Raw genomic sequence first — 288,358 nt, 5'->3', positions numbered from 1 at the left:
CGAAGGAGAAGCGTGGTGGAATGCCCTTCACCAACAAAATTGAGGTTAGAGAATTTCATGACTTTATTCTGTCCAATGGGCTTGTTGATCTTGGCTTTACCGGCCCGAGGTTTACTTGGTGCAACAATCGACTGGGGCGGGCACGAGTCTGGGAGCAGATCGATCGTGTCTTTGCCTCAACTGGGTGGATTCGGAGGTTTTCAGATTATTGGGTGCGACACTTGCCCAGGATTGCCTCAAACGATAGCTCTGTACTGGTGAGTACCTTGCACTCCCTTCAGTCTTACAACCCATTTCATTTTGAGAAGGTTTGGTTGTCCTACCCGCGGTCGTAGGAAGTGGTGAGAGAGGCATGGCGCTCGCTAGTTCGGAGGAATGTGATGTACAGGATGACACGAAAGTTGGAGTTGACCAGACGCCGACTGATTAGGTGGAACAAGGAGGAGGTGGGGGATCTGTTTAGGAGAGTAAAGGAAGTCGAAGCATCCATTACCAGACTACAGGCCCTAGAGGATAGAGATGGGGGATTAGCAGAGGGTGACTAGGGTGAACTCAGAGGGCTACTGGCTTTGCATCATTTTCTACTGAGTTAGCAGGTGGTGTTCTGGAGGTAGAAGTCGAGAGTTCGGTGGATAAGAGAGGGTGATCGGAACACGAAGTTTTTCCACCAGTTGACCATCATCCAAAGACAGCAGAACAGGATTTGCAGGATATGGGAGGGTAGTGGACAGGTGTCAGAGGACATGGATGTTGTGAGGAGGGTTCTGGAGCAGTTCTTCCATGCCAGATGGACCGAGTCAGGGAGCATGAGTGGTAGTACATGAGGGTCGGCCTCTGAGGAGCAGGTATCTAGGGATGAGAATGAGGCCTTGATCAGACTAGTGTCGGATACAGAGATTCGGAAAGCTCTCTGGTCCTTGGGTGAGGATAAAGCCCCGAGGCCGGATGGCTTTCCCCCACTTTTTTTCAAGAGGTATTGGCCTATTGTCAGATAGAAGGTGCTAGCGGCAATTCAATAGTTCTTTGTATATATGTCATTGCCTGAGGAGTGGAGGCGGATCTTCATCACATGGATCCTGAAGAGACAAGACCCAGTACAGCCGAGCCACTACCGACTGATCAGCCTATGCACTACATTGTATAAGGTGGTGGCGAAGGTATTGGTTTAGAGAGTGAGAGGCATCCTACCTAGGATTATATGGCCTGAGCAGGGAGCCTTTATTAGAGGACGGTCTATTTCTGATAATGTCCTCATTGCCCACGAGTTCATGACAGATCTACAGAGGGCACCCTGATGTAGAAGTCTGATGGGGGTCAAACTAGATATGGAGCGGGCTTACGACAGGATGAGGTGGAATTTTGTATGACAGTCCTTGGAGTTGCTTGGCTTTCACCCTCAGTGGATCAGGTGGAGCATTTTGCCCCCATCCTTTGCCCTCATAATTAATGGTTCCCCGTCGAGCTTTTTTGAGTCTAAGGCAGGGTTGTCCCCTTTCTCCACTATTGTTCATCATTTGTTCAGACTCTCTGTTGCGGGCACTTCGACAGGCATCTTTGACTCAGGAGGTAGAGGCCTACAGACCGGCGATAGGAGCGGCCCATATTTCACATCTGCTCTTTGCGGATGATTGTTTACTTCTAGCATGCGCGACGCGGAGATCAGCACAGTTTATCGGGAGGATTCTAGAGTGCTACTATAGTGCGTCAGATCAGCTAGTCAACCTGACGAAGTCGACCATTTGTTTTAGCCCGGAGATCGACCAGAGGGCGAAGGCCTCCATTCTGAGTAGTCTGGGAATTGGTGAGCAGGAGGGTATGCTTAGATACCTCGGAGTTCCAATTACGGGGGGCGACTGCAGAGGGGAGAGTGCACATCTATGGAGGCGAGCATTAGGTGCAGGTTGGAGAGCTAGCAAACTAGTGCCTTGTCGATGATGGGTAGGATCACCCTTGTGAGATCAGTGTTGAGCTCTATCCCAGTTTACTTAATGACTAACACACTGGTACCTATTGTTGTACTTCATGATTTGGAGAGGATATTCAAGAGTTTCATCTGGGGGATGCGTCGGGACAGAGGGGGTGTCCACCTTCTGGCCTGGGAGGCTGTGTGCTAGCCGACTAGTCGGGGGGGATTGGGGATCCATTCTCTACTGGAGCACAGGGAGTTATTAGCTACCAGGTTGGCAGTCAGGTTTTTTTTGGAGCCGCGGAGCCTCTAGGTCTCCATATTGTGGGCGAAGTATGGGGACCCAGTCACCCCGAATGCTTTCCGAGTGGGTCGGGCTTCCTCGTTTATTTGGAGGGAGATTTGTGCTCGTGCCCCGGAGGTGCTTCCGGCGATCAGATGGGAGGTTGGGTATGGGCAGCTATCAGCATTCTGGAGGATAGGTGGCTGGTGGAGGATACACTGCAAGGCTAGCCCACCCTGATTGACACTACTAATGATCGTAGGAGCTTTGCCCCTTGGAGAGTTGTCGGTTCTAACTTCTGCAAAACGCGCATAAGTTCAAGCTCTACCTCCGCTCGACGGGGGTTCAAATTTGAGGGTTGCCCCGGTTCCGCTGGCCCCGGTGCGGCCTCCGAAGCGCCGGAATGGGGTGTCTCCGGAATCTCGAAGACTTCAACCGGACTAGGGGCCTTGTAAATGGCCATCCCCGTATTGGGGTCCCCCATGCTTAACGGCGCTTGGATTCCGCGCACTTCCGAGCTTGATGCTCCGGAAGCTCCTGACTGCATGTTCCCCATCAAAGTCGAGGGGTCCTCATTCAAAAAAGATAAAAAGAATGGGACAAGGAGACCCCCTACCCAACCGAACCTATAAAATAAGAAGTGGAATACTTTGCCTAAGATCATGGATTGGATCTTGACAAGGATGACATGAAAATCCAATCCGAAAATCAGACACAGACAACACAAAAAACAGAGCAACAAGGTCAAAATGAATAGGAAAGAAAGGAAGAATCGACAAAAAACTCTACTACTCATGTCCATTTGCATTCTTTTAGAAATTCAAAGTATAGGGTGTGGTTCTCTCTTCCTCGCTTCCGTCCGCTATCTGTTGTGTCATGGCAAAGTTGGACATCTATCAGCCTTGCATTTATCAACTGAGCTAACTCGTCTTTTCTCTTCCTTACCTTTGTAGATTCTCCCCGAAAACAGTGGTTCATAGTCCGACTTGCATGTGTTAAGCTTAGGATAGATTTACAATTGGAACATTCTAACAAACCGACGTATCAAATCGCTGGTTCTTTAGAAAGAAGAAAAGACCGGAAAAAGAAAGTAGCGGAAAGAAGACTCTCTCGAAAGGGCTCGTGGAATAGAAAGAGTTCGTTGCATCAACAGGAATCGCTTTGGTGACGCAGTTCAAAGACTGGTAAAGCCTCTTTGTCAAGCGAAAGAAGCCCGCACTGGAGAAGGAGTCTGTGGAGTCCTATCAGTGCCGATCCCGGTGGAGGAGGTGGAGGATAGGAGGGTATGGAGGCTGACTGGTCAGATGATAGTAGATGTTTGAGATATACTGAGGATGAGTGGGGGATCGGTGGCTCGGCAATTGGAGGGCGGCTGGATTGGGAGGCTACATGTGGAAGGTAGCCTAGAGTTGCCTACCCACGAGGAGCGTTCTGGCATGGTGAGGAGTGAGGATTTCTTCAGCATGTAGAGCTTGTCCGGAGGTGGAGGAGACCATATACCATGTGCTGATCGAGTGCCTACGGGCCAGTCAGATATGGAGGAGTGCAGGGGTTCAATTTGTCCAGGGGCAGAGGTGGTCGTCCATTGAGGAGTTCCTGCTCTTTTTGGAGGAATCAACATTAGATCTCGGACTGGAGGAGAGAGGCTCTCAAGCTGCCTACCTAGCCTACCACTCGTGGTTTGACAGAAACGCTCGGATTTTTGAGAGCAGCAGTACGCCCCCGAGAGTGGTGGCAGTCAGAGCTTTACTGCATGCTACAGAGTTCACCAGTGCTACTGAGATTTCACCTTCTGGCCTGACCAGGGACATCTGCGGCCCCCTTCCTGCTCTTGTAGCACCTAGGTTTGTGTAGGTATCTTGGGTGCCCCCACCACCTGGCTTCCTGAAGGTGAATTTTGATAGCAGTGTAGCGAACGATGAGAGATGTGGAGGTACAGCTTTTGTCATCAGAGATCATGAATCCAGACTAGTGGCGGCAGGCGGTCAACGGATCTTCAATATCTCAGTAGTGTGTGCTGAGCTCAGAGTGGCCTGGGAGGGCGTCTCTTTTGCCGATCAGACTTTGGGTACAGATCGGCTTATTCTCAAGAGCGAATTGGCTATGGTGATCGACTAGATCCGGGGTCGGGGCCGTGCGGGGGAGGGTAGGCCACTGCTCCTCGATATTCACAGACTGCTGCAGGTGTGTGTTGCTCATCAGACCACACATACCTATAGAGAAACGAATGGAACAGCTGATTGGGTTGCCTCCTATGCGGCCCACTATTCTGTTGGTTTTGTGTGGATGGAGGGTGACAGATTGCCGGTTTCTTTCTTTGCCTTGTTGTTTTCTTATTTTCTTGGTCGTGTCCATACCTGTAGGGTGTGAACTGCTGCTGTACCAAAAAAAAAAAAGGCAAAACATCATCCTTGCGATGGTCATATGCAAGCTAAAGTGTATGATGCTAAATAAGTTGACAAACCAGTACATGCTACGTGATGTGCAACAAGCGTGTAAGTTTTGTATCTAGGTTAATATCAAATACCATGTTTACTACTATATTTTAGGACGTTTTTCGTTCATGATTGAAATTGGAATGGATTGGAATAAAAATTGGAAGAATATATTCTTCGATGTATTTGGTTCGTGATCATGATTGGAATCAAAATGGGATTTGAATACTACGAGAGAGTCTGGATTAAGTTTTGAGGAACTGGAGCATAAGTCTCATACCCCTGGATTTGGAATATGAATAGGACTCCCCCCCTATTAGGAAAAATTTAAATGCGCACGCGGCCCGAAATTTGGCCGCGTGCGCGTTTGAGAAAAAGGAAGGCCCGGGCATTACGCGGACGCGTTTGAAAACGCGTCTGCAAAATTACCATATTGCCCCTATGAAAACCCCTATATAAACCCCTTGTTTTCATCTCTTTTAAGAACACGAAAAATTTGAGAAAAAAAGTGAAAAAAAAAATTCTGGAAAAATTCTTCTCCCTCTTAGCCACTTCCAAATTTTGTTTTTACATTTTTATTCAGTTTATTTAGTTCTTTTCATTCCGCTCTTTGCTGGATCTGCAAGTCCGATCGGATTCGCTTTGACTTCTTCCGAGACGTGCCGAAGAAGAAGTTGTAGGGTCGTCGTATCTTCGAGAAGGATTACCGGGTGACCCATACATGGGGGCAAATACTTCTTTGGGGCAGCGTCTAAGCGCTTCGATCTGCCTTCAATCAGGCTACTTTCTTCTACTTTTATTTTTAATTTAATATTAGTAGATTTGTAGGATTTGAAATTCTATAATATAAATTTATTAAATGCATAGATTTATTTTGTGCTAGAATAGATTTATTTTGCATTAAAATAAAATTATTTGGATGCCGAATAATATGCATGTATATTATTCCCTTTAAGATTTTCCATTAATTGAATTAATAGATTTATTGTTTATTTATATGATATATTGCTAACAATCCAAAGAAGTATTTGTTTTTATTTTTTATTAGTAATATATAATTCATTAAATTCTTTATTACAATTGTGGCATATTAGATTTTAATTGCAATAATTGTCTTTGCTAGCACATCATTAATAATAAATTATTCTAAAGAGGTAATAATTTGGTTAACCTCCAAGAGGTTTATTATACCTCCATTTGGACTCCTCAAGGAGTAATTTCCAGATCCTATTCAAACGAAAAATTCGAAAATTGGTTGATACATAATAATAAATCTATTGAATTGACTTATTAGATCTCAATCAATTAGTCTAATAAAGAAATAAATCTTTTAATTCATTGAATTGACATCTTAATTACAATAATTGATTTGCTACAAAATTAGTAATTAATTATTCTAATAAGTAAATAAATCAATTCTAATATATATAATTCATTGAATTGATAAATTAGATTTTAATTACAATAATTGTTTGCTAGAATTAAATTTAGTAATCAATTGTTACTAATTCGAAAAGGTCAAACGAAAAATTCAAAAATTAGTTAATCCATTTAAATTTGCATTTAGGTTATTTTAAATATTGAATTTATGTGATTTCTAGTGATTATATCCACTAACTAATAATGTCTAAGAAAAGCTTGTCAAAAAGACATACGTGCCTAGGAAAGGCTGGTACTTAAGGGAGCCTAGTGCTTCACCACCGATCTGGAGCTGATCTGGCTATTAGTTTTTTGGATATATCAATTAGACATCCAAAGTTCAATATAAATATTAGTGCAATCTTTTGACATAGATTTTTTGCCTTCAATCAGGTTTCTGTCTCTATTCTGTAACCCTGATCCTATAGCCTCAAACACTAGTGACCATCTTAGTGCCAAACCTGAAAAATTTGATGGCCATAACTTTAGGAGGTGGCAGAACCAAATGCGGTTCTGGCTTACCACATTAGGGTTAATCTCAGCCATAGATGAAAGTACTACCGAAGTTGATAATGGTCCAACCCAACTACCTCTTCCAACACTGAACATTCTGCCTCCACTGGCACACCCTCTAGGACACCTGATGAGATAGATTATCAATGTATCCATAGAATCCTAGGTGCTCTTTTTGAGAGGCTGTATGATATCTATTACACAGCCAAGAGTGCCAAAAAACTCTGGGACACCCTAGATAGCAAATATGGTCTTGATGATGCTGGGGTAAAGAGGTTCAAGGCCTCCGACTTCAACAAGTTTAGGATGGTAGACTCAAAGCCTATGAATGACCAAATTCATGAATTTGAAACCCTGATCCACCAGCTTAGGGCTAATGGAACCAATTTGGATGAATCATTCCAGGTAGTCTGTCTGATAGATAAACTACCTACTTCCTGGTCTGATTTTGCCAAGACCCTGAGCCATACCAAGTCTTAAACTCCATTAGGATTGAAGAGCAGCATAGGCTCAGAAATAATGCCTCTACTGGACCCAAAAATAATGCATATAATGTAGAGGATCCTCCTAAGAAAAATCAGAACCGACCCTTCCGTAAGAATTTCAAGAAGAAACCCTACAACCCTAGAAACCCTAACCACCACTACAATGGGAAGCCTATTCAATCCCAGGAGCAGAAGAAGAAGAAAGAGGAAGGTGGTGCTCGTTTCTATTATGTGTGTGGTCGGACCAACCATTTGTCTCTCCAGTGCTTCTATAAGAAAACTGCACCTCTTCAATCTAAGAAGAAGGGTCCACACACATCCAGTGCTCAAGTCAACATGGTGACTTCCGGCGCTGGCTCCTCTGAGACAGCTTTCAGGTCTGTTTCCTTCACCCCTGAAGTTAACATGACTTTACAAGCACTTGATTGGTGGATTGATACCGGAGCTGGTATTCATATTTGTTCGGATTGCTCCTGATTTTCTTCTTACCAGATAAGTGGAGGAGTTGTGATCATGGCAAACAGCTTGGAGGCGCGTGTGTTAGGAGTAGGACGTGTGGACTTAAAGCTTACATCTGGAAAAGTCCTGTCCCTGCACGGTGTCCAACATGTTCCAGTTGTTAGGAGAAATCTCATTAGTGGTTCCTTGCTTGTCCAGCAAGGCTTTCGTCTTGTTTTTGAGTCCAATAAGGTTGTAATTTCTCATGGTGTAATGTTTATTGGAAAAGGATTCCTTAGTGAAGGATTGTTCAAGTTGAATGTAATAGCTCCTTCAATAAATGAAAATCCTTTGATTATGAATATAGAACCCCCTTCTATTTGGCATGGTAGATTAGATCATATAAATTATAATTCAATTAAGCAACTTATGAACCTAAATCTAATACCAAAAAGTGATCTCAAGAACCATGAGAAATGTCAAACTTGTGTAGAAGCCAAACTCCCTAGGAAGCCTTTTAAATATGTTAATAGGGATTCTGATCTATTAGAGTTGTTCCACAGTGATGTTTGTGACTCTGGTAGAACTTCTAGGGGAGGTAACAGATACTTTGTAATATTTATAGATGATTTATCGAAGTTCTGTTACATCTACCTAATTAAAACCAAGGATGAGGTGCTCAGCAAATTTAAAATTTTTAAGATCGAAGCTGAGAACCAACAGAAAAAGAAATTTAAAATCCTTAGATCAGATTGGGGAGGTAAATATACATCAAATAACATAACTCAATTTTGTGAAGATCATGGAATCATTCATGAAATGACTGCTCCCTATTCTCCCCAATCAAATGGAGTAGCAGAAAGGAAAAATAGAACTTTAATGGATATGGTTAACTCCATGCTTATAAGCTCAGGAGTACCAGAGAATTTGTGGGGGGGAGCTTTAGTTTCAGCCTATTATATCCTTAATAGGATTCCCTATAAAAATAATGATCTAACCTCATATGAATTTTGAAAACATAGAAAACCGAATCTTAGCTATTTGAAAGTGTGGGGGTGCTTGGCAAAAGTTAAAATACCTGATTCTAAGAGAAAAAAAATAGGGCCTAAAATAGTGGATGTCATATTCATAGGTTATGCATCCAATAGTAATGCCAATAGATTTCTAGTGATAAATTCAGAAGTAAGTGATATTAATAATAACACCATCATAGAAGCCAGAGATGCAACATATTTTGAAGACACCTTTCCACTTCGGACTAGAGTAGATAGCAGTATAGCTAGTAGCTCTAGTAGAATAAGGACAAGAGAAATAGAAGTAGAAACTGAACCTAGGAGGAGTAAGAGATCTAGGGTAGAGAAAATATTTGGAGATGACTTCTATACTTTTCTTATAGAAAACTCTCCAACTACCTTTGAGGATGCAATGAAATCCTTAGATTCACCTTTTTGGAGAGAAGCTGTGGACAATGAGATGCAATCAATTATCCAAAATCATACTTGGGAATTGACTGATCTTCCTCCTGGTTGTAAAACTATAGCGTGCAAATGGATCTTTAAGAAGAAACTTAGGCCTGATGGCTCTGTAAATAAATTTAAGGCTAGATTAGTTGCCAAGGGTTTTACTCAGAGACCTGGGGTAGATTTCTTTGATGTTTATGCACCTGTAGCTAAGATTACTACTATTAGGGTCCTTATAGCATTAGCCTCCATTCATAGATTAGTGGTTCATCAGATGGATATTAAGACAGCTTTTCTAAATGGAGACTTAAATGAAGAAATTTATATGGACCAACCAGAGGGATTTAAAATCCCAGGCCAAGAAAATAAAGTTTGCAGACTAGTCAGATCTCTTTATGGTCTTAAACAAGCACCTAAGCAATGGCAATTGAGATTTGATGAAACAATAATGACATTTAGATTTGAAATAAATAGCACAGAAATGTGTATATCATAAGAAAGTTGGATACAAATTTGTGATCTTGTGCCTTTATGTAGATGATATACTGATTTTTGGGACAGATCTTCAGATAATTGATGAAGTAAAACAATTTTTAAGTCATAAGTTTGATATAAAAGACTTGGGACAAGCTGACTTAATTTTAAATACCAAAATAATTAGAAGTGCAAATAGTATTGAGTTATTCCAAAGTCATTATGTTGACAAGATACTTAATAAATTTAATTATTCCAATTGTCAGCATGTCTCTACTCCATTTGATCCCTCTACTCATCTTAAGAAGAACTTAGGAACTCCTGTCCTTCAAAGTCTATATGCTCAAATCATAGGCTCACTAGGATTCCTAACAAATTACACCAGGCCAGATATAGCATATGCTGTAAATAGACTTAACAGATATACTGTTAATCCAAATAGAGATCACTGGACAGCATTAGAAAGGATCCTTAGGTATCTTAAGGGTACCAAGTCCTATAGATTGCACTTTAGTGGATTTCCAGCTGTTCTAGGAGGCTATAGTGATGCCAACTGGATCAGCGACACCTTAGATGTTAAATCTACCACAGGATATGTCTTTCTTCTAGGAGGTGCTGCTGTGTCTTGAAAATCCACTAAACAAACCTTAATATCTAGGAGTACCATGGAGTCTGAACTGATAGCTTTAGACACCACTAGCACTGAGGCTGAGTGGCTCAGAGATCTATTAATAGACCTTCCTGTAGATGAGTCACCTTTACCACCTGTCTTCTTACATTGTGACTGTAAATCTGCAATAGATAAATGCAACCAAGAAAATGCCAATGTAAAAATGAACAGGCACTTAAAAGTACGTCATAAATCATTAAGATATAAATTGAAAAATAATGTTATTGCCTTAAATTTTGTAAAATCAGAAAACAATTTGGCTGATCAGCTTACTAAAGGCTTGTCTAGAACAGTAGTTCTAGAGTCGTCGAGGGGGATGGGGCTTAGCTCATAAAGATAGATCACCACGGTAGGAACTCAACCTTAAAAGGTTCAATGGGTAGAAACAAATCGGAGTGTGACTAAGAGGAGCACTATTTCATGTTTTCCTCATCCCTATAGCGCTAGTGCTCATAAAAGCAAGCGGTAGGATGAGTTCGTTTGTATAACTCTTAATAAGTCCGAGACCCAAGAGGCAGGAGCTTCCTTATTAGGACTCACCTATATGTGTAGTCGTGAGGCCGCGATTATGGAAAATAGGCGATTCCCTAAAAAGCACATTAAAGATATCTACGCATGGCCATAATAGCGCAACCCGCTTAGAACCCAGATCGGGCTATATTATGTGTGCTGTTGATTTAATCTGAGCCATGGACCGAGGTTCAAGGTTAAGACCGCCTTGGCTCCACAGATATAATCAATTGTCACTAAGTGAAGGTTCAAACCGAAAGGTACCTACACCTATTACATAATATAAGATATCCAGCATTTTATTTTGATTTTAAAATTATTTAAATTTTTGTGGGGGATTGTTAGGAAAAATTTAAATGCGCACGCGGCCCGAAATTTGGCCGCGTGCGCATTTAAGAAAAAGGAAGGCCAGCGGGCGTTACGCGGACGCGTTTGAAAACGCGTCTGCAAAATTACCATATTGCCCCTGTGAAAACCCCTATATAAACCCCTTGTTTTCATCTCTTTTAAGAACACGAAAAATTTGAGAAAAATAGTGAAAAAAAATTCTGAAAAAATTCTTCTCCCCCTTAGCCACTTCCAAATTTTGTTTTTACATTTTTATTCAGTTTATTTAGTTCTTTTCATTCCGCTCTTTGCTGGATCTGCAAGTCCGATCGGATTCGCTTTGACTTCTTCCGAGACGTGCCGAAGAAGAAGTTGTAGGGTCGTCGTATCTCCGAGAAGGATTGCCGGGTGATCCATACGTGGGGGCAAATACTTCTTTGGGACAGCGTCTACGCGCTTCGATCTGCCTTCAATCAGGCTACTTTCTTCTACTTTTATTTTTAATTTAATATTAGTAGATTTGTAGGATTTGAAATTCTATAATATAAATTTATTAAATGCATAGATTTATTTTGTGCTAGAATAGATTTATTTTGCATTGAAATAGAATTATTTGGATGCCGAATAATATGCATGTATATTATTTCCTTTAAAATTTTCTATTAATTGAATTAATAGATTTATTGTTTATTTATATGATATATTGCTAACACCCCCAACAAGATGACTAAAATAGCAGTCTCTCATTTCTATTCCCAGTCGAGAGTTCAACTCTTCCAAACCAAATATGCCCCTTAGCTCAGATGGTACAAGCCATACCCTTTGTGTCAAGGCATGGGGGAATCAAATTCTAAGAGTGTCAACTCTCACTTAAATCCTCGTATATAAATCTGCAGTTTTGTAAGTAGCAGCTCGATCTATCTGGAAGCCTAGCCCAGGCTTAGGGGTGGGTGGATACAGAGTAGAATGGTTAGAGATTAGCCCTTTCTAGCATCAAAATTGAAAATAAAAAAAGTTGAGTTCTATGCTTATGACAATTATATTGGTCATTTTGGCAGACTGTAGCTTGATTAAAATAATTCTAGATTCCTTTCAAGCCAAAAATTTCAGATATTTTTACATGATTTTTAATTATTTTGGTTTATTATAGATGCTAATATGTGCTATTATAATAGCTGCTTATGGCATTAAAATTTTTAATTGATGAGTAATATTTCAAGAATTGCATTTGAAAAAAGATTAATACGAAGAGAATATTGAAATTTCATAAATAGTGGTAGTGTCATATATTTTCTTTTTGGGTTTAGAAAGGGCTAATCTTCATGTTTTCTACCCTATCTCTACCTTGGATGTTGACTTCAATCAAAAACGAACCTCAGACCTCTTGCCCAAGTGGCAATCGGGTAAATGCTCTGTTTTATAAATAATTTACCTGAGCTCTGATACTATGTTTACTAACCAACTAAGTCCACCGTGATAATGTTACATTTGTTATAACAGTTGTATATGTCTGGTGTTACTTATATCCAAATATGCTGTTTTTGCTTATTTAGTTAATATCTAACCAGATGCTATTGCAATTTTTATGCTGCTAGCTGAATCCTTTTTTTTTTTTTTTTTTGGTACAACAGCGGCTTACAATGGATGTGAATGCAGCCAATGAAATCAGAAAACAGTAGCTCGCCTAGAGGCCCCGGCAGAGACCCTTGAGCTGAATCCATCTATGGGACAGAAAACTCGGAGACATTCATGACATAGAGGCTTTTGTGGAACTCTGAAACCAGGAAGGAGCTGCGTTTTGACATTAAGAAAATGCCATCTCATTCCTTCTCCCTTACACTCCGCACTTTCTTATGGAGGTCATTTTTTGCTATTAACATCTTCCATTTTAACAGAGAAATGTACATCCCAGGAGCCATTTTTGCTAAGATTTTGTAAAGTGAACCACTGTAAGGGGATCTAAGAGTTCTTTCTTTTCTTAAACCAATTGGCGAGGAGCAACAAGACTAGATGAAGGAAGAGGTGGAAAGGATGCCATGATTTATAACTATAATATTTTTGAGAAAAAAGTTAGACCCAAATATTTCAAAAGATTAAATGCATTCAAACAAGATTACCTTATGAACTAGAAAAGAAAATGAGAGTTAGTAATGCATGATGATCTAAGGTAAAGGTCTTAATAGAGAACTTTCTTAATGCATAATTCTTTGAAGCAAGCAATAACATCTCCACTCATATGCAACCCATTTAATCCAAAGAAGCAACAGGAGGATTAAGTAGTCATACAAATCTCACTCTCTTACATCATAACTATAATAAGCCAGCGATAACGAAGTGGATTCTCTTCCCAAAAAAATGATAGGTTATCCTCTTGGTCCCTACGTATGCGACAATGCATGCATCATGTTAAAGAGCTTGATGAACAAGAGGAGCATCACATACAGTGCTATTGATGTACTTGAAGGATCCAGGTTATCAAGTAATGTGATTCAAGGTTTAGTCCCCATCTAGCCACTCGATTGGTGAGGTAGCTCCACTTTTTGGCATTTAGAAATTCAGAGTCCTTTGAGTCATCTACTTACCACTTTGCCAAACTTGAAGAAAGTGTGCATTTGATTTATTTTACTTCTACAGCATCAGTAGTACACTAGTTATTCATTTCCTCCAACATGAAGTATAATTATACAATTTCAATAAAAAAATCAAGTAAATAAATAAATTAGTTGCAAGAAATCTAATTTGATAAAAAAAAAATATCACATTGAATATGTTATAAATAATTATCAAGATGTTGACCTGCCGAATAAGGCCTTTGGATTGAAGAGATCCTATCGTAATGACATTTCGATTTAGGAAACCAGCTAGAAGCTGGCTAAACAAAGCAGCTAGATTGTTTCAGTTAATACTCAATCTGACTCAAGATGAACTGAAAAAGGAGTGATGGATGATATGAGTATGATCAAGAGGAATATGAGAGATGAGTATTGAAGAGAAGCATACATAGCCTATTTATAAAGAAGGAGCTTGCTTTTGTTAGAAATAGAGATAAGGTTCCCAATAATGTCAGAATCCCTTGAGCAGTATGCAAGCCAACCCAGTATCCAAGAATATTTAATGAAGGAAGATGAGTGACAGGAGCATATAATTCAGGAGAAACGAAAAAGGTATAAGTAGATTGCCAAGGGTAATAATGCTAGTTTGGTAAATGGGTAGTGACTGATAAGCAAAATTAGAATCATAAATGCGAGATCTCCACTGTACAACTACCAAGTGGATGGTGATGCAAACTTCCTATTAGCCTCTTGATCATTAGCCAACGAGATACGGGAGGATATTGTTTACATCCCATCTCAATAACTTTAGAAGCTGTGAGTAGCCACGATGTGGATGAGGTTAAAGGATAAGTGCAGATGGAATCCAGTGAGGCAGTGACCCTAACCTGATCTGATAGGATTCAGCCATGACAATCTAATCAAGAAAAGTATAGAAGCATAAGCCGAAAAAATAGGACTCAGCCAAGGCATGTGCATGCACAGGCCAAAGGATAGTTTTATTTTCGATAGAAATTGGCTTGCGACTATGTCGAATGTGAGGTACATTGGATCATGGGGTGAACTTCTAGAACTATTGATGAATATGACAACATAGATAGTTACAGGAGTCAACAGTTATTTTATAGCTATTGTTATGTATATAAATAAGTGGATTGTAATCGAGAAAAGAACCTTTTGACCCATCAATAAAATCAGTTTATCTTTAAATTATCTTTATTTTATCTATAAATTTCTTGTTCATAATTTACCAGTAGAACTCTAATTTACCTTTAAGAGTAGCAGTAGCAGAAGATTAGCTCGATCGTAGCACTAGCTATATCATGTCCTACCTTGTCCGTTTTCTTGCAAATGGGCAGTGTGATGGTAATGAAAGCGTTTGAAGGTCAAGCCACTTGGATCCATGTTACTTTCATCATCTGTCTTTTGATCCTCTTGTCCTTTCGCAAATTCAATGGCTCTGATATGCCCATGCATCTATTCCTAGCCACCGGATTTCTTTTTTTTACCCCCCTCTATTAGCCAACAAGTTTCTCTGGCACACCTATCTCTTGACAGTCCGGAAAGCAAACATGGAAACAATTAGTAAGTTTACAAATGACAAAGTGGAGTCATATGACAAACAACTTTTGTCATACATTGAATATGTGTTGGCTATATGGCTTACTGTTTTCATGCCAACATGAAACAAATACAGTTTTCTATTGCTTAACTTAAACACTTGGAAGCAAAGTAGAGAGAGTGTGAGGAAGTTGAGGTAGGTGGTGGGTACTAAATTAGGTGATCCATACTATTGGTGATTTTGTCTGAATTAAGTGTACTCCACATGTGGACTTAGTCTAGATAAAATGCTCTAATCTTTCATGTGTTAGCATTGATTCTGCGAGTCTAGTCGATTCTCATGGATCTCAAGAAGTATGATCTATGAATGGCACTTGCAATCTGTTTGTATTACTGATGGGGACATCAGCTAGGTCCCCATCTTATTTGCATATTTGTTTATTTTATTTCTGGGTTTATTTGCATTTAGGGGTTTATTTGTGGTTTATTTTATTTCTGGACTCATTTGCATTTTAGGGCTTATTTGTGGGTTTTATTTTGTGTAAGGGGTTTTATTTTAAGTGTTCTTATTGGGCCCTATTTATAGGGAACTTTTATGTTGATTAGGGTTAATGAATGATTAAGAATTTCTTTTCCCTACGTTCTTTCTTCTCTTCTTCTCCTCTCCTTCTCTATTCTTCCTGCGTCTCTACAACCTCTTCTTCCTTCTCCTTCTCTTGTTCTTCCTTCTTCTCCTCTTCCCCCGCACTGGTGCTACATTAACTTGGTATCAGAGCTTCGGCTTTGCCACTGCTGCCAAAGCCACGATCCAGCGTTACCTTTCTTCCCTCTTTCTCGGTTTTCACCAGGCGCTCTCTTTCTCGGTTTTCACCAGCCCCCCCCCTCCCTCCCCTCTGTCGGTTTTCACCAGAGAAAAAAAAAAAAAAAAGAAACCCCTGCAGCGGGATCCTCCACCGCCCGACACACCCGCGACCACCATCACTCCCGCTCGCCGCCGCAGGCCACCTGCGGTCACCACCTCGCAGTGTGGTCAGGTCCCCATCCTCCCTCTCGGTTGTCACAAAGAACAAAGGAAGGGCCCCGCCATAGATTTCCCCTTCTGCCCATCGCCGTGTCTGCGCCAACTGCCGCCCCACCTCGCAGCGCCACCGACTCGCCACCGGAGATCGTTTCGTCCCCACGAGAGCGCCGCTGCCCCGAGTGCTTCGCGTCTGCCACCAACCGTCGGCGTCGGGTCCATAGAGGGGACCGCCGCCGACCTTCGCCGCTGGCCACGAAGCCGTGGCCGTGATCTCGCCGCCGCCGCAGGTCGCGGAGCCGCCGTTGTGATCCCTGCCTCGGCCCGCAGCCGCCGCCGTGAAGATCGACGCCCTCCCGAATCCGTCGGGAGGTTGAAGAAGGTTGGGGCAACGGGTAAGTCTCAGACCCGTTAGCCCGCCCCACTAGCCCGGATCCGTTCCGGAGGAAAAAAAAAAAAAAAGACGCACGTGACCGCACGTGCCGCCTAAAAAAGAAAAAAAAAACAAAAAAACCTTTGCACGTGACTGCACGTGCGTAAAAAAAAAAAAAAAAAAAAAAAAAAAAAAAAAAACCAACCTGTTCATCTTCCCCGATCGGCTGCCCCTCACCGCGTCTCCGCCGAGCTGCGCCACCACGCCCGCCGCCGTGCGACGCCTCCTTCGGGCGCCTCTTTTCCGCGGTCGACCGCCGACGATCGAAGCCGACCGTCACCGAGCCCCGACGACGCCCTCCCCGCCGAGCCGCACCACCTGCGTACCCTTCGCCGCCTCCGCCCGTGCCGCTCCGCCTTTGCCGCCTCCGCCCGTGCCGCTCCGCCTTTGCCGCCTCCGCCTGTGACGCCTCCTTCCGCCGACGAGATCCGCCTCCGCCCGTGCCGTCTCTTGCCGCCGCCTCGCCATCGCTGTCCCCGCCACTCCCGCAACCGCCCGATTGCCACCACCGCTGCATCCTTCCCCGCGCCCGCGTGCTCCACCACTGCCGCCGTGCGCCGTCGGCCGCTGCCTACTCCGGACTTGCAGCGCCCATCGCCGAGCCTTCGTCCGAGCCGCTCCGATCCAGCTCTCATCTGCGAACAGGGACACCCTTGTGTGCCAGGCTGCCAGCCGAGAGGTGCATCAGGCCACATCCGAGCCCGACCGGCCTGGCCCAGTTGTCCTCAGCAGGCCGCCAGCCCAGCCCGTGCGCCATACTGTAGCGCGGTCCAAGCCCAATCAGCCGCAGACCCTGTTTCAGGCCCGATCTAGCCATTTTTCAGCCCACTCCAGGAGCCCCTTGTGCTGCAGATCCAGGACCACAGCTCCAGCTAGTTTCACTCGGCGCCAACTTCGTGCTCGAGACTTTACAACTTCCGGTTGACTGTATCCACCACAGGTAACAGGTTGTTCTTTCTTTTGGGCTTGTTTATCTAATTATGTTCTAGTTCTCTTGCATGACGGTCCTATTTTGAAAACTTACTTTCCTGTCAAACTGTAAAACCTAGAACATTTACTACCACACCCATCATACCCACCATTTAAATCTAAATATTAAATTAGCACACTTTGGCAACAGGATAATTCTCAATATCCGTCGATCAGATTACTTTAGGATTAGAACGACTGTAATACGTGCTTGCAACCTAATTTCTCATAGTGATTAATTTTCTACTTTAACTCTGAAATAACCAAAGTACAAATTAGTAATATTTAATTTTAAGTTATCTTTGTGAAAATTTGCTGATTTCCGAATTTATAGTAGATTGCAGTAGTAGGTTGTCTTGCATTGCATTTGGTAAGTTAGGGTTCATTAGTAGCATTGCATATCATATCACCAACTAGAGTAGTCCCTGCATGCCAACCCGTAGTGGTAGAGAGTACCTCCTCACTGACTCTCAGACCCCTTACCCACCATGGACCCCAGCGTTCTACAAGATATTTTGGGACAATTAGCTGCATTACGAGCTGATCGTGACGAATTCAAACGTGAGATCTGTGCTCAAATACAACACCTTAGGACTCCGGAACCATCATCCCCAATCGCAGCTTATCCCGAGTTTGGTTTGACCACACCGCCTGCAGCTTTTCCCCATCCCCCTAGGAACCAACATCATCCTGATCACCAGCGCGATCTTGACGAGCGACTACTTCGTACCGTGCGAGTAGAAGCCCCCACATTTGCTGGTCAATTAGAGCCAAGCGTGTACCTCGATTGGAGAGCAGCCATGGATAATTATTTTGAGTGGTACGATATGACTGAAGATAGAAAAGTACGATTTGCCAAAATGAAGCTTATTGGGCAAGCTCACTGGTACTGGCATAACGTTGAACATCGGCGTGAGACCCAGAGGCTTCCACGCGTCACCACTTGGGAGGATATGAAAGAGAAACTGAATGAGAAGTATCTGCCATTCTCTTACCGACAACGCCTCATGGATAGGTGGCAGAAACTAACTCAAGGAACTTCAACTGTTGCCGATTACATTGCACAATTTGAGGAGTTTCACATGAGGTGTGGTGTAATCGAAGAGGAGACTGTTACTCTTTCTAGGTTTCGAGCAGGACTCCGTGAGGAGATCCAGAAAGAATTGATCCTCCGAGAGATTACTACCCTTGGCCAGGCATACCAATCGGCTCAAGACGTGGATAGTTTTTTACGAGTCCCTGTGGTGAGACGTACCAACTCTCGGTTCTTATCCCCAGGAGCCCGACCTAATCAAAGCCATCTCCCACAACCCAGACCACTCTCCAACCATCCTTCCCAGCCCGGTTCTAGCCAAACACCGACTAGGACGTTCCCGGTGCCTGCTCAAAGTACATCAACTGATAAAGGAAAAGGCATATTAGGGTCCAACCCGCCCTTAAGAAACCAAACCCAGTGTTTCAGGTGCCAAAAGTTTGGCCATATTGCGTCCCAATGTAATGCCAAGACCTATTTGATGACTGAACTGGAAGCAGGAACCCAGGATACTGAATGTGTCGAAGAAGTCTATGAACCAAACATCGAGGATTTTGTAGATGACTTTGGAGACGAAAAGACCGGGTTAGAATTTGTTCAGACTGAATACCAAAATGAGCCCACTGATAGGAATGACCAAAACCATAGGCTCCATGTGGTTAGGTGCACACTAGCCCAAACAAAGACCGAACAAGACTGGCGAAGAACCTCCCAATTTTATACACTTATTAAGATCAATGGTAAAACATGCAAAATCTTATTTGATAGCGGGAGTTGCATCAATGCCATTGCGTCTGGAGTTGTTTCTCGCCTTGGCCTGAAATCTACCCCTCATCCTAATCCATATAAAGTAGCCTGGGTAGATAAGACGTCCATTTCGGTTTCAGAAAGATGCCTTGTCCCGATTCAATTCCTATCTTATAAAGACGAGATTTGGTGCGACTGCATTCCGATGGATGTAGGTCAAGTCATCCTAGGGAGGCCTTGGCTATACGATATGGACGTCACACTTCATGGGCGTTCGAATTCGTGTAGCTTTATGTTCCAGGGTCGGAAAATTATACTGAACTCATTGCCTCCTCGAGAGTCCACCCCTGAAAAGAAGAGTGCCACTCTACGAAAAGATGAACCATTTCACATCATTACTTCGAAAGAGGTAATGAAAGATATCGAAAGCCAATCATCTGTGTTTGCCCTTGTGGCTAGAGCCATTAGTATGGAGTCGAACCTTGAGCACTCACCAGCAACAATTCCCCTGTTGGAGGAGTTCCACTCTGTTTTCCCTAAGGATCTTCCAGATACACTTCTTCCGATGCGTGATATCCAGCACGCGACTGACCTCGTTCCCGGAGCACCCTTGCCAAATCTTCCCCATCATAGGCTCAACCCAAACGAGCACACTGAACTGCAATGTCAAGTTGACGAACTCCACACCCGAGGGTATATTCGTGAGAGTTTGAGCCCCTGTGTTGTACCTGCACTCCTCACTCCCAAGAAAGATGACTCTTGGAGGATGTGCATTGATAGCCGTGCTATTGATAAAATCGTTAAGTATCATTTTTCCATTCTTAGGCTGGACGACCTCTTAGATTTTATGTCTAGTGTCACGATCCCATGGCAAGATGTCAGTATGGACTTCGTGTTAGAACTTCCTAGTACCTATATCAAGCATGATTCCATATTTATGGTTGTGGACCATTTTTCAAATATGGCTCCCTTTCTCCTATGTCCTAAGACTTCTAACGCTTCTAGATTTGCCAAACTTTATTTCAATGAAGTCGTTAGACCTCCTGACCTTCCAAAATCTATTATATATGAAAGAGATGTTAGATTCGTGAGCTCCTTTAGGAAAATTCTTAGGCACATGATTGGCACTAAATTAAAATTTTCGTCGGCCTATGTTAGGACTTTGGATTTAGTATTACCGACCGCCGAGTTTGCATATAATAGTTCGGTCAATAGGTCCTTAGGCATGAGTTCTTTCGAAGTGGTGAATGGATATAAACCTAGGCAACCCATAGACTTGATTCTCATGTCTCATCAACATAAAGTCTCTGAGTCTGCACAATCATTTGCATCACACCTGCATTCATTGCATCAGGAAATCAGCAAACGTATTCACTCTAATAACTTAAAATATAAATTCCTTGCTGATTTGCACAGACGTTATAAAGAGTTGAATGTAGGAGATTCTGTCATGGTGAGAATTAGACCTGAACGGATTTCTTCGGAAACATTCAAAAAGTTGCAATCCCGTAGTGCAGGACCGTTCAAAATCCTAAAGAAAATCAGTTCGAATGCTTATGTTGTAAATTTTCCTGAAGCCTATGGGATTAGTGCGACATTTAATATTGAAGAGTTAGTCCCATACAAAATATCCACATTCATTCCTTCTGACCCTTTTGTTGCTACACCCACTGTTGTTGATCACCCTGATCTAGCACCTGCTAGTGAGCCTCCACCTCCACAGTTTCATGCACGCAGAGAACACATAGAACATATATTAGATGAGCAGGTTATATCTACCAGGAGAGGAAGCTACCAACGTTACCTTGTTCGGTGGAAAGGTCGATCCGAATCAGATGTGTCGTGGATTTCGCGAGCTGAGTTGCAGCGCCTTGACCCGGATCTTCTGGAGCAGTACGACAGCCGACCCGATATACACTCGACGGGGTCGAGTTTTTCTCACCCGGGAGGAGTTGATGGGGACATCAGCTAGGTCCCCATCTTATTTGCATATTTGTTTATTTTATTTCTGGGTTTATTTGCATTTAGGGGTTTATTTGTGGTTTATTTTATTTCTGGACTCATTTGCATTTTAGGGCTTATTTGTGGGTTTTATTTTGTGTAAGGGGTTTTATTTTAAGTGTTCTTATTGGGCCCTATTTATAGGGAACTTTTATGTTGATTAGGGTTAATGAATGATTAAGAATTTCTTTTCCCTACGTTCTTTCTTCTCTTCTTCTCCTCTCCTTCTCTATTCTTCCTGCGTCTCTACAACCTCTTCTTCCTTCTCCTTCTCTTGTTCTTCCTTCTTCTCCTCTTCCCCCGCACTGGTGCTACATCAATTACTAAGGCCCCATTTGGCAAAGCTATTGCCAGTAGAGCTATTAGAAGTAGAACTTTTTTGAAGTACAGCTTTAGTAGTTATATTTTTAAAGTACTGTGAAATTTTAATGTGTTTGGTAAACAAACTGAAAAAGTATTTTTGGTATAACGAAATAACCAAAAAAAATATTGCATAGTATTATACAACAAAGCATAATAAAATATAATATATATTAATACATAAATGTACGTATGATATAGTATAATATTACTTAATATAATATAATATTATTATAATATAGTAATATAATATTATATACTATAGCATAATAATATAACATAATATTAAATTATTTAACATAACATATCTCACGATATAATGTAATATAATATTATATTTATAGTCTAATACAATAATGAAGGTATAAAATATTATAATTAGGATTCTTTGTTGGGATTCCTGTAGATTTTTATAATTATAAAAGGATATTTTTTGTAATTATTATATTTTATCATGGTATTTTGGTCTAAAAAGAAAAAAAATTATAACTCAAAACAGCTTTCCGACGGAGCCTAAAAGTGCTTTTTTAGAGAAGCTCCAAAATAGAGCTCCTCTCAAAAAATTGTTTTAGCTTTCTGAAAAAGCTAAAACAACTTTCCAATTTTTTTACCAAACACTCCTATTCTATCTAAAAGTACTTTTGGAGGGCCAAAAAGTACTTTCTGGCCCTCCAAAAGCTCTGCTAAATGGGGCCAAAGTCCATTTGTTTGTCAACTTATGTAGACCTTCAAATTGCAATGGAAAATACTATATAGGTCCAAATATAGGACAATAGTTGATATGTTAGCATGACTAGATTGCTTTGTTGAAAAACTTGAAATAACAATAAGTTGCATTTATAAATTGAGAGCGAGTAAATATGGACAGGGGAGAGAACCAGCCTTTTCAAAATTCACAGAAAGGTCAGAGCATTGGAATTATTTAAGACAATCAAAACCATCTAAACCAAAAAAATACCTATCTTAGCTCTATTTGATCCTCATTAATTTAATAATCAAATTTGGAAGTTAGAACCAAATCCAAATACAAATTTGATATGACCAAATTACATCGATCAACTTATATTTGCTTAAATTAGAATCCAATCCCCAATCTGAATCCAAAAGTTTAAACCCAAAAGGCAATTTTGGTCAAATCCGATTAGGTTAGTAAAGTTTATGTAGCTCGAGACGGGCCACATCAAACCAGCATTTATACAGCTCTAGGGAGTTCTAGCAAACCAAAGACTGAAGAAATAAATAGAACACATTCTACACATTCTACTAAAATGGCATAGGTCAAATTAAACTTGATTTAGAGCAATTGATTGATTCCTTTCTTCGATGAAATTTCCTAAATTTCTATGGCGGAGGGAACAAACAATCAAAGGAACATATCTAGACCACATGCATTGCTTGAAAAAACTATATAAGAAAATAAACCTCAAATCTCCATCAAAGAATACTACCAAGACATGAGAGAGAGAGAGAGAGAGAGAGATAAAGCAAAGAACAATACCAAGAAAAGCGGCCTGCTCCCTAATGCTATGGTGGGGCTCCGTAGTGCAAATGTAGAAGAGACCATGCGGGGTGGTGTAGATGCAAAGTAGCTTGCAAAGGATTGGGGGGCACCGGTAGAATAGAAGCCTAAACACTAAATTGGGAGATGGAAACCTTATTCTCCAATAGAGATATCGAAGAATGGAACTTTTTTTCCTCAATTTCTGTTAGAGATATTTAGCAAACCTCGTTAACTTAACCATGGCGATGGTTCCCATGAAAGACGACAAACTAATAAAGGACCATATCGTAAATATAATATAAAATCTTTTTATCTGGATTGATTTGTAAATAGGGATAAGGACAGGTTTCATGCGCAATATCGATAAAATATTGGAGACCCGCCAAAAATTAGGTGCATGAAAAAGTCTTCGCGTTATCCATATAAAAATTTCTGCAAGAAGAAAAGATCTGCCGGTAAATTTCTCTCTCAACTAAATCTTGACCGCCCATGTATAAAGCTAGGTTCTTCCGTCGTCCTCACCGAGATGACGCCCGGTCTGACGCCATACATCAACAGTTTGGATCTATGTGGGTGGAAAGATAGACGGCAGATCTTCGCTCGCATATACGTTATATGCGACGTTCGTAGGAGAGTTTTCGGAGCGAGGCAGCTTATGATCCTCATCCGCTCTCCCCAGCTTACGGTCGACGATCCGAACAGATTTCAAATCCGTTTCCCAAATTCCTTTAGCTCGTTCGCGTTTCACTTGTTAATATCATTCCATGTAGGAAGTTGAATTGCGTTTCGTATTCCGTTTCCCTTGTGTTTCTGAAACGCGTTCTCTGCGGGAAAGCCCTAGAATTCCTGCATTGCCCCTCTCCGCCCCTCCCCCTCTCCTGTGCTCCTCTCTTCTCCTCTCTCTCTCTCCCTCCTTCTCCTCTCGCTCCCTCTCTCCTTCTGAAGGGATCAACGAGCTCGATTCCGTTGTCCGAGCGAGTTCGCGTTGTTTCGCTGTGGGATCTCCCTTCCAGCTCATTTTCGCCTAGCAAGATCTAGATTCCTGAGGTGATGGTCGATGTCCTTGTCCTCAGATCCAGTCCCGATCAATTCGGCGTCTCTCGAGCTAAACAGCTCCCTGATATCGATTTCCACCGCTTTTCTTTCTTTTTTCTTTCTTGTAAAAGTTTTCACCTTGTTGGTTTTGTATTTTCTTCTCTCCTGTTAGGCCCAACTAGGGTTCGGGGTGAGATTGGCAGCAGAATTGAAGTCCTCCTGCGCGCTGATCTTTCGAATTGGGTGCAGAATTTGGGGGTTTCTGATCCGGAGGATGGATTGAGAGGAGGAGGAGGAGGAGGAGGGAGATAGAGTGAGATTGCTAGGAGGGGCCCTAAAAAAAATGGCCAACAGCGAGGCCGACACATCGGCCAAGACACCGAAGACCTCGGCGGCTCAGGCACTTGATCTCATCCTTCTGCTTCAATTCGTTCGTATTTAAGCGGCTTGGTATGGATTTTGGTGAGAAATATCATTTTTTCTAAAAAACCTTTCTTACGGGCTCTTGATTAGGACGGATCTCCGGCCAGTAGCGCCAGCCCTGCTGCCACAGTGTACCCGGATTGGACGAGCTTTCAGGTGCAAAATCTTATCTTTGTTGGATTCCTCTTGCTCGTTGACAAACTTTTGTGTTTTAGGGCTCATATGATCTTGTTATTTTCATTTCAATAGGCATATTCGCCGATTCCGCCACATGGATTCTTTCATTCTTCTGTGGCATCGAGCCCCCAGGCTCATCCTTACATGTGGGGAGCTCAGGTGCTCTTTAATTATTCGTACTGATTGTCTGAATTATTCTACTTTATGGATTGTGTTTCTATATCTAAGTGTTATCAGGGTCAGGGAAGTGGCAGGCAGTGATACGCTTGATGCCCAACAGTTTAGAATTGTCACTAAGAGAGGTTTGGAGGAGTTAGACCAGAGGAACTTGCTTTCCTGATTAATTGTGGCACTATTTGGCATGGTCCTATTGTTTCTTGACCAAGAGGATTAAATAACATGGCCCACTTGGACAAATTCTTAAGGTTGCACTGGTGGCATGTTTTTGTTGAATCGTTGGCAGTTTGCTTGTCCATAAGTACTCCTAGACAATAAGTTGACAAAAATTCTAACTCGGTATACCTGCAAAAAGTTTAAAACACATTTTGACTTTATATACTAAATACCTGAAGCTTAGTGATGAAAGTAGAAAATGATTTGATTGTTTTCTTACAAATAAAGCTTGATTTTCTTTTGGGTTTGGAATTACAAGAGCAAGGTGGAACCTTTCTAACCCAGGACTTAATTCTTCTGGTTGTTTCAAAGCATAAAGGACTATATTTGTGACTCTTCACATGGTCTTTAGGTTGCTTTCCTGTTTTGGTGCTTCTACATGGGTCCTTGTTTTTTCTTGGTTGGCATGATAAGACCACCTTTACGAGTATAGAATAAAAGAAGCAAAAAGAGGTTCCAAACAAGGGACTAGTGATGGCCAAATGAGAAGCTAATATTCAGTGTTAACTTATCCCAGTTTTGTTGTAATACCTCCATCTATTCATTCCCTTTTTTCTCTGCAGCAATTTATGCCACCATATGGGACACCACCGCATCCATATGTCATGTATCCTCCTGGAGGATTATATGCTCATCCATCTATTGCACCGGTATATTCTTAACAATAAATGCCCGATCCTTTATTCTGTTATCCTATGAGTGCCCAATATTTCCTTCTGATACTCATTTTAGAGCATCTCTGATTATTTTGTTTAATCCTACAAACATTGAACAGGGATCACACCCATTCAGTCCATATGCTATGCCTTCTCCAAATGGACATGCTGAGGCTGTGAGTTACCTGCTAAGCCAGATGGTTTTTTGACATTGTTGAAATGTTTCATTCTCATATATTTATGTAGCAAATTGAGAGATGTGTATTGCATCTTTTAGGGAGCCATGCCTGGTGGACCGGAAATGGATGGTAAGTCATCAGAAGGTAAGGAAAGAAGTCCCCTCAAAAGATCCAAAGGAAGTTTAGGTAGTTTGAATATGATTACAGGAAAGAACAACAATGAGCCAGGTAAAACATCAGGGGCATCAGCGAATGGGGGCTTCTCTCAAAGGTATATAGTAGTGTAGAGTTAAATTGTTGAATCATCATGTGCCTGTTATTTCTGGCTAGCCATGCATTCAATTTGTATTGCTTCTCTAATTGTTAAGAGAAATATGAATTTTGCAGTGGTGAAAGCGGAACTGAAAGTTCAAGTGAAGGAAGTGATGCTAATTCTCAAAATGTGAGCACTGGTCCAATTAGTTTTATTATTTTGTAGATCTGAATCTTGTTAGACTATCATATGCACATCATTATTCATCAGCTATCATGCAAGTCATGGAATGTGATTGCTCGCAGGGCATTGTCTTATTTTTTGTGTGTCATGAGACACCAGGGATAGATATAGACATGTTGTTCTAAATCTGAGTGCCATTGTGTGTGGTCTGAACATAACAGGATTTGGCTATAGTATAACACCTGTACAAGTAAATATTTACACATCTGGCTATTTCAGGTAATGGTGATGTTGCTGTGAAATGATAAGTTTGGGTTTTGAACATGATATCCAAGCGGCAGGATCTGAAGGACTGAATTTACATGCTTGAATAAAGTAATAGGAAAATGCATATTCACTAAAAAAGCATGAGTGATGCAATTGTGTTATACGCATGGACTCTTTGGTTGCTAATTATTCATTATTTAATAGGACTTGTACTTTTCTGTTTTCCCATGCAATATTTGGAAAAAATATTAGCAGTGGCTTTTGTGGAGTAGGTCTGTCTTTCAAGCAATACCATCTAAAAGACATTCTCTTTAATTGAGATGGAAAGACATAGTTGCTTTTATGTGTGTGTGTGTACATACATACGTGCATATGTAGAACAACAAACATTAATAAAATTCTTAAAGTACTTATCTTGGAGTCATTTGGTTGCCTATAAGGTATTTTCGGAGCCTCTGCAATTCTCATGTGTAAACAATTGTTTTTTTGTGGTTGTATGAAATTGAAAATTATCCAAAGGCTCTGTGAAAACAGTCAAAGAAGAGGGTTAGAAAAGGAAGGATGGGGTAGAGAGAGGGCAAGGAGAAGAAACCCACACCATGATTCATGCTTTCCATGTGCAAGTAGATTCATAGTACATCTGCACATACATCAGCTTTTTTTTATTGTATGCATACTTTTGTTTCCTTCATTAGTTTTATAGCTCTCATGAAATTTTCCAAGTAACATCACCTAATCTAGACTTCAAACTTAAGTTTTCTCCCCTCTCTCTTTTTTGTCTCTTGCCTTTGTGTTCATTGCTTTGGTTTCCACAAGTGCCGATGGTCTGAATAAAATTGAGTCATTTCCCTCTCTTTATAGTTTCTGAGATTTCGGCACTTGTTAGATAGATAATTGAGTGATCTAAAAGCTGCTGCATTTAAGATTATTTTGGTTAATTTTAAAACTTTTTGTGATCCTGCACAGGATTCGCAGCCAAAGACAAGTGGTGGGCGAGAATCTTTTGATGGTAGGCATATCAAGTAATGTTTTTGGTTAGATAATTTGATAAATTTTATTTATATTAATAATCTGGATATCTTTGTTTCATTTCAACAGAGACTTCCCACAGAGGCAACCCAGCACCAGGTTCTCAGAATGGTGTGACTCGGACACTGTCACAGGCAGTGCTAAGTCAAACCATACCTATCATGCCTATGCCTGCAGCTGGTGCACCCAGTGGGGTTGCTGGTCCTACCACAAACTTAAATATAGGGATGGACTATTGGGGGGCTCCATGTTCTTCTTCTCTTCCTCCAATGCATGGTAAAGTTCCTGCCAATGCAGTTGCAGGAGCTGTGGTTCCTGGTGCTCCATCAGAGCTTTGGATGCAGGTTTTTTTGAACTCCCAACTTTTGAGTTGTAATTTCAAGCAGTTTTTTAAGTTAGACGCTATTTTGGCACTCTCTATAGGGTCATCATTCATTATTTGGTTTTGAGCTTGTCTCGAAGATTTAATGTAGCAAGTACCTTATCTGATTTATTCTTGTAACATGATAGATGAGTTCTTGTAACATGATTTATTCTTTTTCCCTTTAGTGATTAGGCTATCATGAAAACAAGTATTCAATGCACAGTACAAACTGTGCTAGTCGTACAACAGAAGGAAAAAAAAGAAGAAAATATGCTGCAGATATCTGTTGGTCCAAGAATTTGTTCATTCAACTGTTTTATGGAGCAAAATAAGTTGTAAATAAGTATGCTGAACTACAACCTAAAGTATTATTACATTGTTTAATCAAGATTCTTACTTGCATTTGCATGCAAAATAGTGCCTGCCCAAACTTAACATAGAAAACATTCTTACTTACACCTAATATGCTTAGCTAATTTTTGCATTTCTTGATATTAATCATGTTACTTTCTGTCTTTGTCTGCATACAGAATCATGTTGTTTAATTCTTTTTTTTTCTAAAAAATGCATGTCTTATATATGTGGCTTCTATCTGGTCCTTTCTCTATGTGGGTAAAGTCCTTTCGACTGGTTGGGGAAACTATCGGCAACATAAGGCTTGCAACGGAACCTAGGATGCTGTGTGGCAAGTAGGGAGACCTCATTGCTCACAGAAGAAGCTCAGGAGATAAGAAAATCTCCAAAATTCCACTAGAATTAGGTAGAGTCTGCAAAAAAGAAAAATTTCAGTGCTTTATACAAGGGGCTCTTTATCTACATTCATCTTTGAGGTGCACATTATGATATAAAGATTAAAGAGTCAACTTAAATACTGCTAGTAACCAAGCTATTTCAGTCTCCTGGTGGTGGTACCAGAGACCTGAGTTCAAATCCTGCCTTCACCAGGCTGTGGGGCCGTAGTGGTAGTAAGTGGTGACTCTTCCCCCCCCCCCCCCCCCCCCCCCCAACAAAACAGAAAGAAAGAAAGAAGAATGAGTCTTTGTAATTTGTATTGTTTTCGTTTATACACGTTTGTTCTCAACTAATATAGACTAGAGTTTCTGCCATTAGATTTCCCCCCTAACATTTATGTGAATCTATTAGATGCATCCCCATGTTAGTTGTCTCATTCAAACATTACGTAAAATGGGATAACCCAAAGGGGCATATATTACTGGAAATGGGAGTGCAGCTAAGACATGCTGAAGCAAAGTTAAGAGTCTGCCACTTGGAGACTTGTCCCCAAGCGAAGGCCTCCATTAACAATGAGGAAATGATGAGTACCTACTGGCATTTAAACAGTGAGCAAGCTTTTGTATATCAGCATCTGCAATAAATAGGGAAAGGGATGCGGAGCAGGCCACATGTCATTCATACAATCACCACCAGGCTGACATTAAAGGACTTCGCCTCTCTTGATTATATTAATACCGAATGAAAAGTTGTAAGGGGCTTACATGATAGGGTCTCAAGATAGCCTGTTCCTTTCTTTCGTATCAGATTTTCGAAGGAAGATGATTGCTTTACATCTTTGTTGCCTCTGTCCTTAATAATAAGCATATAAATTCTATTGCTTCACCATCTGAGTTAGCAATTACCTGCATGGGTGGATATTTCCATACAAATCATGTCATCTTGCATTTCATAGACTATATGGTTGGAGCACCTAAAATTTGACAGTACCCTACAAGGTACCAGTCTAAAGCTTGCCAGTAACTGTAATTGGCTGGCATTCTGTCCGACTTCTCTAGGAGCCAAGCATGACTTTCTATGGATAGGCTTCTCAGTTCTCATGTTAATTTTGATACTGTTTCCCGGTTATCTTATCCATGTTCTCTTTAGTTCAATCGAACTTTAATTTGTTTTAACTACTAGTAATTTTCTAACTACAGCTGGACATTCAGAAAAGACATACATTATGCTAGCTCTCAATCTTAAGTTCTGAAGTTTTGAACCTGTAATGTGGCATGGGAAAATACTTAACCAGTATATCTTGTTATCTGCAGAACCCCCATATATACAGAACCTGGGTTGCATAATGTTTCTACTGACATTTTGTCCATATTCAGGATGAAAGAGAACTCAAACGGCAGAGAAGAAAGCAGTCGAACAGGGAATCTGCACGTAGATCTAGGTTGCGCAAGCAGGTAGACAACATGTTGCTTTTGAATGTTTCAAGCAACAACATTCTTCCTAATGATCAAGCATTTTTAGTTCTTCTAGTTCCATCCTGTAAAAAACAAAAGAATCGACATTAGTGGTTATGGTTTCCAGGCGGAGTGTGAAGAGCTGGCTCAACGAGCTGAGTCTTTGAAAGAGGAAAATGCTTCCCTTAGAGCAGAGGTAAACCGGATTAGGAAGGAATATGAGCAACTTCTTTCTCAGAACACCTCTCTTAAGGTGATGGGCCTTACCTTGGTTCAGAGGTTTATTTATCTGTATGCAGCATGTGTCGTGAATGTTGATTTGGAATGCAACATTGCAGGAAAGACTTGGAGAAATACCACAAGGCACAGACAATCCACAACTCGAAAGAGATGAACAAAATTCTGGCGATGACAACAACAAAAGGCACTTGGATTCTGATGCGCAAGCAGGGGAAAAAGATCCAGTGCAGAGTGGCCTCTAAAGTCTGAAGCCTTGCTTGCTATAGACCATTACCCTGGAGTGTAACCCTCAATTATCAGCACCCCCTGATTACATAGTATAATAGGACTTGAAGATTACAATTGGTTGCAGTTGATTGGAATTAGGTAGCTGTGATGTCAATGCTGACTTACGTAGGCTGGTTCCTCTTGTAATTTTTGTCTTGACTAATCTTTTAAAGGTCGAGCTCGAGAAGGAAATATAGGGTTAAAACCCAGTTTCACTTTGTCTGTCAAAGCAAAACTACTGACTTTTCTCATCTTACCTACTGGGTCAATGTTTTGATGCAATGTATACTTAATGGGAGATAATTATTGTTTATGCAGTACTTATTATATTATACAGCTCTGTGGGTGAAGTAGCATTAATACTTTGTTCAGTGGAGAACTAGTATGATAGTAAGGTTTTTTAGGACAAAATATTTGGAGTATGCTATGCTAGAATATATATATTTTGGACATTTTTACATATAAATTACTGCTAATGGTTTCAATACTTGCATGGATTTGAGAATCTCAAGTTTCTGTGACAATTCATGCTCAGAAAATTTTGCTTGATTGCAGATATTTACAGGCTTGTGCCTAAAACTGTTCAGTCCAAATTTAATATTAACATATTTTGCTTTGAATCTAGTTCAAACAGCTAGGAAGGTGCATGGACCCCAAGAAAAAGGATTAGGCTTTACCATAATGAGTTGGAAATAAAAGCTGCTGTTAGCCTAAAAAGCTGCTTTGATGGTGCTTTGATGGATATTGCATGTCTCAGGTATAAAGGACAAATTTGTTGTATTTTCTATGAAATTATATCAGAAATAGTCACTTAAAGGCTTGCACAACTTAATGGATTGGCTCGAGGCTTACTACATGCAAAGGTCTACTGTGCCGATACTGGGCATTGTATCAGTTGTCCGGTGGCACGAGTCGGTACGGGCCGTGCCGGGCCTGTACCGAGAAAGAAAACCTGCCGGAGCTGGAGAAGGAGAAAAGAAAGAGAGAGCGAGCGGGGGAGCGAGGGAGAAGGAGCAGCGGCGGACGCCGGCGGAGGCCGCGAGAAAAAAAATTCGAGATTTTTAAGTGAAGTCAACAAGCGATTTGCTGACTTTACTTAAAAATTTTCAAATTTTTTTCCTTGGCCGTGTCCCTTGTTTCGAAAGAAACAGGGGATGCGGCCTCGGCCTCCGCCGTTCCCCCGCGGCCCTCCGCCGGCGTCCACCGCTGCTTCTTCTCCCTCCCTCCCCCGCTTGCTCTTTCTTTCTCTTCTTCTTTTTCGGCTCCGGGAGCGAACCGTTTTCAAAGCCAGAACTGTATTGGTAAGCCACCTGTATGGCTCGGAATGGGCGAACCGACCGGTTCGGGATGGTTCCGCATTCCTTGCTACATGGTGGTGGTTCCATAATGCGATATACTAACTTTGATGTATCTTGCCAGAGTAGTTCTACTATTTGAAAACCAAGTTTTGTCAGTGATAGGATTGTGGATGAAGCTGTTGTTGTAAGTAGTCATCTTTAAATCATGTTGGAAAAATAATAGAAGAGCTTTGTTACAAGAAATTTCAATAACTATGGAAAGCACATATATTTTTCAGAACCTCGAAGCAAGAGTCCTCTTCTATATTGGAAGTTTCATCACTGAAAATATCATGCATGATACTGTGGCGGTAAAAAGTCCTGGAGAGTGAAGTTTGGAAGTACCCGACTTCCTAGGTCCATCGTCAAATTGCACTGGTGCTGGGCTAATGGTAGGCTTCGTACTCGGGGTTCCTACCAAAGGTGGTGGTGGTGGTGGTGGTTGTGCACTAGGGGGAGCTGATGGTGGTTCTGTTTTTGCAGTCGGTGGAGTTGCATTCGAGCATGTGGCTGGAGTATCTCGTCTGGGCATTGCTGCCTTCATAATTCCATTTATTCCATGGCAGCGGAATGAAGTTCCTGCAGTACAGATGTTTGGCCTGACAAGCTCGATGTTGTTGAGGTACAGCCTTTTCCTTCCTTTGTTGTATATTCTGATCTTATAATCTTGCTGATACGTAGGAATGATGGTTCCAGAAGGGAGACGTTTCAAATCCTCGAACAAAAGCGGCGACGGCATCGAATGCCTTGACAAGAACTCCATAACCTTGTTCTGAGGGATGGAGGCTTTTGACAGCATCCGATCACTGGGCATCAGGAACGTGGTGTTGCTAGGTATTTCATCCTTCGCCATATTAATCAGCATCACGAAGGTGAAGAAGTTGGCACGCTGCATCTCTTGTACTGCCACTATGATATCTTTGGTCTTCTGCGAAGGCTCATCAAGGGCTGAGGCAGATATTATGAGAACCATTAGCAGGTTTGATGTCAGGTAAGCAGTCATGGAGAATCTATTGATGCCCCTGCTGCTCATTGTAACTTTTGCTCATTGGCAGCAACTGAGTTTGGATGTTGCTGTATTATAGCATGGCTCCACACATCTCTGCTGCTTCAACTACTACAGTTCATACGTCTTGCATGGTGAACTTTTTCTATTTCCAGGATTTATAGGTGACCTCAGTTTGTTATGGTTCACGATTCATATTAAGTAGTTGATTGACAATAAATCTCCCATCATATATTATCACTTCTTTTGTATGTGCCTATTGTATTGGTTATCTTCCTTTGTTGTTCACCCTGAAATTGCCCACAGCCATTTCTATTAGTGTATATTTGATGATCACAGAACCAACAGCTATATGTTCATATCTAGTAAGCTAAATGGGTTTGCGAAATTCTGCATCTACACTCTTCTTTCCTGAGATGATCAGATTGTCCGATTGCCTTGGAATGACCATTTCAAAAAGACAGCCATTTTTAAACAAATATAGTGTGTCACGTTGCGGGAGAAAAGTTGACAAAAACTTGGACCCGATGGAAATATGCAGGTACAACAGATGATCTGGCAGCACTTGTTTCGCCTCGTTGATGCTGTATTTGCCACACTCAGGTCGGCGGTGTTTGGCTAACAAGTTGCTGTATATCCACCTCTGGAGTTTGGTAATTTCTGGTTAGTTGTTTTAGTTGTTTGAAAAGTTTTGAAAAGTGCTTACGTTAATTTCTCAATTTTTTCTGCTGTTCCGTAGTTGCTAGATTCGCAGAAATCACATTGCATGGAGTTCGGATCTCATGTTATGATTTACCTTGCTATGTGGAAGGAGTTCCAAACTGATCCAGCTTGTTGAGGGCCCTGATGTGAATATATTATGGCAGCATGGTGAGCATTCCCCACAAGGGCTGCAATTCTCTTGAACAGCGAAAATTCAGTTGGATTACAGGCTTGGATCAAATTGAGCCAATCTCAGGTAAATATATTATTGGGTGGGGTTTTAACAAACCGAGCCTGAACCATGCCGACAAGCATGAATTTTCATTCATGTTCAGGTTTGGCTCCAAATTGGTTGGTTAAGCTGCCTAGCAAACCGAGCATAATCATTCATAATTTGGCTTCAGCCGCATGAACACTCCTTTCATATGGTCAAACCAAGCCTTAGAAGTTGCAGTTCTTTGTTTGGCTGTCTACAGGCGGCGCACTTACCTACCATAGTTACTGGGTCGTAGACCTGTGATCGATAGTTTTTGGAGCTTTTGTTTGTTCCATCGAGGCTTTTAGAGGGTGGGGGAGAAATGCTGCTATGCCTGAATTGGAGCGAAAAGCTATTTGTATGATGTAGGCCGGTGCGATGTGCCCACAGGTGCAGTCCCCCAAAGGCAAATCGTGGCACAATCAGGCACAATAACACAGAAAATCTGAGGGCCCGTTTGGTATTGTTGTCCTTTTTTTTTGTATTTTTTCTCGAGAAAAAGCCCAAATGTTTGACGAAATCCTTTTGTCCCGCGTAAAATCTATAGGGTTTTTGATAGCAAAGATTTGTTACTTCAAGAATGGAATGAATCAAGGCAAAAACAAGGAAGAATAGATGATTGGGGCAAATGCTTTATTCAGCATCTATCTAGATATTGTATTTTCACTAAGTGTGGAGAAACAAAAACACAATTACGGTTCCAAAGATGCCTAACAACTGGAATCCTCACACGGTTAAGGCAGTGACATGAATCAATTATCCAAGCAATATATGACCTGATATGTTGTGTATGGATTTAAAAGATCAGAGTTTGAATTATAATCAGGTATTCAGGTCATGTTCACACTCAGAAGCCAGATTGCTTATCATTTTCATTGCATCCGGCCAGTATCCAACCTAGTATATCATGCAACTGACAATATTTAAAAATGTTAAAAAAAGGGGTTGGCACTTAACGAAAGTAGATATTAACCAAAAATCATAGGGTTTTGGTTTTTGATCTGGATTGGACAATTCTTGGCTCATTGAGACACTGGTTTGATGGCATAAAGCTTAACAAAATCTAGATGCAGATCGACATAGAGTCCAATCCATCCCAACTTGTGGGCTTCCTTGGACACAACGCCATTGCATGACCACTGAAATAAACGGGCAGCAGACAAGACGAGAAAGAAAAATTAAATTTTGATGTATGAGCTACAACATTCGAGTTGTTTTCATCTTCAGAAGGAATCAAAACCACCATTTTTCAAAAGATGTAGCAAACTCTGATACAAATCCAAGCTGAATCCTATCTGGAGCCATCTTGTTGGCTTTAGCTTTATCAAATTTTTCAGGCTTTGAAACTAATTAATGTGTCGTGAAAGAAAGGAAAACAAATTCAAGATGCGACGGCTGAGATGATCAAGTTCACAAAGTTTATAGAATCAAAAGCAGCATGACAGATTAGCTCCTTTTCTTCATCGAGCGAAGAAGAAAGATTGCATTTTGACGATTGTGAAGAAGATTTACGTTTTTGTATTTAACTTTATCGAATTTTTTTCCATCGGGTTCGAGCCTGGTCGGGGTGAAGATATCCTCGAACAGAAACTCAACCATTTTTCAAATCTGAACGATCCTGAGACCAACCATAGCAAATCGAAAAATAAGAAGCTTAGAGCCCGAGAGAGAGAGAGAGAGAGAGAGAGAGAGAGAGAGAGAGCCAGGGACTTGGATTGGCTGCGAAGATCAGAGTAAGGAGTGAATTCGGAATCCCTTGGGGACAACTCGCGGCTTGGGGTTAACGCTAAAACCCTGGTTTGGAGGGTTGCAACTGAGGCTAGGGTTCAACCCTTCTCCTATGACGCACCTTTGGTCATCCGCTAGGGTTAACCATAAAAGTTATAAATTTGACTTGGACCTTCACTAAAAAATCTCAACTCAATCTCAAGTTGACTTTGGCTCAGACTGAATTTAAACCAAATTCGAGCCTGATTGAACCCAACCCAACCGGCCTGACCCAGCATCTAAAGTATTGCTTTTGTTTTCTAATTTTATTTTCAAAATTCTAATAAAAAATTAACTAGATTCAACAAATATATATCATGAAATTCATTTATTTTTCAAAATATTTGTAAAACTTTCAAAGTTTTTGTTACCAAAGATCTACGACATCCAAAAGAATTGGAAATAGAAATAAAAAATGACACAACTTTTTCATGTAAACGCTACATCCACTGTCAATGGCACAAATTTAAAGGGAAACAAAAATGCAAAAGCAACAACAATACCAAGCAAGCACTAAAAACAACCACTGCGCACAATTTCCATATTTGTATTAACAACTTTTTTTCAGATTTGCGAGATCAGCCTTTTCTTTTGGCTAAACTATTCAAGAGCCCATTTGCATGGGCACGATCCTAACATCTAAATTTTGCATTCTAATTAGTAAAGAGATGTCTCCTATCCCGCTTGATGTGGACATTCAATGAATTTGGAGTTCAAATTCTTTCGACATAAGAATTTGACCGGGTATATTTTCTTATTTAGGAATAGATAGTGATAGTGAGAATACTAGCCATCCTCACCTCGGATTGTCCCGAAGTCTCTGTCCTCCATTTGGTCCAAGGTGAATGACCTCGATATTAGCTAAGATGCTATTTAGGTTGGGCCAAGCGCAGAGACACACTGAGGATCACTAAGGAAGCCACAATTATAATTTTGGCAATGGTTAGCAACCGAAAATGCACGAGTGACGCATATTGCCACATGCACATCGTGAGGAGCTGTTACCATGCAGTTAATGCATGATCAACCGTTATGGCGTAGTTATTGCATCCTCCGATAATTAAGATAACGGATACCTACCCCATCCTCTATATAGGAGGAATCGGAGAACCTTCAAGTAAGCTTTCAAAAATTACTATTCTACTCCTATTTTTTTTCCTCATTCTTTCACTATTGCTCTAGAATTTCACTAACTTAAGCGTTAGAAGGTCCTCCACTAAAATCTTCCGGCAAGTAAACTTTTTTTAAGTTAGACTCATATTTGGAGAGGTGTTGATAGCTCTTCAACCTTTCCAAGCCTTTTCTCAATTCTGGGTCGACCTGCTTGTCACCTTGGTACTGGCCGTCCTCAATCGACCTTGGGCAATGGCTGACCTCAACTCAGATTCTAGGAGCAGCGGACAGGTCACACAACAGAAAACGAACTTAATGTTGGAGTTGAAATATAACTCCTGGATGAATTCTACTCCAATGTAATCTTCTACTATTTTAGAATTTTTTTGTATAAACTAGAAAAGAAATTTGACACGGATTTGCAAAAATGGACTAAACTAGTATAAATAAAGAATTTTCTATATCTGTTTATCTACTACATAATGAAGCAAAGATAGACCATGCTACTTAATGTAGTTTATCTACTACATTAGGAGAGATAGGCACACTTCTTGACCTTTTAAGCAAAGATAAGCCCATGCTACTTATTTTTCTGGGATACCATGCTAAGAGAAAGCAGTGTCCACGCCGAGAGAGAGAGACATCCATTTTCTCCTTCTCCCCGCCTCTCTCTTTATTTGGGAAACACTTTTTAGGACATGGGAAAAGAGAAGAGAACCAATGCAAAGCGTGGAAGAAGGGCACGAAGCAAGCTTTGGCCTTTGGGATGCATGTTAAATGGACATGATGGTCCTAAGGTGAGAAGCAAACTCCTCCCTTTTTTTTGGCTCCTTTTTGACCCACCTAAGCACAACAAGTTGAATGAGATCAAAAGGTTCCAAATATTTTATGGCATAAACCTCTTTTTTGAAAAAAAACTAAAAATAAACTTTGAAGATGCCATTTTATAGGAAAGTAAAGCAAATACCAAATGATGGATATTATTTGGGTTGCAACAAACCATTACAATATTAACTAATAAGACATTATAATAGTTAGCATCTTTTTCTCATTATTATACATATAATGTAACAGAGAAGGGTTGAAACTATTATAATAGCCATTTTAATATTATAACAGCTATTATTTTAAATCAAGTCCATAATAGATCCTAAGAAGAAGACATTTTAGGTTAGCTGCCAGTCTTTTTGGGCCTTGATAGTTTAACTGGGCCACAAACCTGACTCAAATGGAATCTAACTTGATGGCATACAAGCCTATCAAGGTCTGACTGACTTGTCAAAGGAATGTTTGAAATTTTATGACAATGTTTGATTGTCAACAAAATGATAATTGGAAAAAGTTTTCCATTAATTTCTAGGAGATCCATTCTTAGGAATCATCAAGAGTGACTGTTTTTTTTTTTTTTAATTTTTGTGTTTAGATAAGCCACGAAATTTTGAGGAAATGAAGCAAAACTTGAAACATACAATATATTTTATTTATATATTATATTCAAATTAATATTAGCATAATATAATTAGTAATACTGCAATATTAGTATTAATATTGGCGTAATATATCTATTTCCTTTTAAGAACTTTAATATAATAATAGTAACATTGATCTCATAGTGGTATGTTAGTATTCTATTATGATAGTATAGTAATATAATATATTATATATTAGTATATTACTATAATATAATTTAAATATATGATTAATATTAATAGTTATAATATTTAAGCAGATCTTTTTTATTGTTACTAGCAATATGCATGTGCAATGCACAGTTGGGGGATAGAGTTCAATTTGAGAGTCCAGTTAATTTGGGATCAAATTACAAAAATAAAATCTAATTTGTATGGGAGTTTTATGTGAGAGATCCAATTTGATCCGAAAAAGAGGCACAAGTTATCTACGAGAAAGTAAGATAGTAAATAACATATTTTTTAGATAAATAAAAAAGATATTTTTGGTATAAAAATTATAGAAATCAAGAGAGTATTTTTTGAATTCGAAATTGTTATTTTTATATATAACATAGATGTAGACAAATATCTAATGCATGAAATATAATATTCAAGCTCCACTTTAATATAGTTTTATCTTTTTTATAGGAATGAAATATAATAAATAGCATTTTTAAAAAGCAAAAATGCATGCCTCTTGGTCAACAAAATGTCGCATCAATCAAATATTCTATGTCTACAATGTCACCGAACTAATGGACTTTCCGTTAGAGGATACCGGCTCTACTGGACGAGATACTTTTTTTTTTTTTTAGCTTCGACTTTCAGCTAATATTTTTGCATTTTATTTATGTACTAAACTTATTTTTTAATAATAGAAATGTACTATTTTTTTTTTTCTTGTTCAAGGAAACAACCACCAATGATCTCTATCTGAAAGTCAACTCTCTTTAGCCACTTAAAAATTGCAAGTACAAGCAGGCAACCGTCTCTCTCTAATATGATCTCAATTGAGATCATAGGGCTCAGTTGGTGTTTGCCATTTCTATAGATTTTAGAGCCAAAAAAAAAAAGACCCGTTATAAAATACATTAGTTGATGCCCAATAAAAGTCACTCTTTTAATAAACATAGAATAGTGCTCAATATACACACACAAGCTACCATCTTGCAATGGCTTTGGGTGATCATTGGCATCTGTTGTGGGATGGGGTTCCCAGTTTAGTCCCACATCGGCTAATCAGCGGAAAGGTCTGTGCCTTATAATGAGGAGGCCTAAAAAAAAAACCTTTCCTCACGAGGCGCCTTTTATAGGACAAAACCGTGAGGGTAGGGGGCAACCTCCGCGGACCCCCGCGCCGTCAGGGCTCGGGACTGTCATTGGGACTGTCATTGGGCTCCGGCCCTGGGCGACCTCCCGCAGACCCGAAGCGGCAATCCCAGAGCGGACAATACCTCGGGAGGGACGCAGATGCTTTCCCTGCTCGGCCGGTGTGTGGGCTGGTGTCGGGGTTCCGACCCCACATCAGCATCAATGGTAACAAATATGGAAGCTTTGACGTGCTCCTAGAATCAAAATTTTTCTATGGAAGATGGCATGTGTGATGCGGCAGGCTTGTTGGTCGGCCCGGTGCCAAAACAGTGACCCGAAGGCCTATTTTAGTCAAAAAATAGGATAGAGCCTTGGTAAAACTCGCTGGAGGAGGAAAAGTCCTCCTCCACTATGAACTTCATCGGAGTAGGATAAGTCTAGCCTCCATTGCTATATAAGGCCCTTCCAAATCTTCTTCAAGCATCACCGACAATCGCCAATCACCATCGCCTCTTTTCTCCCTCTTTTCTCTCATCGAGTCCATGGCTTGGATTCATCGTGCCCATCAGAAATCAAGGCCGAAGAGCTCGTCGGAGCAAGGTAAGGCTTGGATCTACCTTCTACTTTCCTTCTTGCTATGATAGGACCACTTGTTGGTGGAGAAACCCATCAAAAATTTACCGAAAAATCTTCTATTTCACATCCCCTATTTTTACTGGTCCTTCCTTCCCCTTTTTCGACCACTGCCGCCGCAAGCATTCATCGCCGAGAGTCCAGCTTTTCTTTGCTTCTGCCCTGGCCGAAGGTAGACCCCAAATTGTCGGCAAGCGAACTGGGATCCAAGGACAATTGAGCCAACAATCACCCTCCTTGGGGCCTTATTTTTAGCCTGAATTTGGTCGGCTGGCTGCCGCCGTTAGTCACTCTTTGCTGCCAGCCACAACCTCCTGCTGCCACCTCATCGGACCACCATGGTTAGCCACCGGTCCACCCTCTTTCTTTTTATGTTTACCAAAGAGAAGAAAGAAAAAAGAAAGAAGAAGAGGAGGAGGAGGAGAGAGCCCATCCCTCTCTTTCTCTCTCTTATTTCTCTCTACCTAGACTTTCTCTGTCTACTCTCTCTAGGGTAGTTGATCTAGTAGGGACTCTTCATAGTGATTTTGAATTGACCCTGATAAAGGATCCTAATTCTGGGTCGTCGGACGGTGTGTCAGTCCCCACCCTAACCCCTGCCAAATACAGTTAGATTTGATCGCCCCAATCTTTGTTGAACAATCTGTGCCTTATTCCGAGTATGATTCGATAAATTTCACATTGATCGGACCAACCGGGGTGTCGGATACTCCCGCTTAGTCAGCCCTACGAGGGTGTTGGAATTTAAAATTTTTATTTTAAAAAATAATTATGATAAAATTGTAATCAAAAATATAATTTTTCGATATTAGGCTCTGAGAAGAATTTTTGAAATTAGTTGGATATGTTAGTTGGATTATGTCCGCAAGATAAGTAATATTTCACTTTTTTGAAATTTATCAGTAATGATTAAATTATTCTATTTATGACTTTGGAGTGGTATCATTCATGATGCATGAATTTGATGGATAACATATTATTATGAAAAAAATTATTTTAAAATATTATGATGATATATGATCCATTTATGGATATGATTGATTAATTTTGACACCGCATAATTTTAGAACTGAAATATGAAACCTAAAACTATTTAAATTTCAAACTAGCTATGTTGAGGCCTCGCTAATGGGGGCTAATGTGTTGGCACATGATTTGTCCTGTAAGTTTTGTCCAAGACAATCAGCAACATACTGCCAGCAGACTAAAGGTCCTAAAGAATTTTGCTGCAAGCTGATGCACAGCTCGCCACAAGAAGATTAGTCGGTATTATGACCCTACCACAAGATGATGTGGTCATAGCTCAGGATCGATAAGATAAATTGAATATTTGAAAGAATTTAAATCTATGAACATAATTTAATAGTTTAAGAAAGATTTGATTCATATATTAGCACTGCATATATGCTTATTTTCTGTAATTATTATCTATTTGATTGCTTAATTTGTTTAGTTAAAGTAATCATTGCTTACCGGGTTATCTAGTTCATTATACGATTTCTTATTTTTGTTTTACAGATTTGGAGAACTAGTCTGATCGGTGTTTTCAATATGAAAGAGCGATTAGCAAAATTTTGGTATAAATTATCTTATATTAGAGTTTATTTAAATTGATGTATTACCTTAGAATAATATTAGAATTATAAGATATTTAAATGTTGAGTTAGTTATTAAAATAAAAATTTACATATTATCATTTAAAGTTGTTCTACTGCATATTTATAATATTATGTTGAGATGTCCTGCATGCTTGTGAGGAGTGTTCCCTATAAGTAAGTGGCGGTTAACACGACCTCAGGTTTGTGAACTTGAGTCGGGGGCATGACATAATGGTATTGGAGCAGACCTGACTCATAACCTATGTAAACTAGGGGACACTGCAACACGGGTTCATGGAGGCTGATCACGAGCCAATCATGGTACACGTGACTAGATTTGAATGAATTTGAACCCTTAGTCTGGTGAGGTCGCCAAGGCTTAAATAGAGAAAGTATGTGAGGACTTCTGCAAGTGTGTGTTTAGTCTTATATTGATTATTTGCTAGATAGATCTTGGGTACTTATACAAAATAAAGGAGCTCAAATAATACCTTCCAGCAAGTCTTTTTAGGTAAAATTTTGAGTTGTTACGAATGGTATCAGAGCATAAGTGGATAAACTCTAAGATAAGAAATCTGACATAGGATGAGTGTAGGTGGGTGGACACTAGAGATATTGGGACGTACATCTATATCGATTGCATTGTAAACTACTTTAAAGATTTTCTATTAAGCCTTTATAATTATGTATGAAACCGGGAAATTATGATAAATTTATTTATAAGGTTTGATACATGATGGAAGGTTGGGCAATCTAAGAATCAAGTTATAATTTGATAGATTTGGATCTAAATTAAGTGCAAGAGGATTGGCCATAGAATATTATCATGCATTGTGATTTTGTTATTTAAGTGAACTTGAAAACTCAAAAATTGATATGGAGGTATATTCTGATATTGCTTAATTTGGAAACTAATTTTTTTGTGGTAAGGTAGGTTTTATTCATAAAAGGTTATTTAAGATTTGGAGCTATAAAAGATTTTTATGGTACTTGATTGAAATATTTTTCGAGGTTTGGACCTGTATGTGGATTATAAATGAAACGAGTATATAGAAGAAAAATATGCTTGGTAATGCTACAAAAAAGTTTATTTTCTTATTGACAAATTAATTTTAATTTGAGATCATAAATATTTATCTTGGTAAAATCATTAATAATTTTTATCACCATCTTTGGATCCAAATAATATATCCTATTTATGTCTATCGGAGCCTATGTGGTATGTAATAAACTTTAATTCAAAGTTTAGGCTTATAAGTTGATCTAGGAATCTTCTGCCTATGTTGTTGAAATCGCTATTGAAATCTAATTTTGCAGAAAGAATTTGAATTTTTGAGGTTTACATGATTATCATAAAAAATTTTTGATAAATGTTAAAAATTGTGATGAAGAAAACTTTAGAAGAGATGATTGAGTTGGTTTTACTCATTTGTGTTGATTTAAAGCCTTCTAACTTGGCAGACTATTAAGAAAATTCTTGTAGTTATATGTACTTATAAAAGTTTGACTCGGAATCATTTAGTTAAATTGACAAAAGAATTAAGATTTAGTTCAAGTTTGAATTATAGTAACTAGCCTATATGATAGTTTTGAATGTATCAATTGACTTAAGAGTTAATCTAGATGGATGTGTTCGAGGTAAATTAGACAATGAGAATCAAAGGTTCTTTTTGGGGCTTTATCCGAAAATTTAAATTTTGGATCTCTTTAGTTCATAATACAAAGTAGTGTTTTGATCAAAATTATTAGTAAATCTAAAGAATTTTGGTGGTTCGAATCAGAGTGCACAACAAAAATGTAATAGAATAAATTATATTTTTCTAAGTTGGTCAGAAGTATTATTTCTTTGATTTGGCAAGTTTTAATAACAAAAGAATTGATCTGTTTTCTTGTATAGTAGGATTTTCTTGATAAATGAAAGGACAATATATTGATTTTTTGGATGTCACCCTACTATCTTAGGTTCTCCAATTTTATGTCGTGCTAAAGAAATTGTTAGCATCTTGAGACTAGAATTAATAGATCATCGTTTTTTTATCTTGGATCTAGAATATTTTGGTGTAGACCTCTTTCTCCTTAAATCTGAAGCTTGTACTTATTCAATTAATATCAACCCTCTATCTGATTGAAAAAAATTAAGGCTATCAATCGACTTTGAATAATATTCTAGTAGGGTGGATTAGAGTTATTTATGATCTAATCTTGTGATAGATCGGTTAATCAACAACAGTTGATATTTTGACAGACAAACTTGATATTCTTATTTAGAATCAAGACATCGATTTCTGTTTATAAGAGACATTGATTTACATCATCTACAAAAAGAATCAAGTCTTGAGGTATTGGACCTTATTCTTATGATAAGATCTAATGATGAAGTTGTATTGATAAACAAAATTATTAAAAACTTGAGGATGAGATTAGAACTATGTATCTCTATCTTTTTGAAAGTGTAAGAAAAAAAAATTCGAAGACGAAATTCTTTTAAGGAGGGAAGAATGTGAGGCCCAACCTCACTAGGCAGGCCGGTTGGCCCGGCCTAGTGCCAAAATAGTGGCTTGAAGGCCTATTTCAGTCAAAATCTAGGGCAGAGCCCTCGTAGAACTCGTCGGAGGCTTGGATAAGCCTTGCCTCCAGTGCTATATAAGGCCCACCCAACTCTCCTTCAAGCACCACCGATGATTGCCGACCACCATCACCTCTTTTCTCCCGTCAAGTCCATGGCTTGGATTCATCGTGCACGTCAGATATCGAGGCTGGAGAGCTTGCCGGAAAAAGGTGAGGCTCGGATCTACCTTCTACTTTCCTCTTTCCTGTGATAAGAAACCCACCAAAAATTGATCAAAAATCTTCTATTTCACATCCCCTAATTTTATCGGTCCTTCCTTCCCCTTTTTCGACTACTGCTGCTGTCGGCGTTCGTCACCGAGAGCCCAGCTCTTCCTTGCTTCTGCCCTGGCTGAAGGTGGACCCCTAGTCGCTAGTAAGTGGGCTAGAATCCAAGGACAATCGAGCTAATAATCACCCTTATCGGGGCCCTATTTTTAACCTAAATTTGGTCGGCGGGCTGCCGCTGCCGGTCACTTTTTGCTGCCAGCCACCACCTCCGGCTGCCACCTCATCGAACCACCAAGGTTAGCCACCGATCCACCCTCTTCCTTTCCCTATTTACCAAAGAGAAGAAAGAAAGAAAGAAAGAAGGAAGAAGAAGAGGAGGAGAAGGAAGAAGAGAGATAGAGCCCGTCCCTCTCTTTCTTTCTCTTATTTTTCTCTCTACTCAAACTTTCTCTCTAGTCTCTTCTAGAGTAATTAGATCCAGCAAGGACTCTTTATAGTGATTTTGAATTGACCCTAATGAATGGTTCTGATCCACGGTTGTAGGACGGCGTGTTAGCCCCCACCCTAGTCCCTGCCAATCCTTATTAGGTTTGATCGTCCTGATCATTGTTGAATTATCTACACCCTAGTTTGAGCATGATTTGATAAATTTTACTATGATCGGACCGACCGAAATATCGGGCACTCCCGCTTGGTCAGCCGTGTAAGGATGTTGGACTTTAATATTTTTATTTTAAAAAATAATTATGATAAAATTTAATAAAAAATATAATTTTTTGATATTAGGCTCTGAGAAGAGTTTTCAAAATTAAATAGATATGTTAATTGGATTACATTCACAAGATAAGTAATGTTTCACTTTTCTAAATTTATCAACAATCATTAAATTATTATATTCATGACTTTTAAGTGGTATCATTAATGATGCATTAATTTGATGGATATTATTATAAAAAATATTGTTTTGGAATAGACGATATATGACCTTATTATAGATATGATTGATTCATTTTGATACCACATGATTTTAGAACTAAAATATGAAACCTAGAACTATTTGAATTTCAAACTAACTATATTGAGGACCCCACCAATGGAAGCTAATACATTGGCACATAATTTGTCTTGAAGGTTGTGTCAAGATGATTAGCGACATACTTCCAGCAAACCAGTAGTTCTAAAGGATTTTGCTGCGAGATGATGTGCAGCTCACCGCAAGAAGATTATATGATAACCCTGCCATAAGATGATATGGTCATAGCTCAAGATCGATAAGATGAATTAAATATTTGAAAGAATTTGACGAAGAAAATTTAATATTTTTTTTAAAAAATGATTTGTATATTAGTATTGCATATATATTTATTTTCTATAAATATTTATCTATTTGATTGCCTAATTTTGTTTAATTAAAGTGATTATTACTTACTAGGCTCTCTAGCTTATTATACGATTCCTTATTTTTGTTTTACATATTTAGAGAACTAGATTGATTGGGGTTTTTAATATGGGAGAGCGATTAGCATATTTTTGGCACAGATTATCTTAGATCAGAGTTCATTTAAATTGATGTATTATCTTAGAATAATATTAGAAATGTGAGACATTTAAATGCTGAATTAGTTATTGAAATAAAAAATTGTATATTATCATTTAAGGTTGTTTCGTTGTATGTTTATGATACATGTTGCGATATCCTACATGCTTGTGGAGAGGGTTTTCTATGAGTATGTTGCGGTTGACACAACTTTCGATTTGTGAACTCGGGTCGGAAGTGTGACAGCATGGGATCATCTACCTACTAATTTGTAGCTTAATAGAATGCTTTCAAATTCGGATCCTTGTAGCAAGTGGTTTAACTTGAGAGGGTGTTGCTAATCTTATGGCTTTTTTATTGTCTCAATAATAATTTTTCCATGACCTATGGGATTGGTTGGCTGGGTTCCTCAAGATATTACTACCACACATGTTGGGGATTGGTTGGAGCATGTGTGCTTGCATTACGAATATTGGATTATTAAATATAGGATTTTTTTTAATATATGTGTCTATAGTATAAAATCTACAAATGTGCTTGTATTTAAACATCCAATATAGGATTATTAAATATGGGGTTTAAAAATTTAAACCTTTTCAAATCAAAAGAACAATAAAATTCTAACAATCCCTCACAGAAAGGTTAAAGTTATTAAAATGATAAAGAAGAAATTTTGGGCAACTACTGTGCCATTGGTAAGGTATCCAGTCGACTTGAATCCTACTTAGTATTGATTGTATCCATCTAATGGAGCTCCAGTGGATTAGATCTTGAACCAAGTTCTTGCATCAGGTTTTACATATCATCCACATAAAGATTACAAATCAATGGGTCATTGTAAGATCAATGCCTGTAAAAGGCCTTTTGCTGAGTACCTTGATTTTTCATAAGAATATGATAAGGATAGCCTAAATTTTTACTTGTAGCCTTGACAATGATTCTCGCAGAGGTGAGCCCTCCAATAGTATTTATGACCCAATACCTTGTAGATTTCTTGCCTTGGACTCATTAAAAGTACAACACAACCTTTGTTTTTCTTATCACAAATGTGAATACTCACTATATGGTTGGGAAGAGATGTTTTCCGAAAGTTGTACTCTAGTATGATCACTCAATTAGCTTTGTTTCTACTATATTGAACCTCTTTCATATAATCTCCAATCATAGAGGCTCGCTACGAACTATTAACGACCATATGATGGGCTTAAGCCTCATTTCCCTCAATGATTTTTGAACTTTGCTCTTAGACAAATCCTTGGTTATCTAATCTGCTAAGTTTTTCTATAATTTGACATATTTCATGGAAATTATATTGTTCTTTTTATGTTGTCTTATATATTTGGGATGAACCTAGTATGTCGTAATTCATGGTCTTTTGATATGTCAGTTCAGTTAAGACCTTATTGTCATAATAGATGGATATGGCTATAACTAGTTTTAGAATTGAATGAAGCTTTAAAAATATTTTAAATCTACTCTACCTCTACTTAAACGGTATCAAGAGCAATCAACATAGCCTCCATGATGCTTCGAGATATAATTGTTTGTCTAGAACATCTTCAAGCTATGACATCACTGTCGGAAAAAAAAAATAACTAGCGGTTGATTTGAGATCTAAGGAGTAACCTATTTTGCATTACTGTAACCCTTAACCACCATAGATTATCCAATGTCGAGAAGAGAAAGATCAAAAGTTCTCTTACGATATTGAAACACTCTTTCTAGAGTGATCCAAAGAGATTGATTTGGACCGTGAGTGTATCTACTCGATCTTCCTACGATATAGGTAATATTAGGTAATATCCTACTTATCATATATAGGAGAGATCCAATGATTTGAGAAACCTAATTTGGTCAACAGGTACGCATTAGTTCTTCTTAAGGTGCACATAAGGATTATATGGCCGTGGAAACTAGTTTTTGATTGAAGAAACCAAAACTTTCAATCATTTTATCAATAGAATAAGAAAGAAAGAGAACTCTCCCTTCCATCTATTTGGCTTCATTCCTAACATTATAATGGCTTCACTTAGATATTTTATATTAAATTTTCTTGATAAAAAATATTTGATCTTAGATATGATTTTTAGGGCTGTTTTAAAGATCCGAATATCATCAATATATAAGAAAATGATCCCACAATCACTAATGATGACTTTGGAATACACATATTCATCATGATTATTATTGATGAAACTGAAAAAAAAATGGTCTTATCAAACCTTTTATGCATTGTTTGGGAGCCTATTTCCAACCAAATATGTACTTAACAAATTTGTGCACCTTTATCTACTGTCATTTTATAATAAAACCTTCAGGTTATTCTATATAGCTCTCTTCTTCTAAATCTTCATTTAGTAATGCAATCTTTACATCTATTTGATAAATGAATAGTTTATGAATAGCAAAAATGGTTCTAAGGGCTGTAATTCCAACTACAATGGAATAAATGTCCAAATAGTCTGGATGTTTTTTTTTTCGTTATAACCCTTAGCCATTAGCCTGACCTTATATTTTTCTATAGGACTATCGGGTGTAAATTTCTAAATATGATTTTAATGAATTGGGTTGAATTCAAAGTTAAAAACTTCCTTCCTGCATAGAGCATCAAACGAAGGCGTCACCTCTGAAAGGTAGAATGTTCACCCTCAACAAGAAAAGTGAAGAATCCTTCATAAGGTCTTTCTTTTTCCTTTCCCTTATATCGTCTGAGTTAAGAAAGTCTACTATTAGGTCTAAACCTTTCTTTCTTTTTCCATTCACAATAAGGCTTTGATTCAACAAGATTAGGATTATAGGAAGTGGATGTTTTAGATGATATTGGATCAAAGAATTGATTTCTACAGGGAAATATATTTTTAAAGTAAGAGGAGTATTAGATATCACTAATTTCTGAATTTATCTTGGTATTTCTATCTAAGAAATACCAATGTACAATTATGGGTCCTATTCTTTCTTTTGGATTCATGTATGCTTTTCTAAGCTATAGACCCATAAACTTTGAGGTAATCTAACCTTGAAGTTTTACCTTTCCAAAATTTAAGTAGTGTTTGTTTACTACACTTAGAACATACTCAAGATCTTGGGTGCACCATAATTGATTAATGTTGAGTTAAACATGTTATTTAGAGTTTGGTTTTAAAATTACCATTAAATTGAGGATAATAAGGAGGAGTGATCTCATGAACGGTCCAATATTCTTGACAAAAAAAGATCATTTCATTTGAGATATGCTCTTCACCTTGAATAGACCTAAGTCTCTTAGAGATTTTCTTGGTTTGGGTTTTTTCTTTGGATCTAATAGTTTTGATTTTATTTGAAATTCATCCTTAGATTTAATTGCGTATGTATAACAATACCAAGAGAAGTTATCTATAAATGTTATAAAGTAATGGTTACCTCCCCGACGTAGTGACTTGGAAGAGTCACATACACCACATTCAGATTGGCTGCAATCAAAATGTTAATACACCAAAGAAGATGCATGCCAAACTACTAAGGATGCATACCAAGTAAATGTGGTGTACACTCAAGAGAGCGAGAGTTCTCGGACTAGAATGAAGCCTTAGCCGAGTGGAATCCAGGGAGGGTAGTTACACTCATCTTTCCACTACTCATAACATGAGAGAAGTGGGATAGTTACATCTTTCTTCCCACTACCCACAATGTAAGAGAAAGACGTTTACACTCCTTCTTAACAATCTAGTCGGCGACCAAGAATAAGCATCACATGAATCTAGTTTTGATGGAAACAAAGCAAATAAGAATCATGTGACCCTTGTTGGATGGGGCGAAGTTTGACTGCAATGAGTCTCACAATATGTGGAGGTGTAGGCCAAAAAGATAGGATTCAACCATGGCATAGATAGGTAGGCTGAAGAATTGGAACCTGATCGTGATTAACCATGATGCACTGGTACAAGCCATAGGCCAAAGGACATCGTAATCTAGTTTGTGGTTACACTACATGTCAGCAAATTGTCGGAACCGCTAAGAATCATGGTGACATGGGTAGTTATAGAGATCAACAATTGTGTTATAGTTATTTTATTGTTAGTATAAATAATGGATTTATACACGATGTCATTCGACAATTCAAATCAATGCATTTTATTGTACCTTGTTTTTTAATCTACTAGTAGTTTTTACCTTAAGAGTAGTTGTAACTTAAAATCTCTACTATTATAGCCCGACGCTACACCTCTACCCCTATTCGAATCCATCTCCTTCAAATGGTGGTGTGACAGTAGTGAATGTCTTTAAAGGTTAAGGCACCTGGACCCACAATAATCTTTATCCTTCTTTCGATCCCAATCCTTCCAATTGATCCGACACTAGTAGCATACCTATACATTTATTTACCTTTATCGCTAGACTCATGCTAATAAGTTTCTGACATCTGTCTACTTAGGAGGTATGGGAACACCATGGCAAACATATTGCTCTCTCTTGAAACTAATGAATTTTTTAATATTTGATAGCACTATGTTCATTAAAGGAAACCATTTTATGATATATATGCTGATTAATATGGTTCTAGACATACTAGGTTCCTAGATTTAGTCCTAATTAGTTTAAGTATTTATCTAATGGTTTCCAAAAATAGTGCTTTAAATTTTTAAATTCAAAATATAAATATAATAAATGGACAATTTAAAGATCAAAAATTAACTATAGTAGCAGCAATATTCTTAAATAAGTAGTGCACTATATATTATATCAAATGAGATTAATTATTCCAACTAATCCATGATTGCAACTAAGTGCTTGGAAACATTTTACATGGAGGTCTTGAATTTTAAATTAAAACACAATAATAGCAAATTTTGTTTTAGAAACTTGCTTTAATGACTTTTGCAAGGATTTGAGAGCAGCAGAAGTTTTTTAGAATTTTTTATTTTAGAAACTGATTTAATAATTTCTTTATGATTTCCAGAGCAACATGTTTTAGTGGACTTTATTTTTAGGGCGGACTTGTAAAAGATAAAGTATCTAGAAATTAAAAACTAGCTGAACCCTTGTTTTTAATATTAAAAATTATTTAATAAAGCCATATGATAGTATTTAATGATAAAATTTTTTAATGAAAAATTATTCAAGACCTTTCAAGCATGCAAATACTAGGAACTACTAAGGTAGTTAAGAATTCTTTCTTAGGCTGCTGGATAATATTTTGAAAAATAAGTTAAAAATTTCTAATAATTTGTATATAACAAAATTTAAATATTTGAAATAATTATAAAGTTAAATAATGAAAGAAAATTGGAGGCATGTCTCGAATACGGCATGTAAGAACACTACCCTAAGAACGAATTTGTTTCTTTATGAAATTATCAAGTGAGATCAGTCTCAAGGTACAATGAAATTTTCTCTGCTCGAAAACTCTTATCACAAGTCCGAATGTGTGGAGGTCCAACTTAGCAGACTTTTTTAGTAGCCCGAATATATACAATAGGAAGAGCCGAGAGGAGACGAGAAAAATTAAGAGATGATAAATTGACAGGAAAAACAATAGAGTCTAGGAGAAGGTAAAATAAAATTGCACAAGACTCAGATTCTAGTGCCTTTATATAGGCCTCAACGGCTATCTCAATTAAAGGCCTTTTTTTGGCACAACGGTTGCTCACCCTACTCTAGTATAGGTTTAGCCAACCTAATCAAGAGCGAGAATCTGGTACAATGGTGCAGGAAAAATCTCCTAGTGTGTCCAAAAGACCTCTCCGGAGTACTGAGTTGCATAGAAAGCAACCCAATTTGCAGCTCTGTTTGCTTCTCAGTATGCATGCACTGCCTGAAAGGCACTGCAATCTTCCATCATTCGACGGATGCCGTAGAGTAGAGGGTTCACATCCTCCCTCCATTTCTCCTATCGTATCCAATTGATCACCGTGACCGAGTCTCCCTCTAGGATGATGCGCTCCGCTCTCAGCCTCCGTCTCGCATGGAAAATGACCTCCCATCCTTTCCTGAACTCTACCCCTGCAACTCTTAGCCTTGAATACTACCATCGAAGTTCACCTTGAGATGGTCGGAAGGTGGGGGCACCCAAGAAACAAAGACAAGCCTAAGCGCTATATCAGCAGAGCGGGTGTTTCAGATATCCCTAGCCATTCTAGATGAAGTCGCCGTAGTGGCCTAGGCATAAAGGCTTCAATGGCCTACCGGTGCTGGCATCTTATAAAGCCTTGACAGCATATACTAAGTTGGCCAAGGCATGTGGCCAAAATGGTAGCCATGCAGGCATTCGAGTCACGCACAACCAGCCAAGCCGAGAGGAACGAGTGCGCATGTATGGTCACCCTTACAAAAGCCATGAGGTCTAACTCGGCATAGAACCCTTAGACTTCAATAAATACAGGTATACTTGCATTTGAACATCTATATGGGATTATTAAATATGGAGTTGAAAAATTTGAACATTTTCAAATCAGAAGAACAATAACATTTCTAGAAAGGGTGATTGTCAATCTCTTGTCCAATTTTAAAACAAGGAGGCACCAAGAAATTTCTTTATTGTTATGCAAGACAGCAATCTTTAGTCACCCACCTTCAAGAAGGTTTTTCTATCATATTCTTGGAGAAGCAAGCCAAGTGGCAGACTGGGCTGCCAACAGGAGAGGCCTTTTTGTGTGAACCTGTATGGGAGGCGATTATATCCTACTAAGAGCATGTTGGGGCAATCCAACAAAATTTAGGCTGACTGTTCTACTGGTTGTCGACTAGATGCTAGACTAGATGGACCAATAGGCCTGATTCTTGCAGGAATATCCGAACAAGCCCTAAATTGTATCAATTAATATATTCCGAACCTTCCATGTTTTGACCACCATCAAAACATACTCACTAACACACACAACAAACACACTGTGAGAGAGAGAGAGAGAGAGAGAGAGAGAGAGAGAGAGAGAGTACCTTCACAGACAACTACGACAATTAGATTTTAACAATATTCTTATTTGGAGAACTAATTTTGTTTTTCGGTATGATAAGCTTGCCTCGTTTACTGAAAGCAAAAATAGATTAGGGTAGACAAGCTTTTCATATAGTTTATAGCACAAGTTGATTTTATGTTAGTCGAATTAAATAATTATAACACAACAATAGGAGCAGCAGCAAAGAGGCTCAAAGTCTCGAAGCAATATAGAAAATAGATTAGTTTGGATTTGAAGGGTTCCCTCACAACCATCACATGAATCAAGCAAAAGCAACATAATGCATGGGCCCTTGTTGGGTGGTGGTATTTTGAAATGTCGTACAAGTTTCCAGCGTACAACGCCTCTCACATCCATATATAGGGAGGGCAACCAATCTATTGACCGGTCATGTATTTTGTCACGTCTGACCTACTTCAATTTGATTTTCTCTCTCTCTCATGAAAGAGAGATTCGAACTACCAAGGTGTCGCCTTCTCAATAGAAGAGAGACCAAAATTAGCCACTCTATCAAGATGTCAATGGATATTTCCTATCCTCCTGCATCCTTTTCACCCTGTAAGGGAGTAATGACTTGAAGGTTCGCAGCATGACTAATTCAACAGGATCATCAGTCCACAAAATATTTGACCAATAAATCCAGTAATCTTGGACCGACAATATATCAATTATGGATCGATGGTCTCGTCGTCGATCCTCATATGTAAACCCCTAAGAAATTAAACTTCAGTTAGGCCTCAAAGTAAGACCATGTCTTGCTTGTGGACTCACCAACCCCCCAACCATGAGACTTCTAAAAGCTCAATTACTAAAGTAAGATGTTTGAGAGGACATGAGGCTTCTTTTATTATTGCATGCTATCCAGTAGTCTTCACATATCCAAGAAGTCCATTGGTTTTTGTTGGCCATCCCACTTTCTGTTCCTCAACGACTCTGAATTCGGCGACCTTTGAACATTCAACTTTGGTTGCTTCTTTTCATGATAAAGAGGAGTTGGTCAGGTCAGAAAATGCCATTGCATAATATTGCATGGTTTGAAGATTTCCAACTCTCATCCTTCTCTTCTCATCAATTTCAAATCAACTTTTAGGACCCTGTGGAAAGCTACCAAATACGCTCCGCTCCGGTAGCACTGCTGCATAAAACCCTGTGCTCCCTCACCTGCACAGGAATCTGATATGCTGCTGGGAGATGAAATCATTTCACTACTCTCTTTTAGTAATTCTTTTAACTTTGTGAGCTGATATGCCAATGTCTTTATTGAGTTCAGGATTCTATACCACCATCGGTATCCGCCACATCATCTATTTTGAAGACCGACAACTTTCATATACTCCAAAAATTATATATCTAAAGATTTTCCAATGCGAAGATAAATACAGGTGAAAAAAAGTTACAAGATTTTGAGATAAATGATGTAACAGCTATCCATAATGATATCATACTCTGCGGTGCAAAAATAATCTCGATGATGATCAGGTTTATAAAAAGACAACTGCATGGCCCTCGCTTGAATTGGATTTACACGCCTGTCTTTGGTGAGAACACTTTGATGGACCACAAGTGTCATGCTAGAGGGGGAAATTTGAGGTCCATAAAATCAGCCATTAAGCCATATTCATGATAAGAAAGCGATGGGCATGCAAAGATCACATGAGTGAAATGTGCATTAAATACATGCATAGCCATAAATGAGGTGATGCTTGTGATGGTGGGATGCTTGAACCAAGAGGACAGATGTTTTGGTATAGATCTAGAGGCAGAGAGACATTTGGGTTTTGCTTTCTATTGCTGATTGTTACGGTCAATAGATGCTAGCGGCGTGACGTCTACATAATCCGGCTTCAATGTCACTCCCCTTTACTTCCTTATTTAATGCACCAAATAGGAGCAGGAAATTATATATGAGTGATGATGGCAGTACTAGCTCTTTACGGATATTGTGATGGATGTAATAAATAAAAATTACAGTACTTGTATGCAAAAATTTGTTTTAAAAATAAAGATTCGAAATGTAACAGCTATTCATTTTCAGAAGTGAAGAAAAATATTCAATATGTTTATCATATAAAATCAACCATAGAATATAATTAATATGTTCCTTTTATAAAATACAATACTTGGCATGCTTTGACTTCTGTCATGCTTGGTTGCTTGGAAAATATAAATTTGATGCATATGCACGTCTAGTAAAATGGTCTACAAGGCCAATTTGATCAACTCCTGACATGTAGAAATAACACATGGGGGGGGGACATCATTTGTTTGTATAGGGAATCAAGGAGAAACCTACAAAGAAGTAAAGCATGGGAAGCAGGTGGAGATCAAGACTAATGGACAAAGCATGGGAATTAACCATATAACATGTCTGAGAAATTTTCCTTAATTGATGCTTATCGAATATGTTTTCTGCTCCCATTTCATGCACAACTTTCTTTCATCATATGATACCAACTTAGGGCTCATTTGCTTCGCGGAAAAAGAAGGGGGGAAAGTGTGGTCAACGGGAAAGTAATGAGATGCCTCTTGTTTGGTTGGAGTTTTCAAAGAAGAGAGACGGAAAAGCTGTATTCCCATGGGAATATAATTCCCACATTTCATGGAAAAGTCTTTCCCATGAGAAACATGGGAAAGTAAGAGTTTTCAAAGAAGAGTACGGGAAAGTTGTATTCCCATAGGAATATGATTCTCACATTTCATGGAAAAGTCTTTCCCATGAGAAACATGGAAAAGTTGCTTTCCTATGAGGCAGAAATCACTCTATTTTTATTTTTTTCCAAAAAGTCCCTTCAGCATTAAATAAGCATTAAAGAGGCATTAAAGACTTAATTTTTATTAAGGGCATAATAGAAAATATATATAACTTTTCCAGGAAAGTGGATGACCAACCAAACATAAGCATTTTGGAAATTTGTCACTTTCCCATGGTCAACCAAACATGCCAAAAGTACTTTCCTAGGCATCCTCTTCCTAGGAATTTGTTTTCCAGAAATCATATTCCTAGGAGGAAAAATACTTCCCGCGAACCAAACGAGCCCTTAAGCTTCGTGCCTATCTAAAAATAGCTTATGCAAATGAACACTATCCATGTGTCTACTTCGATCTACACCTTGGACTCATCTATGCGGTGATATCCTGAAACATACAGTAAGGAAGCTTTTCAAGAATATGAGACTAAAGAATTTAAATGGATCCACCTAGGTTCGACTAAGCAACCAAAGCATATGTGAAACTTCTACTTCTTATGTGGCGTATCATGCTAGATCTACTTTATCAATTTCTTCGATATATATTCCTGTTCAATTTTTTATTTTGTGATTCTCACGAATGTACTTATGCTCGAATAATTTAAAATGTCCAATTCACCGGAAAAAAAAACTCCCACGGCTTATGCACATCTAAGTTCTATGCAAAATAAATTTTATTTCCTATAGTTTAAAAAAAAAAAAAGCGACATAAATTAGAAAATAAAAGCATGCAAAATTCAAGGCATAATAGATGGTAGTGATGGCTAAACAAATTTGTGTTTTCGCTGGTCAATAGAAATAACATGTTATCATTCCTTAAACTACTGGAAGAATAGGACTATGGTCACTGCCTAGTTCATTAGTCTTCTATATTAGGCAAGAATTGATGCCATACTGGAGGGTTAAGTGCGGTAGTAAATATCATAGGTATTATTGGGTCAATCATCCATTTCTAATTGTATCAAAAATTCATCAATTTCTAAGAGTACAAATTTTTTGTGCCTTGGTACAGCGGGTCCAGACGTATATCTGCCAAGTGGTGATGCAGCATGCGAGCTTATGTATGCACCAATTGCATGCAGCCACATGCCAGACATAAGGGTCCAATCACAGAGAATCCAGTGGCAACTTCCAATGGAGATTGGTGGACTTAAGTAATGGACACCATCCTAGTAAATAATTTTAAGGAAACCATTTCATCATATTCGATAATAATATATATATATATATAGAAACACTCCCTACTTAGACTGATCTGGACTCGCATCCCTTTAGTTTTAAATTTTTTTAATTAGATTCTTTAAGTTACCATACAGACAAATATGTTCCTACCATTTATCTCCATCTATGGAATAGTATCATGTGTCCATCATATAATAACTTTAACTTTTTCTTAGGATTAAAATACCCTTGATATTTGTTGTTGGATACATCAATTCGAACTCCTCCGGCTCTAGTTGGAGGAGCTAGGATCCACTGCCTACAAGGCTTGCCTACATCACCTCCTTTGCATGCGCCACCTCTGACAAAATCAGCTACTTCCTCACATTCGATGATGAGCTAGATCATAAGTAATTTATAATGATTGGCTCGACCAAGTTAGGCCTAATCGTGAGTGAACAAAAAATTGAAAGCACATATTGATGTTTCAGTGGAAATACTTAGTTTGACTATTTTCCTTCATCTTTCTAGTGGGAGAGAAGATTTAGATGGGAATCAACTCAGAAGAGAATCCGTATGTTGATCTACTCCACAACGGTCCCCTCTCTGCCCTTGCCCACGCCAGCTTCCACCTCCTCCACTTGCCCTCCCTCCTCCTCGATGGCCTTAATACCTATGGTTACTGCCCCCTCGATACCCTCTCCGTCCTACCCTCCCTATCGAATATTTCTCAACCTTCGTCATGGCTAAAGCATCATTGCTCCTTCCGTCGTTGTTTGATAGCACCACCACTTGACTGTTATGAATGAATGGGTTGGTGGAGACCACGACCCAGGTCCACCTTGCATCTCACCACTCAGATGCTCCTTGCCACCATCATGGCAAAGCACAAGGTCAAAGTGATGATCGAGGAGGTAAAATGGGTCAAGCTGGAGGGTGGCTAGGAGGGAATGGTCATCCTCAAAAAGGGTGGTTGGACCATTGCCATCGATGCTATGGTGCTAGCCCTAGGGGCATTAGTCCAATTGCTCCCCTTGGTTTCCTTCCTCTTTAACTTCTCCGTCCAATCGCCATCAACAAATCACCTTCAAGGAAGACATGGTTAGCCTTTAGGATCATGGTGGCATGTATGATTCCTTCTCATGCCCCCTTCAATTCTTCCCCTAGATTAGAAGTATGAAATAATTGTCTCCGTCGGCCACTGCTGAATCTGAATCTAGCCCTCTAACTACAAATCTTGCACCTCCCCTACCACCTCCATCAGTGATGCTACCATCAAAGTTGACTTTAAAACTCGGGGGTGGGGACTCCCATGTAACAAATATGGCTCTAGATGCAGCAAATATTGAAGAGGAGTCTTGGGTGTCCCAAACTGTCTTAGTCCCTCCAATGATGGTGATAATTCCTGTAGATTACAAAATTACCCTCTTCAGGATGAAAAGCGGAGTTGCAATGCTATTCTCTGAGATCTGCTTATTCCTTGCAAGCCAAATATAATAGGCAATGCAAGCTACTATGATACACTGAAACTTGTTGTTGTCATTATTTCTATAAATCTTTAGATAGAGAAGGAAAGCCTTAGTGGGCGACTATACCATAAAGACCATAGATGGAAAATTAGATAACCTCTACATTTGCATTGCCTTAGGGCACTGAAATCAACATGAGTCACTAATTCCTCCATATTAGGAAAATAATCATAATAAAGAGAAATATTCAAAGCCCTTTTAACCAATATAACTCAACATGAGATACACTCCCATACAACAACCTTCCACAGAAACAATGCAACTCTAGGATGCAACCCAAGCCTTCAGACCCACCCACGAGCTGTCCCTTATATCGCCAAAGGTTCCTTGAAGAATTTATAAAGATCCTTAGCCTGAACTTTGGGATTGCAACTGGACCCCCACATCAACTTATCTACTATTCACCACTAGGCACTGCAATTGATAGAATTCTGTTCACCAAACAATCTCCAAACAACTGGATAATGAGAGAAGAATTCCGACATTTTTCACTTGCACAAAAGAGATTACTTACCTTCAGACCATTCAACACCTCATGGTTAACCATAACTGGCCAATGGGTAAGGGGAACAGCCAATATCCATGCATCATCCATTGCATACACAATTGGATCATCTCCTATGACCCATTAGATGTTAGAAAATACCACCGGGGTATGCAAATATACATCTTCCTAAATAAAGGATTTGTTGCAAGTGGAAGAGGTATAGAGAATGCTATCTAAGATCCATACTTGGTTCTCACTGAGAAACTCCACAAATTTTTTGGCTCAAGAATAAATTTTGTTTTATGCTTGGTCATCATCACATCCTGCCTTATCACCAAGGATTAAATTCCCAATCCACCATCTTGAATATGCATACACACCTTCTCCTAAGCTACAAGATGTGGTCATCTCATCTCTCTTAGTGGACTCCAAAGGAAGTTATTAATCATCTCCTCCAGCTTTAGAAGAGAAGATTTAGATAAAATAGTATTAGTCATGAGGTAAACAGGGATAAAAAATAGTACCAATTTTACCAATGTACCCCGCCCATCATGCAAAGAATCTTTAATTTCCAACCATCTAGTCTCCCTCGAACACTATTCTCCAACTCAATATAGTCAGCTCTCCTCAGCCTGCTACCTATAATTGGGACACCCAGATAATGTTTCCATATACTATCCTGTTCAGACACTCCCAGAACCTCCTTTATGATATTTTTCAACTGGGGCTTGATTTTTGGGCCGAACTGAACTACCTACTTTTGTTGGTTGACTCGTTGCCCCGATGTTGAACAATAGTTCTCAACAATCTTCCTGATTACCAAAGCATTCACCTTGGATACTTGGGCTAGAAGGAGACAATCATCGACAAAGAATAAATATGATACTGCTTGGACCCTTAGAGTTGGTTGATAAGCCACTAACTCTTAATTCAAAGTAGCTAATCTCAGAGCTCTAGATAGGGCGTCAGCATAAATAATAAAGAGATAAGGTGAAAGAGGACACCCTTGACAAAACTTGATAGATGTCTGAAAAAAATCGGTGGGCATACTATTGATAAGAATAGCAAAAGAAGACCTCTACACGCAACCAAGAATCCACTTGATCTAGATCCCATGAAAACCAAGCTCTTCAATAGGATAAATTAGGAAGTTCCAAGTCATATAGTCATATACCCACTCCATATCCAGTTTAATGACGATGAGATTGCGTCGGCAAGGTGCTCACCGAAGGTCATGCATAAATTTCTGTGCCATTAGAGCATTGTTTAAGATACTCCACCTTTCAACAAAAGCTTCCTCCTTTGGGCTAATCAAACTCAACAATACTAGCTTCAAGCCTTCAACTGATTTACCCTGATTTTTGTAATGATTTTATGAGGAGTGTTGCAAAGGCTAATAGGCCAAAAATGACCAGGCTTAAGAAATATTGCTCCTTTGGAATCAAAGTAATTAATATCTTCTTCCACTCTTTAAGCATAACCACTATGCTGAAAAATTATTGAATAGCAGCAACAATATTTTGAGGGGTAGTCAACCAATATCTCCTGAAGAATAGTGAAAAAAACCATCCAAGCCTAGGGCTTTTTCTTCCAACATAGATTTGATAGCCTCCTTTATTTCTTTTTCATTTATTTGATTGATTAATGAGCAATTTTCAGCCTTAGAAACCCGATGCTCCAATTATGGAAAAGAACATTGTGAGACTCTGTCTTTATTAGTCCATTTGGATCTAAAGAAAAGAAAAATCTACTTTTGAATGGCATCCATATCATCTATTGCATCACTACTATTGTACTTCAAAAGCCTGATGTTGTTTATCTGTCTTCTAATAATATTAGAAGAATTTGATAATTACATAATATTAGAAACTCCATTGTTCACTTTTTGAGTCCAGTCGAATATATATATATATATATATATATATATATAAAATTATTAATTTAAATATTTTAAAATATAATATATATTTTATTCTGACTTAATTTTTGATTTTTGATTATATTTTTAATTATGGCCAAGGTTCGAATTGAGCTTGAATATGGCTCGGTGTTGAGTCAAGTTGATCTTAAGTATTATTATTTTTTTGATCCAGTTAAATTCAAACTTAGGCATTAAAATTTGATTGATATTAACTCCGGCATTAAGCCCGAATGTTCTGAATTAGATTGCGCTCTAGCCTCTTACCTATTTGTCTCGGTTCGGCTCCACTGCACCCTGACTGGGACCCCTACGCAAACTGTTCTTTCGTTCATGGATTCGCTGTCTTCTTCCGCGCAGCAGGCATCTTTTACTCGGTCTCAGCCGTCATTCCTCTGATTCATTCCCTCCTTCCCTCCCCAAATTCTTTTATTCTATTTATTTACTTCTTTTCCGCTTTCCATTTCTCCTCTTCTAGGGTTTTGACTCCCCAAATCTTCATCCGGATCGAGGATTTCGGCGCTCGCAAAGAACTGCGGGTTTCTCCCTCCAAATCGTGCGAAAAAGTTCTCTTTGGCCTTTCTTGGTTGGAATCCTTCCGGTCCCGGTCCGAGGTATTGTTTCGCCCCCTGGTTTTTCCATTTCCAGCGCTGAATCCCTCCTGGGTGTCGAAAAGATTTGATTTTGTTTCGGATTTCGCCTTTTTCTCCCCTCGTGAAGACCTTTCTTGGCTGGCTCTGGAGCCTAATTTTGTCCAAGAAAGGCTTCAGATTTTCTGAGGCCACCAAAGTTTGGACTCTGCCGCCTCATGTAATTGAGGTTTTTGCTGCCGAATTTTCTCATTTGAACCCTAAAGATAGGATCTTTTGGGGGTTTGACAGTGGTATTTGGATCTACTTTGTGGTAGAATAGTGAGTGAGAGCTTTTGGTTGGATTGAGAAGTCTCTAATGGCGGAAGCGTTGGAGAAGAATAGCTGGCAGGAGATGTTGAGAAGAATATTGCCCCCCGGGGCCCCCATACCGGAGGCGCCAGCCAATCTTGACTATTCGATCGCCATCGAGTACGACGGCCCGCCGGTGTCCTGTGAGCTCCCAAGGGCTGATCCTGTTGATCTCAGCTCTCCGGCGATCCCGACAGCTGAGCCGATCGGAGACTCCCATAGGTCGCTGAACGGCTCGGTGCTCCCCGTGGTTGATCCGATACCTTTGCCCATCTCTCGGATTGCGCACTGCACTGATTCGCACTCTCGAGGCCCCCAAGCTTCAGGGAGCTCAGAGTCCGTGGTTTCTGTCTTGCAGAACCAGGAGTTTTCCGACGATGGTTCGCAGTCGGAGTCTCCAGGCTCCACTCATAGTGTTCCAATTGGACAGTCTAAGCAGTTGGTAAACGAGGCAAAGAGAGTTTCTGTGGTCACATTCGAGAATGTTGAGAAATCAGAAAGCAAGGAGCTTTACGAGGTGGTTGCTGCTTCCACTCAGTATGTGGGGGTGTCCAGAAAGGAGAAGAGAAAAAAAGTGTGTTATAGATGTGGGAAGCGGAAGTGGGAGAGCAAGGAGTCTTGTCTGGTTTGCGATGCAAGGTATTGCAGCTATTGTGTGCTCAGAGCGATGGGATCAATGCCAGAAGGGCGCAAGTGTGTCGGCTGCATAGGCCAGCCGATTGATGAGTCGAAGCGGTCAAAATTAGGAAAGGGTTCAAGGACGTTGTCGCGGTTGCTAAGTCCCTTGGAAGTCAGGCAAATCTTGAAAGCTGAGAAGGAATGTCCTGCAAATCAGCTCCGGCCGGAGCAGCTCATTGTGAACGGATGTTCGCTTCGGCCAGATGAGATGGCAGAGTTGCTTAGTTGCCAATTACCTCCTCAGAAATTGAAGCCCGGGAGATATTGGTATGACAAGGAATCAGGCCTTTGGGGAAAGGTAAGTGCAACAACAATCTGATCTCTGGTCCTTTGTTGGAGCCTCAGAGGCCGTCCTTTTGCTGCTTAAGACTTGCTGATCCATGGCCTTCTCTTTCTTTGTTTGATAGGAGGGAGAAAAACCAGATAGAATCATCAGTTCAAACTTAAATTTCACAGGAAAGCTTCAATCCAATGCAAGCAACGGGAATACCGAAGTGTATATGAATGGCAGGGAAATTACAAAAGTTGAGTTGAGGGTGCTGAAGGTAAGTATTGAATAGTACTTTATTTCCTTTTTAAACACTATTCTTTAGTTCGTCTTCTCTACCAAAGTTCTTGTTTGTATTTGTTTCTACATTACTTGGTTTCATGTTTGCTTGCTTCTTTTGAAAGATCACAAAAGATATGGACATGTGCACTAGTAATATCTTTCTTTTTTAATAATCAGCAGTCAGCACTATAAACTCACTATGAAAAAGAAAAAGGAAAGATTTTGACGTCATTATGGAAGTTTTCTGCATATCTGAATAGAATTAAGGATGCATGCTTAAGTTTTTATTTAAGTCATAATTAATTGAATTAATGGACTCAGGCAATGAAGGATTGAAAGGTACAAAGGTGGTCACTCTCCTCGTGCAAATGTAGTATGAAAGTGAATTTCTGTTCTTTATAGCAAGATACCAGTCATGTACTTGCTTTCTTCTGTCAATACATTCTCTTATAATCATTCATATAATCGTATATGGTGTGGTAGTATCATCTTCTGTAATTTTCAGTCCACTAAATTTCAAGAAATGCATGCTATGTTTGCAGGTTGCAAATGTGCAGTGCCCACGTGATACACACTTCTGGGTCTATGATGATGGCCGTTATGAGGAGGAAGGCCAAAATAATATCAAGGGAAACATTTGGGAATCGGTATGTACTGCAACCAAAGATTGTTATCTTTTACATAGACGTAATACTGAATCCAATTTATTTTCCTTATTAGTAATAGATCTTTGTAAATTTTCTCTAAGTGTCATGCACATCTTCTCTGCTAGACAGAAATTAACACGGCTAGCATGTTCCTTGTTTTCGCTGCCTGTGCCTCGTGCAAATGGAACGAGGGATGAGGCCCCTTATTTAGCCAGAACCGTTCCTAACTACTTAGAGCAGAAAAGAATTCAGAAACTTTTGCTACTTGGACCACCGGGATCTGGGACGAGCACTATATTTAAGCAGGTGAGATCATGTAATTTTGCTGCAATACTTTGATGGCTGGTAATGAGTTGGTAAATTGACTTTCTTAGAATGCTATAATTTAATGGACTGATGTAACATAGATCTGCTAGATAAATCATGTGTCTTGTAATATGTGGTATTTTCAAACACCACTGCTGGTATACTTCCTATACGCTGCTTGGATGTGTTTGTCACGACTCATTGCTGCCATTTTTATACTTTGGGATATATTAGCCTCATTTGTAACTTAATGGCTAGCTCAGTCATTTGTGTCCTAAATGGTGCTTTAAGTTCACCAAATGGTTTTTTTATCCATTACTTCCAGAATTTTATTCATTGATCAATTCCGCTGAAATGGGACCTGTCCTTTTTCAAGCTGACAATCCTCAGGGTTCTTCTATGCAACGTGATAAAAAACCAACAAAATTCTTCCTTCTTTCACTTTGAACCTCATATAGTGTTTGAATTAGGATTAACTCTACATAGATTTAATATGCTACTATCATTAAGGCACACAGACCTTTTTTTTTTTTTTTTTGCTGTTTGTCTCTTCTGCACCAAATGATCTTGTTTATTACTTCCAGCTAAATCTTTGGTGGAGTTTACTGCATATCAGCATTGCATCATTCTAGCAATTGCGGTGATCTCTAAGTGATGCAAGACATCTCTAGAACCTTTTAATTAGTAATATCTCAGTCAGGCTTTGAAGTGCTGGTATCGGATATCATACAGGTACCTGTGGTACCTGACTAGCACGGTATAGTACCATACTGACACTTAGTGCAGTAATGTATATTGGTTCAATAACATACAACATAATTTTGGCTTTTTTAGTTTTTCCAATTTTTGTTTTGGAGGATTATTTTAAGATTTATGGATGTTTAAATTATGGTTTTAGGATATTTTAATATTATTTTATGACATATTGGTCTCAAGAGACCATATGATTGCTTAATGGATTCAATTGTAATAATTAAATATAGAAAATATATGTTTTTCAAACTATATATCAAATTGATTTGCATTAGAAAAATATATACAAACATCTAGTTCCTTATAGAGTGTCTATAATGCTCGTAGACATTGGGGTCTTGTTCATAGCCGGGATCTTGGATATGACTTCAACTCATGCTTTGCCGCCCTGCACCCAAAATCTGCTATGGATATTTTTCATGATTTTTAGTTGAATTAATAATTATTTATATAAGTAAATACTTAAGATTAGATAATTTACATTGTAATGCAAAAAATTGAATTACTTCAGAAAAAATATGACTGCATTCTCTATGCAGAACATTAATTTTTATATTTATGATTTCTAAAATTTTTAATTAAATTTTAAATAATAAATTAATATTTAAGTATAAATATTTAAAAATTAATTTTAATTTGGATTAATGTACAACCCTACCAAAGGTGCTACATATATTTTTTTAGTCCATAGGTATGTTTTAATCACCACTTGTTTCTGAAATTTATTTGAATTTGGGCTTAGGTTTGGGTTGTCATAATCATGTTTAAATATAAATAAATTGCTATCAAAATAAGACAGCAAGAAGTATAATACCCCCAAGCATGTTACCATTGTTTAAAAAACTTTTGAATATTATTTTATTTTATATTATTTTTAACCTGCAAATATATTTTCATTCTAAAAAGTTACAGGATCAGTGAAAAATCATATTTTTTCCTGTAATATGTAGATACTTAGATCTACAACATATCATGAAATCACACAAAAATACAAAATTTTGGCATGATTTCATCTGATTTTATCATTTTTTTGCTTATTTTAGGTCTCCAAAAAAAAAAGGAGAGGAATGAGATGAATGGAGGGGATCATACCTGATTTTGGCATGATTTTATCATTTTTTTGCTTATTTTAGGTCTCAAAAAGAAAAAAGGAGAGGAATGAAGTGAATGGAGGGGATCATACCTGATTTTGGTTGGATTCAGCCTCAAAATCAGCAAAAAAACTCTCTTTCTAAATTTTTCATCCCAAAATCACTAATTTTGAGGAAGAAAAGGAGATGGCCCCAAGATGGCCTTCTCCCACTCCTCTATTATTGGGGCGATGAGGAGATGAACACAGTTCGCTCGGTTTAGGGCAGTTCGGGCCCTTTACTGACCCGAACAGCCAAACCTACTGGATGTCATCTTGGTTTGGTTTGGTGCACCCTGAACCAAGCAATTCAGGTCAGTAAGGCTATACTTGATGTCAGTTATACCACTGACTCATAAACTTTGTGTATTGCCCATGAAAGATCTATTCTGTTTTCAGTACCAGCTCCATGGCTAGTTTGCCTAAAGCATGATGCCCATGTTGAAGGGCTATATACCAGGCTATGTCTCAAGTATTCACGCGAAGACTATATTTTTGTGGTGCATTTCAAGAGTCTTACCATTGACATGTAGTACCCCAACTTATGCATACATTGTCTTGACTACACTGAGAAATATCTACAGGGCATATGAAAAATATATAGTTCTCATGTGGTCAATAGTTTTTGAAACCTTGTTGATCAGTGCTTTTGTTTCTAGTGACTATTGAGGTTATTTACAAATGGCGTATTTATTTTTACCTCCTTTTTACATTTCTTTTGAGGTCCCTGCTTGCTCATTGTCAAATAGATGAAATAAATCAGGCATAGCTTTTTAGTATTCATATCACACTTTCTATTACTTATTGTTATTTCTGATGCATTATCTTTGAATCATTGTCACTATTTTCAGAATTTTATATGCAATTTATATATATTGTCAATTATTGAAGTTGGATGCCTGATGGTTTTGTGCTTTAACAGGCCAAGTTTTTGTATGGAAATAAGTTCACTCAAGAAGAACTAGACAATATTAAACTGATGATACAAAGCAATATGTACAAATATTTGAGCATTTTGCTTGAAGGACGAGAGCGTTTTGAGGAAGAGGCTTTGTCTAAGTTGAAAGCCACAGGTTCACAAGATCAACTTCCCATGGAAGGTAAATTCGTTCTTTTACTTTTCTTAATAATCTAAATATTGTATTTTCTTGATCATGGTGCATTTTTTCCCCATAATGATGCTTTGACAGGCTTGCTTTAGTGGATGCCTTTATAAGGTGGTGGTCTTTGTGGCACTAGAAACTGACTGTTACTGAACATATGCTACTATATACTCCTACCTGCCATGCTAAGAGATTTATGACATAATTATATTTTTTTTCTAAAATTATGTACACAAGCAATTCCCATTGATGTTTGGCTATGAGGTACACTAAAGTTATGGTGCTCAGAGTGCAAATGCATTTTTTTTTTGTTTTTTAATGCTGTTTTATCATGATTGATGTCAGCAGAGCTGACTTGCTTGGCTTAACAAGATGCCTATTTTAAATGTTTGTATCACACTATATATTAACCATCTTATATCTGGATGTACTAGTGAAATGCACGTAAAGTTATTAGCATCATAATCTAGTACATATGGCTTGCCAACATTGGCAGGTGATCTTTGGAAAAAAAATGATGACATTGCCTATTGCATGAGCTTGAAATCAATAACCAGTAAGTTAGGCCACTATGGTTAACAAATGACTTTCTTGGTTTAATGACAGACCTCTTGCTCAAAGTTGCCTCAGCTAGGAAGTTAATGCCCAAATGATGGCTGATGGTAGCTTACGATCTGGTCATAAAATGTTTTCTGACTTCAATGAGGTGTACGTTGATCCACAGACCTGACCTTATTTTAGTGGGATAATTTTTGTTGGTTAAGACTATCATGTTGGTGTTGTTTAACACTTATCTGTAGACATGCTACATAAAAATGAACCTAAAGCTTTCACCAACAGATAATACTTTTCTTGGATAAGATATAGAGCTAGGAAAAAGAAATTCTTTTTGTTTCTATAGTATACAGAATAACCAAACAAGCATGTTGATTTTTGTACTCCTTGTTATATATCAACATTTCTTGTTTCTTGGACTATGTCTTGCCACTTTTCACTATATTACCATTATGTGCAACAAGATAATTCTGCTTCTTGCAAAACCTATGGAATTGCATGTTATAATCATTTTTTCGGAGTATCAGGTGAAAACAATGGTGATGCAAGTGGGCCAAATCATTGTGTTTACTCCATCAATGGAAGGTTAAAGCAGTTCTCTGATTGGCTTTTAGACATCATAGCAATGGGAGATTTAGATGCTTTTTTCCCTGCTGCAACACGCGAATATGCTCCATTGGTCGATGAGATGTGGAAGGATCCTGCCATACAGGAGACATTTAAGAGAAGGAATGAGCTTCATTTTCTTCCAGAGGTTGCTGAATACTTCCTAAACCGGGTATTCCTTAATCATCTTTCCAATCTTATATTTTTTCAAGTAATTTGATGGAACATGTTCAAACCTATCTGTTGATGTGATATAAAGCAAAGTCTGAGCTGACAATTCTGTATATCTCATTCTCGAAATTAACAACAGTATTACAGGATAATATATGTTATATGGGGCTGAGTTTATCTGACAAAGTAAGCTTATACTGGGAATTGACCTTTGAATGAAGATCATTCTCTACCTCAAACAGTGACAGTCTTCTAGGAGAACTTTGGAGTAAGAGCTTGCTGTTATTCTAAAATGATCTTGACATATAGCAATATTAACACCGAGCTTGGAGATTTGATGACCTCAAAGTGATGTTTACCTTTGTAGATAGGATGACCTTATTATATTAACCCTTCCATTTCTGCATCCATTTTACTTATCTACTTAGTCATCTTTGTGAGGGGGTTCTATCTAGATTGGATGCTTCATTGAGGTGGAACAGCAAGAGAGTTTTGAACAATGCATCCTCTTTTTCACATGATTTACTATTAACAGGGGCAATTTTGGTAACCATACGATCATTGTAGCCATTTTTTTCACATATTCCATATATTATTTGGTTGCTCACTTTCTTTACTTATTGAACATTCTAACATGCCTGGCAATCAAAATAATGATATTTTAGCAACAATGATAAGTTTCGGAAAACATTTATTGAGTTTGTCCTGATCATATACTATTTGTTGCCAACTTTTCCTAATCCAATAATTTAACTCTCTCATTGGTCAGGTGAACCAAAAAAAATGTCATGATATCTAAGATGTTGATAAGAAAGTTATGCTTTAATTCATACTTTTAGTGTCTTCCACTTTTCACCCATTCTCCTTTATTTCCAGAAACTCTCATTTAGCCATATTTTATCCATCCTCTAGAGACTTATTGACAACCAGGTAAATGCTTAAAGGACTCCAGACTTCTGGTTACCGCCATCAATCCTGTTAGTCTTAAACTAAAAGATCTTAGATGTTTATACGAGGAAGAAAGGCCTTAATCTACGAGGGAGATGGATTGCACAACCATCAATTAAGTTGAATCAAATGGTATGGTCAAGGGTTATGGGATAGGGAACAGTTCCACAGCAGTCATCTTTTACATGCGGGTGCAGAGGTACAGAGGGTTGTATCTATAAGAAGAAAAACTGACGCTCTTTTTACTAACAATGGTAGCTCGCTATGGCCATTTGCTCAATAAGAGTATCTGATTTTTAAATTGATCAGGTATTTTAGATGATAATATCTTTCCCTAATAAATAATGAAATGGTAGAAAATTATCCTTTTGTGTTTTTCCTAATGATCTGATCCATCACCTTCATTGGATGCTTAGGCATGTCGGAGAAAATGTCTTGATGTAATTTCTATAGCGGTCGTGATCAGCAAGCAGGAGGTGATCTTTTGTTTGCTTCTGTTAAGGTATCTATCAACTATAGATATGAACTAACGAGCACCTGACATGGCAACTGTAAATGCAACTGGTGAAGACAGAAAGGATGTTCCTGTAAAATAATAGTAAATGCCTCGTATGCCCGTACATGTGCATGATCCATATTTTGGTACTGCTTTCCTTTTCTTAAAAACCCATTCCATCCCATAAAAAAGGTTCCAGACTGGAGTTGTTTCTTTTTTTTTTTTTTAAAATAAGTTAGCTGTTTCAATGGGGAAGAATTCCAAAAAAGATGTAAGGTTTTCAGGAATAGATAGGTGATGTTGATGTAAAAGGTTCAAATACTTTATGTTAATCCTTCGCTTGTGATTCTTTGAGTCCCTCTTATGCTATTGCAAACCCACAACAAAACTGATGCTGAGTAACTATTGTATCAGAGAATCCATTGTATTTTTTTCTGATTTTTCCACAAATCATTCAAAGACTCATATTTTTGAGGAAAAAACATGTTTCTTGCAGGCAATCGAGGTGTCAAGCAACGATTATGAGCCTTCAGAAAATGATATATTGTATGCAGAAGGAGTAACCCAAGGGAATGGGTTGGCCTTCATTGAATTCTCACTGGATGACCATAGCCCAATGTCAGAACCATACAACGACAATCCCGAAGCTCACTCTCAACCATTTACAAAGTAATAGTCTTCTTATCGCTGGTAACTCATGTTGTTACAATTAACAACCTTACAAAAAGAAGCAAATTCTAATTTTCATTTCATTCTTTGTTGTTCTATCAATCAACATTTCACTTATGCAATATCTAGTTGTCACCAGCAAAAGTAGCCTAAAAGTATTATACAGAAGTAATGATGTTACATAAAATCTAGAATAAGAGTTTTAAGAAAAGAAAATAAAGAAAATGTTCCTGCCAATCTAAGTAAAAGATTATCGCAATGTGAAACACAAGATCATACCTCATCAACGATACACCATGTTAAACTTAAGGAAATCCTCTTTCTAACTATCGCTGCAATTTAGTGATTTCCTGAAGAGAAATTAGTAAAACTGTGTTAAGGGTCCATTTCTTGATCTGATGCATTCTAATCATGTAACAGCACATCACAATGACAAATTTATTCATGGGCAGATGCCCTTAAAGTTGCCAAACTATTTTAACTGAAGGTAATTAACTTTTCTTCCTATTAAGATTTCCTATTAATTTTGGAATCAGAATCTTGACAACGTGAACATGATGATTAAATTCCATCTATTCAAAACTTTAAAGAAAATGACTTGAGTATGAGTGCTTTCATTAACCTAAATATCTGCACTACAATTGTAATATTTCAAAATACCAAACTGTTCTATGTACGTAATCTACCTCAGTTGAAACGGCTATTTTTGTCTGTATCAATTTAATGGTATGACTCCAAGTTTGCATTTCTTATATTTGATGCTTTAATTTCTAAGTAATTCTTAGTTAATTTGCCTTGTCAATTAAAATATTTGCTATATTCTAGCTTGATCTGCCTAGGGGCTTAAGTCTCCAGCCTAAGTGGGATGGGAATGGTATTGTCTATATGACATGATGAACTTGTATTGTGTATCTTCATTCTATAAATTTACAGTGTATAAAATGGTATGTTTTACACTTACTAGCTCAATATGAGGTATAAATCAACCTTTTGTAGTTATTATTAAATTGTGATATATAATAATGACAAATACATTTTTACAATCATTTCTTCTTCCTTCTATTTTCTTGGAAATTTGCAAATCTTGTGTTGTCAATTTATTGGTTAAATTTGGGCAACTTCATGGATTAGACTTATATGCAAGGTCCGTCGAACCAGTACGAGATCTGTATCGGTCGGCGGCCGATACGATTTGGTACCAAACCGGTACCGGTATGGGTAGGGCCCAATTTTTTTTGAGTTTTCAATAATATTTAATTGGTAATCACTCTTTTTGAACTTTTTCAATGATTTTAAGTCTAATTTGATTTTTTTAATATTTTTTTGATATTTTTTTATGTTTTTTGATATTTCTATGATTTCGGTTTAACCTAAATGATGTATTTTATTGTTTTAAAATGATACAAATTATAAAATGATTAGTAAAATGTTGCACGCTACAAGGAACAACATAAAATATCCTCAAATCAAGTAGTGACGTGAAAAGTTTAAAATAGTACAATCAATTACATATATTTAAAGTACAAAATATATAGCAATATCTAAAATCAGATCGAGTGGCGATCACTCTTGTAGATATCCGGAGCATCAACATAGTCAGGTGGCACATCAATTCACCTCTCTAACTAAGCGATATTGTAGTCTTGTATGTTCATCCCATAAGAAACTCGCACTGGGTTATAAGCACTCTCGGATCTTTCTTTGAAGCTCTAACTCTAAGAGGTATCTTCTGGCTGATAATACGGTTATGGAGGGGCTCATCCGAATATGCTGACAGCAAAATTCGACCCGTGAGATGCTTCGGTCTGCATAGAATAGTAGCCACCAGAAGATGCCTTAGGCGCACTATATCCATATCCGTATCTGTATAAGTCATAAGCTGCCTGTAGCTACGGATAATAGGATGTAGTATACGACTCGGAACCTGATACGTCTATGGATCCTATTCTACGTGCGAGGTCATCTGCAGTTACATTGTGTCCTTTCGAATGACCTTGAGAAGCTCGTCTCCTATATGCAGTCGTATTCTCGCGGGCTCTACCAGATCATATACCTTGGTTCCTATCTTGTATAGCATGCGTAAACTGGAACTCACCAGTGAATCGAAGACCATCCTGCGACTGTCTCGTAAATAGTTGTCTCTTATCCTCCACTTTCTTCTTGGCCAGGAGATCCATGACCACTAAAATTTTCATCGCTGCTGGTTCTGGTCTATGAATCTGAATCTACTGATTCATCGACATTCTCCATTGGGGCTGTACTTGCTGTTTGTTTTTTTTTTTGGTGTGCTGAGCAGATGCCTTTTTACTCTTCGTGCCCCTCTCTACCTAGTTATGCTGGGAGGATGTATGTCGCCCTCTTGATCGAGTCAACCGAGTAGTGTAGTAGCTTTGTCTAAGCTTCTTTCAATTATATCTCTAAGAGGATGTTTTGAACAATGAGTTATGTGGTGACTGGCTCCCTATGGCTGTCGCTAATTAGCTGGAAAGTATCGCGCTCAACCCATGGCCCTGCATCGACCCTAGCCTCGCTGGCTAAGAAACTGGTCAGTCGTGGAGGCAATCCTCGCTCATCAAGCTCCGGCTCCTGTTGCTGGCCTACAAGCCATTCGATCATAGAATCATCCGCATCATCAATGAAAGAACTATGGATCGGATCTGTATACTTGAACTCTACTTCTGAATGTTCTTCAGTTTCAACCTCAGATTGTAGTGAACATATACAAGGTTATTGAGGCGCTTTTATGTCAAACGGTTCCTCTGCTTGCTGTGGATGAGGACGAAGGTAGATCAGTTGCGCTCACTGCCACTCGAGAAGACCGTCTGGAAGAGGAACCGATAGCTAGTCGCTTAAGATTTCTTGCGAACAATCTAAAATGAATCTACTATTCAGTTGCAAAAATATTTTAAAAAATAGATATAAGATAGTGCTATATTAGTGACAATCTAACGCCAGATAAATATTCTTCTGATGTGTAACATTTCTGGATTTATACTTTTCTTACATATGACAACTGCTAAGACTCCAAAACTATCGCTGCCTTCTCTAAATATTTTGGTCTATGACAAAGAACTGTGTTGTACTATGTTAATAATAGAAGATGCTAGTTAACTTACATATGTCACTTAAATTAACTTCTTATAGACATAGGGCTGTGACTTTTGGATCAGGCTCCATCTTGTAAATGACATTACACAGAGCGACTAGAAGTTCGTCGTCAATATTGATTCCAGCTTTGGAACCGAGGGTTCATATAGTATGCTGCATATAAAGTTAGTTATTGTCTTGATAAAATTATAAGTACAAGAGCAATCTAATTTTTAATGTTCTTGCTTACTTGCTAGATGCAAGACCCTACCCATCTGGTAGTCCCACCGCCGCTCAATGATGCTGATGTACTTCTGGGCATAGACAGGATCTGCCTCCATGAGTCTTTGCCTACTCCATCATGTGATATAGGAAGCCCATCTAGAAGTACCTCTCGCTGTCTACAGTCTGAAGCACTTCATACAATGGTCCGATAGTCCTCACTATCGCAGTGGCCCGCTGCCAGAATGTCTGCCTCGTCACTAAGTCCTCGACACTGTTTTCTTCAGTGTCAACCCTCGCATATCTACTTTTCTGCCACTTGGGATTGACAAACATCTGACGTAGGACTGCTTTCTTCTCAAGAAAGCTATCAAGTGCAATGTAGTTGGTAGTAAACCGTATGACTCCTGGTCTTAAGATCTCTTTCCCTGCATACCTTCTCATAGTGAAAGGACCCACATATAGTTATAAATATATCTGGTGATAGTTTGGGGCTATCTCCACTGTCTACGGTACCTTATGAATCTTCGCAATGTCCATCAACATTAGGTCGATATAATGTACAACACATGAGATCCAGAAAATATGTGGCTGCCACTCCATCAAAATCTTCCTTATGATCTTATATTGTGGTCCATTATCAGTGATGACCTGCACGACATTTTTTTCTTCTATCTGATCAATTACGTCCATCAGTTTGTGGATTTATGCGGCGTTGTGCACCTGATCAGAGGTATCAACCGACTTGTGGAAGAAAGTCTTCATATCACAGTATATCAGAAAGTTGATGCTCTGCTTGGTAGGACCGGTCTAACCATCACACATCACAGTCAGTCCATATGTGAGCCACTTGCTCTTGTAGGATGCAATCCATTTCTCTTGGAGGATGTACACCGGGACCGACAGCCTGTATGATAGAAATGGCAGACCTGTAGTACGTATTGTCTGCTACATTCGTTGAAATTTGACTAAAGTGGAACCACGATCTAATAGCTTGCCATACATGCTTCTTATCCTTCAGCATTGAGTCAACTCTCTGCTGCTTCGAATCTCTGCTGGAGAAGACATGTGGATCTAAATCATGGATTTCTGCTTTCTGGTGGAATCTCTTTAGATGACTTCTTTTTGCTATCAAAATTTCCAGCATATATGCAATCCGGCCACCGCGTCTGCTGACGGCGTTCCTGTCTGAGGAGATCCTCCTGAACTCTAGATCTACCATGCTGCTCGCAAAACTGAAGCCCGATTCGTCGTACGAGGGCTCAAATTGAGCCCTATGCCTGGCCACCTCATTCTGCTGTCACTGATCATCAAGCTCGCCTGCATGGTAGCCTAAATCTGTGCCTTATCGTCATCTGGAGCGGACGCCTCGGCTCGGCTATCCACCTTCGTCTTCTTCTTGGAAATCCTCTCCTTCATTGCTATGAAATCAGCGAAGTGCTTCATCAGCTGCCGAACCTCCCGTGGGCATTTTCGGCACATATATACGTCGAGAAAATCACCAGCTAAGTGCTGCTTCAATCTGGTTACTTTTCCTTCCTTGAACTCTGTGTTGCACCAGTTACACTTTCAATAATACCGACTCAAGAGCATTTTTCTATGATCTCAGCCAATGTCATGCTTTGGATCCTTTTTCCCCTATGGCTCTATTCCTGTATGTTTATTAGGTAAGCCAGTTTATCAATTATTTAAAAATAGCAAAATTTCATAACGACGAAATTTTTTTACCTCCGAAAATATATTTGATTTATCTAATATATAACCCTAATTTTTCATATTTATTTATTTATATATTTTTAATAATTTTTAAATTTAAATATATGCTTAAATATCATAAATTTAGAAAATATGATTTCTACCTCAAAAATTACTTCTGAATTATGTAATACGCACTAATTTTTCATATTTTTTGGTATTATTTATATATTTTTAATTATTTTTTGAATTTAAAAATAATTTCTAAATATTAATATTTTAAAAAATTAATTTCAGCTTAGATCCATGTAGAATCCAGTAATGGATGCTACATATATTTTTCTAGGCTCTCGGCTATGCATCAAAGGCTATTTATTTCTTAATTTTTTTTCAAATTTAGGCTCAAGCCACTATGCATATGATGGCATCAAAATTTGAATGAATGAACACCAAATTTTTATGGAGAGTAACTTGCATGCCCCTAAATACATTTCTAATTTTATAGTTTTTTCAATTTTTATTTATTTTATTATTTTATTTTTATTTATATATAATTCAAAAATTACAAATTTTTACATCAATGTATAAATCGTCCATAGATCTACAATATATAAAAAAATCGAGCTCAAATCAAAAAAATAGGCATGATGTCCACTTATTTTGCAATTTTTGAGCTATTTTTTCAAGCTGCCTCCACAAAAAGAGAATGAGATAGGAGAGAGAAAGCACATCTTATTTAGCCTTGAATGTTTCTTCTGATAGCTTGAATCAATGTTGTTTTTGGAGTATTTAGGAAGGAGAAGCAGCAGAGAGAGTTGCCGCTTTCAAATGCTGTTGAAGGCCTTCCCAACAGCCACCTGATGCTTTAAAGGCATCAGGTGGCTCCACAACACGTCCACAGTGTCAACCTGGTTCGCATCGAGTTTGCACCGAACCGATCGGTTCCGGCCGCTTCAGACACTTATCGGCCTGTTTCGGTCGGTAAGGGACTGATTCCGGCGGGCTCGGGGTCGGAATCGAAATTATTAGGCGAACCAACTCACTTTCGCATTGGGTTGGCTCAGCACTGCCCGAACCTGGCGGTTTGGCCTGGTTCGGCGGACACTGCTTATATGTATTCTCCAAATAGAGGTGTTTCTTGTTCGAACTTCAATTTATATCCTGAGCAAGCTGGCATCATTTGACAAATTGTTGCTGTTGTCGTTATCTTATTACTTTTTATTTGCTTTCTTGAAAATTGATTATCAAAACATATTTTATACTACCTAACTTCATGAAGTTTCATCCACCCAATAGTATATATCTTGCTTTTTATAATGCGGCTTCTAAAACTAGTTGAAAAAAGTTAAATCTGAAAGATAATTGCTGTCCGGATTGAACAATTAGAAGGCCATATGCAGTAAATTTAGCTTCTACACTCTATGTAAGTTCCAAAATCACTTTTGCAAGCTATCATGCAAAAACTTATGATAATTTTGGATATTTGCATTTTTTCATCTGTACATAACCGTCAAACACTTCTCAACTACTTGGAGACAACTTCCTGGATGTGTGTTAATATTCCTATATAGGGCTGCTTTTGATGTTATTGCAAGCTTTTCAAAATATTCATCAAGCTTTCCAAGCTTCGTTTCCATGTAAATAAAGAAGCTAAAACGAAAGGAAAAAACACTACAATCCATATATTAGCACTCCTATTTATGACTATTAGAGAATGATCACTGTGCATTTCTAGGGAAAAGGAAAAAGAATGATTCTTATGCTTGTCTGGTCAAATGGCCTATGAAGTCTCAAAGTGTCAATGGTTTCTCATGACAAATGGTATACAGGCAGAATCCTGGACTAGACTTAATGCATTTACACCTCGTTAAATTCTGTTGTTTGTATAATATTAGGTCTTCCATATGGTTGTTGTTCTCTCTTGTATTTTTCAATTAATTATTATTTTTTCCTCCAGATACCAGTTGATTAGGGTGAGTGTCAGGGGGATGAATGAGGGCTGCAAGTGGGTGGAAATGTTCGAGGACGTTCGCGTTGTAATATTCTGTTTGGCTCTCAGTGATTATGACCAGTTAGGGGCCCCAGTGAGCGGCAACAGCAAGCCTCTCCAGAATAAGATGATGCAAAGCAAGGAGCTCTTCGAGGCCACAGTCAGGTGTTTTCGGTACTCTCTAAATAGTTTATATATTAGTGCTTAATTCATTTGATGATGTATCTTTTTTTGATTTATTTATTAATAAAGGATGGGTTTCTATGACAGCGGGAATTCTACCTTTGATGGTGGTAACAAAAATATACTAGTATAGGTTTTGTTTCATTACAATTAGAGAACACTGGGAGTCCTTCCATAGGTCACTAGTCGAATGTTGTATTTAGTACTTCTGCATATAATTTAGATGTTCTGAATTATAAATTTGCGAGTAAAGTTGATTCTCTGAAATTTGCACCAGGCAACCGTGCTTCAATGACACCCCATTTGTTCTCGTGCTCAACAAGTATGACCTCTTCGAGGAGAAAGTAGGCCGTGTGCCACTCTCTGCATGTCAGTGGTTCAACGACTTCTGCCCTGTGGGGACTCACCACAACCAGCAGTTATTGGCCCAGCAGGCTTACTACTATATTGCTATGAAGTTTAAGGACCTCTACTATTCCCTCACCAAGCGAAAGCTATTTGTGTGCCAAGCACAAGCTCACGACCGTCCAACAGTGGATGAAGCCTTCAAGTACACAAGGGAGGTTCTAAGGTGGGAGGATGAGAAGGATGAAAACTACTATCTTGAGGACTCATTTTACAGTACCACAGAACTGAGCTCCTCACCATTCATCAGGCAGGAATAATCTCCATTAAACTATTATATTTTGGGACTCCGGTTGCATTGATTCTCTCATGTAGGATTCCTTCTAAGTGTATATTGGAGCAGTCTTGCAGCTTGTTTGGTTCGTTTTATGAATATTTCGTTTAAAATTCAGAGGTATTTAATGCTGTGTTAAAAGATTCAGTTTTATGCTTTGTGCTGATGTACCATATGACCTTGAGCTCATGTGTACTAATCTTCATTTTCAATAAATGCAGTATTCTTGTTAAGCTTCATGTTTGCAAGCAGGGAATTGGAAAAAAATCCTTACATTCAGCATTGAAGTAGATTAAATACAAACAAGGAATCTGCAACATTATATTTATTTGGCATTTATTGTATTTGGACTTATGGAGCAAATGTAATGCAACAATTTTAATGTTGTGAGTTTTCTGAGAAAAAAATCGAGATTATAGGATTGGCAGACATTAAATTTACACTTGAATTCCACTTGTTCTTAATGTCCAGTCTCTTGTTTCATTGTATACTTTGCTGGATGCTGTCGGTAGTAGCACTTAAATGGTGCTTCTTTGAACCATGTAGCAAAGTCTTGAAAAGCATCAAATTAACCCCCAGCCCTTTGGCAAGAGGTAATGGTGATGGATCTTTTCATCATTCCCCACAATCTGACGGACAAAGAATTTGGTGCTCATTCAGGAGCAGCAGTTATGCCAGCAACAGTCCGACCGTTCGCACAAGCTTGAGCGCTCGCAGGCACTAAGTTTGGTTACATTTCTTGATATACAGAAGTTTACCATTGAAAATGATATCATCATCGCTTCTAGTTATCCTCAAGGGTGAGTAAATTCCTTCAAAAGAGAATAATTATGGCATTTGGATACCTTCTGAAGCCTTGAACATAGTGCGTGAAGCACATTGCAGCACCATACAGACTCTAGCAGATATTTCTTTTTCTTTTCTAAAAAAAACATCAGGTGTTCTGACAGAATAAGAATTAGGCGACCGCCTGGTCCTCAGGAGGTTCCCTCTTATGCCCATCAATCAAACTTTTTGGCAATTCCAAAGCTTTAGGCTGTGTGATTATAAGGTGGAATGCTAAATGAGAACATGAGGTGGCTTATGATGACAAAATGAACGACTGCTGCAACATCCTCATCTAATTCAGAGCCTCCCTGTAATTTTACAGGGATATAAAATTGTATATATTGTTCCAGACACAAATAAAAATTATAGGAAGGCGATAAATAAGATCATGATACTTGTGAATGATCATGGTGATTGCCTGTGACAAAAAGTCTGCAGCATTTTTCTCGCAATGTCTTTTTAAGAAATATTTTTCTTATATTGTCATCAAAATATGCATTGTTCTTTCACACAAATGTGCAATGACCTGAACTTGAAAACAAGAGAAACATTCGCTAAGCTGCAGTTTTCTTTGCCCTGCTCCCTGCTTTCTTTTCCTGAGAATTGAAAACTACAGATCTGACACAGGCCTCAGTTAGCGTACAGCTGCCAACCCCGCACAAAATTTTTAATGTAGAAAGGCAAAAATATAGACAGGCCTCCAAAGCAGGAAGCACCAACAGCATCGTTGATTTAGTCCCCTGCGTGACAGATCGTTGAAAAGGACTCTCAAACAGCACGCATCATGAAGCCACTAGGTCAGGCATCTCTGCTTCAACTGATAATAAAGCTGTATGCACCTTGCCCAGCCAATTATCTAGACAATTTCACAGGGATTTAATCTGTGGCATCCCCAAAACCCTAGGCTGCACCCGTGAGACATGAATAGTCCCCTCAACCTGATCTATAATGCCTTCGATAAGATGAACCTGCACAGAAATGTCTCATCATTAACATACTGATGATGGGCAGTGCAGGACAGTTTAATAATGACAAAAAAGGCAAGGACTAGAGACTACTTGTATTAATGTGAGACATTATAACATCAAGTTGACTTTTTCTACGGCACCTATCAGATGAGCAGGCCAAGCTAGACATTCTCATACGAGCGTCAAGAATGTAATGCAATACATATAAAACTATAATAAATACAAATACTTGCTCCCTTACATATCTCGTTAAGGCAAGCATTGTCCTTGAAAGCCATATCTACCTCCAGAACAAATGCATTAATAATCATTGGGTTCATTCATCACAACTAATCACTGGCAAGTATCTTATTGAATAATCAATAATTTGGGCCTCCAAGTGAAGTGATTATTCGACTGCTCAAATATGCTTGGGTAGAAAACAGCATTATCAATTAGTCATCTCATCATGAACAGCACCCTGCATATCTAGTGTCGAGCACATGAACATACAGCAACAAGAGAAATATTTGTTACTTCTATGGAGAACTAATGCACCAAAACAAACATTGGCAGGTTCTGAACATGCTTGCTCAGACAGGAATGTGTCCCCAACAGTGCATATGGTACCAACCCATGGATTGCACAGCACCACATGCAGGTTAAACATCAAACTGAAGTTCAGCTGTACCTCTCACAACCATGGGTTCAAATGCACAGTATTACTAAATCCACCCAAATTACACGTGGGTTTCTCTCCCTGGGCCATCCAACAGCAACCATATATTTGTTGTTAAAAGGTTAAGTTCCTTTTAAATTCATATAATTAAAGTACCTAAAAACACATTCTTGTCAGGAAGTAGAAGGAAGGAAAATATTTGCAAGACATAAGGATATCTTTCCTCTTGAGGGTTCTAGGAGCAATTTTGCACAATCCAGTTAGACCCAACTCCTAAAACAAATTCAAACCAAAGAACAGCTTTGATATACCATATTTGCTTAAAAAACAGGCAAAGCACACGTTCTTGATCCTCCACTTAAATTTTTGAGTTTCAATCTCTAGGGAAAAGAAGTACATAACATACTCTGCAGGCATTGATGGGACCATGCACGAGAAGTTTTTGTTTTGTTGCCAGCTTACAAAGGAAAAAGAACTGCTGCCACTTTGATGAAAGCCAGTAATTCCAGATGTCATTTTGGAATTTACAAGAAAAGCAACAAAGAGATGAGAAATTTCAATGAGAGAACTCTTAATGAAGGACATAAAAGGGAGCTAAGATATGCCATTTGCCCCCAGTTTTTTTTCAAATGTAGACTGTTTGTAGTAGTCTGCAAAAGGTTCTATGGTGTATGCATGCGACTCTTGGAGTGGTGATTAAATCCTAAGGTCCGATTTGTTTGTAAACATGTGTAGACTGGTACAGTATGCATCTGGCGTGCTTGTATGAGTATGGTTGTAAAATGCATTGGACATATTACGAGTTCAAATATGGAAGTTAATTGACCAATTCACTTGGCATATTGGGAGTTTTTATTGTTTGACTGATGCACTGACGTAATCAAAAGACACAAAAAGGTCAATCATTGTTCTACTGGTCAAATAACCACAGCATGCTTTGTTCTTTGCATCTAACTATATAATGCTAAAAGGTGCTTTGGTCACCTTCACTGCTCCGTGTTAACACACCCAGTTCTCTGATTAAAGTATTAAAGCTCTCTCTGCTAGAAGGATGTAATGCCTGCAGAAAATCAATAAAAAGACACCATAAATAGTCCCCCAGAAATCAGAAATAACTTCAGTTTCTCCTAAATTTCATGCAAACAGCAATGTAGAAGTCAGAAACAGCAAAAATTGAACTGCTTATTGGAGGAGAATTTGCAGAATTTATAGCAGAAACTTACGGAGAGGCTTTTCATGAGAAGATATTCCACATCCTCTATGGAAAGTCTAGTTCGTTCAGCTATAATACTTAATGGTATGGTGCGATCTTCAGCAGGTCGACTGCAAGGAAACAAGAAAGTTGACCTCAAGACAAGCTATAATAGGTGATTATGAAGAATGGTTGCTGAAGACAGTGCACAGAAGCAATAGATTCAATATCTTCAACCTAATCTTACTGAAGCTAGAAATTCAAGAAGAACAGTAATATCAAACTGCATCCTACCTAAAGATGATTTCCATCAAACAAAGTATATTCATCTTTTCCAATAGCTTCTTCTGGTTTACTACAAATGCAGGCTGTGCATTCAGAGAAGCACCATGAACACAACAAAGTTCTTGATAAAGAGCTAAATTGCCGGTGTTGAATGCTTGAAGTATATAGTAAAGCCACTCCACTTTGGTTCCAAGAAGACAATTTATCTGCAGAACAGAAGCAAGCTCAGCATGCATGACTAAGGTGAACTTGAGAACAGAGAAAAATTGGAAGACAAAAAGCAAAATGGTGCACATAAAATTATCCATGTTTAAGCACAGAAGATATATGACTAATATATTGGCAAATAAATGACAAACAGCTAGAAGAAATGCATCTAATTGCAGTTAGCAACATATCACACACATCACGTACCTCTTATTAATCTGCAAAGAAATATAAAAAAATGCTTCAGAAAAACGAAATTATAGAGAAAAAAGCAACTAAACTTCACTCCTACCTGTGAAAGCATGATGCATGCTACTAGAATGACAACCTTAAGACTGCCACTGGAAAGATCTCGATATTATAAAGAACCAGTATAATGGCAAAAAACAACAAGAAAAGAGATGGATCCTAAAACAGCTTTAGGTCCTGTCCAGCACAGTTGAATGCCATGTCTATGTTCATACATTACAAAACAAAAGTGAAATAAGAAGGTGATTTGACCTTTTAAATCAAAACCACAATCATCAAGCCTTGTTCCAATAAATAAGTGTTTGCTTTAAAAATCCTTCTTCGCTCGCTTCATTGAGGCTACATCAGTTCTCTGCAGAATTTTTCCAAACCCTTTGGCTATTATTTTGATTTCTATTTTACATATATCCATCCTTTTTCCATAAGGAGAGACAAATCTGAACCCCTTAACAGTGTGTGAGACCTTATTGAAGCTTTGTTGCACATGCCAATAGCCCATACCATCTCGTGCAGTGTACCTCCTATGTTTCCTCCAATACTCACTTTAAACCCTTCCCTTTTCTCTCTTCATACCATCTCTCAACTTTTCATACTACAATCAGTCATGCTCATTATGAGCAGCCTTTGGAGTGAACATGCCTCAAGATTGGCCAAATGGTTTCCATGAAGTCCAGTACAAAAGGAACATAGTCAATCTGAAGACATCTACAAATTTATCACTTTAATAAGATAAATATGCTAGCATTCACCAGCCCAAGTTTCATTAGTTTCCAGATTGTTACTAATAAAGAGTAAATAAAAGATATACATGAAGATAAAGATTATAATTTCAATTTTCAAGCTATAAGGGGCCACAAATAAATAATAAACAACTGACCTTGTATCCAAAGCCTAGGAAATTTCAACATACATCCATGGTTCATCGTCCTTAAGCAACATGGATAAATAACTACAAAAAATTCAAATGTGATAACTGATAAAATTACACTTAATTACATGAAATAAAAAAATTCACAGGGGTTTACAAATGCCCAACTAAGATATGTAGACAGTATCTAGACTTGTAAGAAGAAGTTGCACATATCAAGTTTAAGTCTCCAACCACGTGTACAACATGACTGAAATCCATGTTTGAGATGTGGCATGCCTAAAAGTTTTCTTACTTCTCCCTCCACTTCCACTCCTTAGCTGTACTAGTATATGGAATATTATACATCAAGGTAGTTGGGCATTTAAATATGCTTTAAAAGCTTAAAAACAAAATCAAGCAATCTTCTTACGTACATAGTAAGCATGCTGTATGCTTCAAAACTTAATTCAAAAGTCATATTCCCATGTTTGTAGATTTCTTTGCCTTCCCATAAGCACTATCACATGCCCAAAAATAAGACAATGACTTTGGATCTATTTGAAGTAAGGTACGTCATCTTGGTACCGGGCCCCGCATCGTTGCCACCCTGTTACTGTGTTGGTATGCCCAATACGAGGGCCGGTTCGACGTACCGAGTGTTGGCACACCCCCCATACTATATAACGGTACCAAACTGGTACTATATGGTACGCTCTGTATCACTCGATCCGGTATGGGATGGCATACCATGGTTTGGAGTGCAAAACCTATTCAACGGATTAGAAAACTAACTTCTTTTCTTGCAAACTTGTGTTTGATAATGCCCAATTAAAAAGCATTTGAATATGTGTTACAATTTGGTTTTAAGGAGAACCTGAAAAATTTGCCTGTTTTATGCTTAAATGGGCAACAGTCATCTCATGTTCCCTTTGCTTCCTTCACATTCAGCTAACCAAAAGCCTAAATCAGCAAGATGCGTCTGTCAAAAAAGACTGCCAAAAATTTAAAAGTTTTTGTTTTTGCATATATATCCTCCAAAATCCACTCAAAAGTATTATTAGCATGTGACCCTTAAAAGTTTTTCTTTTCTTTCTTTTTTCATTCGTGCATGTGTGCAGCTATAACTTTGTGGTTAGCCCACTATCATGATTTATCGAAATCTAGCCATTTTCCTGCCAAAAGACCAAAATGCCGATATGTACATGACATCCAACTATGGAAAGAGAGGGTTGTTGTGGATGGATTTTGGGGAGTATTAGTTGCGAAGGAGATGTAGCAAAATATGATGTTGCTATACAGGCCTAGGTCTGAACTGAAAAAAGGCAAAGCCCCTCAAGGCCAGCCCTAGAGAAGGCCAAGCTGGCACCATGTGCGATGATGGTGTACAAAGTGGGAAAAGTATTCGTGACCTAGTTGGCAATAACTTGGATGACGAGGTCATTGGCCACATTCACGTGGAAGGAGGTGAAAGCATTGGCAACCTAGACAACAACAGACTGGATGATAAGGCCATGGGCTGCAGTGAAGCAGCAGGCAAGGTCGAGGACAAATGGGGATCAAGCTGCCAATGGCATTGTCTTCCATTGAAGAGTTGGTGGAGCAGGGGTGGAGGATAAGAAGCAGAGGTAGCATGCATGAGGGGGGTTGCCGGTGGCATAGCTGAAGTGGGATGCAAGGAGCATGGCAAGGCCGAAGGAGAAGCAACCAAGTGATGTTGGTTCGCACTATCAAACCATATTCACGGCAGTTTGTGTATTTACCCTATCTTTCTTAATTGATTACTTTAACCAAGCCTAAAAATGTCATTTCAGAATCATGGCTAGTTTCTAACAAAGCCAATATGTGGTTCACCTAGCAGCGATTGAGAGGCAGTCCCCAAAGAAAAGACGAAAAAGAAAAGGTATAGTGTAATAACCCCCAAAAAAAAAAATTTTATAAAAAGGGATAGAATAGTCCTTTAAAATTGATATAAGGGGTAAAATGGGAAGGAATCAAAAGTTAATGGCATAACTGTAGATCCGTTGAAGTGGCAAGGGCAAAATGGGAATTTTTAGAGTTTGATTTGACTTAAATGGGGGTTTGTCTGGCGGTGGGTTGGCTGAGAAGAGGGAATTGAGACAGAGAGGGAGAGGAGGTCTCAGGCGTGGAAACACAGAGAGAGAAAAAAAAAAAAGAGAAGAAGAAGAAGAAGAAAGAAGAAGAGGAAGGGGATTCGAGGAGGAGAGGGATCCCGGTTGCACTTCCAGCTGAAGGGAAAAACGTAGATCTCCTTCCCCTCTACGCAAGGACCTCGATTTCCAAAAAGAAAAAAGTAAATATCCGTCCCTATCTAGTCTTTTGATGACATTAGGCTATACAAAGGGTGGATATAGTCTAGAGGGGTCGGATAAGGGTTGTAGAGGCGGTTAAAAGAGGAAAAATCGGATTTTGACAAATTTTTCCGACACTACGGAAAAACTGTGTCGAAGTCCCAATTTCGGCGAATTATTTAGGGGGTCAAACGACCTCCGATAGCAATGCATGTTACCTCTTTGGAATCTCCTATGAGTGTAGAATGTTAGGTAAAAATTTCATCAAATTTGGAGTTTGGAAAGTGGATCAAACCCAGGATAAAGTAACCGGCTGTCGGTCCGGGTTACTGTTCATCCGAGTGGGAAAATAGGGGATTTCATGCCATAATAGGGTATTAAGCCTAGATTAAGCTAAGGGGACCTTGTACTCATGCAAGGGAGTCCCTAATACACATAAATGGTGAGTTAATTAATAGAAAAAGAAAAAAAGAAAGAAAAGAAAAGATTTAGGGAACGGGGGAGTTGAATCAATTAAAGTCCCCTATATTATAATTGGCACGTAGATTATAGCCCTTGATACAAAACTAAATATATTGTAAATGCATGTATCAGTTGGGCAAGAAGCTAGGAAACAAGAGGAAGAAGTTCCCCACTGCCAGCTGTAGATTTTTGGAGGCGTATCAGGGCTGTGCCAGATTGACAGGTGAGCGGGAGCTTGTACTTTGCACCATGAGCACATTCCTTATTCATTTTCATGAATGTTGCCAAGTGTGACTTGATTCCACCTGAGCTTATTGATTAATTGTTGTAGTAGATTCCTCTATAATCTTGATTCTCTATGCTTGATTATTTTGTACATGCATTTGAGGGAACATTGAGAGGAATTACGAGGGGTTGATGAGTAACCAAATTGATTCCGAATTGTGAAATAACTTCTTTTGTAAATTGATTTCATTTCCTCTATTTCAAAGACTTGTGAGTGGTAGCTTTGATTATACTCCTTTATGAGTAATTAAATTGGATCTGAATTGTGAAATGACTTCTTTTGTAAATTGATTTCATTTCCTCTATTTCAAAGACTTGTAGAGCCCTTCTCATGGTATATTGAGTTGCATTGTACTCCCGTGATTCCTCACTCCCAACCCTGATGTTAGTTATAATTGGGTCGTGGCCGAGTGAGTGGTAGTCTTGATTATGCTCCTTTTTAGTAGAGTATTGGGAGGGTGCATTATGGCATTTATGCATGGCTTGGCAGTATCTGCAGGACACCTATAGTCGATGGGGTTGAACATCGGCCTTTGTGCACATAGTAGCCTTCTGGGTGGGCGAAGCCCAGTTCCTTCCTAGGGGGGACACAGCCCTAGGCGTAGGATCGGCCGGTCCTACGACTTATATTCTGCTTGCCGCCGGGCATAGTAAGACCCCGCGAGGTGCAGTATGGCTTTCCGCGGATGTAGAATTCCCGCGAGGTGCCGTTTAGTATGTAGATGTGAGATGAATTTCTGTTCTGGATACTGGCCGGCATTTACATGATTAGTGTGATGTCTTATCCTGCATATGCATGTGACAGTAGGGAGTTGTTGCTGGTTCGCCTGGGGCGTAAAACCCACCTTCCGACAGCTGTCTAGCATTTACATTATCGATATGGTGTCTTATCCTGCATATGCATGTGACAGTAGGAAGTTGTTGCTGGTTCGCCTGGGGCGTAAAACCCACCTTCCGACAGCTGTCTAGTGATGATTTCAGCATATTGACACCTGATTTATATGTTCCAGCATTATGATCTGTTGAGCATATTCATGAGTAGCATATATGTTTACTTGATTATTCCATATATGCTTCAGATGAGTTGATATTGATTGTGGTGATATTGATGATTTACTCCATATTCTCTATGTTGAGATCATGTTCATCTTGTTATTGCTCTTGAGATTTCACCTCGAGCCATGATTATATCTTGTCTCATGTGCATAGTACTCTCTACTCCACTCACTGAGTATTTATATACTCACTCTCCAGTTTGGTGTTTTTTTGATTGCAGGGCAGGTATTGTATAGAGAAGAGCAGGGTTAGAGATTGCCTGCTAGCTGTGCCGCTCCATAGTATAGTATAGTATAATGTAGATAGAGGTTTATCCCCTTTTGGTGTATTATAAACCTTCTGTTGTATTTAGTGTATAGTTACAGTCATAGATCCTGTTGTGGATATGGGTTTGACCATGGATGGAATGGGAACCAGATTTTTATACAGTTGAGTTATATGCCTGTGATGATGTATTGATATATATTGTCCAGGTTCGTTATGTGACAGGTTATGTGATTGCTGCTCTGACAAGTAGCGTTGTTGTATGTAATGAGATAATCCTGACAGGTCACCATAGGAAAGGTGATCATTTTGTGCATGCATCATGCCAAAATTTTCAGAATTTATTAATGATTGATAGGTAATAGGGTTCTACGTGGTGGCTGGTGGCCTTATGCCTACCCGCATCCTAGGACCGTCGCGACGGCCCGCCAGGAACGGGGCGGGGGTCGTGACATATAGTCATGCAAATAGTACTTTCAAGCGGATATACATCTAAATTAAAATATTTTGGAGGGTAAATATGCCCAAAATCCAAATTTAAATGTGTTTTCTTCATAAGCTGAAGCTATGCAAAAGGCATCCCTTTCATTAATACAACATATCATTTAATATTGCTGATCAACCTCTGCCTTTGTCACCTTCCACATTTCCCTCCTACTAAGAATATGGGAGAATTAAAATTAAGGCCAAACAACATCAGATAGATTCAGGTTTCAAAATTGTCATGGTGAATAGAGATTAATTTGTTTGACATCATGATAAATAAGTAATTACTACATCTTAAAACATATACATAGCTTGGCCCAGACCAATGCAACATTGTCCATTGTCCACATTGAAGCAAATTAGTTGCATTAAGCCAACAAAATTTAAGGATGATAAGCACAGTCATGCTTTCCAAGAAAGATTTTCGTTTTCATGCAGAAATGAACAAAGTAATAGTTATTACCAACATGTCTGAATACACTGCTGAAACTTAGGTTTCTTGAATTTCTTTTAGGATGGTCAAGAGTTCATGTCAGCTGCAAAAGATGATACGAAATACTATGGAAGAAAATCTGATTGGCACAAATCTACTTGCTGCCTATCTAATTGTGTCACTTTATGGTCCTATTATTGTGTCAGTACGCTCGGAATGGGAGCCGGTTCATGTCAGCTGCAAAAGATGATACGAAATACTATGGAAGAAAATCTGATTGGCACAAATCTACTTGCTGCCTATCTAATTGTGTCACTTTATGGTCCCTTAGAAAACTAGTATTGTCCTATTATTGTGTCGGTACACTCGGAATGGAAGCTGGTTCGGCATACCAACACTGTATGCCCTTCGTACCACATACCAGTTCAGTACGCCCTCCACCGCATACCGGTTCAATACCAGTATGGTATGGTCTGTATGCACTGGAGCCGATAAGTATGGCAAACTATATGTCCAACTTTGAGTGAATTTCTCTCATTGACTAATAACAATTTCATTGCCTAATAGTCTTTATAAAACTCATTAATTTATGACCTCCAAAAAGGAAACCGTCTTTGCTTCGACAATTGATGTTTTGTACCGGAGGATATATAGGTCAATTTACAAAATATAGCAACCCAACATAATGGTTAGATATTCTCCAACTTAATCCTTAATCATGGTCCATGCAAAATCCAAAAGGCCAAAATTTTTTCAAACCATAGCACTAGAAACCAAGGTACGTTGAATCGGTATCGGTAGGCGTATCGGTTTCCTACCGGACCGATCCAGTACGAACCGGTCTCCTAGCTTTTTTTCGGTTCACTTCTGCGCGCGGACGTGCACGGACACGGGTAAAATAAAGGCTGGCCACAGAGTGGCATTCACGTCCGGACACGGGTAAAATAAAGGCTGGCCACAGAGTGGCATTTATGACCAGCGCACTGCCCGTGCGGATGAACTAGCCTGCCCACGCCCCGGTCGGTACCAGCCCGAAAATAGCTGGAACCAGTTTCCACACTGTCCGGGGACCGGTTCCAGGCCGGACAGGTCAGTACTGAGCCGGACCGGCCGGTACGGACCGGTTCGGCAAACCATGCTAGAAACCCTAAGGTATGTGGAAACAGAAAACCCTTAGAGGATGTTCTAGTATTCCTGTAGGAATACGATGTAGGAATCAAGTTGGTTAGCCTGCCAGACCATGGTTTTCTAAAGGCCCGCCCAAGTCCTAGCCTAAATTCCAGCCTATGGACCTATTGGTTCATAGGATGGAAAAAAAAGATCCATAATAGTCCTCTTTCTTTCCTCCCACAGGATATGGGCTGGAAGGGTGTTGGATTAATATGGGCCATGCCCAAATAGACTACCCAATCTATAAATCCAGAAGAAAATCCAGCCCAATTGCGCTAGATTATCCAAAAAGGCCCTCAATCTTATTCACAAACTTGAATCTATAGTCAATTAGTAAAATTCTCATGAAGATGATGAAAAACCCAAAATTATGGTCAATCCAAAAGCTTGAATTTTAATGAAACTTGCATCTTTGAGTTCGAGGTTAAGCAAGTGGATCACACCATCAGTAGACCATGAATTGTCCAAACTTGCGACCATCCTTAAGACCCAACATCTACGAATATTCATCCTATCTCCCACTATCCACCTTCCCTATGTCAATAGCAAACAAAAGCTTGTTTGTCTCTTAATCATCCTACACAATTTTCAACCCGCCAAGAAATTACTTTAGCATTAGGATGAGAAGTTGGAAGTAATACCATGCACAAGAGGGAAGGACAAGGTAAAAGAAAAAATTATTGAAAAAAGAATCTATCTTTGAGGCTTTGCTCTAAACCTGTGATATATTCTGCCCTTTTTTTTTTAGAAAACGGTTAAAAAATCACCTAGATCTATGTATTTCTCACTTTACACTATCCACCTCCTATCACTCTTTTCCAAGGAACATCCTCTATATTCCCTACACTAGGCACCATGAATGAAAGCCTTTCAATTGTATGCATCAAAAGATCAAAGATAATGAACCATTTATAACGTAGTATTAAAATTCCCTACACCTACATAGAATTTGTCACATTTGTATGTAATGCTTTAACTTCTAAGCATTAAAAGTCATACCAATAGGTAAATTTTCTAAAAAGTAGTTGAATACAGCTGATTTTGTAATGTCTAAGGTTTGTCAAAATCGATATTAGTTATAATGCTCCAAATAATTAACTACTAAAAGGGCACCAAGCCAAATGGTGAAGAAATGGCAACAGAAAAAGGAAGCCACTACCAGACCACAACCACTATTATAACCCACAAAGTTGGCCTAATAGACAGGGATAGAATCCTATGGTGACAGGCCAACCATCTACCTTTTCTGAAATTCCTCTAACCAAGGTTCTCAAAACCAACCTGAGTTGCATGGTTCAAGGTATACATTCCGTACTAATACATAATCAGCTCAATATGAGGGGTTGTTCCGGGACTTGGTAAGAACCCGTCCAAACCAAGTGGAACCACTCGTTTCTGCTCGGTTCGGACTAACACCTCCCATTTTGGGGTCGTACCAATCCCTTAAAAGCCTCGACTTTCAATTTCTTCCTCTCTTTCAATCACTTGCTCTCTCTCTATCATTCACCCTACTCATGGAGGCTCTTCACCCTTCATTGCCAGAGCTTCTCGAACCGACTGCCACCCTCATCTATCTAGGCCATCAATAGGGCACTAGCCTTATCCACCATGTCCACCACCACCACCATCTCCATCGCTCCGCTAGCCACCAATAGGACCTCTCTCCACCCTAAACCCCCCTCTGTCAAAATTTGGGCCAAACCCTAGATTGGCTGGCTTTCCTCCCTCCCCCACCCCCCTCTCGCTCTCTCAAGATCTAGGGTTTGGAGGACCTGGTACTTGACTAGTACCATATCATACTGTGGTTGGTATTGTACGGTACTATACCGACCTAGTATGGACTCGTATTGTCATTGATACCAATTTTGCAAACTTTGCCTCTAACAATGCCAATTCCTCCTTTAAAAAACATTTTTATTGTGCCCACTTGGAAGTTAAAACTAAGAGCCGAAAACTGATTCAATGATTCTTATTTCTATTTTTAAAATTTAAACCAGCTTACTTTTATTCATAAAAGAGCTTCTTGTAGGAATCAATGTTACATCGATAGCCCGAGTATTTGGGCAAATATGTGGGATATCTTAATCTTTCCTCCAATAAGTAAAGACAAGAATTATTAACACCCAAACCCTTCTTTCGAAGCAATAAAAGCCCATCTTACTCGGTCTTACCGTTGTCCATGGTAAACAAACAAAAAACTTTCGCATATGTACTCTAATGTACATTATCATTAAACAATAGCAAAAATAAACATTTGACATAGGTTCAGAAAACATAAAAGACACAGAGAGATGGAGAGAGAGAGAGAGAGAGTGAGGGAGAGAGCAAAACAAACCCTTTGATAGTGGTTTGAGAAAATTGGAGATAATCATTTTATGCCGCACCAAGAGAGTTAAAAATGATGGATGGCATTTACAAGTAAACCACACGATGTAAACAAAATAATCACAAGATACTTGTCAAACATTTTCTAGAACAAGGATTCGATGTAAAGATATTCCACACCAAAAGAAGAGATCAGAGGCATCACAATTAGGTACAAAATGCAAGGTCTGTAAGGGGAAAGAATATAGCAATATATTAATAAATAATATCTTACAACTGGATGGGCTAGCAATTCACCGAAATTATAAATATTATCCCCCAACAAGGCAGAAAGCGATAGGTCAAATGCCAAATCCTGACAATAAAGAAATAGCAAGTAGCTATTAGCGCAGAATCATAAATCATAACCATAACTATACTAAACCTACAAATTTGTTGTAGGAGCATTAAAATTTTCATAGTCAAATGCATTAAACAATAAAATAAAGGAATTACAAGTGGCAATGTTCAAAATCATAGAAAACAAGGATTACTAAAACAATTACAAGAATATTAACATGAGGATTAAAAATATTTAATAAGAATAACTATGATTTATAGCATTGTACACATAAAGTTGGAAAAAGAATGAATACAAGACAAAAGTTTGGTGTCCATGTCTAAAACCTTGAGAAGGAACCTAGGAAGCATGGATACTCCATATTAGATCCTATGGCAGCATTCGATACATGTCAGATATGATTACAAATTTGATATAGCATGACTATGTGTCATGTATAGGAAATAAGTACTGAATTATTTTTTTATTTAATTAAGGACAAGTTACTTCTTGGATACTCTAGGATACTTCCTGGATACTCCCGATATAATTTTTCTATAAGTAGTAGGTTATTGGGTTGGGTTCAAGTAGATTCTGAGCCGGATTTGGATTCTAGATCCAGTAACTTGAAAGAACTAACGAGCTGCCCTTCTATTCTCTCTCATGCCCAATTTTGAGAGAAGAGAGAAGAATGGGAGGGGAAGAATGTGACCGAGGCTCGATAATGGCAAGATGTTGACAAGACAGCCATGCATCTAGCGAACAAGGTAGGTTGTTTCTTTTCCCTTTCTTTCTTGCTTTCTTTTTTTCCTTCATTTTTTCTCCTTTTTCTGTGGCTTTCCCCTTAATTCGTTTCTATTATGAATAGGGCTCCTTTCTTTCACTTCAGATGTTGGATTTCCAATCCCTAGGTATCAAGTGATGGATAGAATTCATAGAAAAATTGGATCCCCTCCCAATCTCATTCTTTTGGGGTATAGAGTAATGATTCTGCATTTATTTTTCGAATACCATAAATTTTATCATTTTGTGATGCTGCTAGCTTGTTGATTTGCTTTATTTGGTTCATCTTTAGTTAATTACTTAATCTTTTGCTGGATTCTTGAATTATATGAAGTATGAACCATGTTATTATAAAGTAGCTTTGTGTTAGTGAAGTTTAATCTATTTATATGATGTTTTATAATAGACTAATCATGCTTGTAGGATTTTTTCTAAAGATTATATAATATTTAACTTATTGCCTTATCCTGGATGTTTTGTATCCTATTTCCCAAGATTTGCCGTATCAGTGCATCCATATCCCACATCCATGTCCGTGTTTCATGAGAAGGAATAGCTGCAGGATTTAAACAATCACTTTATTGATAATTGAGCTTCTTTAACTATTTCTTTGAAGGTTCTTGTGGACCTCATGATCGTTTAGTTAGACCAACCACCACTTGTTAATCCTAGGGCCTTCACCATCTCCTCTATCTGGCTAAGTTGGTGCAATTTTTTTTGGGCTTTCGATACCCCAATTCTTAACATACGACACCCACCTCTTTCCTAATTCTTTATCATCGTCTTTTCAATCCTTTGGCCTTATTCAGCTTCCTTTTAGTATAATTCATGTACTAACAAACTTGTGTGCATACCACCAGTCCCATATTTTGGATAATCAATACACAAATTTGTTCCTTCCTTACTCAGTCACCTTATTTAGGATTTAATTCCTCCATCATCATTTATGCCTGACAATTATTGTTAACCACTCCTTTTCTTGTTCTGAATTAGTCTTCTTTGCTGTCTCTTTAAATTATCCCAGTTTTGGAATTATGTCTGGCATTTTGCTCGACTCTTGGGATTTGAGATACATTAAGCATTGCATACCATGATGATGGAGTGCTTGATGTTGGCCTAATTCTCAATCCAGTAATGTTTCATAGATTAAATTTACCTCTATCCTAAACCATGAATCAGAATATCTGTTTTGATTATCATGGTCTTTATTACAATGTCATCTAAGCCATTGATGCTGTTCTGCTATCTCATTACACCTATCTACTGCATGCCCCCTTCAAGATACACAAAATGGAACTCTAGTACATTTTTGTCATGCTTGGCATTATTAATGAGTCATCACTCTTCAATGTTGCAAGCAAATGTGGCCTAGGAACCTTCTATGCTTGTTATCCATTGGCAACTTGCCTCCCATAGTTAAAGGTTTGATACTTGCAAATGCCTAGCAACAACCAATTGCTATGTTACAGTATTGCTCCACGACTTCACCCTAACCATCATTTGTCTTGATCAGACGTTCTCCTTGATTGCTAGTCAACTTTATCAACCAACTCATTCCTTTGTTAGCTTGCATCCTAAACCACCATGAGTTGAAGTTATCCTATGGAGGTCATCATTCTCTTTCCATTCTAAGCAATTAGCAATGCACGGATTTTGCTTATTGCAATGGTCGAACACCAATTGCTTCCGTTCTTTCAAAGTAATGTCATGTCATGTATTGCTTCTATAGCTATAGGTTCTACTTTGTGTCACTTATTTTGGTGTCACCTTAGTATAGCAGAACCTTAGTCACCTTGACTAAGTAAATACACTGATAAATGTACATTCTCATGATAAATGCATTTAGTCATGAGCCTTTGATCATCCTATCTATTAATTTTATGAACTCGCTAACTTAGCACCCTTGCCACCTGGGTACCATGCTGTCCCCATGCAATCCTCCTTCTCATCAATGAATATGTTGTTTAAGACATGTCAAGCGCATCTTCTTTCTCTCAAGTTTTTCGTATAGAGTTTGAAGGAGGTTATATAGATAGGCAGCATAAAATATATTATCATATACACATAACATGTAAATTCTTATGTGATATCCAAGCACATATCCTGTTACTTCTTTTCTTTAAGACCATACATATGCTGAATGTATATTCACATATAAAGGCACCCCACCATGATGTCCTGGTTAATTTATTGGATATAAAAACTTAGTTTCATGACCTAACAGAAATATGCATTCACCAAGGTTCTTCATGGAGAGGGCCCGAGTGCAGGCTGTAGAGAACACCCATGCAGGTCTATCGGGCAAGCCATTGATAGCTCGGGATACCTGAGGCTCTACCTCTGCTCTTGTAGCATCTCGGATCGTGTACATCATTTGGGACCCCCCACCTCCAGTTTCCAGAAGGTCAACTTCAATGGATGTGTTTTGGATGGTGGCAGGATGGGTGGAATAGGTTTCATGACCAGAGACCCGGACTCTAGAGTGGTGGTAGCCAGAAGGTACCCGATCTTCATATTTCGGTCCCTAGGTTGGAGCTAAGGACAGCTTGGGCTGGTTTCTGTCATGCTCGGCGTGTGCTGCTGGCCAACGCAATCTTGATCGAAGGTAATTCGGCTACAGTGATCGGCTGGATCCAAGAGTGCACTGGTGATATTGGTGGCCGCCACCCCTTGCTCCGGGACATGTGGGGCATGGCAAACGGTGACATTACCTTCCGGGCCAAGCATGTCTATAGGGAGGCTAATGGAGCTGCAGACTGGATGGCTTCTTGTGTGGCTAATCACTCCGAGGGGCTTCTCTGGGCTGGTGAGGGAGAGCTGCCTAGAGTGCTCCATGACTTATTATATTTTAACTTTTTTGGATGTATTCATACTAAACTTGTATAAGTCGTCCGATATAGCCAAAAAAAAAAAAAAAAGTTGTTCCTCAGGTTTTATAATCATCATGCAAGGTAAGGAATTTAGGTGGATCATTATGATAAAAAGTGAGACAAAAAGGAATGGTTGGTTGGTTGTGGTGCAACATAGCATGGTTTGACTGAGATGGAATGGCAGGAGTTTGCAAATAGCATTATTTTTTAATAAAAGGTTCCATGAAATGTCAATGTCTGGTCCTGCCTCAAGCACTTACCTTAAGGACCATCCTTCTCACATTATATGATAGACATAAAGATGGCCAACATGCATTTTGAGAGCATAAACACATTATGAGGGCAAATAAACAGGTCAGATCAAATGGACAAATGGAAGTAGCATATAAGCATATGTTAATATAAAGCCACAGAATTTTTTCCATCAACTTATACCTTTCTAAAGAGACATAATTGCTTACAAGGATTTCAGACATACCAGTTTAAATGATTCTGAAAGAGATTCCACTGATGTGTATGCCAAATAAAGGAGAACATTTTTATAGAACTCAGCAAATTCTTGGCGACTTTTGTGATATTGAGAAGATACCCAGTAAAAGCTAGCATGAACAGAAGGATCAATATCAGTCATGCTATCCAATGTAGACTTTCCATCCTCTAAAAGTTTTTTACACTCCTTCTGGTTCCCTTCCTCAAGGTTAAATGCAGCTATTTGCATCTTCACATAAAGAATAGGCTCCTCAATCCGCAACTCTCTAGTAGCATGCAGCTTGTCAATCACCCCTTCAAGATAGCTAATGGCAGCTTCCCTTTCTGAATACTGACGTGAAACTATCACAGCAAAATGTGCAAGTTTCAGTAAATTGATCTTCATCTCAAAGTCAGTAATAAAGTTGTGATACAGCTGAATGAGACAATCACCTGCCTGTACAGGAAAAAAGGAAAAAAAGTTAAAACAGAGGTAATAACTAGAGCATCAGCAAATGGTAGGGGCATACTTTTCATAACAAGAACAATAGTATACAAAAGGTTAACGAAGAAAAGCAATTCAGAAAATCCCCTGAAAACACCAACTTAAAAGTCTGAAAGACTTTTCTACATTATAAAGATAAACTGTAAATTTAGAAATCCACAAAAAAGGGTGACTAGAAGTGTAACCTCTTGAACAAATTTTTATTCTAAATAAAAAACAGTAATCCTCAGTTAGAGAAAGCAAAAGGGAGAGAATGAAAATAATCACAGCTACATGTAAAGATGTTCTTTTTTTTTTGGGGGGGGGGGGGGGGGGGGGGGCGGGGATGTGAGGAAAAGTATCATTCGTAAGTCCGAAGATGTCCTTGTATGGTATACCATAGATTGCATTCAGGTGAGATAACAAATTCTACATTCTACTAAAACCAATGTGAGCTTCGAAATTATGGTGGCAAAATGATAATATATACTTAGTAATATTCCTCAACGATCAATGTATCACTTGGAGGGGATCATCGGTTTCATGTTTCTGAAATATTGAAAGCTAATACTTTTGCAACAATGAGTACTTGGGTGTTAACAGGAAAAATCCATATGAAAATAACACCACGTAAAGATCAGAACTAGGACAACAATGAAACCAATGAAACAAAAGTTGCAGTCTCCAGTTTGGACTTGATTTTGTGAAATAGTAACCTCCTCCTATCAACCACCCCCACTCCCCAAAAAAGGAAAGAAAGGAAGGAAAAACGAAAAGAAAAATAAAATATTGGTTACATTGATGCCTTTAAATGGCTGCAAATCAACAATTGTTTATCTCTCATCTTAAGAGACAGAACAACATAAAGACCATATTTTAGCATATTAGATTTTTAAGCCCTGTTTCTCCATTAAACATCTAAACCATCGTCTCCATCTCATACAAACTCTCTCCCACTTGTTCTTAATACCAACAACCACCAAAGGCAATCTCTCCATCGACCACTTGTTCTGAAACCAAGATATTTACCTATTAGTACATGACGATCACTTTCAGCCTGATGCACAATAAATTCGAGGCGTACGAAATCCGTCTCCATTAATAACAAAAAGCATCAAATTGATGGTAAAAGTAAGAGTTTTCGCGTTTGCACCTACTTCATGAAGCATCCACGACGTCCACGAATCCAATCTCTTGTACATTCATCCGACCGATTCCCCACGGATCCAACCGAGACAGCAACTAGAAAAGCATCAAAATACTAACTATTTCCAACTTTTGAAACCCAAAATCCCACCTTTTCCGACCAAACGAATCAAAACAAGGCAAATTTCAAAATTATCGTCTTTTCTGAAGAAAAAACATAGAAAGACAAGAAAAGAGAAAGGTTGGAAACCCTAGGAGGGAGGGAAGGGGATGCGGACCTGGACGATGGAGAGAGAGACAAATTGGTCGAGCTTGAGGGTGAGCTGATGCCAGAGCTTCTTCTGGTAGAGGTCGGCCATGGCGTCGTACCACTCCGCCAGCTCCGGCCGCGCATTCCGCTGCTCCTCCAAGTACTGCAGCGCTCCCCCCATCAATCGGTCCTTCGTTCGTTCTTCCAGTGGAGCCGATCCCAATCCCAGTCTCAATCCCAACTCCGATGCCGAGCGGAGACGACGACGAAGCCAAAGTTGAGATCGCGATTCCTCGGTCCACTTCAATACTATAATACTTCCCCGAAGTTACATTTGTCCCCTTGACTTTATAAAAAAATCTTAGGCAGGCGTCGTTACATTTCCATTCCAAAGCAGCCCTTCTCTTCCTATTCCGAGTGACAACCCATGTTGAAATGATCGATGGACCTCTATCATTTTTGGGAATAACTTCAATTATATATTGCCTGCTCTGTTCCATTCTGTCTAAATAATATATTTTCGAAGAAGTGCATCTCCACATCCAACCTCATTCCACCTGTAACAATTCAAGATCTTGCCTAAAAAAGCTAGCTAGATCCTTAATTTTGTGTAAGCATCCAGGATCTATCACAATTGCATAGACGATATAAAACTAAACATACATGCACAGATCCTCTCATGCTTCCCCTTTTAAATCCTACCATTCTCGCTAGGCTAAATATCCAAATTCATTTCATATCCCATCATAAATATCACAATCAACTTATGGTCAATTCAAATGGATTGACCTTAAAAAATCAACTAAGTTGATTGGAAACCCGAAAAACAATCGATGAAGGTTTTTGTTGATTGACCTAGAAAAATCAATTGGGTTTGGTTGTGAACCCAAAAAATAACTGAGATGTAATCTGGGTTATAGCTTATAGTGAAATTCCCAAGAAGCCTTGAGAAGTGAATGTAGGTATAAAGTTGGTACCGAACTACTATAATTTTTTTGTCTTTGCATTACATGATCTGTTTGTCTTTACCTTTTGTTGATTTACTTATTAATTATTTGCTGGAATTTATTATTCTTTATCAAGCATTTCGCTTCGTAGTTAGTTATTTTTTTTTGAAAAACCCAATTCACCCTCCCTCCCCTTGGGCTGCATAGCTGGGCAACAAGTGGTATTAGAGTCTGGTACTCAAGCCACTCATTGATCTAACTATCAAGAGTTAAAGATATATGGCAGCCCTTGTTGGTACCTCTCTTACCGAGGGACAATCCACAAACAGACATCCTCTGTTTGTTAGCACAAACTATACTTTTTGAAAAGTACGCATGCATATTTTTATTGAAGCACTAAATTATAACATGTAGAATGTTATAGTAAACAGTCCTTGTGCACCCACGAAAATAATTGATGGTGTGTCTCTTTTCGAACCCGAAGGAGAATGGATGAATTAGATAAGAAGATGGCACAGCTGAATGCTAAGGTCGTGAATATGTTATATTGTTCATTAGATGCAAATGAATTCAATCATATATCTACTTGCTCTTCTATTAAAAAAATCTAGGATAGGCTGAAAGTGACTCATGAAAGCACTAACCATGTTAAAAAGTCTAAAATCATTATGCTTTTGCATAATTATGAATTATTTAAAATGAAATCAAGTGAATCTATCTCTGATATCTTTACTTGCTTTACAAATATTATAAATGGTCTTAAAAGTCTTGGTAAATTATATTCTAACAGTGATTTTGTGTAAAAGATTCTCAGATCATTACCTAGAACTTGGGAGGCCAAAGTAGCTACCATTCAAGAAGCAAAAGACCTCAGCACCCTTCATATAAAATACTTGCTAGGTTCGTTCATCACTCATGAGCTATCTATAAAGCAAAAGCTTGAAGAAGAGGAATCAAAGAAAAGAAGAACTATCGCTCTCAAAACAAATGCTCAAAAAACAGATGGGAGCGAGGAATCTGACAGTACAAAATGAGATAGAAAATGGCATTGATAATGGCGAAGTTTAGAAGCTTTATAAGAATAAAATGACAAGGAAGAAGGCCTTTGGCTATGGAGGAGGAGAGCAAAGATAAGAAAAAAGAACAACCGCTAACGTGCTATGAGAATACATTAAAGCTTTGATGAACTTCAAGATGCCTTTTATGATTTATTAGGTGAATTTTAAAAGGTTAGCCATAATAATAGAGAATTTAAAATGAAAATCAATCTCTCATAAATGAAAATGAAAATATATTAAAGGTTAAACAAACATTACAAGAAGAAAATCAAAATTTAAGCAAAGAAGTAAATAAGTTAAAACCAATTACAGATAAATTTACTTTAAGTTTGGAAAAATTAAGCATGACTTTGGATAGCCAACAAACTGTATTTGATAAAGCAGGACTTGACTATAACCCTCTGTTAAAACAGAAATCCTTAAAAAAAATGTTTATCAAATTTTCAAACAATTTAATAAGAAAGATAACTTGTTTTAAATATGAAAAAATTGGGCACAAATACTTTACCTGTAATCATGAAGCAAACATTTTGAACGGTAAAGCTGCTATTAAGAAAATTTGGGTTTCAAAAGAATCCAATATTGCTAATCTGTAAGGATCCAAGAAAGCTTGGGTACCTAAAATATAAATTTGATTTTTATGATATAGGTGTGTCTAGCAGCCCATGGGTGCTCTAGACACATGATAGAGAATGAATCATAATTCATTTCTCTTGAAAGAAGAGGAGGAATGATTACCTTTGGCGACAATGGTAAAGAAAAAATTATTGAAATTGGTAAAATGAGTATCACTCCTACATTTATTGAAAACATATTACTTGTAGATGGCCTTAAGTATAATTTTGTAAGTATAAGTCAAGTATGTGATAAAGGTTTTAAAGTAACTTTTAAATCCTCTATATGCTTTGTGTCTAGTCCCAAGAATAATGATATTAAGTTTATAAGGCATAGGCATTATGATGTATACTTGGTCAATTTTGACCATTTATTCATAAAAAACATGCAATGCTTGGTTACTAGGAAAGCCAAAATTAGTAAGACTAGTTGGCTATGACATTATAGACTAGCTCATACAAGCATGGATCTAATTTCAAAATTAGCTAAACAAGATTTAGTTATAGGACTGCCTAAATTAAGTTTTGAAAGAGATAAAATCTATGTAGCATGCCAATTAAAAAAGCAGACTAGAATTTTATTTAAATCTAAAAATATGGTTTCAACCTCTAGGCCATTAGAATTATTGCATATGAATTTATTTAGACCAACAAAAACTTCGAAACTTGGTGGCAAACATTTTGGTTTTATTATTATTGATGATTTTTCTAGATTTATATGAGTATTATTTCTTGCACATAAAAATAAAGCATTTTTTGCATTTATACAAGTGCAGAAAAAGATTTCAACTGAAAAAAGACATAAAAGTTCTTAAGATAAGAAGTGATCATGAAATTAAATTTGAAAATCATAATTTCGAAAGATTTTATAATAAAAATGGAATATAACATAACTTTTTCTGCACCTATAACACCTCAACAAAATAGAGTAGTTGAAAGAAAAAATAGAATCCTTGAAGAGATGGCTAGGACTATGCTGTGTGAAAGACATCTGCCACAATATTTTTAGGCTAAGACAATCAATACAGGTTGTCATATTTTAAACAAGATTTTTATAAGACCTATTTTGAAGAAAATACCCTATAAACTGTTGAAAAACAAAAAAACCTGAAATTGATTTTTTTTATGTTTTCGGGTGTAAATGTTTTGTACTTAATAATGAAAAAAATAATCTAGGTAAATTTGATGCTAAATCAGATGAAGCCATTTTTCTTGGATACTCTTTATTTAGCAAAGCATATAGACTATTCAATAGAAGAACTTTAGTTATGGAAAAGTCCATTCATATTATTTTTGATGAAACTAATGATCTTTCTTCAAGAAAAAAAAAATTGATGATGAAGCAAATCCATTGAGCAAAGAAATGAAGGACCTCACCTTAAAGGACATACCCACACAAAATACAATAGACCAAGAAGAAAAAGATAGTCAAGAAGGAGCGGATTAGTTACAACAACAATCTCAAGGTAGACATAACTTACCTAAGGAATGGAGGTATGTTTATAGACACCTTAAAGAATTAGTTATTGGTGATCTTTCGCCTGGGATAAAATCTAGATCATCCATAGAGATACATGCAATAATTTAGCTTTTTTTCCCCAAATAGAATGTAAATCAAATGAAAAAACTGAACATAAATGCTATGCAAGAAGAAGTGAACCAATTTGAAAGAAATGATGTTTGTTTGAGAACTTGTAAGTATACCCAAGAACTATCTTATATTAGGAACTAAATGGGTTTATAGAAACAAACTGAATGAAGATAAAAAATTTAATATAAAACAAAGTCAGTTTGGTTGTTAAAAGACAAAACCAAAAAGAAGGCATCAATTCTGATAAAATTTTTACACTGTAGCAAGAATAGAAGATATATGATTATTACTTGCATTTGCTTGCTACATGAAATTTAAAGTATTTCATTGGTTGGTGAAGTTTATATAGAATTTGAAAATTATAATTTTCCAAATCATGTATTCAAATTAAACAAAGGCTTTGTATGGTTTAATGCAAGCTCTTAGAGCTTGGTATGAATGATTAAGCTAATTCTTGTTAGAATATAATTTTTCAAGAAGAATTAGTAATAAAACCTTGTTTACAAGAAGAAAAGATTATTTTAATAATATTAAATGAGGTGCTACTTATGAAGTTTTGTGTCAAAATTTTCTAAAGCTCATGTGGGGAGAATTCGATACGAGCATAATGGGTGAACTTACATTCTTTCTCGATCTCCTAACCAAGCAAACAAGAGATGAGATTTTTATTAGTCAAAGCAAGTATACAAGAGAAATCTTAAAGAAATTTGGCATGAAGAATGCAAAGTATATCGTTCCTTTTTTAAGTCCTTCTTGTAAATTAGATAAATATGGGGCTGATAAAAGTATTGATTTAAAACTTTATTAAGGTATGATAGAATCCTTATTATACTTAACTAGAAGTAGACCTGATATCATGTTTTAATGTTTGCTTAAAGGCAAGGTATTAGTCTAAGCCTAAGAAATCACTCTTAAGAGCTATGAAAAGAGTACATAAATATCTAATTGGAACAGGCGATACTCAAAATAATGATATTATTATTGAATTTGTTTGCGAACTTGGAGCTTACTCATTTTGAGGGATCCAAATCTAAATCCAAACTCGATTTTTGTGGTCCTAATGCTTGATTATTTGGTGACAACATATGATCACTGAGCCTCAAATAACTATAGACACCAGCCGTGCGCATCTATTATTACTAAAAGCATGCATAATGAGATAAATTTTTCTCTACGAACATGTTCTATAGATTTTGCAGATTTACTATGGATATACTGTTGATTTTCATTGGATTGTCTGGGGATCCATATCTTTCCATGGCTTAATCAAAATTTCAGTGTATAGGTCTGTCCAAGATATGCTTATGCAGTTATGCATGGATCAAGGTCTAAAACAATGGCAAAGAGGTCATTTAGTACTGGTTGGGCCAAATCTTAAACTAGAATCTGACCTTTTGCAAGTGGATAATTTGGTCAACCTGGTTACTGGGTAAGATGGGAATCTGATTAGGAAATTTAACACCAAACATTTTGTTTGACTACTATCTGATGATTAATTATACTAGAATTAACTATTTACATGTAGTACTTTACGCATAATATGCCTTTTCTCCAAATTATTCTTTTATATAATTAATTTTTTATTGTGCAAAAACTCAGAATTAACTGTAAATGCCCTTTAGAAAAAACATTGAGAGTAAGATATCTAGTCAAAATGACTAAACAAACAATCCAAGGATAGGCCTCAATTTCTCCTGTTCCATTTTGACCAAGTAAACTAATTAACCTTTTTTTATTGAGATAAATCATGTTCTTGGGACTTCCCTGGTATTGACACCCTAGTCCAAGGAAATCAGAATGTCCCCCAAGTGACCACGGCTAGTTAAGGCAAGTGAAGCAATATTTTGAAATCCTGCCTAGACACTAAATTAGTACTTAGGCTGATCGACACAATGCATGAGGTATGGTTTTTTTTTTTTGAAATTAATTTTGCAATATGTAATACATTTGATATAAGATGTGCTTAAACTTGATATATGCTTCTACATTTTGTAATATATAAGATATGCCAATCCAAGATAATAAACAATATAATAACTTTTTATTTCTTTATGCCGGTATTTTTAAATGATTTACTCATATGATTGAAAGTGGGTTGCTCGAAATGGTCAAGATTGACACGCCCCTATTAATCAATAGGCCGCATAGGACTTTGGGATGTATTGACCCAACTCATACATGCTTTTAGGTCGCGGGTTGATTAGGTCAACTAGATCAACTCATCTGGTTCTTTAAACATTTCTTTAAAACTTCGAACTACACTTCCTTGGTAATTGACTTTTAGCCTCTGGATCGGCTGCAATTTAACATTCAAGCCTTATTGACCAAATATTTCATGCCTTTGTAGTTTCAAGGTTAATTTGTTTTTAGTTCCTAATCCATCTAAAAAAGTGTAAAAATAATTTAAAAAAACATGCACAGCCTTACAGAAAAACAAATCATTGTGCTTTTAAACAGGATTTAGTTATATATCTGCGACTAAACACTGGACTAAAAGAAGCGAGGCAGGAGCTAACTGTAAAATCGAAGTCGAAACAGGGACCTAAAACCAATTTGTTCTTTGGGGATTAAAGTATTAAACTGGGCCTTTAAATTGTAAAACTACACGATATCATGCAACACGGGGTAGTTCTATATACACCCCCCCTATTGCTCAGGACACCCCCCAAAAACCAAAAAAAAAATACCCAAACTAACCTTTAGTGTAATTACCATATTGCCCTTGAAATTTTCTCATACACCCCCCTTCCTCCTCCTCCGTTTCGTTTTGAAAAGAAAAAAAAAAACCCCCCCTCAAACCCCCCTTAAACCCCTCGATCCATTTACATCGTTTAGGTGATCTTTGAAGGAGATTTAAGCCCCATTCGAAGCATGGACAAGCAACTAGTGATTTGGGACGAAGAATCGGCCGCAAAGGTACGTGTTCCACCTTGTTTCAAAATTTTTTTTTTTTCACGGTTCGTGCTCCGTTCGGCACTGGATCGCCGAACAAAAGGCTTCTGTTCGGCTGAACAGTGCCGAACAGAAGGCTTCTGTTCGGCTGAACAGTGCCGAACAGAAGCCTTCTGTTCGGCAACCCTCAACCGAACAGATCTGTTCGGCTGCACAGTGCCGAACAGAAGGCTTCTGTCTGGCACTGTTCAGCCGAACAGAAGCCTTTTGTTCGGCGATCCAGTGCCGAACGGAGCACGAACCGTGAAAAAAAAAAATTTCGGGAGAAGCCGGCGAGGTGGTTCCGGGAGAAGCCGGCGAGGTGGTCGGAGATCGGGAGAATGCCGGCGACGAGAGGGAGAAGGGGGAACGGGGGGGTTTTGGGCGTTGGCGAGGTGTTTTGGAGGGGAAGAGCGGGGTGGGGGGGGGTTTGGGGGGTGTAGAGAGCAATTTAGGTGAGGGGGTGGGGAGGGTGGGGGGTAATTTAGGAATTTTTAATTTTTTAGGGGTGTCCTTAGCAAATGGGGGGGTGTAGAGAGTATTTAATTTTTTTTTAATTTTTGGGGGGTGTCCTGAGCAATAGGGGGGGTGTATATAGAACCACCCTGCAACACGCCGCGGAATAGGGGTAGTTCTAAATACACCCCCCCTATTGCTCAGGACACCCCCCAAAAATTAAAAAAAAATTAAATACTCTCTACACCCCCCCATTTGCTAAGGACACTCCTAAAAAATTAAAAATTCCTAAATTACCCCCACCTTCCCCACCCCCACCTCCCCACCCCCGCCTCTGCCTCCTCCTCCTCCCCCCTCCTCATCCTCCTCCTCCCCCTCCCCCTCTTCCCGCCCACCTCTGCCTCCCCTCATCCCTCTCCCCTCCTCCTCCGCCCCGCCTCTGCCTCCTCCTCCTCCTCCCTCCTCCCTCCTCCTACTCCTCCACCCCTCTACCTCCGCCCCCCATCCCCATCCCCTCTTACTCTGCATCCCCCTCCGCCTTCTCCCCCTTCTTTGCCTCCTCCTCCACCCCCTTCTCCTCCACCTCCTCCACCTCCCCCTCCTCCTCCTCCTCCTCCACCTCCCCCTCCTCCAACTACCCCTCCCCCCTCCGCCGCCTCCTCCCCACCCTCCTACCCCTCCTCCCCTCCCCTCCGCCGAACAGAAGGATTCTGTTCGGTTGAGGGTTGCCGAACAGAAGCCTTCTGTTCGGCACTGGATCGCCGAACAGAAGCCTTCTGTTCGGCACCGTTCAGCCGAACAGAAGCATTTTGTTCGGCGATCCAGTGCCGAACGGTACTGAGAAAATTTCAAGGGCAATATGGTAATTACACTAAAGGTTAGTTTGGGTATTTTTTTTTTAATTTTTGGGGGGTGTCCTGAGCAATAGGGGGGGTGTATTTAGAACTACCCCGCGGAATAGTGGAACGGCAGCAGGCAGGAGAAATCTCTCTGCCCACGTTTGAATACATATTTACAGAAATTGCCATTGGTTGTTTCCTTTTTTTTTTTCCTTGTTTCTTTTCAATTTGTGGGGCTTAAATCTCTGTTTTTTTTTCCTTCCCATCTTCTTTCGAGTCTCTCGGCGATGGCGACAAGAAGGCTTCCTCACCTCCTGAAAACCCTCGATCCCTTCCACTCTGCTACGAAGGAGAGGGCAATCAACACGCTCGTCAGCGAGCACACCGCCAAATGGATGCAGGTAGCCGAGTCTGTTAGATTCTGCTGTAAAAATCTCATCTTTCCATCTCCTTCGATCCGATCTCGTCGTGATTGGAGTTCTTTTGGTCCATTTTTTTCATCTCTTTGATCCATCTGATTTCGTATCATATCGGGTTTGGAAAGGCGATGGAACTTTTTTTCTTGATAAAAAGAGAATAAGGGAGTATGATCTGTTATCAAAGTTGGTTCTTTCAGTTGTGTTGATCCCTGGAGTTTGCTTTGTTTGAGATAATGCATCATGAATTCTGGAGTTACCAATGGGTAAATAATGGGAGAATGATCGAGAGGTTTTCGACTTCATGTTAAGACAAACAAAAATCAGACTACTTGATTGAATTCGAATAAAAAAGAAAAAAATGGGAAGAAGAAGAGAAGTGAACAAGTTTCATAGTTGCTTGCTTGGTGGGAATGTTGGAGAAACGAATGAATGGAAATCGCGGTTTGCAACTTTGTGATCTTTCTTATATTTAGATAGCAATACTAGAATGCCAATTACTTCATTCCTTTTCTTTTTCCGATTTCAGTTTTGTTGAATGGGGAAAAGGCCTGCATTGAAATGTAAAAAAATACAACAATGTGCTAGCATTGGTGAAATATCACACCATCAATAATGCATGCTATTGAGATGCAAATATAAAGGAGAATGGTTCGGAAAAGGAAAAAGAAAATGAAAATTATGTAGCTTTTAATTTAGATAAAAGACTTGCAAAGAGTTGTTATTCAATTTGTGACGAGGTGACATCTGATTTTTGCAATGAAATTGTTTCGCCTTTTTCTTTATCTTCCAAAGACTAGATATATAGTTGGCTCATTTTGTTCACCCTTATAACTTAATAAGTCGACACCAGGACTTGTAAAAGAGAGAGCAATCTGTGGCCCTTCACCATATGCAATGGGCATCTGCTAGGCACCATTTGATGCACTGTCTCAAGGTGTAGGTGAGAACAGCAAACTATAAAAACCTGTGGATATCACATACTTGCATTGGTGTCTTAAACAGCTGATGAGCAGGAGGTTAGTACCATGGTAGGTTATGAACATGTAAAAGATTTTGAATTTGAAGTCTCCACCATCTTCCGATCTGTACAATTTCTGGAAATTTAAGCACGTGCATCACGAATACCATACATAGAGACTTATGATTGCATTTAGAAAATTAAATGAGGTGGTCATGATGAGGCATGGAAAGTCTTTATATTTATGTTCTTATAGGATGATGACCAGAGAAATTGGGTCTGATGCATCATGAGGTGGTCACCAGGCAACTTTCATATGGCCATGCTTCTTTCATTATTAGAAAGAGCGATGCCATGTCAATACTGTCAGCTTAGAACTCTGACTTGGCATACTTTTAAAAGACATAAATTATTACTATGAGTGATCACAGATCTTTATGTTCGATCTGGCAAACAAGAGCATCCTATGAAAATAGGATTACCGTATATTCCTTCAGTGACCTATGATTACAGTGAAGGTGGTTAGAAGTTCTTGGTTCTCATTTATCTGAGCTTTCTAGAGGCAGAGGTGCATATCCGATGTTCTCGGAGCACCAATCCATACTGTAATTCAATGGTAGTTTGCCTAGTACAAGGAATTACATATCTAATTCTTTTTCTTTTTTTGTTTTTTGAGGGCTTGCTCTTTTCTGCTGCACTTGCAACTTATCCTTTGACTTTTGCTCGATAATCATGAACTATTCATTTGTGTATGATTGTGGTATTTGTTTCTACTGCATGACTGACTAGAAGTTTACAAATTTGAGTTGAATTTCGCTGGCCAAATTTTCAGGAATATTTTAAATTAATTCTTTTATGAATGGTACAGGATACCAGTAAGAAATCCCCAATGGAATTGATTAGTGAAGTCCCACCCATAAAAGTTGAAGGCCGGATTGTTGCCTGTGAAGGAGGTAAAAACCCATCTTAGTTCTATAATCGGTTTCAATTTTTCTTGCGTTCCATGACTAGGCATGCTCACGTCATGGCATCATCCGATCAATTACAGATAGTAATCCTGCCCTTGGCCACCCAATTGAGTTTGTTTGCCTTGACCCGGAGAAACTGGCACTATGCAAATATTGTGGCCTCCGTTATGTTCAAGATCATCATCACTGAGGGGATTTATCTGAAACTTGTCGGCGATGACGATCTTAAATCATGCCACCCGGCAAGAAACCCTTCTCTGTGTTTTGCTTTGTTGTACTGTAAGAACGATTTGCATGCTTAGCTTATAAAAGTACAACTTGTTTGTGTGAACATAACTAATGTTCCGGAGAGTGGACTATTGTTTCTTCCGAAATACTTATTCTTGATGGATGCATGATAAGTTAATAACCTTACAAAATGTGCATTTCTTTTCTTGATGGGGATACGTGTTAACCTTATGAGGCATTTTATTTCTGAAAATTTACCATCGGAGAGGGGGGATGAATGCCAACAATTTTCATTTTTCAAATCTTTCTGCAGTTTGATGATATCAATGCACATATAACTGTAAAGCCAGCAGTCAACCTTATGATCTTACACTTTCTGTTAAGGCAGCTTCTCATATTATACCAAGCTTCGCAGGATTGTTCTTTTGAATGAGGACTCATGTATCTGATCTAGCAATAGCCAGTACAAGATGCCAACATGGAGCCGGTCTCAGTTTTTATTAATTTGTTCATGTCTTTAGGATTCAATTTGCTGAAGTTGGAAATTAGTTTCTAGTTAAAAGAAAATTTCATTTTTTAATGTTTTGAGTATGTTGTTTATTTTTTAATATAGAAATAATAGAGCTGAAAATTGAATCCTTTAATGTTCAACAATTTTCTATAAAATCAGTAATATGTATGGGGATACGCATGTTACTTGCTAGCTTGATTTGATAGCAATTTATTTAAATTAGGGCATGATAATGGCTATATGAGCCTAAGCCCAAATTTAAATAACTTTAAAAAATAAGTGGTGATTAGTGCACATGGGCTGAAAAAATGTATGTAGTATCCGTAGTAGGCTGCTACACTAATTTAAATTAAAAATATTTCTCAAGATGCTTTATAATTAAATATTAATTTATTAATTAAAAACTAATTAAAAATAAAAATTAAAAAAATTTATGAAAAGTTAGTATTATATATAGATAATGTAGAAGTATTTTCTAAAGCAATTCAGTCATTTTTGTATTAAAATATAAATTATAATTTTTTAAAATTTATTTAAATAAATATTAATAACTTAAAATATATGATGTGTTCGTCAAACTTGTAGAGATGAATCTAGGAATGAAGAATAAGTGAAGTGTGACACATATTGGGAGCATGGGGCGATGATATCAGGTCGACACCATTGGTGGTGTAAGTGGTGCGATGCAAAGTGGTGGGGGAGGGGGTGATGAGGTCGAAGAAGCATCTAGCTAGTGGTTATCTTGATATAGCTACTTGTATGAAATATTCTCAAAAGATCCACCAAAATCGTAAAATCATTGACATTTTTATCCTATATGTTTCACAAAATAAAGCATTTAGGTAGAGATACTATAGCTTTGACAAAAAGGCAGCTATAGCAAGCAAAGATAACATAAATTTAGATATTTCTCTGCATCAATAAATTGATCTAATATTTATAATAAATAGTGTCTAATATACAATATGCTTGAAGCTATTTGCAGCTAAATGGTAGTTCCACTTTGGCCTATCATCGGAAGACCTTAGAAGGCTAGTGATTTAGATCCTCTAATAGATAATCTCCTCTAGTGGCTGTGAGTGTAACTGGCCGACCTTTGTCCTAATTTATAATAAAGAGAGGAAGCTCCTAACATATAGGAGGTTAAATGATTTGGTATATGTCCATTACAATCAAAGGCTAAGGTGCATATAAGAGAAAGTGGAGTTGAAGTATAATGATCCACCTCACAATGATTTTGTGAGGAAGAGAATTCGATATTTGATTGGCTTCAGGCTAGTAGCAGCAACCAAAGCTTGGTGAGCTAAGATTACCTTATCAATTATCTAGTTTTATGGCGAGGCTAGGGTAGATGCAGAACAATAAGAGGATAATATATGCCACGATCACAACCAACCGAACAACCATAGAGGTGAAGGTGGAGCCAATCATCATTGATATCCTTCTAGATATTAGACAAATACTAAGAAGTGGCTACCATGCTACTTGGTCTAGTCAGGGAGATAGAGCCAGTCAGGATGATAGGCCGTGCCGAGCCACTTGGAAGAGCCAGGCAGACAAGGATATCCAAGAAAAAAAAGTAGTTTCTTAGATTAGTGAGAAAAGGAAAGGAGAGAGAACTGCAAGTCTATGGAAGAGTGAATGAGGAGCATGTTCACTCTAATTCTAAGATCAGTAAGCCTTCAAATGATTGGTTGCCCATATCATCTTGTGTTATGAGTGATGATGATAATGATAGTTCAAGCAATGATACATCTCATGGTTAGAGAGATAGTTGTGGATGTGGCATGGGCACATACAACTCATAGCCCTATAGTCCTGATTAGTTCATTGGTGAGTTACAGTTTGCTAATGTCATGTAGGATACGGACCACAGGTTTAGAACCACAAGGATATGATTGCATACAGAAAACATGCCTCTCGATTTGGATTCTATTCTATATGGCCAAGGTATGACCCGTATGGATATCCTTCAAAGACATCATATTCGAGCAACTATTATCCTCCAAAGCTTCAGCCAATTACAAGTCAGATTTTGCTACCTCTATATTCCATCAGATGGAATGACTAGCTCAGCATTAGACATTTGTGTTAGATGTCATGCGCATTTTGTACTTCAAAACCATTTGATATATGTATATTTAGTTATATATATGTATATATTTATACATTCAATTATATTACAATTACATTCATGAATTAATCATATCGTATTTGAGACAAATATAATATAAAAAACATCAAAGTAGTTCAAACAATCAGAATCATTAAAATAATCCCTCAAAGTTGAAAAATAAAAAAATAAAAAATAAAAAATATGGCATATCAGTATGGAACCACCATGCTACAATATACCGAGTGTCGGCATGCTACCGAATTGGCACCTTACCATACTAGTCACTGACCCATACAAAACTCAGTACTAGTTCGGTAGATCTAGGTATCAATTGTACTAGTGTGCTAAAATATATTTTTATAATCATAGTTTATAATTTTAAATTATCATTAATATATATATACATATTCTACTGCAGGTACATGTGAAGAAATGATGAAAAGGGCCATGTGTGCCAGAGAATTGGGAGTTCCTATCGTAATGCATGACTACTTAACTGGAGGATTCACTGCAAATACTAGCTTGACGCTGCTTTGGTTGACCAGCGAACAAGCACGAGCCAGGCAATAAGAAAGCAATAGCCGAGGTTGGGTCGTCAGGAAGGATAGCCAACATAACATGATACAAAGTTTGAAAATCTAATTCATTGATTATGATTGATATATCTTAAAATATGGTGGATTTAAATTACTAGATTTGATGATTACAGCTTAGTAAAATGCAATGCCATGCTATCAAAACTATCTTTTTTTCCTTTTTGCTGCACCCACTTGATGCTTAGGTTCGAAAGTACAAAATAGATGAATTTGCTGGGCATTTTCTTAGTGTAGAACATCCTTAATGGTTTGGATCTATCCATCCATCTGTCCATATGTAAGCACATATGTCTGTATATTTATGTGAGATAAAGCTTCTTAATTTCGTCAAACCATTGTGCTTAGATATATGCTAGCCGCTATATTCATAATCATTTCATTAATGCTGCTATTGCCGGGTCCACATGCCAGAAAAATAGTTTTCTTATCAAGCACTGAGATTGGTGTAATATTACATTGTAGCATTAGAACTTATTCTTACTAAGTACCCCCAAGCATTATATTCCCATGTAGGCACCGATAAAGGCATAGGAAGGCAAAATAGACACAAGGGTCGATCAAGTTAAAGTACCACTATGAATTAAGGAAGAAGGTAAGGGGAGGGAGGGAAGAGAAATTAAAAGCTAGCATGCAAAAGGGAGGAATAAGTTCAAGAGATGAGAGCCACAGAAGACTCTCCTCACATTGGTGATGCCCTCTCACGCTGCCCAGAGCTCCGCCTCAATGACCGTCAACCAGGTGGTGCGCCGGCCTCCTGCCACAACCAGTCTACCATGATAGTCTCTGATAATAAATCTTACTCCTCTATGTGTACCATCCACTGATATGCCGCCATCGAAGTTAACTTTAAGATGACCAAGAGGTGGGAGCATCTAAGTTCTTTCAACTTACCTTTTTCTCTCTATATTAGGATTACTACACGTCAAAATGAGAATTATTATAGCCAATGTTTTAATTTGAGGTTTGGGTTGTATCTTTCACGTGAAAGAATTATTAATCTTCTTGCGTGTCATCAACCGGATGTGCTTTGCACAACTTTTGAAGTGCTCCGAATCTTTTTTTCCATTTGCCTGCATAGATCTCAAATGGTTGACGTCACATTCTTTCGTGCGAGAGCCTTTAATTTGGACCTGCTCCATCTTCTCAAAAATTGAAATCTAACTTTCAGATTGCTCCCATCTTTTTCTTTGCATAGTATCTTCCAAACCAAAATTACATCTTGTGTCTGGCGAGCATAAACCTAACGGTTCGCTTCCATTGCATGCCTTTCCAAAATTGTGAAACTCCTCCGGAATCTGATTTCCAAGCCCAACAACTCTTCTCTTCATAAATTTTGTCCTTTAAATACTGGTCAATGGTTACCCAAAAAAAAAAAATACTGGTCAATAAGGACACTGTTCCTGAGCAGGTTACAATGAAAAAAATGATATCAACGTCGATAAGCTTAAAGAAAGAAAGAAAGAAAAATAAAGACTTGTAGCCCATAAAGAAAAATACTTGTAGCCCAAAAATTGCCTGGCATTTACAAAACTATGAAAGAAGATGCTCATGAGGAGCATTCCATGATGTACAAAAACAAATTCCACTGTTATCATATTTGAAGCTAATGATACATACACCAGTTCAGCCTTGATTATTTCTTCTCTTTGCCAGTATTATTGTTAAGTAAATATAATTTGGTACTAACTTCCATTCTGATGTCACAATATATCACAATGTTCATCACATTTTTCACCTTTTTCAACTTGTGCCCATGTCTAGGAGATGTTGGATTAAATTCTGAGTGGAACAAGTAACATACTTCAAAATCTCAGTTTGCAATTATCCAAGTGATATTCTGTCAAGATAAACAAGCACTAGTCATTCATTTTGTAGATGATAATAAGACTACAATAGCAAAATCATAGATTTAATTATGTTTACCGACACCTAAGTTTTAATCAAGTACCAAGTCTATACTTTCAATTAGAACCATGGCACACTGTTTTGGTACCGGGCTCCATACTGTTGCCACTCTATCATTATGTTGGTATGCCCGGTATAGAGATTGTTATGGTGTACTGATTAGAAGTTACATAACAACTCGGCATACAATATACATGCAATGATCTATGACCAACCTGCACCAAGACAAAGCTATGCATTGAAGGAAAGGAGAAGAGGCACTTTACCTGTAAGCACCAAAGAACATGTTGCCTAGAGAAGTTCAAGGTAGTTGGATAAATTAGAGATGTTAAAGTTGCATATCATAAACACTAAATAAAGTTAGACAATTTTTTTTTTTTTTTTAACGGCATACTGAAATAAACCGTTCATAAATAAGTTCATGCTTCACTCAGGGAAAGAAATGTAGACACGAAGAGATCAAAGAACTCCACCAATGAAACCTCAAGTGGATATGGAGATGATAGGACAACTGAGCCAAGCTTGATCAAGATCAAGTGTGATTCCTTTATTATATGATCAGGCTTAATCAAGCCTATATCCGAACAGAGACGAACAGAGGCCTATATGAATCGGCTTGATAACCTTCAGTTTAGCTAAAATCCACCAATATTGAATCAAGTTATATTCAAACTTGAACAAAAGCATGACTCAAGCTTGAATTTTTGTCTAACTCTGATTCTGACAATTTAAATATTCATCAACCAAATCCTTAAACCCACTTTAAGTGCTTGCAACATCAGACTTTGGATCTATTTTAATGGCTGAATACATATATAATTGCATGACATACTACCAAGCCAAGCTGATCGAGCTGGATTTTTCTCAGGCTCAGCTCGAAATTGATTTCAAGCTTGGCTCCATTAAGATAAAACTGTGCCTGATTGAGCTTATATTCAAACCAAACTCAAGCTGCTCAGATTATTTCATACATACATACACGCATGTCTACACATGCACTGCTACAAAATGGACCCTTATTTGATTTTCACCAATTCTTGTACGCGCCCATAAGTTGATAAAGGATAAAACCTTCGAGAGAACTGAATTGCAATAACAAAGCAAAATTAAAATAAATTGAACAAGACTTTTCTATCATGGTTATGGTTAAATGTATAAGGTCTATGTGGATATATTTGTCTATTCAAATATAATGAGATGGACTACACATGTTATGAGAATCAAGCATGCTTTATATCATTGACTTGTAGCTTTTAACTTCAGGTTCAAGTTACATGGATGAAATAGGTCTATACAGTTGATCAAAGTAGCTAAGCACCATGCACCACTTCTAGTAGAAGGTATGTCATACCCATCTATACTAGCTAATGAGTCAATATTGGCCGACGAAAGAAGAGAAGGGGGGTTGGAACCATGTTCTCTGTAGGTTGAGGTAAGCGTCAACCATTGATGAATGGAAAATTGGTGCAAATGACATGTTAGTCGTTACATTTGACTGCAATCTATCTAAGAATTTCACCTCCAATATCAACATAGCGTCAAGGTTCTTGCACAAATCCGACATGTTCAAAACATCGATGATCCATTTAAAAATTAGAATCAGGAATCTCAAGTCGAATCATTCAAATCGCAGACTTTTATAATCTAAGCTTGACTCAAAGTTGGACCAGATAATTTGGGTACAATTGTCATATGTATAACGAGAATTTCTTTTCTAAATTGCGTAGCCAATCTATGGCATTCTTATTTTTCCTCAAACTGGTAGCCTTTACAGAGATAGCTAGACAAAGCACTATCATAGAGCTACAAATCAGCTGTGTTCCTTCTTCATGTGAGGTTTTCATGTTACTATATAACCATTGCTCATGTATAATACCAAAATCTGCAAGTATGCATGTAGTAGACTCGAAAAGAACAAATCTTCAGGGGGAACAAAGCGTATAAGAAGTATAAGATGAATAAACCAAGAAGTATGCAAGATTGTAGAAGAAAAGTTCGAATAAACCAAAACCAAGCGTAGAATGAATTCTGCACTTCACAATATGAAGATTTAAACCCTATGAACATAGTTCACTTTTAGTTCACTTTAGTTGCTATTTGGGTATTAAAGCCTATGAACATCCCTTCTACTCATAACTTTTGATATGAACAAATAAATAACATCTCTCCTTTTTTACCATGATAAGCGTGTGAGTGTTTATGAAGAATAAAGAATAAAGATTTTAAAGGTACTGAGAAAATCTAAATAGGTAGCATCATTTCGACATAGAAACATTATCAAATCAGCCAAGGTACCATGTGGTGCATCATACTATCGGGTTACCCCCGCACACGTTGTGACGATCGCAGCAGAAATACACGCGCGGGGTCGTTCATCTCATGAACATCCTAGGGAATGTAGATTTTAAAAAAATTATAAATTCTCTAACTCAGAAAATTATAGAATCTAAGGAAAGATTAAAATTAAAAACTTGATTAATTTCAGATCTACAATTAAGAATTGTAAAGATCCTATCTTTACCTTTGAGCGGATAGATCTTCACCACTATCTGATGATCGATAAATTCAGTTTGCTTGAAACCGCACAATCGTCCGGCCTCTATAGGTATCCACACGAGGTACAGATCGCTCCTTGATCTCACCGAGGTGCTAGCTTCCTTGCATAGATCGCTTTTGATGACTGATTTTCTCTCTCTTTCAATCAACTCCTTGATTGCTTTGAGAGGAAGAAGAAGGAGGAAGAAGAGGCAGCGCTTCTTCTTTTCTTTTTTTCTTGCTCACGCCTGGAAGGATGAGAGGAAGGAGGTGGGGCGGCTGAAATCAATGACCTTCAATTCCTCTTCAGCCCTCACGCCTCTCCTCCTTTTATAGGCATCTCATGCCTAACTAAACGAGAAAAAAGATTTCAAGAAATCCTTTCTTGTTTCATTCCGCCTAATTCTTCCCAACCCCTTACTTAAAAGAGAATTGAGAGAATCTCCTTGTGCCGTGTGGCAAGCCAAGAGGAGAAGGAGGAGGGGCAGACGTCCCTCCTCTTGTGCGTGGGGAACCCAAGAAGGAAAGGAGGGGCGGATGCCCCTCCTTTCTTTGGTGCAGATCAAAGAGGAGGGGCGGACGCCCCTCCCTTATTTTCCATTCTTTAATTTTCTAATCTAATTAGGAAACATGTGATCCCTCTTGATTGATTGTATCCTAATTCAATTAGGATCCAATTTGTCCTCCAATTTGATTCATATGAATCCTAATCCAATTAGGATCCAAATTGGACTTCATGAATTAAGTTCCTTATCTAATAAAGAGTTATATGTTCGTCCTTTCCTGCCTACCTAAAAATATGATAGACAGATTGTTGTTAGAACCGATGAACAAAAGTTAAATTTAAATTTACTCTTACCTGTTCTACTCGAAGAATAGTGGTTGTAAGAGGTCGATCCACAGGGAGGCGATTGGAGTTGCATAAAAATAAAAACGTTCACTCGGATTCAAAATTGATTTTTGAATGATCAAAGGAAAAACATTACGTTGGGGATGTTGATGGATTCTCTAGTCCACCGGAGAATGATTTTTAATTGAAATTAACCAGAAGACATGTACTTAGAAAAAAGCATTTTTTAATGAAAAATAAAGCTCTGGCATAAAATGGATGAAAACAGTGCTAGGAATATTGAAGACTGGAACATCAATTGCATGAAAGAAATTTTAATGTATTGCATAAAAAAAGGAAGAAAGATTACAGAATTTGAGGAACGGAAATTAAAAACAACAGAAATTAAAAACTTTAGTATAAATAAAACTCTTTATTAAAATAAAACTAAAAACCCCAAAACAACATGCTCTCAATTAAAATTTCAACTACAAACAACACATTACTCTTAATTAAAATAAAACAAAAAAAAAACAAAAAGCTAAAAACTAAAAAAAGGGAAGAAAGAAACACCATGCTCTGTTTTCAATGAAGTTGAAAACAGAGCACAACACTCTCTCTTCTCTCCCATGTTCCGCCTTGAACAAGCCGACGGCCTCTCCTTCTTTGTTTCTTGGCCTCCACCCCAACCGAGCACTCTGTTTCTTTGGCCCTCAACCGAGCATTCTTCTCCCCCTCTGCCTGCCTTCTTCCCCTCTTCTTATAGCCCTTAGAGATGCCGTGAATATGGAAGGCGATCTGGGCATTTTCACCGCGTGAAGAACGCGGTTGCTGGGACGAGGAGGAGAATGCGGATCCGGACTTGCTTCTTCGGGCCATGCTGGAATCATTGCGGAAGGAAGAAGATCTTGATGCGTGATCGCTGGGAACGTCGATCACAAAAAAGGAGGATGATGCGGGATCGACGGGAGGACGCCATTCACGGACGCGGTGCTTGGGGTTGCTGAAAATCTCCTGCTAATTCGCTGCTGTGGCCGGAAGAAGAGGAGATGGGGATGCTGCTTGGATCGCGGAGATGAAAGAAGGAGCAAGAGGTGTGGGATGCTGGGAATGGAAGGTGATCCGTGGCTGGGGCACTGCGGGAGGAAGAAATGGAAGGGAGCTGGGAGGACGCGGTGCGGTTTGAGGAGCTGGGATGCTGGAATCGCTCGGAATGGCATCTGGGAAGCACGGTGATTGCGGAGGATTTGGAGACGCCTTGCAGCTGGGCTGGCATGCTGAGATGTGTCGGCTAGCATGATGGAGACGCAGACGAACGTCGGGCTGAAACGCACGGATGGAAGGTTGCTTCTGGGCTGATCGCGAGAAGAACGGGATCACAGGATGAGATGGATCCGTGGGTGCAGAGGCGGGTCACGGATGCGGTGGATCTTGAACGCGGAAGGAGGGAGGAGCCGGGAGCTTTGTGATGCGTGCGGACGGCTGGGAGGATATGGGAGACATCAAGTTCCATCCGATTAGTCATATAGTATGATATGAAATTTTGCTTGTAGACGGACGGGTCATCTATTCTGGCTGGAGGTCAAGTGCAATTCTTTCAAGTCATGGGTCACCCAGCACCTTATGGCAAATTTAGATTTGCCCAAAATTATTTTCCAAAGGCTCAAAAGAAATGGATCCGATTCGGACCCGAACCCGACTCGGACCCGATTTGAAGTCAAATTTGTAGTCAATGTGCATTTATCTATAATTTATACTAATCTATGTTAAATCCAAATATAATATTAATCTAGTGAATTTATTATTATCGGTTAACAATAACACTAATTTTAGTAACATGTAGGTCGCACTTTTGTGCTCTCATCACACCCCCTAACTAGCTTATTGCTAGTCTCTAGTAATTCAGTGCGAAAATGATAAAATGAGAGAGCAAAAGTGTTATTTATTATATAATATCCTAAGATAAATACTCACTTTTGTAGAGCATTACGATTGCACTTAGCATGTGCAACAAGCCGTTAAACCCCTAGGTTACCCTAGCGGACGAGTATTGTCTCGTGAGGGTTTGCAGTGAAGTTACCCACAAACTTCATCAGTCAGGAATTTCCAAATTTTAACTCGAAATTTGAACAAGTATTACTGTATGAAACTAGAATTGCAAGGACAATAGAGACTTGTTGTTATCATATTTAAACAGACTCTAACTCAAGTTTCATTACACCCCATCTATCTGCTAACAAGTCAAGAATGTAGTGACGTGCAAGATAGTATCATATAAATGAGTGGCTTTCACTTACTTCCAACATGATCACTCCAATTTTCAAGACTTTCTAGAGTTAAATGGTAATGAACACCCCGGATTTATTTATTCTTTTTTTTTTTTCAGACTGAATGCTAAGAAGAATGACTTGTGCAATATCTAGCCTTATTAAGCTTTCTGGCTAACCCATGTAGCGAGTGTTAGGCCAATGACTCCCGATCCAGATGGCTCAGGGCACTAGGTGTAGAGACACCCTAACAGGCTTAATAACTCAAGTTAACTAGGCTTCAAGGCCAAATTAGTCACTCAGAGTTTAATCTCAATGTCCTCACTTTTTTACCGCGAACACTCGCTGCTTGCCAGGCAGGAGGCCCGGTTACTCAGTGAGGAGACTTAAATTAAACTCATTATTTTATTTTATCTCTTTTTTTTCTTTTTTTTTGGTTAGGTTAGGGTGTTCATCACACATATAACTCTAAATTATTCTGAAGATTAAAAGTATTCATATTAGTCGTAAGTTTACATACCCCACTATTCATGTGCTTATGTATAGGTGTTAACTCATCTTGTATCATGTTAGCAGAAGATAGGTGGGACGACAACTCAAGCTAAAACTGCTATCATATTCCTTAACTCAAAGCTATTGTCAAAGCAATTCCTACTTTACACAGCCAAGAAGATTAGATTTGAGTTAAAATTTGAAATCCCCCTTTTTTTTATTATTTTTAAATTTTAATATTTTTTAATTGCATCAAAAATATTCTCTCCCCCACACCTAAATCTAACATTGTCCTCAATATGAAAGAAAATTTAAAACAGTAATAGGATAGAGGAGAAGTTACCTGATATGGGTAGGTAAAGTGACAATAGGGGCAAGAATCACAAACCTGCAAATTTTTTTTTTTTTTGAAAATATTTACATGTTGGGTTGCCTCCCAAGAGCGCTAAGTTTTATGTCTTCAGCCAGACAAAATGTAAATCCCCATTTTTTCAAACCATTATCTAAGAATGGTTTTGAAAGAGTCCAAGGAAGAACAGTTGGCTGGTGACGATCTATGCTTATAAGAGGAACAGAACTAGGGGGTGTATGCTCGACCACTTCCTCAGAATGGGCAAGGTAAGCTTCTAAAGGGTCCTTATTATAAGTTTGTAAGAAAGTCTCCTGAACCAGACTTTCAATCATGTCAACTTCATTGATTTCTTTGTCGTCTGGTGGTTGTTTACTTATATTAAAGACATTAAGTTCGACTTTCATATTGCCAAAAGATAACTTCAGCATCCCATTCCGACAATTGATCACAGCATTTGCTGTGGCTAAGAAGGGTCTACCTAAAATTATAGGTGTGTGATTGTCTGGATGTATTATAGGTTCGGTCTCAAGGATAACGAAGTCCACAGGATAGTAAAACTCATTTACTTTCACTATTACATCCTCTACAATCCCCTTGGGGTACTTCACTGTCCTATCTGCTAAGGAAAGGGTAATATTTGTAGGTTTTAATTCTCCCAAACCTAACTTTTGGTACACATAGTAGGGAAGTAGATTTACACTGGCTCCTAAAATCTAATAGAGCTCTTTGGATGATCGTCTCTCCTATTTTTATTTCAATAGTTGGGCAACCAGAGTCTTTAAATTTCGGGGCAATCTGTTGTTGAATGAGGGATGAGGCTTGTGCAGCCATAACAGCTTGCCTAGGAATACTTGTTTTTCTTTTGACCGTGGTGAGGTCTTTCAAGAATTTTGTATAGGAGGGAATTTGTCTTATGGCATCGAGAAAAGGTATATTTATTTGAACAGTTTTAAAGACTTCCATGATTTCATCAAAGTTAGATTGTTTCTTGGAGTCCTGAAGTCTACTGGAAAAGGGAACCTTGGGTTTGTATGTTTCTATGGGTTCTTCCCTTTTTTCTGGTTTGTCCTGTTCTGACCCCTCTTCTGAATAGGGTTTTTATCGGATTCAGTTTTATTTTCTTTTTCATTTTCAGGAAGTTGGACTTTATTGTCCACTTGCTTGCCAGACCTTAAAGTGGTAATTGCTTGGACTTCATAGGTCGGATTTCCATTAGAATTGATTTGATACTGACCCTATCTGACCTTGATTTTGTTGTCTACTAGGGTTAGGCACTGGTTGACTAGGTAGTTCACCTTTCTTCCTATCCCCTAGAGAGTTAGTTATTTGGCTCAGACTAACCTCAAGTTTTGCAATTGCTTGCGCATGGAATTGGTTAGTCTGGGCTTGGGCTGTATTGGTTTGTTGTTGTTGCTTGATAAAATCTTGTTGTTGTTTCATCATATTAGCCATCATGGTTTCTGTTGCCCAAGGTGACAAGCCAAGAGGGGGGGTGAATTGGTTTCTTTTAATTTTAACTATCTTACTTGTGTTAAATGATGAGTTAGTGAACTCAAACAAATCACAATACAAACAACAAGAAGTATAGTGGTTCGGTGCTCTCCTTAGCACCTACGTCCACTCTCCAAGCGACCCCTTGGGAATTCACTATAATCCCGCGGATTACAGTTGGATTGTTTTCCGGGCTCACCAATCCAAAAACCTTTACACTTTGGTTTTCCGGGTTCACTAAAAACCTATGTTGGTTTTACGGGCTCACCAACGAACCTATACAATTGGTTTTACGGGTTCACCAACAACCTACGTTGGTTTTACGGGCTTACCAACAACCTATGTTGGTTTTACGGGCTCACCAACGAACCTTTACAATTGGTTTTCCGGGTTCACCAATCAACCTATTCCGTTGGTTTTTGCGGGCTAACCAACCAACCTTTACAAGTAGTTTAATAAACAACGGAAGAAGATTTAAACTCCTAGATGAGCAAATATAACAATATAATCTACAAAGAAGAGTTTAGAGAATATTTATCGCTTGATGTGACTTCTCTCTTCTTTGTCAAGGAGGCTTCACTCTTCAAGGGTGGATGGAGCTCTTGATGACTCTTTGAATCTGCTCAACCACTTTCTTTTGATTCTTGAATGAAGCACTTGGATGAAGCTTGCCTTGCTAGGGTTCTCTCTTGAATGCACTTGATGTATTTTCCCAAAAGCTTGCTTCCTCTGATGAATACTCCCTCTTAAATACTTCTTCCAACCTCCAAATAGTCCTTTTCTGACCGTTGGATTGAAGAAACTAGCTGTTTATAGCCGTTGAGAGTCCAAAAAGCATTTCTGCACAACTAGCCGTTATGTTCAGCCCGTGTTTGGGTCGGCTCAACCTGTCCTTGGGTCGACCCAACCTTCACTTGGGTCGACTCAAACATTCCTTGGGTCGACCCTCTCAGAAAATACAGAAACTTGAAATTCAGCCTTCTGTTGCCTTGGGTCGACCCAACCTTTCTTTGGGTCGACTCAAACCTTGGGTCAGCTCAACATTTTTCTTGGGTCGACCCAAGGTCAGCTTCAGAAAATTCAGAGCCTTGAATTTCAGCCTTTCTTCACTTGGGTCGACTCAACCTTTCTTTGGGTTGACTCAAGCTTGGGTCGACTCAACTTCATCTTGGGTCGACCCTCTCAGTAAATCCAGAGAATCATTTTTCCTTCATGTTTTGAGGTTCTTGAAGTTTGGGTCGACTCATGCTTACCTTGGTCGACCCAACCAACTGTTCATCTGTGCCATTTTTGCAGGAGTGTGCCAAATGATTTCTTGATGTGCCGGGGTCGACTCAAACAATCTTTGGGTCGACTCAATCCACACTTTGCTGCATTCTCAAGGTTAGATCCATTCAAATGAACAAGAACATATATATATTTTCAATTTAAACAAATATACTGAGAGTAATGAACTTATAAATGAAGTATCAATTTAACTTATAGCATGCTCTAGATAATTGCTTGTTAATCATCAAAATAACACTATCATCCTCAATCTCCCCCTTTTTGATGATTACAAAATAAAGAGTATAAGCCTATTGATACTTGTCTTTAAAATCAGTTTATAAAAGGGATTAAGTTGCTGAATTTCAGCTTTTCATATATCCTTGTGAAATCTCCCCCTATATCATTCAAATGTTGCCAATTTGACTTTTTGAATTGCTCCCCCTTTCATTTATAATTCATTAGCAATGAAACTTCAAAAATTTGAGATAAAATATGAGTTTCAGCTTATGTATCGGGGTGCTAGAGGTGCGTGCCAAATTCTGAATTTTTATTTGCCAAATTCTGAATTGTGATAGAAATTTTTGATTTGATGATTTTCATTGTTACAAATTGCTCCCCCTTAAATGTATAAGCTTTCTTATATGATTTCCAATTTGTTTGCCCATTTATTCCTCTTTTCTTAACATACTCTAAACACTATTTTTACTTCTCCCCTTTTTGTTATACATATCTTTACTTCTCCCAAAATTAATACTCTTTCTTTACTTCTCAAATGAAGTGCTCTTTCTTTTCTTAAATCGAATACTCTATCTTTTCTTCTCCCCCTTTATATACTCTTTTCTTCTCCCCCTTTATATACTCTTTCCTTCTCTTCTCCCCCTTTTTGTTATCATCAAAAACATATATATGGGAAAGGATGCAATAAGGAACAAACTTCAGACTTCATTGATCAAAATAGGAACATTTTCATACATTAATGCCCAAAATAAAGATAAGTACAATGTTCCTCAATCAAGATTTAAAGATATAAGGGAAAAAACAAGATACATATGGGAAAAAGCAAGATACATATGAGAACTAGATATCTAGCCTAGGCTCTAAACATAGATCGTGAGACTCTCTCGGATTGCTTGGCTACGGCTCTCTCGGGTCCCATTTCTCCAAGATATTGAAGTAATCTACTGTTTGGAGATGATTGGAGAAGATTTGAGAGTGGGAAATAGGGTTTTCGGAAGAAGACAAAGGGTAAACAGTGCCCTAGATAGCTCACGGGTCCCCCTTTTAACAGTGGGATCCCGACGTTGGGTCGACTCAAGAAACTTCTTGGGTCGACTCAACGTTGGGTCAACCCTATTCTGGGTTGGGTTGACCCAAGTGCAGAATTTTTCTTTTTCTCTTCCTTTTTGCTTCTAAAAATTTTTCTTGCTTCCGATCCTTATAAATTCTTTCTGGGACAATGATACATGAGTAAGGAATCTATAGATAACAAGTTTGACTCATGTTTCATAGATTTTTAGAAATTGGAGGAATGTATCATGAGACTACTTGCTCCCTTTTATATTTCTTCAATAAAAAAGGATCACATATACCTAATTCTCTCCTTAGCGTGCAGAATCTATCTTCACTCAAGGGTTTTGTGAGTATGTCGGCTAATTATTTTTCAGTGCATATATGCTCAACACATATGTTTCCATTTTGCACATGATCCCTAATAAAGTGACATCTTATTTCTCTTTGTTTGGCTTTAGGAATGAGATATTTACGATGTAAGCCGGAAGTGATCTCTAAATGTAGATTCCAAGGATAGTTTTGCAATCAAGTGTAGATGGAATCTTTTTCAAGTTATTTTAGGGAGTATCAAGAATAATATTCAAAGAAAGGCACGGATGAAAATCCAACATTTTTTTTAATATATTAAGTATATAGCAAAATGAGAGCAATCTAATTAATTTTCAGAGTATAGTATAAGATCAAATAAAGATCAAACCTTATATACTTGAAAAATATAAGATTATGTTGAATCCTTAATTCTTAATGACTTTAAAGTTCTTTCATGATATAAAAGTATTGGGGCATAGACACCAAGACATGAATTTATGCAATGTAGGATATATAAAATTCAGGGCTTTGAAAGTTCTTTTAAACCTCTCTTAAAGACTTTCTTTTACTCCTTTAAAGATCATAGCATCAAAATCAATTAAAATGAATTGGCTCATGATTGAAACACTAAAGTGCAAGCCAATAAGAACTCATTAGTAGATTCCAAAGTAAATTTCCAATACTAAGACAAATGGAATCCTTTTCACTTAGTTTTCAAAACAAGTGATTTACCAATTAAGTACAGATAAAAATCCAACTTTCAAAAGATATTCAACGAAGCACAAAGTTTAATACCACTTCACATTTAGTATTCTTTCTCTTATCTTTAGTTGAATTTCAGATTTTAATGATAAACGTGAATAAAATTGAACCTTTATGATATCAAGAATGTAGAGTGATCTAGAATTATTCAAAATTTATAGCAATCACTCTTTTTAATCTTTTAAGAACAAGTTATGCTTCCTCTTAATCTTTGAGAAAATGTACTGAAATATTAATCAGAAAATGATTCATTTGAAGCTCAAATTCTTTCAAAAGCATTTACATTTTCTTTCTTTTAAGAATCATTTGAGTGAGCTGAAATATTTCTAGACTTGAGATCATTCACTCTTTTAATAATATATATACATATATATTTTGATGAAAGTCTTTAACAATGTAGGAGAGGAAAAAATATATAGATGATCATTGAAGTATATGTATTTATAGAACTCAATTTCTTAATCAAGGTTTTTCAGCAATATAATATATGAAGCACAATAAATCTTTTCAATATCAAAATAAAATCATATATTAAAAATATTTGTTTGCAATCAAGATCATCAAAAGACACATCATTCAGACCAATATTAGTACACTTTGAAGATAAGAAATGATATGTTTCAGATGCGTATCGGGGCAAGCAATCAAGGCATCAGAATTATTCTATTTTTCTTAAGCTGTAATTTTATCTAGAAATTCATGTTGAGTTTAAGCTTTTATATAAAATCAGATTCTGAATTTCATAAAGATTCTCAAGGAGGCTTTCAAAGTTGTAATTTGAGATATGTATCTTCTCATTGTAGCTCATCTTAAATCATTACGATTGAAAATACATATTTCAAGAACATTAGAGCACATCCAGAATCTTTGTAATTCATATTAAATTTTGGTACAAATTGGAGGACATGATGTTCTAATGTTAGGCAAGATAAAAGATAAATCAGAATCAATTCATTTTGCCTAATTTGCAAATTCAAATTATGCTTTTCTTTTATTTTTCAAAATATATTCATTAAAACAGAATGATGTTGTTGTTGGTAGTAATATGTTTCAATCAAATTTTATAGGCATGAAGCATTACAAGTTATATTCAGGAAAGATCTTTGGTATTTGAATATTGAAGACACATAATTCAAAATATCATGTCACATGCAAAACATAATATGCATTAAGTCATAACATCATGTATTAAAACATTAAGAGCAAGCATGTCAAAGATCAAAATTTATTCTTTTCAAATAAACTCTCCCTATTTATATATAATTCTACACTGATTTTATCCTTAAGGTGTGTTTTCAAGTGATCGAAACTTCATTTGGCTTTTCACAAGCTTTTTATATACTTTCATTTATCTTGTCATTCATTTCCTTATTTTTGAATTTCTTCCTTTAACCATTTAGTGAACATTCTAATCTTCATTTCTTTTGGTATTACTTTTCTATGCTCTATACTCTATTTGCTCCCTATCCGGTGGAGTTGGAAGGGGCACGAGGTACTACCACTAGCCTCCCTCTTGTGCCGTCCCTAATATGCCCTACACCGAATAGTTGGGTCAAATAGTGCTGGGTACTACCACTAGCCTCCCCATTAGCACCATCCCTATGATGAGCAATATAGAAGGGTTAAAATGTTCACTTCAAACTTTTTATGTAATTAATTACAGATTTTATCCCTTCCAAAAGAATGTTCACACAAGTCTCACAAATATGCTGAATATATTATGCTTGCGCTGCTTTTACTTAAGATTGGAGTATTTACTTAGCTTTTACTTCTTCTGAGCAATGTTCATTTTCTTTATCTCTCTCTCTTTTTGTTATTTCAAGTAATTACATGAAAGAGCAGAATAAAAAATTAATCTAATATGCTGCATATAAATATATACCATGCAAACAGCATTTTCATTATGCCCAATGATTCATAGCTTATCACAAGTTATTTTAAATCAAAATTTTAAGCATAAACTTGTATATTTCATGGTTATTATATAGGCAAAGAAATATTTTAGTTTGAGCAAACCATGAAACAATTATCATTAGCTTGAGAATGAAGCATGATATCAAGATGATCAGCAATTAAAGGTTTAATCATGCTACCATATAATTTCAGACTATTGATTTTGCTCAACTAACTCACAGGAGAAGGGTTTAGATTACCAGTGCATTTAGCATTCTTCAAGCCAAATACCTTTTAGCTTCTTTACACCCTTGGCTGAAGAAAGTTTCTTTTTTTTGTTTGCAAGGGAATGTTTATTGTATCTTTCATCGAGGTGTCCTTCAAGTTGAAATTTCTTGCTCATAAATCCTGTATCATTAACAAAATCTTTTTCTTTCTTGAAGGAAAGTCATTAGTTTCTTCAAGATACAAAACATTCATACAATATATTTCTTAACTAGATGACTCAACATAAGATATGACAATAATTGAATATTGAGTCACTTTACTCAAGAGATTGTCTAAATATAAGCAAGCACATGTCACTTGAACTAAAGAGATAGTTTCATTAACCAAGATGGTTCAAGAACAAGCATGTGAGGCAATAGGAAGATTCATCAAGGTCAAATCAATTTCTTATTTTCAGAATCAATTTAGCTTAGATTCTATTTGCTTAAGATAACTATCAATAAAACGTGCTAGCTAAGTTTTAATCAAATTATCTTAAACAGTTGTTTCTATCAAAATTCTGGTTATGATTCAGCTTTCAATACAAATAATCTTGTTTCAGAGAGATAGGCAATTTTCTTTTAGATTAATTAAGATTTTACATTTGACTTATGGGAGATGGTTCAAAGGAATTAATATTCATACTTTTAGAATATTTTTATGCTCAGATTAAACATGACGTGTTAACATTAATCAGTAGAATTTGAGATAATTTTATGTAAGGATATTAATCATTCAATCAAGGATACAATGATTATACTAAATGAAACACTTTAAAGATCAGATTTATTAATCTTAGATTTTTAGAATAGTCTTGAGAATTACTTATAAAGAAAAAACAATCCATTGTTATAAAACTTTTTAGTAGAATTCCCATTATGATCACGACACATTAATCATTTATGATTGAAACATATGATGCATACATGCGACTTATAGAGTAAATCATAATATATTTCAAATAATCACATAAGGAATGAGTGATATAATGATAAATTATACTCATACCTTCACAAATAATGAAATAAGATTTCATAAGTATTATGCTCAATAAAGTTTTAACATGAAGGTATGAAATCAGCATCAAGTGTTTATACTAGAGAGGGAATTTAGATTTTGTAAACTTGAAGAAGAAGGTTATATATATATATCCATTCATTGTTTTCTTATCATGATGCAAGCACTAGAAAGTTTCATGCTAAAATCGTTGAGATAAGATTTAATATATGAGGCATTTAAAAACTTTGATGCAGAGAGTATCGTAATTTCATAAAAAGATAATTTCAATACATGAAGTAGAATGTTAAACCTTATACTAGATTTAATGAATAAATTGAGACTTATTTTTAATTATGTGTCAACGCACCCATTTGTATGAAAATTTCATTTATTCCATGGGTAGCTTGGCACACCTACATCTACACCCTCATATTTTCATTTTGGGTACCCAAGCTTGCTTGGGTCCTTGAGGGTTAGTGCATATGGTTCCTTTTGGAATCCAAATCTGTTTAATCGTAATAACTTTACCATTTGATTTATTCGTATTAGAACCATAGATAAAGTTTTTATGCCCAATCTTTTTATGTTTGAAATAAGTTATCTTATTTGATGGTTTGCTTGGCGAATTGATAACCTTTTTCTTTAGGGGTTTATTATTGAGCAAAGAAATCCAGCTAAGTCTTGATTTATCAAAAACAGCATGTTGGCTTTCAAACATCGTTTTTAATCTTTCTGAACTTACAGTGAATTTGTTAATAAAAGATTTCAATTGGTTAACTTCTTCACTTAAGTTTTGATTTTCTTTAATTAAATTCTGATTTTTCTGAATCAATTCTTCCGAATTTAATCTTAAGCGTTCATTCTCAGAATTTAATTTGTCTTTCATTTCAGCGGAAGAATTTCTTTCTTCTGACATTTCCAGATTTAGCTTTTTAAGATTTTTATTTTTTGTAGCTAATTTTCTACATTCACCATACAAATCATGAAAAGCATTTAATAGTTCATCATAAGAGAATTCTTCCTGAAATTCATTAGGTGTGAAATCAGATTCAGATTTTACCTTATCTTCTTGTGCCATAAGGCATAAGTTAGTTACCTCTTGTAGTTCTTTGGAGCTAGTATCATTATTGTTGCTCCTCACTTTCATTTTCTTGCTTGACTCTTCCTTGGTTAAGGCTTTCTTGCTTTTTATCTCTTTCTTCCTTTCTTCTTGCTTCCTCTTCTTCTTTGTCTTTAGGAAGCTTTTGAATTTTTCGGTGTTTGGGTATGGGTCCTTGTTTTCATCACCGAATTCTTCATTTGTTGTTCTTTCTTCCGGATTGGAAAATTCAACATCTTTTTCTGCAGGCTCACTGTTAGTGTGTAATTGAAGCACATGTGAGCTAATCTGAATTTTGTCATAAATATTTTCTAAAGTATTCCAGATTTTCTTAGCAGATAAGCATGCAGAGATTTTATTAAATTCAGTTTCATGGATAGCACAATATAGTATGTTCATAGCATTAGCATTCAATTGTGCTAAGTCTTTTTCATTAATAGTGTGAGAGAGTGAGTGAGGGCCTCTAGTAACAATGTACCATAATTCATAGTCTAAAGCTTGAATGAATATCCTCATCCTAGCTTTCCAGTATGTGTAGTTTGTGCCATTAAATAGAGGTGGTCTATTTGTGGATTGCCCCTCACTCATAGAACATCCCACTTGGGTTGTCATGATCTTTAACTCTTGATTGTGAGATCAATGAGTACTATTGGAGCACCTTGCTCTGATACCACTTGTTGCCCAAGGTGACAAGCCAAGAGGGGGGGGGGGGTGAATTGGTTTCTTTTAATTTTAACTATCTTACTTGTGTTAAATGATGAGTTAGTGAACTCAAACAAATCACAATACAAACAACAAGAAGTATAGTGGTTCGGTGCTCTCCTTAGCACCTACGTCCACTCCCCAAGCGACCCCCTTGGGAATTCACTATAATTCCGCGGATTACAGTTGGATTATTTTCCGGGCTCACAATCCAAAAACCTTTACACTTTGGTTTTCCGGATTCACCAAAAACCTATGTTGGTTTTACGGGCTCACCAACGAACCTATACAATTGGTTTTACGGGTTCACCAACAACCTACGTTGGTTTTACGGGCTTACCAACAACCTATGTTGGTTTTACGGGCTCACCAACGAACCTTTACAATTGGTTTTCCGGGTTCACCAATCAACCTATTCCGTTGGTTTTGCGGGCTAACCAACCAACCTTTACAAGTAGTTTAATAAACAACGGAAGAAGATTTAAACTCCTAGATGAGCAAATATAACAATATAATCTACAAAGAAGAGTTTAGAGAATATTTATCACTTGATGTGACTTCTCTCTTCTTTGTCAAGGAGGCTTCACTCTTCAAGGGTGGATGGAGCTCTTGATGACTCTTTGAATCTGCTCAACCACTTTCTTTTGATTCTTGAATGAAGCACTTGGATGAAGCTTGCCTTGCTAGGGTTCTCTCTTGAATGCACTTGATGTATTTTCCCAAAAGCTTGCTTCCTCTGATGAATACTCCCTCTTAAATACTTCTCCAACCTCCAAATAGTCCTTTCTGACCGTTGGATTGAAGAAACTAGCTGTTTATAGCCGTTGGGAGTCCAAAAAGCATTTCTGCACAACTAGCCGTTATGTTCAGCCCGTGTTTGGGTCGGCTCAACCTGTCCTTGGGTCGACCCAACCTTCACTTGGGTCGACTCAAACATTCCTTGGGTCGACCCTCTCAGAAAACACAGAAACTTGAAATTCAGCCTTCTGTTGCCTTGGGTCGACCCAACCTTTCTTTAGGTCGACTCAAACCTTGGGTCAGCTCAACATTTTTCTTGAGTCGACCCAAGGTCAGCTTCAGAAAATTCAGAGCCTTGAATTTCAGCCTTTCTTCACTTGGGTCGACTCAACCTTTCTTTGGGTTGACTCAAGCTTGGGTCGACTCAACTTCATCTTGGGTCGACCCTCTCAGTAAATCCAGAGAATCATTTTTCCTTCATGTTTTGAGGTTCTTGAAGTTTGGGTCGACTCATGCTTACCTTGGGTCGACCCAACCAACTGTTCATCTGTGCCATTTTTGCAGGAGTGTGCCAAATGATTTCTTGATGTGCCGGGGTCGACTCAAACAATCTTTGGGTCGACTCAATCCACACTTTGCTGCATTCTCAAGGTTAGATCCATTCAAATGAACAAGAACATATATATATTTTCAATTTAAACAAATATACTGAGAGTAATGAACTTATAAATGAAGTATCAATTTAACTTATAGCATGCTCTAGATAATTGCTTGTTAATCATCAAAATAACACTATCATCCTCAGTTTCTAATTGTGAAGGTTGCTGTGGGATAGGGGCATTATAAGGAGGTACAGATGGAACCAAAGGTTGGTTCATTTGTGGTGGACCTATCCTGGGGAAGTTGTTCTGAAAACCTGGTGGACCACCTTGATGCTGAATAGGTTCATTTTGCTTGTATGAGAAATTTGGGTGGAACCTATTATCAGGGTGGTAAACTGGGCTGAACGAGTTGGGAGTGGACTTCTTAAAGGCACTATATGAATTTAGAGCATTTGCTTGCTCGGCCTTTATGTTAGGCAGACTAGGGCAGCACTCCACTAGATGCTCAGAACTATTACACAAGATACATAAACTATGTGACTCGTGATCCACTTTCATGATGGGATTTAACTCTTTATATGAACTCGGACTAGTGGAAACAGTGAAAGCATCAAACTTTTTACTTAAGTTGTTCATTCCAGTCACCAGATTGGACATGACATTTTTTTAGTTCTGGGTCTGCTTTTATTTCATAATTATCCGGTTTTCTAGACCCGAACTTATCTCTATTTGTTTCCTCACCATAGCTACTCCAATTTTGGGCGTTCTCGGCTAAGTCAACAAGAAATTCATAGGCTTGATCCGGGGTTTGGTCCATGAACCTACCTTTGTGCATGGACTCGATCATGTTTTTATGTGCCGGAGGTAGTCCTTTGTAAAAGAAATGTACTAGATCAGCCTTGTCAAGCCCATGGTGGGGGCACTTGACCAAAAGATCATGGAATCTTTTCCATAGTTGGGAAAATTCCTCCTCAGATTTTTCTCTAAAAGTTCTGATTGCATCCTTAATTTTTTCAGTTTTTACCATGAGATAGAACTTAGCCATGAACTTCCTAGATAGTTGTTCCCATGATGTGATGGAATTTGAAGCTAGGGAGTACAGCCATGCAGCAGCACGATCCTCTAAAGTCATGGGAAATAACCTTAATTTAATACCCTCTTCATCTAAATTTTGATTTCTAAACGTTTGACAGATTGTCAAAAATTTGTTTAGATGAATGTAGGGTTGTTCACTCTCGAACCCATGAAACTTGGGTAACATGTTTATTGTTGCAGCCCGAATCTCGACTTGGGCTGCATTATTAATTGGTAATACTATGCAAGTAGGGGGACTAGCGGATGCGGGTGCAAACAATTCATTTAGGGTTCTAACATGTTCACCCATTGTAGAGATCGACGGTTGGTTTACAGTTCGCAGGTTGTGATGAAAAGTTCTTTCAATCTCAGGATCAAATGGGGTTAACTTATCCCTTAATGACCTTCTACCATGCATACATTTTTCACAACTTAATTAGATTCGACTCCTACAATGAATGAAATCCTAAAAGAAGAGAAGGGCTAGACATAGATGACCACAACCAACACCACACAACAATTTGACCCTATTAGTCTTAGAACTAAGTGAGGTTTAGTAGCTTCTTAAATCTAGTTGCACAGAGATGTATCAGGTTAAAAAGTTCCTGAAATTCTCTCCTAGATTAGACAGCTCCTACTCTCCCTTTCAGATTAAGCTTGAGCTTACCAGTTAAGCAATCCAGTAATCAGTGACCAGGAAAGTCCCGGGGTGTGTGGTGGTGCCAGAAGGGATACACCGATACCACAATACCCGTAACAGTTCTCACTGTTGTAAAACTTTCCTAGACATCACCAATTACTAAATTCTCACTGGAGTGGCTTTCAGCCGCTTCTTTCCAAGAGCCTAATTGAGCTCGAAAACCCTAAGGCCAACGTCTAATTTGATTTTAATTTAATTTGGCTTAGGATAAGTATGCAAGGTGGTGATTTTTGGGCTAAGGACATGTAATGACTTCCCGACCTTATCTTTTTAATGGGTTTTGCCCTTAATTACTTTATGCAAATGCTTAATACTAAATGCAGCAAATAATCAATATTTTTTTTAAAGTTTATGCAATGTCATTAGGTTGTATTGATTAAATGAGCAATCAATAAATTTTTTTTATTTTTTATTTTTATTTTTTTATATAATTTTTTTATTTTTATTTATTTTTTTATTATTTTTTTATATAGCAATAACTTGAATGTAAACTAAACACAATTCTTATGCGTCAGTCAATCTCCGAATGCCCGTTGAATAAGCTCTGGAGATTACTCCGTGAGGAGTCCCAATAAAGGTATGATAACCTCGGGGGATTGCGCCTTATCAATTATTAGCAAAAAATAATATAGATTTTTTTAAAATTTTTTTATTTTTTTTATTTTTTTTTATTTTTTTTAATATATTTTTTTATAAAAAAATTTAAATTTAAATTTCAAATTTCGAATTTCAGAATTCAAATTTTAAATTTAAATTTTTGAATTTTTGAATTTTGAAATATTTTTTATATTTTATTTTATTTTTTTTTGAATTTTTTTTTTCGAATTTCAAATTTCAGAATTTAATAACTACGAAATTATTAACTGAAAATAATCAAAATAATAAAAATAAAAACTTACTACCGGAGTGCGTTCACTCCGGGCATCCAAAATTTGATTTGATCTTCATGATCGTTCTTGCTTCTCGATTTGCCTCCCCGGCAACGGCGCCAAAATTCTGTTCGTCCTTTCCTGCTTACCTAAAAATATGCTAGACAGATCGTTGTTAGAACCGACGAACAAAAGTTAAATTTAAATTTACTCTTACCTGTTCTACTCGAAGAATAGTGGTTGTAAGAGGTCGATCCACAGGGAGGCGATTGGAGTTGCATAAAAATAAAAACGTTCACTCGGATTCAAAATTGATTTTTGAATGATCAAAGGAAAAATATTACGTTGGGGATGTTGATGGATTCTCTAGTCTACCGGAGAATGATTTTTAATTGAAATTAACCAGAAGACATGTACTTAGAAAAAAGCATTTTTTAATGAAAAATAAAGCTCTGGCATAAAATGGATGAAAACAGTGCTAGGAATATTGAAGACTGGAACATCAATTATATGAAAGAAATTTTAATGTATTGCATAAAAAAAAGGAAGAAAGATTACCGAATTTGAGGAACGGAAATTAAAAACAACAGAAATTAAAAACTTTAGTATAAATAAAACTCTCTATTAAAATAAAACTAAAAACCCCAAAACAACATGCTCTCAATTAAAATTCCAACTACAAACAACACATTACTCTTAATTAAAATAAAACAAAAAAAAACAAAAAGCTAAAAACTAAAAAAAGGGAAGAAAGAAACACCATGCTCTGTTTTCAATGAAGTTGAAAACAGAGCACAACACTCTCTCTTCTCTCCCATGTTCCGCCTTGAACAAGCCGATGGCCTCTCCTTCTTTGTTTCTTGGCCTCCACCCCAACCGAGCACTCTGTTTCTTTGGCCCTCAACCGAGCATTCTTCTCCCCCTCTGCCTGCCTTCTTCCCCTCTTCTTATAGCCCTTGGAGATGCCGTGAATATGGAAGGCGATCTGGGCATTTTCACCGCGTGAAGAACGCGGTTGCTGGGACGAGGAGGAGAATGCGGATCCGGACTTGCTTCTTCGGGCCATGCTGGAATCATTGCGGAAGGAAGAAGATCTTGATGCGTGATCGCTGGGAACGTCGATCACGGAAAAGGAGGATGATGCGGGATCGACGGGAGGACGCCATTCACGGACGCGGTGCTTGGGGTTGCTGAAAATCTCCTGCTAATTCACTGCTGTGGCCGGAAGAAGAGGAGATGGGGATGCTGCTTGGATCGCGGAGATGAAAGAAGGAGCAAGAGGTGTGGGATGCTGGGAATGGAAGGTGATCCGTGGCTGGGGCACTGCGGGAGGAAGAAATGGAAGGGAGCTGGGAGGACACGGTGCGGTTGAGGAGTTGGGATGCTGGAATCGCTCGGAATGGCATCTGGGAAGCACGGTGATTGCGGAGGATTTGGAGACGCCTTGCAGCTGGGCTGGCATGCTGAGATGTGTCGGCTGGCATGATGGAGACGCGGACGAACGCCGGGCTGAAACGCACGGATGGAAGGTTGCTTCTGGGCTGATCGCGAGAAGAACGGGATCACGGGATGAGATGGATTCGTGGGTGCAGAGGCGGGTCACGGATGCGGTGGATCTTGAACGCGGAAGGAGGGAGGAGCCGGGAGCTTTGTGATGCGTGCGGACGGCTGGGAGGATATGGGAGACATCAAGTTCCATCCGATTAGTCATATAGTATGATATGAAATTTTGCTTGTAGACGGACGGGTCATCTATTCTGGCTGGAGGTCAAGTGCAATTCTTTCAAGTCATGGGTCACCCAGCACCTTATGGCAAATTTAGATTTGCCCAAAATTATTTTCCAAAGGCTCAAAAGAAAGGGATCCGATTGAGACCCGAACCCGACTCGGACCCGATTTGAAGTCAAATTTGTAGTCAATGTGCATTTTATCTATAATTTATACTAATCTATGTTAAATCCAAATATAATATTAATCTAGTGAATTTATTATTATCGGTTAACAATAACACTAATTTTAGTAACATGTAGGTCGCACTTTTGTGCTCTCATCATTATAATTGATTGAGCCCAATTGAATCAATCAAAATTATAATCCAATTGCAAATCCTTCTTCTTTTAAGTAAGGGGTGTGGTAGAATTTGGAGGAATGAATCAAGGAGTGATTTCTCATTGAAATTATTCCTTGTTTAGATAGGCATAAAATGCCTATAAAAGGAGGGCAGCATGAGGGCTTAAAAGCATTGAAGATCCCTTGATTCAGCTGCCCACCCCCTTCCTAGTTCTCCTTCCAGGCGTGAGCAAGAAAAGAGAGAAGAAGCAGCGCCGACATCTTCTTTCTCTTCCTCCTTCTTCCTCTCAAAGCAGTCAAGGAGTTGATTGAAAGAGAGAGAATATCAGCCACCAAAAGAAGATCTCTACAAGAGAGCTAGCACCCCGGTGAGATCAAGATATTTGGAGCGATCTACCTCGTGTGGATATTTGTAAAGGCCGGACGCTTATATGACTTCAAGCGAACCAAATACAGCGATTATCAAATAGCGGTGAAGAGCTACCTGCTTAAAGATAAAGATAAGATTTTTACAATTCCTAATAAGTAGATCTGAAATTAATCAAGTTAGTAATTTTAATCTTTTCTTAAGATTTCATAATTTCTGAGTAAGAGAACTCAAATTTTTTTTGAAACCTACGTTTTCTAAGACGTTCATGAGATGAATGACCCCGCACGTATCTTTCCGCTGCGATCGTTGCAATGTATACGGGGGTAATCCGACAGTGGTATCAGAGTTGCATTTTTAGAATTTAGATTAAGATTAATAGACTTGATTAGGATTTAATTTAGATCTGAAATTTTTATATGCTTGCTGAAATTTTTGCATGCTGAAATTTCAGATTTCAGCATGCTGATTTTTGATTTAAAAATCCTGATCTTGTATGATTAATTTTAATTACAATGAGATTGCAATAATTGAAATCAAGTCTTGCATGATCAAAGTTTCAGTTGATAGCATATTTAATTAAAACTTTCAGATCTGAAATTATATGCATGAGATGCATGAGGTATGATCAAATTATGAATTCATGATCATAAAAGGATATTTGTTCATGCTTATGCTTAAAAGGGAACTAATATATACATGAGATGTATATATATGTTAAGCAATATTTTACATGATATGTGAATAAAAACCTAAATAGGTTAGGTCATTTACATAAAATGTAAACTTGAACAAATATATCATTTACATAAGATGTAAACACATAACATATGAAAGAGTTTCATATTCGCATGAGATGTGAATAAGGCCTAAACAAATGTGAAATTTACATAGGATGTAAACTTAAACATATATGTCATTTACATAAGATGTAAACACATAACATATAAAATGAGTTTCATATTCGCATAAGATATGAACAAGGCCTAAACAATTATGACATTTACGTAAGATGTAAACCCTAATCGAGACCTAAAACCTTCTCAATCAGTCGAGAGTGAACGATATATTGAACTAGCCATATTTGATTAATTGATCTAATTGGTGTCTAGGAAAGTATTGAAGATGATTATTTAATTAGGACCTTACTCTCTGAGTAAAGGGAGCCTTCCACCTGCTTATCTGGCCAATTGATCGATTACCTCCTATGAAAATCTCAAAGTTGAAATCACTATGACTAGATTACCTAATATTAAGTTTAGAAGTCTTCCACTGTAATAGAGTCTTTCTGGCATTAATTTATCTCGGCTAGACACAGTGGGCAAGTTGCATCGGGGGACTGGACCTCTCTATTGGCATGAGATGTTGTGGCGGTAAAGGTAGGGTTGGGCGCCAATAACTGTTAGGTGAGGATCCAATGATGTTGTACAATTCTTTGTACAATGCTTCTCAAGCAAGTTGTAGCCAACTTGATCTCCAAGTTATAAGGGCCTCACCTAACAGTTATTGGTCTCGTTCCTTGATTAAGTCGTCATTGGATCCTCACCTAATAGTTATTGGTGCCCAACCCCACCTTTAACCCTACAATATTTCATGCTAATAGAGAGGTCCGGTCCTCCGATGTAACTTGCCCACTGTGTCCAGCGGAGACAAATCAACGCCGGAAAGACTTTAGCAGCTCTACTGCGGTAGAAGACCGCTAGACTTAATATTAGTTTTTTAGACTAGTGATTTCAACATTAAGCCATCCATAAAGATAATTAACCTAATTGTCTAGGTAAGTAGGTAGGAGGCTCCTCGTGCGATTACGGTCCTAATTAAGTAACTACCTTTAATACTTTTAAAGATACCAATTGATCAATTAATCAATAATGGGTTAGCTCAAAGTATCTTTCACTATGATTGAAAGAGGAGATTTAATTTTAGGTCTCGATTAGGATTTACATCTTATGTAAATGGCATATTTGTTTAGGCCTTGTTCACATCTTATGCAAATATGAAACTCCATTCATATGTTATGTGTTTACATCTTATGTAAATGACATATTTGTTTAAGTTTACATCTTATGTAAATAACCTAACCTATTTATGTTTTTATTCACATCTTATGTAAAGATTGCTTAACATATATATATACATCTCATACATATATCAATTTCTTTTTAAGCATAGGCATAAACAGGAAAATATCTTTTGATGATCATGAATCCATAATCGGGTCATATCACACGCATCTCATGCATATAATTTCAGATTTGAAAGTTTTAACTAAAATATACTTCCAACTAAAATTTTGATCATGAAAGACATGATTTTAATTATTGCAATCTCATTGTTAATTAAAAACAACATGCAAGATCGAAAAAGACAACAAAAAATCTGCATGCTGAAATCTAAAATTTCAGCATGTAGAAATTTTAGCAAGCATACATTTTAAAATTTAGATCTAAATTAATCCCTATCAAGCCTATTAATTTTAATCTTAATCTCAAAAATGCAGCTCTGATACCACTGTCGGGTTATTCCCGCACACGTTACGACTATCACAGTGGAAACCCACGCGCGGGATCATTCATCTCATGAACGTTCTAGGGAACGTAGATTTCAAAAAAGTTTTGAGTTCTCTAACTCGAAAAATTATGAAATTTAAGAAAAGATTAAAATTAAAAACTTGATTAATTTCAGATCTACAATTAAGAATTGTAAAGATCCTATTTTTACCTTTGAGTGGGTAGATCTTCATCGCTATCTGACAATCGATGGATTCGGTTTGCTTGAAGCTGCACAATCGTCCGGCCTCTACAGGTATTCACACGAGGTACAGATCACTCCTTGATCTCACAGGGGTGCTAGCTCCCTTGTAGAGATCGCTTTTGATGGCTGATTTTCTCTCTCTTTCAATCAACTCTTTGATTGCTTTGAGAGAAAGAAGGGGGAAGAGGAAGAAGAGGCAGCGCTTCTTCTTTTCTTCTTTTCTTCTTTTCTTGCTCATGCTTGGAAGGATGAGAGGAAGGAGGTGGGGTGGCTGAAATCAATGACCTTCAATTCCTCTTCAGCCTTCACGCCTCTCCTCCTTTTATAGGAATCTCATGCCTAGCTAAACAAGGAAAAATATTTCAAAAAATCCATCCTTGATTCATCCCTCCTAATTCTTTCCAACCCTTTACTTAAAAGGGATTGGAGAGAATCAAGGAGAGGCAACATGGCCTCTCTTTGTGCCATGCGGCAAGCTAAGAGGAGGAGGAGCGGCGGACGCCTCTCCTCTTGTGCGTGGGGAACCCAAGAAGGAAAGGAGGGGCGGACGCCCCTCCTTTCTTTGGTGCGGATCAAAGAGGAGGGGCGAAATCCCCTCCCTTATTTTTTCTTTTTGTTTCACATACATGAAGAAATGCCTTTTGAGTCTCACAATCCACTAGTGATACCTAGCAGTATATAGTGGCAACCCAATAGAACGAAACAGATAAACCTCTTAGTGGAGTTAGTGTATGATACAATACCTCTATCGTGAATCTCGACAAAACGGAGGTTGTAGATAACTCGTCAAACCCCATCGTCTGTCATATGCTAAAATTTATTTGACTCAAGTTCGAGATTGGAAAACTCTTTTTCCAAAACTGCCCTGGCCAAGGTCTTTTGAACTTAGTCTCATAAATCATATAGGATCTCTCTTAATCTATCAAGGTCGATAGATTCCATCTAGATGCAACCTTAATCCGACAGCGAACCTACTGCAGCCAATCTGCACTACAAGGATCCTGATGGATAGAGCTCATGTTTATGTACTCGTCAAACTACAGCAACTCACCGTGAATAGCTGAGGCATCGCATATCTAAGTACCAATCATACAACTGCAGCATCAATTAAGTCACTGACGAATGGATAGACATCCAAGTGACTTCTTGCTTTGGTCTTGCTCAGTACCCTTGTTCTCTAACAAGCACATACACAATTACTTCAATATCCCCACACTGTGGACTCAAGACTCGTTCATCAAAGAAAGTGATATGTGCACTAATTTCATCGGATCGATCACCGTCCTTCGTGATGATCCATTGATTAGGAGCAATTGAGCAATTAATTACCAATGATACATGTCTTAAATTCTCAACTCTTGAGAATATGTGTCATCATTTTCTTAATTTTTTGGACGATTCATGGACATATAATAACATGAATGAACAAAATGCCTAATTTTATTTATTAATAAAAAGGTCAAGTACAATTTTATATCCCAGAACTAATATAATGTATCCGTCAAATTGGCTTATAGGGCATACTTCTAACAAACACATATATATCAAGTTCTACACCTATTAGAATATATCATACTTGTCTAAAACTATAGAAGCTTTATAGCTCCTTTGATGACCCAAAGATTGATTCATAGATTGATTTTGGTGATCACAAAACCTTGAAGTATAGATACTAATGTTTATGTTGCAAGGAGAAAGATACTTATTTTGCAAGGAACATAGCAAGTTGGAAGAACACAAGAAGGCCTCCAAAGCTCTCAAGTTGGAAGAAAGCTACAATTTATTGGCCCAAGTTTAAAGTTCAAAGGATTCAAATTGGAGGAGTAAAATCAAAAGAAAAATTCAAAAGAACAGTCTTCGAGTCGACTCCAGTGGAATTCGAGTCGACTCCGGAGAAGTATGAGTCGACTCCGGAGAAGTATGAGTCACAGGCAGAAAAGTCAGAGAGCAGTTTTCGGGTCTGAGATTCGAGTCGACTCCAGTGGAACGCGAGTCGACTCCGATGGTTGGTAGGTCGACTCCAAAGAAAGCAAGAGTCGACTCTCAGCGGAACACAAGGAAAAAGTCAGAGAGCATTTTTGGGACTCTGAGATTCGAGTCGACTCCCGCATTGCACGAGTCGACTCCGAGACTCCGCGACCATCAACAGACAGAAAACCAAGTTACTGCCTCTGAGATTCGAGTCGACTCCCAGACAGCTCGAGTCGACTCCAAGACAGCTTCACATCAAAAAGGCAGAAGACCAAGTTTCGCAAACTGAGAGCCGAGTCGACTCCAAGGAAGTTCGAGTCGACTCCAAGACTAGACGAGCCAAAAGACAGAGGATCGGAAGTTCGGGCTCTGAGATTCGAGTCGACTCCCAGGACAGTCGAGTCGACTCGAGTGGATCAAATTCAAAATTGGATCCACGGACTTCAGTGGATGAGCCGACTCCGAAAATGCCAAGTCAGCTCCAGATGTTGGCGAGTCGACTCCGGGTTAAGTCGAGTCGACTCCCAGTCGAGGCAAGCACATTAATTCAAATTTGGAACAGTGGCCGAGTCGTCTCCGGTAAAACACGAGCCGACTCCTGCAACAGGCGAGCCGACTCCTGATCGCGCGAGTCGACTCCGATCCCAACGGTAACATTGTCAGGAAATGCAGACTGTGTCCAACGGCTCTTTTTCTTGTCTCTAACGGCTATATTCTTGTTTCCACGCCATCTAAAGCTATAAAAACAAGAAGAGAGCTAGGGAAAAACTTATGGAAGTGGGAGAGATCATCTAGGAAAGAGATCTCAAAGAGATTACAAAGGAAATCTCCCACAAGCACAAAAGGGCCATCCAAAACGAAATAGAGAGAAGAAGAGCATCCAAGTGAATCCGAAAGCTTCCTCTCCATCCGTGTGCTGCCTCGGGGATCCTCTACTTCATGCCAAATCAGAGGAGGATCAAGTAAAGAAGAAGCCGAGCTCCTCCATCTTCAAAACTCGTTTGAGGGCTTCTCTTTACTCTATTTGTTTATATTGTCATATCTGCTTGTTTAAGAAGCTTTGATTTGTTTTTATTCTTTGTTTTAATATCTTGTAACTTGATTCAATCAAGGGATTGAATCAAGGGGTTTAGGTTTGTTGGTGAGCCGAGGGTAAAACCAACGTGTAAGGGTTTGATTGTGAGCCCGGAAAAACAATCGGGGTTGGTTCTAGTCGGTGAGCCTGGAAAAACCGACCGAGTTCGTTGTGCGCTCGTAAAACAACAAGTTGGGTTGTGAGCTTGTAAAACAACCGGCTGTAATCGGTAGGATTATAGTAAAATTCCCAAGAGGTCTTGGGGAGTGGATGTAGGTGCTGGGGTGCACCGAACCACTATATGTCCTTTGTGTTTGTAATGCCTCTAGTTATTGTCTAACTAACACACTTACTTAGATAAATTGCTTGCTTAATTCTTATCCGCACATCCTTTAGTTGCAAGCATATTTAATCAAGTCGAAGTCTATACATCAAATCCTTGCTAAGTTTAACGTGCATCTATACAACTTAGCATAGTTAATCAAAAATTTTAGAAGTAGCATAAAAGTTTTAAAAGACCCAATTCACCCCCCCTCTTGGGTTGTATCTACTGGGCAACAAGTGGTATCAGAGCAGGTGCTCAAATATTATTTGTAGTCTTAACCGACTAGAGCCAAAGATCATGACAACTCAAATAGATAGTTTTCTAGGAGAAGGACAATCAATTGATACACCTCCACTGTTTAATGGTATAAACTACCCACATTGGAAAATACGCATGCGCATTTTCATTCAATCACAAAACTATTATCTATGGAAAATCATAATAAATGACCTTCACACACTTTCTCATATTAATGAGAAGGACTTAGCACAATTAAATGCTAATGCTATGAACATATTATATTGTGCTATTCAAGAAACAAAGTTTAATGAAATTTCTGCATGCTTATCTGCTAAGGAGATCTGGGATACTTTAGAAAATATTTATGATAAATCTCAGATTAGCTCTCATATGCTTCAATTATATACTAACAATGAGACTGCAGAAAAGGGTGAGGAATCTCCCTCAGTCGAGTCGACTCCAAGTAGCTCAGAGTCGACTCCCAAGTTAGTCGAGTCGACTCCAATAAGGTCCGAGTCGACTTCGAGGCAAATCAGCTTCCTAAAGACAAAGAAGAAGAGGAAGCAAGAAGAAAGGAAGAAAGAGGTAAAGCGCAAGAAAGCCTTGACCAAGAGAAAGTCAGACAAGGAATTGAAAGTTAGGAGCAACAATGAACTACAAGAGGTAACTAACTTATGTCTTATGGTACAAGAAGATAAAGTAGAATCTGAATCTAATCTTACACCAAATGACTTTTATGAAAAATATTCTTATGATGAACTTTTAAATGCTTTTCATGATTTGTATAGTGAATGTAGAAAATTAACTAGGAAAAATAAAAATCTTAAAAAGCTAAATTTGGAAATTTCAAAAGAAAGAAATTCTATTACTGAAATACAAGACAAACTAAATTCTGAAAATAAAAGTTTAAGGTCATTTTCAGAAGAATTGATTCAGAAAAATCATAGCTTAATTAAAGAAAATCAAAACTTAAGTAAAGAAATTATTAAAATCTTTTATTAACAAATTCACCGTAAGTTCAGAACGATTAAAAATGATGTTTGAAAGCCAATATGTTGCTTGTGATAAATCAAAACTTGGCTTGATTCCTTTACTTAACAATAAATCTCTAGAGAAAAAGGTTATCAATTCATCAAGCAAACCATTAAATAAGATAACTTATTTCAAAAATGAAAAGGATGGAAATAACAACTTTACCTATCGTTCTAGTATAATTAAATCAAATGGTAAAGTTATTACTATTAAACAGATATGGGTTCCAAAAGGAACCATATGTCCTAACTCTCAAGGACTCAAGCAAGCTTGGGTACCCAAAATGAGAAAATGAGGATGTACACATAGGTGTACCAAGGTACCCATGGAACATAAAGAAACTTAAAAAGTTATTAACAAAAAAAAATAATGAAATCAGTAATTCTTGCATCTCATCATTATTTGTCCTTTAGTATCTGATATGATTTGCTATTAGTGACCAATTTTGTGATATAGAAAATACTTTTGGAAATATAATCAAATCATTTCATTCTACTCACTATTGGATAAGGTGCTAAATGATTAATCAACTTATTAAGAATAACTCTATGAATTCTCTATATGCTTGATTGAAAGTTTTTATCTATGGCATTATTGTTTATTGATCATAGATATGATAATGTGTACTTGGTATGCTTTTGAATACATGCACTATGAATACCAAGATTAAAGAAACCATATTTGGCATATGAAATCAGCTCATGCTAGTATGTACTTAATCTCAAAAGACCTTGCCATAGGCTCACTTAGATTATCCTCTTAAAGGTCAAAGTTTTACTATGCATGCTAACTAAGGAAACAAACAAAAATAATTTCTAAATCTAGAGATGTTGTTTCCAACACTAATTTTTCAAAAGTCTACATTAGCCTTGTTCTTGGCACTCAAATTGAAATATTTTCTGTATTGGCACAAACTCACAAAAAGCGATCAAATGATAAAGGTTTGCAAACTATGAATCACGGCATAGTTTTGAAAACCAATTTTTGTGTTAAGTTGTGCACAGAAAATAATATTGAATACAATTGTTTCTGCACCAAGAACACTATAAGTAAAATAGGATTAATAGAATCTTTGAAGAATTGAAAAAGGCAATGTTGTATGATAGCCATCTACTTAAATGCCTTTTAAAAGCTATCATCAATACTTGTCATACATATGACTTCTATTAGATCTATTTTTGATGAAAACTTCTTTTGATCTTCTGAAAAATAAAAAAGCGTATCTCTCATATTTTTCAGTCGTACATGTTATGCTTGATATGTTCTCTTGAAAAGTAATGCCAAATCTAATAAAGATATTTCTATCCTTGGATACCATTCATCAAGCAATGCATATAAAACATTCATGAAAAATTCTAGTTGTAGAAGTATCATTTCATTTTATTCTTTATGAGACTAATGATTTATTATGAAGATACTAAAATTAAATTATATATGTATACCGTTAATCTTTTACATATAACAATCTGAAAACTTGTTAATAATTAGAATCAAAATTGGATTTTTCAGATATGCACTTAATGAAGAAAAATTGATGACTACTAAAAGACTAAATCAAGAAAAGAGGAAATAGATCTTGATAAAGATTCTTGCATGATTAGAAGTAAAGATCATCATTATCATGTGCTTGCTTCATGAGCTTTATATTTTGTCAAATGAATGTGTAGAATTCACTCCTATGTGGTTACTTCATTAAAAAGGAGATCTATGAAAAATAACCACCATATTTGAAAACACTCATTACAAATATGTTAAAGCAATATATAATGTGGAACAAGCATCAACAGCATGATACAAAAGCTTAAGCAACCTTTTTGATAGAAAGTAATAGTGATAAATCTTTGCATCAAAAAGAAGAATTTGTGATATCTTACTTGCTCATAGTTTACATTGATGACATCATTTTTGGTTCTACTAATAAAGAGTTATATGAAGACTTTACTTAGCTCATGCAAGGAGAGTTTGAAATACGTATGATGAATGAATTAACATCTTCTCTCAAACTCCAAATTAAGACAAACAGGAAAGGGGATCTTCATTGACCAACGTTAGTCTACAAGAAAACTCCTATAGAAGATTGGCGTGAAGAAGGTATATCTATGACCCCATCTTGTAGAAATTGTAAAGGATGAGCAAAGTAGATCTATTGTTTAAAGCTGTATTGAAGCATGATAGAATAATTATTTTATCATACAGCTAGTAGACCAGATTGTATACTCATTATGTGACCTTGTGCAAGACTTCAATCTAACTTTAATTAATCATATTTTATTGATAACAAATACGTCATAATCTGAATTTTGATACAAACAAACGTTTAAGATAAGTTGATTAAAACTTAGTTAACACATCTTATTGATAATTATCTTAAGCAAATAGAATCTAAACTAAATTGATTTGACCTTGATAAATCTGTCTATTGCCTCACATGCTTGTCCTTGAACTATCTTGGTTAATGAATCTATCTCTTTAGTTCAAGTGATATGTGCTTGCTTATATTTAGGAAATCTCTTGAGTAAAGTGACTCAACATGCAACTATTGTCATATCTCATATTGAGTCATCTAATTAAAAATATATATATATGTTGGATGAATGCTTTGTATCTTAAAGAAACTAATGACCTTCCTTCAAGAAAGAAAAATGAGAAATTTCAACTTGAAGGATATCTTCATGTAAGATACACTAAACATTCACATGCAAACAAGAGAGAGGATCTTCTTCAGCCAAAAGTTCACACATAAGAAATCTAGTTTGGCTTGAAGAACATATAATGAATAGGTAATTTTAGATACCTTTCTCACAAATTAATTGAGCAAAGTCAATAACTTAAATCCTATTATGGCATGATTAAATTCTTTAATTATTAATTTTTGATATCATGTCTATATGTGTATTGACTGACTTATACTTTTAGAAATTATTTCATGGTTTGCTCAATCTAAAATATTTCTATGGCTGTATCATAACCATGAAATACACAAGTATATGATTAAAACTCTGATTTAGAATGACTTGTGAGAAGCTACGAATTCTTGGGCATAATGAAAATAGTATTTGCATGATATACCTCTATACGATACATTTCATTATTTCTTTATTCTGCTCTTTCATGTAGATTACTTGAGAATAACAAAAAGAGAGAGAGATAAAGAAAAGAAAATGGACATTGTTCAAGAGATGAAAAATCTGAGCAAAGGCAAGTATTTCAATCTTAAGGAAAAGCAAAACAAGCATAATATATTCGGCACATTTGGAAGAGATAAAATCTATAATTAATTACACTCAAACAGGGAGAGTTTGAAGTAAACATTTTAACCTTTCTATATTGCTCATCATAGGGATGGTGCCAATGGGGAGGCTAGTGGTAGTACCCGGCACTATTTGACCCAACTATTCGGTGTAGGGCATATTAGGGACGGCACAAGAGGGAGGCTAGTGGTAGTACCTCGTGCCCCTTCCCAACTCCACCGGATAGGGAGCAAATAGAGTATAGAGCTTAAGAAAGTTAAAAGAAAGACAAAGTAAATGAAAGTATACAAGAAAGAATCAATTCAAATTTTTAGTCACATGGAAACACACTTTAAGGATGAAATCAGTGCAAAATTATATTTAAATAGGGAGAGTTTATTTGAAAAGAATTGATTTTGATACTTGACATGCTTATTCTTAATATTTTAATGTATGACTTAACACACACTATATTTTGCATGTGGCATGATATTCTAAATTATGGGTTCTCAATATTTTTTGTAGTACCCCATACTTGGACAATTTGATTGAATGGTTGAAATGCTACATAACATCTTTTGTTTGGTTTTATTGAAAAGAAAATTCAGATTTGTTATTCACAATCATCGTTAAAATCTGAAAGTTAAATAAATTTGTAAAAAAAAAAGGAGAAGAGAAGGATATCTCTATTTAGGCAAAATGAATTGAGTTTGTCTTATCCATCAACTTGCTTAACTTTGGTATATAATGTGCTAACTCATACCAAAATTCAACATAAATACAAATATTCTGAATATGCTTGAAATATGTGTTTTCAATCGTAATGATTTAAGATAAGCTACAATATGGAAGATCCATATCTCAAATTATGACTTTGAAAGCCTCTTTTGAAAATCTTTATGAAATTCAGAATCTGATTTCGTATAAAAGCTTAAACTCAATATGATTTCTAAATAAAATCTTAATTTAAGAAAAACAGAATTAATTTTGATGCCTTGGTTGATTGCTCCGATACGCATTCGAAACATATCTTTTCTTATCGTTAAAATGTACTAATATTGGTCCAAATGATGTGTCTTTCGATGATCTTGATTGCAAACAAAAATTTCTAAATATATGATCTTATTTTGATATTAAAAAGATTTATTGTGTTTCATGAATACATTGGTGAAAAACTGTGATTAAGAAATTGAGTTCTATAAATATATATACCTCAATGATCATCTATATGTTTTTCTCTCCTACATTCTTAAAGATTTCCATCAGAATATCAACAGAGTGAATGATCTTAAAACTAGAAATATTTCAGTTCACTCAAATGACTCTAAAAGAAAGAAAATGTAAATGCTTTTGAAAGAAATTGAGCTTCAATTGAATCATTTTCTGATTAATACTTTTATACATTTTCTCTAAGATTAGGAGAAAGCATAACTTGTTCTTAAAGGATTATAAAGAGTGATTACTATAAATTCTGAATAATTCTAGATCACTCTACATTCTTGATATTACAGAATTTCAGTGTTATTCACGTTTATCACTAAAATCTGAAATTCAACAATTTAAAATGATTAAAGAAGAATGCATCTTTTGAGGGGGAGATTTAGATATTCAGTATCCTATCCCAAAGACACTTTATTTTGATGCATACCTTGATTTTTATGGATTGATTTTGATGAACCTCCTTATATTACAATACTTGCTTTAATTATAAGTTTATACCTTGAGATGAGTTCTATAAAGGTTGTCTTGTCTCAAACCTTGAGTCTTATGAAAATAAGCTGAAATATATTTTTGAGATTGACAATCTTATTGAACATTATCTTAGGATTCTAAACTCTTAAATGGAATGATCAATTGAGGGGGAGAAAGAAAATTTCAGAAGGAGAGGTCTTATTGGCCTTAATTGCATATATCTATAACTAAAGGAGAGAGGAAGAATACAAAATGAAAAATGATCCTAATACTCTCCAATATGTATCATCTGAAATTTAATCTGAAAATCTTTATGATACACCTTGAGGCCTGTTATTTGGTTAGTATATCTTATGCATAAATCATGAACCAAATTGCAAGTTGAGCTTAAAGAGCCTCTAACTTAATGAAAAAGGGGGAGAATAACGTGTAAAATTTTCTTGAGTATCTTTTAGAAAATCTATTTTGATATTCACTAATGAGTCCTAATTGACTTGATCTTTAAAACTTAAATTGTGTGCCAATTCATTATTTTATGTATCAAATTTTGCTTATTTTCTAAAGGAATAAAAGAAAGTCTTTAAAAGAGCTCAAAGATGTATCAAAAATTGCATAAACTCATATTTTGGTATTTGTGCCCCAATGCTCTTATTATCATATAAGAACTTTGAAGTCATTAAGAATTAATGATCCAACATGATGATATGTTTTTCCAAATATATAAGTTTTGATCTTTTACTCTGAAAATTAATTAAATTGCTCTCATGTTGATAAAATACTTAATAGATTGGGCAAAAGGTCTTAAATGAACAAGCTTTCATACTTAGTGAAGAGAGGTTAGATTTCCACTCATATTTTTCCTTGAATATCATTTGTGGTACTTCTTGAATTAACCTAAGGAAGATTCCACCTACACTTGATTAGAAAACTATGTATCAAATTAAAAAACCTCTTGAATTCACACTCGATGTGTTCTGCTCTGATCTTTGTACTTAATGTTTCACTATCTTCTTGATGTTGTCAAAAAGGGGGAGAAATATCTAAGTATATGCTATATACTCAGAATGCTTTATTACTTTGAATTGAATACAAATTAGCTTAAAATTTAAATATGTTGATTGTGTTAAGCTGATTAAATCTAAAGCATTATCATGAAGTATGTTTTTAACTTAGCTATGTATTACTTCTAGAAATCAATATCTTTTATATTGCATATACTCCAAGTTTTGTCATCATCAAAAAGGGGGAGATTGATGACCCAAAGATTGATTCATAGATTGATTTTGGTGATCACAAAATCTTGAAGTATAGATACTAATGTTTATGTTGCAAGGAGAAAGATACTTATTTTGCAAGGAACATAGCAAGTTGGAAGAACACAAGAAGGCCTCCAAAGCTCTCAAGTTGGAAGAAAGCTACAATTTATTGGCCCAAGTTTAAAGTTCAAAGGATTCAAATTGGAGGAGTAAAATCAAAAGAAAAATTCAAAAGAACAGTCTTCGAGTCGACTCCAGTGGAATTCGAGTCGACTCCGGAGAAGTATGAGTCGACTCCGGAGAAGTATGAGTCACAGGCAGAAAAGTCAGAGAGCAGTTTTCGGGTCTGAGATTCGAGTCGACTCCAGTGGAACGCGAGTCGACTCCGATGGTTGGTAGGTCGACTCCAAAGAAAGCAAGAGTCGACTCTCAGCGGAACACAAGGAAAAAGTCAGAGAGCATTTTTGGGACTCTGAGATTCGAGTCGACTCCCGCATTGCACGAGTCGACTCCGAGACTCCGCGACCATCAACAGACAGAAAACCAAGTTACTGCCTCTGAGATTCGAGTCGACTCCCAGACAGCTCGAGTCGACTCCAAGACAGCTTCACATCAAAAAGGCAGAAGACCAAGTTTCGCAAACTGAGAGCCGAGTCGACTCCAAGGAAGTTCGAGTCGACTCCAAGACTAGACGAGCCAAAAGACAGAGGATCGGAAGTTCGGGCTCTGAGATTCGAGTCGACTCCCAGGACAGTCGAGTCGACTCGAGTGGATCAAATTCAAAATTGGATCCACGGACTTCAGTGGATGAGCCGACTCCGAAAATGCCAAGTCAGCTCCAGATGTTGGCGAGTCGACTCCGGGTTAAGTCGAGTCGACTCCCAGTCGAGGCAAGCACATTAATTCAAATTTGGAACAGTGGCCGAGTCGTCTCCGGTAAAACACGAGCCGACTCCTGCAACAGGCGAGCCGACTCCTGATCGCGCGAGTCGACTCCGATCCCAACGGTAACATTGTCAGGAAATGCAGACTGTGTCCAACGGCTCTTTTTCTTGTCTCTAACGGCTATATTCTTGTTTCCACGCCATCTAAAGCTATAAAAACAAGAAGAGAGCTAGGGAAAAACTTATGGAAGTGGGAGAGATCATCTAGGAAAGAGATCTCAAAGAGATTACAAAGGAAATCTCCCATAAGCACAAAAGGGCCATCCAAAACGAAATAGAGAGAAGAAGAGCATCCAAGTGAATCCGAAAGCTTCCTCTCCATCCGTGTGCTGCCTCGGGGATCCTCTACTTCATGCCAAATCAGAGGAGGATCAAGTAAAGAAGAAGCCGAGCTCCTCCATCTTCAAAACTCGTTTGAGGGCTTCTCTTTACTCTATTTGTTTATATTGTCATATCTGCTTGTTTAAGAAGCTTTGTTTTGTTTTATACTTTGTTTTAATATCTTGTAACTTGATTCAATCAAGGGATTGAATCAAGGGGTTTAGGTTTGTTGGTGAGCCGAGGGTAAAACCAACGTGTAAGGGTTTGATTGTGAGCCCGGAAAAACAATCGGGGAGGTTCTAGTCGGTGAGCCTGGGAAAACCGACCGAGTTCGTTGTGCGCTCGTAAAACAACAAGTTGGGTTGTGAGCTTGTAAAACAACCGGCTGTAATCGGTAGGATTATAGTAAAATTCCCAAGAGGTCTTGGGGAGTGGATGTAGGTGCTGGGGTGCACCGAACCACTATATGTCCTTTGTGTTTGTAATGCCTCTAGTTATTGTCTAACTAACACACTTACTTACTTAGATAAATTGCTTGCTTAATTCTTATCCGCACATCCTTTAGTTGCAAGCATATTTAATCAAGTCGAAGTCTATACATCAAATCCTTGCTAAGTTTAACGTGCATCTATACAACTTAGCATAGTTAATCAAAAATTTTAGAAGTAGCATAAAAGTTTTAAAAGACCCAATTCACCCCCCCTCTTGGGTTGTATCTACTGGGCAACATCCTTTAACACCATTATGATGACATTGTGGGTAGTAGTAATGGCCATGATAATAATGGCAGACCCGTGACATATAAAAGTCGTATATAAATAGGATATTGGAGCTCACACATAAGTCATAACATACATAGATATACATAAAAAAAAGAAGAAGAAAGAAACAAAGTTTGTTTGCAGATTAGTTTCTACAATGTTCCTTATTTTCATGTTAGTCGCTGTTTTTTCTATATTTGCATTTTTATTCTTAAAATCTTGTAATTTATTGCTTATACATCCCTCAAGTTAACTTGATGTAACGGAATATTTTATTTATATTTTCCTAATGATGTTAGTTTGATGTCTTCTAGATAGTTTTGTTCTCTATTCTTATACTTAATCGGCCTCTTATCTCATGCCCCTCCACTATTAGTCCCATAGCAGCCAAGTTGTGATCAAGAAGAAAGTGAAATAGGGAAGAAGGGAAAATATATAAGAAGAGGCTAAGTCGCAAGCCCTGTCAGCTGTCTAAGTCCTTTTGTTCAATAAAAACTAGCGGAAGGATCAATTTATACAAATTAAAAAAAAAATTACAAAAGTTTTTATATAAAAATATGAAAGGATAGGAATTGACCTGCAAAACACCAAATATTTCATGAACTATCTACGAGAACAAGGCAGATGAGGCTGTTTATATTTCAAATGGCGAGTTTGCCCTTATCAAACCCCATCACCCGATCCCGCCACCTCCGAACTCCGCATTCCGACTTACTCCCGCCGAGCGGACAATTGGTTAACGGGCAGTGGCATTTCGGTGATTATTGCAAATGCCAATGTCAGAAAATTGGGCCCTGCAACCGAACTCAAAAGTAGCCGCGCCTCATCCTCCTCGTGCCCGAAGAACAGGAAAGAGAGAGAGAAAAGAGGCGAGCGAATCCCCTCTCCGCCCACTACCTCCTTGTTTGATCGATTCGTATCGGCTATGAATCGGGATCCCAATCCCTTGGACGACAAGGAGGACGTGAATCCCTTCGCGGTAACCGTACGACCTCTCTGTCTCTCTGGGCCTCTCTTTCTCCCCCCGTTCTCTTCTCTTTTTCTCGCGCGTTTTTCTCATCCTCTGCATACAACGCCGGAATCCTTGAATTTCCGGCTAAAATTATGAATTGGATAGCTGGAATCGGTAATGCGTACTCTGGGATCTTGATCTTTTTGGGGTCATGCTTTCTTGGAAACCCACAAGGAAACCTAGCGAATGTGTAAGGATTCCGGGTATTTATAGTTATTTTTTGGAAAGAAAGAAAAAAAAAAATGTTTGGTATTGAAATGAGTCAGACAGAGGAAACAATAGTTTGGATCTTGGGTTGAATCTTAGTTTTTTGCCTTTTTTTTAGGTTTTTTCATTGGTTTTTGAGTTGATGGGTGATAACGATCATGCTAGTAGTCTTTTGTTTACAGACTGCTGCTGGGACTGATTCAAGATCGCGCCTTCCAGCATTGCCATCGCAGCCTCTGGGTTTTGGTAATAAATATGATGCCACTGTCAATGTGCCGTTGGACGCGACCAATGTGCGTGGTGCCATTTAGAATATTATTGTGTTAAGGGGTGAGGAGATTGATTTGATTGTGAGATATCGTTTGCGGGTGCGTGCAGGATATGAAGAAGAGGGAAAGGGAGCTAGCAGCTTGGGAAGAGGAGTTGAAGAAGAGGGAAAAGGTAGGTGGTAACTAAACTGGTTGCTTTAGTCATATACATCTCATTCTTCGCATATCATGCTATCCAAGCTACTTTGATGGATGGCCTTTCTATATTAAGGTAACATATCTCTAATTTGTTATTACAGGGCATACAACGAAGGGAAGATGCGATGACTAGAGGTATCATGAGAAGTTACTTTAATAGCAGATAACTGATTGTACCGTCAGTATAGGTCTGCTTGTTCATATGTAAAGTCTTTTGTTGGTTATAGTTGAGTATGACACCTTTTAATGCAGCTGGCATCATGATCGAAGAAAAAAACTGGCCCCGATTTTTTCCTATCATTCATCATGACATAGGCAAGGAAATACCAATCCAAGCACAAAGATTGCAATATCTCGCATTTGCAAGTTGGCTAGGTATGTAGCTTCCTTTTATAATATCTTGACTGAATGGGTCACCACATCCTTTTTGTATAAGAAGAGCTACTTATCATCTATTGGTTGTGGAGCTTTGCATCAATAAATTCATAGGTCCTGTCATATTTACTAAGAACAGGAAAGCAGCAAGGGGATGGTACTTTTACATTTTCATGGAAGATCAAGTCATCAACTTGTTGCTTGAAGAACTTCGGACTTGTGAAACAAACAAAAATAGATGTTGGGCTAGTCATGCATGGGGCTGTGGTCTGATTTATTGAAAGAAGTGGGTAGGTGAATATTGTCACAAGGATTTTATTTTTCTTTTTAAAAAGGAGCGAAGGTAGTTTCATTTACGAAATAAAATTCTTTATAATCTCATTGCTAAAGTTAGTTTTTAGACACCAGGCTTCTAGGAAAACTAAGATAAAATTCAACCGCATGGGCAAAAGAGAATGCAAATGAATTCAGATGGGTTTTAGGCATGTGTTTAAAACACTAACAATGTACATTTTTATTGGTTGTAATTTATATTCACTGTGTATTGGATCCTGATATGCCTTAGATGTGGCACAGTGCCTGTTGGATACTTCCTCTGAGCTTCCTTTTTTTTTTTCCTTTTCCTGGTTTAAAAGAGTACCTGATATGATGAGCTTTCACTTTATGTGTAAGATTACCTTCTACAGTTGTTTGGTTATGGTTCTAGTCCATTCACGCAGTTTCAATGCCGAACCCTGAAACCGATAATGCAAATATAGCCTCCTTCATTTTTTATTGTTGTTTGCACCCGAACCCTAGGAGAGATGGAGATAGAATGATGGAATTTATGATAAACAAAAACAAAGCTAATGTCCATTGAACTCATGCCAAAGACATTCTACTATGGTCATGCCAAAGGAAATTAATGCAAATATATTTGTTGAGATGTAGAATCCTCTATTGAATCATCACTGCACTTATTTCAACCCGACTGTGTATATCATAAAAATCTAAACTAAGTTACACTCAGTCATGGACATAAAGTTCAATATACATCATCTACATGGCTAAGTCAGATGGTATTGGGGCTTCATGAGCCCATTAAGTGCATGTTTCATAATTATGCTATATCGAAAGATTGGTTCCAAGTGCCAAGCTTCATCTTACTTAAAATAATGAAGTTTATCGGAAACCTGAGATTGATGCAATTAGATAGAAGTGTGAGCTAGCTTTAGCCAATGTTGATGTATAAGAGTCTCATTAGGACATGATTCAACTTATGAAAAACAATTGTCAGTCCATATAGAACATCTAACTAATGAAATGGCTACAGTTGAGTTTGGAGGAGCACAAAACAAACATAACCCATTCCTTTCTTGATAAACACAGGTTACCTTCTGTAAAGGGATGCACAATGGTCAGGTCTGGGCAAGGATATACTATATTTTCCATTGCATCTTTTGATAACCCAGGCTCATAATGTAACTTTTGGCCTGTGGCCTAGATATTTTGCATGCTGTTTGTAATGGAAAGATGAACTCAATGAGTTAACAGTTACTAATTTGTTATCAAATCTCTTGATTCTATAGAAAAATAATATGCCCAATCAAATCTGCTATATTTCATGTCTTTATTGGAGTAGACCTAGACTGATATCTAATATACAAATTCCAAAGTTTGAGATTATTAGTAAGGCTACAACTCGGGTTGAGTTCAACATGAACCTGATCAAGCCCATTTTTTGTTCAGGCCAACTTCTTATGCAACAAGGTTGATAAACCTAAGCAAACTTGACAGACTAAATTTAGCTTATGATGAGGTTAGGACAAGTATGGTCTGAGAAATCTCAAATGATCAGGTTGGGTTAGTAGATATTGTTAGGTCAAGTCCAGACCAGATGTTAAGGATACAATCTAGAGATAAAAAATCATTCCTTAACTTGTCATACATTAACTTTCTTAAAATATTTGAAAATAGAAGAAGGTAGTATTCTGATTTTATTTATGTATGTAGGCATATTTTTATATGATAACTTAAGAGTAATAGTAATCTGAGGAGTCCATATAGGACCTACACATATTTCAAGCAAAATGATCAATCTAACTACAACTTGATGTTCCTGGAAAATTAGAACTTTTGTGGCATGAAAACCAATAAAATATCGAATCAAAGTTGTTTTTTTTTTCAAGGTATCTTCATTGTCATTGGTGGCTTTGGTGAGTAGATATTCATGACACCAATCATCACCACCTACAAAGACCCTATTAGATAAGCTTTGCAAGTGCTCAGGATTCTGGCTGCTAGAACCTGCTCAACTTCTCACCAGGTTATCATGCTGTCAAAATGGCAAATTCCCAACAACTAACTTCTCGTACATAATGACTTTATTAAAATAGATCGAAATCCAACTTGCAAAGAGAAAAATTAAAGTTATCTAACTTCAATCCAGCGACACCCACATGCATAATAGAAATATTAGATCAAAAAGGTAAAAAAACATGCTTATCATTTAGAATAACTCAAATATCACAAAATTGAAATTAATAAGAGATGGAATAATGAAAATTATTATGAGTACAAGTCTTTGTGCTATATGTTCATTGAGTTGATACCTAACTTTAGTTAAAATGAATAGCAATGATGGGATTTACAAATATATGATAAAGGAGGGTTTAACTTGGTGGGTGGGAATTTGGAAAATACTGGGGCTTGTAGTTGAATTAGAAACTGGCTAGAGAGAGCGTGGAGGTCAGCAATCAGCCAAAAGGGAAATTTAGTTGCAATAAATTTTTAGGATTTGAAAAGAGTTAGAGGTGTGAATATTTAAGTAATTATATGACAAGCACCTGGAAATCAAATTATGGATCCTATAGATTTTCTTAGTTTTTCTTCCTTTTACTAACAGGAAAAGAATTTTTTCTCTCTCTTGGCTTAGTTTTATAGTAAGATGTGTAGTCATGAATATCACCTAGAATACTTAAATTTTAGGATAATTAAGGGTGACTCAAGGAGTATGTTGTACAATTAAGAAGGTTGATTCTACTGAAATCATTGACATAGTGAAATTTATTATGTTTACAAGTTTTTTTTGCTACATATTCTTCAAGTTGATATGTATCTTTAAATAAAATGGATAGCATTGAGGGGATCTAAATTAATACACTAAAGGAGGGTTTGGCTAATTGTGTGATTTGGGAAATATAGTATATATTTTTCATTTTTAAGATGGTCATGTACGAAATGAGCTCCACAACAAGGGGTATATAGGGGCTTGTAGTTTGAAGAAGAAACTTGATGCAATGGAGATTTAACAATAAAAATTTTCTGCATAACTCTAGGATTCTTGCATGGCATTATTTGTGATGTAAGATGCTAGAGTTTAGATTGTTATTTTGTTTGGAAATTATTGCCCAAGATTCGTTGAATTAGTACGAGAGGTCATACCGGCTAGTGACCGGTTCAATATGGTACAGGTCTGCACCGTTCCGAGGCATATCAAAACAAATAGAACCAGAGGGGAGAGGGAGAAGGAGGTAAAGAGGGGTGCGGAGAGAGAGAGAGAGATGGAGCTCGAATTTGGCAAGAGAGAAAGGGATGGAGGGAGAGGGAGGGCGAGGAAGGAGGAGAGAGAGGCTCGGATCCTGCAGGAGAGAGAGGGAGAGAGAGGCTTGGATCCGGCAGGAGAGAGAGGGAGAGAGAGGCTTAGATCTAGCAATAGAGAGAGAGAGAGAGGAAAAGAGAGATTTATCTGGCTGAGGATCTTGTCATAGTCGTTGTCGTACAACGTTGTCATCGAACTAGCCAGAGATGAAGGGCTTCGTGCTTAGAGTTTCGAAACAGTGGAGGGGCAAATGAAGCAGAGCAAAGTAGAGTGGAGGGGTGACTTTATATTCCAAACCAACTGGTTGAACCGTGCCAGTAGCCGTTCGGTATGGTTCAGCAATCCTTGGTATAGCCAGAGAGTTGGATGTATGGTTATGCTGAGGTTCGGAGTCACTCTTCTTGAAGTGCAAGATAAGCAAGAATGCATAGATATTATCATGCATATTAGCTGAAATAGCCCAGCAATATGGATAGCATTAGCATAAAGTAAGCTCATATTCCTAGTGTATTAGCTCTTTTTGTGCTGCATTAGTTTGGAGTACAATTTCATTAGATGCTACTCCTGAAATAGTGCTGAAAGTAGCGAAGATGACTTACCATTTAAAAAATGACAACTTTTCGGGTAACAAGAGTTTGATTTTTTTTTTCTTATACTGCCATGCGATCAAGCTAAGCTAGCCACATTGAGGAGTGTTGGTCTCCTTTTCCTCTAATGACTCTAATGCACTTTTTTCAAAGTAAGTATGGTAGTTGTTGATCTAGAAGGGATATCTCTTTGTTCTTTCATGCCATTGCAGCAAATGACATATCGGTATCTTGCATGGAGGACTTTATGATATTGTCAAATCCTTTAAAGTTTTTTTCATTTATCAGATAGTACTGTGAGATATCATATCTTGTTGTTATTTTATCAGAGTATTGTTTAATCCAAAATTAATTTTGGAGAATAATTTTACAGTCCTAACTCTTATATTGCTTGTACAAAACCAATATATAATAATATGAATTTTAAGGCCGGAGTATGGCGATATATAAGCAGGTGGACTATGGTGGAATATTGTTGTATGCTATTTGGTTATGCAATCTATATACTGTAGTAAGAAGAGTTGTTATTGGATAAACAAATTATTTAGTAATGTCTTGTTGGCATTTTTCCTTGCAGGAATAGTTTTTTGTCTTTTATGGAATGTTATTGCTGTGATTGTTTGTTCGATTAAAGGGGGAGGTAAAGTTCTTATTAGCTGTGTAGCATAATGCCTGCTACCTGTTTGGTTAGGCTTGATTCTTATACAATGTTTTTTTTTATTAGACAAATAGAGCTATAGTGGTTTGTTAATTTTTAAATCCACAGGTGTTAAGATTTTTTTCCTCGCAACCATCTATGCTATGCTTGGTTGTCCCCTATCATATGTGCTTTGGTACAGGCCTTTGTATAATGCGATGAGGTAGGTTGTCTATACTCAGCAGTGAACAGCCCAACTTTCTCAACCTTCCTTTTTGTTACTCGAATAAGCAATTTCATGTTTTTGTTACAAAATTTATGAAGTTATTGCCTGGGTTATCATTTACTCAAGGAGTTATTGGTTACTTGTGTACAAACATTGTTATGCTGGACATATCAAATTTATGTGATAATTGACAAAAACATAATCCTTTTTAAATTTAAATTTTGACAAGCATATGTAGACCACAGGATGTTTGAACATGCACTGGAATTTGCCTAAGCGAAACATTATCTTCAAACTCTTTTGGCTCACTGGCTTTTTTGAACTGAAATGGGGAAATTTTAGTTATATACCTATAAAGCTGCAACATATTCAAAATTTGGTCTATCTTCTTTAGAAACAAATAGTTTTGGAAACATAAAACACCTAGTTTTTGTCAGCAATTTGCAAAACCATACCTAAGTTATTTTATGGTATTAATTCAAATTCACTGGTTTCTTGAATGATAGCCATTTTTCTAGCACTTTATACTGTTAGCTCTCAAGTTTCGTTGTTTATTTTATGACTCATGAATCTACGCAGATTAGCATTTTTATTGTTGTTACATGGCAGCACTGACGTACCAGTTTAGATTATCCAGGGTAACCATCAACAAAAACCTTCTATGATAAGAAATTCAAAAAGCCCTAATATCTGTATATTTTTTCTTTATCTCTTGTTATCTTTTACCTAGTTCTACCTGAATTTGGTTCCCATTTTAAGAAGGCAGAGTTTCGGAGTGTCATATCCCGTGTCTTCCTAGAAATTTATGCTACAACAGAAGAGGAAGACTGGAATTGTCGCATATCAGCTGCAATAAGAGAGATTATGCCGTTGTTCAGTTTTGGTCACTTTTGTTATAACCCTGTGAAAATCAAACTTCACATAATTTGAAACTAAAATTCTGCAAACTTAGTTGGGATCAGTTCTGACTTTTGTATACCTTATTTTTTGATTTACCATGCATGTGCTTCTGCATAAGTCAGCAAGCATTTATTGGATCTTTTGTTTTTAATTCTTGTTCCCGTTATGCAGAACTGACAGCGCAGTGAAGTTTGGTTGGTTTTTCCTTTGCTACCTGGTGATTTCCTTGATCAATCATCTGGGATCTATATTTCTTTTTGACTATTGATTGACTTCTTTTTTGTGTTATCACAATGCCATTGTGCAGATACACACTGGTTTTTGTACCCTAGCTGCTATTGCTCCTCCAATTGTATTCCATGGAAAGTCATTGACGTAAGCATTTCGCATGTGGCTGCAAATTATGTTGTTACTTCTGCTTGTTATCAAGTTGCCTGATTGGATAGCATACAGTACGAAAGAAGATAAGCATGGTAGTCTTGTATGGATATGTTAAAGCTGAACTTCTATTTGGCCTCGTTGCTTTTATTTCATTTATTTATTGGCCTATTCTTGTTAATTTATTTGTCTCCAAGTTCTGAATCAGATAAGCTTTCAATTTGTTTCTCATCTTTAGGGACTGAAATGTTATAGTCTACTACATTTTGTCAGTCAAATTGTGCAGTTTGCTTAAACAGTTGGTAATTGGTATTCTGTTAGCCTACTTCTGTTCTATGCTATCATTGCTTTTTACAATTATGTATGGTGGCATCCATTGTTCTGCATCACATTGTCTCTATTTTATATCCAAAATGCAGACAATCTGAAAATTCCTACTCCAACAACCAATTGTCGTCATCACCTTAGGAAAGTCAGTATTACATGCATATATGCTTGGATGCTTGCATGCATATTTACATGCATGCAAGTTCATGTATGTATGCATGTTCATATACTAGCATAAGTTACATGCAAATGCGCATGCAACAGGGGATGTGCATGTTGGGAATATACTGTCCCAGAAAATTTTAAATCTATAATATTCTACTTCAACAAATAATAGGCAGAAATAGGCTTACAGAAAATAAATAGAGAAAGTGGAAAAATGGAACCCGAGATGCTGAGGCGTGGTATGTTGGTCACTTTTCTTGAAGTAGATTTCGCCGCCTTACAGTGCACTAGGCTTGGATGGCGTTCTACTCCTGAGATACAACAGCCTCTCGCACTGTTCCTTCTGCATCAATGATTTGCACGGATCAAAGAAGCTTTCGAACCCAGAATCAGTATGCAGCAAGCCCGTTGATTGAAAGAAAAACAGCAAATAGGGAGAATAGAAGTTCTCTGTTTTCAATTTTTTTTTATTTATATCCTGTCTAATCCGAAGAGGTCTATTTATAGACTTCTTCGGGACAGACGCGACCCAAAAACGATCCAACGGTCGAAACCGGTAAGAAAGTTTGAAAAAACACTGGGAGTATGGCCAGCGGATGCGAGGTTGGTTGCGAAGAGGTGCTAACGAGGAAGCGACGTGGCTCCTCGTGCTATGGGTGCGAGGCACGGCCCACACACCTCTTGGCTCATCGTACCCGTTGTCCGACCTCGGCTCCTCTGGGCTCATCACACCTGTGGTCCGACCTCGGCCTCGGCTCTTCGCGCTTCAGTTGAGGTGGGTCGGACGAGCACAGGCACACAGAACCTCGGACGAGCAGGGGCAGGGCCCAGCGAGCACAAGCACATGCGCAAAGAACCTTCGCTCGGACAAGCACAGGCACAGCTCGGCTGCAGAGAACCTCGGCTCGGACAAGCACATGTCCAGCTCGGCTGCAGCACCCAAACAACACACCAACCACCAAGCCAAACTCCCTTATTAACATATATGTATAATATATATATTTTAAGTATGAAAACTTTTAATCATTATTTAATAAAAATCTAACATTCCCCCACCTGATTAAAATGTTTTCAAAACTTTATAAAATAAAAATAGTCAAACCGGGCTTGTTTATGTCACGACTTCAATAAAGGTAGCTTGCGGCTTTGAACCTTTACCTAGTGAAAGTATATTTTCATCTGAAAGGTATAGTGGTAGCTAAAAAGCTTTGAACCAAATCCTTTGGTTCAGATTTCTATATACTTCACCCATGACAAATGCAAATACTGGGTTCATTATAGGTGGTGCTTTTTCTGGCCTTATGCACCAATATCTCAGTTTCATGAGTGCTCTAGGGGTTAAACCCTTATCCCCATAGACTGCGGCCACACAGTCACACTCACATAGGTGAGTCCTCCAAGGGTGCTCGCAGCACGGCACCTTGCCATAGACTCGGACTCATTCAGAGTTTTAAACTCTTCCGTATACCTCTGCTGTATTTAGCACTCACATCACAGGGAGAGATCAAATGACATAAAGTCATTTTATTATAGTGCTAACTAATCATTAAACAACTTGTTTTTCCCGTTGAACCTTTCGTCTTGGGATCTCCAGTCAGAATAGGTTGGGTTGCCATTGTCAATGATTCCTTATGGGTTTCAATCCCATCCCCTTTGATGTTTCTATGACTTTGCTTCTAGCCAGTCCTTTAGTTAAAGGATCTGCTAGGTTATCTTTAGATCCAACAAATTCCAAAGTTATGATACCATTTTTAATTAGGTATCTAATAGTCTTATGTCTCACACTAATGTGTCTTCTGTTTCTCTTGTTATACTCAGTATTTCTACAAGTATTAATTGCAGCTTCATTATCACATAACAAAGAGATAGCAGGTATAGGCTTTTCCATTATAGGTATTTCAGACATAAGATTCTTAAACCATTCTGCTTCTTGACTTGCAGAATCTAAGGCTACAATCTCAGCCTCCATAGTGGATCTTGTGATCACAGTTTGTTTGGATGATCTCCAAGCAACAGCTGCACCACCCAACATGAATATGTATCCACTAGTTCCTTTTCGATTCACTTAATCAGTGATCCAACTAGCATCACTGTATCCTTCAAGTATAGTAGGAAATCTTGAGTAATGTAAACCATAATACATTGTACCTCTCAAGTATCTAAGTACTCTATCCAGTGCTTCCCAGTGACTAAGACTAGGGCAACTATTAAACCTACTAAGCTTTCCTATAGCATAAGAAATGTCAGGTCTACTTGTATTTGCAACATACATCAGTGTCCCAATAATTTGAGCATATTTCTCTTGGGCCACTGGATCACCTTTATTGCACTTCAAGTTCAAACCATGCTCATAAGGTGTACTCACTGGTTTACAGTTGTACTTATCAAACTTCTTCAATATTTTCTCAATATATTGTGATTGATCAAAAATTATACCATCAGGTATTCTGGTAATCCTGTTACCAAGAATTACCTCTGCCTGACCTAAATCTTTCATATCAAAATTATTAGACAAGAAAGTTTTGATATCAGTCACCATATTCATATCAGTACCAAAAATTAAAATATCATCAACATATAAACACAAGATAATACATGAATCATTTTCTAACTTTGAATATAAGCACTTATCTGATTCATTTGCTTTAAAGCCATAAGAAACAATTATTTTATCAAATTTCCTATGCCATTGCTTAGGAGCTTGTTTTAAACCATAGAGGGATTTGACTAACCTACAAACTTTTCTTTCCTGTCCTTGAGCCACATATCCCTCTGGCTGATCCATATAGATCTCTTCCTCTAAATCACCATGAAGGAAGGCAGTCTTGACATCCATTTGATGAATTATCAAATTATGGATTGAAGCCAGTGCAATTAAAGTACGAATTGTGGTTATCCTAGTTACAGGAGAATATGTATCAAAGTAGTCAATACCCTCTTTCTGAGAAAAGCCCTTAGCAACTAATCTTGCTTTATATTTTTCAATAGAACCATCAGGTCTTAATTTCTTCTTAAATATCCATTTACAACCTATAGCCTTACTACCAGGTGGTAAGTCAGTTAAAAACCATGTTTTATTAGTCATAAGTGAATTCATTTCACTATTAATAGCTTCCTTCCAAAACATAGAATCTAATGAGTTCATAGCATCTTTATAAGTTTTAGGATCATCTTCAACCATAAAGATATAGAAATCAGATCCAAAATCTTTCTTTTTCCTAATTCTTTTTCCTTTACCAAGTTCATTAATATCATTAAGTTCATTTTCATTTTCATTATTAGGAATAATTAGAGAATTAGATGGCGAACTACAAGATGCATCATTAGATCTATCTATTACATGCTTTTCTATTTTATCCTTAAATGGAAAAATGTCTTCAAAGAAAGAAGCATCTTTAGATTCAATTATAGTATTCTTATCTATGCCATTAATATCAGAATTAATGACTAAGAACCTATAAGTAACACTATTAAGAGAATAACCAAGAAACACAGCATCAAAAGTATTAGGTCCTAATTTTTTTTTCTTGATTAAAGGAATATTAACCTTAGCCAAACAACCCCAAACTTTTACAAAGTTTAGGTTAGGTTTTCTTCCTTTCCAAAGTTCATAAGGAGATTTATTAGAACCTTTAAATAGAACCCTATTAAGCAGGAAACATGCAGTAAGCATTGCTTCCCCCCACCAAACCTCAGGTAAACCTGAGTTGGCAAGCAAAGATCTTACCATATCTTGCAGAGTCCTATTTTTCCTTTCAGCCACTCCATTAGACTGAGGTGAATAGGGAGGTGTAACTTCATGTAGAATTCCATTAACTCTACAGAATTCATTCAAGTCATTAGAGGTGTATTCTCCTCCTCTATCTGACCTGAGAATCTTTATTCTCTTGTCAAGTTGATTTTCTACTAAAGATTTGTAAGTCTTGAACATCTCAAATGCTTCATCTTTAGATTTCATTAAATAAACTTGACAATACTTAGAATAATCATCTATGAAGGTAATGAAATACCTTCTACCCCCTTTAGTCAAAGTTCCATTTAGATCACATACATCTGAATGTATTAATTCTAATAAAGTTGAATTTCTATTTACTATTTTAAATGGTTTTCTAGGTTGTTTAGATTGAACACAAATTTGGCACCTTTCCTTTTCATTTAATGAAACATTAGGTAATAAACCAGAGCTAATCATTCTTTTAATAGTATTATTATTCACATGTCCTAATCTAGCATGCCAAAGAGATGAAGAACATATTGAAAGCACAATTTTATTATTGTTATCAGAAGGAAAATCCAAAGATACATTATTTATTACATACAAGCCATCACACTCATAGCCTTTGCCTACAAATGTTCCATTCTTTGTTATAATCACTTTCTTAGATTGAAATAACAAAGAATAACCACTCCTATTTAGAAGAGATCCACTGATCAGATTCCTCTTTCCATCGGGCACATGGTACACATTAAATAGTGTAAGCACATTTGCAGACGTAAGCCTTAGAAGTACTTTTCCAGTTCCAAGCACTCGTGCCGAGGTGGAGTTCCCCATAGTTATGTTAGGCCACTCTGGACCTGATAAGTAGTAAAAAGGGTATGATCAGTACACATATGAACATTCGCACCTGTATCCACTAACCAATCGGTAGAGCAAATTGCCAAATTTAATTCTGGACTTAAAGTTACATACCGATCATCAGTACTAGTAGGACCAATACTGGATAGCACCATGTTGGTTTGTGGATTTGCAGGTTGAGAAGGCGCATGTTCATAGTTCTGATACTTCTTCTTCTTCATCCGGCATACTCGAGCCATATGACCGAGTTTCCCACAATTGTAGCAAATCGGCTTCCGATCATTCTTATTGATATGATGTTTTGGCTTCATAGGTTTTCTTTTATTTCTAGGTCCACCCTTTTCAAATTTGGAGTTCTTGAACTTATGGGTCTTATTCTGGCCTTCTACGAAGTTCACCTTGGTTAGAAGCTCAGGATTCATGAGTTGCTCATTATCTTTCTCAAGATGTTGTTCTTGGATCCTAATGGCAGACAATAGAGTTTTCATTGTCATATCCTCGGTTTTATGTTTCAGGGATAACCCAAAGTCTTTCCAAGAAGGTGGTAGCTTGTCAATGGTACAAGCAACTTGAAGGCTCTCAGTTATACCCATTCCCCTTAAGCCTAATTCATGATAAATCACTGTTAACTCATGGTCTTGGTCAACTACGGGCTTGGTGTCAACCATCTTATAAGACAGGAATTGACTAACAGCATACTTGTCCATTCCGGCATCTTGGATACCATATTTCTTATTAAGATCATCCCAAATCTCCTTGGAGGTTTTAAAAGTGCAGTAGACATCAAAAAGGGGATCAGTAAGATAGGACAGAATCCTTCCCCTACACAGGTAGTCTTTCTTTTTAAATTTCTCCAAATTACAAGTTCTAGCTGGTTCATTCTCTTCCTCATTTGGAGGAGAGTCAAAGATTATGGAAAATAACCCAAGTGTGGTTAAGAAGATTTCCATCTTCTGTCTCCAACGCTTAAAGTTATTTCCATTAAATTTTTCAGGAGGAACCGGGTCACTTGCATTGGCCATTGGGGTAACTCTAAGTACTAGCCTATTATATGTAGGAGAAAATCTACTTCAAGAATGATGGGAATATACTGTCCCAGAAAATTTTAAATCTATAATATTCTACTTCAACAAATAATAGGCAGAAATAGGCTTACAGAAAATAAATAGAGAAAGTGGAAAAATGGAACCCGAGATGCTGAGGCGTGGTATGTTGGTCACTTTTCTTGAAGTAGATTTCGCCGCCTTACAGTGCACTAGGCTTGGATGGCGTTCTACTCCTGAGATACAACAGCCTCTCGCACTGTTCCTTCTGCCTCAATGATTTGCACGGATCAAAGAAGCTTTCGAACCCAGAATCAGTATGCAGCAAGCCCGTTGATTGAAAGAAAAACAGCAAATAGGGAGAATAGAAGTTCTCTGTTTTCAATTTTTTTTTATTTATATCCTGTCTAATCCGAAGAGGTCTATTTATAGACTTCTTCGGGACAGACGCGACCCAAAAACGATCCAACGGTCGAAACCGGTAAGAAAGTTTGAAAAAACACTGGGAGTATGGCCAGCGGATGCGAGGTTGGTTGCGAAGAGGTGCTAACGAGGAAGCGACGTGGCTTCTCGTGCTATGGGTGCGAGGCACGGCCCACACACCTCTTGGCTCATCGTACCCGTTGTCCGACCTCGGCTCCTCTGGGCTCATCACACTTGTGGTCCGACCTCGGCCTCGGCTCTTCGCGCTTCAGTTGAGGTGGGTCGGACGAGCACAGGCACACAGAACCTCGGACGAGCAGGGGCAGGGCCCAGCGAGCACAAGCACATGCGCAAAGAACCTTCGCTCGGACAAGCACAGGCACAGCTCGGCTGCAGAGAACCTCGGCTCGGACAAGCACATGTCCAGCTCGACTGCAGAGAATCTCGGCTCGGACAAGCACAGGCCCAACGAGCACAAGAGAACCGAGCTCGGCTTGGACAAGGAGGGAACATCCCAACGAGCACAAGAAAACCAAGCTCTACGTAATAGAATTAAAAAGGAGGGAATGGAAATCGAACCTGTTATCTCATCCCCACCCAAACAACACACCAACCACCAAGCCAAACTCCCTTATTAACATATATGTATAATATATATATTTTAAGTATGAAAACTTTTAATCATTATTTAATAAAAATCTAACAGTGCAATCATAAGTTATAATGATCATAGCTTAATTACGAAAATTCATTAAAATTATATATCATTTGAGACATTCATGTTCAAATTGCTATTTTGAGAAAAAAAATTGGACTGAAATCTAATCAAACTCATCAGGGAAATGAATTACATCTCTGAGAGAAGCTTCACAACATACATCCAGCTTGAACTTAACACCCAACAACATCGATGGATGCAATACAAAGACCTAAACACTACCGATCTGCCTTAAGATAGCATTTACAATAATTTTGCAAGACAGTGTTGATCCTCCTATGTCTCTTTTCATTACACTTTTCCTCCCAACTACTGATAAGAAATTTCACATCAGAGACCACATTCTCCGCCTGTTCAAATTTCTTACTGAAGATCCTATTATTTCTTTTGACCCAAGTGCACCAAGGGATAACCACAACAAAAACATACCATTTAACATTCCACTTTGATGATACGTTGTCCATCCTGCATGACGTCTGTCACGCCCCGAGCCTGGAGCGCGGCAGTCACCCCGCCGCACGGGCGTGCAAGGCAGCTGATTAGACCAATGCTATCACAGGTGCCTAAATTTTGCTTAAGGATTATATTATATACACATATATATACGGAACAATCTTACAGAGTTTCCAAAATTTGCATATATCAACATAATTTAAATATTTTAGTTAAACTAACCAAAATTCTAATTTTAGCAAAAACTTCCAAAATCAATCGCACTCCCCAATCCCGTGCGATCAAGCTTCTGGATCTGAAAAATAAATAAAATAGGATAATGAGCTACACTAGCCCAGTAAGCAACATAATACCCCAGAGTAGGGTCAAAGCGTATCAGATAATTAATCAAAACACAAAATAATGACTGAAAATTAAATCACAGATAAGCATGTTTTTTTTCTTCAAAACTTATAATCATTTTCACAAAAACTCTGATACGGAAATCCCAGCATATGTAGGCTACGGCCATGAAACCCAGTGGCATGGGTCGCACAAAGTGCCAAACACCACTACTATTACACACCGGTGGTACGGTGTTCAAACACCACTATTATTAAACACCGATGGTACGGTGTCCAAACACCACTATTCTAATCACCGCAGATACAGTGTCGAAACCGGTCTCTCACAGATACAAGTCGACAGGGCCAACGAATAATCTCCATTGGCGGCAATAGATCATAGCCATGCTGAGAATATATATATATATATGTATACAAAATAGATTTTTTATCATTTGCCCAGTCACATTTTTCAGATTTCATAACATATAACAGAAATTTCAAATGATATTTAATCAAGATTTACTAGGTACAAAATATATCTCAAGATTTAATCACTAATAATTATTTTATCAAATACTTTGAAAAATACACTTTGAAGTATTAAATTATTTACCTTTTCTTGCGTAAATCCCACTTTAAACAAACAGATAAAATAATTATTTATCTCAAGATCAAGTGCACTTGTTTAGATATAATTATTATTTTTTTGTTAATTTCAGGGTGAAGCAAAATTTAAAATACTATTGGACACGGCCCAATAGGATCCCACACGACTGAACTGAGCCCAAGTTGGGCCCATAATGGGTACGACGCAGATAGGATCCAACAAGGCTGAAGTGGGCCCAAGTTGGGCCCACAAAGAGGTACAGCCCAAATTGGGCCCACAAAGGGGTACGGCCCAAATTGGGCCCAACATGGTTGAACTGGGCCCCAGTTGGGCCCGCAATGAACAAAGCCCAAGATTGACCCAGTTCGGTCCACAATGGGCCTTCTTTCTTTTCTTTTCTTTTCTTTTCTTTTCTTTTCTTCTTCTCCTCGTTCACTTTCCTTTTTCTTTTCTTCTTCTTTTCTTTCCTTTTTCTTTTTCTTCTCTTTCTCTTTCCTTTCTCTCTTCTTCTTCTTTTTCTTTTCTCTTTTTTTTTCCTTCTTTTCTTCTTCCCGAAGCTTCCCTGACCTGTTCCCCTCTCTCTTTTTTTCCTTCTTTTCTTCTTCCCGAAGCATCCTCTTTCCCTTCTTTTTCTTCTCCCCGTAGCTCTCTCCCTCTCTTTTCCTCTCCTCCTCCTCCTGTCTTCTTCCTTTCCTTTTCTTCTTCTCTTCTCCTCTAACCTTCCCACTCTTCTCCTGTGAGCACAGAAGGAGGCTTCTCCTCTAACCTTCCCACTCTTCTCCCGTGAGCACAGAAGAAAGAAGATCCCAAGCTGGAGCTTGGGAGGACCCCACGACAGAGAGAGAGAGAGAGAGAGAGAGCTCGGGAGGAGAACTCACGGTGGAGAGGGAGCTCAGGGAAAAATGACTCGAGGCCGGCGGCGCCGGCGACGTCCGAAGCCCGGCCTCCTCTTTTCCGTGAACACAAGGGAGCGGTCCCTTGCTGGAGTGCTCGGGAGGCTCAGGCCAAGACCGGCAGCACCCGTGGCGGCTGGCCCTTCCCGCGGAGGAGACGCACGGGTGAGCCCTCGCTTCCCTCTTCCCCTCTTTCTTTCTTTCTTTCTTTCTTTCTTTCTTTCTCTGTTATTCTGAGAAAACCGGGAGGGAAGAAGGCTGGGAAGAGAAAAACTAAGATGGTCGGAAGCTTACCTAACTTCGGGGAGGAGTCACGATCACTTTCTCCAGCGACGCTGATGTCCGTTCAGGGAGCCGGTATCTGAGGAAGGAGGAGAACAGTGAGGGAGGAACAGTGACGTAGGATCAAGAAATAGAAGGGTGGGTTCTGGAGAGTTCGACGACTGAACACCGTACATCCATTTCTTCCCCCCCTCGAGGCAACGGATAGTGGCCTCCAGATGGGCTGCCGACTTTGGTCCAGGTCGGCCCATCTGGCGGCCCAATACTCACATTCTCCCCTCTTTTTAAAAAATTTCGTCTTCGAAATTTAACATACCTTAGCTTTCAAAAAGGTCTGGATATTTTTTTTTCAAATCTTTATACATCTTAGTACTCCCAGAATGTACTGTATATCCGGTATTATGAGCTTCTCTCATAATTTCTCTCTTCAAATTAGAGTCATTTGAAATACAAATTCAGTTTCTAAATCTCAATGATCCGTCCTCAAGAAGTCTGAACTCTAACTGAGAACCTGGCCCAATGTCACTTCTAATCTTTTGCAATTTAGGGTCATCCACTTGAGTAATCCTAATCTTCTCTATCAAGGTAGGTTGAACACATAGATTTGCCAAATGTGCATCAAGATCATGCCAACGTACTTTGATTTCTGCTCTCCTCAAATTTTTCAAGATTTCCTTCTGAGAGGTGAGTAGAGCAGTAATACTACGAGAAGCTTTTCCGCTCAGTGCATTTAGCACAACATTAGCTTTTTCCGAAGGTGAGTAGAGCAGCAATACTACCAGAAGCTTTTCTGCTCAGTGCATCTACCACAACATTAATTTTTTCCGGAGATGAGTAGAGCAACAATACTGCCAGAAGTTTTTCTGCTCAATGTATCTACCACAACATTAGCTTTTTCCGAAGGTGAGTTGGGCAGCAATACTACCAGAAGCTTTTCTGATCAGTGCATCTGCCACAACATTAGCCTTTCCCGGAGAGTAGTGTATACACATGTCATAATTTTTTTTATCAATTCCAACCATCTTCTCTGTCTCATTTTGAGTTCCTTCTGGGTACAGAGGTATTTTAGACTTTTATGATCAATGTACACCTTACAAGATTCATCAATCTGGGGCCGAAGATATTTGTTCTTTATTGTTACCTTATTTATCTTCTGATATCAATACATAACCTCAAACTACCATCTTTCTTCTTTACAAACAATACTGGAGCTCCCCAAGGGGACACACTGGGTCAAATAAAGCCTTTATCAAGCAGATCTTGCAATTGCTCCTTTAATTCTTTCATTTCCGTTGGAGCCATTCTATAGAGGGTTTTGAAGATTGGTGTGGTATTGGGAATCAAATCAATTGCAAATTCAATCTCTCTCTGGTGGCAAGCCAGGGAGATCTTTTGGAAAAACATCAGGGTATTCATTTACTACTAGGATATCCTCCAATTTGGTCTCCTTTCAGGTATCCATTACACAGGCTAAATAAGCCTTATACTCCTTTCTTAATGCCTTCATAGCTTTCAGGGCAGAAATTAAATGTAATGATGAATCACATTACACGGGTGCATTGCTTTGAAAGAAAAATCCTGGTTCTTCAGGTATCTAGAATATCACTCTTTTACTGTAGCAGTCAATATGAGTGTGGTACTGAGACATCCAGCCCATTCCCAAAATGATGTCAAAGTCTTACATGTCAAGTTGTATAAGATTTGTCACTAGCTCTCCTACCCCTATTTGAATTATGCAATGGTTCTTTTAGTTTCTCAGGTATGTAGTGTAATTATCTAGAAAAACTAACTGAAACAAAGGAATGCGTAGAGCCAAAATCGAACAAGATAGAGGCATCAACCAAGTTGACTGGTAATGTACCTGTCACCATCCGGTCATTGGCACTGGCATCTTGGTGGGTCAGTGCAAAACTCGAGCATTGCTTCTTGGCCTCTGGTCATCAGATACAGGAGGTCTGGGCTCATGCCTCCTCTTGTTCGGGCAATCACGTGCCAGGTGTTCAATCCGCCCACAACTATAACATGCCCCCGCTCTCCTCAGATAGGGCCCACTATGGGATCTACCAGAGTAAGTGCGGGCCTTAGACTTCTTCTGAATCGGAGTGCCCCTGAAATCCCCTGGCCCGCCACTCTGATTTCTAGCTGGTCTAGACCTCATCAGGTCAGCCCTTTCTCTATCGGATCTTTTCAATTCAGCCTCCACTTTCAAAGCTTTGTCCAAAATATCCCTGTAACTGGGGGCAGAATCGACCCAGCTCATTGAACAAAGGCTTAGATATGGACAGAGCGATAAAAACTCATTCTGCTTTATTTACCTGACTGAGTTCGAAAAGTACTGAGTATAAAATACCCTCTTAAAATCTCTCCAGGCCATTCCGTTGACCTCATATGCTGTCTCCATAGCGGACCACCAAATCTCAGCATTTCCCCTTAGCATAGAGATAGCTAGTTTGATTTTTACCTTCTCGGGAAATTGGAGTAACTGATACATCTCCATTTTCCAGATCCAGGTCTCAGCTGTCATGGGATCGGATCCACTATCAAACATCGGTGGATTCAGCCTACGAAACCTCTCGTAATAGGAATCCATCGGCTATACAGGTTGGGCAGCCAACTGCATCTGTTGCTGTCGCTGAAGCAGTTGTGCCATTACTGGTACACTCCTGCCAGGTCTGCCTGGGTTGCTACGGAGTGTGGAGTGGTTTGTGAAATTGATTGGCTGTCAGGGTTTGGGGAAGGTACCCTTATTTCTCTTTCATCCTCCATATTATTTACGGCTACCTAGCAGTCAAGAATTTAATATGAGATTAACATAACTTATTTTCTTCAATTAATATATTTATAACAAATATTATAAAATATTTTCTTCAATTAATATATTTATAACAAAAAGCAAATAATATTATCCTTTTGTCTAAATCCTACCCATCTCTCAACCTTTCCAACGAATCCTAGGAATCCTATAACCTAGGCTCTGATACCACCAAATCTGTCACGCCTCGAGCCCGGAGCGCTGCAGACGCCGCATGCCCGCGCGCGCAAGCACCAGAACATATCAATGCTATCATAGGTGCCTAAAATTTGCTTAAGCATTATATATATACACATATATATACGGAACAATCTTGCAGAGTTTCCAAAATTTGCATATATCAACATAATTCAAATATTTTAGTTAAACTAACTAAAATTCTAATTTTAGCAAAAACTTCCAAAATTTATCGCACTCCCTAATCCCGTGCGATCAAGCTTCTGGATCTGAAAAACAAATAAAATAGGATAATGAGCTACACTAGCCCAGTAAGCAATATAATACCCCAGAGTAGGATCAAAGCATATCAGATAATTAATCAAAACACAAAATAATGACTGAAAATTAAATCACAGATAAGCACTTTTTTTTTCTTTTCAAAACTTATCATCATTTTCACAAAAACTATGATACGGAAATCCCAGCATATGTAGGCTACGGCCACGAAACCCAGTGGCATGGGTCGCACAAAGTGCTAAACACCACTACTATTATACACCGGTGGTACGGTGTCCAAACACCACTATTATTAAACACCGGTGCTACGGTGTCCAAACACCACTATTCTAATCACAGGTGGTACGGTGTCGAAACCAGTCTCTCACAGATACAAGTCGACAGGGCCAAAGAATAATCCCCATTGGCGGGGCCAGATCATAGCCATGCTGAGAATACATACATATATACAAAATAGATTTTTCATCATTTGCCTAGTCACATTTTTCAGATTTCATAATATATAACATAAATTTCAAATGATATTTAATATGCATGACCCATTTTACTAGGTACAAAATATATCTCAAGAATCAATCACTAATAATTATTTTATCAAATACTTTAAAAAATATACTTTGAAGTATTAAATTACTTATCTTTTTTTGCATAAATCCCACTTTAAACAAACAGATCAAGTGCACCTGTTTGGATATAATAATTTTTTTTTGTTAATTTCAGGGTGAAGCAAAATCTAAAATACTATTGGACACAGTCCAATAGGACCCCACACGACTGAACTGAGCCCAAGTTGGGCCCATAATGGGTACGGCCCAGATAGGATCCAACAAGGCAAAAGTGGGCCCAAGTTGGGCCCACAAAGGGGTACAGCCCAAATTGGGCCCAACATGGTTGAACTGGGCCCAAGTTGGGCCCGCAATGAACAAAGCCCAAGCTTGACCCAGTTCGGCCCACGATGGGCCTTCTTTCTTTCCTTTTCTTTTCTTTTTCTTCTCTTTCTATTTGCTTTTTCTTTTCTTCTTCTTTTCTTTTCTTTTTCATTTTCTTTCCTTTCTCTTTTCTTTTTCTTTTTCTTTTCTCTTTCTTTCCTTCTTCCTGTTTCTTCCCGAAGCTTCCCTGGCCTGTTCCCCTCTCTTCTTTTTTTTTTCCCATCTTTTCTTCTTCCCGAAGCATCCTCTTTCCCTTCTTTTTCTTCTCCCCGTAGCTCTCTTCCTCTCTTTTCCTCTCCTCCTCCTGTCTTCTTCCTTTCCTTTTCTTCTTCTCTTCTCCTCTAACCTTCCCACTCTTCTCCCGTGAGCACAGAAGGAGGCTTCTCCTCTAACCTTCCCACTCTTCTTCGTGAGCACAGAAGAAAGAAGATCCCAAGCTGGAGCTTGGGAGGACCCCATGGCAGAGAGAGAGAGAGAGAGATCGGGAGGAGAACTCATGGTGGAGAGGGAGCTCGGGGAAAAATGACTCGAGGCCGGCAGCGCCGGCGACGTCCGAACTCCGGCCTCCTCCTCTTTTCTGTGAACACAAGGGAGCGGTCCCTTGCCGGAGTGCTCGGGAGGCTCAGGCTAAGACCGGCAGCACCCGCGGCGGCTGGCCCTTCCCGCGGAGGAGACGCACAGGTGAGCCCCCGCTTCTCTCTTCCTCTCTTTCTTTCTTTCTTTCTTTGTTATTCTGAGAAACCGGGAGGGAAGAAGGCTGGGAAGAGAAAAACTAAGATGGTCGGAAGCTTACCTAACTTCGGGGAGGAGTCACGATCAGTTTCTCTGGCGACGCTGACGTCCGTTCAGGGAGCCGGTCTTTGAGGAAGGAGGAGAACAGTGAGGGAGGAACAGTGACGTAGGATCAAGAAATAGAAGGGTGGGTTCTGGAGAGTTCGACGACTGAACACCGTACATCCATTTCTTCCCCCTCGAGGCAACGGATAGTGGCCTCCAGATAGGCTGCCGACTTCGGTCCAGGTCGGCCCATCGGTGGCCCAATTCTCACAACGTCCATAGTATGTAAAGGTCCCCGGGGAAAGAATTTAGCTTCAAGTTATCTCCAAGTGCTGCAAAATAGGCAATGAAAATTCACACTGTAAAAGGATATGATCTGTCTTCTCTTCTGCTCTTTTGCATAGGACACATTTGAAAGGTCCATGAAAATCCTCTTTTCATCAAGTTCTCTCCCAAAAGGATCTTCTTTTGAACCCCCAGCCAGGAGAACATTACCACTATGGATCGGAGAGGGAAAGATCACAACTTTTTGGCAAACAGAGTACAAATGCCACCAAGGTTTAGAGTCTCGTAAGAACTTTTGACAAAAAACTTTTCCAACTGAACTCCACTTCCAACTTTCAAATTGAACTTTTGAAAATAAAAATGTTATAATCATTAAATTGCATAAGGCCAGGCTACTCCATTATATTACAATTTGCAAGTATTATAAGACATAGTGTAACATAATTATGTAGTTATTATTATGGTTCTTGCTGAACTTGTTGTGTGGAGATATGTTACATCAAATGGTTGAGGTCTACTGCTTCTATATGAAAGCAGCAATCTTTTAGAAGTCAAAACTTTTCCTAGAAATATCAGATTTTGATGATCTTAAGCTTGTTGGGAAGGTCTTGTCCATATCTAGAACTGATATCTCATGCCATCAATAAAATTCCATGTTTTCTAGGTCAAATAAGTGACCAGAAGTTATAGCTGTAAGTTGATGGCAATTTTCTTCCAATTTTTGGAAGGGCATAACTCTTCAAGAAATGCATATTTCAATGATCTCCAACTCATTAGAAAGAACTATTTGAGATCTATAATCAATATTGAAGGTTTTTAGTGAAATTCCAATAGTTTTTAGGTCAAAACCTGGCTGAAAGATATAGATGTAATTTAATCATTTTTTAAAATTTTATGGAGATAAAAATTTTCTCTGCAATATTGGATTTCAATGATCTCAAACTCATTGAAAATGACATTTTGAGATCTACAATTGATATCTCATAGGCCTTTACCAAATTTCCAATATTTTCTAGGTCAAAAGTGGCCGAAAACTGCAGCTCCAATTTGGTAACGGTTTGTTTCCAATCTTTGGTATTGTAGTTATATTAGGAATCTTATGCAATATTTTAGTTTGCCATGTTTTTTTCAATTAGATTCAAACTCCATAATCACTTCTGGAATGATATTTCATTCATGCTTCTATAAATATTAGGCATGCATGCAACTCTGATGGATTGATGGATGCATGGGGATAAATGAATAGTTGTTGACAATGAAAGTTTGCCGAACCGGGCCGAACCGCTCGGTTCAGGCAGTACCGAACCGACCTGAGTCTGGAAACCGGGTCAATTCACTTACAAGAAACAGTTCCAAGCTTCCAGCCCTTTCGGGCTAGAATCACAATAGGACCGGCCAAATTTGGTCCTTTTTGTGTCGGAACCGGTCGGTTCCAACTGGTTCGATGATGACTTGGTGCGAACTGGTCGGTTGGCACAGAGTCAAGTAGCACTGTGGCATTATTGCCACAGTGCTGCTGCTGTGCCATTATTGCCACTGTGGCCTGCTGGGGGCTTTAAAAGCCCCTTTAGCGGCATTGTGAAGGCCTGAGAAGGCCTTCCCAAATCCCAGCAGAGATTTTTTTTCTTGCTAGAGATTTTTCTGTCCAAAAAAATTCATAAACACCAATTCAGGCTATCAGAAGGAAGAGCCAAGTCTACAAAAGGTGTGCTTCCTCTCGCCTATCTCCTTCATTTTTTGGGGGGGCTTAAAAAAATAGCTCAAATATTGTTGTAGATCCATGGACGATGTACATGGTAACATAAAAATTTTTATTTTTCAAGTATAAATTTTTTTAAAAAATATATAATTAAGACCAAAAATTATGAAAAATTAGTACTACGTATTAGATAATTCAAAAGTAATTTTTGAGGTAGAAATCATATTTTTCTGAATTTATGATATATAAATATTTTTTAATAGAAATTATTTAAAATATATAAATAAAAAATAGGATTATGTATTAGATAAATCAGATGTATTTTTTGAGATAAAAAATTATTGTTGTCGTATTAATGTTTTGCTAATTTTAAATAATTGATAAACTGGCTTACTTGATCGATCCGGTGTAGGAATGGAGCCATCAAGAAAAAAGAAAGTTCTAGAGCGTGATATTGGATGGGAGCATGGGTAAATGTTCTCGGGCCAGCACCAATGGCAGTAAAACTAGTGCAACACAGAGTTCAGGAGAGAAGGGGTAACCAAGTTGAAACAACACTTAGGTGGTGTCGCTCCGACGTATCTATGTGTTGCAAATACCCACGAAAGGTTTGACAGCTGATGAAGAAGCACCTCACTAATTTCAAAGTAACGAAGGAGAAGGCTGCCAAGAAGAAGACGGAGGTGGAACACCAAGTGACAGAGCCACCTTTCTATCACTCTAGGAAGTCAGAGGAGGTATCCGTTCCAGATGACGAGCAGGCACAGATTTAGGCTGCCATGCAGGGAAGCCTGGATGATCAATGACAGCAGCAGAAGGTGGCCAGACATAGGGTTTGATTTGGGCTCTCATACTACGAGTCGGGCTCCAGTTCTGGGAGTAGCAGAGCAGATCCAGAGTTCAAAAGAACCTTCTCAATCAAAGAGGCCGTCAGTAGAGGCGGTAGCCGGATTGCTTCTATGCTAGGAGCTTTTGGTAGAAAAAAGTCATCCAGAGAGATTCGACCAAGAGCAATAATCCATGATTTAGATCCACATACCTTTTTTTAATAAAGATTCAAAGCAGTAGAGGGTTGACTCAATGCTGAAGAAGGATAAAAAAAAGAATACATAGCAAGCTATTGGATACTGATTTCACTTTAACCATATCCCAATGAATGTGGCAGACAATACGTACTACATGTCTGTTATTTCCGCCATACAAGCTGTCGGTCCCGATGTAGATCCTCCAGGCCCGATTAACATCTATGGTGAGCTTCTTGGTAGCAATAAAGAAGAGTTAGAGAAATGATTTGCCTTCTACAAGAGCAAGTGGCCCACATATGGAGTGACTGTGATGTATGCTGGTTGGACCGGTCCTACCAGGTGGAGCATCATTAACATTTTGACATACTGTGATATGAAGACTTTCTTCCACAAGTCGGTTGATGTTTCTGATCAGGTGCACGGCTCCACGTACATCCTTAAACTTATGGAGGAGGTAATTAATCGGGTAGGAGAGGAGAATATCATGCAGGTCATCACTGATAATGGATCACAATATAAGGCTGCCGGGAGGATCTTAATGGAGCGACGACTATATATTTTCTGCACTTCATGTGCTGCACATTGTATCGACCTCATGTTGATGGACATTGCGAAGATCCATTGGGTGCAGCATACAGTGGAGATAGCCCAAACTATCACTAAGTATATTTATAACCATATTTGGATCCTTTCACTGATGAGGAGGTTTGCAGGAAGAGATTTTTTGAGACTAGGAGTCACACGGTTTGCTATGAATTACGTTGCACTTGATAGCCTTTTTGAGAAGAAACTTGCCCTATGTTAGATGTTTTTCAGTCTCAAGTGGCACAAAAATAGATATGCCCAACACAGCACTAAAGGGAGTAGGGTCGAAAACTTGATGATAAGGCAGATATTCTAGTAGTGGGCCACTACAATAGTGAAGACTATCAAACCATTATATAAAGTACTTCGGATCGTGGATAGCGAGAGGTACCCCTAGATGGGCTTTCTGTATCACATGATGGAAAGGACAAAGGCTCAGATCATAGAGCCAGATCCAGTCCATGCCCAAGAGTACATCGACATCATTAAGCGGCGGTGAGACTACCAAATGGATAGAAACTTGCATCTAATAGCTAAGCAAGAACATTAAAAATTAGATTGCTCTTGTACTTGTATAATTTTATTAAAACGGTCTTCTTTATGTGCAGCATACTACTTGAACCCCTGGTTCTAGTGCAACGTAGCTGAAATTGGTATGGATGACGAACTTTTGGCGGCTCTGCGTAATGTCATTTGCAAGATGGAGTTTGATCCAGAAGTCACAGGCCTATGTCTAGAAGAGGTAACTTAACTTAAGTGGCATATGAAAGTTAATCGGTATTTTCTATTATTAACATAGTACAACACGGTTCTTTTTTATATACCAAATTATTTAGAAGACAGCAATAGCTTTGGACAATAAGTAGCTGTCGTGAGTAAGATAAGTATAAATTCAGATATGTTACACATCAGGAGAATGTTCACCTGGCATTAGATAGTTACTAATATGATACTATCTTATATCTATTTTTATTCAATATTTTTGCAGCTGAATGGTGGATTCATTTTGGATTATCTGCGAAAAATCTTAAATGGGTAGCTATCCGAATTCTCTCTCAGATGGTCTCCTCGAATGGTTGTGAGCCCAACTGCTCCACCTTCGCCCTCATCTACAGCAAGCAGAGAAACCGTTTGATACAGAAGTGCCTCAACGATTTTGTATATGTCCATTACAATCTGAGGTTAAGGTTGAGGCTAAAGTGCATTCAGAAGAAAGTGGAGCTCAAGTATGCAGATTTGATTCATAGTGCTTTCATTGATGATGACGATAATCTTATGATCGGATGGCCTGTGATCCAGCAGCAGGATCGTCTTTACGACCGGCCAGTTTCATAGCCAATGAGGCTAAGGTTGATGCGGGACAACGGGCCGAGCGCAATATTCCATACATTTTTATAGCTAATCAACCACTGCCGCAGGGGAGCCAGTCGCCACATGACTTCTTGTCCGAGACATCCTCTTAGAGATATGATTGAGAGATGCTCGAATGAGGCCACTATGCTATTCGGTCGACTCGGCCAAGAGGGCGACATAGACAGACAGAGAGGGGCACGAAAGGTAAGAAGGCAATTGCTAGCAGACTAAAAAAGAAAAATAAAAGGCACTGCAGCCCCAATGAAGAATGTCGAGAAGTCCTGGAGCAACAACGATGACAGTTCTGGTGGTCATGGATCTGCTGGCCATGGAGGGAGTGGAGGATAAGAGACCATTGTTTATGAGATACAGCCACACCAGTGAGTTTCAGTTTACGCATGCTACACAGGATAGAGACCATGGTGGACGACATGTTAACACCCGCAAGGATACTATTGCATATAAGAGACAGGCTTCTCAAGATCATTCAGGAGGACACGATGCAGCTGCAAATGACCTTGCACGTGAAGTAGGATCCATAGACATATCAGGTTCTGAGTCGTATATTGGATCCTATTATCTGCAGGCACATGCAGTCTATGACCCATACGGATACGGATACGAATATGGTGTATCTGAGGCATTTTTTGGTGGTTACTACCCTATGCAGCCTAGAGCATCTCATGGGTCGGATTTTGTTGTCGGTATATTCGAATAAGCCCCTCCACAGCCATATTATCGGCTAGAAGATACCTCTCAAAGCTAGAGCTTCAGCAAGAGATCCGATAGTGCTTATGACCCGACGCACGTTTCTTATGGGATGAACGTACAAGACTACAATACTGCTTGATTAGAGAGGTGGGTTGATGTACCTCCTAATTATGCTGATGATCCGGATATCTACGAGAGGCATCGCCACTCAACCCGATTTTAGATATCATTATGTATGCTTGTTGGACATTAAAAGTATGTAATTGATTGTATCTTGATTTGAGGATATTTTATGTTGTTCATTTTATGATTTGTATCATTTTAAAGCAATAAGATAAATCATCTAGCTTAAACTGGGATTATAGAAACATCAAGAAATATCAAAAAAATATCAAATTAGACTTAAATTCATAGAAAAAGTTTGAAAAGAGAGAGAGCTCCAAAAAAAAAATTAGGGTATGCTAGTGCGTGAACCTGCACCAACCGATAGAATTTTATTTCATACACAATGACAACCATCTGTTAAATACTAAGTTTTAGTTGTGTACGAAAAAATTACTAAGTTTTAGTTCATCAATGGTGACAATTCAGATGCATCTGGAAAGAATGAATGGATAGATGGGTGGAATGTTACTTACAGTGTTTATTTATATATGTGCCTCACATGAATGTTTAGAATGTTATTTCATGCACAAGATATGTGCCTTAAATGTATGTGTGGAATCTTATTTCATGCACGACGACAACCATCTGTTTGTTGAAATCTGAATTTGTGGGTCATCAGTTATCAGGAGTCTCTAGTATTGGCTATGGCTATCACAACTAGGCTAATTTAAATAGGATTCCTTTCTCTTCTTCATATGATATCTGAAGTCACTATGTTAAAATAGCCTAATATTTGAAAATCTAGAAGAATCTTGAGGATGCCAATCATTTCACTATAGCCTAGGATTTTTTTATGGTTGCAACTACACTTTTCGACTTGCATTGATTTTTTTATTTTATATGCTTGTACACCTTGTTCATCTTTCATCTATTAACAGATCTTATGCTATCATTCTCAAAATGTTTAATGCTGTTTTTCTTTTCCTGCAATCAGGGGTATCCTTGCAGCAATTGATACATTCTCAGATCATGTACTGGTGGGGGTAAGTCAATGTTACTGATTATTAAAATATATTATGTTTCATGATCATTACCATTTAACTTAGGAAACTTACTGTTGTAGTATGCTTGAGAATATTGGATTAAATTGTACTATCGTTTACTATCACTTTGTTCAGTGTACCTTAAGGCCTTGCAGTTGTGGTTCATTATATGAGGATTAATGTTGTTTATTTTTTCTTTCATCCTTAATTTCATTATTACTCTAGGTCAAAAGAGTAATTAGAGGCAAGAAATCCCTTATTATCTTTTTCTTGTTTCTTGAGTGTGCTTGCTAAACGTTCTCTTTCTTATAAATAATTCATCTTTTAAACAGTTGTTAATTCTTCTGATCATGGATGCAGATTTTCTACCTGATTGGGTTTGGATTCTTCTGCTTAGAAACACTTATTAGCCTGTGGGTCCTTCAGGTTTGTGCGAGAACCTCCCTTATTCTGTTATTGCAAGCACACAGATCTGTGCATGAACATGGGTACAGTTTTCCTTCTAAATGCCTGATCGTTAGCCTGCTTATTCAACTGATGTGCTTATGAGCCTTTACATAGAACATACAAATTACTTTTGTTGTTGCAGAAAAGGACACTTTTCAGTTAAGGGACAAATTTGATAAATATCTTTTTTAGCATCTAGGTAGAGATTTTTGGGGTGAAGATGGAAACCGCGTAATTCATGTGAAGAGAAGCCTCTCTAGGGAAAGACCTTTTTTTTTTTTTTTTGGTGAAAATCTAGGGAAAGACCTTCAAGAGGATGGAAGAACTTGACTTTATAGCTTTTCCCCAAATTCTTGGCAACATGCTTATATCATATTGGAGAGTAAGGGTGTTCTTGGAATTTTATGCAACAAATATGTCATATGTGTACATAAGTTGACATTTAAGAAATCAGCAATTTTTTTAAAGGAAAAACACAAAAATTGTTTTCTTGATTTCTGAAAAATCATTCTCCAAAAGTAATGAAATGCAATAATATCTTTCTTTGTATATGCTGAGGTGTGTATGGAACTATTCTAAAGAAATATTTTATGAAAATAATAATTTACATTTTTTTCTTAATTTTCAAATTGTTTTCCCTAGTCTGTGGATTTCATGTAATTTGAACAAGTTTCAAGAAATTTGCTTAAGTTGTGTAGATCAAATTACTAATATAGAGAAATGGTTGGAAAAACCAGAAAGACCTTTTCCTTAAATGGTTGAAGCTTTCAGATCATCTCAGAATTTGCAAAAAGGATGCTTATTGCCAGCCACACACCACAATAGCTTCGTGCACATATAATATATTCATTAATTTTTAATATTTTTTCTCTTCTTTTCTATGGTTACCTGTCAAAATACTTCTGGTTGCAGAAAGTCTACATGCACTTCAGAGGGCACAAGTGAAGATGTGATGGAAAAAAGAAGTTCAGAAACTTCTAGAATAAACTTTGGACCATGCAAATTTCGACTCCTGCCGCTTTACTCTACCTTGACCCATATACTTCTTGTTGCCATTTCTCCTTTTTTCGCTGCAACCTGTTCCCGATCTGAATGTGTTGATGAGCGATGCATATCTTCCAACATGCGAGAGGATTGCTGGCTCTGATTTTGATGCTCTTTCCCAGCTGTGCATAAGAAGTTAACGCATTGTACTTTATAGGTCATACAATCTCATCTTATTCTATTGCTATTGGCTTCGCAGCATCTACTCTAAACTAAAATTTGCTGCACAGTGAATGTTTTTGTTTATTACATTGAAGTGTTTGAGAAAGCATTGCATCATTTCCAGCTGATACGATTTCTTTCTGGTTTATGGTATGGAATAATAATGCTGCAACAGTCAGTTGTTTATGTTAGGGTCAAATGCCTGTGGACTAAATGTGTTCATAGTAGTGACCATTTGGTGATTGTTTCTCTTGGATTTACTTCGAGGAAGAGGCAAAACGATGCACGCAAGCGTAGGTGCTCATACAGTGCACTTTTTTTCTCTCTTTTTGATGACTACAGAATGCCTCCATCTTCGTGCACTCTCATTTATATTAACAGCATAAATTAGCAGTATATATCCACCAAATATTCTATATTTGGCGACATAGAACTGAATATACATTATAGTTCATGCGTATAAAGAAATTAACAGTATATATCTAACCTATGTTTTCCCTGTGGAAGTATTTTAAGATTGTTAGATATCTTAAGACGGATGGTATAAAAGTTCATTTTGAGCACAAGCCTCCAGATAGTTTTTAGAATTTCATTTTTAACTTAGTGGTAATCTGGGAGTTCTTCTTAGCCCATTGATATTTTCCAAGCATGTAATTGGAGGCTGGGAGCACAAAAAAGGTTCTAAGCCAAGGTGCTACCTAATTCTCTTTTCCAGGTTTGTGATGTTTCCATCTAGTTTCCTGCAATATCAACAAAGCAACGTTCCAAGTCCAACTTGTCATGCTAGGTTTAGAACAGCATATTCTATCTAATTGGTTCATACCCCCCCCCCCCTAGCTTTTGCACCAGGTTTCGGGAGATCCTGTGGCTGCCCACAGCACACCGAGAGATGAGCATCCCTTTGGCTCCCCATCCTCTCACCCCCTCTTCGCTGTAAGTCAGCAGTCTTTTCTGTGGCGCACTGGCATGACCATATGGGGACCATAGAATATCCCCCAAATAACCTTCTTAAAGTCTTTTATACACTCATATTTAGGTCAGAAAGACCATGCTCCCTCACCAACCTTGCTGTCCCCAGGCTTTCAACCACATGTCACCAGTCCCCACCCTTCCAGGTCCCAGCTTCAAAAACTCCCCAGTCCCCACTTTATGGTCCAAAACAAGGGGCATCAGCAGACCAAGTATTTATACGGAAGAAAAAGCCCATGATGGGGAGAGGAATGAGACACAGACTCCAAGGGAAACCGACTTTCAGCTGACAAAGCAATAGTAAAAGAAATATATATGGAGTCCACGCCACCGCATTTTAGTCCCTTCTTTCCCCTATAAGAACCCAGTTCAAGCAGAATAACCAACCTAAACCCAGCCAAGATGACAACTTTAACACTTTGCACCCCCTCTTCTTCTTCTTCGTCTTCTTCCCATCTGTCATGTTGCATCTCCAGTTCAACTACGGAAGATGTTCGTTTGGGATCCCCTCTTCTTCGGAGGCAGTTCGTCTTCTACACCAATTGGAGGAAAGGCAGGAGAGGAAGAGGAGCGAGCTGTGGGATCTCATGCTCGGCTGAGGCCAGGACTGTGGTGATTGGTTTGGCAGCAGACTCAGGATGTGGGAAGAGCACCTTCATGAGGAGGCTAACCAGTGTGTTTGGAGGTGCAGCAGAGCCACCAAGAGGAGGAAACCCAGAGTCCAACACTCTTCTCAGTGACACCACCACTGTGATATGCCTTGACGACTACCACCTTTTGGATAGGGAAGGGAGGAAGGAGGAAGGGGTGACCGCACTGGATCCAAGGGCCAACAACTTCGACCTCATGTACGAGCAAGTGAAGGCCCTCAAAGCAGGGGTGGCTGTGGAGAAGCCCATCTACAACCATGTCACCGGCCTGCTGGACCCCCCCGAGCTCATCCTGCCACCAAACCTCCTCTTCATTGAAGGGTTGCATCCAATGTGAGTTCTTTATCTTGTTCTGAAAGTGATAGGATATGAGGATTTTCTAGTGGCATGTTTGGTCGTGTTTCTGAAGTCCTGATGCGATTGGTTATGATTTTATTATGATCATTTTACTTATTCTGTACTTTTATCAACTCTAAGTTAATCATGCATGCATTCCTGTTGTTATTTATCTTTTCCTCTCTATTTTTTGAAAGAAAGGGAGGTTAAGAGCACCTAAATTCTTTCAGATAATGTAAGAAAGATTGCAAAGATAAGAAATAACTAGAGAAAGAAAAAAGAGGTGAAAATAAAAGAAAGAGACACAAATTATAATATATAGCTAAGAGGAAGAGAGGGGAGGAGAGAAGCTCTTGCTGCTATTTATCTTTACTGCTCTTATACTGATATTGTTTTTTGCTGATTGCTCTCAAGTTTCAACAAGATTTGAGTTTTTCTGATATCTTCCTTTATGATATGCCATTTTAGTGGTAATAGAAGTAATGCAGAACCATCATGATCCTTTGGAATCAATGCATTATTTTACCAAAATATTTCTATTGTTTATTATTATCGCATCAATTTGATGATGTACTGGAACATTTAGTGTTTCAGCAACAACAGCTAGATATTTTGGGTGATAAAAATTAGAGGAATAGATCAGACTTTCAATACTTTGTTATATATCAGTTATATCATATAAAACAGTAGCTTAAGAGTTTAATCCTTCCTTGGGAAATGAAACTGAGCCTGATGAAGCTTATTTTGTGATGGATTGGATTGATGATATATTTGCCCACTTTCAGGTTTGACCCTCGTGTAAGGGATCTCCTGGATTTCAGTATCTACTTGGATATAAGTGATGAAGTGAAGTTTGCATGGAAAACTCAGGTCAGTGAACTCTATTCCTGTCGGACATCTGCATATAAATGTATCCACATCTATCTGTTTTCTGAGGCCTGATGTTGTCTTGTGCCTTGCAGCGTGATGTGGAAGAACGTGGGCACAGCCTCGAAAGCATCCAAGCTAGCATTGAAGCTCGAAAGCCCGACTTCGATGCTTATGTTGGTATGTCACTTTGCCACAGCTTGGCAGGGCACTAATTTGTTCATATAATGTAGAGCATTGTCCTTAGTGATGATTGTTATATATGGTAATCTACTTCTATATCTAGCAAATGCTTCATAAATGAACCAACCTAACAAACAAAGCATCCGATCGATAAGTCGAATAATGCACAAAACATACTGGACTCAATATATACTCTTCATGTGCAATGTTTTTTGATACCTTTTTGAGAAAAAAAAAAAAAGAGGGAGAGAAGGGAGGGGGGGAGGGTGAGCTGCACCTGGGTTATTGAAATAATGGGACAATTAGATATGTTGAGTCTCATGTTCTTCAGATATCAGAATATCCGTTCTTTCTTCATCACTCTTGGATTGCTGACAGCTTGTACCCTTGGCAGACCCGCAGAAGCAATATGCTGATGTCGTAATCGAAGTTTTGCCGACACAATTAATTCCTGGTGACAATGAAAGGAAGGTGCTGAGAGTTCGAATGGTGATGAAAGAAGGGGTGAAGTACTTCAATCCAGTTTATCTCTTCGACGAAGGTTCCTCTGTTTCATGGATACCCTGCGGGAGGAAACTAAGCTGCTCATACCCTGGAATCAAATTCTTCTATGGTCCAGATACTTACTTCTCTCATGAGGTAGCTCTCAAAGTTAGAAATCCTACTCTGTCTCATTCTCCTTTCATCATTCAGAAAACACTGTTGCTTTTCAAATTGTTGATCAAATATGCTGTAGGTAATCTAGAAATTGAGTTTCCTAGTCTGACTCGCCTCTCTTCATTCAGGTCTCGGCGTTGGAGATGGACGGGCAGTTTGACAGATTAGATGAGCTGATGTATGTGGAGAGCCACCTAAACAACCTCTCAACTAAATACTATGGAGAGGCAACGGAGCAGATGTTGAAGCATGGCGACTTCCCTGGTAGCAACAATGGGACAGGCCTCTTTCAAACCATTATTGGCTTGAAGATAAGGGAGCTCTATGAGTGCATCGTTGCTGAGAAGTCAGTCACTCCTTTGGAAGCAGCAAAAGTTTTTTAATCCACTAGTACAAAATTACCTAGAGTTTTTTTCTCTTGGGCTTCATTTGATGTTCGGGCTCCTTAAAGAGAACATGATGACTTGTATTCAATGTAATTTACTTTGTGATTTGTATAGCATGGAAGCAGTGGTGTAAGAATGTAACAAATTTTAGTTTAATGTCCATTGATAATGGGGTGATCAGAACCCCTTGAATGAAAATAATAAATTTTGATATCACATGCCCCGTGTTGGAAGCTGAAATCGTTTCGCTTTAGCTGTCATTCATGGTCCTTAAAACAAGTTTCAAAGGAGTAAATAGGGTTTTCAATAACAGAGAGGCCTGTACAACTTAAAAGGCTGAAAGAAATTAACATGAAGCCTTATTTCTTTGGCATGCTTGCAATGGTAGTTGCCACTTATCATTCTCAGAAAATTGATCATTCCCTTCCTCGCATCCTTTTCCAATGCCTCTCTCTAGCACAAAACCTATCTTTTTATTAGTATATTTTCTCGTAATCTTTTGTCGGTATTTACTCTTTTCTTTGAGTAATATATATGGACCTACACAACATTGCAATTGACAATAGGCCTATACTGCCTACAAGATCATAGGTTGGTTACAGGATTAATTAAAAGAGAATGGGACCATGGGTAGGTTTTAAAAAAATTGTCTTGCCCTTTTCCCATGCTTGCTCTTTCAATTGAAATAACGTCAACTTTTTTCAGAAGAGTCCAATTTTTCATTCTTTTCTCAGGTCTGCTTTAAGACAAACCATTAAGGATATCGACCGATAGATTATTACACTTATGATGATGGAAACCTGCTGAGACGGCAAGATTGCTCGAAACCATCCTGCACGGCAGAAGATTGCTCGAAACCATCCTGCTGAGCTCAGTTTATCAGCAACAGTTTACAAAAACACCAAGAACCAACGTTAGCTAACTTAGGGATGATGCAGAAGTGGGAAGGGAAAAGCCGAGAAGCCTGTTTTCTAAAGGAATAAATTGTCCAGAATCCTGCATATTTTTTTATAGAATATGTGATCTTACAGTGGTTCATAATTCCATGGAAAGTTTTGACTACTGAAGCCCTGAATAGTTGTCCAGGGCTTGTTTTCTGTAGTCTTATCCCACAAAAATGGGGTCAGCAACTGGCCACAGAAAATCTTCAGGGCACCAGAAAATGTCAATTCGACATCAACCCTCCAAAGAATTTTGCCAACATTCCAAGCTTGAGGGGGGATAGAACCAATAAAAATATCGATCCATGATAAGCATCACACTGAACAGGCACACAGGAAAAAAAAAAAAAAAGTGGCCATAACACAAACCAATAAAAAAAAGAAAATAAAATAATCAACAATGCATTATTTTCTGCTTGGATGAACATGTGAGATAAGTCATCTATCCTACTGCTTTAGCAGTGGTAGCACACCAAGGCAATGGATGGAATTGGCAACAACAGCAGCACCAGCTGCTCCATTATTTGATGGATGATGCTGATCCCACCTGACAGGCTGATATTGCAGGGGGATAGAACAACGTATAAAAAGAAAACGAGAACAAAAAATAGCCACCACACTACCCACATCTCAGTTCTCTAACTTTTCCTGTGGGTAAGGATTAATTTCAAAGAGAACCTCTTGAGGCTATTGATTCTTCCAGAAGGCTAGTCCTTTATTTGCTTGACTGCCTCTTCAATCCCTCCTGAATCCGATCTTTAATTGCAGTTTCCTGTCAATGAAATACCAGAATCCACTGCTGAATTTTATCAGGAAAATGAACAGATGGTCGGCTATCTATATCTGGCTCATAGATTAAAAATGATAGAGAATGGGTAACAAGTTTCTGCTTTTAAATTAATATAGATTTCTCAACAGTGCTTAAGACATTATGGGCATGAACTCCAATGACTTACCATAATGTGACACCCTTCCTCAAACTTCTCGAGAAAGCCTGCAACCCAGCGGTCTGCATTTTCCACCCACTCACTGTGATGCGTCCCCGCTGTCTTTGCCACTGTATGTAACTGCATGATGAAGTTTCATAAGAATGGTCATGAACTCCACATTTTGAAATAATCCTCCGAATAAGAATAAGAACTATAGGAGCAACTATCTAGTACACAAGACAAAAAGAAAATGGTTATTTTCCAATACCTACTCTGAAATACCACCTACCTTATTGCTGCTAGGGAAGCAACCTTATTGACTATATTGAAGCCTAAAGTCATGTCGCCGGAAGGATATAAGATATAAAGAGAAAAGAGATGGCATTTGCATTATTTGTAGTACAGGACAGAACTTTGATCAAAAAAGATACTCTTGTGAGAAGGAACTTCAAATGGATCTAATACAAAATTGTTGCAGAAAAGGATCTCAAGGATCAAAATTTATGGTATACATTAGGTTTTTTGAGAGGATCTTTTATAAAAGAATATACTTAATTTAGGTTTTCTGGAATATTCATGCAGATAAGAAACTTTTTGCAGTTGTAGTATCAAGAACAGAAGAGTTTACAAAAACCTTGTAGATGACAGGTTTCTGCATCGCAATATATTGAAAAATTAAGTGGAAGCACTAAGTAGATAAGAATCAAAAGACGGATATCTTTGCAGGGATAAACACAGTAAAAATAACATCATTCCTATCGCATACTTAGCCAGCATGATAAACACAGTAAGATAGTTTTGATTATGTATGTACTATGTTATTCATATCACGTCACATTAGCCAGCATGATAAACAATTTTAGCTGACAAAAAATTAATAACCCAGTAATCATAAATATTGGTGCCATTGACTATCACAAACAAATAACATGCATCTAACAACTCTAACATAACATCTACAACATTCTTGCCTACCTTTTCCTGATGTTCCTTCACTTTCTCGCGCAATTTTGTTATTCCCATGTTCACTAGCAATTGCTTCTCCTGATAGCAACAAACAAAAGTGATTTGACTCAAAATATGCAAGTGAAACTTAGGTGGAAAAGATGAGGATAAAAGATATCTGCAACAATGTTGAATAGCTAAGCCTCTAACTTGTTACTGGAAAGTAAACATGTAAGCCTAAATATCCATGCCTTCACATAGCTCACACCGAGGTCCTTCCTTGTGTATCCACGAGCTAAATTTCGCATCACATATTCATTGTAGTCTTTAACAATCCTCATGATTATATCTGATGTTGAAATGCCATCTGTACGCTTTGTTTCTTTAAATTTTCCAATTGCTTTGACCTGCATGCAACATCATTTTGAGCAACCCATGAAAGAGAAGGAATAATCAAACCAATCGTATTCTAGAAGTTTCAGAATGAGAAACTAACAAACTCATAGACATCTTTACCAGCTCCACTAGCATCAGCATATCTACAAAGGCCATGGTAAAAGAAAGATGAGTAGGAAAATAATAAAACACAAAGCTCCAGATAAAGGAAGCCAATGCACAACAAAGACTTTTGTAGGTATATAGAGCACAAATCATCTTTTATCCTGTAGGTGGAGACAAGGAGGCTTGATCATGAATAACCTTATGAAATGACGGTGCCCATAGTTCTGTCATGATTTGACAAGTCTAATCTTCTGCTAGTAATTAAGTTTTAGATGGCCAAAAATGCTTAGGCAACATTGACAATTTGATTGGTTCTAGTGATATGAAAATATTCAATATCCAGTTAAGGTGAATCAAGGTTCTGGCCTGGTCACTGCATGATGTATTGGCAAGTGGAACCAAGTCTATAAGCCACCAATGTAAGCAATTAGAAGCAATCAGGAGTTATAGTAATAAAACTTCGAATAAATTTGTGCTACTTGATCTTACGGTAGGGAGTCATGAGCCACATAGTCTATTTTGTGCTTGTCAATGAACTCTTGGGTAATGACCCATGGAGCATCAGGAATAACTTCATCAACCCACCTATCATAAGAATGAAACAATCTTAGCAGCAAAAACAAAGATAAGCAATAGAAAGTTTAGTACAACAGAACAAACATAAAATAAACTCTCCATTTTTGCATATTAACTGATGAATGTCTGAAAAGCTAGGCCTGCAAATAATAACAGAAAGCCACATCTCTTCAAATCATAACTCAGTACCATGATCCACCTTCTTCTTCAGTCCCCTCTTCCTCTTTTGCAGTTCTTCGATTTTTTTACAAGATTTCATATTCTGCATAATAGCTTTGGACTTCAGTGCACATGCAAAGCCATTTTCAACAATTTGTGTTGTTTGGAATCAAGCTGAGAATAGAGTTTTGGACAATTCTCTATATTCATGTATTGGCAAAAGGCTGTGCTATACATATACAAGGTGGTTATACAACCAGGAGCATACAGCCCAAAGGAAAGTTCTTATCTACAAAATATATACATCTAACAGTTTTATCATGTGCTTTATCCTCTCTTATGGTGCCTTTCCCTGGATACAATTATTATATTCATAATTTACACTTTCCATATATATTAACTCTTGTTGTTTCATAAGTACTTTTCAAATGAAATTACAATGAAACATAATCAATAATACTTAATTTCATGTCAGCTACCAAAAACAAAACATATACAAGTAAACAAATTAGAAATTACAAATAGATCATGTCTGCAAGAAGAAGCAGTGGCACTGCCCAGAGCAAAGAACAGTATAACGTAATGGTTAAAAGGATTAGGAATTCAGCAAGCATATGAGACACCTCTACATTAGTTTCATACCTACACAAATATAACATAAATGTTTGAGCAAACAAGGGCACTACATACTTGCAGTGGCGTAGTGACTCATAACGCTCAGCTTCCGTCATGACAGTTTTTCCTTTGTATCTATGAGTAATTTCATCACTGCAGCACCCAACTAGTAAATAGGCATTAGGGAACCTGAAAGACATTCATTTGTGCCACTTCAGGACAGATACATCCATTGTTTTACATAAAAATCAGATACAAGAATTAAATAAAAGCTATGGGAACTCATAAAAGAGCCAGATTGTACACATGACAGAGGGTGACGTAATATTCAAAATTCAGAAACATAAAATGTTCTGACCATGAGGCTTACAATATAACAAGAATAAGTTAAAGACATGTATACTCAGACAATTCATAAAGTCAAAACATTCATCATGACTCAATAAAGAAGATGCAGCATAAAGATTCGCATAGTCTCACCAGATACCTATTTTTACATAAATTTCATGATATAAACTACACTTCTATCCATAGATATGTTGGTAGCATGTTTTACTTGTGAATTCATGAAGGTTTTTCATACATGTTCTTTAAGTTTGAACTCTCATTTCCTCATTGTGGAATCTGTTTGCATGTTTTGAATAACTCAGATACAAGTCACAGCATTAGACAGCACCTGCATAACAAGAGAGAATATATTCTGAAATTTCCCTAGACATTTTTGATATTTCCTGTCATCCAAAAAGATTTCCAACTTTTACCAATAGAAACAGAATTTCCAAGCCATATTCTTGAACTTCTAATTCAATCAGTTATTAATCAATTTTTGACCATGTCAACTTTGATCTTTCCTCCAAAACCCAAAAATTGAACATGAAGAAACACTTTAACTTGTTAAGAAAGACAATTAAAGATAATATCAAAATATAAGCTCATATAACTGGTGATGTTGCCATCTATAATATGCCATGCAACAAATTTCCTAGAAAAAAGAATAGAGACACTTATGCATTGGTATCAAGGAAAAACCACAGCATCAAATACCTTGTAACTAAAATCCTGAAAAGAAGGGAAAATTATATAGCTATATACACATATACATATATACATGTGCATACGTATATCCGTATATACATATATACATGTACATATGTATATCCGTATATACATATATACATATGTGTATACACAATCACACACATAGGTATATATACATATCCATAGAGCTAGACTTGGCTACACTTGAACAGATCTCTATCAGATTCGATTAAGTCTACATTGGACAATAGAGATCCCACATCGATGATCTAAGCCGTTGGATGTGATTTACCACCTTTAAATAGCTTACATACTAAAAATCATGCGATTTGAAGACCTCTAGCTTATGCATCAAGTGATCAAATATATATATAATTTAATATTATTTAGACTATCCATTTTGGGATCGCTTGATGCACAAGCTAAATGCTCTAAATCACATGATTTTTTGTATCTAAACAACCTAGAGGTAGTAGATTAAATATAACAACTTGGATCATCAACGTAGGACCTCCATCGTCCAATCTTGATCTGGTTGGGTCTGAGTGGAGATCCACTCAAATGTAGCCCAATTTGGCTCTCTCTCTCTCTCCCTCTATATATATAGATATAGATATAGATATAAACTTACTTGATTATCAAAAAATGAAACCCTAATATGCTCAAAATTCTATAAAGTATATCAAAATTTTAGTGCATGTGGCTTTGACCTTGAATTCCATTCAGCCCTCAGCAAAATTTAAAGCACTGATCATAATTGCAAGACATCCATTCAATATCTTTAATTTCTTAAAGCATAGAATCAAAACCATTAAATTACTGTTAGTGGTTAAAAGAAAAAACTATTTTCCAACTCAACAGTCACAGATTATCCACGAAAGATTCCATACACAGTTTCAGCATTTTTCTCCATTCAGTATGTCCTTGATTACTATTTGATGAATACTTTGAATTAACACATGTAATGTTTCTGGTCTTAGTCCTTAAAATAAACAATTCTCTTCTTCACCGGTTTGACCGTACATAACCAAGCACTTTCTTCACCTGAAAGCTCCAAAAATAACAAGAAAAAAAATGAAACAAAAAAATTTTTGTAAGAAGAAATTCGGGTAGCAATCATAACAAACTCATTGTAAGCGGTAATCATAAATGGAGCTGGTCTTCTACATAAACTTATCAAATGATAAAAGTTCTTCTTATAATTGGTGATGTGGACACCTATGACTAATGCTTTGCAGCATTGCCCCAGAAGAGAATATAGAATCTAGGGAGAAAGAAGAATTCTGATCTATGTGTTTAATTAATCGAAAACATCCTCATAACCAATACTCTCTCAACAAGAAAGCCCTCAAAGAAACAAAAATTATCCATCAACAAGTCCTTCAATTCATGGAAGAGCTTTTGGCGATAATCTTTTTTCAATCCTCATAATGCACCTCCAAAAAAATGGAATTCTAATCATTTTCCATCAGAATTTACCACCCTGATCATAAATCCAAGATATTTACTCTATGGTAGATCAAGAAGATCAGATCTTTGGAATCGTTAACCAACTCAACAGCGATTTCCATCATTCCCAGAAATCCGCACCCGGTTCATAAATCAAACACCGAGAGATTGGTATAAAAGTGAAAAGATCGAGAGTTCTTAAGGGTCAGAAAGCTCACATATTCTTGGCCTGCTCGAGGGCGCGAGCGTGGCCGAAGTGGAAGAGATCGTAGATTCCATCGGCGAAGACGCGGACGGGGCGGTCATGGGAATCGGAAGAAGAAGAAGAAGAAGAAGAAGGCTTCTTGGGCGGGGGCGCCGGGGAGGAGGAGGACTCGTACCAGGTGGTGTGGGCCTCCAAGGTGTCGGGCTCCGCCGGCTGGAGGTCGCCGTCGCCGCCGGTGCTGCTCTGGTGGCTCCGAGGTGGTGGGGGCATGATGGCCATCGGATCCCCGCCGTCTGGTCCTGCGGAAAGGTGGGGGTTTGGAGGGTGGGAACCGAGGAGGACAAAGGAGCGGTTTTGGAGGGAAGAGCGAAAGGGAGGGATAGGAGGAGAGAGGAATAAGGGCATGGGAAGAGAGAGAAAGATAGAACTTGGACGTATATACATAGAGTGACATTTGTTTAACGAGAATCGCGGTTGGATTCTTGGAATATGCATGGATGTATGGATGCAAGGAAAATTACATGTACATTTCTCATCTAAAGTGCCTCAATAAGAGTAATGGCTCAGGTTGGGTTAGACTTGAGACAGGTTGACATGTAGGATCTAAATAAAAAACATATTAATCTAAACTTAATCCATTCATCAAATAAATCAAAATTTCAAAATTGAGATACTCTTATTGTCATAAACAAGTAGTATGAACCGATGTGTGACATGTTTAATAAAAGTTTAGATTTTTCAGGTCAATTGTAAAATTTAGAGTCATTCGGCATCACTTTTATTCTTTTATTTTTTAAATAAAAAAATATTTATTTAATTTTAAAATATAGATATATTAGTATAGATAATTATTTAGGTTTTTTTGTATATATGTCTTTCTAAATATTAAAATTTATATGAATACCCTTCCAAAATTGATATTTGCATATATAACCTTATAATAAGACCTGCCGAACTGGGCCGAACCGCCCGGTTCAAGCAATACCAAACCGACCCAGTGCGATGGTCAGAACTGGTCTTTTCGAGCTGGAACCGACTAGTTTGATATCGACTCGGTGTGAACCAGTCAGTTCCCACCGAGCCAAGTCGCATTTGTGGCAATAATGCCACAGTGTCTCGAGTGGCTGTGAGCGCAACTAGTCCACTTTCGTCCTCATCCACAGCAAGTAGAGGAACCGTTTGACACAGAAGCATCTCAACGACCTTGTATATGTTCACTACAATCTGAGGTTGAGGCAAAAGTGCATTCAGAAGAAAGTATAGCTCAAGTATATAGATCTGATCCATGGTGCTTTTATTAATGATGAGGATGATTCTATGATCGGATGGCTGGTGAGCCAGCATCAAAAGCCAAAGCTTGATGAGCCAGTATCGCCTCCACGACTGGCTAGCTTCGTAGCTAGCGAGGCTAGGATCGATGCAGGGCAATGGGTTGAGTGTAATATTCCACGCATTCCTACAACTGATCAGCCATAACCATAAAAGAGCCAGTTACCACATGACTTCTTGTCCGAGACATTCTCTCAAAGATATGATCGAGAAATGGTTAGACGAGACCACTACGCTATCCAGTCGACTCAGTCAGGAAGGCGACATAGCCATGCAGAGAGGGGTACAAAGAGTAAGAAGGCAACTGCCCAGCACATCTAAAAAGAAAAATAAAAGGCACCTGCAACCCCAATGAAGAGTATTGAAGAAAAATGTTGGAGCAGAAACAATGACAATTCTGGTGGTCACGGATCTGCTGGCCATGGATAAGAGACCACTATTGACATAGGTTCTTAAGGAGAGTCTTTTTCAAACGTGGGAGCCAAAAAGAAATTTTGTCTATGGCAATTTTGACACGGATGCTTAAGAAGAGTCTTTTTCAATTAGGAGAGCCAAAAAAAAAAATTCTGTAATAATTTATTTTTGGTTTATGCCTATATAAAGGCATGCTCTATTTTATGTTTTCAAAGAATTTAATTCGAGTTTGAGTGAATTAAGGAATTAAGCCTTTGGCTTGTTTTTCTTCTTTTGGCTGTTATATACCTCTAGGCTTTTTTTTGGATGGTGAGTGTGTTCTTATTCTGTAAGTGGTGATCATTAGAACTCTGTATTTCTAGGGTGGAATCCTTTGGGTAGTGAGTTTTCTTTTTCATCAAACTCTGTTTCTCTTGAGTGGATTTCTTTGGATAGTGAGTTGTTATCTATCCATCCATTGCTCTTATTCTTGAAGATTTTGGGTTTACCACTATTCTCAAATTTATGATTGGTGTTGGAGTATTCGTTGTTGTTTTTCTTCTCTATTTTTTCGGCATCAGATTTGGTATCAGAGCGTCCCAGGTTGTCATGGCTGCTCAAGGTCATGGTTGAAGAGGGCAGAAAGTTGAAGGACCAAACTGCGAGCGAGATCTTCATGATGCTGAGAATGAAGAACTATGGAGGGAAGTGCAGTGGCTTCAACAAAATTTGGCGTGTCTTCAAACTTTAAGACATAATATCCCAAATCATGAATCAGAGGAAGAGGATTCACATGACGAGAAAGAAGAGACGAATCCTTTTTATCAAGATCATAGCCCAATGTCGAATCGTTTCCGAAGGAGTCACGAGTTTCAACGAGAGTTCGAAACCAAAGTTGATATTTCTAATTTTGAAGGAAGAGCGCATCTTGATGCATTCATCGATTGATTGAATACAATGGAGCGCATCTTTGAATACAAAAATGTACCCGAAGATCGCAAGGTAAAAACTATAGCCATCAAGTTGAAGAAACACGCCTCTATCTGGTGGAAGCATCTTATGAAGCAAAGAGCACGTGAAGAAAAAAGGCGAATTGTGACATGAAAAAAAATGAGAAAGGTGCTAAGACAAAAAAAAAATTCAAATAAAATTGGGCAAGTTGCTCTTCTCAAGTTTCATAATTTTAAGCAAAAAAATTTATCGGTGAAGATTATACTTTTGAGATTGAGTATCTAATGTTGCGGTGTTTGAGGAGCTCGAGAAGCAAACTATAGCCCGTTATTTTAGCGAGTTACATTAGAAAATTTGTGACGTGATACAATTACAACCTTATTAGACTTTTAACGATGTGTGCAAGCTTGCAGTTAAGGTTGAGAAGCAATTGAGGGAGCCTCGTAGAAGAGTTTTTTGCTCTACAAGTCGTGACACTCCTTTTAACTGGGGGGTGCCCGACCTTTCAAGTTTAATTCCACCAAGGCATCCTTATCAAAAATTCCTCCAAAAGTAGAAAGTCCATCAGCTGGTTCTGGTCATTTCCTACCTCCTACCGGTCGTCGATGCTGCAAATGCCAAGGTATAGACCATATTGCATCTGATTGTTCTAACTGTAAAATTATTTTCTTGTGGAGGAAGACAAAGGTGAAGCCGAAAATTTGGATGAGGCAACATATGATGAGGAGGTAGAAGAAGAGGAAGTGGTTTATGCCGATTAAGAAGAATCTCTGGTGGTTTGTAGGAGCTTGAACGCAGCACATGTAGAAGATGACGAGTAGCTTCGCAACAATATCTTCCATACAAGATGTACTTCTCATGGCAAAGTCTATGACGTGATCATTGACAAAGAAAGCTGTGAGAATATCGTGGCAGCAAAATAGTGAAGAAATTGAAGCTCAAAACGGAAAATCATCGTCAACCATACAAGCTTTCTTGGCTTCGCAAGAGGAATGAGAGTCACTCTTCAAAACTTCTCTGCCAAAATGAAAATGTGTCCAGAAGCCCAAGCAGCTCTAAATATGAGGAGGCAAATTCCAGATGGCATCCAAAAGAAGCATGTAGACCTATCATTGATGAAGCTCCTGCATTCTATCCAAGTGAGAAGGAGTTTAAAGACACGCTTGGATACATTACAAAAATACGACCGAAAGCAGAACAATATAGCCACCAAGGTGGTAGCCTAGTGGTACTCGGCATAAATTCTAACCTTAAGGTCCCAAGTTCGAATCGCTGCGGCGACGATTAAATTGTGGACCGGAGCTCACTACTTTGGCCACTGCTTGGACTTGAGGTATAGGACCGCTCTTGAACCGCTAGTAGCCGGGGTGGTGCCGGGTGTGACGTACTGACACTTGGGACTCGAGCCAGAGCCCAGAGGGGTAGCTGAGCCGGGCCCATGGGTGGGGAGGGTATGAGTAAAACCGGTCGGGGTGCCCAACACACGGCCATTTCTGCCCGCATCGAACATTCTCCTGGCGGGGCGGGGGCCCAGTGGGGGCTGCTACCGGGGTTGGGCTTGTCCCTTCCTCCCCCCTACCCCTTTTTTTTAAGCAAAAAAAAAAAAAAAAAAAAAAAGCAGAACAATATAATATATGCCGCATTATACCACCCCCTTCTTGGGCAATGCCTCGCCTGCTTCGAGAGAAGAGCTTTTGGGAATGTGCAAAGTTTACCACGCGAGTGCAACTAGTTGACAAGCTTCGAAATAGAGAGCCAGCAAAAAAAAGATTTCGGACCGTTGTCACAAGAGAAGAAAGCGGTTGAGATTTGGAATGACTCGTAGGCGCAATAGTTTAAATGGTTGTGATGCCAGTGACTCTGTTGGATCAGATACTGATGAAAAGTTTGGTTTTCAATCTGGTTCAAACTTCACTCTTCAGACCTTCTAGATATATGCAGATGAATTCAAAAGGCATTACTTTAGGATGAAAGATGCTAATGAAAATGTGATTTCCAGTAGCGAGGATCATGAGAAGAGTTGTCAAACCTCGGTGGAGAAAATTGAAGGAGAATATTGGCAGATAGTTGAGGAACCAACTGAAGAAGTTAAGGTGCATTATGGTGCTGATTTGGATACTGGCACAGTTGGCAGTGGATTTCCTAAAGCACCATCTTCACCTAAAAATGATTCAGATCCATGCAAGCTATCAGGTTGGAACTTAAATAATTTACCACGACTTTCCAGTTAGAGAAGATATCTCTGGGGTATTAGTCCCGTGGCTTCATGTAGGGATGTGCTTTTCATCATTTCGTTGGCATGTGGAAGACCATCACCTTTACTCTCTGAATTATATGCATTTTGGTGATCCAAAAGTATGGTATGTGTTGGGGGAATACGGTTTTCCCCCAGCAATATAGTAACCTCGCCTCTAAAAGGCCGCATAGCCGCCGACCTTGGACGACTGAGGTCGGCGTCCGACCTCGGAACGTCCGACCTCAGAACCTCCGACCTGGAGAATTTCCGACCCCAGAGGTCTGTCCTTGTCGACCACCTACTACGGCCGTACCCCTCCGAGGTCCGGCCGAGGGCCATATCCTGCCACTGCCCCAGCATTTATTACGCATGACCTCTGCAAACCCCCGGTTCCCTCAACAATTAATGCGCATCTCCGGCTTACTCAACAATTAATGCGCACCTCCGGCTTACTCAACAATTAATGCGCATGGCTCCTATTATCTACGGACCCACGGCTCTCCACGGCAAATCAGCTCAGCAGAGTCCAGTCAACCGTGATAAGTCTTTGATCCCGGCCTTACCTCCGACATCAATGCAATGATTCACCCGATTGTGTGCCAGTCCAAGCAACATGCCAAGCCGTACGACGGTCTCGCCCCATCACATCACAGGTAAACCGACCCCCCTATAAAAGGAAACCCTTGCTTCTCAAATGGGGGTTGGACACAGAAAACTCTAAAAATACTGTTCTCCTCTTTCTCCTTTAAACACAGATTGCCCCCCTCTGACTTAAGCATCGGAGGGCCGGCGCTGGAAAACCCGGCCACCGGCTTTTCTGCAGGCACCCCGACGGAGGACGCCGCCCGCCGACGGATCGTCACTCCCCTGTGTCCACCTGCCGCTCCCCCTCCTCGACCGACGACCGCCCCCGGGTCCAATTTCCAGCAACAGTTGGCGCTAGAGGAAGGGACCGAGTCGCGATCATGAAGTTGAGAAGTAAGGGAGCCTCCAATATCTCCCGGCGTCCCCCACAGAGTCCTGAACACTCCGTCCAGAATTCGCCTACTCCGGCTGACCCGGCTCCTCAGGTCCAGCCGGAGCAATTCAATGCTCTGGTGCAGCAAGTCCAGGCCCTGGCCGCTGCCGTTCAAAGCCTGCGGCGTGAGGAAGCCTTACCAACGCTCCCCCCGCAGGCCCAGGTCTTGCCGGAGTTTCCTCCCAACGGCCCGATTCTCCCAGTCCAGAACCTTCATGGCTCCTCCAAGGCCAACAACGAAGGGCGGGTCTCCCTCCAAAGAGAGCTGCCGGGGGAAGGACTCAACAGAAGACCCCAACCCTCTGAAGCCGAATCAGCCCCAAATCACCGCGAGCCGGAGCAAACCACGGTGACGATTCCATGGGTTGGGGAGCTCGACAGAAAAGTCGAGCACTTGGAGCGCCAGATCGAAGCGCTCCACAGTAAGAAGGCAAGACAAGAGGGGGATTTTGAATTCACCACCAAGTCCCCCTTCTCCCGCCAGATCGAGGATGAGCCGGTCCCCGCGAGGTTCAAGATGCCTCAAGTGGAGCCCTACAGCGGAATCACCGATCTCCTCGACCACTTGGAGAGCTACTGAGCTCTCATGGCCCTACAAGGATCCTCGGAGGCCGTACTTTGTAAGGCCTTCCCGGCAACTCTTCGAGGGACGGCTCGGCTTTGGTTTTCTGGGCTAAAGCCGAGCACGGTATCTTCCTTCGAGCAACTCGGCAGGCAGTTTGCTACCAATTTTGCTGCCAGCCGACGCCAACGGCGGACGTCGGATTCCCTCCTGGATATCAAGCAGAAGGAGGGAGAATCCCTCAAGGAGTATCTAGACCGTTTTACTGCCGCCACATGGAAAGTTCGCGAGCTGGACCAGTCAATAGCCATGTCGGCTCTAAAGACTGGGGCTCGCTCTTATCGATTCCTCTTCTCTATCGAGAAGAGCTTTCCGGCCGACTTCACCGAGATGCTGGCCCGAGCTCGGAAGCATGCTAAGGCCGAGGAGGCAATCGCCTCCAGACGGGGTGCGATTGAGCCCGCCTCAAGGAGGTAGAAGAAATGCCGCGAGGAGCGCGGCCGCCAAAGAAGCCGATCCTCCCGCCGAGAGAAGAACCTCCTCCGACTGAGAAGCCCGCCTCGCCAACGGGGACAACCTCAACGGAGGACCCCACCTCGACCAAGGTCCCCACCGCGGCCTCGGACGTACCCGAGGAGGTACGAGAATTATACACCTGTCAATGCTCCCTGGGCCGAGATCTTGATGGAAATCGAAGGTCGGAACTTCTTCCGACCTCCGCCTCCTATGCGGGATACAGGAGTTTCCCGCAATCCCAGGAAGTACTGCCGCTTCCACCGAGACCGCGGGCACGACACGGAGGATTGCTTTCAGCTCCGGGACGAGATAGAGGCGCTTATTCGCCGCGGAGTACTCAATCGGTTCGTAAGGAACCGACGTGAGGAAAGGAGGCCAGCAGAAAACGCCACACCGCCCGAAAATCCGGACGACAATAGGCCTATCGCCGGCACCATCAATGTAATCGGAGGAGCCTCGGCAGGAGGATCAGCCCAAAGAGTCTCTCCGAAGCGCCCGCGCACTGCTGAAGTCATTTCGTTCTCGGACGAGGATTTGGAAGGGGTTGAGACCCCCCACGATGACGCTGTGGTCATCTCCATGATTGTAAATAAATTTGATGTAAAACGTGTCCTAGTTGACAATGGAAGTTCAGCCAACATTTTGTACTACCATGCCTACCAAAAAATGGGGTTACCAGAAGGACAGCTCCGAAAAATTAATGCCCCACTGCTCGGGTTTACCGGAGACTCGGTCCCAGTCGAGGGCGAGGTCAGCTTTCTTGTTACGGTCGGCCTCGCCCCTCAGGAAAGCACTGTAAGGACGGACTTTCTTGTGGTCCGTCTGCCCTCAGCCTACAACGCCATCCTTGGGCGACCGGGGCTAAATGCCCTCCGAGCCGTGGTCTCAACCCGCCATCTACTCATGCGATTCCCCATCGGCCAAGGAGTAGGCGAGGTCCGCGGGGATCAGCTGGTCGCCAAGCAGTGCTACATGGCGGCTCACAGAGTGAAGCAACCAACTGAGGCGCCGACTCAGGCAACGGGCCCCTCGCTACCCATAGAAACCCTGGACGCAAGGGACGACCTCTGGAAGAAGCAAGTAGAGCCCGGTGAGCTTCTCGTTCAAGTTCCTCTACGAGAAAATTTTTTCGAGCTAACTGTGCAGGTCGGCTCCGGCCTTGGCGTCCGCGAGAGGGATCACCTCATCAGCTTCCTGCGGGACAATGCTGATGTCTTCGCCTGGTCGCCCGCCGACGTACCAGAAATTGACCCTGAGGTCATGGTCCATCGACTCCAGGTGAAGCCGACCAGCAGACCTGTGAAGCAGAAAAAGAGGGGCTCCGCCCCAGAACGACAACGAGCTGCAGCCGAGGAAGTGGATAAACTCCTTGAAGCTGGCTTCATCCGGGAGGTCTCCTACCCAGATTGGCTCGCCAATATAGTCCTCGTGAAGAAGGCCAATGGGAAATGGCGCATGTGCGTGGACTACACTGACCTGAACAAGGCTTGTCCGAACGATAGTTTTCCCCTTCCAAGCATCAACCAGCTCGTCGATTCCACCTCAGGACATCAATTGCTGACCTTCATGGACGCCTTCTCAGGTACAATCAAATCCGAATGGCGCCAGAAGACGAGGAGAAGACGGCCTTCATCACCGACAAGGGCACCTATTGCTACAAGGTGATGCCTTTCGGTCTGAAGAACGCTGGAGCCACATATCAGAGACTGGTCAGCCAAATTTTTGAGGATCAGATCGGCCGAAATATGGAAGTCTACGTAGATGACATGTTGGTGAAGAGCCGAGCGGCGAAGCACCATGTAGCTGACCTCAACGAAACATTCTCCAAGCTCAAGAGGTACCGGATGAAGCTTAACCCAGCAAAGTGCGCGTTCGGAGTTACCTCAGGCAAATTCCTGGGTTTCATAGTGACCCAGCGCGGAGTTGAAGCCAACCCCGAGAAAATCCGAGCGCTGCAAGAGATGACGCCTCCAAAGACAGTCAAAGAAGTGCAGCGGCTTACCAGATGGGTCGCCGCCTTGGGGAGATTTGTCTCCCGATCGGCTGAGCGCTGCCTTCCCTTCTTCAAGATCCTCAAGCGGCCAAAGGACTTTCTGTGGTCAGAAGAATGCCAGCAGGCCTTTGAAGAGCTCAGGCGCCTTCTGGCCTCTTCCCCGCTACTCACCAAGCCTCAGCGGGACGAAGTTCTTTACTTATACCTGGCCGTCTCTCCAGTCGCAGTAAGCTCAGTCCTGGTCCAGGAAGAGGACAAACTCCAAAAGCCGGTTTACTACATCAGTCGGGTCCTCAGAGATGCTAAGACCCGATATTCTAAACTTGAGAAGACAATTTTTGCCCTTATCATCTCGGCTCGGAGACTCCGGCCTTATTTCCAAGCACATACAATAGTCATACTGACCGACCAGCCTATGAAGCAAATATTGCAAAGGTCAGATCGTGCGGGAAGGATCGCCAAGTGGGCGGTCGAGCTCGGAGAGTTCGACCTCGAATATCGGCCCAGGCCGGCCATTAAAGCTCAAATACTCGCCGACTTCCTCGTGGAATGCACCTTGCCAGACGACCCCGAGCTATCGTCTGCATCTATGGAGGGAACCCCGAGGCTACCATGGGTCCTATATTCGGACGGGTCCTCAACTTCGGGGGGTAGCAGAGCTGGACTCATCCTCACCAGCCCGGATGGAGTGGTAGCCGAGCAAGCCTTACGCCTCGAGTTCCCGGCCTCAAACAACGAGACAGAGTACGAGGCGCTCATTGCTAAGCTCAAATTGGCGAAGGAACTGAAAGTGGAAGATCTGAAGGCCTTCAGCGATTTCCAGCTGATAGTAAGCCAAGCCCAGGGAGACTTTGAAGCAAAAGAGCCATCGATGCAGAAATATCTCCAAAAAGTGCGGGAACTCACGTCCACCTTAGGCTCTTTCAGCATCCAGCACATTTCCAGAGCGGAGAATCTCAGGGCGGACCAGTTGTCTAAATTGGCGACCTCCCGCATGAGCGAGCTTTCCAAGGAGACAACGCTCGAGTATCTTTGGACACCCAGCATGGAAGAACCCGAACCAACCATGTGCATCGACTTCGAGCCGAGCTGGATCGACGGGTTCGTCTGCTATCTCCAGGACGGAACCCTCCCTCATGATGAGATAGAGGCTCGCCGGATCAGGCGCCAAGCTTCCCGGTATGTCCTGTATGAAAACAGGCTCTATCGTCGATCATTCACTTCTCCTCTTCTCAGATGTCTCCGCCCCTCTGAGGCGGACTATGCCCTCCGAGAGGTTCATGAAGAAATTTGCGGAAATCACCTGGGAGGTCGGGCGTTAGCCCATAAGATCCTGCGGCAAGGATATTACTGGCCCACGCTCCAGAAGGATGCGACGGACTTCGTTCGGAAGTGCGACCGGTGCCAACGGAACGCCAACATCCAACGCCGACCTTCGGCCCTGCTAACTTCAATCATCGCCCCCTGGCCGTTTGCCCAGTGGGGGATCGACATTCTGGGACCCTTTCCTCTGGCCACCGGGCAAAGAAAATTTCTGGTCGTCTCCATCGACTACTTCACCAAATGGGTTGAAGCTGAACCTGTAGCCCGGATCACCGAGCAAAAGATGCGGGTCTTCGTGTGGAAGTCCATAATCTGCAGATTCGGACTCTCCCGTATCCTTATATCTGACAATGGCCGGCAGTTCGACAACGTCCACTTTAGAGAATTTTGCTCCGAGCTCGGCATCGACTACCGCTTCACCTCGGTCGCCCATCCCCAGACAAACGGGGAAACTGAGGTAACTAATGTACCATTTTGCAGGGACTCAAGGCTAGGCTCGATCGATCCAAAGGACAGTGGGTCGAGGACTTGTACAACATCCTCTGGGCATACCGGACTACGTTCCGATTGCCCACAGGAGAGACCCCCTTTAACCTAGCGTATGGCACAGAGGCTGTCATCCCGCTGGAAATCGGCCTCCCTTCTTCAAGGGTGGAGCACTACGACCCCGACTCCAACTCTTTCCGACTCAGAAATAATCTGGATCTCGTTGAAGAGACACGAGAGGTCGCCCGGGTCCGTATGGCAAGATACCAACAGAAAACGGCCCAATACTACAACTCCAGAGTCAAGCCCAAGCTCTTCAAAGTAGGAGACCTCGTCCTCAGGAGAGCCGAGGCTTCTCAGCTAACTGAGCAGGGAAAGCTCGCCCCAAATTGGAAAGGGCCGTATCAAATCGCCCGAGTACAACGGCCCGGAGCATACAAGTTGAAATCTCTCGAAGGGACTCCAATTTCGTGAAGCTGGAACTCCGAGAATCTACGAATGTACTACCAATGAAACCCCTAGGGGTTCTAGGCAATCAGGAACATGGACTCAGTCTTCTTTTTATAATGATTCGTCCATTTCAATGATTATGATTATCTCTTCTAATGTCGGGTCGTTTGTGATCCTCATATTCCTCGACTAAGGTCGGGATGCCTCGAGGCTCGACCGTAGAGTCCCAAACTCCCTCGACCTCGGGAAGTGTCGCAGGACGATAAAGTATCGACTTGGCGCAAGATTCCCCGACAAGGTCGGGATGCCCCGAGGGTCGACCGTAGAGTCCCAAACTCCCTCGACCTCGGAAAGCATCGCAGGTCGATAAAGCGTTCCCAGACCCATCGACCTGACGTACGGTTCCTCGACTAAGGTCGAGATGCCCCGAGGGTCGACCGTAGAGTCTCAAACTCCCTCGACCTCGGGAAGTGTCGCAGGTCGATAGAGCGTTCCCAGACCCATCGACCTGGCGCACGATTCCTCGACTAAGGTCGGGATGCCCCGAGGTTCGACCGTAGAGTTCCAAACTCCCTCGACCTCGGGATGTATCGCAGGTCGATAGAGCGTTCCCAGACCCATCGACCTGACGCAAGATTCCTCAACTAAGGTCGGGATGCCCCGAGGGTCGACCGTAGAGTCCCAAACTCCCTCGACCTCGGAAAGTGTCGCAGATTGATGGAGCATCCCCAAACCACTTCAACCTCGGCGGGCGCCATCGGGTTCATAAGAAGCCCGAGCTCTCCGAAAGTCAAAGAATGACTCCGAAAGTTGGCGAGGAAATAAGGCAACCCACTCCGCTATGAGGAGCGCAACTTTGGAGATGCAAAAGGTACATCCCACTTGATGTTTGCCTTGTTATATTTATCTACGCATTGCCAGCAAAATCCCGATTAAAATCGGGACCTTATTCTGGCCAAAGTCGGATTGCTCCTACAAGTCGGTCTAAGACTAATCTCCCACTGACCTTATGCATGCTCTGTCTACCGACAACCTCCACGACAACTTATGTAAACCCTCATGAACAAGGGCCCAATTCAGCCCCCATACACAGAGACTCCAACGTCGATCTATGAAAATAACCTCGACCGCGGGCGTACTGATGGAGCTCAAGAAGGTCGAGGTATTCTCCACAGGTTCCGACCCCGCTCGCCGAAACCTCGGCAGGGTCCGAGGGCGATAACTATGAAAGCCCTGGCGACGATTTGATTATTGGCTCCCCATCGGGGGACAGCACTAACCTTTTTATAGACCTACAGTCCAAAAGCCGAGCTCGAAAGCTCGGCTAGACCCCCAGATAGCGGCCTATGCAAGTCTAGCACGGCCTCGCTCGGAGGTCTGAGGCCCGAGCTCGGTGCCTCAAAAAATCTAAAAGCCAAACACGGCAACCTCTGCGATCTTCAAGTCCGAGCTACAGGACTTAGAAAAGTTTTCTAGAATCTAAGCTCGGAGCTCCCTCTAGTTAGCGTAATCAGAACTCGGGAAAGCGAAACATAGTCAAAGAAAAATATGTCTTTATCAAGCAACTCGAAAGCTAATATACAAAGTTGAGGGTCGGTAAAACAATTAAGTTAAAGTCCCGGCCTCGTTTACAACAAAAGATCAATGCGGAATGACAAAAAAGATTTTTCATTAATAAAAGGCCCAGAGGCTAAGTACAAAGTTGGAGGTCGACCATTCAAAAATTTGAAGGCCGACCTCGATTACAATAGAAAGAAGAAATAAATCTAAGTCCTAAGGGGCGGCGGTCGCATCGGCGTCACCCTGGGGGTCATCTATGGCGATGACTGGAGGGTCTTCAGCGGACACGGGCTCGGGGTCTGCGGTGACTGGAGGGTCTTCAGCGGGCACGGGCTTGGGGTCTGCGGCAGGGGCCTCGGCGAGCGCCTCGGGAACCCCCTCCAACTCGGCCACCGCCACCGCAGGCTCGGCTGCGTCCAACTCGGCCGACTCCGCCTCGGATGCCAGGGCGGTGGGAACGTCGTCAGAATCGGAGTTGTAACCCAGCCTCATCCTCGGGCGAACCGTCGAAAGATCGAGTTGGGGGCAGAATCGGGCCATCTGCCTCCGGAAGTTCTCGAAGCTTCGGAGAAACCCGTCGACGGTTTCCTCCTCTAACATGTCGCGAAACTCCTCCGATTCTTTGAAGGAGTCTATGGCATGTTCGGCTCGCTCGAGCGCCCTCCTTTCTCGAGCCTCCAGTTGCTCGACCTTGAGGCGCAGGACCCCGCCATCGTACCTGAGGCCCGCGACCTCGAATTGGACCTCCCCCAGGCGCGCCTCCGAGGCGCGCAGAGCTGACTTGGCCAAGGAATGGGCAGCCCTTTCTTCTTCAAGCACCTCGACCATTGCTAGGCACCCGGCCTCAGTGGCCTCCCTCCGCGCCTCGGCCTCGGCCAACGCCGCCCCCAACTCGGCAATCTTCTTCTTAGCCAGCTCCAATTGCCGGCTGACTTGCCGAGTCTCTTCTTGACACCCTTGGGCAATGAATACCAGGGTGTCGACTTCGTGGATGTGCTGCAAGAGAAAAAGGGTAGAGCGATTACGAGTTGAAAAACATATAACATGTTCGCCAATAGCCTAAGAAAAATCGGGAAAGTAGCTTACCCGAGCGGTATTGCGGTAGGTACCGTCGACAATCTCTTCCAGCGGCAAGTTCCGGAACTCGGCCCGGTCCGCTGGAAGCATCGCACGCCGAAACACGGCGCGTGCGACATCGGCATCATGGATGGCCGAGCTCCCCTCGAGGAGTGGGGACCCTCGCTCGGCCGACTCCTCCCTAGGGACCCTTGAAGAGCTCGGCTCGTCCGAGCTAGGGACCTCGGGGCCTCTGATTTCGGGGCCTCTGGTCGGCTCAGGCCCCGGGCGCCGTAAGTGGATTACGGTCGGCCCCCCCGCTGGGCAACGGGGGCGGGACAGAGAGGGGCCGCTGGGCCCGCGTCGCCGGCGGCCCGTGTCCGCCCCTGATCAACTGCGGGGCCCCCGCCTCCGGGCCTCCCGTCCCGGCCGATGTGGAAGCACCGGCCGACCTCGACTTCTTCCGAGGCTGGGGAATAGCCCCCCCGGCCTCGGCCTCCCGCCTCTTCAGTCGAGAGAAGAGGGACGTGTTGCTGGTCGGCATGTGGGGGATGTCTGAAACCAAAAGTTTTATTAAGTGTCAGACCAATGTTAGTAAGAAGAGAAAACAGATAAAAACAAAGCGATGCGACTACTCTTACCCTCGGGGCGCGCCGAACTCAAGCCCATGCTCGCCAAGGCGTCCTTCCGTAGGAGCTCGGTTAGGTTGAACCCCTTCCCGAGGGCCCGTAGGGAGTCCAAAATCCTCAGCTCCCTCCCCGAGGGCTCGGAGAGCCTGTTGAGAGCTTTCAACCGAGGGTGCCCCCACCTCGGGTTGAACCCCCACGGCACCTCGGACGCAAGAAAGAAAAATTTTCCCTTCCACTCATGAATAGAGGAAGGGGCACCCTGAAAGAGTGACATACCGCCCCGAAAGGCGAAGTATGGCCACCCCACATCCGCCGGATTTTTCTTTAATAAAAAACACCGGCGGAAAATACTCACCGAGGTCGGGATCCCGTGCGCAAGACACAAGGACAAGAACCCGATTATGGTCCTCCACGAGTTCGGAGCAAGCTGTGCTGGAACAAGTTGATACTCTACCAGCAAGTTGTTCACGAACTCGTGAACAGGGAACCGCAGACCGGCCCAGAGCGTCTCGATGGATCGCGATCCGACCTGGGGGTGGCCGCGTCGCCCTATCCTCCGGCCCTGCAGTTTCGAGACGAAACCCGGGCTGGAAGAAGAACCGGGAGCGGATTAACTCCAACTCCTCCTCCGACAAACTCGACCCCACCTCATCTGGACCAAGACCCATTTTACAGAGAAATGAAATAAACTAAAGATAAAGGAAGTAAAGAGGAGGAGGAAGAGGAACCCTAGCTAACACAGGGTGGAAACCTACGGAAAAGTCGCCGGAAATCGCTCCGGGCACCGTCGGCAAGATTTGGTCGAAAAGTGGAGTGAAGGAGGGAACGGCAAAAACGAAAGGCAACCGAATAGAACTCTTAGGGCAGATTCGTGGGGTTTATATAGACCCCCCTGATGGCCCAGATCGGCGGGTTCGGTTCCCACCCCCCGTCTGGATTGCGCCACGTGTCGGCCTCGGAAGCCGAAGCACCGCATTCACTCCAGATCAATAAGTCGGGTACAAAATCGAAGCGCCGTCCCATCGGATCTCACGGCCTCATCATGGGTCCACAAAACCGGACCACCTTGAAAGACGAGCGGACGTCACCCCCACTCCCTTCATTTAATAAGCCTCAGGGACACGTGGAGCGCCGATGTAACCTCAGCCTCCCCAGATCACTATCCTGCCAATACGAGATCAGAAACATCCGACCTCGGATCATGCCGCGTGTTCATTTTGAGGCGCAAAACGGCGTACCTATTTAAGAGGGGGGGCCTCGACCATGAGATCGAGGCGCCGCCCCATTGGGCCCAGGGACCCTCATCATGAGTTCGCCATGTAGAGCGATCTCGAAGGGCCAAAGGGCACAGACTCCGTTATAAAAGCTTCAAAGTGCGTAAGGGTGCGGACGTGATCCCCTTCGGCTTCAATAACCACAATGACAACTTCTACTTCCCACGTCCGAGCTTGCAAACCGCTCGAACTCGGAAGTCGGGGGATAGTGTTGGGGGAATACGGTTTTCCCCCCAGCAATATAGTAACCTCGCCTCTAAAAGGCCGCATAGCCGCCGACCTTGGACGACTGAGGTCGGCGTCCGACCTCGGAACGTCCGACCTCAGAACCTCCGACCTGAAGAATTCCCGACCCCAGAGGTCTGTCCTTGTCGACCACCTACTACGGCCGTACCCCTCCAAGGTCCGGCCGAGGGCCATATCCTGCCACTGCCCCAGCATTTATTACGCATGACCTCTGCAAACTTCCGGTTCACTCAACAATTAATGCGCATCTCCGGCTTACTCAACAATTAATGCGCACCTCCGGCTTACTCAACAATTAATGCGCATGGCTCCTATTATCTACGGACCCACGGCTCTCTACGGCAAATCAGCTCAGCGGAGTCCAGTCAACCGTGATAAGTCTCTGATTCCGGCCTTACCTCCGACATCAATGCAATGATTCACCCGATCATGTGCCAGTCCAAGCAACATGCCGAGCCGTACGACGGTCTCGCCCCATCACATCACAGGTAAACCGACCCCCCTATAAAAGGGAACCCTTGCTTCTCAAATGGAGGTTGGATACAGAAAACTCTAAAAATACTGTTCTCCTCTTTCTCCTTTAAACATAGATTGCCCCCCTCTGACTTAAGCATCGGAGGGCCGGCACCGGAAAACCCGGCCACCGGCTTTTCTGCAGGCACCCCGACGGAGGACGCCGCCCGCCGACGGACTGCCACTCCCCTGTGTCCACCTGCCGCTCCCCCTCCTCGACCGACGACCGCCCCCGGGTCCAATTTCCAGCAACAGTATGTGATGGGGGAAAAAGTGGGCCCCCCAACGCACATGACTGAGGAACCCAAATCCGACGACGCACGTGATCTCAATAGATATGGTCTCGGCAGCCATGGGCTTGGCGAGTACGAGTTTGACAAACGCGACCTCGGCAGAACCGACCTTAGAAAGCCTGATTTCAGCAACATGGCCTCGACAACTATGAGCCCGACAAATGCGAGCTCGGCAAGCGCGCCCCGACCGAGCAGAGCCCGCTTGACCTCGAGGCTAGAAAGGACCTTGTCAAAATCCAGAGCCGACTCTTCCAAAAATCAAGCTGATCTCCTAATCGAAACGGCTACCACGTTCTCCATATTCAGGATCAACCCCCGCAATCTACGCCACGACAACTGTCGAATTCAAATCCTTCCGTTCTCCACCGAGGGCCAGCTAATTCGAATTCCCAAGCCAATTAAGGTAACGTATTACAGTCCAAAATTTTCGCTATAATGCCTGATAGCGTGTAACTGCCACACCACCTCCTATAAAGAGGAAAAACTCCAAGAAGACGGGGAGGATTCCTCCTCTACGCCTGAGCTTCTCCACTAAAAACTGTCTCCAAATCCCTATCTGACTTAAGCATCGGAGGGCCTTTGCCGGAACCCCTATCCCAGGCTTTTTGAAGGTTCCCCGGAGGTAGCTGTCCGCCGCTACCATCTCCCGAAGATAGCCTTCTACAACCGTCCCTAGCGGAAGCTCCTCCCTTTGGTCCGCGATCACCCCCCGGGTCCCATTTCCAACAACAATATTTGGCGCTAGAGGAAGGGCCTGAGTCGTGATCATAAGGTTGAGGAGCAGAGGAGCTTTTAATACCTCCAGACAACGTGCACCAACTCCCGGCCGCTCAGTCTATAACCTGCCGCCGATGCCCCCGACGGGCCAAGCTCCGCAGATCCAGCCGCAACAGTTCAATGCACTGGTACAATAAGTCCAGGCGTTGGTCGTGGCAGTCCGAGGCCTATAACAAGCAGGGGTCCCTCCGGCGCCACCCCTGCAAACTCGCGCTCGATCGGCACTCCCCCGAAACGGGTAGGTGTCGCGAAGTCGAAATCCCCGCCGCGACTCCTCAAGGATCAACAACGGAAAACAACGCTCCCACCAGGATTCTCCCTAAACGTCTCCTCAGGAGGAGTCATCGGGGAGTCACCAAGATAGAAGGCCACAGCCCCGGGCCCGACCGCAACCCTCCGAGGCCGGGTCAGCCTCAGGTCAATTTTCGCCGGAATGGGCAACAGTGACGACGTCCCAGGGTGGAGAACTCGACAAGAAGGTTGAGGAGCTCGAGTGGCAGATTGAGGCGCTTCAAGACTAAGGAGTGAAACGTGAAGGTGACCCTTACTTCACCACCAAGTTGCCCTTCTCCTGTCAGATCGAGAACGAGCCGATCCCATCGAGGTTCAAGATGCCACAAATAGAACCGTATAGTAGAGCCACTGACCCACTGGATTATCTGAAGAGTTACAGAGCTCTCATGGCACTACAGGGATCTTTGGATGCCCTACTGTGCAAAGCCTTCCCAGCCACTCTTCGAGGGACGGCCCGACTTTAGTTCTCGAGGTTGAAGTCGGACACCATGTCCTCCTTCGAACAGCTCGACAGACAATTCGCTGTTCACTTGTTGCCCAGTAGATACAACCCAAGAGGGGGGGTGAATTGGGTCTTTTTAAACTTTTAGATTACTTCTAAAACTTTTCAATTAATTATGCTAAGTTATATAGATGCACAGTGAAATTTAAACTTAGCAACAGTTTGATGTATAGAATGTGACTAGATTGAATATGCTTGCAACTAAAGGATGCGCGGATAAAAGTTAAGCAAGCAATTTATCTAAGTAAGTAAGTGAGTAAGTTAGACAATGACAAGAATCATTACAAACACAACAAACATATAGTGGTTCGGTGCAACCCAGCACCTACATCCACTCCCCAAGACCTCTTGGGAATTTCACTATAATCCTACAGATTACAGCCGGTTGTTTTACAAGCTCACAACCCAACTTGTTGTTTTGCGAGATAACAACGAACTCGGTCGGTTTTCACAGGCTCACCGACTAGAACCAACCGATTGTTTTCCCGAGTTCACAATCAAACCCAGTTGGTTTTCCCCACAGGCTCACCAACCACAACCTTACAACGATTGTTTTCCGGGTTCACAATCAACCCAGTTGGTTTTCCCAAAGGCTCACCAACCACAACCTAACACCGTTGGTTTTTCCTTTGGCTCACCAACAAACCTTAACCCCTTGATTCAATCCCTTGATTGAATCAAGTTACAAGATATTAAAACAAAGGTTTAAAGACAAATACAAGCTTCTCACTTAAGCAGATATAGCAAATATAAATAAGTAAGGTAAAGAGAAGAAGCCCTCAAACTAATTCGTAGATGGAGGAACTCGGCTTCTTCTTCACTTGACCCTCTTCTGATTTTGCACGAAGTAGAGGATCACCGAGGCAGCACACAGTTGAAGAGGAAGCTTTGGGATTCACTTGGATGCTCTTCTTCTCTCTATTTTGCTTTGAATGGCCCTTTTGTGCTTTAGAGAGATTTTTCTTGTAATCTCTTCTAAATCTCTTTCCTAAATGTTCTCTCCCACTTCCATGCCATCTCCCCTAGCTCTCCTCTTGATTTTATAGCTTTACATGTCGTGGAACCAGAAATCTAGCCGTTAGAGAGAAAAATAGAGCCGTTGTGCACAGTCTGCAACTCCTGACAAAGTTCCCGTTGGGATCGGAGTCGACTCGCGCGATCTGGAGTCGACTCGGCTGTAACAGGAGTCGACTCATGCTTTTCTGGAGTCGGCTCGGCAACTGTTCCAGATTTGAATTAAAGTGGTCTTCTCGACTGGGAGTCGACTCGACTTAACCCGGAGTCGACTCGCCAAAATCTGGAGCTGACCTTGCACTTTTGGAGTCGGCTCATCCCAAGGAATCCATAGATGTATTCTTCAACTTGGCTCACTCGAGTCGACTCGTGAATTCTGGGAGTCGACTCGGCGCTCAGAGGCCGAACTCCCGATCTTCTGTCTTTTGGCTCGTTCAGTCTTGGAGTCGACTCGAACTGTTCCGGAGTCGACTCGGCTCTCAGTATCCGAAAAACAGTCTTCTGTCTTTTTGGAGTAGCGCTGCCTTGGAGTCGACTCGAGTCTCAGAGACAAAAACACTGTCTTCTGTCTTTTGGTGTAGCGCTGTCTCGGAGTCGATTCGGGCTTTGCGGGAGTCGACTCGGCACTCAGTGTCTGAAATTGGCTCTCTGACTTTTTGCCTTGTATTTCTCTGGGAGTCGACTCTTGCTTCCTTAGGAGTCGACCTGCCAACTATTGGAGTCGACTCGAGTTCCTCAGGAGTCGACTCGGCTCTCAGGGTCCAAGATAGCTTCTCTGTGTTTCTGCCTTGTTACTCCCTAGAGTCGACTCGTACTATCCAGGAGTCGACTCGAGGACTATTCTTTTGGATTTTCCTTTGAATTTGCTCTTCCAACTTGAGTCCTTTGAACTTGAAACTTGGGCCAATGAAGTGTAACTTTCTTCCAACTTTTCTTGAGAGCTTTGGAGGCCTTCTTGTGTTCTTCCAGCTTGCTATGTTCCTTGCAAAATGAATATTTTTCTCCTTGCAACACAAACATTAGTATTTATACTTCAAGATTTTTGTGATCATCAAAATCAATCTTTAAATCAATCTTTGGGTCATCATCACTTCGCTGCTAGTCGACGCCAGCGGCGAACGTCGGATTCTCTCCTCGACATAAAACAAAAGGAGGAAGAATCCTTGAAGAATTACATCGACCGTTTCACCGCCGCTACTTGGGAGGTTCGCGACCTCGACCATTCGATTGCCATGTCGGCACTGAAGACTGGAGCTCGGTCTTACAAGTTTCTTTTCTCCATCGAAAAGAACTTCTCGGCCAACTTCGCAAAGATGCTGGCCCGAGCTCGGAAATATGAGAAGGCAGAAAAAGCCATGGCCACTCGGCGAGACACTGCCGAACGACCTTCAAAAATGCAGAAGAAGAGTCGCGAGGAGCGTGGCCGCCCAAGAAGCAGGTCGCCCCGCCGAGAGAAGAACATGCCTCGGCTAAAGAGCCCGCCTCCCCCGAGACCGCAGTACCAATCGAGATCACCACCTCACCCGAGGTCGCCACCGAGGAGGCTCAAAGACTATACTCCCCTCAACTCTACTCGGACCGAGATCCTAATGGAGATAGAGGGTCAGGGCTACCTCCAACCCCCACCGCAAATGCGACAGACGGAAGCTCGAAAACGCTCCAAGAAGTACTGTCGTTTCCATTGAGACAATGGTCATGACACAGAGGATTGATTCTAGCTCCGAGAAGAGATCGAAGCACTTATCCATCAGAAAATGCTCGGTTGATTTGTACTATCAAGGGGGAGAGCAAGAGAAGAAAATGAACAAGGGAAGCTACGGCGGCCAAATGAGATTTCCCAAAGCCAGTCAGGGGTTTATATAGACATTCCCAACGGATCAGATCACTGGGAGCCAGCTTTACCCCTCGTCCGGATCACGCCACGTGCCCGCCTCGGAAACCAGCCCGGCGTATCAATCCGAATCGATGCCATAAAAGCAGAAGATTTACAACCACCCCTTCGGATACTGGAGCCCAATTATGAGGCCGCCACATAAAACTGCCTCGAGAAGAGGAATATTACCGCCAATGCCTTTTTCAGAAAAAAAATAGGAAAGTGCCTTTTTCCTTTCTTCTGACTACTTCCTTCGCCCAAGTTCGAATACAGCTTGAACTCGGAAGTCGGGGGATAGATGATGGGGGGAAAAGTGGGCCCCCCAATGCACGTGATTGAGAAACCTAAATTCGACGACGCACATGATCTCAATAGATATGGTCTCGGCAGCCATGGGCTTGCCGAGCACGAGTTTGACAAATGCCACCTCGGCAGAACCGACCTTAGAAAGCTTGATTTCAGCATACATTGCCTCGGCAACCATAAGCCCGACAAATGCAAGCTTGGCAAGTATACCCCGACCGAGCAGAGCCCGCTCGACCTCGAGGCTAGAAAGGACCCAGTCAAAACCCATAACCGACTCCACCGAAAATCAAGCTGATCCGAATCGAAACGGCTACCACGTTTTCCATATTTCGGATCAACCCCCGCAATCTACGCCGCGACAATTGTCGAATTCAAATCCTTCCGTTCTCCACCAAGGGCCAGCTAATTCGAATTCCCAGGCCAATTAAAGTAACATATTTCAGTCCGAAATCCCCGCCATAATGCCTGATAGTGTGTAACTGCCACACCACCTCCTATAAAGAGGAAAAACTCCAAGAAGACGGGGAGGATTCCTCCTCTACGCCTGAGCTTCTCCACTAAAAACGTCTCCAAATCCTTATCTGACTTAAGCATCGGAGGGCCTTTGCCAGAACCCCCGGCTCAGGCTTTTTGCAGGTTCCTCGGTGGTAGCCGTCTGCCGCCACCATCTCTCGGAGATAGCCTTCTACAACCGTCCCTGGCGGAAGCTCCTCCCTTTGGTCCGCGATCACCCTCAGGTCCTATTTCCAGCAACAACAGTATGGAGTTCCTGGCAGAGGCTGTGAAATTGGAGGATGCAATGAAAAAGCATTTACCTAAGTTGTTTAAAGAACAACCTGATCTGCTGCATGAATTGGTTACACAATTGTCCCCTTCTGGCCTTAAATCTGAGGGAGTGCTTGTTTACTGTGCCATTCAGAATTCTGGGGAGTTTATTCTTACATTTCCAAGAGCATATCATTCTAGTTTCAATTGTGCAGAAGCAGTAAAAGTTGCTCCTATGGACCGACTGCCACATGGGCAATGTGCTGTCAATCTCTATAGCGAGCAACATCGTAAAATATCCTTATCCCATGACAAATTACTACTTGCTGCTGCACAGGAAGCTGTTGAGGGCTTTGGTAGTAGTCTGTATTGCAGAGGAATGACTTGTGAATCTTAAGATGGCAAAGTGTTTGTCGAAAGAATGGAGTACTTACTGAAGCCATTAAGGTGTGAGTCATGATGGAATTGAAAAGAAGGAAATCTTTTTGTAGTATACCAAAAGCTAGAAAAATGGATAAGAACTTTGACTCATCGAGTGAGAAAGAATGCTTACAAGGTTGAACTTCCACGAGACTATGGTATTTCAGCTACATTCAATGTATCTGACTTATCCCCTTACCATGGAGATGAAGATGAAGCTGGTTCAGACTCCAGGACGAGTCTTTTTCAACCGGGGGAGCATGACATAGGTGCTTAAGGAGAGTCCTTTTTAAACGAGGGAGCCAAAAAAAACTTTGTCTATGGCGATTTTGACACGGGTACTTAAGAAGAGTCCTTTTCAACCGGAGGAGCCAAAAAGAAATTTTTTTTATGGTGATTTATTTTTAGTTTATGCCTATATAAAGGCATGCCCTATGTTATATTTTCAGAGAATTTAATTCGAGGTTGAGTGAATTAAGGAATTAAGCCTTTGGCTTGTTTTTCTTCTTTTGAGTGTTTTGTATCTCTAGGCTTTTCTTTAGATGGTAAGCGTGTTCTTGCTCTATATCTCAGAAAGATTGTTTATGAGTGATGATCACTAAAACTTTGTATCCCTAGGATGGATTCCTTTGGGTGGTGAGTTTTTTTCATTAAACTCCATATCCTTTGGGTGGTGAGTTTTTACCTATCTATTATTCTTATTCTTAGAGATTTTGGGTTTACCACTATTCTCAAATTCCTAATTGGTGTTGGAGTGTTCGTTATTGTCTTTCTCCTCTATTTTGTCGGCATCAATAGTTTATGAGACACAACCACAGGATAGTCTTCAATACACGAGTGAGTCTTAGTTTATACATGCTACAAAGGATAGGGACCACGGTGCATGATCTGATAGAGCTCACGAGAATACGATTGCATATAGGAGATGGGCTCCTTGAGGTCATTCAGAAAGACACGATGTAGCTGCAGATGACTTTGCACATGGAGTAGGATATATAGACGTATCAGATTCTGAGTCGTATATTGGATCCTATTATCTACATGCACAAGCAGCCTATGACCCATATGAATACAGATATGGATATGGTGTATCTGAGGCATCTTCCGGTGGCTACTACCTTATGTAGCCCAGAGCATCTCATAGATCGAATTTTGCTGCCGGTATATTCGAATGGACCCCTTCACAACCATATTATCGGTCAGAAGACACCTCTCAAAGCTAGAGCTTCAGCGAGAGATCCGATAGTATTTATAATCCAGCGCGCGTTCTTTATGAGATGAACGTATAAGACTACAATACCGCTAGGTTAGCGGGATGGATTGATGTACCTCCTGATTATGCTCCGGATATCTATGAGAGGCATCACCACTCGATCCGATTTTAGATATCATTATGTATGTTTGTTGGACTTTAAAAGTATGTAACTGATTGTATTATTTTTAAATTTTTACGTCACTACTTGATTTAAGAATATTTTACATTGTTCATTTTATTTTTTGTATCATTTTAAAGCAATAAGATGCATCATCTAAGTTACATCAGAATCATAAAAAATTTAAAAAATATTAAAAAAATCATAATATCAAAATAATATTAAATCAGACTTAAATTCATAAAAAAAATTTGAAAAGAGTTATTACCAATTAATTTTTTGAGAACTCCAAAAAAAAGGGTGTGTCGATCCGTGAACCAGCATGCCCTACCAATTCGGTGAATCATACTGGGCGCTAACTGGTACGGATCTTAGTACCAGTTTAGCGGACCTTGCCTTATAAAAAATATTTGTTTTGCTTGTATACTCTTCATTTTTTTCTTGCATATATGCCCATACCATCTAATGCCATTAAAAAATTAGCAGTTTAAAATTAAAAATAAATAAAATATCCAAAAAGAAATATTTGATAAGGGTATATATATAAATAATACTTTGCAAGGGTATTCATGCAATTCCACATATTTAGGAGGGTTTACATGCAAAAAAATCTATTTTTATCCTTCTTTTATTTCAACCTATTCTAACACTCGGATTTGTCTAGTGTCTGATCCTCAATATTTTTGGTAAAAATATTACTTAGATAACAAAAGCAATTATAGAAGTTCTTTCACTAATCATGGGTTTATTCTACTTTATTCTTTTTCATTTATAACAACTATTATATCTTATGTTATCGAAACATAGCTTATAATATTTATTGTTATAGATGCATATATAAGGGCATGCATTAGAATATAGAAAATGATTACAATCTCTTAAAAACACACAATAAATTGCAATGATTAAGCTTCTTTGCTACTGCGCTATGCTCATAGGTGGAAGAACAACATCAATCATCCCCAAGCAAAATTATTAGAGGACTTTAAATTCTTCACACTTCTTAAAAGCCTCTGCGGCCATATGGAAGAAGGCCACCCTTTACATTGTGTACCTTAACCTACTTTTCTTTGAGCTTCAATTTTTTAGAGGAAGAATAGATCTAGTGTATAGGGCCTATCTTATCATAGTAATTTTAAATCAGCCACCAGCTTGCACATAAAAAAATTTTAACTCTAAAAGATAAATATTATAAATCTTATATACTAAAAGATAAATGTTGCAAATCTATCACAACATTTTTTTTAAAAAAAAATAAAACTAAAAGCAGGTGCTAACCATCTTCTTTAAAAAATTATACAATGAAAGGTTGCCTCTGGTGGGGAAGCGAGTCGAGAAAATGGTTTGATTCCAGATGGAGAAGGAAAAGAGAGGATCGAGAGATATCGAAAGATTTTTTAAAGAAGGTAGAGATATTAGTATCCAGTAAGACCTATTAATATATTACCCACTTCAGAAATGTAAAAAATATTTTCATAATTTAAAATTAATTTTTAATTTTAATAAATATAATTTTGGCTAATTGCATTAGCTAAATCGCTATGTCAAAGTATTCAACAAAAATAGTATTTTATGAAGGCATGCACGTAAATATCAATTTGGAAGATATTCATACAAATTCTAATTTTAAAAGGGTATTTATGCAAAAAATTAAAAAAAAAATTGTGTGTATACTCTTCTAAGTACATAAAATTACATAAATATCCTCTAAAATTGCTATTAGCATGTATACCCTTATAAACATTTATTTTTGCATATTTATCCATTAATGGTATTTTTGTCATTTCAATTTTAAACCGCTAACTTCCTAACCACATTAGTTAGTATGAATATATATATAAAATAAGTGTTTGATATGGATATATATATATATATATATATGTAAATATTAATTTTGAGAGGATATTCACACAAATTTCAATATGTAGAAATGTATATACACAAAAAAATTTTATTATTTTAAAAATACATATGCCGGTAAAGGTGAAGATGGTAATGGTTGCAATGGAGGAAACAGATGTGGCGGCAGTGTTAATGGCAAGTTTGTCGTTGTCACAGTAGAGATAATTACAACGACAGCAATGGTATGTTGGAGTCATCACGAATTCTAAGGAGTCCACTATTTAATTTTTTCTTCTTTGTTTTATATGATGGTTCAAGTTAACTTATGATAAGCCTTAGGCTTCATAAATTCAAATCTAGTATGAGTATGACTTTATTTTGTTTTTATTGGATTTGGTTTTCAGGTATTTTCAGCATTTAGGTCGGTGATGTTTTCTTTAAAGGAGACCTTGGCATCTCTTTTGAGTGCGAGGCATTTAGAGAGAGAGAAAGAGGCAACGCATCTTTATAGTGTATGTCATCCTTATATGGAAGAGAAGCTTTACGTCTCTATTTTTTAATTAAAATTTTGTTCTCTCTCAGGATATTTTTTTCATTCTCTATTTTTTTTCAGCATCTTTTTCTTGTTATTTTTTTATATTTGCTTGGGATCTTCGGCCGATGCAGTCAATCTACTCTACATAATATGCCATTATACACTATAGTAATGACAAGCAAGTAAGGGCACCAATGATATAGTGAGGTGATAATGATGATGGCAATGGTGCAGTAGAGACGGCGATGGTGGTAGTGATGGAGGCACCTTGAGATATAGTGGAGGTAGCTATAATAATAGTAGTGAAATGGTAGTGGTAGCAGCAATGAAGATGGCAATCGCGACAATCATGATGGTAATACAAAAGTGGTGGTTGAGTTGGCGATAATAATGGTCGAGATAGTGGTGGTAGTGGTAGCAAAAAATATGCTTCTTATTTTTGAAAATATTGAATACAAAATTTTTTTATTTTTATTCTTTTAAAAATAATAAAAATAATTTTAAAAATACCAGTGATAACAGGAGGGTTGGAAAGACCAGTAATAAATTGCCATCCCTGTTTTAAAAGAATATTGCAAGTAAAATTTTGAGATAAGTCATTCATCCTATTAATTTGCGACGTGACAGAAGGATTCTTCGAGCTTAGTCAAATACCAAATGTTATACTAATAATGAATTAGCAAAAGAAAAAAACTGATGATAAGGTCATCAAGTGTGTAGTAGATTTTAAATTTCTTGTTTTAAATGACAATTTGAAATACTCATGGAGCATTCCTAACCCTCTTAAGATGCAAATAAAAAAGAATATAATTATCTTCAAGCGAAAATCAAGATAATTAAGGTAATACTGAAGACTGTTATGCTAATTTAATTTTATATCATTTTGTTTAGTGAGGTAGTAACATCATGGAGACATGCAAGGTGTGGCGGCATATGGGTAAGGCGATAATTTATGGCGCGGGATCAATAGTATTAAAGTTGAGTGCATATACATGCACAATATATATATATATATATATATATTGGAGTGATTGATTAAAATCCCATTTGATTTTGATGAGCTCAAAGCATTTGAGTATAATTCTTGTTTACTAATGAAGTCAATTAAGTGTTTCAGTGAAAATCCTGTCTACGTGTCTCTAGACTTGGTTCATAGTATTTTGGATAAGTTAAGAAATCAGCCTGAACCAAAGTCTGAGACTCGAGTCGACTCCAGAGTATCACGAGTCGACTCCAAGCGTATCAAGTTCACTGGCACGAGCTCGAGTCGACTCCAGATCAGTACGAGTCGACTCCGACTGAGAACAGACAGACGAACAGAAAGCTTCAACTCAGAACCTGTCAACGAGTCGACTCCCAAAGTGCGCGAGTCGACTCCGATGTTCACCGAGTCGACTCCAGGGTAGTAAGAGTCGACTCCAAGAGGAACACAAAGAAAAAGTCAGAGAGCAGTTTTCGGGTCTGAGATTCGAGTCGACTCCAGTGGAACGCGAGTCGACTCCGATGGTTGGCAGGTCGACTCCAAAGAAAGCAAGAGTCGACTCTCAGCGGTACACAAAGAAAAAGTCAGAGAGCATTTTATTGACTCTGAGATTCGAGTCGACTCCCGCAATACGCGAGTCGACTCCAAGACTCCGCGACCATCAACAGACAGAAGACCAAGTTACTGCCTCTGAGATTCGAGTCGACTCCCAGACAGCTCGAGTCGACTCCAAGACAGCTTCACATCAAAAAGGCAGAAGACCAAGTTTCGGAAACTGAGAGCCGAGTCGACTCCGAGGAAGCTCGAGTCGACTCCAAGACTGGACGAGCCAAAAGACAGAGGATCGGGAGTTCGGGCTCTGAGATTCGAGTCGACTCCCAGGACAGTCGAGTCGACTCGAGTGGATCAAATTCAAAATTGGATCCACGGACTTCAGTGGATGAGCCGACTCCGAAATTGCCAAGTCAGCTCCAGAAGTTGGCGAGTCGACTCCAGATCAAGACGAGTCGACTCCCAGTCGTGAAGGCAACTTTAATTCAAATTTGGAACAGTTGCCGAGTCGACTCCGGAAAAGCTTGAGTCGACTCCTGCTACAGCCGAGTCGACTCCTGATCGCGCGAGTCGACTCTAACCCACCAACGGACACATTGTCAGGGTGCGCAGAGTGTGCAGAACGGGCAGAAAAAGCTCTCTAACGGCTAGTTTCCGTGGGGGTTGGTTTAAATAGCCACAGAAGACTGTAGCAAGGCAGAGAAGAACTATTCCACTCCAACTAATCAAGCATTCAAGCTCTGCAACGTGTTCTTCAACGAAAAAGAGGAAGATCTGCATTTACTGCATCCACCTACATCTTCCCAGCAATTAAAGCCTTCTCCTCCTGCATTCAAGTCGACTACTCACTCAAGAGGAGACCAGAAGTTTAAGAAGCCATTCCTCTTCTCCAACCTAAAAGCGTTTGAGGCTTCTTAACTTCATTTATTGTTCATATTGTCTTTTATCTGCTTTTGAGAAGCTGTATTTTTCTGTTTCTTCTTTTTATTTACACATTGTATTTGCTTGGTTCAATCGGGGGACTGAATCAAGGGGTTTGAGGTTGGTTGGTGAGCCGAGTGTAAAACCAACATGTGTAAGGGTTCGATTGTGATCCCGAGAAAACAATCGGGGTGGTTCTAGTCGGTGAGCCTGGGAAAACCGACCGAGTTCGTTGTGAGCTCGTAAAACAACAAGTTTGGTTGTGAGCTTGGAAAACAACCGGCTGTAATCCAAGGGGGTTATAGTGAATTCCCAAGTGAGACTTGGGGAGTGGACGTAGGAGCAAGGGTTAGCTCCGAACCACTATAAAACTTGGTGTTTGTGATTGCGTGTCTCTATTCTTCTTCCTTTCATATCACTCACAGCACATAGTAATTAATTAAATAACTTACACTAGTTTTAATTACTTATCCACATCGTTTTAAATACCCAAATTATTTTAAAACCCAATCACCCCCCCTCTTGGGTTGTCTATCTGGGCAACAAGTGGTATCAGAGCCTAAACTCTTCCACCCAAGAGTTAAAAGATCAAAATGACAACCCCATTTGGATCTTCCCACATTGAGGGTCAGTCCACCCAAAGACCCCCTTTCTTTAATGGATCCGACTACTCATACTGGAAGGCTAGGATGAGAATATTCATCCAAGCCCAAGACTATGAGATGTGGACCATTGTAGTAAATGGCCCATACATCCCATCCACATATGTAGAGGGTATCACGGTACCCAAATTAGAAAAGGATTGGGATGAACATGACATGAGAAAGGCACAACTAAATTCTAAAGCTATGAATGTGTTTTACTGTGCCTTAGACAGAAATGAATTCAATAGGGTCTCTACTTGCAACTCTGCAAAAGAGATCTGGGATAGACTTGAAGTGACCCATGAGGGCACAAATCAAGTTAAAGAATCCAAAATTAATATATTGGTTCATAAGTATGAACTATTTAAAATGGATTCTAATGAGACAATCACTAGCATGTTCACTAGGTTTACTGACATTGTCAATGGCCTAAAAAGCCTTGGCAAGAACTATACTAACAGTGAGCTTGTCAGGAAAATCCTTCGGTGTCTACCAAGGTCGTGGGAAGCTAAAGTGACGGCAATCCGGGAAGCTAAAGTGACGGCAGTCCAAGAAGCCAAGGACTTGAACAAATTACCACTCGAGGAGCTTCTTGGATCCTTAATGACGCACGAGCTAACCATGAAGCAACACAACGAGGAAGAGTCCTCCCACAAGAAAAAGGTAATAGCTCTAAAATCTACTTCATCTAACAAGGAATTATCTTGCAGTAGCAGCAGTGAAGGAGAAGAACATGAGGAAGATGATGGTGAGGCACTTCTTGTGCGCAAGTTCAAAAAATTCATCAACCACAAGAAGGCTTATCATCAAAGGAGAGGCCCCTCAAATTCCTACCGCAAGGACAAAGGTAAGAAAAGGGAAAATGAGGGGATTGGGTGCTATGAGTGCAAAAAGCCGGGACACATCAGAGCTGAGTGTCCCTTACTAAAGAAGGGCAGCAAGTACAAGAAGAAGAAAGCCCTTGTCACCACCCTATCGGACTCCGACACATCATCTTCATCATCGGATGAAGAACAAGAAGAGAAGGCCAATTTCTGCTTCATGGCCAATGAAAATGAGGTAACTTCCGAAACACAGCTTGATTTTACATTTGATGAACTTTATGATGCTTTTAATGAATTAATGATAGAATATAAGGCAATAAATCTTAAGAATAAAGAACTAAAAATAACTAATCAATCATACCTACATAAATACGATAAATTAGTTAAGGATAAGGATTTGATCACCAAAGAAAATATAGAACTTAAGACAAGCAACCAACTTTTAACTCAAAAGACTAATACCTTAACTAAAGATAATGAAAAACTAACATGGAATTTTTAGAATTTAAAAACCATAAACAAATCTTAAACAAGGATCTAACAAACAAACTAAATGATCTAAAAACAGAAAATCAAACACTAACTAAAGAACTTAACAAATACAAACCCTTAGTTGAAAAATTTACATATAGTTCTGAAAAGTTAAATATGATACTCAATAGTCAACGAGCAGTATTTAATAAAGCGGGTTTAGGATATAAACCAAGAAATAAACAAAAACTTCTTAGTAACTTCTTTGTTAAAGCTGGAAAAACTAAAACTAAGAAAATAACCTGCTTTTGTTGTGGAACTATAGGTCATAAAGCAAATGTGTGTAATTTTAGGAAAGGTAAATCAAGAAGAAAAATTAAAAGGGTATGGGTTCCAAAAGGAACCAACTTGACTAACCATGAAGGACCCAAGAAAACTTGGGTACCTAAGTTGACATGATTTGCTTGTGTAGGAGTGTCTTGCAGCCAAGGTCAACAAAAACTGCGGGTATTTGGATAGTGGCTGCTCAAGGCACATGACGGGTGATAAGGATCAATTTTTCACCCTTGAAGCTAAGAAGGGAGGTGCTGTGACTTTTGGAGACAACAACCAAGGTCACATCATTGGTATTGGTAAAGTTCAAATCACCCCTTCAACTTTTATAGATAATGTTAGATATGTTGATGGTCTTAAGCATAACTTGTTAAGCATTAGTCAATTATGTGAAAAAGGATATGATGTTATGTTTAAACCATCACTATGCATTATAACAAACCCTAATGACAATAGTTTAGTTTTTAAAGGGATTAGACGTGGAAATGTATATGTTGTTGACCTAGAAGATCTTGCAAAACATAACCAATGTTTAGTTGTTAATGAAACTAAAGATAATGATGCTAGTTGGTTATGGCACCGTAAGTTAGGTCATGCAAGCATGGACACAATAACTAAACTAGTTAAAAGAGATTCCGTGATAAGTTTGCCAAAATTAAAATTTGAAAAGAACAAAATATGTGAAGCATGTCAATTTGGCAAACAATCTAGGAACTCATTTAAATCCATAAAATGTGTCTCTACCTCTAGGCCTCTAGAATTATTACACATGGACCTATTCGGACCAACTAGAACAACAAGCCTAGGTGGAAATAAATATGGTCTAGTTATTGTAGATGATTACTCTAGGTACACATGGGTCATATTCCTAGCACATAAGGATCAAGCATTTTCTGTTTTTAAGAAGTTCCATAAGGAAGTAACAAATGCTAGAGAGTCTTCAGTCATAGCCATTAGAAGTGACCATGGAACTGAATTCGAAAATCAGTCATTTGAGGAATTTTGTAGTAAAAAGGGGATAACCCATAATTTTTCTGCACCTAGGACACCACAACAAAATGGAGTTGTGGAAAGGAAAAATAGGACTCTAGAGAAAATGGCTAGAACTATGTTATGTGAAAGTAACCTCCCTAAGTACTTTTGGGGAGAAGCCATTAATACTTCTTGTCATATATTAAATAGAGTTTTATTAAGACCCATCATAAAGAAAACACCTTATGAACTGTGGAAAAACAGAAAACCAAAAGTTAATTACTTTCATGTTTTTGGATGTAGGTGTTTTGTTCATAATAATGGGAAAGATAATCTAGGTAAATTTGACTCTAAATCGGATGAAGGAATATTCTTAGGTTACTCTACAACTAGTAAAGCCTATAGAGTCTTTAATAAAAGAACCTTAGTTATAGAAGAATCTATACATGTTGTATTTGATGACTCTAGTGACATCTCCTCTAGTAAGAAAGTTAATTTTGATGATGATGTTGAAATTCTTGAAGAAAAGATAGATGAGATGGCATTACAAGATGATAATCAAAAGTTGAGTGAAGGAGCACCATCAAGCCAAGAGGCTATTGTGGATCATGGGCTAACTAAAGCTTGGAGGTATGCTCACGGACATCCTAAGGAACTAATTCTAGATGATCCATCTCAACCGGTTAGGACTAGAGCATCCCTTAGAAATTTAAATAACCATCTAGCTTTTGTCTCACACTTTGAGCCCAAACACATAGAAGAGGCCGAAAATGATGTAAATTGGATAAATGCAATGCAAGAAGAATTAAACCAATTTACTAGAAACAAGGTATGGAATCTAATAGAGAGACCTTTTGAATATCCTATTATAGGCACGAAATGGATTTATAAAAATAAACTTGATGAAAATGGAATTGTTATAAGGAATAAGGCTAGACTAGTAGCAAAGGGTTATAATCAAGAAGAAGGTATAGATTTTGATGAAACCTTTGCTCCTATAGCTAGACTTGAGGCTATTAGACTATTATTAGCATATGCATGCTCTAAGGACTTCAAACTTTTTCAAATGGATGTAAAAAGTGCATTTTTAAATGGGTATATTAATGAGGAGGTATATGTAGAACAACCTCCTGGTTTTGAAAATCATCAATACCCTAATCATGTATATAAACTGAGCAAAGCACTTTATGGTTTAAAACAAGCACCTAGAGCATGGTATGAGAGACTTAGCAAATTCCTATTAGAACATGAATTCTCTAGGGAAAATGTAGATACAACCCTATTTCTGAAAAAGCAAAACAAAGATATGTTATTAGTACAGATTTATGTTGATGATATCATTTTCGGTGCTACTAACAATCGCCTCTGCGAAGAATTTGCTGATTTGATGCAGAGTGAGTTTGAGATAAGCATGATGGGAGAGCTGAACTACTTCCTCGGGCTTCAAATCAAACAGTCTGAAGGAGGCATCTTCATCAATCAAGCCAAGTATATCAAGGAGATGCTCAAGAAGTTTGATATGGAGGGAAACAAGTCAATCAGCACCCCCATGAGCTCATCATGCAAATTAGATCAAGATGAATCAGGTAAATCTGTAGATCAAAAACTTTATAGAGGTATGATAGGATCCTTATTGTATCTTACTGCAAGTAGACCTGATATTATGTTTAGTGTTTGCATGTGTGCTAGATATCAGGCTAATCCTAAAGAATCACATCTAGCTGCAGTTAAGAGAATTTTTAAATACTTAATAGGAACTAAGAACATAGGGCTATGGTACTCTAAAGAATCTAGCCTAAACTTAATAGGATACACAGATTCAGACTTCGCTGGATGTAAGCTTGATAGAAAAAGTACCAGTGGGTCGTGTCAATTTCTAGGAGAAAATCTTATCTCATGGTTTAGCAAGAAACAAAACTCGGTTGCATTATCTACTGCTGAAGCTGAATATGTTGCAGCCGGGAGTTGTTGTGCTCAAATCTTGTGGATTAAACAACAATTAGAAGATTATGGCATTAAACAAGATAAAATTCTCATTAATTGTGATAATACAAGTGCCATTAATCTAACTAAAAATCCAATTCAACATTCAAGAACTAAACACATTGAGATAAGACATCACTTCATAAGAGATCATGTATTGAATGGTGATGTGACACTCCAATTTGTTTGTACTGATAATCAATTAGCAGACATTTTTACAAAACCCCTAAGTGAAGAGAGGTTTAGTGTGCTTAGGAGGGGATTAGGAGTGATTGATCCATCCTAGTGGTGGTTTTCACTAGATTCATTGATTTTGATGACTAGATTGTGGTTAAAATAGAGTTTCTTTTCAATAATCATCAAATCAGATCATACTTTAGTATTTTTCCCTCATTTGGCACGATTATAGCATGATTTTTTGGTGCGTGCCAAGGTTAGAGACGACTCGAGTAAGTTTCAGAGTCGGCTCCTAAGGGGGAGTCGACTCGCGCATTTGCGGGAGTCGACTCGCAAAGATGGCAGCAGAGGGGGAGTCGACTCGCATATAGTCGGGAGTCGACTCGAAGTCTACAGGCGCATAAGGAGAGTCGACTCGCGCATATTCTGGAGTCGACTCGAGGTCGAGTCGACTCGCGACTCAGTGGAGTCGACTCGCAGTCGGGATCCGACTTTTTAACCCTAGATTTGTCGTTTCGAAAACACTTTTCTCTCAAGCCGCCACTGTTCAAAAGCCCTAGAGCCAACTCCTAGGTCGTCCCCGATCGTCTCCAACCCCTTTTCCGTCGACCTTTCTCCGTCCTTTAGGTTTTTCATTCTGTCTAGGTCATAATGCCGCGTAAGACCGTTGTCCGGAAGAGGTCCCGACCCGAGGCCGGTCCCGAGCGGCGCTCCAAGGCGCGGCACGATCCCGCGAGGCAACCACCTCCGGCTCGTTCCCCGCCTAGGGCGGTTCCCGCGAGGCCATTGGCCGGGAAGGCCGTCACCACCGGGAGATATGTCGACTTCGACTATCTCTCCCGGGAAGGGTTCACCATAGGTGATAGGCTTAGGACACAGGGATTAGAGTACTTCCTCACTTTAGATCTCCCCACTTACCCTGGCCTTGTTAGAGAGTTCTATGGTACCGTCCATCGGGGAGATGGGGGTATCGAGGGCACAGTAGCCGGTGTCCCTCTGTTTGTTACGGAGGATCTTATTGCCCACATCCTCCACCTTCCATTAGTAGGGGTGGCTCCCACACACCCTGAGGACAGGGTTGAGGCCCTTACGGCCGTTCTAGGGCATCCACCCCAGTCACCTCTAGACGAGGTTTCTGCTAGCTCACTTCCGATTGAGGTGAGAATCCTTTTGAGTATACTGTCTAGGTCCATCTTCCCTAAGACAGGGAGATTTGATTTTGTAAATGAGAGAGACCTAGCTCTTATGTTTTATATTCTTCAGGACACCCCGATCAACTTCCCCAAACTCATCTATAGGTATATGTGTGAGCCCCTAGATAGACCTAGGCTCACCCTCCCATACGGCATGATATTCACCCTTCTGTTTAGGGAGTACGAGATTCCCATTCCTGAGGGGGAGCCCTTTCGCGCATTGCGATGGACTGATCGCACGCGTGCAGGGACCCTACACAGGATGGGGTTTCGGAAGAGAGAGGGGATCTGGGTTAGGAAGTCGTCCCTCACCTCACAGACCACCAGAACTTCCCCCAGTCCTGAGCCCGATTCAGACTACCCAGACCTTCCAGACCATCCAGACCTTCCATCCACTCCTCCTGCTCCTACCACCTCCGCCGGACCCTCCTCCTCAGCTCCACCCACTCAGCCTATGGAGGTCCAGATCTCGTCTGAGCAGCTCCGGGAGCTGCGGCAGGAGATAGTCCGAGATCTGCTCCAGGAGCTCCGAGGTTCGGTGCCTGCTCCCACTCCTGCACCCGTATCTTCTCAGTTGGTCCCTTCCTTGACAGCCGTGACTGACATGACGGCTCATGTACGGGAAGAGATCTACAATGTCCGAAGTTTGGTCCAGGGTCAGTCCTCCAGTATGAGTGAGGTCACGGGCATCACTCGGAAGATGCGCGATGACATCCGGAAGGACATGAGCACCACCACCCAGGGGGCCGAGCGCTTGTCGAATGTGCTCATCGACAAGCTGGATACACTTCAGACGTCGGTGACTGAGCTCTCCACTACACACAGCAGGGCCACCTCATCCATCATCACTCAGCTCGGGCATCTTACAGATGCGGTCACCCTCCTCATGGAGGAGAACAGATTGAGAGGAGGAGCCACATCCTCGAGAGGAGGAGCCACATCCTCGAGAGAAGGAGCCACATCCTCGAGAGGAGGAGATACATCCTCGAGAGGAGGAGCTACATCCTCGAGGAGACCGTAGCTACTTTTTGTATTTTGCTTTGACATGTATTGCTTTACGTTACTTATTGTATTCTGAAATGTACTTACATACAAATTAATACAATGAGTAGCCGCATTTTTCTTCAATACTGTGCCTTTTGATTTATGTTTGATTGTGTGTTTTGATTACCTCCTTTTTGATATGATGACAAAAAGGGGGAGAAATATGTATAAAATATGTAAAAGGGGGAGAAATATGCATAAAATATGTAAAAGGAATCAATGGAAATCAATAAAAAGATAAACTCTTAAAACACACAAATTTGTTCTTAGTGGATTCGGTACCTCGAGGCTCATTATCTCTCTTTTGGGGCTCCTAATGGAGTAATCTCCAGAATCTATTCAAGGGATATTCGGAGATTAGCTGAATCCTACTCAAGAACAAATTGACAGATTTTCCCTCTAAAAACTAAAAATTTCAGTTCATAAACTTCAAAGCATTAAAAGGAAATTCAGAGAATCAAAACATAGTAGAATGCATATGTTTAGGGGGAGAATCTGAATTTTAAGCAAGCTAAATTATTAAACATATATAAGCCAAACAATTGATTGCATGATATGAAGGCTTATATAATTCCAAATGAAAGGGAGAGCTTTGACTCCGAAATTTATTGTTTCACTCCTTTCAAGCTTGGATAAATTGAATTACCAGACATTTGAATTCATTTATGGATTTTATTTCATTGTTTATTGTGCAATTCACTTTACATATACTCAATGTTTTGTCATCATCAAAAAGGGGGAGATTGTGGAGTGATTGATTAAAACCCCATTTGATTTTGATGAGCTCAAAGCATTTGAGTATAATTCTTGTTTACTAATGAATTCAATTAAGTGTTTCAGTGAAAATCCTGTCTACGTGTCTCTAGACTTGGTTCATAGTATTTTGGATAAGTTAAGAAATCAGCCTGAACCAAAGTCTGAGACTCGAGTCGACTCCAGAGTATCACGAGTCGACTCCAAGCGTATCAAGTTCACTGGCACGAGCTCGAGTCGACTCCAGATCAGTACGAGTCGACTCCGACTGAGAACAGACAGAAGAACAGAAAGCTTCAACTCAGAACCTGTCAACGAGTCGACTCCCAAAGTGCGCGAGTCGACTCTGATGTTCACCGAGTCGACTCCAGGGTAGTAAGAGTCGACTCCAAGAGGAACACATAGAAAAAGTCAGAGAGCAGTTTTCGGGTCTGAGATTCGAGTCGACTCCAGTGGAACGCGAGTCGACTCCGATGGTTGGCAGGTCGACTCCAAAGAAAGCAAGAGTCGACTCTCAGCGGTACACAAAGAAAAAGTCAGAGAGCATTTTATTGACTCTGAGATTCGAGTCGACTCCCGCAATACGCGAGTCGACTCCAAGACTCCGCGACCATCAACAGACAGAAGACCAAGTTACTGCCTCTGAGATTCGAGTCGACTCCCAGACAGCTCGAGTCGACTCCAAGACAGCTTCACATCAAAAAGGCAGAAGACCAAGTTTCGGAAACTGAGAGCCGAGTCGACTCCGAGGAAGCTCGAGTCGACTCCAAGACTGGACGAGCCAAAAGACAGAGGATCGGGAGTTCGGGCTCTGAGATTCGAGTCGACTCCCAGGACAGTCGAGTCGACTCGAGTGGATCAAATTCAAAATTGGATCCACGGACTTCAGTGGATGAGCCGACTCCGAAATTGCCAAGTCAGCTCCAGAAGTTGGCGAGTCGACTCCAGGTCAAGACGAGTCGACTCCCAGTCGTGAAGGCAACTTTAATTCAAATTTGGAACAGTTGCCGAGTCGACTCCGGAAAAGCTTGAGTCGACTCCCGCTACAGCCGAGTCGACTCCTGATCGCGCGAGTCGACTCTAACCCACCAACGGACACATTGTCAGGGTGCGCAGAGTGTGCAGAACGGGCAGAAAAAGCTCTCTAACGGCTAGTTTCCGTGGGGGTTGGTTTAAATAGCCACAGAAGACTGTAGCAAGGCAGAGAAGAACTATTCCACTCCAACTAATCAAGCATTCAAGCTCTGCAACGTGTTCTTCAACGAAAAAGAGGAAGATCTGCATTTACTGCATCCACCTACATCTTCCCAGCAATTAAAGCCTTCTCCTCCTGCATTCAAGTCGACTACTCACTCAAGAGGAGACCAGAAGTTTAAGAAGCCATTCCTCTTCTCCAACCTAAAAGCGTTTGAGGCTTCTTAACTTCATTTATTGTTCATATTGTCTTTTATCTGCTTTTGAGAAGCTGTATTTTTCTGTTTCTTCTTTTTATTTACACATTGTATTTGCTTGGTTCAATCGGGGGACTGAATCAAGGGGTTTGAGGTTGGTTGGTGAGCCGAGTGTAAAACCAACGTGTGTAAGGGTTCGATTGTGATCCCGAGAAAACAATCGGGGTGGTTCTAGTCGGTGAGCCTGGGAAAACCGACCGAGTTCGTTGTGAGCTCGTAAAACAACAAGTTTGGTTGTGAGCTTGGAAAACAACCGGCTGTAATCCAAGGGGGTTATAGTGAATTCCCAAGTGAGACTTGGGGAGTGGACGTAGGAGCAAGGGTTAGCTCCGAACCACTATAAAACTTGGTGTTTGTGATTGCGTGTCTCTATTCTTCTTCCTTTCATATCACTCACAGCACATAGTAATTAATTAAATAACTTACACTAGTTTTAATTACTTATCCACATCGTTTTAAATACCCAAATTATTTTAAAACCCAATTCACCCCCCCTCTTGGGTTGTCTATCTGGGCAACATATATATATATATATATATATATATATATATGTGTGTGTGTGTGTGTGTGTGTGTGTGTGTACACATATGTATATATATATATATGTGTGTGTGTGTACACATATGTATGTATGTACGTATGTGTGTGTGTATATATATATGTACATATATATATATATATATATATATATATATATATATATATATATATATATGTATATACGTATATGTATATGTGTGTGTGTGTCTATATATATATATATATATATATGGATATGTATGTATATATTCATGCATGCATGAATGCGAATATATGTATGTGTATATATATACTATTTTATATTATTTGATCAATTTTAAAGCATGTAACTTGATAAATAATACTAGCACCTCCTAATCTCAAGAAAAAAAATCTTAGAGTGAGAAAAAATTAATAATGAAAGATAGAAGTATGGATAGAAGAGGATTAATATATAACATTTGAGTAGTAGACATTTTTCTAAAAAGTTTATAAAAATAGTTTTAAAAGAGATAATTATGTGCAAAACTAGAAATAAATTAAAATACTAACTACATAAAAATTAAAAGTAAAATAGCAATCAAAAAAAGAAAATTGAATGTTACAGTTTCCATTTATACATCAACTGCTGCTTTTGCATAGATTTCAGGTTACGCATTTGTTTCTTAGAACTTGTTTCTTTAGAATTTGGAAAATAATCGTAAAGTATGCTTCTGAAAAGTTCTAAAAGCAGACCCATATTGCATTACTAGGCAGAAGGTGGTCGGTTTGTGCTCCCTTTGTTCCTTCTACGGTGGCTTTTGCTTTCCTCTACTTTCCGCTAGCCTTGTTAACCAGTTTCTGTCAACGTACAAGTCTTATATTGGATCCAAAGTCATTTTTGAACCACTTCAAGGAGAAGCCTTGGAATTGACCTATTGGCACAAGTGCATTTCTGCGAAATTTATTAAGTCATAGCGAAGAAAGAAACAATATGCTTGTTGTTCACACTAAAAACCTTAAATAAACCATTTATATGTGAAAGTTAAATTTTTTTTAATTTTTTCCATTTATTCTTTTTTAATAGATAATATATTTTCATATATTAGGAGGATTATAATATAATAATTTCTTTAAAAATACACTTACATATAATAGGTAGTCCATTATTGAAAAAAATATGATATCTTCAAAGAATAACTTAAAATTTTGGCAGAGGAGACCATATTTGGTCCGAGAATTAAAAAAAAGTAGAATAGAAGATATTATTCCTTATATCCTCCAACTCGATTTGTGCACCATTTGCTCCTAATTCACAATAAATTATTAATTAGATCAGATCTACAATCAGTTCAACCATAAAGCAACATTTATAATAGTAATATATATATATATATATATATATATATATATATAATGGCAATACATGCAAGGATGAATTTATTAGTGGCGGTGGATCTCCAACTAATAATTTCTCCTAATTCACGTTCCAACACACTTCCATGCATAACCTGTAGCAAGCATCTTCACATCCCGGCAAGATTTCCGTTCATTCAAAATTGTGCCCATTATGTTTTGGCATGCGTAATACACATAAATATACGTGATATGCGTAAAAAGATGTGTCATAATTCCATTTGTTGATAAGATGGCGAGCCGTGCAGTTGATTTCTCCCAAATTAAAAGAAAAAAAAAAAACAAGAAAACTAGGTTCGAAGTAACCATATCAGCCCAGCTACTTGACAATGAGACTTCTCAGATGGTACTCCATCCTGGCCTTCAAAAAAATAAAGAAAGAAAACATAGTAGTTGTCCTACTTTCAGCTGAACGAAGGATGAAGCATACTCGTCACGCCGAAAATATATAACAAAGGAGACCAGTATGAAGGTATATTGGAGGCAAATAGAGGTGCTCGCCGGTCCCTTTCTATACTGCTCAGCATTTCCAAAAAGTTTTTTGGACACATAAGAAATTTTTCTTGCCAATGCTTTGTCACTTTTTTTTTTTGTTTGATTCTGTTGAGTGCACTTATGTTATAGTAGTGTGAATGGCTGTTGTGAAAAAAAAAAAAAAAAAAAAAAAAGACTTGAAACTCGTAATCCAAGTTCTCAGGAGATTTGAAAGCTGTAGCTGACAATATATTTTCATCGTTTGTTTACCTTTCAAGCTGATAGTCAGAAATTGAGTATATTAAATTAATACTCCTTTTCTTAGCAATCATATCACATACCCAGATAGACGAGACTCCTGCATTGCTTGCAGCGTAGGTTAAACATTTTTCTTGATATTCTTCCATATGCCAAGCAAAAAAACAAAGGCCGATTTCTTAGTTTAGCCTGACGCTTGAATATATAATATCTAAAAAATTAATTTTTATATATTTAATTAATTAAAAATAGTATATTTCAGAATAACTTATATTTGATTAAGCATATATTTTTCCAAAAAAATTATGTAAAATATCTATTATATTTTTAATAAAAAAATTATCCTATTCTACCTAAAAGCTTAAAAATATTTTTTTTAAAAAAAATTACCTAAATTTTCAGCCGATAGGAATTGAACTTTTCCGCATCTCATATAGATTTTCTTTTCTATGAGATGTAGAAATCTTATTCCCATAAGAAAGCTACTTTTCCAACTATCATATTTTTCTATTTTTATATTGGCCATACTTTTTCCCCTCCTTCTCGCGAGCCGGATGAGTTATAATATTTATTACACTTCAACATCCATATGGTCTAAAATCATTGCCTGTGACAATAGCATAGCATTACCACTCACGTAAGGACCAACCAAAGTATGGTGGAAATACACTAACATCATTTGCAAACAGGCTTTTCCAACACAAGGTCCGCCACAATATGTGGTGGTTGTATTGAAAAATTAAAATTTCATCTCGCCTTCAAATAGCTATTGACATTTTGAACTATTACAACATTCGAAGAAGTTACTTGGTACAAAAAGATAATGAACAATACTTATCAAGAAAAAAAAAACAAAAATAATTAGAAGATTTAGCATGGAATAAATGAAGAGTTAACACTGGTGCTTGTGTCTCAAGCATATAGTACCCTGCATTTTTCTGCAGTTACCCTCCCAGGATGCGCCTAATGGCTGCCCGCTGCTCAGCTGTCAATCTTAAAGGAAACTTAACATCGAACTTGATCCTCAGGTTTCCCTTCTTCCCTGGCTCTTTGGCGATCGGCATCCCTTCATTTGCAACCACAAGCTCATACCGAGGTGTCACAACATCGATCACATTGACTGCAAGGTCGCGCCCGTCGAGGGTCGTGAGGTTTATTGAGGTCCCTGCAAGTGCATCCACCAATGGAATCTTCTGGTAGACCACAAGATCATTGCCATCCCTCTTGTACACATCATGAGGTTTCTCGTCGATGACAAATACAAGGTCTGCTGGTAATAGATCTGCCTGCTCGTTCCCCTTGTCTGGAAATGTTATCTTGGTTCCTTTCTTCCATCCAGGCTTCACATCAATCGATAAGATCTCTGTCTCGGGCACCAGACGCCTATGTTGCATGCAAAGATAAAAAAGAGGAAAACATACAACATATCAGCAAGATCAAAGTCTTTATCATTATGCCTGAGAATTTCCATTACAGAAAAGTTTATTATCAAACTGAATACAGAAGGATGATAATTATGACGATAGAAAAATAATACTGAGTCAACATCACATTACAGACTGATTAATTTAAGTTGATAGGCTATAAGAAAAAATAATTTTATCTCCAATATGTGAGAGGAAAGAAACCCAAAAAAATGAATATGGAGGCAAACCATTGTCAAGATTAAAGGAACTAAATAACCAACAAAAAGGAATGACACACATAGGCATGCATACGTACGTACGTGCGCGCGCGCGCGTGTGTGACGTATTATTTATATATAAAAAGAATATACAATCCAGAAAGGGCAAAATTTGAAGAATGAATACCAAATTACATACGAGAATTTGTCTCTCTATACATTGCTGAGATCCTGCAATTTCCACCCAAAAAAAATGATGCAGCATATCTCTTTCTACACAAAACTGCAGTGAGGGATATCACTCTATATACCTTGCTAAGTAGATGAAACTATAGAAATCTACACCTTTAAGCTTTAAACTGCCCAGTCAATAAGTATATATTATTGTTCTGCTAAAATAACAAAGAATGAAGGTATAGAAATAAATAGATAAGGAACTCAATTAGTTCTAAAGGGATCATAATTCCTAGAGTTTCTGACATGATAAAGATGTGTTTTAACTTCTACATATCAAATAAACCATGATTTTATACTTTACATGCTACTTGACCTATCAATATTCTATAAACAATATTCCTGGGTCTAAAACACAGGTTTTCAAACCGTTTCAAACATTAAGCTGCAGCATATAATGACTGTATATAAGTGGTCGTTCCAGATATACATTCTTGAGTACATGTATTGCCTGAATCTCATATCAAGTGAATTCATAATAAAAGAGTCACAAGGGCCAGGCGCCACCACCCCAAGAGATATGTTCATATATAAGAAATGTCAAATGACTAGTGAAGAAGACTAGTGGTGGTAAAGATATATGGCTTACACTGTGTATGTGAAGTCAAAGGACCACATAATTGGAGCAAAAACACATTCCAAATAGATCTTAGCAGTACCATGCCATTCTATTGAATAAGGAGCCCCATGAATGGAAGGGGAGAAACATAGAAGATTATTTTTAAAAAAAAGGGATTTTGGAGAATCTCAAAGATGTTAAGAATGGATTTCGTATCTTTAAACAATTCACAATATTTTTTTCATAGTTATCCATAGCAATAAACGTTACGATCCTACCATACTTCTGCAAAGCTCAGCTAGAAAGCAACAAATTCACATCAAACAACAGTGAAAATAAAAATATGACCAAAAACATGAAAATGATAACTATTCAGGCCCTTAACACAAAAAAGAAAAACTTTGACTAATATCAAGAAATTCTATTAGCAAGGACAGCTGAAAATGTTCCAGATCGCTTTCTAGAATAAAATTCTCAGTTTGATCTTCTAAAAATCTTCATAAAATCTACACTGGTGGGGAAAGTCGTAAGCTGCAAATAAAACAATTGTTTACTGATCATACACAATATTGATGTTCATCCAGCAGCTGATTGGTTTGTGGAAACAAGAAAGCTTGGAGATTCTGTTCAAGCAATATAACCCCGATCCTCCTATCCATGTAAATTAGTAGTAGACTAGTAGAAGACTTGCCTTGCTCTGTAACTCATAACCGTGTTGGTTCCTAATTAGGAAAAATAGTATCATACCTTTCAAAGAAACGAAATAATTAAGTAAATATTTTATGAGATGACAGAATTTAAATTTAAGTTTCACTAGGGAAACACTTTAAGTGTCAAACAACCAACCTCCTGAACTCTAAATGGTAGCCATATTATATAGTAATATGATGCAGATATGTTAACATATAGAACTAAGAAAGAAAAGTGTGGGTCAACAATTAGAAAACATTTCACTTGACAAATCTGCATGAAGAATTATTCTCTCATACAAAATGTGTGAGACTAAAACAGGATGCAAAATTCAATTCAAGCATACTTCAATATCAATGTAACAAATCACATGCTTGCAGCCATTCTGTAATAGCATCAGGGCATGAAAAGTTTTCAGTGCAACATCAATCATGAAATCATATCAGCGCATGAAAAGTTTTCAGTGCAACATCAATCATGAAATCATATCAGCGCATGAAATCAGTCATGAAATCGTATCAGGACACCACAAGATATCTGGAAAAGTGTATACCCATTTGGTCGCATGACATTTCTTGAGATCTTCATCTTTCTTGTTGATCCAGTATAGAGTTCTTCGAGGCTGCATGTGAGCTTGCTCTCCACAGGTGGTGCTTTCCGAGGCTGGCCTCCACTGGCACCAGCACCCTTGGTATTTGATTTGAAGGTATTCTTTGTCCCACCAAATCCACCAAAAGTCCCACCACCATCTGTTTGAAACCTTGTGGACTTTGCACGCCCCATGGACTCAAACCCAAAAGGGCTGCTTCCGAAGAACTCAGCAAAAATATCCTCTGCATCTCGAGGATTGAATCGGAAATTACTGGGACCACTTGAGCCATGAGCAAATGGGGCCCCACTTTGGGAACCCGGAGGGGGCATCCCTTTCAGGCCTTCTTCTCCATATTGATCATATACTGCCCTCTTCTGTGGATCGCTTAGAACCTGAGACAGCAGGCCTGACATATGAGAAAGATATGGGAAGATATGGTATCAACTAGAATAACTCTGCAAAGCTAATACATATCATGGTTTTTTTTCCCTCTCTTTCCTTCAGTAAAGAACAATCCAAATTTTTGAAAACCAGTAGATATTAAACTCTAGTAAATGGCTCCATGAACCCTTCAAAGGTACATTTCTCTGTAGGCAATCATATTGAATAAGGAAATCTAAGTTCAACTAATGTTCAAAAAACTATTGAAAATGAATCATATACCAAAGTTTGGAATATCAAAAATTGGGAACATAATAAGACATAATAAACCAGGTTCTTGCTTCTTTTTTTCATTCTTGTGTACAGTTTCCATGTTTTCAAACAAGAAGTGATTTCTTTACTACCAAACTAAAAAAATTACTATTAGAGAAGCAGAATATTCTTGGCTCAAACAAAGATAAAAGTCTAGTTGTTTCTTCAATCTAGAGCAACCTAGTCTCTAAATAACAGAATCTAGTTTTGTTCCCGCAATGCATTGTTAAAAATCACGACTTACAAAAAAATTCCAAATGCATTGTTTAGCCATCGGAATATTCTAAACTCTGAACCATCATAAACTGGCAAAAGGAAAAATTCCATGTTCCAACAGAAATAATATAAATCAAAATATAAAGAAGATTCTTGCCGTATACCTATTTATGCTTTCTTTCATCCTAGATTAATCCGAAACCATAGTAACATAAGGTTTCAACTGAGATAATACAAGCATGCTGATGAACAAAAGCCCATTATTTTAAGTCAATAATTCCATAAAGGTTTCTCCCAAATAATCATTGTCATGAAAAAAATCACACATAGCAAAGGAAATTAAATAAATTAGGAATCAAATATATCATAGTTGTCATGGCAAAGCCAAGAATGTGTTCAAGAATCCGAGATCCCAATCAAATTTCTATAAATTTTAGATTTATAATACCTCACTAATTCCTTATTATCCCCTAACCACATGAATCAAATCCAGGCATCTCTTGATAAAAAAACTCAAGAAATACATCGAAAAAAAAAAAGAATCAGGGGCAGGGAATCGATCCAATGACTCGCCTCATAGGCCTCTGAGAGCTGCTTGAACTTGGCCTCGGCCTCACTCTTGTTGGTAGGGTTCTTGTCCGGGTGCCACTGCATCGCCAGCCTCCGATACGACTTCTTGAGATCCTCATCGGTGGCGTTCCGGTTCACCTTCAGGATGTTGTAGTAATCTACTCCCATGCCGATCCAAACATCAAATCAAACCAAACACTAATCCTAGCTCCAATCCTTTTTCTTGGGTGATGGAACAACAATCCTTTCAATCAAGCAAGCAAGCTCTTGAGATCGCGCAGGATCCTTAAACTCGCCACCGATCCGATCAATTCGAACGAGTTCTTGGAACGAACGCTTAAAACATTCCAGCTTGAGAGATCTCCGAGACTGCGCTTCAAATCTCAATCAAAAAATTGCGAAAAAAACGCAGAAATCCAGCAGAAATCTTCATCAAGAGCTCCGATCTTTGGGATTTGCTTCCGAATTCCGAAAAAGACAATCGAAATCTCTTCCGAAACGAAAGGCGAAATAGAATTATCGAAGCCTTCGGGCGAGAGAAAGGAACCTAAACAGAGCGGAGGGATTGGGAGGCGCTTGGCGAAGAAATGAGACGAGAGAGATCGATGGCTTCTTTGTAATAAAATATTATTTCTTTGTTTCATATCCAGATTAATAAAATAATATCGGTGACCAAACGAAAAGAAGACTAACGGCACATGTTAGCAACAACCAGTACTCTTTCCCGTCCTACAATGAGTATTATTTTTTTTTTTTTTTTGGGTAAAAAACGGCTACTTATTCATATAGATCTAACATGAGTACAACCCGCCACGTCCGTAGAAATAAAAGACAACAAAAGAGAAGGAGCGTCTATAGCAGACGTCCACAAAACATCTCCGAAATGCCGGGCCATAAAAGAGGCGACCCAGTCTGCAGCCCTGTTCGCCTCTCTAAACACATGACCAATCTGGAATCCGACCATCATCTGAGCCATCCTCCGAGTCTCCCGAATAAGGGGATGACCGTCACCGTACCTGTCCACCCCCCGAATCCAATCGATCACCACCACAGAGTCTCCCTCAAGGAACACTCGCTCGGCGCCAAGGACCTGCCTGGCATAGGATAAACCCTCCCAAGCAGCCCGCAGCTCCGCTCCAACAACTGTAATCCCAGGTGTAATACGCCCACCTGCGGCCACCAACCTACCACAGTGATCCCTGATCACAAAACCGACCCCTCCAGTCAAACCATCTAGTGACCTACTTCCATCGAAGTTTACTTTGAGATAGCCAGGGGGTGGGGGTACCCAAGAGACAAGAACGAAAAGGGGCACTGAAACAGCGTGAGAAGTACCCCAGGTGTCCCTGGCCATCCCAGAAGAAAACTCAGTGGCAGCCGCCATAATCTCCCTCGCATGTCGTGCCGCTCTGTCCACCACCATCCTCGGAAGCACTCGCCTCCCCTCAAATATGCCTGCGTTCCTATCCAACCAAATGTGATAGGACAGGTACGCCCTCAATATTCCCTCCGCTGCCAACCTGGGCCTACACATGGAATCTCTCAACACCCGCAGCAGATCCTGCGTCGAGACTACCGCATCAAGCAAGGGAACCGAAGAACACTGCCATATCTCTCGAGCCCTAGGGCACTGCAGGAGAACATGCTCGGTGGTCTCCACGATATCACCGCACGTCTCACAAAACTGAGATACCCCCATACCACGCCGAACGAGCAGACTCCTGGTCGAGAGACATCCCCAAGCCACCTTCCAGATGAAAAGTGCCACCCGGGGGTGAATCCGTAATCTCTATATCCAGCCTCCTGCGATCTGTCGAGCTGGCGCCCTGCAAAACAGCGCAAGAAGATCCCTGGCCCTCACCCGCGACCGCCCCGTCGGAGTCCAAAGCAGCCTATCCGACACCCCTCCAGAGGGGATTGGCAGGGCCAGAATCAACTCCGCCAACTGCTCACCAGACGCCTCCCTGATCATCCCCACCCTCCAATGGCTCCCCTCAAAATCCAGCAGGTCTCTGACCCTGCACCCAGCTAATCTCACAGAGTCCACCATGGTCGGCAGACGACAGATCGGCCACTCGGTCACCCAGCTATCCTCCAGCACATCTATCGAGCGGCCATCACCAATCACCCATCTGATCTCCGGAAGCACCACCATAGCCCTGGCACACATCACTCGCCAGATCGGAGAGTGGTGACGCTCCACCCGCCCCCCAGGCACCAAGACACCATATTTGGCCCTCATCAGTGAGGACCACATACTCTCGAGCTCAAGCACAAATCTGACTGCATGCCTCGCCGCTAACACCTCCCGTCTCGTCACCAAGGACTGCACCCCCAGCCCCCCGGCACTGGTCGGCTGGCATACAATCTCCCAAGCCACCAAATGGATCCCACCTCTGCCGCTACTCCTCCCCCAGATAAACTCCCTGAACAGCTGCTCAAGGGACCTCAAGACTGCCACCGGAATATCGACGTGGGATAGAAGATAAATAGGGACAGATGAAAGTACAGAACGAACCAGGGTGATCCTCCCCATCATAGACAATGAGTGAGACTGCCAACCCTCCAGCCTGCGTCTGACACTAGTCACAAGGGACATACAATCCCTAATCCTCAGTTGTCGACCACATAATGGTACCCCCAGGTAAGACATCAGGCCACCCTGTTCTCCCACTCCTAGAACCTCCAGTATAGAGAGCTTCAGCGCCCCACGCGTCTTCGGACTAAAGATAACAGCAGATTTGGCCAAATTGACCTGCTGACCAGAAAGAGCACAGTAATCCCGAAGAATTTGACCTATAACTCGAGCCGACTGCCTCGAAGACCTGGCTAAAAGCAGGCAATCATCAGCGAATAACAGATGGGAGATCGCCGCTGCTCCCTCCACTGGTCTATAAGCCTCCAGCTCCTGACTAGTCACTGCCTACCACAAGAATCTAGACAATGCATCCGGACAAATAATAAACAACAGTGGAGAGAGGGGGCAGCCCTGACGCAAACCCCCAGACGACGCAAAGAAACGGGAGGGCGTACCGTTCACCAAAATAGCAAAGGGGGCACCCTGATGCAACCCATAGCCCACCTGATCCATGTCTCATGGACCCCAAACATCCGCAAGGACTGCTGCACAAAATCCCACCTCATCCTGTCATAAGCCCTCTCCATATCAAGCTTGATCCCCATCAAGCTTCTCCTCATCGGAGCTCTGCTAAGATCGAACATAAACTACTGAGCAATGAGTACATTGTCAGATATACTCCGCCCCTCCAAAAAAGCCCCCTGCTCCGGGGAAATAAGCCTAGGGAGCACATCCCTCAACCTGATAGCGAGAAATTTCGTCGTCACCTTATACAAAGTTGTACATAGGCTGATCGGACGAAAATGACTCGGCTCCGAAGCATCCTGCCGTTTCGGGATCAGGGCAATGAAGGTCCTCTGCCACTCAGCAGCCATCACTGCTGTGCTGAAGAACTGCTGTATAGCCTCCGTCACATCCCGTCCAACTATCATCCAATATCGCTGAAAGAACACTGGTGGGAATCCATCCGGCCCTGGAGCCTTGTCCCCTCCGAGGGACCACACCGCCTCCCTGATCTCCCTCTCTGATACCGGCCTAATCAAATCAGAATTCTCCTCCTCTGTGACCACCACCCCTGGCGGCGGAATCTCTGCTCGGCCCACTCCACTGGTCTGCTCTGCCCATCTGCCCCTAAAGAAGCTCACCAGAATCCTCTGTATCACCTCCGGCTCCTCCGACTGCTGCCCCTCCTCATCCCTGATAATTCTGATCTTGTTCTGATTCCTCCTAATCACTGTCGCCTGGTGAAAAAATCTGGTGTTCCTGTCCCCCTCCATGATCCACTGTACCCTCGCCTTCTGTCTCCAACATATCTCCTGCTGTCTAAGGAGGCCATCATGCAGAGCTAATAAAGATCTAAGCACCCCAACATCCTCATCTGACAGACCCCCCCCTCGAGCCTCCTGATCCTGTAACCTAACAATGGCCACCTCTGACTTCTCAATCCTCCTAAAGATGTCTCCCACCTCCTCTCGATTCCATCTCCTCAGCCTCCTCCTCGCCAACTCCAGTCTCCGGGACACCCGGTACATGGCATCACCCCTCACTGGAGTGCTCCACGCCTCCCTTACCATCTCCCATGAACGAGGGTAAGAAAGCCACATCTTCTCGAATCTGAATGGGGGATGCACCGGAACAAAGGCATCAGTGCTCAACAACAAGGGACAATGATCAGACGCAATCCTGAGTAAATGAGACACACGATGATCCGGAAATCTCTGGACCCATCCAGCTGTCGCACAAGCTCTATCAAGTCTCTCCCACACCCTAGACGGACCCTGTTGATTATTGCACCATGTGAATCTTGGACCCGAGAATCCCAAGTCAATCAACCCATTTGTAGTCAAAAAGTTCTGAAATTCCTTAACCTTCCTCTCATGGGAAAAAGGCTTACCCCCCATCTTCTCCTGAGGGTCGACAATACAATTAAAGTCACCCGCCATCAGAAAGGGGAAGCCCTGATCAACCAACTGCGATGCCTCCTCCCACAACCGTCGCCTCTCCCTGAAGTCAGTACTTGCATACACCGCCGCAAGAACCCAGGGATCATTTGTGCCCTCCGAGATCACCATAATCACCTCTTGGGCACAGACATGAAAAGTATCCAATCTACAAGACTCCAACCTCCACGTAACAATTATCCCGCCCGATAACCCACGGGACTCAACTGCATAGAAACCCCATGCCCGAGGGAGCGCCCTCCTTGCCTTCTGAAGGCCCCTACCCGATAAACGGGTCTCAAACAAAATACAGATATCCAGCCTGTTCTGTTGCACAAACCTTCGAAAAGCCGGGGCAAAAGAGGGCTTCCCCGCACCACGACAGTTCTATAGGAGAACCTTCATTGTTCACCCATGGGAGTGTCACAACCCACCATCCCGGGGTTACAATCATGAAACACCACCTCATTCACAGATCCATCACTAACCAATTCTCTTGTGTTCACCCTTCTCACAGCAAACTTCAGTTGATCCAAGACACGAAGGTGAGCACCACCAGTCTCCGGCAAAGCCCCCTGTCCCGACACCTTCCCTTGTTCTGCTGCTGCTAACTCCCGTCCCCTAGGCTGCCCACTACCAGGATCCTCCCTCTGGCCGCATCCCATTCCACAAAACCTAGAAGGAATCTCTGCAACCGGCAGCAGAGGGAGCTTGCCCCGTACCTCCGGTGTTGCTTCTACGGACTCCGCCTCCGGTGGCAGGTCGAGCGGCCCAGCCGCACCCCCCATTCCCACCAAACAGCTCTCCCCTTCCTTCTTCCTGGCCGGCCATGCCATCAGGTCTACCCCCAAGTCCGAGACCAGCGCCGTCACCGAGAGAGACCGGGCCAATATCTTCCCAGTCGCCCCCACCGCCCCACGCCGAGAGGGACCGCCACCTTTGGACTCCCGCTCCGCCCTAGGAGGCCGACTGCACACCACCGAGAGGGGCGGAGGGGAGCTCTTGCTCCTCCAGCGATGGCTTCCCCCCGGCCGCTCCTTCCCTAACGAACCAACACCTCCCCCGGGGGAGATCGGGCGGAGCAACCCCTTTGGTCTGGCCAGGCTCCTGCTCCGTTTCTGGTTCCGACCCAAACCGCCAAGGTCAGTGGAGACGGCCCTGACCCCTGTCCGAACGAGGTCGAAACCCACCTCGCCCACACCGTCACACTTGACCACATCCCGAACGAGGTCGGGTCCCGCCTCACCCGCACAACCAACCCCAACCCGAGTCGACACTGAGTCACTCCCGCCTGAGCTCGGACCCGGTTCCAACTCAGCTGCCGCGCCTGCGACCTGGGTGGAGTGACTCGGGCCGCCCTTGTTCACGCCTCCGCCGACTTCCGAGACGTCCTTCTCCGGCGTCCTTCGGCGAGCAACCTTGGAGGATTTTTGCCACCCTTCGAGATCGATCGGGGAAGACTCCGCATCAGTCCTGTTCACGCCTGGCTTCATACCGGATCGAGGAGAGTTAGGTGCCGACCTCGGACCAACCCCAGGCTTAGCCGTCGTCTTCCTCCGAGCCGGCACCTTAGCCACCCGCGACGCCCGCGAATGACCCGTGACCATCCACGGGCCGTACAACGCCACGTCCTCCAGTTCATCACTGCCCCTGTTCTCCTGGGCCGACGTCCTCGATGACTCCGTCCCGTCCTCCTGAATCTCCCCTTCATCCGCCACCACGGCCTCCGCCATAGAAAAGGCACAGCCCGCCGTCACATGCCCTATACGCCCACACCTGGAGCAGGGAGCCGGCAAGTTCTCGTAGATGAAATCCTGCCAAAAGACCTCCGCTACCCCCTTCGATGAACCCCTCACAAGAGTCCCCGGTTTGAGAGGAGCTGAGCAGTCCAACGCTATCTTCACCCTGGCGAATCCACAGCGCCTCCCCTGCTCTGTGACCCCATCCAAAGCCAGAGGAGTGCCGGCAGAGGCTGCTATTCGCATGATTGTCGGCTTCTTCCAGTAATCCAAGGGCAACCTTGGCATACGAAGCCAAACGACCACCCGGCTAAGCCCCACATCGCCCGGAATGAAGTTCGGTCGCCACCGGTCCACTGCAAGAAGCTGACCGGCTACCATCCACGGCCCGCTCGCCATAGCTGCTTCCCGATCGGCCTCGTTCGCAAACCGGACGGCGAGGAAACCATCCATCAAAGTGAAGCACTCCACATCGTATCCCAAGCGCCCCACTCTTTTGATCTCCCTCGCCACCCAGTCCGCCGGAACATACCTCCCAAGGCTTCTCACAAGAATCGTGGAGGTCCGCCATTCCGACCGGTTACCCTCTAGCTCCTCCTCCGGGACGTCGACCACCTCGGAGAACCGCTTCTGCAGCAGTTCCAGCACCCGAGGGGAGGAGCGATTGGAGGGCCCATATTGCCGCCGCGGCTCTCCCTTCGCCACATCTGCCCATGAGCGACCCTTCTCCGCGTCCCCGGAGCCTGAACCCTTCGCCGTCTCAACTCTCGCCGTTCCTCATGCCGCCGATCCACCCCCCGAGTCGGATATCCCCACACCCTCTCACCTATTCGACAGAATACCCCAAAGACCCCCCCGAAAGTGCGAACATTGATGCACCCGCTCTCTCCACTATGAGTATTATTTTTTTCACTAGCATGAAAATAAATGAGTAAGGAAATATATCCATCTAAACTCCTCCCAATAAATTTGATCAGTGGGATCGCAACCATCTGTTGCACATACATCATACATTCAGACAGCAGTCCATGCCACTTAATAAAGATATGGAGTTTAAGATAAAAAAAATATTTTTTTGACTTCATATGTCATTTCCAACATCCTCTTGGCTCTGAAAACCCTTCAAAATGTAGATTGTCTGCATCTTTTTTTCGATGATAATTTATCATTAAATTCTTTTAGTAAATCATAGGAAAGAATTTACTTTTTGATACTTAAAGATTCATCATTTAGAATTGGAATTGGGTCTGGGTTCGAGCAAGACCAATCAGGCTAGGCTGACTTTGGGCCAAGCTTTGGGATATGAACAATTCATGTCAAATTTAGCCTTAAAATCAAATGCTTGAAATTGTTTCAGCGGTATTTTAAGCAATTCTAAATCCTGCTTGAAGCTTGATAGAAGCCAATAATCTTTAGATCGGTCTAGACCCTTGGCTTTCCCACTTAAAACTTGCCATCCAATCCCCTACCCTATGAGAATGAAATTGATCCTTTGGACAAAAAATGGCAATGTCTCTCATCTCTCGAGAATGATTATGATCTTGAAAGCCTCTCTCCTTTTGATTTAGCTGCACTAGGGTGAATAACCTTCTTACTTGGTTGCATCCGATTCAAAACCTAACCATCCAACCTCAACCCTAACTATAACCCTCATTTTTCGTTTCTAACCCTAGACATATGATCCAACCCAAATCCAACCTATCCAACCTAGAGCTAGCTATTCTATTTGACTTGATCACACCTAACCAAGTCCAATTATACTTGATCGAGCCAAAACCATACCTAATCTGTTGTCAACCTGACGTAATTTTACTTGTCTTAACCAAATTTTAGCCCAATTGACCCAACTTTAGGAGCTAACACTATAAGTAATCTACAAGCCTAAAATTAATATACACATCCAAAATTGAATCCATCTTGAACCCAATGTGAACTTAAGCTAGTCCAATATATCATGGCTACATCCAAATTACCCTTGATAGCTTTACTTCATGTTTCCACTTCTCTATCATGAATGTACTCCTAAATAGAATCTTCCTGCATATAAAAGGGGTTATGATGATATCCACCGACATTGCCTCCTTTATTTTTCTTTTATTAAGACCACCTGACAAGTGACAAGTGGCACTCTTACAGCTTTTCACCTCATTAGTCTTTAAAACAAAATTTGATTTTTCATTCCCTCCTCTCTTGCCATGTATTTTTTTAAATATCATCCCTCTATACTACCTTCCTTCCCCCGAGCCCTTCCACCAAGGTATAATCTTTAACAAACTCTACCTCCTTTCGATACTCTTTTTATGGCATGCATTGGATGATTTTAGGTGTTTTGTATTTGGCCCTTACACCCCCTCCTAATGACATAATTAACCTTCTAAATTGTCCTAGCCCAACTCTTAATCTTGTCATTCTACTCTCCATCTTTGAATCCTCTTCTCCTCCTACAGAATAATCACCATCCATTTCCTTCTCCACCTTATCAATCTAAAAGAAAAGGAGACAAGCCAATCTCATTCTGTTAATCTCTCTTCATCCCTGTCTTGGATCCTCTCTCCTAATTATAGCAGAGGATGACTCAAGTATCGACTCGATCGTCTTCCTTGGCCACGACGGACCCTTCGCAGTGCCAGCAGCCGGATCCATGTGGCCACCAACCACGGGCTAAAGATCGGTCACCGGATCTCCTCGCTCGAGCTAGAATCCAGCTCCCCTAGGTCACTGCCGGTCTCCACCACCATGGGCGTCCGCTCCGGCCCGTCCTCCAGCACTGACGTCGAAAACCTACGAGATGCCTCCGCATGCCCGATCCGCCCACAATCGTAGCAGAAATCGAGCACATTTCCATAGACGAAGGGCTGCCAAAGCACCTTCACCTTCCCACTGATCTGAACGTCGGGCAACAACAACGCGTTGGCATCGATGGACACCTTCACTCTGGCAAATCCCATGACTTTCTGTTGCTTCGTGATCCTATTGATGACGAGTGACTGACCAGCCACTGCCGCGATCCAAAGGATTATCTCGCTCGATCAGTATTTCACTAGGGGCTGAGGTAATTAGATTCAGACCACCGCCATTTTCACAACGTCCAGTCCTGACACGAAGTCAAGAGCCCACAACTCCATGGCCAACAGCCGACCCGCCACCATGCATGGCCCCGCGGTCAAGACACGATTCTGGTTTGCCGTCGATTTGAAATAGAGAGCAAGGTAGTCATCAGTGATGAGCACTGCTTCCACCTCGGCTTTCGTCTTTTCTAGAGAACAACATCCCGGGCTACCCACTCCGCCGGCACCAACAACAACCCAGGCTATGGACCACCACCATCCGATCCTTCCACTCGCTCCTAGAAGCCTCGATCGGCTCCTCCGACAGCTTGAGGACTGCCAAGAAAAGTTGCCAAAGCTTCTCCACCTTTGCCTCCGAATTTGGGTAGGTTGCTCAGCCATCGGGCCTCGCCTACTTCCTTTTGCCTGCGGATCCCGGCTCTCGCCCGTGACAGTGCCGCCCACCGCTTTGCTCTTCTTGGCCTTCTATGCCATTGCCGATCGCGCACGATTCCTGAAAGCTTTCACTTCAGAGCGAACTAGGCGTTAAACCATACCACAAGCAACTTTCCTTTGCATCCTGCATGAGCCATAAATAGTCAATTTTGATTCCTCCATGTATTCATACCTAAATTGTTTTTGAAACCTTATTGGAGGCAGCATAATTAAACAAAGTTAAATTTTGAGCGTAACCTACATGAGCGATGCATCTCATATGAAAAATGCTGATTGGAGATAATTATATTCGAGATTGCGTTTAACCAGACAAAATAAACTTACCAAAAAAAGAATAAAAAATATTAGGAGCACGTCATTAATTCGATCTCATTCCCCCTTAGTCCCACTCTCTCTCGCTTCTGGGTAAGAGTTGCCGCGGGCATTTACTCCCACCTCTCGGATCTCAAGACCTATCTCTCCGCTCTCTCCGGAAGCCTACGTTCCCTCTGTCAAAATCCGACCTTTTGCTGAAAGATCTCGCCTTTCCCGATAGATCTGCCAGCCCAACCCTTCATGAGCTAGGTCTTGCTTGGAAACCGAGGATTTGTGAAAAAGACGCGTTTTTTTTGGGGCGGGAGGAAATCTTAGGTGGATATTAGGCTTGTTTCCCTCTTAGAAAACCGTGTGAGAGCTCTGGAGATTAGGGTTTTTCGTTGGAGAGATCTTAGATTTGATGATGGTGAGAATAGAGGTTGCTGTTCTTCTGCTTCTAGTGTCGGCTTGGGGGTTCGAGGTTGAAGCTGATGAGTCTGATCACCGGTACAAGGAGGGGGATCATGTCCCTCTGTATGCTAACAAAGTGGGGCCTTTTCACAATCCAAGGTAATATGAGAAGTGTGGTAATTTAATTTCTTGTTTTCTTGTAAGTTCCTCCAGAAATAAGAGATTTAGGTTTCAAGCTTTTGTCAAGGGCTTCTTTTTGTGTCCTCCAATATGCAGCATTACGTGTACCAGACAATTTATCAGTTAAATGGGAGATATCTGATTGCTAACTTGTTAATGCGTCGGGGTTTTCATGTGGTTAATCCTTGATATAATTTTGATGTATTGATATTATTTTAATTTTTGGGGATCAATTCTCTTTGCCAATTTAAGTTGACATATCTCCGTTCACTATTTGTTTTTTTTTCTTTTTTTGTGTGTATACTTTTGTGTTGAAGATAATGGATCTTGCCCTTGACATGCTTCAGTTTTTGCTGCCTCAATTTAATTCCAATTGTTTAATTCCAGTTTGTATTACCTTTTCAAGGTAGTACTCAGATGTTTATTTCATGTTCTTTGTGCTTCTGCTATTATACATGTTATATGCTTGGTATTGGACTTATAGCCTCTAGGGTTCCCAAGGGACAACTATTCTGCCACCTTCGGCTCTTGGATCTGTGATTGCTCTTGCAGTAGAAAGGCTCTTGACAATGAAATTGAGAATGGGACAATGTGTACTTGAAAATTTCTTTATTTTTTTCTCTGTTTGCCTGGGCGACTAAGTGGTGGACTTTTCACGTTTTAATTTTTATGTTGAGATTGCACGTTTCATTTCCTTCGAACTTTCTTTAGTTTATCATGAATGCTACTATGCCTTTTTTTTTTTTTGTTCTGCAGTGAGACGTATCGGTACTATGATTTGCCATTTTGTTCACCAGGTTTGCTATCAAAATCTTCTTGTTTTTTTTTTCACTACAGTCTTTGTTGGTTGATTGGTTTTTAAACTTTCCGTACTTGATTGATGCACATGATCACAGAGCATGTGACTGAGAAGAAGGAAGCTCTAGGGGAAGTGTTAAATGGTGATCGTTTGGTTGATGCACCATATGAGTTAAATTTCCGGGAGGACAAACAGTCCATGTCTCTTTGTAAGAAAACTTTGTCCAAAGAAAAAGTTGCAGAGCTCAGAAATGCAGTCTCAAAGGATTATTACTTCCAGATGTACTACGATGACCTTCCCTTTTGGGGTTTCTTGGGAAAGGTTGAGAAGGATAAGCCTGACCCAAGCGAGAACAAGTACTTGCTCTTTAAACACATTCACTTTGACATTTTGTACAGTGATGACCGTGTCATTGAAATTAATGTCCAAACTGACCCAAATCTGTCTGTGGACATAACGGAGGATAAGGAAGTTGATGTGGAGTTCTCATATTCTGTGACATGGAAGAAAACTGACATTCCCTTTGAGAAGAGAATGGATAAGTACAAGAAGTCTTCTTTTATGCCCCAACATTTAGAAATTCATTGGTTCTCTATCATCAACTCGTGTGTGACAGTCCTCCTTCTGACTGGATTCCTTGCTACCATTCTTATGCGTGTGCTCAGGAATGACTTCATCAAGTAAGAACTGCACAATATTTTTCACTTATGATCTGTGGTTCCTTGCGTTAATACTGAATAGTTTTTACCTGTCTTCTTATAGATACTCTCATGATGATGAGTCCCTTGAAGACCAAGAAGAGACTGGGTGGAAGTATATTCATGGGGATGTCTTTCGATTCCCAAAGCACAGGTCTTTGTTTTCAGCTGTAATTGGATCTGGAACTCAGCTTCTAGCTCTGTAAGAACCTCATGCTGTACTTTTTTGGATTTGTTATTTCATCTAATATAGTCTGTTATAGTCTAATACTTGCTTGCTGCTGCTAGTGCAATGTTTATCTTCCTTCTGGCACTTGTGGGGGTGTTTTATCCATACAACCGTGGTTCCCTTTTCACAGCTCTTGTTGTTATCTATGCTCTTACCTCTGGTATAGCTGGATATACAGCGACCTCCTTCTATTTGCAACTAGAAGGGACTAATTGGGTATGAGATTGCTTCAGCAAATGTAATTTCCAAGAATAGAACTCTTTTTTCTTTTTTTGGTGGACTTGTTTTAAGTTTCTTTCTCCTGTGAATTGCAGGTTGGAAATTTACTGTTGACTGGCTGCTTATTTTGTGGTCCTTTGTTCCTAACTTTCTGCTTTCTTAACACTATTGCCATAGTATACAGCGCCACTGCAGCCTTGCCATTTGGTACTATCCTTGTGATTATTCTTATATGGGCCCTGGTAACTTCACCTTTGCTTGTGTTGGGTGGCATTGCTGGTAAGAACAGCAAGACAGAATTCCAGGCTTCATGTCGCACCACAAAGTATCCACGAGAAATTCCTCAGCTGCCATGGTATCGGGGCACTATTCCTCAAATGGCGATGGCAGGGTTCCTTCCCTTTAGCGCCATCTATATTGAGCTGTATTATATATTTGCTAGTGTCTGGGGTCACAAAATTTACACCATCTATAGCATACTGTTTATTGTTTTTATCATCCTCATTATTGTCACAGCATTCATCACTGTGGCAATGACATACTTTCAGCTTGCTGTTGAGGATCATGAATGGTGGTGGAGGTAAAACTACAACTCTTTTATATTGCATCACAGATAACATATTGGGCATATCATTATGTCTTATATCTCAAACTTTGAAAGTCATGTAATATTATGCTTTGGTTATCCTCTTTTTTTTTTTGCTATGACATTCATCTGGTGCATGCTTTCCAAGCTCACAACAGTATTGTTCTGCAAAAGTTATCATTCATGTCATTTTATTTCTTTTTCGTCTGCATGGGAAGTTGCACTTATCTCAGTTCTTCTTGTTCATTTTATCTGCGATCATGGTTTTTTAAGTAGCTATGCTTTTGAAACTTACAATGTGTTATTTAGGATGTTGCTTCATATTAATCTATATTTAAGTATTTTTAGCTTTCGCTTCTATTAGGTGATTAAGTTGAAGAACAAATTATTTATTGGTGTTAGATCTGTCTTGAATCCATTTCATGTCCATGTTGAACGTAAGATGATATTTTGGTTGGCTAAACAGTCAGACATACTCTGCCGCATAAACCATGTTTCTTTTTTTTTTTTTTTACTTTGTTCAAACAACTTGTAGGAACATATTGCATCAAAGAAATGTATGACATGTTGTGTGTCCATGAATCTTTGAAGAACTTTGGAAGTAAAAAAGAAAGGTCTGATGTTTGTTAGGATGCATATAAGCAGTATTACACAGCCTTTTACAATTTACATACAAGTCTGAACAAAACTAGAGACAAATGTTGGCATTAAAATTCTCTTGTGTCTCTTTTATGGATTAAAAGCTTCACTATTTTATGCAGGTCCATTCTTTGTGGAGGATCCACTGGTATATTCATCTTTTTCTACTGCATATACTACTATCATGCAAGATCAGATATGTCAGGATTCATGCAAACGTCTTTCTTCTTTGGTTACATGACCTGTATCTGCTATGGGTTCTTCCTCATGTTGGGGACTGTTGGTTTCCGTGCCTCTCTGCTGTTTGTGCGGCACATATACCGTTCAATCAAATGCGAGTAAATTCAAATCTAGCTCTAGGTCAGGTCAGGTTATGTGGATACTCATTGCGGCTATAGAAACAACATTTGCCATGGCCTATATTACCAAACTCTCCCTGCTGATGGACTAGATGCTTGTTTTAAGTTTGATATATATTTTTTGTGTAAACCTACCTCTTCATTCCGTTTCAAGAACAGGATGCGACGCCTAAAATGCGAACGGCAGAAGTATCAAATAACTAGGAGAACTTGTATTATGAAAATTTTAGAATGTTGTTTGTTTGTTATCACGATCCGAACCTAGAGCATAACAGTTGCTGTATACCTGTATGGCAGAATATGGAAATGTGCAAGGCTACAAATTATATCAAAATAATAATAATTTTTTTAAAAAAATTATTATTATTAAAATTATTTAAATATTTTTTTACAATAGTTTTAATATGATATAAATCAATATTTACTAATTATTAACATAAATCAAATAAATATTTTACCAAGTTTGGCTAAAAAAAGTATTTTTAAAAATTAGTTAAAAGTATAAAATATTTATTGAAAAATAAATTATTTTTTGAATAATGTATTTTTTAAAGTATATTATTGTTTTTATAAAGAAATATCATATATCTGATATTAGACATTGGTCACGTAATTTAGTGGTGTGGGTTAGAATGCATAAAGAGTCAAACATCAGTAATTTTAATTATTGGTGGTATGGGGTCTAAATTCTACCATTCTATTCATTGGTGGTGCAGTGTTAAAATCAGTTCTTTAAATTACAAGCTGATAAGGTCAATGAATAATTTCTATTAGTGGGGCTAGATCATAATCATGCCGAGAATGTATACATATAAAATAAATTTTATAATTTGTTCAGTCCTATTTTCTAAATTTTATAACATAATATATAATATAATTTAAAATAATTATAACATTAATATGCCCGATATGTTTCATTAAGTATAAAATAGATATTATAATTAAATTTAATTAACTAATTATTACTTTCCAAAAATTCAGTTATTTACCTCTTTACGCTTTAAAATATCACTTCAGTTAGGCAGGTCAGATTTACTTATTTTCATATCATTAAAATGACATTAATTTTGTCATCTTGGAAGCCAAGCAAAATTAAAATATTATTGCGGATATGGTCTTATGCCCAAATTAGGATAGATGAACTGAATTAATTAAGATCATACATGATTTAAGTGACTTAATGAAGATCAATGATGATCGAATTTAAAAGAGATCTGATAATGTCGAGATAACGGGTTGGTTTACCGCTTGGGTATTGAGGTGGTTTAGGATCTCCACTTAGGGTCAACTTGGATCTGAACAAAGATCTGAACAAAGGATGACATAATTTTAAACCGAAAGAGAGAGAAATAATACAGAAAAACAAAGAAGAAGAAAGAAGAAAAGATGAGGAAGCAGGAGGAGGTGAGGACCACGATCAAGTGGCTGTGGCCGTCGACAACTGGAAGATCAGCGACAGAGGCGACCGATGACGGTGACAGGGGCAGCCGACGATGAAAAGAAGAGGAAGAAAGGGCCGAAAATAGAGGTTTTAGCTCCTCTCTTTCTTCCTTCAAGATTCCGACGATGGGGCTCTAATGACGGCTCAAGGTATCAAAGGGGACAAGCTTCCATCTTCGGCAACAAGTGCCAGTAGCGGAGGAGGCCGGAAAAGAAGAACAATAGGAGGTTTTTGGATCGAAAAATAGGGGATGAACATAACCCCTTCTTTCACAGATTTTTTCGGTAAAAATGAGGCTGCTGACGAGGCTAGTGAACGAGGAAACAAAGGAGAAGAAGATTAAGGTGCTTACCAGTGCTTTCGCAAGGGATTTGCTGCATTTTCCGGCGAGCACGAGAAGCTTAGGTCATCGGCAATGAAGGGAGGAAAAGACAAAGACGACAGTTTATGTAAGGATCTTCCGATGAGAAAGAACTAAGGAGGTTCGACGGCTTAAATAAAAGTGTAGGGTAGGCTTATCCTAGCCTCCGATAGAGTCGGTGGTGGAGGACTCTTCGTCCTCCGCCGCCATAGTTCACGAGGGCTCTGCCCTATTCTGAATGGAAAGAGGGCTTCGGGCCGTCACTTAGTGTCATGCTGGGCCAACAAACCGACCCCACAAGGCTGGGCCTTCACATTCTCTCCTTAAAAAAAATTTCGTCCACGAAATTTTCTTTTTCTACGTTTTCAAAAAGTTAAAGATTCATAGTTCTAATCTCATCCTCAAGTTTTTAATAATTTTGTTGATCAATACAACTTCATCATTAGTTCTTATCATAAGAATAAGATTCAATTCTTCCATATTTAATTTTTTTGGTAGATTATCTAAATTAAACTTCTCTTTTATGACCGAAAATGAACATCTTCATTCTAAATAAGAATATTAAGTTTTTTTGTCAAAATATCAACCGTCCTTGATTAATTAATCTATCCTCAGATTAGATCATAAACAACTCCAATCTACCCTTAATAGAATATTCACCAAGGTCAATAGATAACCTCAATCTCTTTCAATCAAATAGAGGGGTGATATTAATTAAAGAAGCACAAGTTTTAGATTTAGGAGAAAAGAAATTTATACCAAAATATTTCAGATCTAAGATTAAAAATTTGATGATCCATTAATGCTAGTTTCAAAATGCCAAGAATTTTTTTAGCACGACATAAAATTGGAGAACTGAAGATAGCACAACGACATCCAAAAATCAGAACATTTTTCTTTCATTTATCAAAAAAATCCTACTATACAAGAAAATAGATCAAGTCTTTTGTTATTACAACTTGCCAAATCAAAGAGATAATACTTTTGACCAATTTAAAAAAAATAATTCAGACCACTACGTTTTCGCTCTGCCCTCGGATTCAAGCCACCAAAATATTTGGATTTATTAATAACTTTTGATCAAAATACTACTTTGTATTATAAACTAAAGAGATCTAAAATTTTAATTTTCAGATAAAGCTCAAAAAGGAACCTTTGATTCTTGTCCTCTAATTTACCTCAAGCGCATCAATCTAGATTAACCCCAAGTAAATTGATACATTCAAAATGAATTGAATCTTAATTCTCTTATTAGTTTAACTAGATGATTCTAAGTTAAACTCCTACAAGTAAAAATAATTAGAACAATTTTCTTAATGCTCCACCAAATTAGAAGGCTTTAAACTAACACAAATGAGTAAAACTAGCTCAATCATCTCTTCCAAAGTTTCCTTCATTGAGATCTTTAGCATTTATCAAAAACCTTCCATCATAACTATGTAAGCCTCTAAAATTTAAATTTTTTATGCAAATCTAGATTTCATTAGCAATCACAATAATATTGACAAAAGATCCTAAATCAACTTATAAGTCCAAAGTTTGAATTGAAGTTTCATATACATCACATCGTCTCCTACAGATATAAGTAAGATCTATTATTTGGTCTAAAGATGATAATTAAAATGATTAAGGATTCCACCAAGGTGAATGCTTTACAATCTCAAAATAAAATCATTTCTTCAATAAGAAAATAGACCTATATCCCCAAGCATGTTTTCCTTCTACATAAGTGTTTCATTCGTAATCTCAATGCTTCACTCTTCTTTCCTTCTCCAATCCCCTCCGCCATCAGTCTCCTTGTTGTTGCTTCCACCTACCTCAAATTGCCCTACAATGGACTCCATCTTATCTCTCATATCACCACGAGCTGCCATTCCTCTCTCTTATCTCCTGTAATCTTCTTCTTGAAACTCCTCTCTCTTTTTTTGATATGGCAGACAAGTCATACATGTCTAGTATGATTACATCTAAGAAAATCAGATTAAAAAAAATTTTGTGGTGGGGAAGAGGATGTAGCTGGCCCACAAAATACCACCTGAATGTTGTGCCACAAACCCTCGTCTCTCTCAAAAGGTACTCCATTGTCCATTATCTCTTCCCTCAAACCATGGCCTCTATGACTAGTTCAAATACGTGTACCTATAAGAGGGTCATCCAATCCAAGGTCAAATTGGGCGATCTAAATGGAGACTTGGCATTGTTCAACCAAAAGGAGAGGAAAGATCAGCTAAAGCCTAATACTTTTACATACAATGTCTTGATCTCTGGTTTGTGGATGAAGAGTCAAGGAAAGGATGTTGTCAAGGTATTTGACTAAATGCTTAAGAGAGAAATTGAAGTGATGCAAGTCATGTACAACACTGATTAATGAATGGTGCAAAACAAAATCTTATAAGATGGATTAAAATAAAGAAACAAAAAATAGTGAACCCCATTCTGAAGGAGATAAGCACACTATGGATGGAGGAACCATAAAAAAATATTTCTTGAAACTTTTACCGATCATGACCAAGTGATAAACTAGATGTCGTGTAAGGGATCCAACAGAAAAGGGAATGGAAACAAAGATAAGGAAAAAAACAAAAAGGAATAGAAATAGTGGCAAAATGTAATAATTCTTTGACAAAGTTAAAGGCATGTTTCTATAGACAGCTACTGATCTGGTGCACTCAAGACATATGAATAATCACTAAATAGACCTGGGAGCTCCATTACTAAATTCTGAAATACAGATTTCTAGATTTTTTAGTGGAGATGGGCTTCCAACTGTGCATTTCACTTCTTCCAACTCTGCCAAAGGAGGGGCTTGAGGAGACATCAGGCTCGCATCCATGGTATTTTACTCACTCTCTCCTCTTCTCTCTTCCTCTCTCCTACTCTCCCTCTTTGTTTGATATCAAGCCAGTTAAATGGGAAGAAGATCATGAGACAATGTGATCCTATTACTGGGTGCCAATAGCCCTGCCATCCTATGCTGTCTCACTTATAAGGGTAATATGGGAAAAATATTTTTAGAATGGGCATGTGATGGTCACGTGATGATTTACACTACCAACCTGCTAATGGAGATGGATGAAAATGATACATTCACAAAGCTTAAGAGAGTTAAGGTTCCTAATAGAAACTTTTGAGAGGGTGTACATGCAAAAGGGTCAAAGTCAGGGGGGTGTAGGTGTAATTTTCCATGTGTAAGTGTAATTTTCCATGAATAATTGTAGTTTTGCAATTTTTTGTGGACCTAAATTAGTGTCTCATTTTTTACCTTTCTAGACCGGTGCATGCTAGATGCTTAATTATTGAACAAGCGCATTGCGTTGTAGGCATCAATTTTGACACACATCAATCAATGGCTAAAACATCAAGCCATCATGAAAGATTTAATGAATCTCATTTTGGATTGACCAACCATAAGTCAACAATAGCAAAGAGTAGCCATAGACCTACCGATCCAAATGGAGTAAGGAACAACAAGTTCATAATCCTAGCTTTTATTGACTAGCTAGCAATCAATGAAAAGCAACTGTCAAGTAAGCAGTGGTGAGGTAAATGAGACATGAAAGCAGCAATCAGACTCTTACTTGATTGTTCCAACTACTTCTCTTTATAATAAATACAAGTTTATGTTGACTTTAGCGGGAGCCATAATAAGACTAGCAGGAGTCACAGTTAGGCAAGAAAACAAAATAATCTCAATCAGGCCTAGTAGTGAGATGTAAGCAATGTTAGTTCTTATAGTAGAGAGGAAAGTAGTGGATGTAACGTGCTCAATTTGCTTTCGTCAAATCTAAGTTAATGTCAAAATGCTAAAAAATAAAAAAGATTATACACAAATTCATCCACCAAGAGATGCTAGAAGCATAAAAATCGAATAAAGAGCATATCGTGATTTCCTGATTAAGTGGTTAAAGCTCTATAAGCCTTAGCAATCTTTGGTTACCAATGCTCTTTTTTGCTCTTTTCTGATAGTGGGAAGGTTGTCCTCTGAAGTGAATTATATGGCTAGTATAGTCTATAGAGAAGGGAAGAATGACTTTGTAAGGAGGCAATTCAAGATTTTTTATCTCGTAATTAGTGAAAGTTTGTTGAATAACTTGATAAAAGAAGCATATTTAGAAGCTTTTATCCCAACACTTGCACAAAGATGTCAACCTTTTGATTCATGTTACCTAGTTTATAGAATTGGGACCTATGTTGAGCGAGTCTTCCCTCACTACCTCACTATTTAATCGGGATAGCATCGTTAAAAATTAACATGGTGTTGGCTGCTTTTCTAGATGCAATTAAGAAAGGCTGGGTCAAGATGCTTCGCTGGACCAATGCCCAGGAGTGCCATCAATTCGAACTAGAAAGATAGTGAAATAGTAGTAGGTTTTACTACTTTGAATCTTTTAGACCTTTCACTACTAGGATGTTTCCTGATAGGAGAGCATTGACTAAGAAATTAAGCTAAGCTAAAAGAAATAAAGGATATCATTTATTTTAAAAGTAAGAGTGGTACAAATATAAAATTTGATAATGATTGAGAAATCTAAAGATCCCCTCTCCATAGTTACAATATTAGATCTACACACGACCTTCCCAATTGTTGGACAAATGTCCAATTATTAACTTGCCACATGTATTCCAACTTATGCCATTCCATCCACTTCTTGAAGGTTATCGCTCCTGATTCAATTCCCATGCACTATCTCCAATCCTCATGTTCTAACTTTTGATTACTGTCCACCAATCATTCGATGCAATTATGTCCAATGACTTGCCCCTGGTCGACAACTTTTTATTCAGATTTCATATTAGGTACTTTGCACTAGGCTGATAACCACTTATGTTCCTCTAGATATCTTACTCCAGGCTAGTATCCTTCATTGCTTAGTCTATTATTTCTACATTTGGCCTATACTCTAATGTTCATCTTAGCATTCAGCCTTCTACCCAACACTCTAGCTTTGGTTAGCGACCTTGGCACACAACCTATTAAGTCGAACCTCTGCGCTTTGCCTGTCCCTCATATCTTAGCATATCAATCTACTTTCATTACCAAGGGTGAGGTCTTTCTTTCATTATCACTCAGTTTTTAGTGCCGCCACATGGCCATTACTAAACCAATCTTTGGGATTTCATTATTGGTTAGGATATAGTGTAAACGGATAGATTCCTCCGACCTCTTTTTATTTGTGAAAGTTTCAACTATCTTTATTGTCAAAGACTGGTTAGCATACAACTCTCTTTGCTTTGGTAGAAATCACTTTGTTAGATCGACAGATTGACTTCATTCAACAAAGAGGGAAGACAATGGGAGCTCTAGATCAACCATTTTGGATAGCCAAAATAGATTAGTCTCTTTCAAAAGAAAGTTTGATGTATGCCAACAAAAAAAAAAAGATTTTGTCAAGCTAAAGCTGCTAAAGCACTCCAAACAGCCTTTGATCGCCTTCTTGTGTTATGGACTGTTATAGTTGAGAGCTCTAGTTGAACAGATGCTACCAAACTGATAATCGTTCCATGCACTTGCTTCCCTGTTTCAAGAATGAAGATTAAGGACTAGATGAGCATGGCTATCTTATCGAGATCAACTTTAGAAAAGACACTATTACTAAAACAGGTTTACTTAGATTGAGAATGGATATTCTTTTCTTTTCTATGCTACTTGGCTCTTTCTTCCTTTAGGGCCTTTCTTTCCTTCCAATAGAGGTTGTCTTGCTTGGAACTATATCCCCTCAATTCCCTCCCTTCTTGCAAAAAATAATGCCGAGAACACTATCTATATATATATATATATAAAGCAATACCACTTACCGAGAATTTTTCCTAGCCAAAATTGAACTTAGATTTATTATAATGCATCAATCAAGATTTTTGAAAATAATTTATGCATGAACACATAAAGAAATCAAAATTGACCACTTAAAAGAAAGTTATGATGACACAAGGAAGCTATTCAAAAACAACCACTTCAAAGAATTTATTGTTGCAAGGAAACCAAGGTAACCTCCATCCAAGAAAAGCTACTATTGGAAATAACCTCTTTTTTCATGATCAATGCATGAAAATGACTTTATTAGGGTGTTGTGGTTCAAATTTGGCCCGAGGGTGACCACGCCGGTGGAGCCGAGAGAGCCGCCGATGGTTGAAAGGGAAAGACGGAAGCCACCTCCTGTGCTACGGCTGCGGACCTGCACAAAGCCTCACCGGTATTTCCGGTGAGGGCCTTCCGACGATCAAGTTAGAGTGGGATAAAGTTGGTCCAGCCAAAAGCCCCTTAGAAATTACCTGACCGAGCTATTTATAGCCTCGGTGGAGTAGCCCAAGTGGCGGAGGTACTGTCAGCCCTCATCATGAGGAGGCGTGGCTCTGAGCCGGATAGCGCACAGCTCAGGCTGGTTGGTGACGTGCAGTACAGCCCGTTCTTGAGAACGGTAGGATATTGACAGTCACGGCAGGATATGGCCGGAGTAGTCAAAGTGTCGTCTGACTGCTGTTGGTCAGTTATGGAGACATAACATGATAGTATTGTGGAGTACAGCCATGTAGGTGGGCGCAGGCCTGCACATGGGCGCGATCATTGGTGAAGCCGAGCTCGTCAAGTAGTCGCGTCATGTGTTTGACGAGGTCGTTTGGCGGGTGCTGGAAGTAGCTCGGCTTCCCGGGCTCCGAGACGTGTTCGCTGGAGCGCTCCGAGCTCGAAGGTCGGGGCGTACTGCTGGGATTAGCGCTCTGAGCTTGGTCGAGACGAGTCGGCAATTGTCTGGAGGTACCCCAAGCTTGGTCGAGAGAGTTGGTGAATATCTGGAGTTAGTGAAGCTTTCGGCGGAGTCCCGAGGACGAGCTGACTTTGGATCGAAGCGAAGATTCAGCTAACTGTCGTTGATGTTTACTGGGCCAAAATTGGGCGGCCTTTTAGTTGTGGGCTAGACGATCAATTTTTTCCCCTATCATAGGGATTTCTCTCTCACTCTAAAACAACAACATCACTGCATTTGGTCGTAGAAACCTGCTATCGTAGCCATGTATCTTAGGATTGGGAATAATCATTAGAGCAATAGGTCTACCTACTCTAAAGCATTTCTTGATGCTCTTAATTATTTGGGTCAGTGTCTCAATTATTTTGTATTTAAGATTTTACATTCATGCCCTTAAAAAATGAATTGTACCGTATATCCTCTTGTTAATGTTATTTGAGTCATGATTACTCTTATTCAAGTCATGATTGTGTCCATGCCAATGATAACCATAATAAGGCAATAGATAATTTGAGAAATTTGCTGGTGAAACCATCTCAACACATATATAATGCTTTGTAATAAATACGTGTTCAAGTTTGGATTGTAGATTATAAGTCTTCATTATTGAGACATGGGAAAGAATCCACAACTCCTCTGGCCGATCATGGCATGCTTGACGCTGATCAACCCAATTATAGTGAAAATTAACATGAATTAATTGTTTATGTTTGACCATTTTTTGAGAAATGGCTCTATATATAAAAAAACAAGCATTGATCCAGTGGCATATAAAGGGCCACAAATTGATGCATCATAATGGCACCATGGAAGAAACTCAAGGAACATCAAAGTCTTCCATCCTATATAACAAGAGATGTAGTAAGATTTATATAACCAATGGGCATCTTTTCTTTGGTTATGCTATTTGCCTTTGCTAGTCCTATCCTCTAATGAAGTAAGAACTCTCCTCAATTCACTACAACTTCGTTGTATAACTTTATTATTATGTTGGTAGGACAGAAATATACTTTTGTTTCTAGCCTATGGAAAATTTTTATACAAACTTTTCCTCTGACTTAGCTTCAAAAACAAGCCTAACATTTGAGAAAACCTTGTGAAAAAAATTAGAATAACTCTTCGGTAATGAGACTATAGAATCATTGGGTCATATTTTTCTTAAATTTTCTTTTATTCTAAGTATTTGGTTAGTTCAGCATCCACAATTTACCCAACATTTGTATTTCTTTTAGACTACATGGTGATGATCACCACTTTGATAATTATGTGAATTTCTTGTTGGGAGCGAAATGTAAGAATTTTTTTGAATGAAAGGGTTTCACCTGAAGAACTATTTGTTCATCTACCTTAACTTGACTAGTTAATACTTTGTACTTAAAAAAACCCTATTACATGTATCCAATGGTTGGCAAAGACTTAGTTCACTTTGTTGCTGATTTTGTTTGGCTTGCTTAGGCTCTTTACTGATCCCCAAAGAGAACCGAAGTTGATGAGAGAATGCTTTCCGTCTCTAGAGAAAATTTAAGCTTCTAAGCCACCACCTATAGATAGGGCTGCAAATGGGTCGGGTCGGGTCCTGAGTAACCCCGATCCAATCCGGTTTCTTGTTAGGGTCCTAATTTTGGACCCAGACCCAATCCGGTTGAAAATCGGGTCGAGTCGGGTCGGATCCATGCCTACAAATTTTGACCCGACGGATCATTCGGATCTGGGTCGGATCTGGGTTTATGTATTTTTATATTCAAAGTTTCACCATATAATAGTAAATAACATCAAGCAAAAAAAATAGGTCGGGTCGGGTCCGGGTCTCGGTCGATATTGGGTGGAGCCGACCTGACTCAAAAAATAGAATGGATCCAAATTTAGGACCCGGCCCCACGGGTCCTAAAATTTGCAGCCCTACCTATAGATGAAGACTCCTAAATAAGCAAAAAAAAATAAAATCTTGAAGCAAATAAATTAAGACAATCTACTTCTACTCCTCCAATAGAAGAGTTTCTTGTATAAGATGAGCATAGAAAAACATTCCTAAGTGCTTGGATATTTTTGGTCAGGTATAATGATACATGTTGGGATTGCTCTATCTCTATTAAAGAAAATGACAAGCCATTGTTGTAAATATTGCCTAATATATGTCGCATGACATCTAGCCTCCCTTCCTTGTCGGTTGTAGCTGGAGTTGAGTAACCCCACTGTTAATGTGTCTATACCTTAGCTATTGGGTTGAAAAATCTCAATTGTATTGGATAGAATCAGCCTAAAAGATGGACTATTAATTAAAATATTTATATCAATAACAAAAGGCGACCTTCGATGATGCACTTCTCATTACATCCATTAAATTTTAGTTAGCAATTTATCATGCTTCAAGATCAATTTCTCTTTTTTTTAACCCTTTCTAGATTAGTGTATTTACATGCCTAATTGCCTTACCACCTTTCAGGAATGAACCTTGATGCACATTAATGGCCAAAATATCAACTTCATCATGAAAGATTTATTGAATTAATTTTGAGTTGTAGATAAATAATACTTTTTATATGTCTTGCATTCTTGCAATCACATGACATGAATTAGTTTTTGTGTTTGACTATTTGTTAGATAATTGTCGTAGCTTTATTAAAGCAAATTGAAAGGCCAACCTTGTGAGCTTGTCATGACATAAAAAAACCATGAATTGCTATATGACATCTAGCCTCTATACCATGTTTAGTTGTGACCAGGGCTAAATAACACCATCGTTAACTACACATTGGTGCCCTAGCTGTTGGATTGGAAAACCTCAATTGTGTTGAGTAGAAATACCCCTGCATTGTTAGGCTTAATGAATTTAATGAGCTTAAACAAAAATAGAATTTACTAGCAAAATAGGATTATCAAAACAAGCCAGAGTTGGTGGGAGAAATCTTGTTGTCTCTAAACTATAATGTTTAAATCTCTAGGCCCAAAGAGAAGATATCCTTTTAATGAGCAAACTAGCCTTGAAAGCTTAGAAATATATAAATAAAGATAGCCTACTACAATTCCTCCCCTAATTTAGGAGCTTTTTATTTAAGAAGGGATATGGAGAAATGTTTGTAAGTTGTTGGATCCTTTTTTGGGTATAACCTTCATCTTAAGGAACAATGTAGAGATCATATTTTAGAAAGATATTCAGGTCGGAGATCACCTCAAAAACATCCTTTTCCCATTTGTATGATTATTACTCAAAACAAGATGCTAAGATGTTTTTCTTCAAGAACTTTGGTTCAAATTCTTAGAACGTTCCTTTTATGTTCTTTTTTTCCTATGTTCAACTAAGAAACTTGATGAATCTAGTTTGGCTCACCTGATCTTCCATATTTCGAAATAAACCAAGCCAGAGATGGTTAAGATCTAGCACATTTTCTATCAAATCTTTTTATATATTCATTAACTATGGAGGAATCATTTAACCCCCTTATCTTTTCTTATGGAGAGCTAACGTCTCATGAAAAATTAAAATTTTTTATATGGATATCTCTCAAGAATAGATTGTACATGGTTGGAGTGCTCAACAAAATGGGATGGAATCGGAGCTTCAGCATCCCCTTTTGCTCATCTATGGTGGCAAATTTTAACCATTGGATCCTCTTTTACCTCTTCTTGTGCCTCGATAACATTAATCTACATTATCATAACTACATCACTATCAGAAAGCATTGGCTAGTTTGGCACCAAAAGCAGCAGCTAGATGTTTTCAAACTAACTTAGAACATGCTTGTTTTAACCATCTATTGCTCTATTAGAGAAAGGAACAAAATAATCTTCTTAAAATACCACTTGAAAGGTATGCTTCAAATTATTTTAATTCTCTTTTCTTCGTGGAAAGATATTGTCTTTGAAGATTGTTCTTTCCTTTTCTTCTCTATCCTCTAGGATTTCTCCAATATATCCTAGATTGACAAACTTTTAAGAAAAAAATGTGTATCTGCATCTAGTTTAAATAGAGTGCAAGCATTAATTAGTTATTAAGGAATGTATCAGGTAATCTTGTTCCTCAGAGCATAAACATTCTAAATTTTAACATTTTCGTCCCTACTCTATTATGCCTTTTGCTTTTAAATATTAATGCACACATTCCTAGGTGCATCACACTGGCTCATCGACCCTTCACCACAGCTCTATTCACCAAAACAGAATCCTCAAACGTTTCAAGTCTGAAGTGTTCACATGCCTCTAACAAACCATAACGGGGTTCTAGTATTATAACAAATCCCAAATGGATACTGTTACAGTTTGTTAGGAAAACAGCTCTGCTCTAACATTCTTGTAAGAGGCTCTATATAAACTAGAGCAGATGATCAGATCTGTGTAATAAAGTTTCACCATTCCTCTTCACATCTTCTTCCTCCTTCTCTTCCTTCTCCCTCCTTCCTTAGAACTTCTACATGGTATCAGAGCAGAAGATCCACCTCTATCTCTCAAACTTCTTCTCTTGATGGGAGCTCTATAATCACCAATGTCAGTCCAGTCAATTGATCTGGAAGTCAGATTACCCATGGTCTCACCGGGATCTGATCATGCTGAAGGCACCGCCGAAGGCAGTCATACCCAGGACGATCAAGTAATCCCACCCAAACTGAAGTTTCTTCTCAATCAAATCCGATCCCTGGTACCAACTCCCCTTACATCGGATAACTTTCTCACATGGAGATCCCAAGTCACAAGAATTTTCAAAGCTGCTGGTTTTCTTGGTTTCCTTGATGGTTCCTCCACACAAATTCCATCACCAAACATCCCAAACTCTTCAACATATGATACATGGGTTCTAACGGATCAATTCCTTGCCACTGCACTAAACTCCATTATTTCCCCTTCTATTCTTCCATATGTCATTAATCTAGATCATTGTTATCAAATCTGGGCTGTTCTTGACTGCAGATTAAATTCTGCTACACGATCTCATATTATCCAACTCAAAAATGAGCTCCACAATGTCAGAAAATTAGATCTATCAATGTCTCAATACTTAAATGACATTCGCACCAAAGTTGATGCACTGACTGCTGCTGGCTCTAAGATAGATCCAGAAGATGTCATTCTCCATGTCCTCAATGGGCTCCCACCATCTTATGATTCGTTTGCAACTGCAATTCGAACACATCCCTCCCCAATCACTCTAGATGAACTCTATGCCCTCCTTTGCAGTGAAGAAATCATTCTAAGCAATAAGGAGAAACATGAGACAATATCTACACCCACACTTGCTCTCTCTGCAATTCAAGGAAGAGGTCGCAGTGATAGATTTCCCACTGTACACAGAGGAGGAGGTCGTGCAAGACCACCCCAACAATCTGAACCATGGGTGTACCAAGGACGCAACAAAGAAGGCAAGTCCACCATTAAATGCCAAATATGTGGTAAGCGTGGACACTCAGCGCTTCATTGCTGGTATCGAATGGATATCAATTACTCCAGTAAGTATCAACAACCAACTAGGCATCAGGCCTTCCTCACAACACCCTCCTCTACTTCGTCTTCAGAAGAATGGATTGTGGACAATGGTGCCACAGCTCATCTAACACCAGATTTATCCACCTTACATCAACCGGCAACATATCCTGGTACTGAGCAGGTAGCTGTGGGCAATGACGCCTCAATTCCCATTCAACATTCTGGCACTGGTATTCTCCCTACTCCAGCTCACACATTTCATCTCTCTCAAATTCTTCATGTGCCACACATCTCTCACAATCTGTTATCTGTTCACAAGCTTGCATTAGATAACAATTGTGTTCTTATCTTTGACTCCAATGGCTGTATCATCAAGGACAAGAACACCAATCGGATTCTCTTTCAAAGCTGCTGCACTGAAGGCTTATATAAAATTCCATTCACCTTCGTACAACATCATACACCACCAACACTTTCATCCACATCATTTCTCTCAACGCTTCCTTCCTCCACCTCATGGCATCATTGTCTTGGTCATCTGGCTGCCTCCGTTATTTCCCAGATTGTCAAGCGCACTCCACTTCGAGGACTCACCAAGTCAGCTGCTGTTTGTTCATCTTGCTGCATAGCGAAAAGTCACAAACTCCTATTTCAATCTGCTGGCTTCTCCTCCAAACAACCTCTAGATTTAGTACACTCGGATGTCTGGGGTCCTTCCCCTCAATCCTCTGTCACTGGTTTTCGCTACTACGTCCTGTTTGTAGATGATTTCTTCCGCTTCAGCTGGGTTTATCCACTTGTGTCTAAATCAGATGTATTCCATTGCTTTGTACATTTTAAGTCTTTAGTCGAAAATCAATTTACCACCTCTATCAAAGTCCTTAGATCCGATGGTGGAGGTGAATTTTTTAACAAACAATTTCAGCAGCTCCTTACTTCCTCCGGCATCATTCACCAGATGTCATCATCCTACACCCCTGAGCAAAATGGAGTCGCTGAAAGGAAACATCGTCATATCCTTGAGGTGGTCCGAAGCTTACTCATTCATTCCTCCGTTCCCACTAAATTTTGGGTAGAAGCCTTGCTAACTGCTGTTTTTCTTATCAATCGTCTACCCACCCCCTTGCTTAAGCACAAATCTCCCTATGAGCTACTGCTTCACAAACTACCTATCTACAATTTTCTTCGAACCTTTGGCTGCCAATGCTTTCTCTGGCTTCGGCCATACACAAGCAGCAAATTCTCTCCACGATCCACACCATGCATTTTCTTTGGCTACTCTACTCACCATAAAGCATACAGATGCTACAATCCCAGCACTGGCAAAATACTCATCTCTCGTCATGTTACATTTAATGAGACTCATTTCCCATTCTCCCACACATTGCATTCAACTCCTCCCACCCCTTCTGCACTACCTCACTCTCTTCTAGTTCCTGCTTCAATTCATTCCTATAACTTTCCCTCGGCAAAATCCCACACCACCAATCCATCAACAGGAACTAAACCACATGCTTCCTCCAGACCTTCTCCACTGCTCACTACTCCCCCCTCTCCGGCAATACCATACCTCACATCCACCAGCCCTCCACCTGTGCCAGCTTCTCCTGCTCCCCCACAACGACAACATCATATGATAACCAGACTCCAAACTGGTTCCTTAAAGCCAAAACAGATCCTCTCTTTGCTCAGTCCAGTTACCAATACAGAACCTACATGCTTTAGCTCTGCAAACATCAATCCCCACTGGAGGGCTGCTATGTCACAAGAGTTCAACGCCTTGCTCGATTAAGATACATGGGAATTGGTTCCCAGGTTCCCAGATCAACATGTTCTTGGATGCAAATGGACATATCGACTCAAATATAACTCTAATGGCTCTATTGCAAGACACAAAGCACGGCTAGTAGCTCAAGGGTTCAAACAACAATATGGCATTGATTACCTTGAAACCTTCAGTCCGGTGGCTAAATATCCAACCATTAGAGTTCTAATTGTTTTGGCACTAACATCCAATTGGTCAATACAGCAAATTGATGTGTCTAATGCATTTCTGCATGGCAAATTGGAAGAAACTGTCTACATGGAACGGGCTAGAGGATTTGTTGATTCTCTGCGGAGTGATCATGTATGCAAACTCAAGAAAGCCATATATGGGCTGAAGCAAGCCCCTCGGCAGTGGTTTGCAACCTTCACCTCCTTTCTCATTCAACTGGATTTTCAGTTCAGTACAGCTGACCCCTCACTCCTAATTTCTCATCAACACAACGACACCATCTATGTTCTAGTATATGTGGATGACATCCTCATCACAGGGAATGATAATGCTGCTATTCACAAGCTTCTTCTACAACTACAAAGTAAGTTTAAACTCAAAGATCTCGGCACTCTTTCCTATTTCTTAGGAATTCAAGCCACTTACTCACCATCTCGAGTAGCTTTAAATCAAACTAAGTATGCTCACACTCTCCTGCAAAGGGCTAGGATGTTAGATTGCAAACCGGTCCTTTCACCACTGTCTACCAAATCACAACTCACCAAAGAGTCTGAAGCTTAGCCGGATCACTTCAATATCTTACAATCACCAGACCCGACATATCGTTTGCAGTAAACTTCATTTGTCAGTTCATGCATCGTCCCCTACAAGTACACTTTCAAATGCTGAAAAGGATTCTTCGATATGTCAAAAAAGGGCACATTGGATTACTCTCTACACTACAAAACTGGCTCCCTCGCTCTCTCTGCCTTCTCCGACTCGGATTGGGCCGGAGACACCTCAGATCGCCAATCCACCACCGGATTCTGCATCTTTCTTGGTCCAAATCTCATCTCTTGGCATGCCAAGAAACAGCCCACGGTGGCAAAATCATCCACTGAAGCCGAGTATAGAGCCCTTGCTACCACAGCAACCGAGATCATATGGCTCCGTCATCTTTTACATGATTTCAGGATCTCTATTCCCACACCAACTGATCTCAACTCTCACCTTGGCAACAAACCCAGTCTTCCACGCTCGCACCAAACATATCGAAGTTGACTATCACTTCATGCGAGAGAAGGTTCAAACCAAGGAAATCCATCTCGCCCACATCTCCACCCAAGATCAACCGGCAGACATCTTTACGAAAGCTCTTCCCATCACCAGACACTCTCTACTTCGTTTCAAGCTTAGAGTCCTTCCCGCACTCTCAGCTTGAGGGGGGGTATTAATGCACACATTCCTGGGTGCATCACACTGGCTCATCGACTATTCACCACAGCTCTATTCACCAGAACAGAATCCCAAAACGTTTCAAGTCTGAAGTGTTCACATGCCTCTAACAAACCATAACGGGGTTCTGGTATTATAACAAACCCCAAACGGATACTGTTACAGTTTGTTAGGGAAACAGCTCTACTCTAACACTCTTGTAAGAGGCTCTATATAAACTAGAGCAGATGATCTGTGTAATAAAGTTTCATCATTCCTCTTCACATCTTCTTCCTCCTTCTCTTCCTTCTCCCTCCTTCCTTAGAACTTCTACATTAAAGGTGTTAAACCTCAGAAATGAGGCTTTTACTTATTTAGCTGTAATGTCCTCCAAGCATCTAATACTTTGATAAAAAAAATTTGACGCTTAAAACTATATATTAACTTATTATGTTCCCCCTGGTTCAAGTAGCGCGGAAAGACACAGCCAAAATAAATCTGAGTCCGGATTGCGATTTCTACTGAACTAGCAGCAGCAAACAAGTCATCAAGCCTTTTGGCAATTTTTTCCGATAATCAATTAATCGAATGCTAAAAACACTTAATATCATTAATTTATTCTTTAGTTTTCTTTACTAATCAAGAAAAAATATTTTTTATTTTCTGAGAAATCCAGTAGTTATTCAATGCACTCAAATTTGAATCTGAAGTATCTATGCCAACCAGCAGAGCTAAGAACTATTGGCAGAAAAAAAAAATATAATCAAATAAAACTAGAGAATAGGATTTTTTTCCCTCTACTCTAAACTATAATTAATATTTTGCAGTTAGTCATTCATCTTCACTGCACATTAGCCATTGTTCTCAATCAGAAGAGTGAAACAATTTCTTAAGAACAACAAGGAAGGTATGAAGAAAGTATTTGTATTACTTAGCCGAACTCGGCAACAATGCCACACTCAAAAAGAATTACTTGAAATATAATTTGCAGCGAGCAGCATATAGCATTCACAAGAAAGCATACAGCTCAAACTCCTCCTTTCTCTTGTCCTCCGCTCATCTCACCGGAATTCGAGCTCCCTCCAACCCCATTTTCCCCATCTCCAACCCTGTCCAACCCACAAGCAGGAGTACCGTCCTCTCTCTCCTCCTCTTTCACATGCCCTGCAGCCACAACTCCTCCCAAATTACTAACGTTTCCAAAGATCAGCACCACCACTCCCACAAAGCTCCCCAAGAATGCAGCACCGAATGCCTTCCCGGCGTTGCCGGGCGCCGCCGATCCAGCTGCGAACCCAGCGAACGCACCGGCCGCCTTAACCCAAGCAAGCCATGCTGAGAATGCCCCTTCCTTGCCCGCCGGGGAGCAATCCAACAGTAACACCCTCCCAAAGGCATGCAGCACCCCGGCTGCCGTGCTCTGGAGAAGCACCACAAGAACCATATGAACTGGCTCCCACTTCTTGTCCTTGTAGTAGAAACCGAGCCCCGACGTGAATGCAGACATAAAGAATCCAAGCAGCTGCATGCTTACGGCATCAGCCCGCATGATAAGCTGAACTGGATGCAGTGTAGGAAGAGAAAACATAGGAAATATGAAGTAGATCATCCACAGAGATAGCAACATGACTGGTTTGATGCAAAGATCGCCGATGATATATAGAGTGCCGCTCGTGAAGATGCACATCGACGAGAACGACGAAAATAACACGGCAATGAGGCTGCCGATGGCATGCGGATACGTAGCAATTGCAATGAAATGAGCACATTTTGCTGAGGAGCGTGCTGAGGATGGTGGAGCTGGCCGACATGAGAAGGCATGGCAAATGCCGACGGATAACATGAGGCCGCTGAAGATGGAGACCACCCATAGGCTAGTGAGCTTGTCGGAGCGGCGGAGCATGTGATAGGTGAAGGCAGCAATGATGGCAGCCCCGATGGAGCCACCGGTGGTGCAAAATAAGGATAGCCAGCTCGCAGCAGCCCGACGGCGTGGGAAGTGGTCTTTTCCGGCGACATGCGCAGTGTGGCCGCGGATCATGAGGCCTAGGTTGCGGCTGTGTGCGGTGGTGCCAACGGTGGTTGCAACGGCGATCACAGCAATGAAGACAGGGAAGAGCCATGTTGTCTTGAAGAATCCGGTGAGAAGACATGAGAAGGCAGCGATCGCGGTGGCGCCGCCGAGAACTATAGATTGGCCTTCTCCCTGGTCGAGGTAGTGTGCTGCATGGGGGAGGATAGGGCCGGTGAGGAGGATTCCTGCAGCCCATGAGCTTGCTGTCCATTGTAAAGGGGAGAACTTGGCGCCATCGACCTTAATTGAATGATTGATTAGCCTTTGGTATCTGTAAAATTTTTAGAGGAGTCATCTTATTTGGGTTCTAATTCTCAAAACATCACCAAGACTTGTTTCCACAATTTCTAACAGGAGTTACAGATTCTCTACAATTCAGGACCGCAATATACTGTGGTTAAGATTGGCCAAGAACATGCATGCCCTTGAAATCACAACTTAACACGTCACATGATACAAGGAAGGTCTGCAATTAATTGAGAAGTATACCTACCTCCCCGGGTTCAAGGTATACTTACTCTTTTGTAAATTAAAAAACTTAACATCCGATCCTTTAGCTCACTTTCATTTGATGTTTAGCTCTCATATATAGCTCAAATTTTATATATTTTTCACGTAGTTGATTCAGTTTCTCTATCGATGTTTTGTAGTTTATACCATATATTCACGAGCAAGGTGCACATGCTTACGTGCAAAGCGAGGAATTAGATATAAAACGACCATCAAATACAAAGACTAGATATTGTCAGGCCCATCCAGGGGCAAACCTCAATTACCTATGTTCTGGATTTGCTCTCAGTTTTGCTCCTCATTTTTGTTGCATCATAAATAATTTTATAACTGCTTTTCCGAACACTTAATTTGTTCGTGCTATAACACCTCGCAATATATATATGCCTACTACTTGAAACCAGCCAACAATGACAAGATGCATGCATTTTATATATTTTTTCATCCAATAAACTATTGTATACAAGGATGATTATTTATTTAATTTCTGGAAATTTTTGTGTTCAGGAGAATGAGATCTTCGTTCTATACTATGTAATGCCCATGAGCAATTAAAGATATGGTGCAATTGTTTCATCTATTGGTTCCCTACAATTCATTAATTCAAGCAGTATTTCCTCCAAAGAATGAGAAGAAGGAGGTGCACTCACAGGGTCATTTCGTCTGGAGAGCACACCACCCCTCTGGATGTGTAGGCCGGTGGCGGAGGCAGGTCGGAGGTGAGAGACGCTCTTTGGACTATGAGGAGAGGAAAAAGTATCGGAATGAGGACTGTGTAAACAAAGTACGAGCAAAGGCCATAAACGAACCATCCGACGAGCTCCAGACTCCTCGGTGGATCCTCGAGCTTCGCTTGCGACTCCTTGCGAGCGTCCTCCTTCAGCCGGTCGGGATTCTCCGGTGCCTCTCGGATGTCCGGGGTCTCGGACATGGCTGTGTGCGATCGCCGGCGAGCTTGAAGTGAAGTTGGGATTGGTAGGTGCGGTAGGTGGAGCGATGGGAGTGGCTTTGGAGGTGGGGGGATATAAGAGGGAAGGAGATTGCGCAAGTGCTGAGCTGTGGCGCGAAGCTCTCGAGGGTGAGAGGAGCATAGTTTTGGTCGGGAAGCAGCATCTCGAGAAGAATATTTGGCATCACGGAAAAGCGGCTTTTGTATTGCTAGTGTTGTGATTGGTCATGCGGAGCAAGCAACGATGAAGATTTGAATGTTTGTACTCAACTAGTCTAGGCTCTAGAGTGCAAACGAGCCAAACAGCTCGAGAGATATTTTATTTTAATTATTTATTTTAAATTATGTTCAAAGTTCAAATTTAAGTATGGCCCTATGATATTCAAATACGAGCTTGAGTATCAAATTCGAACTTCGATGCTGAGGCTCAATCGATCTCGAATCAAATTTGATCTTGAGTAATCTGAACCGTGTCAAACTTAAAAACTTCTAACTACTTAGCTCGATTACAACTTCTAGTACAGTCTCGTGCGCCTAAAAATTTAAAAAAAAGGTTATAGAGCTTTAACTATCATTTGATTAAAATTTCAGTTAGCAATTTTTCACGCATTAAAATCAATTTTTTATTTTGTTATTAATATAAAAATCTCTCTCTCTTTTTCTTTTTTTTTTTTTGTTAGATCAATTGTGGACAAGCCCGATGCATTGAAAGAGAAGTATCTTCTGCCGTCTGCATCACTTATCCATGCACCACACCAATCTAATCATCTCATTCTTATGGATCCCATTCATCATGTGCCATGATTAGTCCACAATCCACAAAAATAAAACAAGACGATCGCCATGATGCGCAGCTACAGTTAGATTATAAGTTCTCCGGATCAGGTGACTTAAACCATGGCACGGAACAAAGACCCACCCTTCTACAAAACCAAGCTAAACCGGGCCTAATCCACGCCAGGACCCACCTCACCCAAGGGTCGACTCATCTAACGAGGTCAAATTTGAGTACTGCCAATTAACAAGTATGTCCTGCTCTAAAAGTCTAGTTTTAAGTATTAAGCCAGAGTTTATAATTGTGCATCGTATAGACTTCAGGTTTCAACATTCATCTGACACATAACACCAAACTGTCAGGTGCCTACATTGGCACAAGCTTTGTTCCAATGCAGCAGCAGCAACAAAAAGAGAAAACACCACAGAATGCTGACTGAGAGCGTTTCTTTCTCAATTGCCATCCACGATTTACGTGCGTGCTACAAGTTAATTTTTCATATTCTTTTTAACTAACAGCACGTAAATCATTCCAAAGAAGCTAGTGTTGGTTTCCCAAAAATGTAATGAAATTGTTACACCAACAAGCTGATATCACATGCCGCAATTTGATAACCATATCATTAACGTCACATCTCAGCTCCATCATCTGAATCAAGTTTACAAAAAGAAAGACCTCTAATTGCAATCTCCAGAATGGAGGATCCTATCATTCTCATCACCATCACAATCTTCGTCAGTATCCATATCCTGAAAAAAATATATCAAGTCAGTGCTTCAGCTGGCAGCGAACATGGTAGAAAGGACAGACGAGCACGCGCGTGCACAAGCAAGAGAGAGAGAGCTTCAAGCTCAACTTGAGTTGACTAATACCTGAATTGTCCATTGGGTTTCCTGCAGGAACAGGCTCAGGCTCCTTGATGTCAACAACCACAACATCAGAGGTGAGGAAGGTCTTGGCGACTGAAGCTGCATGCTCCAAACAGCACCTCACAACCTGTTTTTCCAAAGAAAGCCAAGTTCAAAATCCTAGGCAGAGCAGTTGCCATTTGTTAAGAGACAAACAAATAAAGCAATCATAGATGAGACTTAAATATTAAAAAAAATATAACGGCTAAGCTTTTTTTCATCAATGATATTTCCATCCCTTGCTTTTTAACTGGATCGCATTATTACCAACTTGCTATCCAAGACTCGGATCATATAACTTATGAAACATGACCTGAAAAAAAATGGAAACCTTGGATCTTCACGAACCTCTCTCAGCAATCCGAATGTACAACCAAAATTGAAAGACTGCTCATATGCTTGAATAAGTATGTACAGTTGAAACAAATTAGCCCATACAAACATCTAGTCTTAGGCCTTTTGAGTGAATTTATAAGCTGCGAACTGTCAAGACCAGTTCTTTGATTCGTTGTCACCATTCTTCTCCATATGATATGTATGATATGATATCTTCTACTCCTTTATGCTGACCCTTCAAGAATAATTTGAAGCCAATCTCCAGGCACCTTAAACATTATTCACAAATCTCTACTCATACTCGCCAAGCTTGAGCAACTTTAATGCTTTCTCCAGAATCCATTTCGCTGCCTCGGTTTTTCTATTACAGATAAATATATTACATGTATGTTTGTTTAATGTAAATCTGTTTTAGTAAACCTCATCAGTCAAACAGCCGCTGGTGTCTTTATTTTGACCTTTATTTCTCACTAGTTTTAACAACCATTCAGATTGGCACTCATTTCTTGGATATCTTATATAATCTGCTCCAACCAACTTCATTATCAACATCCTGATCCACACAAGATCTTACTTGATAAAGAAACAACGAGTTCTGGAAAACTTTAACCACTCAATTTCGAGTATTAATTATGGAAATTTTAAATCTTATCATATGGTTTCACATTATGCAGACACTCCGTCGCAGGTCGTAAATCCTAAACTTTTGTCAGAGGTTATAAAGCAGCATCCAATACACTTTGTCTTAAACTCGCACACACTGATGGTACAGTGTTTTAAACTAATATGCATCAATGATGTTTCTAATTACGTGTTAAATTTAAAATACATGTTATTCATTTATAACCCAACTAAAATAAAAGTATTCATTTAAAAGCTGGACAGATTATTTTCTTTTTATAAAAAAAGGAGGTGTCCTGCTGCTACAGGGTCTGAGGAGGGATCAAATGTATGTCGCCTTGACCCCACCTTCGGAGAGACTATTTCCATGTTTTGAACCCATGATACCCTAGAGACAGTAGAATAACCTTCCCATTATGCCAAGACCTGCTGTCTTACATGTTGAAGAGATAACGGATCAATTTGTTTCACCCAAATTGGCACCAAATTGAGGTACATGATTCCACTTGCACCTAAGTTGCACTAATACTTGTAAAAGGATAACAAAAGCAAGGAGTTCAAAAAGGATGACAAACCTTAGTTGGGTCAATAATCCCCGCAGCCATCAAATCCTCGTAGTTTCCAGTTGCGGCATTATAACCAATTTTAAGGTTATCACTAGCAAGCACCTGACACAACAAAAACAGTCAAGATGATCTGTGCATGCAGCAAATTAATTGATTTCATGCAAGACTTAAAAAGCCTGCACCTTCTCAATGACCACACTTCCATTGACACCAGCATTTTTAGCAATCAATTTCAGTGGGTAGCTCAAAGCCCTCCTCACTATCTCTGCCCCAACCTGCAATGACATCAAGACAAACAGGTCACACTATCAATCTGAACATGTATTCAGCATTTTGATTTTATTTCCTTGTTTTGAAGGGACAAATAGTTGCCCATCCACCATAAATGTTTGATCTGGCGGAGATGCAAATATATTATAACCATCTAGCCTTTTCCCGCTATGCAAATATATCATTAACCTTTTGCTCATCATTCTCAAGAGTCTCCTTGATGGCATCAACCTTGGATGCGAGCCTCAAAAGACTACAGCCACCACCAACAACAATACCTTCCTCAACAGCCGCCTGAGCACAAATGCACACAAGACTTAATAAGTAATAGAGCAGTTGACATTTAGACTTAAGCTGAAAACTGGTCTTGTCACGAACAAAACATACCTTGGTAGCATTGAGAGCATCTTCAACTCTCAATTTCTTCTCTTTCAGTTCTGTTTCTGTTTGCGCTCCAACCTGTACAAGTTGGAGAACAATGTTACAGCATAACATACCCTTTCCCATATAAAGAATGAGAAAATAGAAAAAAAGGAGCTTAGACATTGCAATTCCCGAGATTAACCCTTCAATATACCTGAATGACAGCAACACCACCAGAGAGTTTTGCTATCCTCTCATTAAGCTTTTCCTTTTCATATTCTTGTTCAGCAGCCTGAGAAACAAGATAAACAGTATTGATATTGGCTTCAGAATCACAGCCAATGTTAGCCAGAAAGTAATTTGTTCAAAAAATCAAACCTCAATAAGATTCCGGATCTGTGCAACTCTTTTATTTACTGCCCCCTGTGTGCTCCCATCACCAACTATGGTGGTTGAGTCTTTGGTTAGTACAACCTTTGCAGCAGTACCCAAGACCTCTTTGTCCGCTTTATCCAAGGTAAGCCCAACTTCATCTCTTATTACGGTACCTGCATGCAACAACATCCCATCAGAATATCAAGATAAACAGATAGATATAACGATACTAGGACACAGCAGGAGAACATCTTAAGAATGAACTCCAGATTAACCTCCAGTCAGTATCGCAATGTCGTCAAGGTATTGACTTTTGCGCTCTCCAAACCCCGGGGCTTTAATTGCAGCAATTTTCAATGACCCTCTAAGCTTGTTCACGACAAGAGTTGCGAGGGCTTCCTGTTCAATGTCTTCTGCAATTAATAATATCGGATAACCCCCTTTTATGGCATCCTCCAAAACATAGATCAGATCTCTTGCATTTGTAATTTTTTTGTCCACAAGAAGCACCTGAAAATACAAGCACATAACAATACTTGGATACATGCGAACCACAAATGAAACACCAAAAGACAACCATATCAAAATGCAAAAACAATCTGCAGTTAAGTTCAAACCTTGCAATTTTCATATTCAGCTGACATTTTTTCACTGTCTGTTACAAAGTAGGGGGAAATATAACCACGATCAAATTGCATTCCCTCTACCACATAAAGGCTGTTTTCTGCACTTTTTCCTTCTTCAAGTGTAACCACCCCCTTCCTACCCACCTTGCTCAGAGCATCAGCTACCATGTTTCCTATTTCATAGTTGTTTCCAGCACTAACAGCAGCTACATCTGCAAGTTCAATGTCTTCAACCTGCCACATATGATGAAATACATCAAATACAAAAGCATTTTACGCCACAAAGAATGATAAAATTACCTAACCTGAAGCTAGATTAAAACTTGATGCTACTTGATTTTAGAAACATTGCTGGTGTTACGTCTATAATAGAAGAATCTAGTAAAATTCTCAACTTACCTCCTTAGATATTTTCCTGAGTTCAGACACTAGGGATTTAGCAGTTTTCTCAATGCCACGAGTAATCTGAACTGGGTTGGCTCCTGCTGCAACCACCTATAAGTTACAGATATTTGGTTTATCAGACAAAAAAAATACACCTACCTCTAATCCAGTTATCAGGAATTTGGATTCGGAATGGTGTACCTTAACACCTTCAGCAATCAAACCTTGAGCAAGGACAACCGAAGTAGTTGTTCCATCCCCAGCCAAGTCATTCGTCTTTGCAGCAGCTTGTCTTACCAGCTTTGCACCAATATTCTCAACAGGATCCTCTAGCTCAACCTACAAAACAGCCAAGTTACACTTGTTTATGGTCACAATGCACAATTAAGAACTGATAGTTTATTGCTGCAATATTCAAAGATTTGAAACACATGACATCAAAATGAGAAACAGAAAAAACATAATGTCAGCTACGAAGCAAAAGGAAAGACAAACTTGATTATTATAAAAGTCTGATGGCAAAAAAATTTTAGATGCCCTACTTCAGTGTAAAACACCAGAATTCACCAAAGATTAACTAAAAAATCAAACACCATTGGATAAAGGAATGCAACCTTAGTTTGGTTGAAAGTTAAAACAACTAAGAAGGAATTATATCGGCAAACCAAAAATAATGAGAAATGACCTGTTTTTAAGTTTATGCACTTAAACCCAGCGTAAATCTTGACAAAGGCAGATTAACATGATAATTTTACCTCTTTGGCCACTGTAACCCCATCATTAACAATTCTAGGAGATCCATATTTGCTCTCCAGAACAACATTTCTGCCTTTTGGACCAAGAGTAACACCAACAAGGTCTGCAAGCTTGTTAACACCAGTCTGAAATGATAGGGAGAAAAAGGTGACTCAGGAAAAAGCAATTATCATAAAGCACTACCAGTCAGAACAAGCTTGAAAACAAATAAGCTCCACAAAACTCACTTGCAGCTTTTTAGTAGCTGATCCATCCTTGTTGAAGTACAACTCCTTGGCCATTGCATTAATCTTTAAGTTACATCTTTTCCTTGGACACACATTCTGTCTCCTGCCACTGACGGAAGTAGATGATATAAAAGCAAGCGAAGAAAATTGGGAAAACCTTTTAGCAGAAGCTGAAAGCTTGCTGTCCGTTGCAAGGCCAATTGGAGCAGCAAAAGACATAGTGCTGAAAGATGAAGACATTCCTGACAAAGTTATAAAAGAATCAAGTAAGTCTAGCAGACTATTTCCAAAAAACAGTCATTTCTGCATGTCACAAAAGCATGAATCATCATGTCAAACAGAAAAATATAATCATGTGCCACAGGAGGGGAAGAGATCAAGTGGAATGGTTCAAAAACCATAAAGCAGTTCATGTTCTTAGCACAGCACTGGCAGAGGAACATAAAATCCCAGACACTCTTATCAGAACTTTAAACAAGATAACAAACATATCCAAAAAGAAAATTTAGAAAAGGTCACAAATTTGCACATATGCCCCCTCGGACTTTAGGACCACAGGTATTCAAATATGGCTATAATTGAATAATTTAATTACGACGGAAACATGCAGAGCAACTGCTGAAACAATAAAAATTCAAAGTGTTCATTTTTTCTTTTTTTTTTTGATCACACATGGTTTGGCTACAAAACAGTATGTCATCGAAAATGAGAAAGCATCCGATCATACAACAAAAATCATTTTGAAAAGAAAATAATGCACCTGTCCTGCATTAATCCATGGGAAAGAACCTAAAATCTTGCAAGCATGTTATACCAACAAATCAGCCAAAACATTTTTTCATATTTTAAGAGATATTTCCTATTTTTCACCTTTTTTTTATCTCACATGGTTTGGCTACACAACAGTATGCCATGAGAAAATGAGAAAGCATCCGATCATACAACAAAAATCATTTTGAAAAGAAAATAATGCACCTGTCCTGCATTAATCCACGGGAAAGAATCTAAAATGTTGCAAGCATGTTATATCAACTGATCAGCCAAACTATTTTTTCATATTTTAAGAGATATTTTCTATTTTTCACCTAATTTGGACAATCAACACTAACCCACATAGATGAGCATTTTCTTAACACTAACAAGTCCTGAAAAGAAAAAAGAAATCGAAATTCTCCATCCAACAAGTTACTTAAATGCAAAATGGCAGAATTGTGTTCACAATAAGTGTGAAAAATAGTAATATACTAGATTTCCAGGCTAAATAGCAAAAATAAATGATATGGCATATTCAAACATCCTCATATGCATTTGGCAGCATTTTACAAGTGCAGGGGGTTCATTTTATGCTGTATGCCAGCACCAGAACAACATGGGATTTAGGGAGTCTAATTGTCCATTTAATTAGATGCAATTTTTATCCAAAAATTGTCATAACAATATCATAACTTTGTCTATGAATTAAATCATCAAGCAGGCGTACCGTTAATGAACAGGGAATAAAATAAAATAGCCCCAAGCTACCCTTTTTATCCCCCAGTTCCCTCCTAAGCCTAAAAGATTTACTTCCTCACAAAACCCCATCTTTTCTACTTCTAATTGCCAGAAATCCATTCCAGGGCGTTGATTCAAGCTTTTAAACGATTAAAATGGAGATACAATCAAATCAAAATCCATCCGTTCGATATCTAAGCGGCAGAAATCCAATCCAAAACATCCAAGATTCAAGCTTTTAAGCGATTAAACGAGAACCAACCAACAAACCTTAGACCCTGACCTTAATTCTGATTCCAAACACTCAAGACCCTAAAAATCTAAGCATTTCCCACGGAAAACAAGAACATAGGAGGCGAAATCGAAGCCGGGGAACTCGAAAAAGAGAGAAGGAATCACCTGAACACGGATTGAAGGGCTAGAGTTTCGCGGATTTGGGTGGATAATGCTCGCTGCAAGACTCTTCTCCTCTTCCCACGAAAGAGCTTCGGGGGACAGACGGATGAGGTTTTATAGAAGAAGGGTTTTTGTGCTGCTCTCTTAACGCTCGTGAAGATTCGGGAGGATCTAAGCCGTTGGATTTGGAAACGTCGGTCCCCGGGCAATTGTGGAACCATCTAGAAAGGTGGATGGGAGGTTGTGATATTTTAATTCCGTGGGTCGGCTTGAACCGGGTTTAGACCGGACGCAACCAAGAAAAGAAAATAGGTCTTAGAAGAGGTTCCGATTGCCATTCAAGGACGCTTTTGGCGCTTTTTTTTTTTTTTTTTTTTTTTTTTTTGCTAATGCGGGTGGATCAGACCTGACGAGACCGGATACACCCAATAAAGTCAGAAAATAAAATACCACGGAGTGCCAGAGGCACCTCCCCATCGCCACTCCATAAGGTGCTTCCGGAGTGAGAAGCTACATACGCAGCTACCCAATCCGCAGCAGCATTACCTTCACGGTAAATATGCTTGGCCCGAAAGGCCCATCCATCCCTCGCCATAACCCAAATGTCACGGAGCAAGGGATGGTCACACCCGCCACGCCTTGGACCCCCCTGGATCCAACCGACAATGGTGGCTGAGTCACCCTTCAGGATAATGGACCTGGCCCGTAAGACACACCGGGCATGGCGAAGGCCTGCCCAGGCTGCTGTCAGCTCCGCGCTGGGAACTGAAGTGTCAAATAACTGACTGCCACCGGCAGCCACAACCCTGGCACACGGGTCCCGGATAACAAAACCCGCGCCTCCCCGCGTGCCACCATCCAAAACAGACCCATCAAAGTTGACCTTGAGGAAACTCGGGGGTGGGGGCTCCCAGGTGAAAAACACCGTACGAGAGGCTGCCGAAGCAGAGTGGGAACCCCAGGTGTCCCGAGCTATCAAGGTCCCTCCAACAGGGATAGTGTAACACAGCTCCGCCGCCTGAGCGCGGGCACTCTCGACAACAAATCGCGGCGACATACGTCGTTCGCTGAAAGTACGAGCATTCCTGGCCAACCAGATCTGGTAGGCAATACAGGTAGCTCGGACAGCCTCCTGACGCAGCACCAAGGACTCCGAACCCTGACGCATGGCCTGTAAGAACAGGTCCCTACATCGCCATACCACCGGTGGAACCCCTGCCAACCGCCAAGTGCCCCTAGCCCATGTGCACCGAAACAGGGCATGGTCCACCGTCTCAGCCACACCACAAGCCCCACACACCGATGGGATCCTCACTCCTCGACCTTCGAACCCTGACGCTTTTGGCTCTTTCACCATAGTCTTATATATTGATGAATACTTCAATACGCATAACAGCAAAATAGCAAGAGTTTCCTACTCTAGCGCTGTTGAGAGTCTCATGTACATGAAACTTGTAAGCTGATATCAATCGAATCCAGATCAACACATTAGAGAGAGGTTGAGGATACTCAGATACCTCAATAGCACTACAGGCTATTCCTTATACTATCAAGGATACTGTCTATACCTAATAGGTAATATTGATGCTAATTAGAAAGTACATTTGAATGAGCACAAATCAGCTTTAAAATATGTGTGTGTGTATTCTTACATAACAGTAACACCATCTCTTGGAGTAGTAAGAAACAATCCTACAAAGCCATTATCTATAATGGACGACAAGTTTGTGGCATGTTCAGCTCTGACGCATGAGATAGTTTGGCTTTGGAGATTCTTGCAGAATTTAGGAGTTGTCACTAATTCTTCTGAACTAGTGACAATTTAACATGATAACAAGGTAGCCCTAGCTACACAAAAGATCCCATATATCATGGCAAGACCAAATACATTGATATTGAGATGCAACTTTGTTGAAATTATCATAACATAGAACGGGCTTTGTAGTGTATTTCTATGCAATAATTGGTTGCAGTCCTCCCACTAAATCTATCTCTAGAGATATGTATGTCTCATATGTTAGGTTGTTGGGATTCCATAGAATATGATGTACTATTTTTTGGAACCATTAAGGTATTTATATATTTTACTTGCATTAAGAAAGAAAGCTTAGATAAGAGAATATGGATATCCCACCACCCATATAACTGTAGAGATATAGTAAGCTCTGATACCAATTGTAGGGGGATGAACTGCTTCT

The 288,358-nt window shown here is 39.6% G+C and overlaps 12 protein-coding genes and 1 pseudogene across 20 annotated transcripts; 7 read left to right on the top strand and 6 right to left on the bottom strand.

Moving 5' to 3' along the window:
* The first annotated feature begins 23,958 nt into the window (after positions 1-23,958).
* LOC103721648 (bZIP transcription factor 1-B-like) lies at positions 23,959-31,106 on the top strand. Of its 2 annotated transcripts, XM_008811940.4 has the most exons (14): positions 23,959-24,141; positions 24,302-24,529; positions 24,643-24,708; positions 24,802-24,888; positions 25,686-25,772; positions 25,898-25,954; positions 26,056-26,086; positions 26,165-26,228; positions 26,345-26,399; positions 27,627-27,669; positions 27,759-28,033; positions 30,162-30,239; positions 30,367-30,492; positions 30,578-31,106. In XM_008811940.4, exons 2-14 carry the CDS (start codon positions 24,473-24,475, stop codon positions 30,719-30,721), a joined length of 1,170 nt encoding a protein of 389 aa, XP_008810162.2. In that variant the 5' UTR covers positions 23,959-24,141; positions 24,302-24,472; the 3' UTR covers positions 30,722-31,106. The 2 variants fall into 2 exon arrangements, with proteins under 2 accessions (XP_008810162.2, XP_017701809.2); XM_017846320.3 differs by having other exon boundaries at positions 26,056-26,228.
* Positions 31,107-32,345: 1,239 nt separating this feature from the next.
* Positions 32,346-33,752, bottom strand: LOC113463704 (FAS1 domain-containing protein SELMODRAFT_448915-like). Its single transcript, XM_026810233.2, has one exon. It carries the CDS (start codon positions 33,114-33,116, stop codon positions 32,346-32,348), a length of 771 nt encoding a protein of 256 aa, XP_026666034.2. The 5' UTR covers positions 33,117-33,752.
* Positions 33,753-61,359: 27,607 nt separating this feature from the next.
* Positions 61,360-78,714, top strand: LOC103721647 (extra-large guanine nucleotide-binding protein 3-like). Of its 4 annotated transcripts, none has more exons than XM_039114705.1 (10): positions 61,360-61,446; positions 61,548-62,986; positions 63,096-63,233; positions 63,781-63,885; positions 64,015-64,191; positions 66,996-67,173; positions 68,259-68,509; positions 70,449-70,621; positions 77,583-77,789; positions 78,076-78,714. In XM_039114705.1, the coding sequence occupies exons 2-10, from the start codon at positions 62,018-62,020 to the stop codon at positions 78,461-78,463; spliced, it is 2,586 nt and encodes an 861-aa protein (XP_038970633.1). In that variant the 5' UTR covers positions 61,360-61,446; positions 61,548-62,017; the 3' UTR covers positions 78,464-78,714. The 4 variants fall into 4 exon arrangements, with proteins under 4 accessions (XP_038970633.1, XP_038970634.1, XP_038970635.1 ...); XM_039114706.1 differs by lacking the exon at positions 61,360-61,446 and having other exon boundaries at positions 61,462-61,683; positions 61,982-62,986; XM_039114707.1 differs by lacking the exon at positions 61,360-61,446 and having other exon boundaries at positions 61,462-61,683; positions 61,977-62,986.
* On the bottom strand, positions 78,584-99,269 carry LOC103721646 (26S proteasome non-ATPase regulatory subunit 13 homolog B-like). 2 transcript variants are annotated; one of them, XM_039114708.1, is made up of 7 exons: positions 98,853-99,269; positions 96,955-97,401; positions 92,779-92,859; positions 82,418-82,614; positions 82,155-82,254; positions 81,916-81,991; positions 78,584-80,273 (listed from the first exon to the last, which is right to left on the bottom strand). In XM_039114708.1, exons 1-7 carry the CDS (start codon positions 99,003-99,005, stop codon positions 80,239-80,241), a joined length of 1,089 nt encoding a protein of 362 aa, XP_038970636.1. In that variant the 5' UTR covers positions 99,006-99,269; the 3' UTR covers positions 78,584-80,238. The 2 variants fall into 2 exon arrangements, with proteins under 2 accessions (XP_038970636.1, XP_038970637.1); XM_039114709.1 differs by lacking the exon at positions 81,916-81,991 and having other exon boundaries at positions 79,731-80,273.
* Positions 99,270-107,495: 8,226 nt separating this feature from the next.
* LOC103721645 (NADH dehydrogenase [ubiquinone] iron-sulfur protein 6, mitochondrial-like) lies at positions 107,496-110,016 on the top strand. Its single transcript, XM_008811934.3, has 3 exons — positions 107,496-107,661; positions 109,506-109,590; positions 109,686-110,016. Exons 1-3 carry the CDS (start codon positions 107,548-107,550, stop codon positions 109,793-109,795), a joined length of 309 nt encoding a protein of 102 aa, XP_008810156.2. The 5' UTR covers positions 107,496-107,547; the 3' UTR covers positions 109,796-110,016.
* Positions 110,017-116,224: 6,208 nt separating this feature from the next.
* LOC103721651 (secretory carrier-associated membrane protein 4-like) lies at positions 116,225-185,276 on the top strand. 2 transcript variants are annotated; one of them, XM_039114702.1, is made up of 12 exons: positions 116,225-116,301; positions 154,940-155,050; positions 155,136-155,198; positions 155,326-155,359; positions 155,477-155,599; positions 160,344-160,406; positions 160,533-160,626; positions 161,701-161,746; positions 161,837-161,904; positions 183,452-183,500; positions 183,861-183,926; positions 184,860-185,276. In XM_039114702.1, exons 3-12 carry the CDS (start codon positions 155,139-155,141, stop codon positions 184,890-184,892), a joined length of 636 nt encoding a protein of 211 aa, XP_038970630.1. In that variant the 5' UTR covers positions 116,225-116,301; positions 154,940-155,050; positions 155,136-155,138; the 3' UTR covers positions 184,893-185,276. The 2 variants fall into 2 exon arrangements, with proteins under 2 accessions (XP_038970630.1, XP_038970631.1); XM_039114703.1 differs by lacking the exon at positions 116,225-116,301 and adding an exon at positions 154,179-154,517.
* Positions 185,277-185,436: 160 nt separating this feature from the next.
* On the top strand, positions 185,437-189,468 carry LOC103723861 (phosphoribulokinase, chloroplastic-like). 2 transcript variants are annotated; one of them, XM_039114701.1, is made up of 6 exons: positions 185,437-186,086; positions 186,599-187,105; positions 187,894-187,978; positions 188,071-188,155; positions 188,553-188,797; positions 188,944-189,468. In XM_039114701.1, the coding sequence occupies exons 1-6, from the start codon at positions 186,043-186,045 to the stop codon at positions 189,196-189,198; spliced, it is 1,221 nt and encodes a 406-aa protein (XP_038970629.1). In that variant the 5' UTR covers positions 185,437-186,042; the 3' UTR covers positions 189,199-189,468. The 2 variants fall into 2 exon arrangements, with proteins under 2 accessions (XP_038970629.1, XP_008813156.2); XM_008814934.4 differs by having other exon boundaries at positions 185,437-187,105.
* A 1,054-nt stretch (positions 189,469-190,522) lies between these two features.
* On the bottom strand, positions 190,523-196,946 carry LOC103723866 (choline-phosphate cytidylyltransferase 2-like). The gene is made up of 8 exons (XM_008814939.4): positions 196,573-196,946; positions 193,943-194,056; positions 193,007-193,102; positions 192,513-192,555; positions 192,268-192,423; positions 192,047-192,115; positions 191,099-191,209; positions 190,523-190,914 (listed from the first exon to the last, which is right to left on the bottom strand). Exons 1-8 carry the CDS (start codon positions 196,836-196,838, stop codon positions 190,858-190,860), a joined length of 912 nt encoding a protein of 303 aa, XP_008813161.2. The 5' UTR covers positions 196,839-196,946; the 3' UTR covers positions 190,523-190,857.
* A 2,317-nt stretch (positions 196,947-199,263) lies between these two features.
* LOC120104331 lies at positions 199,264-219,479 on the top strand (annotated as a pseudogene).
* A 19,233-nt stretch (positions 219,480-238,712) lies between these two features.
* On the bottom strand, positions 238,713-243,827 carry LOC103723859 (dnaJ homolog subfamily B member 4-like). Its single transcript, XM_008814932.4, has 3 exons — positions 243,216-243,827; positions 241,695-242,125; positions 238,713-239,417 (listed from the first exon to the last, which is right to left on the bottom strand). The coding sequence occupies exons 1-3, from the start codon at positions 243,378-243,380 to the stop codon at positions 238,979-238,981; spliced, it is 1,035 nt and encodes a 344-aa protein (XP_008813154.2). The 5' UTR covers positions 243,381-243,827; the 3' UTR covers positions 238,713-238,978.
* A 9,522-nt stretch (positions 243,828-253,349) lies between these two features.
* On the top strand, positions 253,350-257,637 carry LOC103723858 (transmembrane 9 superfamily member 2-like). The gene is made up of 7 exons (XM_008814931.4): positions 253,350-253,836; positions 254,614-254,654; positions 254,754-255,336; positions 255,419-255,556; positions 255,643-255,799; positions 255,898-256,382; positions 257,150-257,637. Exons 1-7 carry the CDS (start codon positions 253,688-253,690, stop codon positions 257,367-257,369), a joined length of 1,773 nt encoding a protein of 590 aa, XP_008813153.2. The 5' UTR covers positions 253,350-253,687; the 3' UTR covers positions 257,370-257,637.
* A 17,923-nt stretch (positions 257,638-275,560) lies between these two features.
* LOC103723864 lies at positions 275,561-279,187 on the bottom strand. Its single transcript, XM_008814936.3, has 2 exons — positions 277,768-279,187; positions 275,561-276,878 (listed from the first exon to the last, which is right to left on the bottom strand). The coding sequence occupies exons 1-2, from the start codon at positions 278,046-278,048 to the stop codon at positions 275,561-275,563; spliced, it is 1,599 nt and encodes a 532-aa protein (XP_008813158.2). The 5' UTR covers positions 278,049-279,187.
* An 80-nt stretch (positions 279,188-279,267) lies between these two features.
* On the bottom strand, positions 279,268-286,359 carry LOC103723856 (ruBisCO large subunit-binding protein subunit beta, chloroplastic-like). Of its 2 annotated transcripts, none has more exons than XM_008814930.4 (15): positions 286,164-286,359; positions 284,274-284,496; positions 284,046-284,171; positions 283,492-283,629; positions 283,306-283,401; positions 282,898-283,140; positions 282,556-282,790; positions 282,284-282,453; positions 282,120-282,197; positions 281,930-282,001; positions 281,732-281,836; positions 281,455-281,547; positions 281,282-281,374; positions 279,714-279,837; positions 279,268-279,590 (listed from the first exon to the last, which is right to left on the bottom strand). In XM_008814930.4, exons 2-15 carry the CDS (start codon positions 284,490-284,492, stop codon positions 279,577-279,579), a joined length of 1,806 nt encoding a protein of 601 aa, XP_008813152.2. In that variant the 5' UTR covers positions 284,493-284,496; positions 286,164-286,359; the 3' UTR covers positions 279,268-279,576. The 2 variants fall into 2 exon arrangements, with proteins under 2 accessions (XP_008813152.2, XP_008813151.2); XM_008814929.4 differs by having other exon boundaries at positions 284,274-284,515; positions 286,164-286,312.
* Between the last annotated feature and the right edge of the window lie 1,999 nt (positions 286,360-288,358).

This window comes from Phoenix dactylifera, chromosome 17 (genome assembly GCF_009389715.1).
Source record: "Phoenix dactylifera cultivar Barhee BC4 chromosome 17, palm_55x_up_171113_PBpolish2nd_filt_p, whole genome shotgun sequence".
NCBI classification, from domain to species: domain Eukaryota; kingdom Viridiplantae; phylum Streptophyta; class Magnoliopsida; order Arecales; family Arecaceae; genus Phoenix; species Phoenix dactylifera.
This window is presented reverse-complemented; position numbering and strand designations above follow the sequence as displayed.

Coding starts and splice junctions, on each gene's coding strand:
- LOC103723864 (XM_008814936.3), bottom strand. CDS start 278,048: ATGTCCGAGACCCCGGACATCCGAGAGGCACCGGAGAATCCCGACCGG. Junction 276,879..277,767: donor TCTCCAGACGAAATGACCCT/GTGAGTGCACCT, acceptor AAAATTTTACAG/ATACCAAAGGCTAATCAATC.
- LOC103721651 (XM_039114703.1), top strand. CDS start 154,464: ATGAATCGGGATCCCAATCCCTTGGACGACAAGGAGGACGTGAATCCC. Junction 155,051..155,135: donor TGCCGTTGGACGCGACCAAT/GTGCGTGGTGCC, acceptor GGGTGCGTGCAG/GATATGAAGAAGAGGGAAAG. Junction 161,905..183,451: donor TTCCATGGAAAGTCATTGAC/GTAAGCATTTCG, acceptor TCCTGCAATCAG/GGGTATCCTTGCAGCAATTG.
- LOC103721648 (XM_017846320.3), top strand. CDS start 24,473: ATGGCCAACAGCGAGGCCGACACATCGGCCAAGACACCGAAGACCTCG. Junction 24,709..24,801: donor CGGATTGGACGAGCTTTCAG/GTGCAAAATCTT, acceptor TCATTTCAATAG/GCATATTCGCCGATTCCGCC. Junction 24,889..25,685: donor CTTACATGTGGGGAGCTCAG/GTGCTCTTTAAT, acceptor TTTTCTCTGCAG/CAATTTATGCCACCATATGG.
- LOC103723866 (XM_008814939.4), bottom strand. CDS start 196,838: ATGGCCATCATGCCCCCACCACCTCGGAGCCACCAGAGCAGCACCGGC. Junction 193,103..193,942: donor GAGTCACTACGCCACTGCAA/GTATGTAGTGCC, acceptor TTCTTATGATAG/GTGGGTTGATGAAGTTATTC. Junction 191,210..192,046: donor TGAAGGAACATCAGGAAAAG/GTAGGCAAGAAT, acceptor TTCATCATGCAG/TTACATACAGTGGCAAAGAC.
- LOC103721645 (XM_008811934.3), top strand. CDS start 107,548: ATGGCGACAAGAAGGCTTCCTCACCTCCTGAAAACCCTCGATCCCTTC. Junction 107,662..109,505: donor ACACCGCCAAATGGATGCAG/GTAGCCGAGTCT, acceptor TGAATGGTACAG/GATACCAGTAAGAAATCCCC. Junction 109,591..109,685: donor GATTGTTGCCTGTGAAGGAG/GTAAAAACCCAT, acceptor GATCAATTACAG/ATAGTAATCCTGCCCTTGGC.
- LOC103723859 (XM_008814932.4), bottom strand. CDS start 243,380: ATGGGAGTAGATTACTACAACATCCTGAAGGTGAACCGGAACGCCACC. Junction 242,126..243,215: donor AGCTCTCAGAGGCCTATGAG/GCGAGTCATTGG, acceptor CTGCTGTCTCAG/GTTCTAAGCGATCCACAGAA. Junction 239,418..241,694: donor AATGTCATGCGACCAAATGG/GTATACACTTTT, acceptor CATGCAACATAG/GCGTCTGGTGCCCGAGACAG.
- LOC103721646 (XM_039114708.1), bottom strand. CDS start 99,005: ATGGGGGGAGCGCTGCAGTACTTGGAGGAGCAGCGGAATGCGCGGCCG. Junction 97,402..98,852: donor TCTCTCTCTCCATCGTCCAG/GTCCGCATCCCC, acceptor TTTCCTGTACAG/GCAGGTGATTGTCTCATTCA. Junction 82,615..92,778: donor AATTGCTAGCCCATCCAGTT/GTAAGATATTAT, acceptor TCTGTTCTGCAG/ATAAATTGTCTTCTTGGAAC.
- LOC103721647 (XM_039114705.1), top strand. CDS start 62,018: ATGGCGGAAGCGTTGGAGAAGAATAGCTGGCAGGAGATGTTGAGAAGA. Junction 62,987..63,095: donor AATCAGGCCTTTGGGGAAAG/GTAAGTGCAACA, acceptor TTTGTTTGATAG/GAGGGAGAAAAACCAGATAG. Junction 64,192..66,995: donor CGAGCACTATATTTAAGCAG/GTGAGATCATGT, acceptor GTGCTTTAACAG/GCCAAGTTTTTGTATGGAAA.
- LOC103723861 (XM_008814934.4), top strand. CDS start 186,525: ATGACAACTTTAACACTTTGCACCCCCTCTTCTTCTTCTTCGTCTTCT. Junction 187,979..188,070: donor AGTTTGCATGGAAAACTCAG/GTCAGTGAACTC, acceptor TGTGCCTTGCAG/CGTGATGTGGAAGAACGTGG. Junction 188,156..188,552: donor CGACTTCGATGCTTATGTTG/GTATGTCACTTT, acceptor TACCCTTGGCAG/ACCCGCAGAAGCAATATGCT.
- LOC103723858 (XM_008814931.4), top strand. CDS start 253,688: ATGATGGTGAGAATAGAGGTTGCTGTTCTTCTGCTTCTAGTGTCGGCT. Junction 254,655..254,753: donor TTTGCCATTTTGTTCACCAG/GTTTGCTATCAA, acceptor ACATGATCACAG/AGCATGTGACTGAGAAGAAG. Junction 256,383..257,149: donor GATCATGAATGGTGGTGGAG/GTAAAACTACAA, acceptor TATTTTATGCAG/GTCCATTCTTTGTGGAGGAT.
- LOC103723856 (XM_008814929.4), bottom strand. CDS start 284,513: ATGTCTTCATCTTTCAGCACTATGTCTTTTGCTGCTCCAATTGGCCTT. Junction 283,141..283,305: donor TCAGGAAAATATCTAAGGAG/GTAAGTTGAGAA, acceptor CATATGTGGCAG/GTTGAAGACATTGAACTTGC. Junction 281,837..281,929: donor ATGCTCTCAATGCTACCAAG/GTATGTTTTGTT, acceptor ATTTGTGCTCAG/GCGGCTGTTGAGGAAGGTAT.
- LOC113463704 (XM_026810233.2), bottom strand. CDS start 33,116: ATGAGCAGCAGGGGCATCAATAGATTCTCCATGACTGCTTACCTGACA.